This window comes from Anopheles gambiae, chromosome 3 (genome assembly GCF_943734735.2).
Source record: "Anopheles gambiae chromosome 3, idAnoGambNW_F1_1, whole genome shotgun sequence".
NCBI lineage: Eukaryota > Metazoa > Arthropoda > Insecta > Diptera > Culicidae > Anopheles > Anopheles gambiae.
The window spans coordinates 97,474,184-97,762,541 of record NC_064602.1 but is presented as its reverse complement, the minus strand read 5'-3'; the positions used below and the strand labels follow the sequence as shown (position 1 = coordinate 97,762,541).

Sequence of the window (288,358 nt, the reverse complement as noted above, 5' to 3'; positions counted from 1 at the left end):
TACGAAAATCTGTGGAGCATCTTTGGTTCAGCCCCCTAGTTTCCCTCTTGGTGGAGGAGTGTGAAGGGCGTATGCTGATTATGCATCGCCAGCGGTACAGTCGATGGCGTCCAACGGGTTTGCTGGCACATGTACGGTCGTGACCGTGGAAGAAGCAGCCGTATTATTAGCGCAAACTGATGAGGAAGAGTTGGTGGGATGAGTTGTGTAAGAATTGTTTTTCCTGCCAAGTGTGCATAATTCTGTTCGGGTGCATTTTGTGATGGTGCGATGCATTTCTTGCACTTTGCACCGTGCTGCTCATCCCGCTACCGAATGGTACAGTGGTGTTCACTATGAAGGTTACAAATGGAAAGAATGAGTATGAAAAAGAGTATTTTTTAGGTAAATTCAAAAATATTAAGAAGGTAAACGGCTTTAGGAAATTTCTTCAAAAATCTTATCCCAAAGCAATTTGTCTCAACTTCCTGTTAGCAACACTTTTGTTGATGGGATAACATACAGTCGCTTAGCGCGATATCTCAGGAAGTAAATTTCAACCACCAATTGAGCCAATTAGTCAGCCATCCGGGACGGAACTAGCAACCCATAAAACCCATCAAGATCTCATAAGCCCAAACGGAGAGAACGTGTTGGAGCATCATTTAACCTAATTATGTCTCAAAACTCACACTAATTTCATCGCGAATGATTTATTCCAACATAACAAGTCCTTTCTTTTGCTACCATTCCTCTGCTGTCCAGGATTTACCCTTCAGTTATTAATTTTATTCTCTCAATTACCATCCTTCCAGTACCCAGCTTTCCTTGTTTCCCTTGAGTGCAGAAAAAGCAGGAAAAAATGTTAAAAAAAAATACGTTCATAAAACAATCATGTCACATATTGTGCAAACCGAAACATACACCACACCCAAACCCGTCCGAGCGTTGTCCGAGTGGTGCGATGCAAATAATTTCTCACGTTGATTGATGGAACAACCGTTCGTTACTGTCTCCCGCAGCAGCAGAGCGATCAATCAGCGCTGGCAAGAAGCACAATCTCTTCGCCGGCGCTCGGCCCGGCAATTCCTCCAGGAGAAGGCTGACTTCACGGCTCCGGAGATGGCCCGGTCCGAAATGATGAAGTAAACGAATTATCTCTTTTCTGTTACGTCAGCCCGTGCCTTGGCAAGTGCTCCGGTTGTTGGGCTCGTGACGGGGTGCAAAAGTTCGAAACACAAAACCATAAGCCAACGGAGCCCAAGGATACCCGCAACATAATTACGGGGTCCTACAGTCCATACACACCCCAAAAATGGTGAGCCTTTCGGAAGGACACACCGTGTGTATCACAGTGAACAGGTTGTGATCCCGCACGCTGACCGTTTGTGCTGACTATTTGAAAAGGGGAAAATGCTTGATGCTTGAATCAGCGAGAGGTTACATGTTCGTTTTTCCGCCGGATGCACTCGGTGCGCTTGGGCCCGGAACTGGATGCACAAACACAACGAGAAGAGTGGCAGTGACGGTGGAATATTCCCTGGACCAAACACACAAACCTCGGAATCGGTCGACCAGAAAACTGTTTTCGTTTGGTTGTAGGTGGAGGTGAAGCAGTAGGAGCGAAATGTTTTCTCCTGCATAGGAAATTTTGCATATTTTCCCTCTGGAGCAGGGAGGTCCTTTCGCAGTGTGCTGCAACAGAAAGAACCTAGCCCGGTTGCATGTTAGGTGAATCGAAGGGCAAGATTGAAATATTGCATAATTGTGTACATGATGGTGATTTCACAATGTGCTTCAGTATGGATGGTTTTGGGGCTTTTGCTGGTCTTGTAAGAATAGCAGCCAGCTTAGGTCGTTTGCAACGTCGTAAATAAGACGTGCTTGAAAGATAAGTTTCATAGTTTTGTAAAAAAATAAATAACAATATAATGTTCTTTAAACTGTCTCACAATGTCGAATGTCCTTTAGGCCAAAAATCTTTAAAAATTCATAAAAAAATAGTGAAAAAAAATTACTCAAAGATAATAACAGTCTTTCTATTCGTTATGGTAGAATTGACTCTTTCCATATCCCGACATATGCGATGTCAAACCTCAAACGCTTGTCCTGTCGTGCCGATTTCACTGCGGAAACGGTCTCAAACCACTACCGAAACCACTCCTTTACAAACTGACACGGCAACCACGGGCCGCCGAAGCGGGAAAACGACCTAACAACGGCCTCCTCGAACAGGATATTTGTCAAGCTTGTGCAACAGCGCTACACAGCCACCAGTGCAGGGCAAATAGTGGCCCCGTGGTGGATGTAATATGATGCACTCGCCAAGCAGCCTGGGTTATGGCTGAGTGCAAAGAATAATTGTTGCTTGTTTTACACCCACCACGCTTGTGTCGGGTTCTCTTGTTACTCGTGACGCGAGATTCGACAAGGACGTGGCTCGTAAAGGATAGCAGACGGGATGATAGACGGTAATGTTTTCTTCCCCACATGCTGGTTGGCAGGAAGATGACAGGCGGGGTCTGCCTTTCCCGACAGAGTCGACCACGGGTCGGGTAAAAATGGGCCGTAAAATTATGAGCAAGCTTTTCCCTGACTGCGCTGGAGAACCAGAATTTTACGCCGGATTAGCTTCTGCGCCGCTTGCACCCACCGCACACGATTTCACGCCCAATCTGGCCTCCCACCTTTTTCCCGGCCGTTCGATTATCCAATTTTTCACCACATCAAGTTACTTCAAACGAGCATGCATCACGTATGAGTGTATGTGTGTGTGACGATAGACTGATGGAAATTTCATGCTTCTCGGCGGCTGCCTAACCCCGAACACCCAGGCGATGGAGAGCGTGGTGGAGTTGTGTTTAGAAACGGGCAATAAAAGCATCATGTTTGACCCCGGCAATCGCTCTTGCATCGCTGCACAGGCAGCAACAGCCATAGCGGCATATGCAGCAAGTGCACCAGTGCATTCTGCACCCGTTTCCCGTAATTACATGCACGCGGGGGCATGTTGCAGTTATTCCCGGCCAGATGGGGCTTTCCGTTTGAAGTGATTTCTTTCCCATAAAGCGAGCGAGTTGCACATTCCAATCGGTACGCGAAAATCGGTTCGCGTTTTTCTTTTGCGCGCACACACACACACATGCAGCACGCATTCCAATGTGATGAAAAGCGAACCGTACAGCCATTACTATAGATTGCTTGCGTTGCCGAAACCGTTAAAGAGGAGCTGTAAGTTTGCCGGGGCTAAGCTGCATCGATAATACGATTAAAGCGTGCGGCAGGGAAAACAGAACACTGGCAAGCACGGGCGTATATGGGAAGGTAATAGAGATAGGCCACCTTTGCGTAGTGGACGGTTAACATTCTGCCCGGGGAGAGTGAATTGTACACACAAAAAAAAACAAAAACCGAGAGGCAACTTAAACCATTGGCTCGATTCATTTGCTGTAATTGGTGTAAATGATTTCGTTAATTACCTTCAAGTGCACTGATGCAATTATCCTTTGATCATCATCATCGCTTGGCATCATTATGAATATCTGTTTTTTTTTGCGCACACAAGGCTGCACCTTTATCATCCTGTGTTTGCATGTTGGAATGAAATGTTTTGCCCCAACGAGCTTACACATTTGTTTGGAAAGTAATGAATTCGACTGAAATTTAATTCTGATCGATTCAGTTGCACCACGTGTTGTTGATAGGCACGCTCGGTAGGAGTGAGGTTGAATTTGAAGAATCGTTTGCATCAGAGTGTTGCTTCCAACAGCATTTTGAATTGCATTTTTATTTTCCCTAGAACTTTATCGAGCAATAATATAATTTATTTATAATGAATAAATTCAAAATGATTTATGACGTTCTTATTAAAGTAAACTGTTATGTTTTCTCAGAGTTTATTAGGAATATGTTCAAGCGTTCGCCTAAATGACCACCCAATCAGTAATCGTACCGCAGCTATTGTTCCATTACATTGTGATACAAATTGGTCCCAACACGTGAAGAATATCAACCGATAGAACACTTGTGCACTTGGCCTAACCGGAAAGGTCACAGGCTCTTTCCAAAACGGCTAGCTCGTCCGGTACTTTGAACTCGTCCGAACCACCGGCACCAGTAACTTACATCGCAGGAGGTAAGCTCACCACACAGGAGAAACTTTATTGCACCGTGCTCGTTGTCCTATGGACATTCGCATATTCCCACGCCTTCCTTTTTGGCGGCATCATTTTGCACCGAATATCCGTCGATCCGTCGCATACGCTCTCTCCTTTGTCTACGTGAGATTTTGCAGTGAGCCTTTTTTTCCTGCTGCTGCGGCTCCTTCATTTGATCTTCTTTGTCAACGTGGTGCAAAATAAACAACCGTTCGGGTTGCACTCCAAGGCTTTGTGCCTAGACTATGGCCGAAAGAATGTAGGCAGTAAAAGAGAAGAGTTTTAGAAAAAAAATCGAACAAGTGAACAACATATCGGACGCAACACGGAAAGTGCGTGATGGAATGGTTCGAATGTGGAAATACCTGGACCACCTGAGTGTATCTAATCCTAGCGCTTCTATTGCTTCCTTCGAGATGAAAGTGTGTGTGTGTGTGTGTGATTTTTTCTCAGTGTTTCCTGTCCCTTGTTGCATGCACCGGTGCAAACCGCTGGCCCAATTTCTTAAGCAACTCGACCGTACCGAAAGAAAAGCCTCCATCTGTAAGCCGCTGTAAGTGATCGTGTGCGTGCAATTTTCCTTTTCGCACGCAAAAAGGCTGCTTTTTTTACTTCCCTTCTGGCGGATGAGTTGCTTTTTTACAACAGAAGAAGAAAAACGCCCTCTAGAGGCTTGTACCGTCGGCACGGCTAGGAAGAGGCGCATCGGCCTTTCATCTTGAAATTGCTCTATTTATGTTCAGTCGTCCTTTGAATTGGGAATTTGCGCCTGAAAGCCTTCGCTCTTGTAGTCTGCCCGGGGCGGCATGCACCATAGATTGATGCAGGATGCTTTACAACAAAACCTTGCCGCTATGTGCCTTGTTGTGAGGCATTCTTTCGGCGAGTACTGTCGGCTATTTCACATAAAGAGAAGAAAAAACATACACAAAGTCTCGCTAGAGAAGGCTAGGTTAGTAGGTTAGCAGTGTTGTGCGGGCGTTGATGGAGATTTCGTCATTTGATTACATTCAGCACACCTCATGCGAATCCAATTGCGGTGCGGTACGGTGTTGGTCCTTCGAGCCGGATCTCCTTCAGTTGCTTGCCTTTATTGCAGCAATGTTCTTGGGTGTGAGTGTTTCTTTAGCAAGCCATGCAATTTGCGGTGTACCTGTGCCTTTTGACAGATTGCCTAGTAAATTAGTGTGCCCACGCGTCTGCCGCGTCACCGTTGAAGCCTTCAGAAAAGCTCCCTCCATGTCAATGGCATACGAATGGAACAACAAACCTGAAAACAAGGACTTCTGTAAGCGTTTGAAATTATTTGAAGCTCCCGTCTACTTGAGCCGGGAAAATGGGGCAACCAGAAAAGGCGCTTGAGCTTCCCGCTCGTCTAGGATTTGGTGGTGGGCTTCGGTTATAAATATTCATGCAGTACCGCTGCGCCATTTGTAGGCGCACACAAAACACACACACACACACACACCAAGAAAACTCACCCCACATGGTGCGAGTGTTGGGCCAGGGGGATCTAGCCGACTGAGCATGACTTATTATTCCGCCCAGCAGTAGTTCGTGTAGTGTTTGCCCTCTCGCTTTCGCTGTCCGGAAAATGGGTTTACGTTTCCCGAATATCTAACAAGCTAACAACCTTCCCTCCCCTCGTCGCTCGTCTCACGTTGTGTCCGTTTGCACGTTGTCAAATAGCAATGCTACTGATTTCAATCATTATAATTACTATGCAAATATTGTAACATGTAAGCGAAAGGTGTCGCGACAGCAGTGCGGATGGGGAAAGCGGCGTTCCTCCCGCGTGAAGAATTGCGATCGAATTTCCTTCCCGAAACGGCGGGATGGTGTACGTTTTGTTTGGTGTTGTTAGGGCGCCCTGAGGGTTGAGAAGTTTCGGCGCGTATAAGTTTCATAATTAACCAATTTACTCCAGCGTAGCGTGTGTGCTGGTGCGTCATAGTTCCTGCGCGGAAGAAAGCATTATGCTTATCACTTTGACACTGTAAGCAATAAATTAAATTTTGCACCACTAGCTCATGCTGGAGGGAGTGGAAGGCTTCTGTTCGAAATAAGAATTTGATGTTCAGTTTTGTATATTATTTGTATGAATGTATTCTCTTGAAGATCTGAGAGCTAATCTATGCATATTTTTGTGTAAAAAACAATCAAAAGAAACTAAACAATGCTGAACAGTTTTAAAGAACGATTTGACATTCCTTTAAGATTTAATTAAAAAGATCTTTCAATACAATAGGGTGGCATCATTGAGGAGACCAAGTGGTTTTCGTCAAATTTCAAGGAGAAATTATTTTTTAATTTTTTTACTGATGAAAAGTCAGCTTGCAAGCCCATTTATTGTTCTCCCTTACTATTCAAAGCAGATTCTAGAGTTCCAACTTTCCGGTGGTGAAGATTTTTTGTGTTTCGCTTAAAGTGAGACTTCCGACACCGAACGGAAACGATAGCCAATGCATCCCCGGGAGAACCAAAGCAGGCAAGGGCGCGTTTCGTTTTCCTCCTCATTGCTTGAACAGGTGTCAATTTTGACTCCGTGTTCCTGACTGTGTGGCAATTGTTTTGGCCGATCAAAATGTTTTCTATCCGTTCGATTGTGTTTTTGTCTGCTTCTTCAAGTTTCCGGTTGAAATTCAAACTGATGGTTCGTCAGCTTTTCTTTTTTTTTGCGAAACCCACATTGATACCCACGTTTACGTTTGCTTTCGAGGGGTTGTGTCCGTTTCCGCTGGCAAATTTAATATTCCGCTTCGTTTCGAATGTCAAGCCGAGATCGATTCGTTACGCTTGCAACCTTAAAAGAATGTGTGGGGAAATCCGTTACTATTGAAAGATTTTGTGAGGGAGAACAAGAAGAAAAAAATGAATTGAAATAAAAATAAATTAGAGCAGGCAGAAGACAGGCTCAGTTGGAATAATTGTTTCAAATCATGTCAGAGTGACAGTTTTGTGGAGGATAAGCGTATAAAAAAATTCAATACTGTCGAAACGTTCTCTTCATGCCCTGCTCATTAAACCTTTGCTCGTTCTATTCATGGCAACAGCACTACCATACAAAACCCTCAACGGAAGAGAAAGGTTAAAGTAGGAAACTAACAGACTGTTCTGGCATAAATGCAAACATCCGAAAGTCATTCAACTAAAAAAACAAAAAAAAAAACGAAAGGCTTCGTAGAGAATGAGCAAATAAAACAAAAGCATAAACTAGCGAAAGCATAAGAAACAACTATCATTATCGTCCTTGTGTTGCTACCCAGCCATGACCGCGCGTACAAGGAGCGAACAAAACACCCTCAGTCCCTAAAAAAATGCTCCTAAAAGCTGGAAAATCCTGCAACTCACCTGAAAAAGCCGGAAGTGAAGCCGTACCTTAGCACCGAGTGTAAGAGGAACGAGGAGAGGTGCGGGAAAAATCGTCATCGACCTTTGTTTTTGCCTCATTTGTTTGCTTTTCCCGCGCGAAGCAGGCCAGTGTGCCAACGCGCGTTTATGGACTGTGTGGCGACTGTGTAGGAAAGTGTGGCTGGACTAAGTCCTGTGTGCGATATTTTCGTTCCCTTTTCTACAACGTCCCATCTCACCTGGACGCGAAAGGAGCATGTTCCCATACCACCTTTCCAAACCATATCTAACAAGTAGCGCACACCACCATCGGCCATTGTTTGAGCGGTTTTATTATGTGGGACACAGGCACACACACACATTGTGGTCCTTGATGCTTAGCCGCTCCAAACCTCACCGACCCTTGAGTACTGTGGTTCTGGGGGCGGTATGGCGCTCCGGGTGTATGTGCAACACGCGGGTATCTTTAAGTTATTATCACTCTCGACACTCTCGGCGCCAGCCTCGGCCTCCAGCGGTCCTGTGCAAATATTGATTCATAAAATTATGTTTGAGTTTGCGTTTCAGATTTCCCCGAGCCGCACACGTCCCGCTTTGGCCGTGCCGGGAAAGGTGAGCCACAACTTCAGCCGGCTTGACCAGTCTGACAAACGCCACAAGAAGGAAAGCAACTGGTTGGTTGGGTCGGTGGGACGTTTTTGCGCTTCCCATGTCCGAGAGACCATCGCACGGAGGACAAACATTCGCTTTCGCATGCAGCATGATTTAAATTGGGTAAAAAGACGCACCGTGATGTGTGTGTGTGTGTGTGTGTGAAATTGTGTCATCAACCGCGAGCTGATGATGCACCGGATTTGAGTGACGTGCGAAGAGGATATTAACTGGATGGGTGGGGAGGTTGGGTTGTTGAATTGAAGGGACAACAGAATGTAATAAGCTCTAATAATGCCATTCTGTCACGTACCACGTTATTGGCAGCGGTTTTTTTTGGGCAATTTCGATAAATTGAAGTATGGAGAGTCCATGTCAGGTTAGGGCTGACCATAAGCTCAGAATGAAGTGAGAAATACAAAATAAATGAGTGGAATAAGTTGTAAAAAGTGTGAGTAAAACGCATGATCCTGAAATGGATACTAACTCACAGGGCAAAAACTGTGTCCCACTCGGGAGCGAAAGAAAAACAGAGAAACACATGTTTCACCTTCCAAGCCCGCTCAGTCAGCTGGAGGTTCAGGTTCGGACGGTACAAAAACAACACAACAGAGTCTGTGTTCACAACAAAGAAAAAAACAACTCACGAAATCATAACTGACCTACTGCGCTGGAGCCTTCATTAGGACACGGACACGGTTTGTTACGCCCGGCAAATGATAACAATAACACAACAGCAAGGCACAGCACACCAGCTAATGACCGCTTAAGCTTGGAACGGCTGCCATTTACACTTCCTCCCATCCCAGGTGCCGGTCCGAGACCCGAGGTTTTATTACACTGACCCGCATTCGAGCGGCGAGCTGCTCATCCCACCAACGAATTCTCATTAATGTGTGTTGCACCAGGTCGGTTGTGAATATTTCCCCCAGTCACGTTGCACAGCGGCAGGATGGAGCAGAGCTTTTTAATGATCAACCGGATGGTTGTTCGCCGCCACGTTTCTTGCAACGATACGGAAATCGACAGAGCGAAAAGATTCAGCATACATGTGTGTGTTTGTGTATCCTTGCGCATACCGGTGGAAATTTCGTTCGCAGGCACAGGCAATTCCGTGTGGGATGGATTGCTCGATTCCGTGCCGTGCGAAAAGTGCGAAGGGGATGTTAGGTAGCATGCGTTCGCTTTGCACGGTGGATACTGCACATTTCTCGGTCAGCAGTTTTCATTATAATTTATTATTCGCTCGTTGAAGAAATTCGCTTCAGTTGGTGTATCTTTGCAGCTTTGTACGGCTCCTGTATGCATGCAAATCCCCCTCTTACCGCTTGTACCGAAAACGCAACCATATGCTTCCTGGTGTTGCGTGCGTATGTATGTTTCCACGTTTACGGGCTTATGGGTTCGCTTTTTTGCGCTTTTCCCTGCTCTACGGCTCGTATTTGCTTCCGTTAATTTGTGCAACTGTAGCACAATCTGCACACACACAAACACCCAACTCGTGTGCATCTCCGCGGGTGCATACATTGTGTGTCGGTGAAGCGTAGTACACATTCGCGCACCAGTAACGCTTTCGGGATGCTGCAAATCGAAAATGGACAGGTTTTTCTGTTTCCGAGAGGAGGGGAGTTTTTTTGTGTGTGTGCAGAAAGAGTATTGCAACGTGTTCCGTGTTTGATTGCTGCAGCAGAGTATGTAATGAAAATGCGTTGTAGTGAAAAATTATTGCAATTAATCATCGCAAAAGGAACGTTTTTGTATGTTTTTGAGCAAACAACTCAAGTAAACGTTCATATTTACTTCCTTAATAAAGTAGCAAGGCTACGTTCTTTCGAATTTAATTCTCCGAAAATTATTTTACAAGAATCAGGCATTTGAAGAATTATGGACATGTGCGAAGGATCTTTGCACAACAGCTTAATGCGGGGCTCAAAAAGATTCATCCTACAAGGCAAGATTGTTATTCAATCCTTTCCCACGGATCTTGCTAGACGACGCAAAAGAACGCAACATTAAATCTAGTTCGGTTTTGTATTATTGCTGACGAAAGCGCGTGTAAAGCTTTGCAGATCCCTTCTAAAGCACACGTGCGACCGAGTGAGTTTTTTGTTGCCTCTACGCCCACGTGTGCCATAAGGTACTGGGCGACCCACTCCCGACCCCGTACGACTTTTGAATAGTGAACAGTTGTACGCCTAAATCGCCTAGCTAAGCATACCCGTAACAAGCAGACACACCCATACACGGATGATGTTTTTTTTTGCTCCTTCCGGGAAAACTGTTGCCGAAAAATGTATCAAAAATTATTTTATTGAATTCTTGGCTTCGGAAAAAGTGTAGCGTTTCCACGGGTAAGCTCGGCAGTACTTGGGACCGGGATCTGTCCTGTATTTATCATTTCCTTCCTGTCGTGCCCTCTCTTCGCTCTCCACGCGCATCGGTGGTTTTCTGCCGGCGGAAGCAGAAATTGGGTCGAAATGGATTATGGAAAATAGAGGCGGGATGCTATTATGAATATAGATTTAATAGAGGCATGGCGCAAGGATGCCATGTGTGGCATTTGGAAAGAGCGCAAAGAGAGAAGGTCTGCAAAAGCCTTCTACCAATACAGCCACAGAGGGATGAAATTGATCCCTTTTTTCCGGTGGACAATCGGAGTTCGAAGCTTTTCCTGAGCTCCACGGACATACGGAACGGGTGGGAAACGGATTGTTGAAATGCCTTCCTTCTACCCCCAACGATCCTGGCACCATCGATGATGGTGGTGGTGGGCTACGGCGGGATAACATTCAACCCTGATCCTCACTCCCTCCTCGATCGGGGTTTTGCGGTGGGAGGGTTTTGTGGTGGATGAGGTGTCTCGGTTTTTAATATGCCTTCTCATTCTTCCGGTCCATAAAAACGAAATAAAAATGCATCGAAGCGAAAGCGGCCGATGAAGACTGGGGCTAGTAGATTGGAGGAGAATTTTTCACATCATCGAAGGTCCACTCTAACACACCCATCCCGGCCGGTCGGATGGGTCGGGTGCCTGGTCAGCAGCGTAACGGTGAAGCTAATAGTGTGTCCCGGGGGCAGGACACTCTACTCGGAGCGCTGGAGTGACTTTCATATTCAGATTCCGGCACCCGGTCGGTCCCGGTCGGATTGGACGATATGGGCTAACACTTGATTTTTATTTTCCACTCGAAACAGCACTTTTGATGTTGACCATTTTTTTCTTCACCCCACAAGGACTCTCTGCAGCGAAAGGAGGAGGAACAGAGCGGAGAGAGAGCTAGAGGTTAGCGGGGAAGTAAATGATCCGAGAAAGCCCCTGAGTTGTTTTTATCGTCCGGCAGGAGACGCACCGAACGTAGTTTGTTGGGCGGCAAGGGGATGCAAAAGAAAAACAATAAATATTCAAATTTGCACCATCAATCCATGCTCCTGCCGTTGAGTGTGTTAGGCAAAATGGATACAAGCTTTTTTTTTTGTTCTCGTTTGAAAGGGAAATGACACATCCAATTTTTCCGAGAAGGGAACAGGGACACACAACAAAAGGCGGTGTTAGCACAATGTTAGGTTAATACCAGGCCCAGGACACACAGCTCGGACGATTCGGTGGCGACAGGGATGATTTAGCAAGCACATCCCCGAGACCTCTGGCAAGCTGTCAATCAGATTTCGGGTGGAGCGGTGGTGGCCTTCTCGCTCATCCGGCTCCTAACAGGGACAATTTAAAGTCATTCTGCTGATTTCCGACATCGTGCCCGGTGAAGAAAGGCCTGATCACGTTTGGAGCAGTGTCGGGCCATTAGGGCCAGCCAGGATACGACGACGAAAAAGCCAATGGGGCTATTACCCACTTTTGCCGGTTGATATTAGCTACACGGTCGATACGGGAAAGGTAGAGTCGAGCTGATCCAGGTGGGTCAGCAGGTTAGAAACGGCCGACCTTCTCTGTATGCTCAGAGGAAAGGTCAATCGATGCCGAATGTCCGGACTGGGCCTGCCCAAACCGGGACCGGAGGAGATACGGATTGATTTCATTAAATTTTGCTCGCATCGTTTCGGGAGCCGAATTCAAGGTGATTGGTTTGATTAGGACACAAAATGGAAGGTTTTGGCATCAAAGAGAGAACGAGAGCGAACGGATTTGAACCCGTTCTTGTTTTTGGGTCGTCCGATTGGGTTCGTTCGATTATGGTGAACTGTAAATTAAATCATGCACAATTTTCATGTGTCTCGTTAGTTTTGGGAGGCTCAATGATACGAATCGTTACCTACATACAGATCTCGAAACTCCGACAAGCCCTCTTATCTTATTGCGTCATGGGAAACTGTTTCTCGGTTGCTGTTGTTCAGCACCGTGGAAAGTGGCTGATTTACATAACTATAGTTTTTAATAAACTCTCCACAAAGCATCGAGAGGGTGAGGTACATTTGCTTTTCACAATTTTCACAAAACAACAATCATCGTAACGAACACAAAAAATGGTGATCAATAGGGCGAGAAAATTCCCTCTTCCTCCTCTAGTGTGTGTGTGTGCCTGTGCCATGCATACCATTGTGGTTCTCTTTGTGGCCGGTGTGTTGTTGTTGTTTCACAACCCACCAATCGGAGGCACACGGTAACCAACTTGACTGTTTTGATTAGATCAATTTGAATATTGAAGAGGCTTCAACTTCACACATTGGGAATGGAAACTGCATCAGATGCAAGGCGCTTTATGTTTGGGGGCAGCGAGGCGACCCACACACGAACCAAACCCGAAGGTAAACAATTGAGTGATGAAAATAAAATACTCCTCGCCGTCGGTGGATGTGGTTGGGCATGGGCCCTCCTTCTCCCATTGTTGCGTGCATGTGTTTATTGTTCATCTTTACTTTCTCAGATCCTTCAGGTGGTCTTTCGTGGGGAACGCTCATGCTCGGCTTTTTTTTTCTTACAGAGCGCGTCAATGTTTATTCATTCGAGTATATTTTCAGCTCATCCAACTTCCGGGGCGGCCAACTGGTGTGCCTTCCCGTGTTGATTTGTGTCCATGTGTGTGTGTATGTGGCTGTGAAGTGCAATAGGACCCCAGAGATATTGGAGGAAATTTATTCCGCAAAAGGACTTTGTCATTGCCGTGAAGTCAGGCGTCTGTTTTGGCAAACTTCGTACCTTATTTGCGTTCTAAGAGGCAAGACGCGAGTTTTTGGGGGCAACGCTCACTCACCTTGCACCATTCCACCATTCCTGTCGAGCTATTCAGGCAAGGCGCAAGGTGTACACAAAAATTAGGTTCATAAAAATGCGAACACTTTCATGGCTGGGCGCGCTCTGGTATTTGCATAGCTCGATAGCTGCTTCCTCCTTCACAGACACACACACTCGTTGAGTCGTCTTCTTCTGAAATCCCCTTCCCCTCGCCACGCCAGTAGAGTGGTTGTTGATTGTTTGCTGGCAAAATAACATCAGACTCAGGCTTCTCCGCTTCGGAACTCAATAAATAGAAACTGGATTCCTTTCGAGTTGTGTGGGATAAAGGAAACGCCCTCGTCCTATGCTCACAAGAGTAACAAACCCAACCAAAAAAAAACCCAAGCTTCCACGCTTCAAATTCATCTAAGCGCCAGTCTAAGTTGGCAAAAGTTCGTCCTCTGCTGGGGGGCTGGAGTCGATTTGTCGATTTTCGGGCACGTTTACCCGCACAAATGCGTTTTCTTTGTTCTTTTGCGACCGTGGTAGTACGCGCGTTGTGTGCCATTTTTTGTTCTTTGTTTGAACGGTTTTTTTTCTCTCTCCGTGTTTTGAAGCACCACAAAACAGGACATCATATAAAACGCATCCCGCGCCCGTCGCCATTAGATGGCTGGCACATTGTGGAGCGGGGCCATTTCTCGAGTGCCGGCTTGTGTTGAACGATTGCAAATAAAACATTGCCCTTGTTTGCTCGGCTGATGTTAGGACACGGCGAATGGCATTTGAAGTGCCGAGACTGAGCCGTTCTTCCGAGGTTTGGCAGGAAATGTTGAAATTTCCTGCGGTTTGGCGCCATTAAGCGAATGGGAATATTGTTTTACTTTTAAGCACGGCCGGGTATACCGTTTCATGTTTGATCATTCGGGTTTTGCTTTTTTATTTGGAGCAGAGCGATGTACCAAAGGGACACTTTCGAGTCGTTCCAGAAGAATGCGATTTCTTGGAGATGCATAAAATATGAAGAGTGCTCCTGTGTTCAGAGCAGCGGTAGCTAACGTCAACGCATTAAAGCAGCCACTCATCGCGCATTGCGAATTATTAGCTCCTTGTGGTGGAATGCGCCGAAGGAAATGGTCATACCCGAGGCATCCCCCTTCCAATGTGGAGCATTCCCTTAGCAAAAGAGCTTCACGCTCCGGCACACTTTAAGCCTCCTTTACCGTGTGTTTAAACACTGTTCACGCACTGGGTCAAAATGCTGTCGCTTGTTTGTTTGCCTTCCTTTCCTTTTGCGCTCGTGGAGGCACATTTTCTCGTTAGAAGTACATTAAGCAAGTCACTGACGACAATGTTCTTCAAGACGTTCAAGACTTTAACAGGGTGGGAGGTAATGTGGATGAAGCACAAAAGGAGCACTTGCGAACGTCAGCACCTATACACACACACACACAGGGTGTAGCGGGGGCCCGTTGACCCATTTAGACGTATCCTGTGACATACCACGTTTGCTTTAGAATCGAACGCCGGGAGGCACTAGCACGCTGTAAAGTTCTCGGCTGTGCCGACGGCAGCAGTTTCCATCGATCCATCTTGGGCCCACACAAACACTTTTCGCCTGTTCATCTTCCAGACCCGATGGTAGCATTGTTTCCAGCATCCACACCACGTCACATCATCGCCTCGCGTTTAGGCATCATGAAAAGGCAATTACAGGGCATCTCATTCGCATAAACAAACGATAAACATTGCCCCGCGAGCTTCCGCGCCTGGCCTTCCGGTACGGTACCCTTGGCATACTTCAAGGCAACACGGGGACACATCCACACATACACACAATATATATCTTTGCCAGAGATTGAGAGGGCTCGGTTGTGGGAGTGGGCCCATCATCAACCACCGCATAATGGATCGCCGTGCATAAACATCACATATTTTCCGACGAGCGAAGAATGATACCAATTAGGACAATTATTCAAAACACACTCGACAATGTAAATTAATATGCTATTAATGCCCGCCCCCGCCCGTGGAAGGAAGGAAGCAGCCAGTGCGGTGTCGCTTCCTTCTCCGAAGTTCCTTGCAAGAGGCCTCTCAGATTAGCATTTTTGTCGTTAGCTTGTGTCAGCGAATCGTAGCGCTTCCTTCGCATCCAGGAAGAAGAGTACCATCGGGAAGGAACCAAGCCGGGTGCATCTAATTAAGGACGTCACTGTGCTAGACACCAGAGGGAGCGCGAGAGCGTCCTCAAATGCAAATGCATCGAACTGGGTCATCGGTAAATTATTAGCAAGCAAGGACCTTTTGCATTGGGTCGGGGCTGAATAATTCAGAAGCTGCAGGATTTATGTGTCCACGGGAAGGTCAGCTAGGAACTAGGTGGACTGCTGCACACTGCCCGGAGGGTTGTAAATTTCACCTGACGATGTTTGGCAAAGCGGACGATGTGTACACACACACGACAGTGTCGCGAGCCTGGCTGCATGCGATACGGCACGGCCCGCTCGAAGGATATCCTGGGCAACGCGTCATTTGTTTTACATCGAAAACGCACGACTCCCGCTGACAAAGGATGGCTCACGGTGGAGGAGTTGCACCTCGCAGAGGGTGCTGCAATGATGCTGGGCTGCGGAGGTGTTTTGTAAACGTAGCTCGGTGGGATGCTACAAGGACCTTCCCCAAGATGCCGCACACACAGACGGTGAGCAAGTGTGCCGGGCTAATTACGGGTGAATGTTTCCCGACCGTTTTAACAAGGCCAGGACCGTGAAGAATGCAAAATTGTGCCTCGCTGACGCAGGCCTCACCGCGGGATAGATGTACCTGTAACGGCACGAGGTGTTTGCGGATCTGCGTTAACACTCGGCTGGAGGTATGGTGGCCAAGTAAAACCTTCGAAATCCCGGTTGGAAGGATTAAACTGTCGCAGTGGGCACTGTTGGAAGGTGTTTTCATGCTGTTGAAGAGCTTTAATTTCGGTCCGGAAAACTGTCAAGGTTTACATTCGTCGCAGTGTGTGACGTGTAGGGCGTGTGTAGTTGATGAAACACGATTAGTTTCGGAGAAGATTTGGACAGCGTACTTATTCGCATTCGCTTTGTTTACACGACACTCAATTCGTAACGCTTTTTACTGTCATTTGGGATAGATTTGAAGGGCTTGTGTGGAACTTTTATACCATTTTGTACTTCTAGATTCTTGCGTTCGTTTAAAAAGTGCAATACGCCCGCTTAGAAATACACATCACGGCCACGTTCTTTACCGACGCAGCAAAAGCAACGCAAACAAACGCATCCTGTGTCTGTGCGCTTCTCCAGCAAAGCTGAAAACAGATGAGTAAATATTGTTTCAGCATCCTTAACAGTTTCCCTCACCGTCTCTCACAACAAAGGCAGTGGCGCATAATCCTCCACTTCCTTTCGGAAAGTTATGAAGCATGTAAACGTCTGTTTCCAAATGTAAAGAACTTACCCACCTAGCTCGTACCCGCCCGGGGGAAAACACAACGACTGCACTGGTTGCAGTTTTTCGTATGCTCTGTGCGGCGTAGGAGAGAACATAAAACAATAAAAAGCGCTAAACTCTATTAACAAATCAAACATTGCTTCTTCCGTTGTTGGTTTTTCCCGTTCGAGCTGAAAATTGGAAGAAAATCCTTACAAACCCCGGGATGCGCATGTTACATGGTCCCTTTTGTTGTTGCTGCTGCCGTGCAGTTCGGGTGCAGTTTCGATCGAACGCATCCATCCTCACACGACCGGAGCACGAAATCAAGTGGAACGAAAAAAATGATTTGCTTCCGTTCCGGCTAATTAGAACCGTTGAGCCAGCTGGCATTTCGCGTGCGTGCGTCTTGCCATGCAGCCTGCGGGAGGGGAGCGGAAAGGAACGAAAACGGGAGGTTACTTCGTTTTCAGCTGGTCGCACAACCTAACCCTCGGCTTCGGGCTGGGGAGGGTGATGTTTTTTTGTGTCTGTTGTTTGGTCGATTCGCTCCGTTTTTCGAGCAGCGTGATGTGCGTGAAAAATTGCTTGAATTTGTTTGCATCCCGGTCGCCGGTTCTGCGAATGCGGCAGAGGATAAAGTGAAAATGTAAAACAGGACACGGTCCTAATCACGACGGCGAGCACTGGGGTCGGGCAGAGAGAGAGAAGCAGAGCAGGACTTATTTTTTCCCATTTTTACGCCAGGTCCGCCGGTGGGCTGCAGAATGCCATTCCCGGACAGGGACGGGGCGTTATCCTGTTGACAGAGCCGGCAAGGAAAAGGACAAGGCTATACCTCCGCTCGGGTGGTCCTCGTTAGAATGCACGGGTAACAGAACAGAAGTTAGAGGAACATGCCGCCGGATAGGTTGCTTTTTGTCTTTCCTCTACCTTTCCATACATTGTCGCGTATGCAGCACCTCGGGAGGTCAGCTAGCCTGAAGCGGGCTGGTTTTTATGATAGATACACACAGGAGAACAAATCCCTGGCGAAGGCCTCACACACGCGTACTTTCTTCCCATACTGGGATGTCGTTTGGGTAGGCGAAGGACGTGTCAAATCGTTAACAAGATATACCGCATTCGTTACGCATTATGGACGGACGAAGGTGGCAGAGAACGAACAGTTTCGTGGAAGAATCACCCTATCAGGGTTGGTCGAAGGGTAGCCATGATTATGTCTTTTTTTTCTATCGATGAACGATGAGTCTTCAGGGAGGTATGCTTCAAAAATTGTGGATAAAAATTGTCTTTCTTGTGAGATGGAAAAGCACGGATTCAATATTCGGCGATTGGGGTAGAATCTTTTATTGTACTCCTTTTATGAAGTTCTCTATGCGTCAAAGAGTCTTACGTCTTTCCTAAACTTTCTTGAATATTCCACACTTACATTCAACACTGCACCGCAAAGTTTAAAAGACAAACATTAGAAGAAATAACGTGGTATGTAGCGCTTCTATCAGCAGCTTAATTGCTGCAAAACTGTCTGAAAATGTTCCTTTATCTTTCTCGCCTGGAAAGGGTGACGTCAACAAGATAGAGCAACAAAATGACGCATTTTGTGTGCCCAGGAAGCAGCATCTTGGACCCCTATCTGCGGCAAAAGGATGCAGAAAGTTGTCTGTGTAGCAGTGGAAACTTTTGCTCATCTTCAGCATGGTGTGAGCGTGAGAGCAAAGCACCCGGTGCACTGTCAGTTAGGTGTCGCCTTTAGGTGCATTTTGCTGCAATTTCCACCAACCGCAACTGCTTCCTCCGTGATGTGTGAGCGTGTGTGTCCTTTTTTTCCTAATAGCAGGTTAAAAAGCAAGTCTGGCGGTGGGAAAAGTATCCAATAAATTCACTGTTCCTTCGTGGCTGGCAGATGCTGCCGTTCGATCGGTGCTGCAGTTCTACAATGTAGTAGAGAGGAACCTATTCCCGATCGACAGCCAGTCGGTTTCATTTAGTCGACCAGGAGAAGAGAGTGAAGGAGATAGTGTTCTAGACTTGTCGAAGGCTTAAAAGCAAGCAAGCAAACGGTTGACTTAGGATCTGAAGGCTGAAGTTTCCCGATACTAAGACCGCTCGGGAGCAGACACACGCCGGATGGAAACATGTGTACACTTCACGAAGTTCGAGGCAAGCAAACAGTTTAGCAATTTCGGTACACGGGCGGTCTACGGGGTGAGTCTTTAAGCATCGAACCTTTGGCCAAATCTTTTACCTAGTCGAGCAAAGCATGCAATGTGTGCGCCTTAAAACAACATGTGGGACATACAGCATCTTCGGTACAGACGTCCGGTCGAACTGGACACCATCGCTACCGAAATTGCTACTGACCGGGGAACTGAAAAGGAAACGGGACCAAAAGTGGACACTTTGGGACAGTTTTAGAAAACTGAAGACCAAAAAAATGCAACTCCCGCCTTCTTTCCCAACGGTCGTAACTCGAACCAAGCTCGAAGATAATAAATTGTTCCGACTTCTTGAAGATGTCAGCGGCTGCGTATGGCCGACGGTTTAAAGTTTATTGTACAACTGCTGCAGTTCTGTCCCGGGCGGATGCGACCGTTCTGCAGAGCAAATACAGACTCATCCGCCTTCGTGTTATTTAATCTAGTTTTATGATCCCGCCGGCCTGATGCCGGGGTTTATTGCAGTGTTTTGCAGTGGTGGCGCCATCGCGACAGGTTGTGCCTTTGCGGCAGGTGTCAATAACTTTGGCAAGCCTGGCCCGACTTCAAAACAGGGCTTAACGTTTAATTGAGTTTCGGGCAGGTCGGCAAGTTTCATTATGAGTTAGCAATGCGCACTTATTGCCGAGTTGGGGAGTGGGCAATAAAATGGTTCCAAACTTTTTCCTCCGAAGGCTCGTGATTAGGTTTGAGGTACAGCTTCAAATAAAAGTGTGATTAAAGGACAGAATTGCCTTGTTGGATTGTTTTCCCATTTTGTTCACAACATTCCCTTCAATCATTCCCTCGCTCGTGGCGTGTGCCGCTGGGATGCCGTCTCTTGATTGCCGACACACCTTTTTGCTGTTGTAAGACAAAATACCCGCCTTGGACAACATTTAAATGTTTACCCAAGGGTGAATCGATGCTGCGGACTGTGCCGAGAAGCGGAGACATTCTTGTGTCATTGGATTTGTTACCCTCCTGTTTCCTTGCGCCCAGCTGCCTGCTCGAAATGCGCGAAATTCAATCTGTGTCCTTCGCGAAGCCTTGGTGTGTGGGAATGCTTGCCGGGGAGCGAAGGGGCTGGGAGGCAGGTTTGTGTTTTCTTGTAGGTTTAGTCGGTTGGTGGCTGGTTGTTGTTTTTTGTGGTACAAATTTTTCTGTCGCCTCTCTAACGCGGTAAGAATGTCGGCGAGCAAATGGTTGGCCAAGTGGTACGGCCTTTTCGATGTTTCATTGCGATCGGTGGTGAATGCGGGAGTCTCAAATGAATCGAACCGCATCCGTCGACTACGAGCATCGGGGAGGTTGGTTAAACAAATTGAAATTAAATGAATATCTCTGAGCTAGAGAGTGGGTACGAAAGGAGGTAGAGACAATGACAGGATACACGCTGAAGATGGCTCGAAGGAAGAGTTTTTGTATTGGATGTGGATGATGATGAGAATGCTTTGTGTCTTGCCTTTTGGTGGAATATCTCCTTTCAGGGTTTGAAAAGGAGGACGCTATTGTTTTCAAGGACCATCGACGACCATCTTGTCTCGATGTTTTTAATGGTTTACATTTTAATTGAACTATTGACAAGAAAAATCTAATGGATTGCTGAAAAGCTGTAATGTAAATACCATTTATATTCCACATCAAAACACAGTTTTACGATTGTTCTCAAATATACAGTTCTGTGCAGCACGTACTCACATTCTCGATGCGCCTTAGATGGGCAAGATGCTTCAGTTTCGGCAAAGCTTAAAAGCTATTTTTTGCTTGCTGCTCTTACGTCGATATGGCGGCCTTCTGCTTCCCATCTCAAACCGACCGCTGGCCTTATCCTTCGAGAGATAAAACACAGCATCCCCAGCCAGGGACGGTAGGGCGATACCACCAGCACAACCTGTTCGATTCCGGGAACAATTTTACTGCATGTTTTCGGTCGTGCTACCGTAATAAAATTTAATAACTTCATTCCATCTTGCTGAAGCGAGAGCGCAAAGAACGGTGCGGCGCAAAAGGACGATCTCGCACGATCGCGTTCGGTTTTGGGTCCGTTTTTGGAAATCTCGACGCTCGATCGGGTACCTTCCTCCTGCTGCTGTCCCGTGGCGCGGCAAAAGATAGGAAAGATGTCCGGACCGGGACCAAAGATGAAATTCTTGTCACAAGTGTAATAAATTACGTGGACGCTGGTACGACGCCGATGGCAGGCGGAAGGGATTTGAGAAGGGGCATTTCTAGAGTGTGGAATCACTCACTCTCTCAGAGACTCATGCACACGGGTCCTTCGATTCCGGTTCTGCCGTGCGGTTGATGTATCTATCCGGATACGAGGCGGCCGCGAGTTTGCAGACAGAAATGAAGCGCAATCTACGAATTCCTTTTGTTCCTCCGGTAGCACGGCTGCCGCTTGATGCAAGGTGGCAAAAAGGGTTCGAGACCGGCTTCCGCGAGCAGAACGAGATGAGACATAAATATTTCTTACATGACATTTTCGGAGAGGTAAAGTGATAAAATCATTGAAGGAAAATATTCAAAGACACGAATGGTCGTCGTGACCGTTGCATCGTCGTCTTTGCGTCCTCCATTTTTGCTGTGTAGCTTTTCGGTATGTTTGTTTCACAAGCAACAGCAGCAGTTACAAGGAGAGAGAAAAAAAAGAGCGAAAGCCCATTCGCAGTATCTGCTCTTGTGCGTTGTCATGGCCGTCAGCGTACAGACGTTGATTCGCGCACCGGGCGACACCGGGAGAAATATGATATTCAAAGCAAGTATCTCGTATAAAACTGTACGCGTTTGTGTGTTTCTGTGTGTATTGAATATTTGTTGTCGTTGTTGCGTCTCGATTTGTCCATCCGGGACAATCTGTGTGAGAGCGCGTGACATGGTACACCCCGTTATGAGCAGATTCCGAAGCTTCGAAGGGACAGAAGCGCGACAGAAAAATGAAATAGTTGCTTTATTTTATTCCTGCACTGAGTTCGCCGCCCATGATTCAACGATAGCGCATGTGGGAACGATAGCGAATTCTGGTGAAGAACGTAAGAAAAAAAGACAAGACCCTTGTGGTTAAAACACGGCCATAGGTGTGCAATCTGATCGGGAGTAGAGACAGATCGCCGAAAAAAGAAACGAAACCTCAGGAACTCAGCGTTCCCGCGATGTGGTAACCTTTTTATTGATATTCCTGCCATTTGAACTAGGAAGACGCAAGAGGGCATGACGAAGAATGTGTAATAAAAATCTCCCAGAATAGCTGCAGATTGAATCAAATATGACAGCGGACTTGGGACGAGAGGTTCTGTTTTGACGAGCCAGGTCGTGCAAATGCACCTTTCGGTCCAGCTCGCTTGGACGAAAGTTCTGTTCGAGGGCTAGAATTGAATACTGTTACGTGAATGCGGACTGACGGAACAATACCGACACATGACGGATTGTATCGCATTGGTTACGAACCTTACTAACAAATGGTCATAAGACGCTCGGAACGGAACCATCTGACAAAGGATAATCTGACAAATTTTTATTACACAGTGGTGATGTGAGTGATGCCTTCGCGAGTCTGCGAGTCTGTTGGAATAGCATCACAAGCTTGTCACTTTGGTAGGGAGATGAAGGAGAACTTCCCGGGAATTTGTCTTGATATTGAAGCGCTCGAGACACGTCGCTCTGGCGGTGTAATAAAACGTCAGGTGCTTTGGAATTGCGCTCGGTGTCATAAAAAGAAAGACGCCCGAAACGCCCGCGAAATGGGATGAGGATCTCATCCGCTAACCAGCCCATCCAGAGCGTCCTATTTATAAATCAAATCTCATCGCGGACCTAGAAGACCGTGACCTTTATCGGTGGCAGATATTAAAATTCAACGCCCGTTTTGCCTAGGGGAAGGAGTGGGGAGGAGTTTGTGCCGAGAAAAAGTCTTGAACGGTAGAGAGAGAGAGAGAGAGAGACCTTCAAGTTCACCTGACCGATGATACCCGAGCGATATTCACCAGTTTCGATCAGATAAATCAGCGCTCATAAATCTGCTAGACCTAGGCGATATATTAAGCAGCCATATCCCGCGGCAGCCTCACATATCTGGAAGGGAGGATGGGGGCAGATAGAGAGACAGGCGGGGTTTCTCCTAGAAACGATTGCTCGGACGACGTGCCCAACGTTTTTGTACGCCGTCCATTCGGTCCAGCATGGAACCTCTTCGACTTGGCTGCAGCTGCAGGGCTGTGTCGGCGCATGACGTGACAGTAATTTTTAACACCTTATTAAGTTGCTGCGAGTCGTACTCACCCATGGTGGGCGCCCATGTATCGACCAATTCCTAGGAGCGTGTAATATTTGCGCAAAAGAAGGACGAGAAGGGCAAAAAAAAAAGTCGTGTACACACCATTCGCCACGATTGATCAACGGATCGGGCGGGCTCTGTGTTCGCAGAAATTCACGCTTTCGGTCGTGATTCACATCTGTCCGCATCCGGATGGCCGGCAAGAAGTCCCCAAGCGAGCAGGAGGAGTTCCACACGCACCCATGTCATCCAATCCCGGGCGGGTCTTATCAGATTCACATAACAAACCGATTCGAGCGCGATAGACATCTCGGGCTCGGGTTCTGGAGCACTGTTCAAAATGGAACTGTGGAATGGCCAGCTGGGTCCCAGGCCAAGGCCACACTATTCCCGGAGACAGCCGGGGGTTGTGTGTTCGTCATAAAAGAGTTACAGCTTCGCCTATGGATTGTCCGATGCGTCGCTGCGGATCACGGAAACTAAAGATGAACTACGCGCCCGCTCGCTGGATATGATCGAGTTGCAGGATTTCTGCTGGAACGCGGGAAGCGATAAATATCTCACACCAGGCATGTGCGTCTGTTAGACCTTTCGGGAACGGGTTGAAGATGGTTTCGATTGCCCGGGGTGCCCGAGAAACAAGGAACAAGATATGGTAGAGCAGTGGCATGGAAATAGTGTACGACAGGTGATTAGGAGCAGCTGCCCAGGTTAGTTGGTAGCCGCATTTGAATGGTTGAACAGTGGTTAGAAATTAATAAAAGTGCCATAAATTATCTCTCAGTTTACACCGGTTCAATGGCCGATGAGACATATCTTGGGGAAGGGATCGTTTGCTTGCGTTCTAATCTAACGAGACTCCTTACCAAAGGCGTTGAAGACCTTTGGTAAGAAGTCTCGCTCTTCAAAGCAAATTATTTTTTAGAAATTAGCATACTTCAATGCAGTTTATCACCATTAATCATTGATGCTGCTTTTTAAAATGGAAAAAAATATATGCAAATCATCGAAACATGATTCGGTTGAAGCTTTTGGATATTAAACGTTCAGGAATGAAAGCCTGAAAAGCCTGTTATTTTACAACAATGCAATCTCTGGAGGTACTGTTGCATTGCTGTAGGGTAGTTGCAAAATCTGAAAAGTGGAATCAATTAGTTTCTTCCCCCCGTCTTTCACAGATGGTCAGACACCTCGGGGGCACCACTTCCACAGATTCGTGTTAAATAACAATCAACCAAACAAGGGTTACCCCCAAGCAAGCATTCTTGCTCTCGCTCGCCCTCGGTGTCCTACTAGCAGGCGGAAGATAAAAGGAAGAACAAAAAAACTGCAACATCATTACCATGCCTTGTACGATCGGGAGCACACTCATTCTTTCCCCCACTATCCCCGGTAATGAGGATCGAGAAATTATGGCACCCTTTTTATGCACCCCGCATGTAGCCGCTCTCTCTCTCTCTCTGTGGTGCTTTCCTTTCAGTTCCTGTTCCAAGTTTGCTAGAAGGTATGAAACAATTTGCCACATTGCCATTTCAATCGTCACTGTGGGGCTCGCGATGTTGTGCCTTGAACTTGAGTGGCTTTCTAGGCGTTTGCGACATGCGATGCTGGCAGAACCCCGTCGCTGGACGGCATAGAAACTGGGCTGAGTGAATAATTGTTCCTCCTCAGCCTATCGCGCTGGCCGCTGGAACTGGCAAAAGCGCAACTGCAACAATGTTTCGGAAGCTTCATTTGTCCATCACGTTAGTGTTTCTGTACGAACCTCCCCAAGTTCCAACGGCTGGCCCAGTGCGAACGATACAATGCCTCCCGGTGGTGTTGCTGTTTTCGGTGAACGCCCTAACCCGCCCGCACGGTACCCAGCTGTGACGTTCGAGCCGAATCGATCGCGTGCCGGGGGAAGAAAGTGTTCGCAACGAGCACTGGATGAAACAAAGTAGCGGAAAAGTGGTCCTTCGAGCCGGAGATCGCTTAGACGCTGACGCTTGTTTGCGCTTATTGTCTGCCACATAGCATCCCCGGCCGGCCACATGCGTTCAGGGTGCAGCGGGTCGGGTCGGGTTGGGTTTGTTCTTGTGCAGTGTCGTTTTGTGCCTACTCATTTCTTTTTATTATTTGCCAAACGGGGTGATGTGTACAAAGTTGAAGAGCTGGGCCGGTTGGTTAGGATGACCGGAAGAGCCATCACTTCTCAATACGTTCATCTCTCTCCATCTCTCTCTCTTTTTGTGAAGAGTTGTCCGTTGCTGGCGTGGGTTTCGAACGCAATTTTAGGCCTCGGTATGAAGTGGTAACTGAAAGTAAAACAACTCAGTGGCAGCGTTCTTAAGTGGCTGTGGCTGGAACCGTCTTTCGGGAAAACAAGAGCCTATTGCTTTCCACTTGAGGGAACACCTTGCTTTGGGTGGAGGTTAAGTAGGGTGCAGCTGGTTGGTGTGTCAGAATGAAGGCTTACACCATGATCATGTAAGTCATGAATGACGTTTAAATACCACAGCCAGAGGGTGTTTTGAAGCATGGAGAGTTGAATTATTTTCTTTAAGATATGAAGTAGAATAACAATAAGGGAACGTTAAACAAATTGAAAACGATTAAAAAAGGATGTAAAGTGGAGTAATGAGCTAACATAAATAAGAAACGTTTGGATATATTTATGGCAGAGTTGTAAAGAAATTATACTGTCTATTTTCTTAAGTGTTTTACTAAACTGCATTCCATACTTCCCATGCTAAACAGCTGCTCACAAAGTACTTTTGTCTGTAAATCTTGTCCCACCGTAATGCATTCTTTACCAAACAACATTAGCGGTTCATTTTATTAATTTAACCGAAACTTTTCCCTCCGCTGGCTGGCTTTGTCTGCCTCTAATGTCGTTTTTTCGCGCCACCATTACACCATTAGCAGCCTTCCCATTGCTCCTTGTGGCGAGGAGCATGTAATTCAATTTACATTTTTCATGATTTAAACTAATTTTATGAACGACGCCAACACGACTCGCAAACACGACGAATCTTCCACTGTGCGATCGGTTTCACGCGTACCCGGCAGGTCCTTTTGGGATGGGGAGCAAAAAAGGAAGAATAAACGCATCGAAAAAGGTGCTGCACTGACACAGAACCGTTTACAGGACACCCCGAAAGACGCACCGGCGAGCATTAGCATTCGTTCGAGGTGAGAAAGATAAGATCGCTGGGACCGATCTGTGGACGGTTTCATAATTTGTGTAACTTTCTTTACCTTTCCTTTTGCCCGGCCAGGAGTATCCCCACATAGCTCGTTGTTTTTTCACTGGTTAATAATATTACGTTTCTTGGTGTTTCCGTTTTCTGCTCGCCTTTCTAACAGTCGAACAGTCTCCCTCACTTCTCACACCTTGACTGTCGGTGGGCTTTCGCTCGCGCTTCTCTACTCTCTCTCTCTCTTTCTTTGCCTGTTCCGAGTGAATGGGAATTTATTCCATCCGTAATAAAATGCTAATTAAATGTCAGTTGTAATTTAAAGTTCATTTTTCATCGCTGGTGGTCCACGGGAGCGAAGTGAAGAAATTCTACCAACACCAACTAGCTGGTCCATTGTGTTTTAAGAAGATAGAACACTGACAAACGCAAGGGACGAACCGGCGTGTGCAGTATGAATAATCCCTATCGCATGTAGACACCTTTCAACCGACCGGCCACACTGTCAACTGGTGTTTTTCGCTAGGGCCTTGCTCGAAGTCCACGTGCCAAAGGCGAAGCATCTCTAACGATTCCTCCACTTCCTGCGTTGCGGGGTTTCTCGATCGAGCCGAAAGCCAGTAATTAATGGCTTTCACTGGTTTGCTCGAAGATTGCCCAACGCAACTTCTTCAAGAATTAGTTCCCCGACGTTCGTCGTGGCCACTTTCGGGCCGTACAGCTGCCTGCACCCAGAACGGCAGCAGCAGCAGCAGCAGCATCGGAAGCAAGTCTCTCCCGTCGAGTGCGCTCCTGACCCAAACCACCGGAGTCTGCCTTTGTTGTCATCGTCGTGGTCATGGTGTCCTCCTGCTTATGCATTCTGGTGCGGACGTCGCCTTGGCTGATGCGATGTCGGGCATAGACAATGCGAACCCACTTTGCCTTCCCGAATGTCGCTTTTGTTCTTCCTGCTAACGTTTGTTTGTTTACGATGGAGAAAGAATGTCTACCACCGGCACCACAGCAACCAGCAACAAGGCACCGGGAGACGTGGGCGCACACAAGGACAACTCATAGAACCGACGCAAAGACGCTCGATGCACCTTCCAGCAAAGGATCTGGATGCAGCTGCTGCTGTTTGGTCGTGCGTCTTGGAATCGTATTTTTTGCTGCCGTTGGGTTGTTGCTGTGTTTAGAAGCAGCAGTAAGTTGACGATGGCTTCGTCAGCCGGGTGCCGGAGCTGCTGGTAAGATGTATGCAACACTTCAAGTGAGACGATTCGGTGGCTGTACAGACGATCGAGGTGCTTTTGTGCGGGTGTTTTGCATGAAAAGCTGCCTTCCAAGACGTGTCACTCTGAGAAATTGTGGAAAATGCAGCGTCTCGTCGCGTTGTGCCCGTACGGATGGTTGATTTTATTCGATTTATGCAAATAATCTGTTTTGAAAGGATAATCTTGCTACCGATACGTGGCCGCTCGCTAGGAAAACGAAGCTATCCTCTAATGGAGGGTAGCTATTATGGGTGTTTGAGCATTGTGTGTGAGTAAATTTCCGAAATCGAATTTATTGTTATATTCCGGGGTAGAGGTCTTAAGAGTAAACAAGCACAACAAATGAAGTACAGCAGCTGCAATTTCTGAAATAGTTTGATATCTTCCACACACAGATGACTTTATTATTGCAAGGTGTTTCTTTGGAAACCCACTAACAAACTTTACCATTAAACCATAAATCGGTTACAAATCAACTCCTTCTACAAACAAGCCTCTTTTTGAGCTAGTGAAAAGGGATATTAAGGTATAAATTAATTATGTACTCTATTCCAATGTAGCTTCTAACTATTTGGGAGATTTCTGTGGTATTTCAGATCAGGCGAGCAATCAAAAAGGGACGCAAACAGGCAAGTTCTCGAAAATAGTCCTGTCGATAAGCAACCGATTTGAGATAAAACGCACGCACCCGGACCCCGAGGGTAAGGAAGAAAACCACAGCTCGTAAAAATATTTCATTTGATTAGATTTTCCAATCACTCCTTCTGGAACTCCAGCCCATTGGGCTCGGCACTCGGTGTGCTAGAGTGTCCAGCTTCCGTGCGGCCATAAACCAACCGTACGGAGAAGGGCTGCAACAGTAGTGGCTGTGGTTCCTAAGTGTGTTTATGGATAGGGTTTGCCTGGGGGAAGGGACTTCCGAAAGGAAATCGTCCTGCTCCTTTCAATCGGCAATTCGGCTTGAAGCAACCAAACTCGTACGGGAGGAGCGTAGAAGAAGGGATCTCCGAGAACCATAAAATCTCTCGGGCTCGCGGCCATCTAGCGGCCAGGTATGCGCTATCGTAAAAGCCATCCCTTAACCACCATAGTTGGGTAGATCTTGGACCGGTAAGAAAAGTCCTAAAATGGTGGAAAACGACCGAAAAACGAGCTCGAGGTCCAAGCACCATGTGGGACGGGGCGGTGTTGTGTGGGGTGTAATAAATAAATTTATCCGTTGAAATTTTTATGATATTTATGTTGGACATTGTTTTCAATCGAACCTACTACTAGGTTAGGTTCTTAAAACACGCACACAGACATACCTTTTTCTGTGTCGGTGTCGTAAAAGTTTCGCTCAGTCGCTCAAGGATGGAAAGGAATTGCTAGTGTAAAGGCAGCTAAGGTGGCGAGCGGAAAGGGCAAGGGGCACATGTTAGGTCGTAAATAAAATTTTAGCAGTAAAATCGAACCCAAAAGCCCACCCCACCCCAGAAGGTACACAGTCGTTTCCCCCTGGAGTTGAACGGGGGTGGAAAAAACGCTGCCATGTACCGAAAAACATGCGTAAATGTTTGATAAACAGAGACGACGGGAAGCAGAGCCCGACCGATTTGGTGATGGATTACTTGTGGCCTCACGGGAGAAAGGCCACGGCAGGCCCGTGTGTGAGGAAGCTGGAAGCAATAGGAACGGTAGAGCAACATCTTTGCCACACTAAGGTATGCAAACATTGAAGGACCTCCTACTAGCAAGGGTTTTTTTTGGCACAATTGTTCTAGGAAAAGAAAAGGATAGCTACCAGAGAGTTAGGAACATATGTTTATGGTGTTGGGTCAGCGTGTTGATACCTGTGTAGCTCTGAGCGCTGTGTTGCTGGAACAAATGTGACGATAATATGCAGGACTGATTGATTTAAAAAGGATGTTCAAGCGTTACGATATCTTGGAGTTGAAAGTTGTCCAAATGGCTCAACTGTTCAAACACTTTAAGATGCGCTAATGTGCTTGCGTACCATAATACTTTGCAGCTATAAATCTCCTCCCCAAACCATACCAACACAAGCTTATAAGGGTGATAAATGTGTATCGATGAATGAGAACCTCCGGCTTCCAACACTTTCCTGTGAAAGTTAGGCTGTTAAAGAATTTTTAAATATTTTTCCTGCTGATGGATGAATGCGCCATAACTCACCTTCAAACCCGCATTCTTAACGCACCAACACCCCCCGGACTGCTCTTCCGATGGTTGCTCAAGCCGCACATTCCGGCCAACAATCCTCACGACGCGGCGAATGACGAATAGCCCTCTGTCCTTACCATTAACCATGTGTACAACAAAATAAAAAGAACCCGATCGGATACGATTTGCAAGCGATCTTCATATGCTTCCTTCTGCACCCACCGCTAATGGCCCATGCCCCATTTATGTGTGTGTGTGTGTTTATTTCCACTTATGGGTAACGTTTTATGTGCGCTATGAAAACCGAAAACGATATTAAAGCTTTCCAGAGCACGGACAGCGAAGGGAGCGACGGGGTCCGATAAGAAATAACCCCCCCGGGGGGAATTATAAAAACGCTTAAAAGAAAGTTATGAATAATTTACACCCTCACAGCCCTCGTTTCGGCCTCCGGATATTCTCGTTTCGGGAAAGTTCCCCCGTACGCAACATCCTACACTGCCGTGTTGGTGCAATTTTTCATCGTCGAGAATAAGATGCGAACCGCTCAGTCTCTTTCTCATGTGTTTTGTGTACGGCGGGTTCCGCTTTGGGGAAAATTTCCTCCCCAGTGGGGCGGAGTTGAAGCCATTTAGTGGGTCACTGTACAGAGCACATACTCTCGCATCACCGGCACGTCACTTGCACGTGGGATTGTGTGGCATCGTGACCCCGTGGCTTTGGTTCTGGTGAAAACAGTCTGCATCGGAAATGCCTTAAACCCCTTTGCTGGGACACGATAACGACCCCCACCGAAAAAGGATACAACCGTGTGGAGAGAGAAAAAACCCAAACGCCGGAACAGACAGAGGCACCGAGGTGTTTTTAATTTAGTGCCACGTTGATCACGATTTTTCACGGCGTTTATGGCAGACGTTGCTCTTTTTTTTGTGTTGTGGTGATTGTTATGTTGAGGACAGTCGGAGAGTGCAACCGACAATTTGGACAATGAGTGTCCGTGTGTGGGACTACGCTTTTCGGCACACCGGTACACCCCAAGATCGTGATTGGGCTATACTTGGCAGAGAATAAATGAATTCGCACATTATGAATAACGCGCTTCGTGTCGGATGCATTGCGCACGTTGCTTCTACATGATGATGTTGATGATGATGAGCAGCAGAGAGAAAGGTGGAAATGGGATGCAGCGATAAGTCAGGGCACATTAAACCTCGGGTCAACTTTGGCGGTGCATTTTGGAGTTTGGTAGTTTGGTTGAAGGATGGTATGTGATTTTTAAAAGTTATAAAGTATTGTTCAGGGGCATGCAATTAGGGGGTTAAGGCTTTCATGTGTGCAGAAGATGTTCAGAAGAGGTGCCTTATATGGTTTTTTGAGCGTGATGAATACGTGTTTGTGTTTAAAATGTAACAAAGTTGTACAATTCAACAACATTGTTTTACTCAATGAAGCCATCGTACAAGAAAACGTCTGTTGTGTGGAAGATATCACAAGATCTTCCCTTTAATGCTCAATTAAGCTGGAATCCAAATCCAAAACGAGTCAATATGCGTTGTGTGACAGATCTTTGCTCTATGAAAAACAAACAAGCCCACCCTAAGGTGCATTCGGTTGGGTGCAGCATGTCCAACGTGATGATGGTTCACAAATCGACTTTCCCCAAACAACATAAACATGGACAACTTGATCAACATTTACCACCTCGTAGACCAACTCCCAGTCCAAGTTTTCCCCAAGTTTTGGGCCGTGCAAAGAAGACGTGCAAAGGGTTTTGAAATAGATTTTCTCTCAATGTCATACTCCGGTATCGCCAATGGTTTGTGCTGGTTCGGGAGAGAAGAGGCACATGTAGCATAAAAATAAACCACTTACAAACTGGGATGACATCGAACCAGCGGAGGGGAGTGTTTGACGGGACACAGTCGGAGTCTGTTGACTGCTGAGTTTCGCCGTCGTGTGCATCTTTGTGTATGCACAGCGCATCGTCTTTCGGTAGCCCTTACTGGTCGTGCCCTCGATCAGATGCTCTCGGTATTGTTTTTCCCTTCTATCAAAAACCACCACCCAAACAGAGTGAGATCGACCAGACAACCTTCCCTAGCGGGTTTTATGGGGTCTGCATACACACTCACGCGGGAGATGTTTTGTTTGTGGACGACTTCTTCCAGCGGGTTGACAAAAACATAAACAATGCTTAGGTAAATATCGGACCATAAATATCGGTATAAGCGAATGGAGGGCCCACGCTTACAATGCAACGGGCGCATCGCACTGTGGTGGTCGCGCAGTCTGTATGTCGCCCACCCCAATCTCGATTTGCTGTTTGTACAAACATTGGAAGCGCAATGGAGACTCAATAATACTGCAAACGGCATCGTCTCCCATCCAGGGGAAAAAGTCCAGCGTCCTACAGGAGATCGGGTTGATGTACGGGGAATCATGGCAGAATACATTGAGAGGATTCTCCAAGAGCAGAGTTCCAAGTTTTGTTGAAGCACATCGAGCTAACGCAAAAAAAAGGTAAAAACAAAAAAAACCTCAAACAACTCTCCAAATGGCAAATAAATCACGAAATGGAGGGAAAAAATGTCTCCCTAGTGCCAACTGAATTTTGAAGCATTTTTCCCCCCCGACGTGCTCTCTTCTATCATTTACATTCGGCTTATCCGAAAGAGGAGGCTGTAGAATTTAAATTCTCCAACTGTGAGTACTCACACGAATGCTTTTTTTTGGGGTTTGCGTGCGTCTGGCTGTTGTGTGCGTTATCAGCCTGAATTAAACAATCGTAAAGACCACGCCCGGGTTGGCAGTCCGGAAGCAACATTCCGCTATGCCTCCAAGGCACATCGGGGTAGGATCGCGACCCGTGAACGCGGCTCACACGCGAACATAAATTGCAATAGACAGCCCCGGATGGTACATCTTTGGACGTTCTTTTGGCGTGGTTGTTTTTATGTGTGAGAGATGAATGTCTTTTTTTAAATGGTTTTTTTCCTCTCTTCCATGAGAACGGTCATTGTCGGAAGCATGTGCCCTTGCCCTTGATGGCGGAATGAAAACGAAAGTTCGTGCCGTCGATGGTGACCATAGTGTGGCGCTCGGATGTGTGTCGGAGGATGAGCACAGAGACGTATGGGAGATATAAATTTTGGAATTAAATTCACTCACCAAACGACTGCTTCGGGGGTGCAAATTGAGCGAATGATGTTTGTTTTATGTTCATGGAGGGTCTTTTCGTTGGAGTTATTTAAAGTATGCGGGTTAACTGAAAAATAGAATTTGCTTGCTTTTGTGACGATGTAAGAATTGGGTTTTGCAACGTATAAAGTAAGAGCTATTGTTTCAAAAAATACAACCCTGTCACTTTGTTAAGATCTTTATCCATCTTTTTTTTGATTGCTTGTTGGCTAACGCAATCACTTCCAGTACCAGCATGCACGTGTAATGTATAATTGATATTCTTAAACAATATCTCTCGCTCAAACCAATCCTGAAAAGCAAGGAAACCTTCGAAACGGTAAAAATTGCAGCCTGGAAATTTCAAACCCAATTCGGATGGCAAACTGGTACACAATCTGCGAAGCTGATTCGAGTAACGATCCGATAATCTGACAGTGGCTGGCTTAAGGGTGGAATTATGCAAATCGAGCACCTCCGCATTATGATTCGGGACGGAGAGCGGGAACAGAGGAGCCAGCCGTTTCGTCATATTCGGGTGCTTCGGTATTCAATTAATGCTCACATACGGGTAAGCGCGGCATCAAACGGGACCGGTAATGGAGAAAGCGTGGAAAAAGGGAAACCTCCGTGTACACTATTGTAAGTGAGATTGTGCTTCGAAAAAAACAGCCGCACACCCGGCATCCCCTTAGGCAGTTGAGGTTCGAACGAGCAACGGCAGCTTGAAACGATTAAAGCCGATAAAGCGATTCTTTTCCCCCGGCAGCCAGGATAAGGCTTCATCCCCTTGATCGGATGTGTAATGAATTTTAATATCTGTAAAAAAAGGCGAATCCCTTTTTGTCCTGCCCTGCGGGTGCTCCATTCGATGATGCTGCTTCTTCTTCGCGGAATTGGGAACAAATTTTATGGTAATATATTTAGCCCAACTGGACACACGCTGGCGAGTACATGGAGTTCTTCCCGCCTCTTCAAGCAGCACAGGTGGCAGTTGGGGCTGTACTTTGCATTTCAAACAGATTGGAACAGAGCAAGGTAACCTTTTTCTGTGATAATCGTTCCAGGAACTGCGGGAAAGGGTGGGCAAGACAAGCAGGGTGTGCTATTGGCGTAGAAAATATTCATGAGCCGGTTTGGAAATTAAATTGCTCACATTCTTGCTGATGGATGATGTGAGGTGTTTTGTTCCGATAATGGTTGGATACGTTTCGACACCTTCTTATGGTTGAGGGTCCGCTGCGACTTAAAATCGTGCCAGAGTTGATGGTGATGATGATGGCTGGGTATTTAGCTGCCCTGTCACTAAAGCCTCTTCGAGCGATGCGCGGTGCAATATAATCCGCCATCGACTAATGGGCGCGTTTCGCTCGAAGGTATTCACGATCTCAAGAACAAGGTTGTCGGATTGAAGATCACAGTGGGAGCAATTGGCTTTTAATTGACATATAAGACATGATAATTTTGAGATTTCTTAATCACTTGATGTTGATTTACACAACTCCAACTCATGGCATCGTGAATTATTAATGATAAAAAAGAATAATATTTTTGTTTAAATCATTCACTCGATCCCATAGTTCTGTTCGCTGGTACTCGTGATATGGGCAGATACTTAGAACTTCTGCCTGGTACTCGAACCAACGTCGAATGATTGACCGTGCAGAAGCAGAATACCTGTTGAAAACACCATCATCCCCTCCAACCCAGGAATGAATCTTTAGAGCACGTCTTACCGGACGAGGCGATCTGCGGAATGAGGCGCACACACTCAAATTGGATTACATCTTAATAACAAGTGTAGCGAATTTGGAAATTGAAAAAAGGAAAAAAAAAGAAACAGATTACACCACGTCTTAATAAGCCTGGATTGCGCTCCATATTTTCAGCTCCCGCTCCCCGGTTCGACCCCCTTGACAAAGGTGTCGAGGTTGAGCAGCAGCACCGATCACGTGCCCTTTTAAGGTGGATTCGTTTTCAATAAGTAGACGCGCGACGTGTTGGTCCAAGATGAGGAAGTAACCCGGGCATCAGACTAGAAGTTCTTGAGAAGCATGTCATAAGCATAAGGTAGGGGAAAATGATGAAGAGAAAGAAAATGGATTGCTTTGGCTGGAAAATTACGTCCAAAAATGTCAAGGTTGCGAGTGATGCTTCAGTTTTCCAAAAAAAAAAAGAGGACGAAAACACTCCCAAACTCCAAGCCCAATTAGCCTCTGGTCAATTACCAACTGCCCCTCCGAATCGAACGTCGTCAATTACGACTAATATCATCGTTTTCTAATCACTTCCATTACGCTTTGACGTTTTTTTTATTTCTATTGGCGAATGGCGGCGAGGAGAGAGGGACGACTTCAAGTGAAGACCACAAAAGATCCAATCTATCCTCGACGCGAGGTGGTGGTACGCGAGGCCCTATTTAGGGTGCTCGTAATGTTGAAATTGGCCGCAAGCTTTTAGCTTTCCGCCTCGAGAACTCACCTCATCGCCCCCAACGGTACGGTGGCCAGGCTCGAGAGATGCTGCAATTAATGGCAGCGTCCAGCGTCCAGCGTGTGCATGCGTTGCTTCTTTACGATCGAACTGGTCCACAACACAATAACCCCCCCCCCCCCCCCCCGTTCAAAGGGACTCTTCATGCTTGCTTCAACCCTGAGCCACTGATTTCTGAGCATCCGAAAAGCAGAAAGCTGAACACAATGCGCGGCACACCAACAATGCAGCATGAATCATAAATTTGTAATGGATAATTCTTAATTCCATTTCTGGTCCGGGTTGGACCGTGTTCGATCGTTCGTGCTGTGTAGAGTCGTGATCGTACGGCCAGCGGCGAACGATGGCTTGCGTTTGCTGGTTAGCAAAATATGAGCCATGTCGGAAGTAATGCGTCGTAATTCGCACACCCTAAAGAGCGGGGTCCAACAAGAACAGGGGCTTTTAATGAAACCGAACAGGAGGAGCAGATTACATTTTGCAACATTTATCATAACTTCTCACATGATTGTAGCGAAGCGAGCTTGCACAAACGGGGGGGAATAGAGCACAAACAAAACTTCAAGCTGATGCTCACAAGATGTACTCACTCACTAACTGATGTTCTAGTGTGCGAATCATCCCCTTCCTGCGAACTGTCAGCGTTACGGAACGTTTTTATTGGACTGTAATCTATGAGAACACCTCGTTGAAGTTCTCGATCCCGATAGAATGCAATATTCTTGGGCAAGATTCATAGCCACCGATAAGCCGGTCCGGTTCCTGGGCCAGCTCGAAGCACACCAAAGCGGAGGCCGTGCAATAATAATCCTCCGCATCTTGCAATCGACCCGGCGAGTGAGATAGGATTAATTTTTCTCGCCATTCTCGGTCTCGGCTGGACGATGCAGTTAAGACACACACATACACACGTGTAAGAGGAAAGGGATAATTTTAATGAAAGCATGAAGTAAACCCATCCATTGGAGCTGGTGCCCGGTGTCCACACATTAACTGGCACTGGTGCTAGCCGCTCCGTACGTCGAAGAGCGCAAAGCGAAAAGGATATCTCAATTGGCTGGCAAAAACGGAAAATGTGTATATAAAGACGTGTAATTTTTAATGCTGTTAATATTTTTACTTTATTACGATTTCATACCAAATTAATAGGCTTTATCGAGTGCGGCCTGGTGGTACCGAGGGTTTCCCCGTTTGCTCTGTTTCACGCGCTCGTATCAGCTCTCGGGAGTAGAACAAGTGGTGGCCGACGGACAGAGGACTTATCATTATTGCGCTGTGGCCAGGGTGCATTGGGGCCGTTCTTTATTGTCCGGTGTGTGTGTGCTGGAAAGGCTGTACCTGGGCGTTAGCTGAAAACCATAATCACGACCGGTCCGGTAAAGGCGCCGCTCGGCAACACACATACACAGGGTGGCGTACGGAGCGCACCAGAACAAGGCGATGGCCTTGGTGGCCCAGATGGGGAAGTAGAAACCGCAAAACCGTCCACCAGCCATCCAGAGTACACGGGTGGTGCACGGTTCGGTCCAAATCTTTGCATCTTGAGGCACCCAGGGCACTGAAAAACGTTGGCCGGCACAGGTTGTCGGTTGGTGGCGGCAATGTTTCGAAGTTTGTGGTAACTTAATCACCTATCTACGACTACGCTCTACGCCGTGCAGCTGTGTGCAGTACGCGCCTGTCAGGTTCAGCATTTTACGATATTATGTGAACGATTATGAGCCGCAACCCTTGAGGTTTTTCTTTGTGTTGGGGGAGGAGCGAAGCCTTGAACGGGGTGCACTGTGATTTAGCTTCCTCGCGCGCCGGCCCACAGAAACGGTCAATGGCGGTGGTCGATTCCGTATCCCGTGCTCCCCCCGAGAGAGAGAGAGGTGACCAAGCGACCCGACGTTGGGTCTTATCGGGCGGTCGGGCTCGTGGTAGCAATTAATTCGCTACAAATTGCAACCCAAATGGGATATGGCTGAATGGGGGGGCCGTGGCTATCGTCGTGTTTGGGTGGCCCTGTCATGTTTGGCGTCCTGTGGTTTGGGCATGAATTTAGGTCAACTACAGAGTTTGGGTTAAACAGGTGCATATTAAAGGGTTCTTGGAGTAAATGCTCCTCGGTAAAACTATCTTAGTCCACTGTAATGATCTTTAAGATTAAACTTGAGAGTATAGAGAGGTTGACTTGGTTTACATTTATTCCATTTCATTGCTTAATATCTTGGACAATAATGAACCGGTTTGTGAATCTACACTAAGAAGCAACTCACTTTGTCTTAATAACTTAATTGCACCTCGAAGACTGCTCCAGAAGAATGTTGAGCGTACATTCTTTCCTAAGAAAAATCATCCTCGGTGTAGAATGGAACCTTATAGACGCCTCTCTCTATCATACAAGCCTCTCTCCTGAAAACACACATTCCCCAGCGATGGACACGCGGGGCACATTCCTGTTCAACACTTAAAAGGGCGGATTAAAACGTTTACCTGTGAGCATAATCGCCTTGTAATGCTTAACCGTACCGTTCGTACGCTTGTAACAAAGCGGTACTGCAATCGATTTAGTGCAATTAAAGTCAACTATGCGAACACGGCTGGTAAAGCCATCCAAAGTTGCCAATGTCGCGCCGTGGTCTACACACAATGTATGCGGCACAGCATAACCTTGCACCTTGGAGCAGCTAAAACCAAACGCGCACAAGGAAAGAATGCACATTTACATTGTAGTAGGTGGACGTAAACACAGCAAGACGGGGTTCAAGCAGGGTAGGATTCTCGGGAAGCAAATGGGACGATCGGGCACGATTAGGAACAGGAACCAACCAGGCGGAGCAACGGTTGGAAGCGAAAATTGTTGTTGAAAATCGTTTTTAAACTTCTTAATGACGGCAACCGTGGGGGTCACATGGCGTGCCTCGGCGTGGCGTTGCGTATTTCTCTGTCTATCCTTTTCGTGGGCTTTGAGCAGGAAACTGAGGTGGGAGGAAAGGAACCACTCGCAGGAAAGATGTGATAATCCCAAATTAAGCTCTTTTAGAATACCGATGTGACGACGGCGATTACGACGGCCATCCCGCGCCGGGGTAGCAACGAGCAAAGAATTAAATGCTCAATAAGTCGAAAGACGACAGCAAAAGCGTGAATAAAGCAGCACACAAAGAACATGGTTGTAAACGTTAAAAAAAAAGAAACAATCCTCTCACCCCAACAATCCTCAGAGTTCAACAGCCAATCGAAAATGGAACGGGATCTTCATCTCTCACCGTGCTTTCCAATTGCACCTTTGCGACGCGTTTGTGTGAGTAAGCGAAGGTCCGAAAAGTGTCGCCGTTTGCGAAATTTATATTTATTTATATTTAAACCCTCTTCACGGGTAATTACACATACTCCCGGCGCGGACCGCGCGGACAGCGTGGATCTTTTATGGGCGATTCAACACCCGCTGGCGGCTGTTCGGTGGCGTAGGTGGTGAATCGAATCGAAACGAAGCAGGGAACGATTGAACTCTCGCGCGCGTGATTAAGAAGAGCGCGAGCGTGCGACACCTTTGGCGAATCTTCGCGTACGAGCTGCATACGAGCGTGACGGCTTCTTGGACGTGTCCCGGGGGTTGGGTGTATGGGAAAGTTTGGATTCGGTTCTTTCACTAGAGTAATTGTTTAAAATGTTTGTTGTAGTTTTCGTTAGGGCATCAAATAACACCGCAAGTCATCTTAAGTATTACATTTTGAAAGCAATAAATTCAAAATAAATAATAGAAACCTCCTTCAGAAACTTTGCAAAACACCCAACTGCTTGTGCATCTTCTTCGATCTTGACGATCGTACGTACGTGCATGACGATGATGACATTGCACCGGAACGGGGGTCCGCAATATGCACACGTCACGTCGTGTTCTGTCAATAGCAATAACCATTGCCATAAAGTGACTGGGTGACATTTTTCTCGCTTCCTATTTTTCCCTCTCACGACCATCGAACAATCTTTGGTGGGGAAGAGGGGAAGCGTTAGGGGATCTTATGGGGGCAGCATTGAGATTGGGTTTGATTTGGCCAGCTGATTTAGAATCTCCATCGATCGGTTGTAACAAGGTCCACGTCTGGTCTACCTATTCCCAAACGTTGACCATCGGAATTGCTGGGCAGATCGTCTTATTTTTTTCCTTCTTAACAAGCAAAGAATGCCTTGTTGTATGTTTTCGATTCTTGGCCTTGTAAAAATGGAACCTCGAAAAAAAAAACCAAAAATGTTACAGAAAAACAAACGGTTTCTAAATTTAAGACATCCTGTCGATGATTATTATGTTCGACTTAAACGAACGGACGCGAATGTACGCGACACACGGGCCCCCACGGGGGCCCGTTCGTTCTTTCTGTTTTTGTGGGGCAGAACCCATTTTTCTTCTGCATCATGCTCGATCGCGTTCATCCATCCATCCAACCGTCCGACCGTCCGTCCAGAAGCAGCATCATTTTGGGGGACAGCAGAGCCCATTAGGTGTATACATGTTTCTGTTCTAGTTTTCATTCGTTCGCTCGTTCGTTTTTTCGGGCTGAGGCTCATGGTTGTACATCTTTCCCTTCGTTATGGTTATGAGCGTCACATTTTGAATTTCTGCTCTTGTTTTGTCGATCGTTTTCCATCGTTTTTTTTTTTCGTCGTTGTTTAAAACATTCAATTTAAAATCATCCACTACGGGGCGGCAGTGGGCCATTACAATAATGTCGTGTGTGTTTTTGTTTGGTCTCCCCCGGGTGAATAAAACAGCATGCGCGTTCTGGCAGTGTCCACGCGGGTAGATAAATTACTTCCGGAACGCATTCGTGTGTGCGTTTTACATTCAGGTTTATGTATGTTTTTTGTTGCTGTTTTAGAACATCATTTGCGTGGCAAGGGAAAGATTTGTTGCGCGTCTAGTTAAGCATGATTAAGTTCGATGTTTTATGTTTTTTTTTGTGTGGACTTAATATTGATGTTGTGTTTTGATTTGCATTGTATTTTTTTATGGCAATATTATACTGCAATACATAATTCTAAACGTCTGACTCAAGTCTCCACTGTGTTAAGACACAAATACTACTGTATGGTTCTCCCAAAAAGGTTTCATTTTAATGGAGCAACATCTGAACAGAAAATCGAATCCATCCTCCATTTTCACTTCAAATTATCTCTCTCGCGCTGTTATCTACGTTTGATGCACCGCCGCTTTCGGCACTGCGGCACGCCGAATCAGGTGAAAAATGCATCTCCTTCCATTACGCTTATCACACATCAGCGAAGGTGCCGTTGTCGCGGTCTTATCGCAGGCGAAGGCGTCGAAGCGTCAGGTAGCACAGTTTCTCCACGTAAACCGCAAGCGGAAACCGAGGACCGAAAGCGAACAGAACAAGAAATGTCCATTTTCAACCGCTTTCGTGCACGCCTTTGGCATGGACAGTCTGGGAAAGCGAAGCTCCCCCGGCGCCTTTCGGTAGCCGGTGCCGCCAAATTCGCACACATAAATTATCACCGAATCATCATTCGCTTCCCAACTGTGGTCCGAAAAAAGTAATGAAACACTGATAACGCTTATAAAAGATGAGGTATAAACGCTCTGCTAAAGGTGTGTTGCGGTTATGAGATGTCTTTGCTGCCGTCAAAAGACACCCCAGAAAAAGGGGCATTGCGATCGCCCGTTTTTTTTCCTGCGCTTTTTCGACTCGCTTAGCAAACAATAATGATCCATCATTTTTATCTAAAAACACGTCCGATCGAAGTGTGTTTATTTTTTGTTTTTACGTTTGCGTGTTTCACTTTTTCAAACGATCGCTTAGCTTCCTGTAACGCGTGCAGCGAAGCGTTTGCAAGTTTTCGGGGCGTAAAGATCCTCATGCTCTGCCTCTGCCGGGCAGCAACCCGGTGCTGCGGTCATAAATCAAAGCTCAATCGGAAAAAGGACTTTTTTGGAGTGGAGCGCGATAGCATTCTCCCAGCGAATGGAACGAACGCTCCAAATACACCGCAACGAAACACTCACAAACACACATGCCAATGCCAGGTAAATGCACCGGGGGATGGCTTTACGGTCCCGTTTTGGGGGGAATGCTGCATCCTGTTACCAAAAAAAGGGGGAGAGGCAGCATGAAACTCCACTGTTACGATAACATTCTCCACTGAAAAAAATCCCCGTAGCCTAATGGGATCACAGTGAGTGTACAACGGACACACACACACACACACACACACATAGGCGTACTAAAAATAATAACGAAAACAAACAACGGATACAGGGAGGAAACAAACAAATAAAAACAACTCACTGCAAATAATGCTCCAGAGAAGAAAAAAAAAACACGAAAACATTCCCCAATGCAACCGGAACCGACCGGTCGGACGCAAGGGATTAAACTGCACACACACACACACGTACGCACCGAGTCGCGCAACGGGCGCGTGTGGACGGAACACCCGATAACGGGTGAAATTTATTTCGATTCCGATAAATTTACACGAAAACTCCATCCCATCCTCCGAACGATTTGGTGGCTCGAATTCCCGTCTAGACAGCAACCAAACAGTAATCCTCCATCCACACCTCACCGGTTCCGATGGCCGTAGTCCGTTCCGATTCGGTGTAGTCCGTTTGTAAGCCCACGCACGCTTAAAACGTCCTTAAATTGCCGAGTGCCGAGATAGTGCGTCCTGCGATCGTCATGCAAACGACCACCTTCAGCGGGAAGGATTTGCGAATAATTAATCACTTCAAATTAGACGAGTGATGTCGATCGTGAAGATTAGAGCGTGGTTTGATCGTGGTTTAGAACTACGTTCTGTTCGTTGGGGCGCCAGCAGTGCCAGGTCCTTCGCCGACTTAGCAGGCACTTCTGCGGAGCTACAGGGCAGGGTACGAGTGCACAGCAGACCCGCTGAATGGGATCAAATTAATCGTTTTGGGGTTGGGTTTGGTCCGTTTTGTGGGGATATGAAATCGATCCAAATGGACCTGGGACCACCAAAATGGGCCGTTGCGTGAGGTACGAAATCCGGAGGGACACTTTTTTTCTGTTGTGTGGCGACCTGTCCCATCTTGTTGCATTCTCAAATTTCCCTACTAACGGCTCGGTCGTTTTGTTAACAAGCTCGGAAATCGAACGACAACACAATCGACACAGGAATAATATTAATTTCCATGATCTTCTCCATTGCCCCATTACCCGTTCAATCCGCTCAAGGGTCGTGTGGAACGCTCGTTTGGCGTTTGTTATTATTTTATTCTAGGAAAACGAGAAACGACCTTCCCACCGGGGCCGGGCCCGGAAGGATTGCTCGGACAGGTGGACGAATTTTGAGCATCATCAGCCGCCCCAACACATGACTGGACGGGGTGGAAGGTTTCCGGTCCCGGGGACCTCGCGACGGTCACAGTTAATTGGACAGCTGTGGAAAGTGAGTGTAAGAGAGAAGAAAAGACCATTTTTGTTAAGGTGTTTGGGGATGATTTTGGGACTGAAATAATCGCTTAGAGAGAGATGTAGGCTGAAGCGCGGCTTTTTCGAGGGAGTAAGGTTGCATTGGGATTACAAAATTTATCTAACCTGGTAACAGTTTTGGAAGGTTACTTATTGTTGACGTAGAAAGCAGACGAGCTCACTTGAAAGATAAGAAAAATAGTGAATTGAACATAATTTCAAGCTATTTTTTTGGCATACAATTGCTCTGTCCTCACAATGCATACTCAATACCTGATTGATCAATTTCATAAAAGCGTAAGAGCTTCTTCAGTTCACATTCTTCCCTTTGTTACGCCAACAGGTCCCTGTTGATTCTTCTCACATTTTCCACCATCGCACAGAGGTTCCAGAGATTCAATGCAAATGGCCTTTGAAGGGTTCTTTTAGGTGAAAGAAATGAATAGGAGGTAGGAACCTAGACAAGTACGATCTTACCATGTCCGCTCGTCAGCAGGGCGCCCTCTCAAGCGTTTTTTATTCCCACTTTTCACTCCATCCTCCCTCATCGACCCGATAACGACACTTTTCACGGTCGATTGCGTAGATTTTTGCCAACATTTGGTTCCGTTTTCCCGCTCTCTCCTTCCTGCATGGCTGTACTCGGGGCACGTCACTCATTTGCAGCAACCACCCAGCAAAACAATGGTCTCCAATCATGTGGTGCCGCCAATATTGCCTCGAACGGTTCGATTGGCGTGTCGATTGGCGTGTGGCGTCCCCCTCTCGGAGGGAGATCTATCTTCTGGGAGCCTGTTTTGTTCCAGAACGCGTTCCCAAACATCCCCTCTGTCCGCTGGTGGCGGCGCGACAAGTCGAGTGGAAAATGCGTCAAGTGGCCGTCCCGTGCTCGAGTGGGCTGCTCTTTTACACATGTTCCATCGACGTACAAATGAGCATTGTTCTTCGTGCCACTGGGGCTGGAGAGGACCAGCAGGAGAACACTTTTCACATGCCAGCCATGCGAACTCGATCGATTGGAACCGATGTCGTAGCACCATCAGGGGCGATGTGAGATAAAAAGCGAGGAAAACATACCCACACATACAGAGAGAGAGAGAGAGAAACACCAAATCAGCCCAAACTCCCGGAAAACGAGGTTAATTGCCGTAATTGTGATTCAATTGTGATATTTCGCCACTCGACACAACCAGAAACAAACAGAAATTTTCGGGGGCCACTTGACGTTCGGGGACGGTTTCGGGTGCCCTTGTATGCGCCCCCAACGTGGGGCTCTCGGTGTCCGGAGTGTGGGTTTGGTTGGGTTTTCTGGGTTCGATTTCACTTTCACACGGTCTGGCTTGCTTGGTGCTGTTTGCTGAGGCTTGTTAGGCGGCATTTTATGTTGGGAAATAGTTCATCATCAGGCCCTTCCAGCAAAGGCCGTTTGGGTGAGGAGGGTTGATTGTTTTCATAATCGTTTTTTGTTATGTTTGATGACCGTTTCTATGGACAAACTATCGAAGGAACAAGCGATGGTGGTTGCAGTTCAACTCGTAATAGATGCTCAAAAGTATGAGGAAAAACAAGCCTTTGAAATGAACAGTAAAGAAAAACGATTAAACAGTCTTAATTTATTGGTTTTATTGTTTAAATTACTTTTATTTTTCCAGTATAAAATTTTTGACCCAATTCTTCCAATTTATGATGCCGTCGTTAATCAAAAACCATATTTGCTACACACCTGTCGAGCGCAACGTGTCCTTTTCACAAACACCTCAGCTAACGGCCCATCCGCCTATCAGCACCGTGCAAAATCAACACCATGGTGGAAAGTTTATTACACCGGTGCCAAAAACATACGCACCGCTAACCTTCCAAAGTGCTTTATGGGATGGCGCTGCAGAAGCCAGCCGTTAGGCTTCACTTTGTTGCCGGAAAAGCCACGTAAAAAAGTCCAACAAATCTGAAAATAAACCACAAAACGCGACGCTTTTCGCGAACAGTGCTTTCGAACGATGCTTCAAAAACCGTTCCACCCAGGTCGGTCGTCCCGGAATGAATCAGGCAGCGCCTTAGGGGAGTACTGTGCGTGTGCGAGTTTTTTTTTTCGCTCGGGTTTTGGTACTTTATTTACCCGCAAAGAAAAATCACTCGTTAAAATGTCACCCGTACGCAATGCATCCATCCACATTTCATCCGGTGCGTCGTCTGTGGCACAGTTTGTCTCTTGCCAAAAAAGCAGACAATCAAAACGAGGCTTCCGTGTGCTCTCCAAATGCCAGACACATTTTAATATTCCTTCCGAGTAGTATTGTAGCATGGCATGGGGAGGGAACTGGGTTGTAAGGGTACCGACTGATTAAACGAACTGACGTATGGGCGTTGTAAAATATTTAATAACGGAATGTTTCTGTGCACAATGAATGAATTCCTAGTCGCCAAGGGCTGACATTTCACTTGTGCGACGTAGGACGGGCCGAAAGGAAGGGTTTTTACGACTTTCGGTGACACAAAAGTGTCGACATACTCCGGGTAAAAGTAATTCATCGCACAGGAAAGAATTCATTTGCCGCCTTGATGTTAAACTTCCCGGACCGGGCGAGAGTGACACCGGAAGAGTAAGACATCAACTTTGGTGCCTACCCTGATGAGCTTCGCGTGGCTCATTTGCATCCAACTTTTGGCATTTACACGATTTGATAAACTTTGCGAGTAGTGGAAGGAGACGGACAAATTTGCTGGAGTTATTTGTGATCATTAGGAATGAATTGATGATGAGCAAAATATTTCTTAACTTCGAAGCTTAGTAAAACATGCATAATTTAGCAACTAAGCGGGTCAAAAATGAGCGTTCAACAGAAACTTTGCTGTAGCTTTTGAGAAGCATTTTACAGCGTTCACACTTTGCGTAATACAGCTCGCAGATTGTGTTCGAGCAACACCTGGCGCAATTTTTCATGATTAAAAATGAATCACCCTCAGTTGATTGAAAATATCAGGCTCCATTTACGTCCTAATCCTACACCCCGAGCTCAAAAATTCAATATCGATCATCGATCGTGCCTATCTAAGTGCAGCAGTAGTTTCTCATTAAATCTTGCCTAACAAAGTAGGTAACACGCCAAAAGATAATCTCCTAACTCCTCCGTGCTGCTGATGACTTACTTTGCGCCCAGGAATAGCCCATTGCAGCTTAATAGGTGCAGCCATTTATCTTGGAAGTATCTCGAGCGTCTGATCGTCGGTGTAGGCTGGGAGCTAGAAGTTGGTAGGTCATTTTTGCGTGGACGATTGCGTTATTATCGCCTACTTCGTAGGGTACAACCTCATAGGCTTAACCCCACGATTGGGGGAGTTGGTGAAGTATTTTCCTCCTCTCTAGAGTCTCAACACCCCGCAGAGCTCAAATTACGCTACAAACGAGCCCACTACCGTAGTAAAGCTTACCGCAGCTCTCCTCGGATTGAGCGGAACAAAACCAGTCTGCCCAAAGAACGGAGAAGGCATACTTGAATCATAGAAATAATGGAAATGGTCTCAATAGATGAGCCTTAAGACACATAAACACACATACAAAAAAAAACGTACTCTTTACTCCCTCCTGTGGGAGGCAAGGCAAAAACGTTCCAGAAATTAGACAGATAGATGGCCAGCTTCCCAATGAGGCGGAATAATGCCTTCTTTCTTACTCTTGCCTCCGCAGCAGCATAAAACTAGTGCCCGCGAGAGAACTCAACGAGGGAACTAATGCCGTAAGGTACTTGGCGCTGACGCTCGTTGAAACGGTGTCGAAACTGGCCAGCATCTCCAGGTGGTTCACGGGATGGGAGCGGGAGAATAATGGAAATCGATTGCCTACGCACAGAGCCGCAACTGCTGGTGCTGCTGTTGCTGCTTCTGCAAGAGGTTCTCATCGCTCAGGCATCCAAGCTCGGTTGATGCCACTCGACTGCGAAGAAGCCACTTCGCGAAAGCAAAGCCCCTGTTTCACCGACAGATGGACACATTGATGCTCCCCCTTGTGCTAGAACAACGCGCACTGTGGTGCGGAAAGCGAAGTACAATTGAGACGCCGATGTGCACTTATGGTAGTCATCATCGACCATCATCATCATCAGTAGCATCATCATCATCGGTAGCAATGGGCAGTAGCGGCTTCTAACCGTTGGGGACGTCATCGTCGCCATCTTGGACACCGTTTGGTGGCCCCTTCAACAGCCACTCCTTGCTGGCGTTCTTCGCTTACAGATGACAGACAGAGGGACGGGTTGGCCGCGAACGAAACAATAATAATGACAGGTAATAGCCAAAAACTCTATAGAGGAAATTAAATTGGTAATTTCGATGATTATGCTCGGGAGCGGGCGATCGCGAAGAAGAGTTTAAAAAAGAGATGGAGAAAGAAAGAGACGCGCGTTATTGATCGTCTGTTTCTCTGTTGTCCAGAATCTTCTTGATGGACGGGAGGGCGCAAGGCAGGGAACACGTGAGTTTGCTGGACGGAAGACGCATCGCCAACACTCTGAAAAGCTTTTTCAACACTCAACGCACCCAAAAATTGGCTTCCGAGCATGACGCGGTGAGATTTGCGAGTGAATGTTGGGACTCACCCGTAAAAGCACAAAACCTCACGGGTGTAAACTATGGTGCTTCACTTCTAGGCACACTTTCCGCACCTCTAAGGGCTGTTACACCACGACCACCATCACCACCACCGCCACGAGGTCCCAATCTGGCAGTGGCCGATCGAAATGGTTCGGAAATGAAACAATCGGCGGTAATTTCGTAATGATTGTTTTCGGACCTGATTGAAGGAGGAGCACACGAAATGTGTGTGCATCTGTCTGTTTGCGCCTTTTGCGAGTCGAGCAAACCGAAGGAAACGCCGCTGTCTGTTGGGAGAAAATTTTTAATTGCACCCTTACGAACAGGTGGAATTTGAGAAGGTCGTTTGCTGAAGGCGAAGTAGACGATTAGGTTGAAGATGAAGCAGCACGGGCAATGGAATGTGGTTTGAGGATAGGGATTTAGGTGCGCTTGAGAGAACTAGATCGTTTAGGCTTTTAGTGTTTTTCAAGGGAAGGTTGTTACCTTCTGTGGTAGCTTGAAAAGGTGTATAAACAGTTCTAGTTAATCCGTGTAAAGAATTCCAAGCATTTCATTTAAGTTGTTACAGACAACAATTATTACCAAATCAAGTTTTTTCATAAACTCCTGGAAGCAAGTAATGGTACGAAAACTGTTCAAGAATTTCTGCAACACGCTCCAAACAATACCAAAGTATGATCCAACTCCCCCGCTTGATGCTGCTTCAAAGAATAATGCATAAAATCTCGAAAAGAAGGAGTAAGTGATGCCTAATTGACGAAAACTTCAGCTCTATCTACCTTTGCTGCTCCCGTGTCAGCTTCAAAGCACCCATTACTAGCGGAAGCTGCTGGGTTGCTTTTATCGTAGATGGAAGCTTCACATCGCCATCGCCCATCGTTGTCATCCATCTGACGATAAAATTACACTTAATTGAAATGAATAAAAATTTCACGTCATTCTCGCCGAAGGGCAACCCCTACATCAAACCACGGACAGGCACGTGTGTGTGTGTGTGCGTGAAATAAAGAAGAAGAGCGGGCTCGGGAGGCACCACAAGGGTAGCTTGATCACGTAGCCCGATCGATTTCGCAATGGAAATGATCACAAAAAAGCGCAGAAAACAAAACATAAATGAAACGAAGGTAATATGATTAAGATGTTTTCCCGATTCATCCGATTGCTTCGGTCTTTGGCTGAGCCCAGAGGTGTCCGATGCCTGAAGGATGCCGAGGATTCAGTCCTTGGGGACGCTTGCCCGGACATTAAATCGCGCATCACGCGGCGAGCACGGTCGGATGTGGAATTTTAATTTCATTTCACCCGCTTCTGTGACAGTCCATGACGCACTTGGCAATGGAAAAATCTCAATGTATACACACACACACACACAGAAGGTTTCACAGGTGCGTTCTCTGCGAGTACATTTAATTGCGGTGGAGGTTCCCCTTAGCAGCCACCGGGGGATGAAATCCAACCGGTTGACCGGGAACCACCTGATATGGCGCGGTAGAACGTGAGCGCGGAGGAAAACAGGATCGCGAACGTCGAAAAACTGTCAAAAGGCATCTTCCTCGGCCGGGAGCTTCGATCGCTGCGCAAGAATCGATCTCGCCATACGTGAGATTATTGATGAGAGTGCAATTTTCCTTTCAAAGTTTCCGTTTTTTTGTTGCGGCGGGTTGCTGTACTCATCATCCGTCGCGGGTTCGGTAGGGACGTTAAAGGCCAGCAGGATCTTCGACGCGTTGGCTCGATGAGCAGTTGGCAGCTAAATTGACCATTGTGTGCAGCACAAACCCCCTCGGGCGTGCGCGCGAAAACGGGGACGTGCAGCGGTGGATTGCTCGCTATGCTTTCGGTTTCACCGGTTTCGGCAGGAGAGCAGGAGGAATTGCGATGAGTTGGGACTTTTAATTCCCAACCTACTCCACACGGCGAGACGTTAGCTCCACTCCACGGCCGGGGGTACGATGTACGGTCTCGATCTTTTCAATTCAACGCGACGGCACCGGCAGCGGACAATGGACAATCTCGGCGCGATGTATTGAACAGTGATCGGGCGGGGAGGGTGTTCTAGACGTCGGACCACTCAGCATCCCACCCAAAAACGGAAAGAAATCATTCTCACTCGGCTTCTTGGCCGGTGGTTCTTGTTGCTTCTTTTGATTAAAACGTAATCGTTAGTTGGGCTTTGTGGTCGCGGAGAGTGACTCTCACGAAGAGGGACTCGCCTTGCGTAAGGGAAGGCTTCCCGTATTGCGCCTCTTTGCTGCGTTCTCATCATTTATCCTTTTCGAGCACACAAAAAGCCACACTTTGTTGCATTGGTTTTGTTCGGTGCTGCTTGAAAATGATTGCTTTTGTACGTTTCCCCCTGGCAGAGACCTCAATTAGAAGCAGAAAAAAGCGTCTCCTCGCCTGCAGATGTGCGAATGTGTTGATTATTTTATGCCTCAGATGTGTGATGCCTTCCTCTCCCAAGAATTTTTGCTTTCGTCTCGTATCTGTCGGATGGGAAGAAGGGGAAAAACAAGTATGTAGCTATTTTGATGGATCTCTATTAACAAAAGAGCTCGTGTCAGATCGCAACTCGATTGATCGAGCTAATTTAGTGATGGACAGGAAGTCTTTGCGAGATGAAGTTCTTCCTGTTGATGAGTCAAAAGAATTTTAAAAGATATACTGTAAATAACTCGCATGAAATCTGCATTCAAATTGGACATTAGTCTCGTCACAAGTAGATTTTTGAAATTGTACAAAAATAATTCTCTACTGGGTGGTATAGCCAAGCCCCAACAACCATTGCTTCACAGCTCATAACGTTCTCCTTCACGATGCTTTCCGGAAGCGCGCAGCATGATGTCACTCTCGTTGGCTCTAATTAAACTGCTGGTGTCCCAAACAAACTCCTCATTAAACGCAAGAGGAGGGAAAATAAAACCCCCCAACCGGAAGCTTCCGGCCAGAACATACACACAAAGGCATTCCCCTTCTCGCACAGAAATGCTCCCCCTTTCCAAACACAGGAAGATCGTCATTGCATTGCGTTGTTGACATTTATGTACCATTTTTCTTCACATTCCGAGGGTGCCGCCACCGACGTTCTTCTGGCGCAGTGATATTTTGAGCGAAGCCGGAGAGAATCATCGTAATTAACTGTCCACCGGACGATTAACCGTGACGTTACAGTGGTTTCCGCTGGTGCAGCAAACCCCCTGCCGGCCGCCCATTACACAATCCACCCGGTGTGCATTTCGCGCATCGCAAGAATAACTAAACAATTACCTCATTAGTTCCGTCCATTCTTGCTTTCCGTGCTGTTTTTCTGGCGCTTGGGGAATTGTTCGCTGCACAGCGTTGAAAACGAAGCTGAAAAGTAAAACACATCCTTTGCGAAGAAAAACCGAAAAATAAAAGTCTAAATTTGCGATAAACAATCGTATCAGGTGCACACGACGCTCGTGGTGGTGTGGTGTTAAATGTTAATTTACGGCAATTAACTCACTTCGCAGCTCGTTTTCCTTCGTTTTGCGTTGCACACTTTGCATTAAATTCCCCAATTGGAGTCGGGAGTTAGTGTGCGCTGTTGCATCCTGTTGTGTGTGTGTGCTAGGTCGCTTTGTGGAGCAGTTTTTAATTTGGACACCCGCCGTTCGACGCGCTCATAGATTGGGAAAATTGATAGCGCAGCGTTACAAAGAAGCTACCTTTTTTGAAAGGAATTAAGAGCAACACGCTACAGCGTTCTTTCGCGGTTTGTTTAACGCGTTGCAGCAGCGGCAGCACGCGATTTGCAACAACGAAAGGTAAAATGTGCAGCCAAATTACTGCCACCCTGCCTTGCCACCAGGCCGGGTTTGATCCGGCGATTAGAGTGTAATGAATTCTCGCGAAATAATTATGAAACGGGCCGAGGGCACACAGAAGGAGCTTGGGAGTTAAGTAAGGGAAAGTTCATTAGAAGTATGATGGTGCATGTAATTAAACCGATGGAACAAAATCGTACAAAACGCGTGCTGGACGGTCAATTTGATTAGTTGAGAAGAATTAAGTGCATACATTATTGCAGAAAAGTGTGGTGAGAGTGCAAAACTAGTACTTGATAGCTTTTTATTTTCCTAGAAACTTTACATTCATCAACCTTTTCAGTGGAAACTTCTTTGTTCATCTCCGCCAAATCGTACATCGCTCTCTTTTCCTTGAGCAATCACCAAAGATTGCACTTTGCTTACACACAGTCACTCAATTCCAAAGCTATCTAAGTTCCAGTTTTCCAGGTGATTCCACCTTGCGGCAGGAAGGTCATCTCGCCTCCAAGGCAGCCGCTTATCTCGAAGCGAAGCGCGCCGAGATTGAGGAATGAATATTCAAATATTTAAATTGAATTTACTGTTTTTTTTTGCCTTCCTTCTCAAGCCCTTCCATGTTCCCAACCCAAACACACTCCCACTTGCGAAGGGTAGAAATGATATCCTGGGACAGGATGGTGTGTGTGTGCTCAGGTCAGTTCGCCGGTATGCGCGCCAGCAATGATGATGATTATGCTGATGACAATGACGATAAGATTCGCTTAGAATGTGGCCTTCGCTGAGTGCCGCTCCGGTTCGATAGTGGAGCGAAAGGATTACGTTGCGAATAAGATGCTGGAGCTTAGATTAGTGAACTATTTTTGCATAATTGTTAATTTATTTTCCCAACCCTCGGTCCAGACTGCGGGACCGGTGCTTGGTCACGTGGCTGCATGGCGTGGGAACTTACACAACAGGTCCGTTTTGCGGGCGTTCGGGGCCCTGATGGTGCAACCGCTGCCGAACCTCAAAAAGTTCATCAATCTACATCGAGTGCGGTGGATGCGCTGGATGATGATGTGTCAGGAGTTTGGAAAGGAGCCTGCTCCATGTGTGCTCTCCTGTGGCACTGGGAGGTGGCAGTAGATCTAAGCAACTTTGGGAAAAGTAGATCGAAATCGTTCGTTCTGTAGTCATGCTGCAGCTCACGCCTTTGAAATGTGTTCTAGATGAGGATTTGATTTAATGGAAAATGGGGATGAATAGGGGTTTTCCTACGCGAAAGGGGCGAGATAGAATTTCGGAGGTATCAGTTGAGCATGGACTCAATGATATAATTTGCAGAAAATTGGCACTTTGCATCGAATTGGTTCTTGCTCAGATTGATGAAAAGCAGCCAGTTTGATGCTATAATACCGATAGAATCATTCCACTGTTCTTCTGTGTTCGATAGAGAAGACTATTCCTTCGCAATGGTATCTCTGCCGGCTGTTGAAACTAGCAGCACACAATCCTTCAAATTGTAAGGTACTGTAACACTTGCTTCATCCCATCGGCGATTCTCCCTCTGCTCTAGAATGATAATAACGCCTTTGCTGGAGATGATATTTAAGCCACTCAACAGCTTTACACGGCGCAATCGCAATCAACCACTCGCCGCTTCGCTCACACGATCACCATACGATAAAGCCAATCAGCCAAACAGATGTAATCGAAAATAATCATACAGTGCAAGGGTTTGCTCGTGCTGGTTTTTGTTCAACCCCCTCCAAGGAAACCGTTTAATTTTCTCCACATTCGCTGCGAACCCTCCGGCCAATAAAAAGCGCCACAAGGTGCATTCGGTGAGGCGGACATGGCTTTACCACCTCCGTGGACAACCACGGACAGCCACGGGTCATCAACGTCACAGATCATCCCGCGTTGCTTTTCCCCTGTTTCTGACGGGACGGGACGGGACGTGATCGTCTATCCGCAGTGTCACTTCCTGCAATCGTTCGCGTCATCAAATCGTATTAAAAATTGCATGTTTTTTGCCTTCTTTCCACTCCATTTCCGAGCTTGGGCTGCCGGCCAGGTATCGTTGAAATCATGGATTATGATAAGGTGAAATAAAAACAAAAATTTAAACGCCAAACCAGCCCCTTGTGGCGAATGGGGATAATCGGCGAGGATGTGGCGGAAAAGCCCGAACGAATATGAAAAGTCCGTCTGCCAGCGCTCGCGCTGTGTGACGTTGAGTGATAACGTTTGTGCCAGTGTGGAGCAGCGTGTGTGAGGAATGGCAGGCAAGAAAGTGCATCTCATGCATCACATGATTCTCATTCTTTCTCGCTCTCTCTTTCTCTTTGAAATGCATTCCACCCGTTGAAGGATGTTTTATTTTAGCGCGCACCGAGAGACGAACACTTCAGCACTTACTTATTCTTCCTTCCCTCTCCCTCACGACCCGTGTGTGTGTGTGCGTGTGTATTTCCGCGAATGTGTGAGAAATTATGACTTCTGTAGTGCGAGGTATGCGCCAATATCGCCGCTGCTCAACCGCTTCAGCCCGTGTGAATGATTGTGAAGGAAAAACGGACCGATCCGGGCAGTCCACCGGGCCAACGAGCTTGACAGGGCATCGGAAATGTGTAATGGATTGCAATATGGAGCTGTCTTATCTGGGTGAAATTGGAATTGCGTTCCCGTGTGTGTGGGATGTTGATTGGGTGTTAAATTCACTTGCGCGAAAAAGGTTATAAATGCCACCGGCGGATGAGCGATGCCGTACAGTGGTTGGGGGTATTTCAGTTGAAAATTGAAATGAAATGTTAAAGAATAAATCAACTTAAAACCCATGTCGGTATCAAAACAGTGTTTTAAATTATAGAATGCAAACTACTCCCTCGCGAAATGTCACTCGAAAGCGCAGGCTAAACAGCAGATTGCAACATTTCCTGCTAAATCACGCCCGTATCGTAACGCGATGCTAATGCAACACGCCCCAAAAAGCGCACCTTTCAAATGCATTTGCATTTGCGCGATTAACTTCCTCGAACGGAGACCGCGCGCAACGGCCACAACAGCCGAATTCAAGCTCCTCCAAAATCGTACGATAAAACAATCTCAAAACGCCACACAGAATGACATTCAAGTGAATTGAAGTAAGGAGGAAAAAAACGGTCTTACTGTCTCAGGAGTAGAGTGTGATCGTGTGTGTGTGCCTGTGTGAGAGAGATAGAGAGAGACAGTGACAGAGGGTTGTTTTTCTGGCTGTCTTCTATCGCAGGGAGTAAGTTCGATGCCGATTGCCTTCCCGCTGCTGGACTTCTTATTTCAATTCCCAGCGGTGCGATAACAAGATTTGGCATTTGCATACTTGCAGCATATGCGCACCCGCAACCGCCGTCTCCCTTGTTGCACCAACCGACCTGAAGAGTGCATTAAGGAGAAAAAAACTCTCCTCCAAAAGCCCTGCCAGGCTGCTGCTGTAAACGAAATCACGGAGCAGCGCCGAAGCACAAAAAAAATCCATTTAAATTCCAATCCCCGCGTTCGGTTTGATCGTACGCTCACACAAGCCCTTTAATGTCAGCTTCATGCACATGTTCATGTTTGCATTTAAATTATATCGCCAATGTGTCTCTCGCGAACCAGCGCTCCACAAATCGGAGAGCTGTGTTTGTTGTTGTTCGCCCCTTTTTGGTGATGCTTTCAGGAGATACGGCCATCACGCTTGAAATGCATCTTCGCATGTTGGAGTACGGGAAGGAGCGATAAGCGCGATAAGGGGAGTCGAGGGGGGGGGGGGGGGGGGCAAAAATAGTTCAATTTGTGCCATCCTTTCCATCACGGTGGGGTAAAATTAAAACTGCACCAAATGACTGCCTTTTATTGGTATTTGCCAACACAACAGTGCGCTCGAGAATTGGCTCCTTCAGCTCGGTAAAGGTGAAGTTTGCCAAAGTTGAGTGTCTTTGACCTTTTCCTAGGGAGATCTTCTGGGTGAAACGGGATGTGTAGGAAAAACAATTTTCCTGAAAACTTTTCGGCAGCAAAAGATTGTAAACTATCGAAACTAGACTTTTCCAATTTTCCAATCGTCTCGAGAAGCGTCCGTCTCAAGAAGCGCAGGGCGTTTTTTCAAGTGCTGCTTGGGAAATTCGAGGTCCCGGCGAGTTGAGAGATGGGCTGGGCTCACTTTATTGAGCTCTGTAGTTTGTTGGCGATCGTAAAATACGAAGGAAGTGGACCGAGTCTCTTTGCCGAGGCAGTAAAAAGGCGCATCGTCCTGCAAATAGTGATCCGTTTTGCTCGAGCAGTTTCGGTAGGAAGGATGGAAAAAGTAAACTCTTGAGAATGAAGAAGTTTATTCGAGACTGACCATTGCGACGAGTGGAAGGCAAAGCACACAAAAGCGCCTGGACAGAATAGTGGTTCACTTTCACTATTTTACGACTTTGCAATTTTCCAGCGGTGCTAAATTCAGAATGCACTCCTGGGAAGGTTTTTTCGGTGCTGTGGTGTCGCTTCTAATCCTTCCCAGGATGATTGTTGAAGGTGAAATCGGAAAATGAAATGTTAACGAGCGGGATGAACAGTATTTTTGTGAATCGAAAAAGGTTTGCAAATCGTTTTCGGGTTGATTCCGCGTTGTACTCTCGATGACGTCACGGTAGCTCACGCACCTTAATGCCTTTTACTGGTAAATTAATTATAAATGCTTTCCCAGCGTGCGAATTAGTGATGTGCTGTATGGAGCGCACCCACGACTCCGATCCAACTCCGACTATTGTTAGTCCGATTCCGACTCCGGCAAAATGGAACCACTAGATCCGCCCGGAGTCGGAGTCGTTGGGAGTCGTCCGAAGTCGACCGGAGTCGTCCAGAGTTGACGACTCCGAACGACTCCGAATGACTCCGAACGACTCCGGGCGACTCCGACTCCGGGCGACTCCGGACGACTCCGACGACTCCGAACGACTCCGAACCACTCCGGACGACTCCGGATGACTACGACTCCGGGCGACTCCGGGCGACTCCGTACGGCTCCGGACGATTCTGAACGACTCCGTATATTGCAGCGCGGACCTACCTTCCGGAGTCGATTCCGAATTTATCGGAGTCGGATCGGAGTCGACTCCGGATTTTTGCCAACTTTACCCATCACTACTCCGGACGACTTTGACTCCGGGCAACTCCGAACGACTCCGAACGACTCCGAACGACTCCGAACTACTCCGACTCCGGGCGACTCCGGACGACTCCGGACGACTCCGAACGACTCCGAACGACTCCGGACGACTCCGACTCCGGGCGACTCCGGACGATTCCGAACGACTCCGACGACTCCGGACGACTCCGGATGACTCCGAAAGACTCCGACTCCGGGCGACTCCGTACGACTCCGGACGATTCCAAACGACTCCGGATATTGCAGCGCGGACCTACCTTCCGGAGTCGATTCCGAATTTATCGGAGTCGGATCGGAGTCGACTCCGGATTTTTGCCAACTATACCCATCACTAGTGCGAATGTCAGGGCCGATTGGGGGCAATCGCTGCTCAATTATTGATGGCAGTTGATGTCAAAGTGAAAAGCATTTTCCAGGGAAATCGTCTGCAATCGCACCGAACCTAGTGTGAAGATTGGAGAGGGCTTGGAAAGAATTATTTCATCGCAATGCGTAATTCGAGGAAAGAAGCAACAGTTTTGATGTAAAGAACGTTTATCATTGAAACAATAACATTTAGTACATCGAATACATTTTTGCGAAAATCCTTCACACGTTGCTGATTTCACGTTTCTTTTCGTTTGTTCATCTCCCAGTGGAAAATTCGGATATATCCCTCCATTGCACCGATTACTCATGGATATACACCGTACATGGTTGTAATAGTGTTGGAACATTTATCACCCCTCTGCAGGAGATCCGTCCACACACACACACACACACACACACACACACACATGGCGCACTACCACCTTCATCGTAATCATTTGTGTGCGGTTAGGGGCTTACGGACACGCAGGGAAAATCCAACCATGCTCAAATGAAAGAAAAGCTGTGATAAAAATTCCATCCCGAGCGAATGTCATTGTCAGCAAGGGAAACGCAATTTTTACCTTACCCATTTATTTACACGAGGGTCGGGTTTTCCCCCTTGCTGGAAGGAAAATGTCGTCCTCACCAGGAAGGGAACATGTGCGTTTTATCATTCGTGCACTATTTGGCAGTGAAATTGCATTCCCGATTTAGATTCGGTCACTTTCGGTTTCCCTTCTGTTTCCAGAGCGATTTCCTTGTCCCAAAGCCAAGAAACCTGTGCCTGATGGTGCCTTCGGAACCAACGCAGAGAACCAGGTGCCATCGGACAGCTCGGTATTGAGTCAGCTGAGCCCAACAACGGAGCGTTCGGCAAGGGGGAAAATGTAATGTCAAATGTGTGTATTACTTAGCGAACCGAGGGCAAACAGAACCGAGGGATTTCGAGTTCAAAACGCTAATAATTCCTTTCGGCTTACGCAGGAAGAGACCTTGTCTATGGAGACAGTCGGCTGGAGGGGTTAGTTAGTAGTTTGAACCGGAAAGAGGTGGCTACATTAGCCACAAAAGCAATACGCACGGGCGCTCAAACTGTGGCTGGAAACCGGGGTGAAAAAAGTGGGATTATTAATATGGATGTGCTTAGGCGTAATTTATTTTAATAATGAATGACAGTTTCGGCAAAACGGCGGGGAAGGATTCACGCGAAGGATGCACAGGGTCGGTGCCCTATTGTCCTGGCTGTGGCGTGTCGTGTTTTCTATTTTTTAGTCTTCCCGGTCTAAACCGGTCGCTGATCGCTTAAGGGAGAGTTCCCCTTGCAGTTCGTTTTTTTCCTTAACCGTTGATCGATTTTTATTTCCCCTGCTGTTGCTGCTGCTGCTGAGTGCGTTAATGGATGCTAATGGGGTGTGGTTGAAGCTGTGTAATAGAATGGAGAAGCGCGAGTGAGGTTTTTTAGTTTTGCGTTTTTTTTTTGCAATGAGGGATGACGGAAGGGTTCATATTTTAAATTTCCATGTAGAGAAGAGTATTTAACGCAACAGTGACAGTAGGTGAGAAAAGGTAACGCTTGAATAAACATTAAATTTTAGTTGCGTTCTAGAGTTGTTTGAAATGATGGGAGAGGGAAGAGAGAAGAGCAGTTTATGTCTGCAATGTACGATTTTATCGATAACATATCTTCAACAAAATATGGAAACAAAGTAGCTACTGTAATCCATTTGTTCCCGCATTTTCACATTGACCATTGCGAATCCGTTCGGCCATTGACCTCATCCTCTATGTTCTCCCTTTTATTTCCAGATGCCAAAAAGTCATCCAAACCTATCGTTACTTTCTTCCCAAACGTCTTAAGATTGTCTCAGTACAACGTTCCGCCCCTGGCAGTCAGAATAATGGTGGGCAATTCTTACCCCAGAACACGCAACACGGCCACTTACCGAGAGTTGAAAATCGTGCAGCAGGATTAGAGTACGCCCGGCCTGGGCGACACCCGGTTCTACCGCAATACAAAATCAGATCTGCGTCTGAGCTACCCCTGCCGGCTAGTGAAGGCCATTATGCGTAACAGAGAAATGCAATTTGCTCGCCTAAAGCCCTTTCGCATATGCATTCGCACAGGGGCAAAGCAGTTGGGGGAATAGAAACGGATTCGGATTCGGTTCGATTTGCACTACAAAAGCCTGGAAGGGAAGAGAGAAAAAGAATAAAAAGGGGGATAAAGTAGAAGCATCGAAATAGTTCGTCGTGAAATATGAGAATAAATCAAATCCGGCTCGGAATGCTTGGTCCGTTGCCATCTTGTTTGATCGAATTAATATCACATAAAAGGCCGTAATCCACCAACTGTCAAGTGCAATAAGCCTTGGGAGGAACACACACACACACACACACACACACACACACACACACACACACACACACACACTCAGCCACAGTATCGGTCCACTTAGAGGCGTTCGAAAAGGAATCGCCCACTGTCCCCGAAGCCCCGGAGGGATTCGGCGCCGGGATAGCACGTGCACAGCGTTCCCTTCGGGGGCCCGATGCACACGTGCTCGTGTACGTGAGCATCAAGTGCGTGGCCGGATTCGATGCCGCCTCAATGCCACTCCCGCCATTCCCGCGACTGTCAAGCGCAGCCAAGGGGACACACGACACGTCCTTGATGTTTCTCTCGCCCTTTGGAATACTTTTTTTTGGCCTCCTACTCCCCCTGCGAGGTTCTTTTCTCCCACACAGGAAATCGTTGGTGGCAAATTATCGATGACCCACGACAACGCCGATGACCAGCGACGGTGAGAGCGGAGTTCGGAGCGTAAATTATTCGCTCATGGATGGCGCTGGGCGGCGCTCGGGACACAAGTTTGATTCGTCACACGCCCACCGAAAATGAAATCGATGGCAATTTCCCGTGGGACCCAGGGACCGTCTTTGCTTCTGCTGCTGATATGTGTGTTGGAAGGCGAAAGCCGCAATCTCAGCATCACGGTTACTCGTCCCGGGGGTTGTTTCGCACCTCGGCCACCGGGAAGCCACACAAAAATGTTCAATGCGTTTAAAATTGATCAGCAAACCGATTGGGATCGGCATGTCCTTTGGGAAATTTCAGACCAAAACCAACAAAGCCGCAACCGATTCGGCACACAAACATCGCACACCGAGACACAGATGGTCACAAAGAAACGAGCCTTTCTGCCTGTTTTGAAGTGATGAAATTTTCAGCAAACCTGAAATTGGAATGAAAATTCACTTTTCATGGCTTTTGTTTTTTCGATACATGCCGGTCGGAAAACCGTCGAATTCCCCAGGTGTGTTTGTGCTGGAACAAAGTGGCAACTCTCTGGTGATGGTGAAAAACCAATTTTACCTTTTCAGCGTAACTTCCACACAAGCAGCAGGTTCCCCGTCGTGTCATGTTTTCATCGCACGCGGAAAGCGGAGGAGATTCAATCAAAGCTCATTTCCGACGCAATTTGAGTGTGTCGCGTGTCACGCTGCAAATCTACAAATCCTTACATCGGGGAATCGATGGAAGAAATTCTATCAAAATTCACACAGACGCTGGTGGAGCTTTGATGTCTTCAGAGCACATCTCAAGCAGGTGATTCCAGAAAGACTTTTGAAGAGGTTACAAAAGGGTTTTGTGACTTCGGCATCAAAAACTGTACTCGAACCTTTGAATCACGGCAGTTAACCTTTAATCGCAACGAGCTTACATGACTTAATTCTCAAACTCCACCATATGACCTACGATCCAGTCGTAGAACTTATCCACGCGCGTGTAAACAGCCGGGATGCCGCTGCCACACCTTTGCGGCCCGAAACTCACAACTCCAACAACATAGTGCAGCGTTTTCATCGTCTTCATCAGCGGACCGCCGGAATCTCCATTACAAGTGTCCTTCCCCGGAGTTCCCATCGCACAGAACTGTGTCTCGGTGAGCGGAACCTTCACCCGCCTTTGGTACGTCTCGTTGCAAGACTGCAGATCGAACAGATCCAGCGGTACGTACAGCTTAAAGCGACTTCCAGAAGCTGTTTCCGTTCGGCCCCATCCAGCGGCCCACATGCTGCCAAAGTACAGCTTCTCTTTGTTCGGTGTGCCCGGCTCGGGCAGGCAGATAGGCTTTACGAAGTCGTTGTACTTCGCCGACCCGCTCAATTCGATCAGTGCAATATCATTTTCGCGATCCGCGTGATTTCCGGTGTAACCTTCGTGGATGATGATGCGCTCGTAGTCCAAGTCTTGCACCGGAGATGCACAGGACAGTTCATCATCCAAATCTTCGCAGTCAATTTCGGAATCGGTGTCCCATTCGCCCAGTCGCACTTTGTGTCTGAAAGTAGACATACTCAGATGAACATTTCTAAGCCCAAAACCGCACACAATCACTCACAGCTCAACACCTGCAGGAAGCCGCACGAAACAGTGTGCCGCCGAGAGGACAAACTTCCGGTTCAGCAGTGCCCCTCCACAGGCGAACCGCTTCGTGCCCTTGCGATGGTTGATGTACTGCAGCAACGCCATCCACGGGTACTGATCGATCGACGTGCGCTGTCCACCGACGATACGGTTATCCATCTGCACACCGCAAACCTCATCGTTCACCGAGCCAGTCCGACACGTTAACCCCTTGCGTCGATCGCAAACGTATCGCAGCAGGTATGAGTCATCCTGCTCCGTGCGGGTACTCTTTAGCAGCAGCGTCAGATACTTTGGATCGTTCTTGAAGTGCACACAGCGTCCGAAATTTCCTTCCACCCGACAGATAGCGCCTGGAGTGACGTCCGTTTCTGGAGATTTAAAAGCAAATGGTTTCAATTAACAAAACTTGATTAGTTACATGGTAACACCGTACACCAGACCTAAGGTAAGAGCTTGCTGGGCAAGATACAAAACGATAGCGAATAACTGTACTGAGCGGAACATATTGGCTGTAAAGTAGAACAATGACTGAGGTGCAAAACGCCCTGAATTTGATGCTAAGGCGAAGCGGCACGCAAAAATTCAAACAATCTGGGGTAAGTGATAAGAGTCGGTGCTCTTTCTGTGTGATTGTAAGACGGTTCGCTCCGGATTGCATAATGGTTGAAATTAAGTTTAAAATTGGACAAAAATCATTGTGCAAAGAAAGTTTCAATATTGTCGCTGGAGATGCTTGTGTCGTTTGGTACCAACTTAGCATTTCAAAATAAATACGAAGCAAAGTTTAACTCGTACAACATACCATAGTTTGATTGTTACTTTGTTTTAACTCAGCAAAGGTCATCCGTTGCTGTGTGGATTGATAATATACCGGCAATGATTCAAGATCACTTGATGATCGTGACCTCCTTTTTGGTTTCCTCAATTCATTAGCAGAAGAAAGTGTGATGCGTTTTGTTTATTTATTTTGCATATTTTGTAGAATCGACCAATAAAAACAAATACACACACACTATTTCACAGAGCGCTGTTCTTACCAAACTCTCAAATGAATAGATTTGTAGCCTCTCGTTGCCGCTTCCAACCTGTGGTATGTTCTGTCCAACCACTCAAGCCTTAAGTACCAACAAAAACAAGCTCGTATTTATTAGCGCAAATCCATCTATTCATAAGCAGATCTTCCGTTCCGATCCGTACAACGGCATGTAGAAAATAATGAATGAGACCCATACTCGAACGAAGGCCCCAACGTCCCGAAAAAGGCAAACGAAACGGAACGGTCCAATGGCGAAAATTCGTTCCAGGGAGAAACACAAATGTAGAACATTCCCACAAATGCCCGTGTGCATTCGTTTCTTTCGTTCGTCCGTGCCACTGTCGAAGCGCAGCAAAAACAACAACTGCCGGAAAGATTAAAACACGACCGATGAGACTGCTGGGAATCAATTTGATGCTCCACCAGCATGCAAAAAGGCTTTGCAGGCCCCACTGCCAGTTGCAGGCAGTGCGTAGAAGCGCAACCCTCTTGTAGAACCATTTCGGTAGCACCAGCTCTGTCTCCGAACGGGGGAAGCGTTATTCAATTGATCTGGATAATAAATGTAAATCTATTTGCGAAAGGACATGGCTTCGAGCTCGGTGGAACGGGACGTCTCCTTCACCCTTTGGTCTGCGTACGCAAATGACGCTTGCCCGACCGCCGGAACGCAAAGAGTAAACGCAAAAATTAGTGAAAATCCCTGTGTTCACTACCGTGCGGGTCGGTCGGGATGCGTTTGTCGTAGCGTGCAGGAAATGCGAAGCACAAAATGCGGGGCGAGCGAAGGACACGATGAATGACTCCCGGTCGCGCCGTGCGACAGGTGAATTGCAATTAATTTATTCTAAAATAGACAAACAGCTTCTCTTCTGTGTGTGTGTGTTTGTGTTGGAGCAAAAAAGGGTGGAACCTGTCCAACTATTCCCTGGCAGTCACGTCACGACAACTGCTGATGCCGGAGCTTTTGCTGCTTTCGCCAACCTTGTTGCTTCGCTTGATCGGCGGAGAATTAATAGGTATTTAAATGGATTCCTTATTACCGACTGCCAAGAGATGCGCCTCGGAAAAGGTGCATCACACAAGTACTGCCGCCTTAGCAGTCGGCAACATTTTAATGGTCGGACTCGGAGGGAGGTGTTTTGGCGGATGGTGTGCAGCCGAGGGTTTGGGGTAAATTAGTTCGTCTCCGCGGCTTGCTGTACGCGCTGTCAGTGACGCCCCGTTCAGGAGTCAGTTCCGATGCGCACATTTTGACAGGCGAATGGTACAAACATTGGCTTGAGTCTTGTTTTTTTTTTTGTCCGTGCAGCGTGAATAATTATTGGAATAAGTTTTCACGAGCGTACAAGAAAAACCGATCGGCTGGTGAGTGCGCTGAGAGCTACTCCGGGGATAGTCCGGGGCGGTACTATGGATCGGTGAACTTTTTGGTGTCTTGAGTAACTCCCCGTACCGATTTCTCATTAGGCATGCAAAGACATTTACAGAAACGTGCAGCCGGGATGCAAACGAACGGTGGACAGGAAAGTAAGGAGCAAAATGGGTGGAGATTTAACCAACAAGAAGCGTTTGACTTTTAGACACAGGCTCAGTATTTGCATTGCATTTGTGTCAGATCTCCAAAGGTTTTATACAGAAGTTGTAGTTATGCAGTAAAAATACCAAAAATGTAATAAAATTCCCATAAATCTACCACCACTTTTTGGAAATGACCAATACTCATTTCTTCCCTTACTATTTCTGATCCATGGGAACAGAAACTCCCCCATCGTCAGCAATCGATTGCATAAACGGCAGATGAGTATGAAAAACACATCGAACCCCACTGCAAACGTGCATCATCCCTTCAATCCAATCCTGCTCCATTCTCCGCTCTCCGTTATCGTGATGGACAATGTTGTTCCATCCCAGACACACTTCGCTTTCTACACGTTTAATCGCTTCCCCCGCCGTTCAAGCACGCCATCTTCCCATAAGGTGTTGCGCCGTCCACTTAGCGCAGCGTGGCGAGGGAAATTCCTGCACCGATCGATGGCCAGACCCAGAAGAAAAGTAACTGGCGCATCCTTCACGATCGATCACTCGGCGTCCCATCGAAAACAAAAGCCCTTCCCCCGGTTCAATGACGTCTTTGCATGTTCGCGCCATCTGGCATCTGAGCTCGAGAGGGTAGCTTGGAAGCGAAATGTGATCGGCCCCGTCCGCCAGAGCGAGAGAGACAGCGACGAAAATCAATCACCATTTGAAACGGTTTTTAATTAAACAATTTATCAGATTTATGTAATTCACCGCTCCTCACACACACACACACCCGATCCACATAGTGGAGTTAAGCGAGGAAAGGAGCGGGCGATGCATATTAAGTTAGCCAAAGTGGCCAACATTAAGAAACGATCAGTCAAAAGCCAGAACGCACCGAAAGCGATCGACCCGAAACAAGAGTGAAAATGCGCTGCCCCGAAACGCGGCCCAAGACACTTGAACTATGGGCACGTCGTTTGCGGCGTCTTTTAATGCTAAACGCGTCCCGCCTGTTCTCCCGCACCGTCGCTCGAGATGGCCAATAATGTACGCGGCGTTGCGGCGAGTCGTGAGATGGGCGCGCGAGCGCTCGCCTGCTCGCGCAAAAATGCCTCGCGACGATTGCGGCCATGACGCAACGGCATTGGAAGGAAGGGCGAAGGCGAAAAAAAAAACGTTAAAAGGGAAGTAAATTGATCTGTCTGGAGATTTTTCGAGTGCTGTCTCGAGGATTAATGTTTTGCTCTTATTGTTGTTGCCTGATATCGCTAAGTGTTGTTGGTCAGGGAGCGGGGCTTGTATTTTTTTTTTGGGTTCCATGTACGTCTTCCCTCGCGCTCAGTCTTTCATATTTTTATGATGCTTTTTAAATATTTCAGTTTCATTTTTTCTTTTCCAAGGGGACACGCTCGCGGTTCTTTTTTGTTTATTGGTTGCTTGCGCTAGCAATCGGTTAGAGAGTGTGACTAATTGAAATGTTATTCAATCGAGTAGAGATTGACATGTCTCCGATGGGGTTGTCGGTGCGTCGGATCGGTACGCTTTCGTAACGGGAGATTTTTAAAGAAATCGAACGATAATCCTAATTTGAATGTTTTTAAACGCTTAAAGATTACTTGTTGATTGGATTAGAGATTGACGAAGAAAATTTATATTCTTTTTGTTATAAATTTAATGTTTTTTTTAAATGATATGCTAACAAAATATAATAATAAACCAATATAAGAACCCACAATCGAATATTTCTTCCGATTTTCCAGCATCCCGCAGCAATCGCATTCCAACCATTCAAACACTTTCCCAACAACACCCAAATTAACCTCAATGAAATTGGATCAATTGTTGGACCGTTTGTCGCGCGTGGTAAACCCTTTCATTCTTCTCATTCGTACTCGTAACGTTGACGCAGGGATAAGGTGTTCTATTCCATCACGCGCAACCTGTGCAAGTCGCTCGCGCCCAAAACGGGGTAAAGTAAACCCGAAAATAGCTCAAATTGGTGTTTAGTGGAATGATGACTGAACGCTGGTTGCGTTATCCTCTGTTCTCTCGCTGCCAGATTTGATTCCTCTCGGAATTTACACGCACTCGGAACCCGGTGTATGTGTGCTTGTTTTGTTCTTTCAGCATAATGTACGGTGCCCGGTGTGGCCCATTCAAGTGACCGAAGCAAATTGTGCTTTTGAAGTTAGATTTGTTCGCATCATCGGCCCTTCATCAGCTGGAGTGTGTTTTCGCCCGGGGAAGGGTGGAAGGCCGGGCATGACGGGGGCTCCCATTTAGCAGCGCCCATTCAACACACCAGCACCAGCACAGTTGAAATCTGTTCTTTCCGCCCTTGGTGATGGATCTTATTTTGCCTTGCCCGGCTGTTGCGTCCTATTACGTAGCGCGCTGCAAGATGATCACATCATCTTCCTTAAAACCTATCCACAACAGTACACAAAAGCAGAAAAGGGAGAGAGAGAGTATCTTAAACCCCTCTTCAATTCATAGGCATCCGACAAACAACAAAAAAACGATCATTCTTTGGCCAGTGTTGTTACTTTGGAGGAGACGCAGCGGAAAAAGGGGGGGGAACCATAGCAAAGGTACGAAATAACTCTATTAACGGGCTTGCAGCCAAACGAAAACGGGGTGTAAAAGTGCTGCGAGTCCAATTTCGATTTGATTTGGCCGAGGCTTTTTTTCAGCTTCTTTCACCCGGGGCAGGGAAGTTTGCTGCAGGAAGGAGAGTAACAACTGTCCGATGAATTATGCACGGCTTAAAGCGATATGAAAATTTCTTTCACTGCTTTCTGTACAATTATTTCCCTTCGGCTTATGGGGGCCTTCACAGATAGGACGGAGCATAATAGAACAAATTTGAGGTTCGAATGCTAATGTCAGCGTCTAAAGGATGAGAATGGTTTGATGTGGTTTCGGCTACAGATGGGCACTTTAATTTAGGTCATTTTGCAGAAGTTGATAGACGTACTACAATACAGGTCGAGCTGAAAGGTAGACTAGATTAAGCTGAACAGGAGAGCAAACGATTTAATTTCGACGATTCATTTCCACATCCTATTATACGTTTGACTTTTGTTGTAGAACCAGATGTGCGATAATAAGCGAGAAAACTGTTATTTTTCGTTGTGAGCTTAAAAGCAGCCCAAAATTAGGCCATTTGCGAACATTTTCGCATGCAAAACAGTTCGCACGCGCCCTCCTTTGCGGTGCGGAAAATGTAAAACGAATCGATACAGCGACATAATAACGACCGAGCTGACATTTCCGCCGGCGATTGTTCTTCCCACGGTGGCGTTTCCGATTGCCCCTGCACAGGACATTCGGGCAATCCGCCCCGTGCACCAACCGCGACTAAATGACCCACCCCCCGTCTCCCGCACGAACTCCCGCCAATGGACCGAAACGTAGCCACCGAGTGTGACAAATCATCGTCAAACGTCGTCGTCGGCAGGACACACGGGACACGCCCGAATGCCCGGAAGTGGCTTTGCGTGTGGAAATGACTAGGGAAAGCGTTCGCAACTGGTCTGCATTGTCTTCTCCACCCCACGCTCGACCCGCAACTGAGTCTCAATCGTGCGTCAGTGTCACCGTATGACAGTTGGACTCGATCGCCACTATCTACGTGGTGGTGCGGTACGTTTTAGTCTTCCTAGCTCTAACGGACACGCAGTGCCGGCTTTTTGGTGGATTTTTCTCCGTCGCCCGATAAAATCCGGATGCATTCGATTTCCCCAGGACGACTTTGCTGGGAACGGACGGGGTTCTGCGGAAATGAAAACGTGACTTTCCCGACACTGAGTGTACTGCCGACCGTCGAACGTTGCTAAAATTTCGCCACGCCACGCGAACGGGCTGAGAGGCAAAAAATGCAAGCAAATCGTAAATAAAATGCTGCATCAGCTCAGGAAAGCAAAAAAAAAAACATGCACACATTCAAAGAACATACATACCACGCCATCCTTCGTTGCACTTCCCGAAGGTACTGGAAATTAAACAAACTCATGTCGACAATGACAGCGTCATTCACCACCCTACACAACCCGATCGGCTGTGCGTTTTTTCCCTACCCCATTGTTGGTTTTTTTTTCGGCCACCATGAACAGTCATCGCAAACATAATTGACAGCCAGTGAAAATGTGACAAATTGCTTGACGAACTTGCCGAACGGGGCAGAAGGACGGGTGGCTTGTGCTGTGCTGACAATTGAACGGCGAGAAAGAGACCTCGAGCGGGATTGAGGCTGATCTGATGGTTACCAGTAATTACGGGATAAATGCAGTGCATTGATTTTGGCAATTTTCGCCGCTGCATAGAAGCGGCAAATCTATTTCCAGACTTTACGGAAGATACGTGAGTTCGTGTCAATTCTTCGATGGAGTTTCGGGCATAGCGAATAGCAGGGAGGGAGCTTCTCTAACCCATTGCTTTGATTTTCCGTAATGATTATTATGCTCAGCAAATCCCTCTATTTATGTGCATTTATGAAACAACCGATTCTAGTTCATTGCATTCAAACGGTGTACGTTTGCATTAACAACATGAAATGTAATCCACGAGAGAGATAAAACGCAATAATAATTTGATCCCCGCTAACGGGAATTAAGGCTTTTTCCACACATGAGCCCGTAATGAAGTGTAAAAATAATAATTAAAACATGCGGAATAGTACAAAGGCTTACGCGAAAAACCACAAATGTATTCGTCGTGTTGCATCGTTGCACGGTTCATTTGGTCGGAAAATGGAAATTAGTGGAAATGAGGCACAGCAATTGATAAATGAAATGAAAATACGCGGTTCATCGGTGATTGATTATATATTTTTGAGAAAAGTATTCAAATATCAAATTTATCGGTAATATAATCGAGCGATAAACACAATTGTACAACATTGTATTTACAGCAATTTGTACCTTAAAATGTTTACCGCACACACCTTTGATTCGCTCATAATGCGACTACCGAAACGGACTAAAGATCACTCCGACTCAATCCACTATACCCTTTGCCCGGCCGGTGTAGGAATGTTAAAAGCCCTTTTGTTCTCGTCTCACTTAAAATGGCAACGTGCTCACGAAGCAAGAACCGCCAACCGCCAAGAAGGAAGCCAACGAGCATAATTCCTTTACCAAGTCACCTCTGCAATGATTAGGCAAATTGATTTCCATTCTTCAAACGCTTTAAACTTTCAATCATCCGGTGCCGCTGCCAATGCTTGCGGCTTTGCGATTGTTTGCGAAGAATTCACCGGCCAAAGGGTGCATTTTGTTGCGGGCAGGGGGGCAGGGTTTTATATCGATTATTATTGTCCCCGTCGTCCGAAACCGCATACCGCGCCGAGTGTGTTGAGTGAGTGCAAATCGCGATCATTTAACCAGCATGAGATGAGATGTGATGGGTGTCTGGCGTTATTTTTTTATTTCGTGTGTCGTTTCAATATGCGATCGACACCTTGCTCACGATCGACAAACGGTTGAGCATTTTTTTTTTGCTTACACCCTACCCTACCTTCTTGTGTGAAATCGATACTCACGATCTGCGGTTTGGAGGTGTTCAAATCATTTGTACGGCACAGTTAATGCCTGTGCCTGCGCATGAACCGACGCTTGACAGACGTTCAGGAGAAGGAACAGAGCTTCAAAGACACCCAACATTTTCTCACCCGCAAAACCCGGTGTGAGTCACTGGTTTGATGGTAAAGATCGTAGACAGCAAGCATATAAAAAACAGATCCCATCAGGCGATTTCTATGTGTACTTTCGGCCACCGCAGCTCGGGTTTTGGTAGTGGAAAATACCTCTTAAAAACAAAACGACTCCAGATGTCGAAGCACCAAACGGCAAATATAATTTTATGCCAAACGCCGGTACAGGCTCCTCTTGTGTTGTGCTCCCAACCAAACCAAACGCACATATGTACACATGTTACTTGCCCAATGAGTGGCGGGGGAACGAGGGGAAACACTCCCGATTTGCATTGAGATTAAAATGGCATAGACAATGAATCGGAAAATAGCAAAACAAACGCGCGCTCTGTGTGCAAAGAGCTGGGTTCGTCGTTAGGTCGAACTTCCCGTCGGACTCTTGCTCCTCCCCATGGGTGCCTCTTCCCCGGTGCTGGCAGAGCGCGTCTTAGAAAACTAAGCGAGTCAATTTATTCTGAAATCAATTAAGCCGTTTCAGAACAGAAGCGCGATGTTTTTCTTTCGCTTCGCTGTGTTTTTGTGTAAACCGCGTTCGCTTATCTAATGGTGATGGTGATGGTAGGAGGGTGGGTTGGGAGAGGCGGACGATTTCGCGTAAATTTCCATTCCGAGCAGGACTGATTTGTGAGTGTGTGTGGAGTGTGATTTTGTGCTGTCCCTTTTGCGCTGACTTCCCCAGTGGCGTACCACATGGAGGCCGTGGACGGGGTTTCTCGGGGTCTATGGAGCACATGGAAATTGAGTTATTTTTACACAATTAATGTAAGGAATTTTAAAAGCCTTTTCAGCAGTGCTGGGGACACGAGTTAGACGGTTGGTTGGGGAGATAGTTGCAGTAGAGCAGCGAGGAAGCAGCGGCACGATTTGAATTAAGCAACTTGTATTGTACCAGGGTGACATCAGCAAGGCGTTTTAAGAGTTTGTGGAGAATTTGAACGACCAGAAAGTGAAAAGAAGCACCATTTGGGGTTGTTAAGGTTGATGTTTATGGTTAAAGTTTTGGAGTTTTAATTTAAAAATAACATGATCATACTTGGCACAGCATTTGAGAGACTAAATATCGCTTGAATTTGCCTCGGCTGCATGTAAACTCATTCTCACAACCAATTATACCGCTGCCGCTTCTACCGTCATTAGTTATTCATCGTGAAAAGCGTTCGGGCATTGCAAATCGCCACGGTATCGATTCTAGGGAAAACAGAAACCCATAAATATGATGATTTCTCCGTACGGCAATTCATGCAAATTACCATCACTCAGAATAAATTGTATTAATTTAATTAGCAACAATGCGAAAACAATCGAACCCCCGGTCGCTCCCCCAACGGTCCGAAACACTTTCTCTATGTGCACACCCGTTTCATCTTCCTCTCGCTCAGAAGTTAATTTGTTTTGCAAATAATGCACCACCCGTACCGGCAACCATATGGCAGCGAACGAGAAACATTAGAAATTGGTCTTATTTTACGCCCCTGACATTGCGCGGCCCATAAATTGTGAGCCTGCGTCACATTAGCCGTGTGTGTGTGTAAGGGAAATGGGCCACAAATCATGCTTCAGTGAGATCCCGAACACCCGAAGATCAATTCCCTTTTTTGTGAGGTTTGCAAGAATTTTCCACTCGAACGAGCTAATGCGCAAGAGAAATGTGCATTCGCGTACAGTGTCCCATCGCTTCGCTTCTGTCGCGCGTTTGACCATCTTGAAACGATCGGCGGCACTCGAAACTAATATGTCGCTGTGGTTCATTATTCTTCCCCCTTTTTGCAACATCGTAAACTTTCGTTTTATGGCTCTTCCTGCACTCTTGCGATAGTTGAGCGATAAAACTTCTATTGTAATTGAAATTCCCGAACGAACCTACACAATGTTGGCGCATGGTGAGTAATGGACGGTTGGTCCTTCGAACCGGATACCCGTGACACATGAGTGCTTGAGGGCTGGTCAAGGATGAGTCCAAACTGAATGGAAATTTCAAAATTAGCTACGGTAAATTGTTTTGATAACGCTCGGACCTCAACCAACGAGGCCAATCAAACGAGCGATTGAAGCGTGAATACGAGCTTTCATCGTCTTGAAGCGCCCTCGAGGCACTGGATGAAGTATTTGAAAGGTCTCTATTACCCGCCTGATCGGACACGGCCGGAGGAGGTTGACATTGGGTTTGAAATAACAATTATTCAACCCATTGACGCCATCATCGACGTGCTCAACCTCCTTTCGTGGTTGAGTTTCGACAATCGTAACAATCGTCCCCTCAATGCGCCTCAACCCGCAGAAACAATAACGCAAACAGCTCGCAGCCCGATGCAAAAGCTGCGTGGATCGCAAGATGCATAACATTGTTGACCCAGTTACGCCCGTTGCCGAAAAAATTCGCTCGCGCAATCTACCAGCCACGGTACATTTCACCCCCGGGGGCATCTTTGGACCACCGCAGCCTTAACCTCGCGCTCGGAGTCGGTACACGATGCGCCCTTTTCACTGGGAGAGCCTGTTCACAGCGCAACGTAACCGTACACCGGACGCCCCGAAAGGTATTGAGGCGTGAAAATGTTTCCCTTCACCGGACGCCGGATCGGTTCGGGGAAACGGCCTGGGACGCCAGCAGTCTGCAAGTGATATTAATTTGATTGAGTGTGAATAATGCGCCCAGTGCCGTCCGCTTCTTCGAGGCAGGCGGGAGGACGTGTGTTATTGAGCGTTGATTCAAAGAAACGTCTGCCGGAAAACCCGATCCTGGCGAACGGTGGTGTAGATCGCACATGTAAAACGGATTGGACGTGCAAAACACGACACAAACAAGACAGCAGAACGGGGGGACAAAATGCCGAACTGGAAGGATCAAATTTCACCCGACGCCTGGCAGTGGTCCGGCGGCCGAGTGCACATTTTTCACGGACCGTTGACCAAACTCCACAGGATCTTCATTCACAGGAATCGTTTGAAGAGTACATTGATTTTTATGTTCTCTCGTTCTCTCTCTCTCTCTCCCTAATCTCACTGAAGGCTGGTGTGGATCGTGTTCGAAAAGGTTCGAAAGTTGCCGTTTTTTTACTACATTTGTGCCCGTTGGAAGGGTTGTTTTTTGCATCAAAAAGATTGGCAAATGGAATGGAAAGAATGAACAAGGAGAGTCCTTTCCGAGAACATGACGGACGAACTGGACACATTCGTTTTGTAACTAAATTTGATGGATTAGATGGCTCTGTTATGCTAAAGAACTGACAGTCTTACTGATTCGGCGTAGTTGTAAAGAACATTAACAATTTCAACAGTTTAATACACACCAGAAGATGTGAACGACTTTAGTCAAATTTGCCATCCCTGTTGACATACGACAAGATCGGTTGAGTGGTCTGTTTTGTTGACGCTTTTCAGTTACGAACAGATTCGTCCCTGCCCATGTCCCGGCTGATGGACACATACCAGCGCTTTGTGGAGTTCATTTTCACTGCCACTGCAGTTGCCGGAAAGATAAAAGACTGGGAATCAACGTTTTTTATGCCTCGAAACTACAATTTTACCTTCGGTAAAGAAACAATGTTTGACCATTTCCGCGTTGTGTGATTAGACGACCTGGGCGGTCGTTGGTGAACGAGTTCGAGGGCTGTGTTTAATTTTTTAGAAAGCAAGCTTCCTTCCCTCCGAGCTCGATGCGCCTGGTGCATGATTGGGAGTGCAGCTTTTTTGCAACCTACACAGTCCCCATATTCCATCAACCCTTCAAAAGGTTATTCGAGGACCGTTGTTTGAACTGGAGAGGGACTACCAACCCTTTGCCACGGATAGAGCGGATTGATTGGAACCGCGACACAGGTGCATCATCGTGTGCACCGAACGCACAGCACGAGACACACGCGAGACATGTTTGCAATTCCAGCCCGCTGTAACAGCGTCCTGCGTCTGACGCCCGATGCTGGAATTAAATTACTGTTCTGTTTATTTGCTTTTACTCTCGCTCCAATACCGGGGCAGATTGTCTGTGTGTGCGTATGGTTTGCGGCCAGGTCTTCCCTCCGCGCTGGTAATCAAATTTGCGCGTCCAACAGAAATCGCATCACGTCACTCACCAAAGGCAGCGGACGGTTGTGGATCCCGCTTGAAAAATGTGCACTTAATCCTTTTCCAAACGGCCTTCAGCTAAATCGTTTCGCAATCCCAGAGTTAACTGTTGGCGGAGTTATTAGAGGATTTCGTGAAAAGCCGTTTATTTATTCGAACAAACCACCGGGCGGTGTAGCACTCGGGCAGCATTCGTGTGTGTGCATTGGAGAGTATCAATCGTTTATGTTTAATGTTGGTTTGGTGCGTCTGATGGCTGCTGGTGGGGGACGTGTATTCAATTACGCAAAGGATTTACTGGAGATTATGTTTTCAGTTCGCTCGTGAAGGCACGAAATACAAAAACATTTAAGTTTACACACATTTCAGTTTTTTTTTACATTTTAGTTAAAAAATGGCAAATTCCCAAGGACCCAAGAATGGGCAAATAATAGTCCGTTCAAAGTGCGTTATTGTGTTTCATGCCAGTGAAACACGCTGTCCTGCACATCGTGACACGATTCACGCACGCCACACGGTGATAGACAGTTCATTTCACGTCGCAATGGCTTCGGACATCGCTCCGACCCTTTCAGCGAGTCAGTCAGCAAAGATAGACGCGCGGCAGATAATGGCAAGAACTGGACCGTATCCTGGTGCTCGCGAGCTGTCGTTGCTGGTGCCGGTGCTGCTGCTGGGTTGGAAGCGCGCTTGCGATTGCATGTCAAAATGTGAAACCAGTGCTCTGCTAAATGCAAACCCCCATATTCAACACTGCGGTTGGTATGCGGTACCCCCCGCTGGATGGGGAAATAATGATAGAAATTAAAATTTCACTCGATTTCGAATAATTTAAATCACGCTTCCGTTCCCGGACATTCACCGTGGGACTAGCGAAACGAGCTGAGAGACAGAACACGCTCTGAACTACTAGCCTTAACTAGGTTTGCCCCCGGTTGCCCGTCATTTTGTACGCAGCGGGGAAGCCAAACGGCAGCCAAACGATATGTGATAATTGTATGCAAAACTGTGCCTAAGCATGCTGCTTCCATCCGCTTAGCGAGTAGTTTAGATAAAACGTTAAGCGCCGCTGATCTGGCGATAATGCTCCAACCACGCTGTTCTGCATATGAATTTAAACGTTTAATATGTTAAATGCCGTGTTAATGTACGGTTCGCTTTGTATTAGATGGGGCCGGGGTTTCTCTTTTTTTTTGCAACAAACGATGGTATGTTGTTTGCTCCACTTCAAAGCGTTCTTTACAAATCTGCCCGAGTAATAACTACGATTTTGATCATTATCATTACTCTCTTTTATCTCGCATATTAACTGGAAATGAAACAGCACTGGCTGTAAACTTTGATCGTTACATGGCGTAGAAAAGGCATTTTCCATGATTCGAAATGAATAGAATCGAGTGCTTTATAGAGCGCATTCTGTTGATTGATGTATTCACAGAGGAATCTGGATTATGCTTATGAGTTTTTTCATTAAATTCAAATACAGGATAAAATCGCATGCAAACTATCGTTTTGTGAAGCATTAAAAACAAAGTCATAAACAGATATTGCGTTAATTCTCATTAAAATATAGCAAATCAATACTCTTATCGATATCGAAATGCAACATACTTTAGCCATAATGGCACAACTATTTCACCCTGATTCATCGTTTGATGCACGACATGTAAAGTTCCATATCGTACCTTGATGTAATGTTTTGTTCCCGTACATTAAACCGCTAGCGGGACATGGGTAAGGGTTTCCCGCTTACCACTCGAGCGATCGGCGTTTGATCAAAGAGTTGCTAGCGCATTTCTTCCTATTTTTCTCCCTTTCGCTCACTTCCATGTGCCCGCCAGAAGCAAACTTTTGCATGTACTCTCAACCCATTAGCGGCCACCATCAATGCAGTTCACCGAACGCCACCGGGTAGCGGGTGTTCTGAGCTGGCAATTTCAATGATGATAGATTTCCTCGAGACTCGATGCATCCTCCAATTAGCGATTGCAGGAAAATGTACTGCACTCGCTCGGCATGTAGAATTCATTGCAGCGGGCCGGCACACACAAGGACCGGGGGTGTGGTGCATTATTTTATCTGATCTCGATGGGTTCGAGCGGACGGCGCTGTAAATGAGCCGTAACTGCTGCACCATACCTATAATAGTGGAGGATGAAGCTTTGCTTTTATTCCAACCACTAATCCAATCAATGCAGAATGACATTATGTTTGGCCCTTTTTCTCCCATAGAGCTCCAAACAACTCAATCCCGAACCAAAAGCGTGACAATGAGTCGCTCCGGAACGGTGAGCAGTTACCGGGTTCAGCCTTGATTTTATGATGTCTTTTGATGATGCAATCGAGCCGCGAAGGTGCAATAAAACGCACAGGAAGCAACGGGCACGGGAGTAGTACAAAAAAAATTGCATCAATTCCGTGCCTCAACCTCCTCCGCGAGCTTAGCTACTTAGTGGTTGCAATAAATAATAGTCGCAATTGATTTAATCAATCTTTTCTCCCACCTCAATCCACTCGACATGCCTTAACCGGGTAAAATGGGATGCATTCACTCGGGCGACCAAGCGGGCGCGTTTGCTTAGGAGGTGCGGCAAGCGGAACGGTGGTTTTAAAACGATGGAAGAGAGCATTTGCGTGAAAACGATTGGAAACGGTTCGTTTGCCAAGGTGCGGCGATTCGATTTAGTTAAATTGTTTTCTTGACTTTTAGAATGAACCTTTCGCGAGGCGGGAGCGAAGTGTTGCGCCATTTTTTTGTTTGGTGTGTGTTACCTTTTAAAAGGCAAAATTGGTTCAAGCCGAACGAGAGCGAGCAGCAATAATCGAGCGGTAGAGAAAGGATAATAAAGAAAGGAACAAAAAGGAATCAAGCCTCAATCTCGTTAAATGCGCAGCAGAACGATAGAAAATGAGACTCATCGAAAGCGTAATGAGACGCGTTCGGGCCGTTCCTCTTATCTGCTTATCCTACGTTGCGAACCTCGTGGCGGTGGCGGTAGGAGCGGACAACTCAAGGAAATCAAACTTAATTGCATGTCGAACATTGGATCGTGTCAGGATAATCTGTTCTGCATCCCTTTTGCGGGAATCCTTCCCGAGAGCTCAAGACGTTCCGAGATTGTGCGCGCACCAAGTGGCTGTGACAATTAAGGAAGCCAAGCCTCCCACATTCGGTCTGGTACAAGACAAAACGAACAACGTCATTAGATTGCACTCCGGAATGCTGGATACGAACGGGGCACTGGGTGGGAAGCGGAACACTTGACAAGAATGCACGTTAAAAGCCTATTTTCTACTTGCAATTACATCTACAACGGCTTCCGTAGTGTGTGCAGAGAAGGTTTTGCAGGAATAGCTCAAGTGTGTCTGACCTACATACGGGCATGGAAAGTGGGGGCAATATCGTGTACGTTAGAAGAAACTGAAAGACTGGCTGGGAATACGATTTAAAGAGCTATGTCGTTTACTTTAAAAATTGATGATGAAATTTTTATTCCGTATTGTACTACATAATTCAAATAGGTACACAAACTCTCGTTGAACTTCAACAAGAATTCATAGCACTCTTATACAATACGCAAGCTGCCTAAGCTCCGGTTAACATCCATCACTTTAACCGGTCCAGCTTTTCCACTTGCAACGGTCGTAGAGCATCGTGTTTGAATCCTTCCAGCAACGTAAGGAATTAAGTTGTTGAAACCCGTACGAAACGTGCGGTCCTCCAGATGGGACAAAAGGACACACCTAGTGACACACATATGAATTGGATTGCAATTCAAGATATTCTGCACCCCAAAGATGCTTCTCCACTGCTCGTTCTCGGAGACGACAAAACATCCCCGAAGGAGTTGGTCGTAAACACTCGCCCGGACATAAGCTATGCCGTGCCGTCGCAAAGCTTCCTCTGCAGGACATCGTCATCGTGTGTCTGTGAGAAGCTAAAAGTTGGCGCATTAAAATGCAATCACTCTTGGCCTTGCTGCATGTTACGTATGTAGCAATGCGGTTTGCAAGGTGAACATTGCATTCTTGAACCTGATGACGTTGTTTTCAGCAACGTAACGTCCTAATCGAGAGCTGTTTATGATGTGATAAAACCTGAGCCAAGAAGCATCTACAGAAAGCATCCAAAACACGTTACTGAGCAGTGCCGAGCAGATGGTGTTGAATTGTTTTGCGAATCATGCACGGTTTGTTTGGCCTTCAATTAGCCTTCCCTTCACCTGTCATCCCGAACGAATCCTAATAGGTTCGGCGGAGCTAAATTAGACCAAACCTGACGTGGTGTCCTCGGAATGTTCCAGTTTTATTTTTACACAAATGAATGAAACCTATTGTGCTCCAGTTCCACATTCATATTCGACAGCTGCGGCGATCCTAACCTGCCCGAAGAATGCCTGTCCGCCGAGAGTCGCCAATCGCACCACCGGCGTGAGCCACCGGCCACGCCAAGGTCTGCGCATTGCACAATTCGATCGCGCGCGCCCGAGACAACAAAGGATGCCTTTTTTCGCGCTTGTTAGGCCACGCATTCGGCGACTACTCATTTTGCGATAAATGCAATGTTAGAGTTGGTGGTGGTGGTGGTGGTAGCGCAATATCTCAATTTAATCGAGGCCTGCGCGCCACTAAATCGACCCCGTAGCCTTCGTAGCGATTGATCCGCCCCGGGGGAACCAGCCTGACTGGTGGATGATGGTTTTTATGAGCTCTCCTTTTCCTTCGGACTCCCTTTTGGAGCCCCCTCCCCTTGATTAGTCGTGGACACCGTGAGAGGACAATTAATAATGGCTTAAATCGCTCGCCCCGCCCAACCCGAGCCCGACTGTTTGTTTGTTCGCTCATGAGGCTCTATCAGATCTTTGGTAGATCGGCCGTTGCTTTCGATCTTATTTCCCCGCGCGCGATCACGCCCGTGCAGGAGGCTTGAGTAATGTCAAGCGGGAGTAGTAATGTCGCCACTGATTTTTTTGTTGCCCTCCTCTTCTACTGCTGCTCGTGCCATTATTCTGATAGGTGAAGTGAGACACGTTAGGACAGTTAGGGCTGTCATGGTGGCTTGTTTCACCGTGCGCACCGCCGGGTGTGGTTGCTGCTGCGGCTGCATCGATAAAAATTCTTCCAATAAACCGACAGCATTAATCAAACGCTTGCCAAACCGATGTTTATGGTGTGCAGGGCCGACCCCGTTCACGGTGGCCCGGGACAAATCATAAAATAATGGCAATCAGCAAACCGGGACAGGTTCCGCTGGTGAGTTGAGCGAATTGAGCGCGGGACGCAAAGGTTGGCTGGCAGCAGTATGTGAGGGCAGGCTTTAAATTGCCTTAATTCATCCGATATCTTATGATATCAGCGGACATGCTGCTGGCCACTGGAGGGAAACAAAGCCCGGTCGGTTATGGGTTACATTCCGTTGGGAGTTAGGTCGTACTTCGGAATTGAGTGAACCGCCTGCTAACGAGTGGTTGCATTCTTCTCTTCCCGGTTGTTCCTTTCACTCGTTGCAGTGAAGTTGTCTGGTTCTATTTAACCCTTCAGAATGATGTTTTGTGAAGGTTTTACGCTTTACAGAACAGTCTTACAAAAAACCTAATATTTTCCCTGTAGTTCTCTATGTCTATGAACTTTGTTGGCAATCTTCGCTACCGCTACTTCAAAACGTGTTTCTTTTATAGCTTCCCGATGGTGTGGTCCTTAAGATACGATTACAAATTGCGTCCCTCGCAGATAACGTCCTTGCTCACCACTCACATCGTTATCCGTGACAGGTTCCGTGGTACATTTTATGGTACCATTGGCTAATTATAGTTTAACGCTAGCGAGAAACGTAAAAAGCCGCGTGCCTCAACTTTACTTCGCTGACATTCTTCCGCCAGCGTGTGGAAGCGTGGAGGGAAGAAGCGGCCACTCGGACTGGACACAACACACACACAAAAAAGCCCGACCGTCGGAGGACGGGGTGGTTTCAATTTCCATCTGTGCGCACATTCCCGGTGTTGCTATAATCTCGCAAATGCAATGCGCAACTATGCCATTTCTCGGTAAGTAACTCCGGGGCCCGTTTGGAAATAATGAACGAGAGCAATCACTACGCCAGGGTTTTGTTTTTTTTGTGTGTGTGCTATGCTCGTTACACCAACTGCACTATGCTCGCCCAGGAAGAGTGCATTCAATCCGTCCCCGAAAAGTTCTCCCACCGTTTCCCTGCATCCACCAGCAAAAAGGTTCGTTGTACCGTTCGTGGCGGCCGGTTGCGTGCAGTGACCGCGGAGAGGCCCCGGGAGTGAACCGTATATCCGACTTTAATTCCTTAATTTATTGGCTTAAAATCGAATTTCGTAAGCGATAGCACGGCGGCCACGGCAGCCTGCCAGCTTCTGGTTCGAGATGGAAATGGAAAATAGCTTCGGGGAATGCGTCTTTTTTTTGCTGCTGTTGTTGCGACTCTTGTTTATTTCGTTTCGCTCGCTCACTTCAATTCTCTACGGTGCCGTCACTGGTGTGGCTTCGTTCTGGGTACTTGAGCAATTTTATTTCACCCGTTTTCTTGCCACTCGCTCCGTCTCGTTCTTGGCGCAGGGCATTCGTATCTCATTTTTTCGCCCTCGTCGCCACTTAAATCCCACCCTGCGGTCGGTCCCAGTTGGAGTGCTCTGGTATTTCGGTGCGCACGATAGCGCGTTTTATTCAAATTAATCTAGATATTTTTGCAACTGCACACGCGGATTTGAAGCCTTTGCTGGCCGCTCCCGGGGGGAAAGAGGGAGCCCGAGTAAAGGAGCTCATGCGCTGTTGATGTTTGTTTATGCCACCAGGTTGAGCAAAGGGGCGCACACTGCGACTGGGAGATATTTTTTTGTTTTCTCCGCAATCCTGTAACCTGCAGTACGGCCTTACCTCGTTAACGCCCCGTTTCCTTCCTTCTTTGAAACGCACACAGCATGTGTGTGTGTCTTCAAAAAACAAGACACGCTACAAAGAGGCTTCAATTTTGCTCGCGGATGCAAAAATCCCATAGTGGAGGTAAAAAGCATCCCAAACAAAAAAAGAAATACACATAACTGCAACGATCGATGGATTGGGCTCACCACGGAACTAAAAAACAAGAAACGAAACGGGGGGGGGGCAGTAAAGCCGAACAAATAAAACTACCGATTTGCGTTCGCGCGCACGCCTTAAAGCGAACGCTTAGTAAGCCACGACGACGCCACACGCAGCCCCTGCTGACGGTGGATTGCGAAAAGGTTGGAAGACGGGTTCGTCGCCTGCCGCGCTTGATCGTTGTACCGCGATGAGAAGTCTTTCGTTTTTATTTCGCACCGGTAGGAGCTTTTTTTGTTCTTCCTTCTGTTGCGTTTTGTTGCCTCCTGGGAGCGCTTTTGATCGCACACGATAGTGTGTGCCTTGGTGGTGCTGTGCTGTTCGCTGCTCAGTTCCCGAAACCCATCGACAGGTCCGTTTAATCCGCGGCGCTGCTGCTGCCGTTTCATTCGGAATGGCAGGAAGGATTGGGTTTGTCTTCACTCGCGCGCACTCTGCACTCCCCCGTGCAGCGGCCGAGGCCTAGCATGTGTGTGTGCGTCTGTGCTTGTGATTGTTATGGAAATGTGCTTTAAACACCCGGCGCAAAGCTGTCAGAGCCCGCGAAAGCCAACAATCCTGCGTAAGCACGTAGATCTCTCAACCACCGTTCGGCAAGATGGGCGCACAGGATGGGCCCGCGTATCATTCCTTATTCAAAGTAGCAGCACAATTTTTCAGCATTACCGCCAGTCGTTTCACCTTCCAGCTTCCTACGTGAGCTTGGTGCTGCGGAGGGGATAGCAACCGCATCGGACTGGATTTTGTTTTTATCGTTATCCCCCTTATTCCCTTACACGCGTTTTTGCTCTGCTCAATCAGAACGCAATGGCGCAAGGCTTCGTTCGCGAGGTGCCAATCTCATGGCGTGGTGTATTGCGAGGCTGCAAAAAAAGGCAATGTTCCCTGTGCAGCCCTGCGTCTGGTGCGTCGGTGAGTGATGATGGCGTTGATCGCGAGGAGCAAAGAACTGCGCGGGCAGCGCAGAAGAAACAACGGCACCCGCCAGAGAGAGAGAGAGGGCAGCAACCAGTCAAGAATCTGAAACCCGGTAATAAAGATATTATCGCTCGGAAAGAGCCTATATTTATTGTTGATCGTTTCGTTTCGTTTGAAATTTATACCGTACTTTCAACCCGTGGCTAAGTAGAACTATTGCTGCTCTAGACAGCGGTTGGTGGTTGCTTCGTACCGTACTGGTGTGCAAGGGCACGGGCCATATCCGTGTGTGAGTGTGTGTGTGTGTCTGTGCATTCAGTGCACCATTTAATGGACGGTACGGTTTTGCGTAGGACGCGAACTACTCGCATTGCAGCTTAAGATCGATGAAGTACTAATGATTTGCCATTTTGCAACGCACCTACGAGAGTGCAGCGAGCGAACGAGACGTCGTTTGCTAGAAAAGTGAAGAGATCGGTGTCGTGAACCCTTAAGGGAGCAGTGCGCAGGTTGATTGCGTACAGTTTGTCGCTTAATTATCTGATTTATATTATTATTTCGTTAAAGTTGCTCGATAGAAGTGGTATTGACTGACTAGTTTAAGATTTATTTTCTATAAAATTATTTATCATTTTAAATTCGCTAGGATTGTACTGATTGTTAAGAATCTAAAAATATATCCTATATTAGTTCTTTCCACAGAATTAAAATATTCCATCAAAATTCTACACTGACTCCGTTGAGGTTGGTTTTGCTCATGTTGAACGCTTTCCTCTCCCCATACGAAACTGATGCTAAAATCTCACGGCTCTGGCCCGTCAAAGGTGTGCCCGGGTGGTGACAGGGCACAAAAGCCTGCTAACAAATTGATCTTACACTTGAGCTCATTATTCCCCCGATGGGTCGGCATTAATAACTGCGCGTCGGTCGGGCTTGCTCGGACTCGCTCGCTCGGACCTCGGGCGGTGGTTCTGGGTTCTAAAGTGCACACGCGGCCAGCATGCTTTTCGCACCATTCCCCTTGGGGGCTCGAATTTTGACGATGGGTCCGCCGCAGCCAAAGCCATCTCGTTTCGCATTGTGAAATGTCCCCCCCGGGGAGGTGAACTTTTACGAGCGCGCCAGTTGCCAAGTGTCCTTTTTCTCACACAAACGCACCGGTGATGGCCTCGGAGCAGCTTTGGCTTAAGGGACAGCGCTGTGATACACCTTTTGCTGCCTGGACAGCTTATTAGCCGGACAGATTTAACGATTCATTTGCAGGCATCCCGTGGGGCAATTGTTTGATTTGAGGCGAACAAAAATATCCACCATGTGAAACAGGTCTGTCCTGCGCTCCTGCTCCCAATTAGTTCGCAAACGGGAGAAGTGTTCATGTGCTTGTGTGGAGCGGCGCCAGCCCAGTAGCGTGGCAAATTAATGGCCTTCAAAAAGTAAAGCAATTTAGAGGAGCAAAACACAGAAAGAGGAGTTTGTTTGGAATGTTTGCAGTGAACAGAACAAAATATAATTGTTGCGACGGTGGCTGGAATCAAATGGTCCCGAGCGAGCTCTAACAAAGTCAAAGTGGACAAAGCAAACCGGCAATAATGATAATATTAATACCAGACGGCGGATAAAGCTGCAATCGCTCAAAATCGTTCGCTTTTGCCTCGCGGGGCAGCTAAATGAGACATCGGGCTAAACAATTTCCCAACGATGTGGAGTACCATTTGGGGACTTTTGGAAGTAGTAGCAGCAGCAGCCCCCATGCTGAGCGATGTGGGGCCTGCTTTGCATAATCGTGTGCATACGGTCGGGCGGACAGAAAATTAAGCCTGCAACACAACTGCACACAACTGCAGCGTTTGGGGCGTTATTCGCGTTCAACCGAGAGTGAGAGCGGTTAGTCACAAACGGCAGCCAACTGCCAAGACTGCCATAGTTCCACCGTCGGTAAAGATCAATCGAAGACGGCAAGAAACGTGAAAAATGCGCGCACGGCGAGGCAAACAGGACAAACGCAAGCAGCTCGCGTATTAGCCACGCTTGGTACGCCCCCTCGTGCAGCCGGACAACATCTTGATCACGGGGCAAAGGGAATAACAATCGTAAGCGTAAAGTCCCATACGGAACGACACCGTCCGTGTTCGATTCGATTCGTCGCTTGTCTGGGCAGCTTCGATTCCGTTCCCGAAACGCCCTTCTCGCAGTGCTTATCGACTGCAGCAGCGCGGTAGGTGGCTTTACATTTGCACCACCGTGCTGCTGGTGTGTCGTTTCGGGAGGTTGGTGCTTGCAATTATCACCTTCGCTCTAAAATGAGCTCAGCCGCAGCCGCAGTTCCTTGAGAGATGCCGCCAATGATGGTGCGTTCGTCGGGCTTCGTCCGAAAGCACCGACATTCCACGGACACTTAGCGACGATAATTCGTGCGTCTATCGCGGATCGGGTGGGTTAAGCTTTTTGGAAGCTTGCGTTAACAGCCAACGGAATGTGGGAAGACGAGCAGCTCATCTTGGAATTATTTTGCATGAGTAGAATCTGTTGACTCTTCTAATTAGTACCTCAAATTGGTTGATTGGTCCGAGAATATCAATATGAACATAAACATGTGAAGAAGTTTTTTCAAAGTTATTCAATATTGTTTTATCCCTTTTAGTTTTACTTAACCCAATCCCAAACAACTCAAATACTGATTAGCAGACCACTTCGTTTTCACCACTCTTATGCAGTCAGTTGAAATGATCATCAGCGTTTGATGCCCCATTCTACAACTTTATAGTCTCGAAACATGATAAGATAAAGCTTTATGAGTTTTAATTTTAAACGGTTCAAACGGTTATGGCTTAAAACTCTTGATTTTCCCGATTAGAAACAAACGCATCCACTCGTAGCTCCGATATCGACACTTAATCGCCCAACTGTGCGTTTGCGGGAAGAAAGAAAGAGAGAGAGAGCGAGCGCGCGCGAGAGTTGCAATAACATTAACCGCCTCCACCCCGTAACGGGTTTTCCGCGGGATGCAAATGAAATAAAAGTCATCCGATATTCAAATGATCCATCTCAGCCGGGCACGGGGTCTGCACAAATATCGCTTATCACCACATTCATCACGAGGGGAGGAATTTCACGACCCAAAACGGCCCACACGGCATGATGGCCCCGGTTGATGCGCGGTTGGAATGTTCCTCACCTCCTCGCACAGTGTGTCACCGCGTTGATCGATGATGACAATAACTCCCGAAACCGGGGCTGTTGCCGTTGCCGTTCGATCGAACCATCTTCCGTCCAGCCAGCCATGCCAGCTCCAGTCTCCGCAACCGTGATTAATGTTCCGTAATCGCTACCAATCATTTGGGGAGGACATAAAAGCGAAGCACTTTCGGCCCACAGTCCGCTCCAAACTACGCACACACACACACATACACACCGGCATCGATCGTCAAACTGTGATGCCCCGAAAAGGTGGAATAAAAATATGTGTGTATCGTACTAGCGCTGACCGATCGGCACCTTCAGCGACGGATTCGGCGACGACGCACTCCCGAAATGCGATCTTGTCGACACACCAAAAGGGGGCGACACATACATCGCAAAGGTGGGATCGTAAAGGAGAAAAAATTACTGTAATTTCTGGCCGGAATGATTCGAATCGGCGCGATCGAAGCGATCGTGCATCGAGCGCTAGAAAGATTACAAAATCAACATCAGTTTTATGATCGGTAATTGCGCGGAGGAACGGGTGGTCGTAAAAAATTAACAAAGACAGGTCTTTCTTGTGAGGATCGCTCTAGCCACTGGCGTCATACTAAGCAACCGAAGAGGAAAGGCGGAAGAGGAGGAATGCAGAGAAGCGGGATTGAAAACATTCCGGTTCCATCAGATCACCCTATTCCGTGGCCAGACCGTGACAGAGAGCATTTAGGAGGATGGTATCCTGTCGGTGTGGTGTTTTCTTTTCGCTGGTTTAGCATATGCCGGGCCAAAATGGCACCCAATAAAATGTCGCCCCGAACAGGCACGAACGAGCTTAAGGAATTAACTTCCGAGACAGAGATGTCAAATGAAGTCTCATAAATCGTTTGAAGTTTGTTGGGAATACTTCAAATTTGACTACACATTGACATAACTCAAAAGTAATAAATGACATTGCTTTGTTATTTCACGATAAAGATCCGAATTGCAACAATTATAACCTTTCGCCAGTCCTGTACTCCAAAACATCCCGCACGATTTAAACAACGCCTTGCACACGTCATCGGAAATCGCCGCAAGCAGGTAGGTCGATGTCAACTCGTTTGGCACATTTGTTTGACAGGCAGGTTCGGGGTGTTTTCTCGCCAAACTCAACGCTTCCAGGCCAGTCGTCAAAGCCCTGGCAATGGTGATTGAGAACACTGTTGACTTTGGTGCGACAGCTTCATCACACCCGGTCCGGATCCGTGCCCGTCAGCGATTGGGGGATTAGCCGGCTTGCCAGAATTTGCCGACAGAGCAGTTTGTAGGCATTCTGGGGGCGCGCGCTAAATAATAATGCCAGCGTCAGACAGCCAACCCCGAAAGTAAGCCCACGCACTTGTGAAACACCGACTCCATTAATCGGGATTTAAAGGGGATGAGGGAGGAAAAGGATGGGTGAAAAATACGATTCTTCTGCAATTGGACGCCGAATTCTTTACTCTGGGGTGGCTTTTGGGAAGAAATCTTCAAACCAATAGCCGCAAGCTCTGCCGGGTTGTTTTACGGGTTCGCAGAAGAACGTGCATTCTATTAGGCGCGCAGAAAACATAACCTCATCGACAATGTGGAATCGATTTCCAATTGGCACGGAAACGATCGAATGATCATTCCGGTACGATTTTACGACACAATCGAACACTCATTTGGCCTTTTCTTGTGTGCTGTTGCCGTGAACTAACCTTTTTTTCATCTCTGTGTGTTGATTTCTGCTCCCTCGTCGATTGATGATGTTGCTAATAGATCTTGGGCTTATGAACACATCAGCTAAACGATAAAGCTGTCGAATCGTGTAGTTTTTCGTGCAATTTCCAGAATGGGGAAGATTTTTATTACCGCTGCCCTCCCTCCAACGGAATGCAACCTGAAACGTAGGAGATTCCTTTGCTTGAATGGGTTCAAAAACATAGTTGGGAAGCTTGTTCTTCCAAAGACCATACCATGCAGCTCTACAGCAACGTCTGCGTCGACATTGGTCATAGACATAAAAGATGTTATTATGTGTCTTTCAGTTCTCCTCACCGCTTGGGTAGAATGTCGTAAACGACATTTATGATTATTAAAATGCTAACAAATTGACCTTGAAGCTGCTGGCTAACAGCACTCACAGGTAATTTCAGGTTCTTTCTATTTAGCAGTCTCACAACAGATATTCAAAACAGATACAATCGACGGAAATGTCAATGATGTTAATACAAGTCGGAAGAGTTTGTTGGTACACATGTTTTTGACGTTTAGAATTAGACCTCGGAATCTATGGGAACACACGATACAGGCTCTTGGAAACTAAATGCTACTTATAAAGTGCTTTATTATTTAACCTTTCACCAGCACAAGGTTCTGCACAACCATTTTTTTCAATCTTAATTGTCCTTTGCATAACATTGTCTATCAAAGATCACGAAAACAAACAAAACAAACACATCGTTCTATTGTGCGATACAAAGCAAAACACAAAGCAAACGTAACATTCCTTCTTAAGTCATCGCCCGTCCCATTTCGCACGGTTGTGGCGCTAATTTTCATTCCACCGCAATTGATCGGAATGCAAAAGTTGGACCGGCTGGTAAATTAAAGGAAAACGAAACGCCGGAGCATTTCCGAAAGCCAAACGAGAGCGCGCGCGCACTGCCAGCAAAGCGCCACAAACATAAAAATAGCCTCGATGGGGTTTTTAATCTTTTGCCGGGGTTTTTATCTTTCTCGTTTGCATCACCATTGGTTTCGCTATTTACTTTGTGTGTGGTTGCTGTGTTTTGCTATTTTCAATGGGATGTTTTGTTTATTGCTCGTTCTCCAAAACCCCTGCAGACAATTTCCTTTTTTTTCGTTCTCAACTTTAACCCTGTGTCCGCGCCGCAGAATGGTATTTAGCGTCTTGTGTCGACACAGAGCCGTCTGCAGTTTGCGTCTGATTTCGATAGAATGGCAACCGGGATGACCTTAACGCGATCTGTTTGCATCGGTATGCATCGGAAGCTGGCGCCGGGCCCGCCGGACGCCGCAGAAGGGCCGGAGAGATGAAGAGAGAAATAAAAACAAAGGCAAGGGTACTTATCCCTTGATTGCTCTACATTTGTTCCGGCACAGCGACTGTTTGGCGCGCGCACGCGTTCGTTCGTCGGCACTGGTCTCTTTAATTCCTCGATCAGGTGCCTATTTTCCCCCGGGGGAGAAGTGACCTTCGATGGGATCAACTGGCCATCCTGGAGTATGGGTCGAGTTTTCTGACGAAAGCCCTACCTGGCAAGACGTCTGGATGCTGGTGGTTGGCCTTGAAACGCCCCCTCGGCACGTTTTGCTGGGAGACACGAGAACTACGGGCGAACCGGCGAACACCGACCAAAAAAGACAATCCAAGGGCGTCCTGCTATTTCGAAGCCAAAAATCGAAGGGATCAGTAAGTCGGCCGGCTAATCCTATGATTAGGTGAGCATATTTCTTCGGAATTTCCCGGCCACCGCCGGCGTCCGATGGAATCATTCTGATGGGTAGGAAATAGATGCTTTTCCCCCACTCCCAGCCACTTCCACGCGGGACGTACGAAGGGAGAGAAACAAAAGTGAAATTTCTTGACCTTCATCACCAGGGCTAGCATAATGTTGGCACATCATAATGATGCCCCCTGTGCGCTCGTTAAGGCGTCACTTTCGTTTGCTCGTGCGTCCGGAATGTCGGAAATCCCGATCCCGCGCTTTGTCAGCATCTTACGTTTAATCGGAAAGAATACGCCCTCCTCCTCAAAACATATTAACGTTTTTCCTGCTTCGATTTCCGATTACTGTTTTCGTGTTTGCTGTATTGTTTGCTTTCGGCGTCTTTGGTTTTTTTTATGCTCCCGCTGTTAAATGGTCATTTGGTCGTCTTCGTGAGCGTTCGATCTCTTTCCATTTCCGGTGCGGAGAATGATGTGATTTCATAATTGATGTTAATTGGTGCTGGATGGGTTGCGAGTTATTTATTGATTTGAGTATTTTAGTGCTTTCTGATTCTTATGAAACCTTTTGACATTGATATAAGCTGTGTTTGTGCTGAATAAAAGGGTTTTTTTCGAAATGTTCTCACTTGTATCCTGGTCACGGCATCGGTTCTTACAAATATTTATATTTCAATTAAGCTCCCAATGCTTATCACAATGTCATCACTGTTAGGCGAAACTAGTTATTTTATCAATTTTCATTTTCTGTCAACAGTTTGACAGCTAATTCTTCATTCACCAGACTCATTCTATGAATATTCAATTTCCGAACGAACCCAAACGCTCACATCTAACCAGTTGTGGCACAAATTGCCAACCCCCTGAGCGTACCCCAAACGCCCATTTTAATCTTAATAAGATTATTTCTTAAGGACAAACAATCTCCCTCCTGCCGACACAACAAGGTATCGGAGCCTAAACGCTGGATCGATTCAGACACCGGGGTAGCTAAATCAGATCGATCACTCCATCCGAATTCGGTCGTGATCGGATTGTCAATTTTAGCGTTTTTAAGCCGCCGGTCAGGTACTGGGGTCTGATAATTGACCCATGTCGGCTCATTACCCAATCGGTTGGCCGGGACCCCGTATTAGGAATCTACACAAAGCGATTGAGAGCGCGCAAAAAAAAGCGACAGTCACACCGGTTCGCTTAAGGTCTCTTCAGCTGCGCGGAGACTGATCAACAACGCTTTAACGGTTTCATTTCAATTTACATAATTAATATCGCTCATTTATCATTCCCGGTGTGAGCACACATGACAATGGGGAGGAGTGTTCCCTTTCGTTTAGCCGCAGTCCAACAACAGCCAGCAAAGCCCTTTACGCGTACGGCGAATGCGCTCGACCTGATTTGCGTATCGAATGCGATCGTCAATGAATTCGAAGGTTTTGTACCCCGAAAAGGTTGACCTCTGCGTTGCATCATGGGTCCCTGCGTGTGCTGCAACGGGGTGGCTATTGCGTGGCTTGGTGAGCTGGTTTTGTAAGCTCTCTTTCGCTCTGTAATGCTGCTTTCTAACACCAAACACCCAGCGGGATTACGCGATCGTTTGACGCGATCGCTTAAGGAATGCGTGAAAAATTGGCAAACGTCACACACACAGTGCGTTAAGGGTGCTTTGTGGGCTTTTCTTTAGCCGGCCGAGCTCGTTTCGAGAAATTCAATTAATGGGCCACTGCCTAAGTCGACGCGATCTGTTTCGCCCTATTGATCTAGTTTGCTTTACATTTACACGCTTGTTCGATCGAGTCGAAGCCAAACGAGCGAAGGTACCGAGCAGCTGCGCGACCTTGAGGGATGCTGTTGCACACGTGTTAGCATAACAATGAACATAACAGCCTCCGGACAACGAAAACCACTTCAAATTCTGAAACTTCCCTCCCCCCGCGTGATTGATACCTTTCGCTGTCAATTTCAGCGCAATCGGGTGACCTTTTCTACGCGTCCAGCGATCGTTTGCAACAATCGAACTCCAATGCGTGGTGGTACGGACGGAAGTGGACACGATTTGAGCGCTGCAGGACAACTGCGCCGCAATAGTCGCCAGTATGTGTCGCCGGCCTTGGCAAACGGCAATTACTCATTACTTGTGCGCTTGTTTAGAAAATGAACCTGCCTGGCTGGTTGGAGATCTTGTTTGTGGTGGGAATTGGAAAACAAGCGACGAGTAATGAGCAAATCGGCTCCATTACGCTAAGTAGCTCGATGGATCTTTTTTTCTTCGTGCGAGCTAATCGGTTTGTTTGGAAAATGAGCTACAAATGGGAGATGATTCGGACGGAAAGCCTTGGAATGTTTTGCTTCGAGCAGCGAGGCACTGGACTAATGGTTGAGATTTCGTACAACATTACACGAGGATCACCTTCGGCATTAGAAATAATTACACTAAAATACGAACCACGATGCTAAGTCCAGCCATCAGCTAGCCTATATTTTTATTGTTCTTGCGCTTTTTCAGGTGTATTGACGTCGGATAAACTCAATACATAAATAATGCGCAATTCATATCCAAACAAACCCCGCAATTTCGACCCACTTTAGTGCACGACACTTGAGCGCAACGCGTCGCATACCATGATTCAATCAATCAGAAACCAACCTCATGAAAGCTGATCTGTTCCCAACCTTTGCGCGATTTGAGTTTGAAATTCCATCCAACCCTTCACTCGCGCGTACCACCACGACTGATCGGGAGAGTGATCGGGTGTTCAAGTTTGAAAGAAGAAAAAAAAAACAGTATAATACACCCCCTGTCCCCGCTCGGTTCAAACTCTCACATCGATCAAATTATGTAGAACGTAATCAAATGATTGGCGGTTCGGTACACGCTGGCGTTCGGCGCTTTTCGTCGCATGAAATCGCGCACGCGCAACCGAACAGTTTCCCAAAATCCCCGTTACTCCGACCGCGGGGTGGTGATTATTATGATCGGTTGAGGGGTGGTGGAGGCCCACAACAAAATCCACTTCCTGCAAATGATATGAATTTGATCACCAACCATCAAATAAAGGCAACGCTCACACCACACATATCATGCTTTCCGCGCGCTTGTTCGAGCGCTGGCCGAAAGTTTCAATTCAACCGCTGGGGCATTTATTTTATTATTGCTAGCGTTTCCCGCCCGGCATACGGTCCGCTGGGTGGTAATCACGAGATCGAGCGGTGGATGAATCAACATAGCCACCAAGCCACCAAGCCACCAAGCCACCTTGCCACCATCGTCGTCTTGTGCGCCAAATGACGGATGATGATTGTTGCAGCTCACGGATATCGTGTTGCGGAACGTTTCCCCCGCCCCAAGCACCACCGAAAGCTCGCGTTTCTTACCCTGTGAGGGGCTATTGTCTCGCGCCCAAATAATTCCGAAGCAGCCGAGATGAAATGTCACACCGGCGAGAGCGTGAGCATTTGGCGAAAAATCGAAGGTTCCCAAACTGGGTCACCAGGGCCGGTGGGAGCGGTACGGGAGCGCTGCAATGCAAACAATGTACTACGGTCGTCGTGTCTTTAATGTCAACGATAGAGGGATGTAGCAAAAAATTTGCATCGAACATATGATTAATCGATAAAGCGCATTAGGCAATCGGAAAAGAAATAAACGTCCCGCGAAATATTTACGATGCAAATTCGATGACACATTCTGAGCGTAAACGAGTTGCGGAGCTAGAATGAATCTAAACCCCCATTTCGCACACCACTGAAACCAACAGAAACAGACGCTGATACATCCCCAGCTCCGCTTCCCTGGAGCTAAGCTAATCCCATAGCACTCCGCGTCCAATTCACGATGAGAAATGGCCAAAAATGGACTATGCTAATGGGACCATTCTCGTGCGCAAGCTTTCAATCGAGCCCCATTGGGGAGCTCATTTGTTTGAGAAATTGATATAAATTGCCACCGGGAGAAAGCACATTTTCCTTCCATTTCGGGACACTCTATCGGGTTCGGATCGATGCGAAGGTGAAATCGACGATCCTCGTGATTTCGTTTTTCATGGTTGACAACGCTGCTGCTAGCCTTGTGCTTTGGATGGTCCCTCTGGTCGGGTGGGCCCTAATGAGGAAAACGATAATTTAATTAATTTTCTTCGCCTCATGCAGGGGCCGAGAAGGCACACCGACTCTTGGGAGCTCAAAATTTCCCACCCTCCCCAAAGGTTTGATCAATTTTGCTCATTTCGGTGAGGTTCAAAGTTGGAGAGCAAATAGGTTTTAGGGAGAGCCAGAGCATCCGATCGAGGAGGGAAATTAATGGACCACGATTGAATCGGAAGTGGGATGGATTTTCATATTTGGAAGCAAAGAAAGGGAATTTTTGTCACGCGACAAGGGTGAAAGTAGTGCTATTTGTCCCATTTTTAGATCAATAGTAAGCTCAAATGCATTTGGAGAACTTCTATTCTCAGCCCAGCCAAATCAAATCCTTTCCTTGGTCTGCTGTGTCTTGAACATTAAGCCTCTTAATGTTGCAATGCCTTCCACCTTGTTAGGTTCTGTTTCTTTCACTCACACCACACATTTGCATTAGCTTGTGCCATACACCCAACCATAGTCATTACCGAACTAGCCTGGCATAATACTCTAACGACCATCGACGCTACCACCACAGCTCGCTCGCCAAAAAACAAACATTTACCTTCCGGTGCGAACACGAAATGGCGCAAACCATCCAGCATCGTATCGCTTGGGAGCAAATGTATACATATCGTGGTGACCATGGATCTAGAAAAAAAAGAGAGAAAACCACTCACACACACACCCTCCACGGACGGAAGCGACGATTCATAACAAGAAAATAAATGATCCCCCAAACCAAACCGCCGCAGCGGCAGCGAAAGTGTAGCGCACGCCGGGCGAAGCCAGATAAAACTAATGTGCGAGTGTAAATGTCGCAAGACTAATGGTCGTGCATCAGTGAAAGCGGAGGGTGTTCCCCTTGCCGGTGCTTCCCAGTGTTCTTGTTGTGTTTGTTTCTGGTCCACGGCTGCCCACTGCTTGAGAACACAGAGATTGCGTTTGCCTTGTTTTGGTTGGTTTCTTGTTCGGCGATGCTTCCTTTTCGCGTCACTGAGCACCACAAATGCGCTGCCTTGATATAGCCAGGTGAGTGGACGCGCGTTTTTGGAGGATAGAATCATCAGCATCACATTTATCACGAGCGCCCTCCTGGCTCAAGGTCTTTCTGTGTCTGCTGTGTTTGTTATCTTCGCCAAAATGTCGGGAATTCTCCTGGAATGACCTCAAAAATCCGCCGCACCACATCTCCGCCAGTGCGTTAAATAAATTGGATCACGATAAGGACAACAACATCAGCAGGAGAGGGCTTTTAAAGTCACTTCCACAACAGGTAAAGGAGCAGTGCTGGAGTGCTGGCTCATAGCTCCAGTCCCGCGCAATACAAATCCAAAATTCCAAGTCCACACGTATGATATATCGAACACACGAGGGCGCGTTCTGGACCTCCCAGAAGTCTTCCGGTGGTTCTTATCATCCGGGTTGGGCTCCAAACCAATTCCCCCGCTGGAGTCTCCCGGAGGTCCTCGGTCTTTCAGGTTTTGTGTTTTGCATAAATCTACGTTCACCGTGGCGCGACATCGTCAGTATACCCCCGGTGCGATACAATAGGAACACGCATTCGAGAAACCGTAACACCGATTAGATAATATCGCACACACAGAAACGGGGATCGCGCCGATCGAAAGGGTTTTGTCGAAATGATCCACGACCACGGAATTGTTATTCTTTTGGGCTCTCTTCGGTTAAAGCTCGGCTGAAGCAGTTGCCGTTTGCCTGGCCGTGAGATGCGCACGGCAGAGGTAAAGAAGCAGAAACCGATGAGACAAGACGCGATCTCGTCGCGAAACGTGCAAAGCAAGATAAAGACAACGCGATAACGAAAACCCGTGGCCGTTCTGGCGGGATGGAAATCAGAGTGGCAAACCGCACCCTCTGGAACGCAGGAGGGACGCAGGTAGGGAAATCTGCATATGCATATGAATAGCCAGTGAGTTTCGAAGTCGCGACAACAATGTGACCTCGTCCCTCCGGAAAGGTACCTTCGATCGATCGTCTTGGTTTTCGCTCTCTTGTCTTCTGGCCGTCTTCTCCAATAACCGCCCGATCGTCGATACGAGAGCCGGTGCGCGCGCATAATTTAATTCCGCGTTTTGATAAATGACACTCTAATTATGCAAAACAAGCCTTTGTATCTGCTAGCATGAGTGTGTGTGTGCGTGTGTGTGTGTGTGTGTGTGTGTGTGTGTGTGTGTGTGTGTGTGTGTGTGTGTAATTGAGAATCTTTCGCCCGCCGTCGTCTGTGCTGTTCTTGCTCGAATATGAATGAATTTCTGTGCGAAGCAAGGGGGCCCGATCGGAAAGCGATATTTTGAAGCTTTTTATTAATAATTTGCCCTCAAACGCCGTCGCGCGGAGTGTTTCAAAGCCACGGCAAATTGGCTTGCGAAACCAAGGTCCGTCCCGATGTGTAATGGATACGTTTTGCTTCATTTTGCGAGACATTTCGCAAGCCGATTCTTTGCTGCTGCTGCACCGAAAGGGGGCTTTGGGAATCGGAGAGCTCGGAATTCAATATTCCGAGGCGTGATATTTGGCTCCGTCACGATCTTGTGAGGCAGGCGGGAGAGATTGATTGCCCTGCACTGGGTGGAAATTTTCGGGCAGTCTTGCAAAAAAAAAAAAAAAAAAAAAAAAAAAAACGGGAAGAACAAAGCTCTGCAGCTGCCATCGGGACACAGTTATTTATCAAAGCGACACGCACACACCGCGACAAATTTGAGGCATTGAATTACACGACACTCTGATCAGCGGTTCAAGTAGCTGCGTTTGGGCACAGAACGATTGCAGGCAATGACATACAAAACAAAACAAATTCTTTTGCTACCAAGCAAGCTTATTTCTGGGCCATTTCCAGGTGTTGCTCCAATTTTCCGACATGTCTTTTCCACGTGCTCAAAAAATTGATCAACTTCAGGCACGCGGAACAGTGGACAAAGGAACTGACCACATGCCTAGAGCATTGAAAGCCACAAATGAGCCGCAAAAAAAGTAATGTAATTTAATCTCTCTAATGTAACAAGGTCTCCACGGTTCGTTTATCGGTCGGGTCTGAGCATACGCGCGGTCCCGCTTTAATCCGTTTAGTCGATCGGATTGGAATCGATTTATCTCCCTGAGTGCGGCCGGCGCGCAGTAAGCTTAGTCATATAAGGTGGTCCGGAAGGTTGCGCAAGGCTATGCCCCCGTAAAGACTCGGGCTGTATGCAAAATACGGTGGCAGTCGCAGGAGCAGCAGCAGCAGCAGCAGCATGACACGGCCCGCCACAAGACCCCAAAACGGTTTCGGGGGCAATTAGATCGATCAGCGATTTACGAACCGCCGCCCGACGCTAAGTAGGTTCACTTAATCCACCGCACCGGAACACACACACACACACGTACCGCTGACTAACGAGAAAAGCATGATCGCTCCAAGTGTTTCACGATCGTCGAATTTATTGTGCAATGCCCAACGCCGGGTGCAATTGCAATGCCATTCCAGCAGTTATATCCCCCCGCCGGTTAGCTACATGTGCTGCCATGGGTTGGTAATGTTACCGCGCCGCGAAACACCAAGATCAACGAGCATATGTTGCTTGTTTCCTCCCCCTGATGTTCGTTTCCTCCTGAGCATGAGCAGCATCGACACCGCTGCAGAATCATTTGTGCTACCGGAATGGCAAAGGCCGGCTGGCGCAATCAAGCCTCCTTTCTGCCAGAGTTCGGCTTCGGTGGGGAGCTCGTAAAACAGTTCAACCCGCGCGCACACACACACACTTCTCCCAGTCACACTGATTAAAGATCGCTGGGAGATACGGCTCATAATAATGTCCTCCGAAAAATTGCACTGCAACATGATTCATGCACTGGCGAAGGTATTTATGATACCTTCATGATACGAGTTTATGAACTTTAATTGAAGCTAATTTTGAAGCATAAAAACCAACACACACACACACGCATGCTCACAACGCAACCTGCATTAGATGCAGATTTTGAAGTGTTCGTCCCGAAAAACTGAAAACAACGAATCGGTGTCTACCATCAGCAGCAGGAGATGCAACCCAATCAGTGATCACATGGTGCTGCTGCTGCTGCTGCTGCTGCTGGTGCGCCATAATTTGTTTGGCATTTTGTCTCCCTCCCGGCCCGAGGGCGTCGCAGGGCGCTTCGTGACGGAAGGGTCGAATTCCCAGGCTGTCGTGGACGCGTTACAATCGTTAGCTCGCTATCGGAGCGCGCGTTGTCCCTCGGAGGGACATTTTGTTGCGTCTCGGTTGCGTTTTTTGTTGCTTTCAGTTTATTGCGTACCAGTAGACAGAGGAAATTAAACCTCAGCTACCCCCTCCAGCAATAGGGTGGGGGCTGCGATGATTTAAGACGTAACGAGTGCTGAAGTACGCGTGAAGACCGCGCTACCTTCTTAATGAGATGCAGTTGGGAAAGGATTCGGGAGTTAAATTAGTGCGGCAGCTGAACCACCGCAATGTGATACTTGTTAATTATTATTTGTTGGATGTATTAAAATAAAACAATAATTGGATAACATACCAAGTGAAAAGATATCTTAAAGCTGTTCAAGAAATCATAAATTAACTGTACAGCTTTGAAGAGTAATTTTCCATTCTTTATTCTGTGTTTTCCTGATTGACAGTTGATCTTTTCAACGCCATAGAATGCAACTGAGCTTTCATGCAACGATGCCTCGTGGCATCTTCCAAGCTGCATGTCATCCCTCAACTTCTCTACTAACCTTTTCCTTCCCGAAGCGTTCGCTGCACTTTAATAGACTGCCTGCGGAGGTAAAAGAAATGCAAAACAAAACCCTCGAAAACCGACTCGAAACCTCGAAAACAACAATTTGGACGCAAACCAGCCAACTAACACGCTGGTCGTTCGCCCTTTTTAAGCTGCAAATAGCAATATTAAACATAGTTTCTGTGCCTCCTTTCGCCGGCATCGTGTAAGTATGTACGCAAAAGAAGAGAACTTGCACAGACACCCGTTATGGCCGTGGCTTTTCGGCGTGTATGCGCCCCAGCACGATGCAGAAAATTATGTCCCGAGGAAACGCTTTTTAAGTGTCTATTATCATTGAATTTACCGCGCATAAATAATCACGCGGAGCGCACGGAAACCTGCCCGGGTTTGATGATTGTGCGGTGTGATGTGTTTGTTGCAAATAGGTTTTTACTTTGGGGCAATCGACACAGGGGATAGGAGAGCGCAGTCGTCTCACTGGGCTTGCGAAGGAACCGTGCAGTGTGTGTGTGTGTGTTAGTGCAATAAAGCAAATGAGGAAGCCCACAGGACATGGCGATGGCGATGAATCGGTATGAGGTGGCGAAGTTGTGACATTCGCGTTTGCTGTCGTTTCGCTTTCAAATGAGGTTAAAACGTGCAGCGCCGGAAGCGTCCGAGGATAAGCGTTGGATCTTCCGGCGTGAATGGAACGAACATGGGAAGAGGTAGAAGAAGAAGCAGCAGCATGCGTTTGCTTTAATTAACCAAATTAACACGTTTCTCTTTGCGCTGCGGGTAATGAGATGGACGCCGAGCCGAGGTTTTCACTCATATCCTGGTGCGATTCTGACAAGAAAGGATCAATTAAGCAGACCACCACCACCACACACAAAGACTCTTTACAAATACATCACGTACTGCGCACGAAAAAAGGATACGGCAGGCTCTACAACTCCAACATCACACCATTATCTCATCGACATTCCGCTCGTCAGTAGTTGTCGAGTTGCCGGGAGCTCCAGAGCTCCGGTGAAGTAATAAAATATGCTGTACGGCATCGCGCTCACAAATTGCAAGCAATTTGGTGCGCGCTGGCAAGGTAATAAAAACCTTTAATTGCCCCCTTCTTCCTCCATGCACAACCAACCAAGCGGTGGCTCGAAATGGCTTAATGTTTCGCTTTTCTTTCCTTTTCTGCTCGCTGTTACACTTGCTGCTGCGCTGCGAAACGAATTAACTGCAGGCAAGCAACAAGCCGCCCCTTGCGGCAGGGAACAGCAGTCTCCATCCACTTCCGTTGAGAATTTATTTCCCAACAGCCGAACAACGCAAACGGGTCCTTCCAGCGGAAAGTCACACCCTCTGACCGTTGCCACTCGGCCAATCCGGCGGCTGGGCAGGGGAAGTGTTGTAGTAGTAAAAATAAATTTAATATCGATTGGAATCACATTTTTATTGCTCCCACCGTCTTTTTACAGGGGAGGAAATTCTTTATCCCAGCCAAACGCGTTCTCTCTCTCTCACACTTTCAACAATTGATCGATTTGGCATTGGCGCATTGTTGTGGTCCGCAGAAAGAGTCGATCAATGCGCGTTCGAGTTTTGCGATCAATTTTCCCTTGCAGCCCCAGTTGGTATGCAATTTCCTTCCACTAATGACGGCCAAGCGTTTCTACGGATCGTATTAACCGAATCGGGCATCCGTTGGCAGCGAACAGGGACTGTAAAGTTGCACATCAAAAGTGCGCCATCAAGCAAGCGTCCCAGGTCCCGTAACGAGCTGATCGTTACAGTGCGGATTATTGCACTTTTGCACCGTTGTGTGCAGTACTTACGACGTGGGGGTTGAGTTTAGAATTTCCCATCAATAAAAGCGTGCTGCTCTATTTCTAGATTGCAATTCCTAGCATCACGCATCACTTGACGGAGGTGTTGCGAGAAGCGAGTGCTACGAGCTTTATTGGGAGTGATTTGAGCTGAGGTTTGCGTTTCATCTCCAGCTTCAACTTCAATGTTTTATTGCCGATTCGATTTAAGAACCTTATAGCTGCTGCGAAACTGATTTATTGCACGATTTGAGGAATCTGTACGATCCCAACAATACCATTCCCTGCGAGCTGTGCATGCCTTTCAATTTAGTTGCAACAAATTGTGCCTCCCAACAAAACCCGGGCAGCTTCATTTCGACAAAAGCCGACGACATTCGGCATGACAGCGTTATGGCCTATCTGAAATAGAAATGCAACAAGCGACCGGGGCAGTAAAACCACTTCTAGCCACAGGGAGGCCCAAGAAGACGGGATGGGAGCAAAAGAAGAAGAAGAAGAAGAGCGTGCGATCCAAAATCGCTCAAAAATCTCGTCAACCACCCCGTGGCAATGCGGCGGAGAAGCTACGTGACCGGATTTAATTTACTCCCGTTGCCACAGACCCCAATCCCTGCTCTTAGCTACGTTTTCGGGCCGTCCACCCCCAATGGTGCTTTTAGAAATTTGCTTTTTTACGACACTTCCACTTTTCAATAAATCATCACCATAAAAATGGACGCGCTCGCGAAACGGACCGGTACAGTGTCCGCCCGGCGAGCGCGGAATGGAGCTCTTAAAAACTGGTGCCGGCTTTATCCTGATGAGCGGTATGATTTCGTGCCAGCAATGTGCGGGGCAGTAAAACGGTGCGCCCCGGTACGCCGGATAATCATAAAACTGCCGCGATGCTGCTTTCGCGCGCTGTTAGAAAGGCCACGCTCTGCTGGCCATTGTTGGAAGCTGGGAAGGATTCGCATTGCGTGTTCTTGCGGTCCCTCGTCGACACTTGGGTTCGTCACGGCAAATGAAATGGATTTAGTTTTTGGCGGTGCTGGTGAGGAGGCAAAAGCATCATAATCCAATTTTTAGTGCTAAAAATTCGCAACATAAAATGGTTTGATTGGTGGAAGAGGCCGCTGGATGAATCGCACGCGGATCGATCCAGAATCGGCATGACCGACGGTCATAATCGACATCGATCTGTGGCGTAATTTACGAGTGGAAATCATTAAGCTGAAATGGGCCCGATGGCTTAGAAAGGCTGCGATTGATGGCGATTTTTTCGAGAAAGAATAATTTTATGCGATCCTACATCCTTTCTGGCCATAATTCATCGCGGGTTTTATTCGCTTTGAAAGCTGAGATTTCGGTCCAGAGTTACGAACAGATAAAAATATCATATAAATAATAAAATTTGAGTAGGGCTCACGAAAACGTATTCGTCACTTTATGCGTTTCGATTTCGTCCAATTTCGTTTTGTGGACTTTTTTGAAATTTGCCGTTGGTCCATCGTTATGCGTAATATCTTTAAATTACTTCATGTTCAAAATGGTTCCTGTTCAAACACATTAAGCACAAAAAACGAACTGAAGCGCGGGTCACATCGTAGCAGCCATCTTTCTCAGTCACTTCTGACATCGAACAGCAATTAATTCCCTGCTGGATTGCGTACTGGAACAATCCGAACGTGTAATCGATTGGTGCGGATCGCGCGCGAGCGCTTTTTTATCATCTCTTTCTTATCTTGATTAAATTTATGTCCTCCTCCGAATGCACCCGATCGGGTACGACGGTTCAAAACCGTGCGAAGAAGCCGACCGTAGCCAGTGCGTTTATGCGAACACATTTCTTTTTGCTCTCCCTAAACGCTCGGTTGAAATGTTGAATAAGTCCAACCAGTTTTTGATTTTTTTTCGCCCCCGTCCGGTCCCTTATCGGGGAGGTTGTAGATTTTCCACGCTTTTCTTAATTAGTGTCGTGTTCTGTTTTGAAATGATCGCCCGATCGGTTCCCTTTCGCCCGCTCTAATGCGTTTTTGTTTGACTGTTTTATTGCGCGGGACAGTGTTGGCGATTCACAATCGAATCAACAGTCGGTGCAATCATCAACCGATCAAGGTGAAAGGATAAATAAATGATGAAAAAAGAAACGTCAGCAGAAATAAAAAAAAACTGCACAAACACAGCCCCCTCTTTGGGTTGCAAGAAACTCGGCGATATGTGGCACTAATCCGCTCCTAGATGGATGTCGATTGTTGATCTTGTCTTTCGCTTTTTGTTGCTTTCCAGTCCCAGGCGGACACGGTCCCTGCCACACTGCTGATGCCGGGGTGTCTCTAATGGGCCACAGTTATGACAGCTAGTAATAACTGGCCGTCAGCATCCGACGACAGGCTCCGGCAGTGGTGAGCGCGATTCGTCAGCACTCCGGGCTCGGTTGGGATTTACAAGCGCCCGCAGAAGGGAGAGATTGTTGATTGAAAGTTTAATTACTGTTTCCGTGACTGCTTCCTCCTGGACAAACCTGCGCGCATGGCACACTCGGGCGGAATCTCGGAACTCGGGCCAAAAGGCACCGAAGTTCTCTTTGAAGTCTCTCCCACACAAAGTACGCCTTTCCGACGTTTGGGTGATCCGTCAGCAACAGCAACATGTGAGCTTGTTTATTTACACGCATTTCTTCGAACTGTTCGAACGTTGGTTGGATGAAAGGTGGAAAGAATATATTTTTTCAAGTGTAAAAATAGCTCCAAAAAGGAACTGGGTCGTCGTGTGTGGGTTTTGTTTTTAATTGTTGTCGTCCGGCATTTAATGTACGAAGGCGTCGTTTCCGCCTTGAAAAACTCCCAAACCGTCGTCTACACAAATCAAGAATACATTTTCAAGCGCTTCAAAGGTTCGTAGTAGAAAGCTCCCTTCGACTCGTTCGAGCTATCGTTTACAGTCTTTCACACATTCCTCGGGATTTGTACGACATTTCCACCATTTCCAAGTCAATCATGTCGCACCGTACGCGCGGGACGGTTGCATTTATGGCAGAACCGATATCCATCATGCTGGCGGTGCAGTAAAGTGATTGATTTATGTTCATCGAGAACCCGTTCTCGAGCGTTTTATGTGATGCGACCGTTTTATGATTTATCTGTGATCTTCTTTCTTCAGGCGGGTATATCGGGTCTAGCCTCATTTCCGAAGCGCTCCAATACGTGATAGGAAAGACAACAAGAAACTGCTGATCCAATGTCTAGAATTCCTCGCCGTGATAGCGGGAGCTGGATGATAAATTTGTACGGTGCGAATTTCGACTTTCAGCACTAAAACCTCATCCTGTCCGGTCCAATTTGTGCTCAACACTTTGGCTTTTATTTCGGTCCCGAAATCCCGAACTACAAACAAGCTGCTCGTGCCGTCCTCTTCAAAATAAACAACCGAGCGCGCTTGGTGGAGAAATGCAACCTGTCTGCGGGTTCGTCAACACCCAGGCCGAACACCCAGCCAGGGGTCCTAGATCGTACGCGTGAGAGGGGGGGAGGAGTCCAAGACGCGCTATTCGAACTCCCCGAGGACCCCATACCGAGGTCCAAAACCTGGAGCCGGGAGTTATAAAATTGAAATTTTGCTGTTAACATATTTCAAAGCCTTTATTGATACCCCAGCCAACACCCTCGGCCGGCACAAGCCAACGGGTTTTGTTTCCTAGGGGATCGAGGCAGCATGTCCCTAGGTTGCTTGATCCCACTCCGTACCTCGCTCCAGGTGTTCTGCAGGGGTGGCTCTTGGGCTTTGCTTTTATTTCACGTGTTTTTATGGGCGCCTTTCGGAGCGGCGGCCAGTGTGATCAACATCTTCGTCCCGAGCCGCGAGGTTCCGAACATTTCGTCGATGGATCTCCACTACCGGAATAATGATTATTCATTCGCCGGGACTGTTCCGTTTGTTTGCAGTGGAGTGGAGTACGGTTTTATGAGTCGCTCGACTTTGGGTAGGGGAGCGATCTGCTGGAGAAACTGGATGATATGTTCGATGCTTCGCGAACCCGCGGCGAGAAGTTGGTAGTGTTTGCGGTTGTCTTTTCGCTTTCTATCGGGGCAGCCCGATCTAGTTGGCCCTGGTGAACGATCGAGGGTCGTGTTTTTTCGGCAGTTTTCATGTAGTCTTGCCTATAAATTTATACATCTAACTGCCGGGTCTTGGCCGATTCCGTTGGCTGGGAAGGGTTCGTAGCTGGGCGCATGGGGCGAACGGCCATGGGAAGACACACCGGGAGTCGGAATTTATGAGGGTTTATGATCTAGTCAAACATTCTGCCACCTCAGCTAGTAGAGTAGATCGTGTTTAAAAAATTGGTTGTTCTGTTTGACGTAAAACATCACTCGCGGTCGTTAGGAGCACCGCTTGAAGTAAGTTGTTACACGCAACTAATACATAAAAACATTTCAAAATTAATATCATGTTGAAATTCAAGGGTAACTGTTGGTGTGTATCTGTTTGGTACTCTTTACTTCCACTCAAGCCAATTCTCTCGAGGCAATAAATTTTGATCAAGCAATTGATTTAAATTGAACGATTAAAAAACGACTCCTTTTAGACGCTCTCGACTAGCACATATGCACGCACGAAACTTAAAATTCGGCACTTTGGCTCTTCTAGTTGACCCCACAATGAATGTCCCATTCCCCCTTCCCCACCTTCCCCAACAGAGACACAACGCTGCCCCCGTTTAAGTGCCATCGATAGATAGCGCCAATCAATCATTCAATTACAATTCCCCAGGCGCACCATTAAAAGGGGGCAATTAATTTGCCTCCCCCATTCGCGTCGGGCAAACAGTGAACCTTTCCACTGCAAGAGATAATGCATGTCACATCGTTTAAGATGCACATTTTGCGCTATTGAGCCGCGCTTGGCAAGAAAACAATGGAAAGCACTTACACCGGCGATGAGAATCGAGCGGGAAAAGGCTCTCCCCCTTTGGGGGACGGAACGTTTGGGGCGGTTTTGAGCGGCCGAAAACCCATTACCATACCATGCACTGCCCTGCTTCGGTAGCCATGACAACAACGCTCTGGTCGCTCTTCCTTCCCCGTCCGCACACACCCGACGAGTGCACGGGGGCTCGGTTTCAAATGCAAGAACCTTTTTCTCCGTGCCCATAACTTATCGACCCACGAAACGATTTATGATAAATCGGTCACATTAAATTTATTTATTGTCGCTTCGCAACACTTTTTCCTTTCCATCGGCGTGCGTGCGTGTGTGTGTGTGTGTGTGTAACCGTTCGTGTGGTTAGCCCAGAAGTGAACTGTTTTAGATGGTTGCCCTTTTTTCCACGGCCACAGTTGGCTACAAACAGACAGCAGTGCACGGGTTTAGGCGTGTGTGTGTGTGTGTGTGTGTGTTGGATATATAGAACCGCGCCTACCAGAAACCAGAAGCCAGATAATCGCGTGTCAGAAGGAAATTTGTTATCCCTGCTGTCGTTCCACCGCTGGAGCTCTGGCAGTCTCTGCGCCGGCATGGGAAAATGGGACCAGAGGGAACGGGGTAAAAGGCTTGTAAAATGGTGCACATAAAGGTAAATCGGGAGGTCTTTAGTGTGGTGCCGCTTGTTTTGCACACACAAAAAAACGTTACTAAAAACGCACTAAACCACCCTTGTGCGCCTGTCAATCCGTCAATGTCCGGGTGTCCCCCCCATTTTTAAAGAGTGCGGACAACTCCGGTGGACAACAGCGAACCCGCCGGCTTCAATACGGAATGGTGCAAAAATCAAATAAAATAAACCAACCAAACTGACGCCAATTTCACACCCAAAGCACGGTCCGATCGAGGGGTGGGGGGGTTCCAGCTGCCAGCTGCCATGGTGGGTTTAACTCTTTAACCGATGGGAAACAGTTGCAGAACATGCAGGAAAATCCGGAGGGTGCTTTTGCATGCGCGCAAAGCCTTTTTGTAATTAGCCTACATATTTCAATTTTGCTCTTTTCGCTTTCGAATGGAAAAAAAGGCAATGCGGGCATGGGAAATCGTTTAGTTGCACGGGGAACCGATCTGACCAATGGGCTCCGATCTGCTGGACAGCATTATTCAAATTTTGGTTCCCCCCTGCTCAACCTCAAACAATTTAGCCCGTTTTCCATAGGGTCTTTCCAGCATGCAAAAAAAGGGAAAATAAAATCGTTCGGCTACGCTTACGATGATGAAATTAATCGAAAGATGGAGCTCGTTCCCTTAAAAAACGGCCACGGTGTCGTGCCACCTTTGCTATGGGAAATAAATCGATTTGCCATGGGAGGAGAGCAACCTAATGGTGGGCTGGCAAGCCACAAAACGGAAGGAATGCACCGAGAAAAAGCTCTTGAAAATGGAAACCATTTCCAGCACGCCAATATGGTTGATTATTTCTTAACAAAAGTATTGTTTGACTTTCCGCAAAAGCTGTGAAATGTCTTTAAATGCTCTGCTTGCCGTGAAGCAGCCCAATCGATACAGATGTTGTGTCCAATGGCCACCGTCATGCCGGACACACTGGCCGGTTTGCGCCGTGCTATAAATTCACTTAATTCAATTTACTATATCGTTTACCATTCGAAGTGATCGAATTGCACGAGAGGACGCGGACTGGGACCGGCGCCGGTGTATGAAAGCGATTAATCGCGCATGGGGCCGATCATTTCTTTGGTGTGACGATCGGCAGGCATGCAAAGTGCGAGCTGCAGAGACGCGGGGTTGGCAACGGTCAGGCGATTTAGCGCTATTAGTTAAAGCTGAAATACATTCGCTGCTTGCTGCTAGGTATGCAAAAAAAGTCATTTAAAAACTGGTTATTATGGGTGGTAGTTTATTTAAAATGTGTTCCATTTGCATACCGGATAGACCGCAGAGGATCACGCGTCATAAATCAGAAATAATTAAAAGACATTAGTAAAGTCGAATAAAAACTCTATACAGTGATGGAACAAAGCGTACGAGAAAGTTGAAACGCATGAGAACCTTCGCCAAAGCGGGAGGTGTAACGATCATTACTGGTTTTTGGGTGACGTCTGAAGTAAAAAAATCCGAGAAGTGACGAAAGAAGAATGCGCCAGAACAAACAGAACAGTGCTGGGCCCGGCTAGGGCAAACAATAACAGGAAATGAGTCGAAATGTAGAACATGCTCACATTTCGGCGCTCGCGCCAAGGGACATTGATTCTTGGCAGTATTCACTACAGTGTGTCTTGGAATGTGTATTGGCCGTTAGATGAATCGGTATTTATGAAGAAGTTTTAGAGATTTCAAGCAAACAATCCAAGAAGATATCGGTTCTGAAAATCAAAAGTTTGTTATAAAAACAAAAATTAAAATAAAGCAAGAACGTAAGTCCAAGTCCCAACATCCATGTTAGTGTGACACCGACTGTAGTCTGAAGCCATTGCACCGGAAATGGATCTACTTCGCTTCGTCATCGTCGTGTCTAAAGATTCGTGGAAAAAAGTAGAAAGAGTTCCTAGCCAAGAACCCATCGCCCCGTCACACATCGATCACGAAATTGACAGGATGGGTGCGTTTGCTGCGCTGTAAATCCGGGCGTGATCCGTCGTCGTTGTCGTCTGCAAGCGAAACGTCACGTCCAGCTGCACCTTGTCACCTCATTAGCCGTCCCGCTGCTAGCAACAGTAGTAGAGCGCCGTTAACGCACTGACAGTGAATCGGTTTGCTGATGAGACCGGTTGGAAGTTGGAGCCAAGTAACTTCGACAGCATCAATTACGATCGTGCTAAAAGTGATCGTGATTATGTGAGGTGTCCCGCTTCTTTTTTGTCAAGGTGCTTCGTTTTCCAATGCCGTAGAACATTGCATTCGATTCACGGCTTCATCGGGACCGGACGTCGGGTAACACGGTGTGCAAAATCCAAACGCGAAAGTTCCTATCCAGAAGAAGAAGCGTCCACCCGGAGGAAGACTTCTAACGGAATGAAGCTCGACAATTTTATCAACTTAATTGGAAATGGTCATTGCCAGGGCTTCTGCTTCTCGCTAGCGGTGCGATGAAACTAACAGTCTCATTTTGTCAAATTAAAATTCTACCTCACGCCTCGCATGCTTCTCACACTGCAGCAGACACTCTTCCGCTTCGTTCGGTACATTTTTGGTGGGTTTAAAATTCACACCACCATCACCACGACGACCTCGGTTTAATGAACCGCGGACACTTTGGTCGCGAGACTGAAAAGGGGTCTTCCATTACTGTGTACTTCGGTTTCCCTCCATACATACGTCCCATTACCCTCTCACGCTCCCCCTCTGCATAGGAGCCAGGTTTGAATGCTAATGAAACCGGAAAAATGGGAAACTAACAAAATTATCCATTTTCTTCTTCTGCGCGGTTCCTCCACCGAACAAGTGTCGGTGGGTGTGTGTGGCTAGAGGGAACCGACACGGTCCCGTTTTCTTTTTCGACGGTTTAAAACAAAACAGCAGAAAGAAAACATAACCCCCCCCTCCTCCTCTCCCCCCGTACACATGCACTCGGTGAGGACGGGAAGGTGAGAAAAAGCATCGATTTTCCACGCGCCTTCGCGAAGATGGCCGGAAAAAGCGGAACGGATGTCACTTTCGCGGCGGGGATGGGGAAGCAGGAAGCGGCCCGAGCGAGGGGTGAGATTTGAGCGGCGCTGTCGAAGTCGGTACAGAAATGTCATGTTCTACAAATCGCGCCAGTTTGTACGAGCGCGTCTCTTTCCGCGCTTCCCGCGCAACCGGGCCTAGAGCCTGCGGAAGAACAAATAGCGCATGTAAATTGCACCCTCAAAGGGCGGAGGAGAAGGATGGCACCACGGTTTGGCGCAATGAAGCTGCTAAAGACGATCGGTTTCGTGTGGTTGTTTTCTGTTTTTTTTTTCTCCCTCTTGATTTCCTACGCTCACTCCCCCACCACGGGAGGAAACATCGAAACGAAAGACAACTGCTTCTGTCAGCTAATTATAGAATTAATTAGATGCCAACCACCTTTTCCAGCCGTACGGGGGCAGAATGCAATCCGCAAATCGATCGCGCTTGTTGGAACGGTTATCGGGAGGACCGAGCAAAAACATAAGAAGAAGAAGAAGAAGCAGCGAGAAGAATGTTCCTCCCACGTGCCGGTAACTGAGATGGAGAAATAAAAGGAAAAGATTTCGTTTCGTTTCCGTCAGCAGAACGTGCTCAATTTTGATGCCGGATTGGGTTGAAGAGGGGCACAAGTAATTTTGGGTGATTGGAGGTTATTCTTCGTACAGAAGGGAGGGATGTTTGATTCCAGCATTAAAGACTAATGACATTTTAGAATGAATTATAGAGCTAGAAGATCTATTCTCACTTGCAGACTTGAAGTAATAACTCACATAAAAGTATCATTTTTAAACAAGAATGTTTAATCCCCGCTAAGTATCTCAAATAAATTAAAAAATATCCTTCTGTAGCTCACTGATTCCTTAAAAAATCTTATTAACACCGTCTTCACCTCCAAACTACAGCTGATTGCACTCCACTTGAAATAATAACACACAACCGGGGTCTCTTCACCTGTTCGTGTCTGTCACTAAATTATGCTTTCATTCGTTTTCGCTTCTCCGAAAAAAAATCTGATCATTAACGTTTTTTGAACAACAACAAGCCACCCTCCTCCATCATCTCGGGTGCCCATAAAGGGTTCCGCTTAACAAATCCTGTCATTTTCAATTACACTGATATATAACAGCATTACGGAAAGCGGCACTCGGTCGACGATCGCGACAACGCACAACGATCGCTTGCTGCTTCTGTCCGTTCCCGGTGCGGGCTGCAGACCCGCTTTACGGCGCTTTACGTCACAACCCAACACGCCTCGGAAGCGTGTGCTGTTTTGGTCGGCTGTGTGCCCTTTTTGCTCTCCAATTTTGTTGTTTTTTTTCGGCCAGGTTCAGATGCTGATCCGAAAACCATCAGTCATCCAATTCCACTCAGTCATCACTCATAGTTGGCGGTGTCATTTCGTTCAAACGCTCCTGCGAAGGGAGAGCCAAACCGTCGCCGTAGTCGCCGTTGTCGTCATCGCTGCGTCTTGTGCCATCATAAAAGCAAATTAGTTCTAGTTCCATCGGGGTTGCGTTTCCTTTCCCCCCTTTTCTTTTCGTTACTTCAACTCGCGCTTTCCAATTGCGTGAATCCGATGTGTGGGTGACGACTCCTTTGGAGAGATTTTAAGGCTCGTCTGCGGGACTCTCACCTCCCCCGATTCGAAACGAGCGCTAACGATGTACGCGATCCCCCCCCGGCACGGTGTGTGCCCTCGTTTTCGTCGCACACTCGTTAGGGGATCGCATCTTCTCACCCACAAGCCCCAGGTGGTCCCCCTTCCGTCAAACCAGCTGATTGTCCCGTTTGTCGTTTAAATGAAGAAAATTATTTTTATGATACCATTCGGGTCGAACAACATAAACTCCGAAAACACAGCGCAAAACAAATGCTTCGAAAAACGTCCGTTCCTTCCCCTTCGTTCCAGTTCCATGGAGGGCGAGATTTGGCCCTCACACCCTCGGAAACCTTACGCCGGGGATGGCGAGGCTGTTTACTCGCCCAGGCTGCCCGGGACCCGTTATTATGGGTTTGACCAGTTTCCGTCTGGCTTAAGTGACAATTTTCCGTAAAAACCCTTTCTCACTGTAGAAGGTGGAACGAACAGAGAGACAGAGAGAGAGAGAGAATGAAAGAGAGTTGAATCGGAAGTTTCACGATTATGGGCAGCGAGTTTCTTTCCTTCAACTCCTACCCCGTAGAAAGCGGACGAAAATGGGTGGTTCTTAGCTCGCGTGCAATTATATTTTTATTTCTCTCTACTCTCTACTTTACTTCGCCGTACTGCCACAGCAGCAGAGGGAAGAGTGCTCATTGCGATCAGAAATTTATTGACTGTCAGCCGAACGACCCTTTGTTATCAGCAAGCAAAACAAAATAGAGCAGCGAAGGAGTTACTGCTCCACCCAACGTCCACGATCATTCCTTCCCACTTTCCGTACCCTTGCTTGTGGGGTGGTTTAATTTGGACCTTGCATTAAACAGTCGCTCTTAGTGCAATTGACATACATTTTTCTTGCCTTTAATTTTGTTTCGGCTGTTGGGAGTGTTTAATTGACCCGCACACAAATAATTCAAACGGAAGCCAAACGGCCAAACCTTCTCATTACGGTCTCGCTCTGGCGGCGAGTGGGGCGTCGACGGTGGCAAAAATAAGTGTAAGAAAATGTGATTTAGGAGATTCTTGGGACGGTTGAAGGAGGTTGAAAGAGACTTGAGAAAAGTGCTTTGCGATATTAAGACTTGCATTTGTTAAATTCTTTGTTCGGAGGAGCAATTCCACCGAAGTGTGAATGTCTCTATTACTCTATTGTTGCCAAATGCACTTAGTTAACCTAGAAGGTTTTGTTGAATTTGTCTTATCTGAAGCTCATCTTAGCATCACATCCTGCACTCTTATCAATGTAGGACACCGCGCCAAGCAGTGCCAGGTGTAATGTACACACATTAAACAGTTCCCCAATATCCGCTCCGAAACCGGAACACTTACAACTCTAGCCGCCGTTGGGTTTGCATCACCGACAGGCTCTCCACTTGCCCATATTTACCTGCGCTAATTTCCATCCATCGTTTGCACCCTCCCAGAGCCAAGGAGTGTCTTGAAACGTACACCGCCGCCATCGAATGGTACAAAAGGGCCAATTTCAATTCACACCGTTAGTCACGTCACGTTCCGGTCACCCCGACGACTGTCGCAAGCGCAACCAAACTATTTCCTCACCGTTTTTGTGGAGAGATTTTTTGTTGTTGTGGTGGTGCTGCTTTTGCCTCTTCTAATGGTGCGCTTGGTTGGCGAGTCGAATGGAATAGGTAACGTTTATTTGCTCATCGCGCGTTCAACCGCAAAGACCAGATAAATAGTGTCCTCCCAACCTTCGCAACCGGTACCCTTCGTGCCGTTGTTCGTGGAGGAAATTCAAATGCGGCCGTGCCCAAACTTCCTCAAACAAAACCACCAGCGCAGCGAGAGAGAACAAAGTGTCCCAATGTACACATGTACACCGGCAAGGGAGGGGGGCAAGAGATACATGTAAGCAAGAAGTTAAAAAAACAACAACTTTACTTAAGGCGGAATCAGCGTACCAACTGGCACCACCACCGAGCGGTAATGATAAGTATTGAGTCGTGTTTTTTCGGGCGTTGTTCCGCGTTCGAAACGATCCGCGCGAACGATGGGCTAAAGCGCGCAATGTCGCGTGCATTTTTCTCACGCATTTAAGTTGCACGAAGTGTGGGCTGGGTGGAAAGGTAGGGGGACCAGATGATGAACTGAAACGTCAATTTGGGGCGTCTTTCGCCTGTGTCGCCCTCTAATGTCTCTATAAACATTGACAAGCAAAATACATTTAGAATACTTTGTAGCCGCCCGTACTGCGCGAGGGTCACGTTTCAGCTTTCGCTTTCCTCTTTACTGTTTTGTGTGCTTGTGTGTGTGTGTGTGTGTGTGTGTGTGTGTGTGTGTGTCTATTGGTGAGAGAAGAAACATTATTGGGAGCTACGAAAAAAATGCCAACAACCCCGAAACTCAATCGGCGAAGATTTATGATGGGAACCAGCACGGGGCGGGCCAAGGTAATGTTTCTGAGAGTGAAATTCCGCCAACGGTGCAGAGAGCATCAAATTAGGTCACTGGATAGCAGAATTTAGTCGATGAAAAATTAATGCCTCCGGGGTAGAGAATAGATGATAATTATTACTTTGTTGCCCGTTAGAAAATAAAATGATAAAAACAATATAATACTGTTGTTTGAAAAGTGTTTAAAATAAAGCAAAATATGGAAAGTAAAAGGATTCGTTTTCTAGTTTCACTTCAAATTGTGATTTGATTCGCTCCTTTAACGCATTCTTCCTATAAACTTGGAAGAGCAAAACATTCATTAGATATCCAGCCATGAACAGCACGAAGAAAAAAAAAACTGATTTGCATAACTCATTCACACCGTTGCCATTTTTCCGTCAACAACTGTACGGTCGCTGCTGGAAATCAATAAACACGCTGCCACACAGAAGAAACATGGCCAAACGGTGCTTTATATCGCTTTGAGGTTTTGTCTGCGTATTTTTTTTTCTCGTGTTGCGTTGCACTCTCCTGCGGTCACCGCTTATCGCATAAAATTCCGCAATATTAATTCAGGTGCTGCCAGCAAGGTGCCTGGACCTGGGCCGCTGCAAAACTGGAATCAGCTGTTGATGTGGAGCCGTGTGCTCCACTTTTGCCGCCAACAGTCGTGCCGTGTTGCTGTGTATGATGCAGGCCAACATCGGTGCAGCAAAAGGTTAGCGCGCGAGGTTAGCTGCACCGGACAGGGCGAGCTGGGAAACCACGACCCGGCATGAGACAAAAGCAAAAACCTGCCTCCTACAACCCGCAGGATGCCGGCTTCGCCCGGGACAGCCAATTTTCGCCGTGCGGGACCTTTATTATCTCAAATATTTACGAGTCAAATAAAAATAAAATATATGCAGCCTACGCGAGTCGCACGCGAAAGGTATCGCGCGCGCAAGCTTTCATGCCGCTGCCGGTGGAGCGTTCCGACAGGGTGGAATTAGAAGGAACGTACGTATTTCTTTGCTGGCTTGTGTTTTCTGTGTGTGTATGTTGCAGAACTACTTGCCATTTCTCCAGATTTCTATTCTCGTGTGAAATATCTGGCACGGAAAGACAGGGAGAGCGAGAAGGAGAGAAAGAGACCACAATAAAACATCTCCACCTCGTGGAGGGTGGATAGGCCTGGGGCAGAATCACGCGCTAAGGTGTTAGCTGCGTTCGTTTGCACACTGTTGGGGCTGGCGCAACAAAAAAAGGCGCAAATTGGCGACTGGTGTACTTAGAGGCCTTGAACGGACAGGCCTGCTGCCATCTGCCTCGTTCAATCGGCTAATAAATGGCCGTTTAAATGAATTCTTCGTGGCAGCCTGGAGAAGCTGGAAAGTCCAAGGCTCGTATGTTTCCTCGGGGCCAGAAGAAAAACGGCCCAGAACGGCTCTCACGACCAGCTCCGAACGCCGGAACGCCAGTCGTGTGGGCGACTGCTGCTGCTGCTGCTGCTCCTGATGCTGTTTTAGTTCCGATTTTGCTGCAAAAGAATAAGGCGAACGCGTTTCCTTCGAGGGATAAGGAAGGCACTAACCACGAAAAAGGGATCAATAACAATAAATTTTTAAATTACGCTCATTGTAGCCGTTTTGCGGGTTAAGTGCCCTAATGGGATTACGCGTGATTGGAAAGACACTGATGGATCGGCCCGGTGACGGTGCCTGGAGCACACAACTACTAGCTTCAGCGTGCAGCCTCAATTTCGGGCGAAGAGGTGCATCTTGGGGTGAAGAGGTCGGCTTGAACGAGGTCACCGTGAAGCCGTCATTTGTCATCATTCCATTGGACATTGTTGGTGCAAGAGTTTCTGGTGCAAGACGATTTAGTTTGGAGTAATCAGGCGTGATTGCGTGTACTTGGTAAGATGTCGGCTAGGTACAAAATCGTCTCTTTAGAATAAAATTCGTTCAAAACGTATTGATTTGTCGACAGTATATGAAATGAGAAGCTGCTTAAAGCACGTTCAATTCTACGAATGTTTAACAGTCTCCCTTGATTGCATAGTCTGTAACGAACCTTTCTCGCACAAGCTGCTTCCTCAAAGTGCTAGTTCCTGACCAGCCTTACACTATCGTTTGCTCATTTTCTACCGCGAAAGTGGACATAAACGTGGCTAGACGTACTAAAACCGTGGTCCATGCAACAGTAACACCCGGAAGATAAAATAAAACGAGCACACAAACCACAGCCCATTCGAAAAGGACACCATCGGGTACTTGTGTTACAGCGAACAAGTGTACCGCACGGTGCACTTCCAGTCCAGCTGGTAGCAGGTGACAAGCAAACACACCACACGCTTGGTAGGATAGAACCAAAGAACTTACTCAAAGAACTACTGCCACCTTTTCAACGGTACGAGTGACGGAGTGGCAACGACCAAAGTAGCACTTTTGCCTGACGTTGATTATAATTGTAGCACCTCGGTACAAAGGAGTCCTGTTGCAACGAAGCACGGCAGTAGGGAATGAGTAAGAACAAAAAAAGATCACCAACACTAGGCATGCAAATTAATTAATCAAGCCATTGGGATTGAGGTTGAGCAGCACCTGGGCAAGGAGCTAGTGCCACGGACAGCAAGTAATCTTTCCGGCAGGTGACAGAAAAAGAACGTCTGTCACTAGACGAGACTCTCCGTGTACAATCTACTGACCGAAAGAGGGTTGTACTATTCATGAGGCGGGTTACCATCGTTGTCGGATGCTCGCCCTTAAATCTTATACCATTTTTCGTTCTATTCGGACGCTGATGGTGCTTATTAGAAGTGACGGGGTCCATGCTTCACGATGTGTTGCATTTTCGTGCGCTCAAGCGAGAATTAACATAATCAGCCTAGTGCGTTTCGTTCGTTTCATGTTTTTAAATGTGCAATTGCAGTTCTGTTGAGCATGAGATAGTTAGTGCAATTCAAGCAGTTTCTTGGTGAATTTAATTATAGTATTGGCATCATAAGCTCGCTTTATGCTGAACAATAAACGGTAAAGAATTTGTAATGTCATGACTGATAAAACTGCTTCAAAAGTGCCAAATGAACGATTTACTTTCATCCAAGCATTTTGCCTACAGCAATGCTTCGTGTTTTTTTTACATTAAACCGTATGACTCCAAAATCCATCCCACTGCTAAAATGAGCGTTTCAGTCGAACAGGAAACATCACAGTGCCCGCAGCATCGAATCCATTCCAAAACGGCAACGGCAACATTGAGACAAGACCACCGACCGGCCGTAGCATGACAGGGCAGCGTATTCGCCGAAAATTAATGGAACATGATTAATTATTAAAATAAAATGCTTGCATTTAAATATTTCATCCCACTTTAAAACGCCGCGTGCCGACTCCCCACTGCACCGCACGCATGCAGCAAAATTATCGCCAAAGTCACCACACGGAAAGGTCGGCCAATCGAGGGTTACCTCCCGCCGGACGGACGAACTTAATGAAATCAAACACACTGCATGGGATGGAACGGGAGAAGCAGGTGGAGTTGCATTCAGAGCGGAATGAGGTGAACATTGGATCGTCCAACGGAAAGCCGATACTGGCCGATAATGTTGGCCTGCAGGATGCTTTCTATAGCCGATTTATGCACACTAGCACACTTCGCCATCTCTCTCGCTCTCGATGGCAGCGAACTGGCGCACGCGGAGCTGGTGTCGATTGCAATTTTGATTGATTTTAATTGGCAGCCTGCATTGGCCGACTTTATCGACTCGCAGGGTCATGTCCCGTGGATGCAGTTTTAGAACCTAACAGTATAGAATCGATCGTTTTAAATCGATTTATTTCGGGCTCATCTCATCCACTCATCCACCCATCGGTCAATCATTCATCACGTGTAAAATATGATGTTACGCTTTAAAACAGTGTCCCTCCCAGTGCAGTGTGTGTGTGTGTTTTTGGAACCCGATTGGGATCGCTGTCGTCCTCTAAAAAGCCATCGGAGAAATTGATGGATTTTCGGTTCGATGAAAAATGACACCACAGGTTGGTTGGATGGCGAGATTATTTCGGGCGTGTGAAGTGAGTGTGTCCCATTAATGATGAAGCTTTGGGTACGACCAACACTCACAGCCCCCGCAGTCCGGAACCGGCACGAAAAAACTAGACCAAATAGGCTCCGATCATTACGTGACTTTGTTGTCGCACTAATGGACATGGATGTTTGGAGCTGGAGATGTTTGTTGAGATGGAAGCGATTTCGGCGAAATCCAACGCGAGAGAGGTAGCTGATGTCACACTTCACGGTCTCGGCAGTTCAATCAACGCCAGCTAGTTCCGAGGGTGGAACGCACACACACACACACACACATCACACATCATAACAAGCGTCATTAATTATTGCAAACGTATCGGGAAGGCATCCGGCTGGCGTAAGAAAGAATCATGTTTGGTTCTGCTTAGACTGGCAAGGACAACACAAACGTCTTGAAATGAGGTAAGCTGCGGTGGAATGTTGATCGTGAGATACTCGGACGGTTGGTGGTGAAATTTGAGCACTTATTTGTGCTACCCGGAGTCATCGACCCCCGCGGGTCCCAGCGGGAGCCAAATTAATGCTGAAGGCAAGATAAAGGCGTCGGTGCAAACCCAAGCGCAGCAAAATGTGCAACAAACAAACGGGATGATTATTGTCGAATCATCATAAATACGGCAATTATCATGCATCCGGGGGCCCGGTGGTTTCCCACTGCACAACGGAGAATTTATTGCCCAAGCTGTCAGTCGGATGCATCCGGACAGTGCCAAAAAACCCTAACGAGAGCTGTCCCGCTTTCCAGCCCAGCCGAGCAGGCAATATGAAGTGAAAGCTCGTAAAGTAAGCTCGTTTCGTTTGTTCGATCGGATCAGTGGACAATCTTCAATTACATCCAGTTATGCGACAGTGGAGGTTTGTGTGCGAACGGGCCTTGGCGATAGTGATCGGGAATTTAAGAACGAACAGATAAAAAAAAGGAAATAAACTCACCACCCACCCAGCATGTTCGGAAGTCACTTTCGACTCGAACATCGAAACAAGCACCGAGGAACGACCCTCGCGTTGGGCTATCAAATGCACACCACGCTTACACCGAAAGGATAGCAGTGTTTGCTTTGGAGCAACTGTTTTCCCACTCACTCTGCTTGGAGCCGAGTTCGTCAACGATCGATGGACCACCGGCAGCGTTCTCGTGCCTCGATCCTTCCCACTTTACGCGCGGGAGAGACATTTAATTAATGAAATAATTAAAAGCATTCTACACCACGATTGCGTGCCCGCGCGCTGCGCTAATCAGCCTGGTTCGATCTGTTCTTGGTTCGTCGTCGTTCTCTCTACCTGCGGCGACAGTGTTCCTCCAGAGCCGCTAGAATGGTTCGAGGTGTTTGGTCGAGACAGAATAAAAAAGCCCCCGCAACATTGCTGGCCACTGCTGGTGGCGGTGGCCGTGGTGCTAGTGGCGTAATTTATGAGCTACACGAGCGTACGGACTTACCTGCCACGATCTTCAAACTATTGGGCGCGTTTCGGGATGCCATTTCCTGTGCGCTGCGTTTCTAAGGTTACGTGGTAGTTGAGGCTCTCTACCAGCGCTACGCAGAAGTCAGAGGCGACGAATAGAAAACGAACAAGATTAATTGTCGCATGCGTCGTGTGTCTCACTCGATCGCTATCGTGACTATCGAGGTTACTGGTTTGACTTCTGTTCTAGGTCCTTTTAACGGCTTCCCTCCCGTTTTCAACCCACTCGGGCTTGTGGCTTTCGATTCCAGGACGGAGATTTGAAAATCGAGAGTTTGGAGCGCAAACCACACCCGCGACACGGACCATATATTATCCCGGACCCGGACGGGACACATCACGCCATGTTTTGAGCTGTTATTAATACGAAAGTGCCTATCGGAGCATCAGTCGTTTCTGTTCATCCTAGGCTTGCATGTCTGGGTATCGGCGAGCTGGATGAGGAATTTCAGCTATTTCTTAGTGTTATCGGATCAGACCTAGAGAGAATAAGAAGAGCAACATTAGACTTCTTTCACTGCTCCGCTCAGTTGCATCGACACACAAGATCAGCACACCAGCAACGCTTCTACAAACTTTACATCATCCTGAGCAAAACTGACCATAATAGTGTTGGTCGAAGAGAGTGTAAACGTTCTTCATAAATCATCGTACAACTTGTTGATTACTTTTTGCAAAACTTCCCCATCACCACCAGCTCCAAGAAAACACTGACTCTGAACACTGGCCAAAGACAACAGCGTCTGAAAGGCAACATTAAAAGCATAATGCATTTACACCACATGGAGCGAGTAGCTTGACTTTTCGAACCGAAGGCAAGAGCCGGTTCTAGTTCATCACCAACATGAGTTTGCGCCTTACTTTTCGCCACTCATGCTGAACCCTTTTGCGAAGAAGCTCTTTTTCCGATGACATCACAACACTTGTTGGGCTGCGCTAGCGCCAGCAAAAAATCCACCTTGGGACAGAATTCGGGCGGTGTGCTGCTGCAGCACAGTTTTGCACCACACTTTCTTTCACCCTCCCGAGGGAGTTTGATGCGCTCCGTGTGTTGCAGCGAGGATGATGCTGTACTCTGGCGGGTATGGTGATAATCGACTGTGGAGAAAAGGGGTTGACGCTAATCCACCACGAAAAAAGCGCAGTATCATTACGATACACTCTGGGACCGGCAAGGTTGCCGGCAAGTGACTGCATTGAGTAGTGTGTACACTCTTTGCAATTTCTTCCTTCCTTTCGCTCGCTCGCAAGTCTCCCAAGGGATGCAGTTTGACGCCATCGACTGCATTGGGGTTATTGATGCATTCTTCCGGAACGACTCTAGCTACCGCTGTGGTACGCTTCCAGGCTCGTTTCTCGTTGCTTCACTCTCCTGCCAATATTTATCACCATTACCGTGGACCACGAGCGAACGATGAGTGGTCATACTGCGCCGTTTCTAGCAGCACGAGAAACCAACATCGCCCAACCTCATGGGACAAGAAACAATTTATTAAAAATACTGTATTGGAAAAAACGGATGCTGCAGTGATGCAATGCTTTGCCAGTGTGCTTTGCTCTTCCGTGGCTATCGAGGGACCCATTAATTGTGTGCTTATCAAATGCCTCCGGCACATTCACAATCGTTTGTAGTGAAAATGATAGAGTGTACAGCAAAGTGTCACATAATCCATCAACTGTTTAATAAGAGGTGAGCCCAGATAGTGGCTTCTTAAAACAAACGAAACCGCCACCACTACCAAAGACAGTAATTAAAGGGTACCGTGAAGAGTTTTGTAAACCTCAAAGACAGCAACCATAGGCACCCAGGCACCCATGGTGCAATGGGAAGTGCACACCGTCACTTTTAAGCTACAGTTTTCGTGTTTTTCGCTACCGTTTTAACGCTCATTAGCGGGCGGAACAAGGCCTTCAAAACTCCAAACCCGGCGTCTCGTTTGGCAGTTTACGGCTGAGAAAGCAAAAGTTTTGCTTTAATGTTGCGGTGTTTGCGTTTGTTCTTATGCAATCGCATAAAATCAAGCCAGAGTGCTGTGATTTGCTAACGGAAAATTCGATTGCCGGCTCCCACAGCCCGAGCCGAAAATATGCGACGCACAAACGCGAGCGAGAGTGGGTGCGCGATGATGTAATGGAAACTGCACTCCCCCCTCCCACTCCAATTCCGCTACCGTTTCGCTGCTGTCAGTTTTGTATAATTTTCAGCGATGGATTGTGGGCCGCTTAGCACGCGGCTTATTGTTTGCTTTGTAACGGCGGATCTTGTGTGATAATTTCCCGACCTCATCATAGTTACGATAATGAGGTGTTATTTTATCAGCTTTATTGTCTAGTTTTGGAGCGGAATGACCGAAGATTGTGTGCGATGAAAGTTTTATACTGCAGATTGCGTGACGTTCGGGAAGCAATAGAGACGTTTAGCTTAGGGGGTTTTTGTGTATTTTTTCCGGATGAATTTAGTATTTCAATCATCCGGTACCATAAACCGACTAATCTCTTATTAATTACATTTAATGCGTCTCGTTTTAATCTTTGCGTTCCGAATATCTCCCACAAAAAAGCAGGCACCCAGAACCAGACAATGCGAACTGCGAATTTGCAACAATCGGCATAAGCAGAATGATCTCTCCTAAAATCGGCCCGTCAATTAGTGACGCCTGATGAGCGTATTGCATGCATGTGCAACGCACCCAAGCTGCACCTTTGTCTGCATTAACACCCAAAACGAGAGCACAATTCAGGCCATTTAGTCGGGCGTAAGAACTGTTAACACCGCCAGAAAGATCCTCATATTCTTGTTGTGCATTGTCTTACTGCAAGAACAAAGTGAGGAGACGCTTTTGTAGCGATTCACTGGTCAGATAAGCAAGGCTTGAGGCGATCGAGACGTTTGGAAAGAGTTTAATCGCTTTTTAATGAGCGGAATGCAAATGTTTTTCGCATGTTTTAGGTGAAGTGAGGTTTTGGAGTAAGAAATTATCATCAGAATTCAAAAACTGGAATATAAACAGCGACGATCGGCATGAAACGTTCAAAATAACGCTCTTGATTTGACACAATCAAACAGAGACAAGAGGTCCCAAAACATCTTGAAGCATCAAAGCGAACATCACAAAAAGCACTTAAGCTCGTATGTCGTGGCCCATGACGGTTCGATAAATTTCTTTTTCACCTAACTCCCATGAAACCCGTACGCTCCTACTTGTGCTGTCTTATCAAAGGCACATACTGCTCAAGTTCAAGGGTGAGCGTCGTAAATGTCCTTTCCGTTCGCCAACGCACACGCAAAACACAGCAAGGTGGTGAGGCCTACATCGAAAATCAATCAAAAGTTTATCGACACAGAATGAAATGTTGACGCTCGACGGAGTGAACGTGGGCAGACCGTCTTCTCGGCAATCCGCGATTCCCCCGTGCCAGTCGGAGCTTGACGCGTATCCTTAGAGCGCTGCATGAAGTCGAAAATCGGTTTTAACTCGTTCAAACTCGACCCTTACAGAGCCATTCAGCCATCCAGCAGGCGCTCAAATCAGTCTGGTTTAATGGATACGGTGCTGGTGATGCGCTACAGTTTCGTTTCCGCTTCAGCTCACCATTATTATCATTCGGTGCAGTACGTACTCGTATACACGCTGTTCCGCTGGTTCGATTCATTGGACACACGAGTGGGCCTGTCACTGCTGGGAAATGTTTCCAGTCTGGCGCATCATTATCGACAACGCTCGGGAGAGGTTCGAATAAAAGGATAAAATTTTGCTTTTTAACCTCCCCTTGTTGGTTTGTGATTGCTTTTTGTTGCTTACTCTCTCGTGTACGGCGTTTTTGGAGACGGCACAAGGGTGCATCGGTTGATTTGTAATGGTGGCGATCTCTTGCGCATGATGGTAAAAGTGCAATGTTGTGTGAATTTCAACGAGCCAAGAGAGTACGATTGAGCGAAAATAGAAATGACTGTGATTTGGAGTGGAGCAGTACGTTTGTCAAAAGCGCTAGAAGCTGAACGAGGAACAAAATATACTTTTAATGTCTTGCAACTAAATTTGATCAAACGACTCCAACGACTCTCTTGAAACATAATGTAATATTATTTTAAATTGTAAATCCTCTCCAAAAAATGACTTCACCAATGTGATGCTCAAATCACCTTCCAAGCGCCTCTAGGACATTGCGTTAAACGAACACGGCAAAACCGCGTGTGGGTTCACGGTGGCGCAGCAGAAATAAAAACACACTCTGGGCCCGCATAAAGCAAGCGACACCCTACCCAGCAGGCAAAACGCATCCAAGTGCACATGGCGATGATGATATCCTTCCACCCGTGTAGCCCATGTTACCTTCCGTTTCCGGGCCACAGCCTGGCTGGGAGCTGATTATTTAAATGTCAACGAGCGTGCTTTCGGTTTCCGTTTGCAGGTCGGTGTGAATAAAATGTGATCTTTATTCCAATCGAGCTGAAGCGACGAAACGACGTTCCCCGTCTGTGTCGGTGTGTTTGCGCTTTCGGGTGTGATACTTCCATGTCCCGCGGATAACGCGTATCGCCGTGTGTCGCACGTTGGCCATTTGCGCAATGGATTGGAGTTTTCGTCGCCCGGACAGGGTGTGATAACGCATTAAAAGCTTCTCTGTGCTCTTTAAAGCGAAGGATTGCGTGTATGGTGTGCAGCAAGGAGGTAAAATAAGGGCAATAAGTTCACGCTTTTGCAGCAAACAGAGTGATATACCTCCAAACAATTGTGCGCAAATGAGTCATTTCACAAAAAAAACGACGAATCCTCTGTCCGCGCGAGCAAATTTGAACAATTTTTTTTTTCACCTGAGGTGAGATTCAATTTCCAGTAAGGTGAGAAACACCGTTTTACACGCAAACTGGCAAGGCGCGAGATCAATAAACAACAACAGTAAACAGTAATGCAACAGCTCGCCGGGAAGGAAGCGCGTGTGTCGATCGGGATTGGGGAGGAATGTTTGCACGTATTTCTGCGGATATATTGATCGAAAGCTTGTCGCTTCCCGTTTTCACTTTTCGCTGTTGTTGTGCTTCATTTTCTGCGCGCTGTTTCACCCGAAACGACGCACACGGCACAACCTGACAGCAATTCAAACCAAGGCAGGAAAAAAAGGACGTCCCGAGGTCCCACCTGCTGCGTGAGTGCGGCATTCTCGCGGCATGGCCACCCAGAGGCTGAACGGGTGAACGCCACGAGCGAAACGGCGACACGGCGAGCATACAGCAATCCGCAAATAAAATCCGACAGATAGAATTTCAATTAATTTTTAATAATATTTATTGGACAGCTCATTTCACTATGAATTTATATCGAATCGGGTTACTCTCTTTTGCTCTCTCTCTCTTTCCCGGGTGCTCACTTGGTCGGATTGGATCAGTTTGAAGGGTTGTTGGGTGCACCGGGAACAGTCTCAGCATAAGCCGCTGTCTGTGGTTTCGGGTGGAAGGTGGATGGATACTGCGGGATTTCAGCGCGATCCCATGATGGATGGTTGGGATGAAAAATAAATGAACGGCGATGCAGTAAGGGAGAATACTTGCTTTGTGCTTTCGTCCGGATTGCTGCCGAATTGACGGGCAATTTAAAAGCTGGTGCAGCGAGTGCAGCCCGCCCGAAGATGCACTTAACCCTCTCACATGTGCTGTGCAGTTTGATTTGGTCGCTTTGCGAAAGGAGTTCGACCGAGTTTGGGGAGCTGATGGGAGCGCAAAAACAAAGAGCTGAAAATTGCTGAATCATGCTCCATGGTGGAAGTAAAATATGTATTAAATTATCATATTTCGAACGGTTTTGATAGTGCAGCAAATGAGGGCTGGCGACCTTTAAATGATTGATGTGCTGGAGGAATGAAAGTAATAAGGATTTTATTTACAGTCGTATTTAAACAAACAGTTTGAAAGATCAAAGTAGCATGCAATCGCACACGCAGATAAAATAGCCTTGAAGACGCAACGATTCAAACGATATTTCACTCTCGATCGAACGTCAGCCGAATGCACCGGTGCGTTATCTAAGATCACCCATCAAAGCAGACCACTTTTGCAAATCCACAATTTTATGGACTATTTCCGCCCCGACCGGCAATTCCCATCCACGCGTCTTGGGACAAAAATCTCCCACGAATCAAAGCCAACGATCCCAACGGCGGATTACGACAAGAAAAACAGAAACCTGTTCCCAGCCGTTGTTTTTTTTTTTGTTGGTCACAGAAATTCTGAAACTGCATCCTAGGCCGAGCGAGTCAGCCCGATTCCAACAAGCCAGCGACATAATCTGCTAAGAGTAATCGGGTTGTAAAAATCAGCGAAAACACGTTTTGCCTCTTTTCTCTCCTCCGCTTCTTTGCTCGATCTTGCAACCTTCTATGCACTCGGAAGAAATTGCATAAATAGAGCCTTCGGGAAGAGCGACATCTTTCACTGGCAGCTTGCAATAATTTAACTTTTTGATGTAAACTCCTTCGCGCGTTTGATCCACGCGTTCGTCCTACTCCTCTGCTTCGCATTTGCTCCATTCGTTTTTGTTGCTAGACCAACTGCGGACATCTGAGCTCCGGCTCTACAAGCAGCAGCAAAAAGTTCTTTCCACCAACTTGGAAAACTGTTCCACAACTGGATCCGGAGACGAGCCGAAACGAAGCGAAAGCAAGAACGGTTGATGGTTCTTGCGCGCCATCACCTCCCACGGCAGGGTTATGTAAGATCCGGCAGCCGTTCTCTGCACGGTTTGCAACGGGCGTGCCATTTCTGGCTGTCTGCCATGACGTGCTTCCTTAACCGTAACTTTATCAGACAAGGTGAGATGTTCATTAAGATAATTTATAGGCATTAACAAGAGTTATACCCAGTAGTTCTGCCCGGAGTGTGATGCTTCCCTTTGGCTCTTTGCAATTTACCCAGAACTACTACTTTCGGGAGGAAGGTGGAGGAATCGGAATCATTGGATGAATGTTTTGCGCTATCGCGAAATGAAAGTGCACCGTAGAAGTGTCTTCTCGCATTCACAGAAATGTGTCACGAGCTCCGCCAGAGTTGCAATTAGATATGGATCCGGCGACATGTTTGGATCGGCTTTCGCGCGCACCGAACCAAACCGAACCAAAACTGAACTGGCATGGCATAATCAAAACTCGTTAGACCGAGTGACGAGCGAGCGGGGCGATGATGTATGTTGCTGGTATCACGCTTCATGAATCTAAATCGAATCGTTCGCGAATGGGGTTTCCCGAGGGGGGTGGATTTTTACGACCAATTGATTGCTGTTTACAAATATAAATTTCTTCTACCCCAAAATGCTCCTCCAAATGTTTGACAACCTCTTCAGCGGTTCGGCTTTGGGCGCTGCTCTTCCAACAAACAACGATCACTGGACGATCGTGTTGTTCATTGTTGTTGTTGTTGTTGTCGTTGTTTAAGATAAATCTCTCCTTCGTCAACCACTCAAACTAAACAACCGAGCAAACACATCTTCTATTCACTCGTGAAATTATATGTTTGCTTCTGCTCTCTTGGCAGCCGGTGCCGGTGCCCTACCCAGCAACCATCACTCAAACAAATCGAAGCTCTCTTCTCCTCTGTCACTCTCGTGCTCTCTCTCTCTCTTTATGGGTCTTTTTTGCGCAAACAAACCCGTTGGTTGTCGTGAAAACACACATTTAACAACCTCCAACAACCTCCAGTGTCAACAGACACTTCGGTGGACCACACCACGCCCCTGGGGACGAAAAAGGTGCTTAAGACAATCAACACAACAATGTCATTAATCAACACACACATCTTGATGGGTGCCCTCGCCTAATATGGCCCGGTCGCGCACTCTAACCAGGGCAGCAGTGGTCCACGCGCCATCGCGACCCTCCACAATCTGCACCGGGGTCGTTAAAACATAAAAATCAAAACAGATCCCCAGCAACTCCACGACATCTCCAGAGGATCCTTGGAGGATGCGCACGGAAGGTGGGCAAAATGCTAGCAAAATGGACACGGCGCTCGAACTACTCACCCGTGTTGGAGATCTCGAGGGGATCTCTAGGTTCGGGGTCGAGAACTTCTCTCCCGAGAGTGGCGATAAGCGAACGATTCCTCCTGAGGTTCACTGATTAGCATTCTTGGGGAGTTGATAATTGCTTCAACTTTTCCAACCATCCCCCTTCCTTTCAGCGTTCCCTCCCGCTGGGGGGTTCTGGAAGAATTAATCATCGACCTCCCTTAAAAGGGTAGTCCAAACACACACAAATACACAGTATGGGTCCACGGTGGGCTCTTCAATCTTCGGGTCCCTGGGTTACGAGCATCGCAGCCGTTTCGTAATTTGTTAAACGACACCTTATCGGGCGCTAGCGATCCCTCCTTCCTCTATAGTCCTCTCTCCATTCCACCTTACCGTAACAAACCTTAGGGAGAAAGTGACCACCAGATCCACCACGAGGGACGGCATCCATTTCGGAATGTGTTTTTATAAGAATGTAAATATTTATTCCGGGCTAGTCTAACTCCACCGCTGCCGGCCAGCAACGACCGTGGGTCGGTCGGGTGGAGTGCGTTTTGATTGATTGTGAAAATAAATGATGTGCTGGTTTCTGACACCGGTGCCATTAATATTGCGGTCACTTACGCCTCGTAGCCTGCGGTGCCGCATCATATTTGTTGCGGAGAGGGAGTTGCTGACTAGCGTTGGGTGAAGGTGGAAGTGTTTCTAGCATGACAAAGTGTCTCCGAGGAGTAGAAAAAAAAACAGAACACTTTGTTTTCTGAATAACTTGTGGTTAGTATCGGTTTGTGCTAATATATGAAAAAAGATGCTAGAAGTGATGTGATGTTATTGCAGTTGACAGAAGTTGCCTAAAAACTGGCAAATTCCTCTCGGGGTACAACATTTTACCAAGAAGTTCTTTGAATGTAGGTCAAAATTCCTCGCCAAGATGCTGCAAACCTCATCCCAAGTACACCTATTATGACACTCTCTTTACCTGTCACGATCCATCAGATCCAATTTCGCTCTCTGTCTCCCGCCTTCCTGCGGAGTAGCATACCGACCCTCTGCCAAAGTGCTGAACAGTTCACGCCCGGTTCAACGACTCCCGAACGCAATGGCTCCAAGAGAACGCCAAAGACAAGCGGTAATTGAAATCTTTCCGGACTGCGGGCGAAAAACGACTCGCGGTAAGCGTAATTGCTTCCCATGGCCATTTGTTTCTCTTACGTCCCTGCGTGCGTCGACTGTCCACGACTCCCGGTGCACGTCTGTGCGATAATCATGGCAACGGTGGGGCTGCATGGCGCATAATTGCTGCCCGCTGCAAACCCAAAGCGGACATGACAAGACACGATCATCGCCACGCTGCGTACGGCAAGGTGCATGGGAAAAGGCGCAAGGATCGAGAGTGTCAGTGCCGAGCCGGTCACTGCTGCGTTCCTTTCCGGGGAACGTACGCGCGTCAAACATACACACACCATCGAGATTGGATATCAGATATCAGCAGAAGCGTTCGGATGGACAGTTCTGGACCTGCCCGACACGTTGGTTGGTCTCGTTTCCAGAGAGGATGATCGCTGGCTCCGAAGTCCGAAAAACAAAAACAAAAAGCAAGTCAACCGAAAGGGTGAACCCTTTCGCCCCTTTTTCTTTAGCGGATCGCTTGTGCAAGTAACACCTTTATGCACTCTTTAAGACGTTGATTACGATCGCATAAAAGAATATATATATTACGATAATTTTCTACTCAAATTTTCCATCATGATACGGCGGCTGCCACCATTCCACGATCATCATCATCATCATGATCATCGTCATCATCGTAATCATAAGCGTACGGATGCGCTTTCGCATGCTTCGGTTTGCCCTTTTGCATGTCTCCTGACCCTCTACAGCCGTCCGCCAAAAGAGGCGTCTTCAGTTCATTCCTTCCGCTTGCCGTTCACTGGTTGACCCCTAAAATTATGTCGACCTTCGTCGTTTGCGTCAAGCTTACGTGCGGTGCAAGCACCGAGCATCTTCATGCCGAGTGACCCGGAGGCGTACAGGAAGTGCTTGCCACAATTGGATGCACGTGTGTGTGCTCAGCTCGATCTGGCTGGCTGCAACACTGGAACGGTCTTATCCCATTGCCGCTTTTGAACGTGGTGCGCGTTAGCAGCGTCTCAGAGCGTTCGGAAGAGTGATCAGAGCAAGAGTGTGAGTGGTCTCATTTTGTGCCAATTAATTAGCCCAGCTTTGCAGGCAAATTGGGATGCATTTCGGGAGTTTGTAGTTGGTTATCACTAATGATGGCTCTTTAGAATGAATGAAGCACAGAGCGATGAGCGCCCCTGTTATTACAGCGCAACGAACAAACGACCCGGGGCCAACCCTGCTCGACCCGAGCTTAAGAACGACGTGCAAAGAAAGTTGATGTCGTCTGCGGTTTCGTACTTAACTTTATCGCTTAAAGTTTTGCGCACTCTTTAAATCTAATCTCGGGGAGCGTACCCCGGGCGGGCCGAAGCTCGGTACCACCACTTCGAGCGATGCATTAGCGAAGCAGTTATGGTTCATTTGGCCACCACTGATAGGGGTCACTTTATTTGCCGGGTTAAAATATGATCCCCACCACGCTCCCTTTATCGCGTCATAATTCCAGTCGTACGTCAGATTGAGCGCTCGTAAATCAAACGGCGGTCTGAGGCTCTCAACTAGCCTCGCGCGCGAGAGCTGAGATACGGATAAAGCGTCCGAGCGTTCCATCACCGTCCGTTTGAAGATGACGGACTGAACGGGCTAACAATGTTCAATTGAACTTTCCACCCGTCCCACAAACCCTGGGCCTAACCACAGCCGTGCTTTACACAAGCAAACCGCACAAGAAAAACCTCAACTCACACTCGAGGAGAAGACGAGCAGAAAAACTAGACCACTATCGCGGTAGTAAAACCATCTTGCACTGTGAATTGTGCTGAGTGCATGGGGGCAAATTAATCGAGCACCGAGGAAGTGCATCAGTTGATGGAAGGATGCACTGATGGATGGATAATGGGTGGTGGAATATGGCCTGCAGTCTGAATGGTACGCAGACTTGCTGAGCTCATCATGTCAAGGATTATTATAGATATTTGAAGCATCTAAAGAAGTTCTTAAGGGGTTTGGGAAGACTGTTTCAAATGTGTTGAACATCCTTCTCTTCACGCTTTAACGCCTGAAGATATGCAATTTGTATCACAAAATTAACTTATTTAAATTTAGTACGGTGTATTATGAGAACATGTTGGACTTTCAAAAATAGTTAATAATTGTTCATGCTATTCAAATATTTTACAGCATTTGTTCAATGTCTTGGGTACTAAGATCATGAAATTTACAGTTGCAATGCCATGGTATAATTCACTCCTACATTTGGACGAAACTATCTCCAGCAACACATCCACCTGTGCGAACGCTTCATTTGCAAATCTAATTTCAAACCTTTGAAAGATGGCCGATAAGCAACGAAATCACCATTATTGGCCACACTCCAATCCTAATGCGCTGCTGCCGAAGTTGATAAGCCATCACGCTTCTACGCTTTCTCGGCAATCGGGAAGCCAGATTGGATCCTTTTTTGGAAAATAACTTCAACGCAACGGACCACTATCGCCAGCAAGCCATCTTCCTTCGCACACTAGGAAACAGCCACCAGTCCAGCGTACGCTGCAGTAACCCAAACCGATCAACTCCGGTCGCATTATCATTCAATCCAAAACGGCGCACTATCGCAACTGCTGCTGCTGCTGCTGCTGCTGACGATCGAGCTGGATGAAAAATGACTTACCAATGCGACAATCCGCAGTTAAACGATGGTCCCTTCTGCTCGGGATAGCTGCATCGATCGCTTCCCCGGATAGGAGAGTTCCTCGCGCTCGGATAAGCGGGCGTAATTCGCCTCCGCCACTGCGCCGCCGACTGCGACACCAAAATCAGCGAGTAAATAAATTTAGCTCTTAATGTACCGGCTTGCTGCCCCGCGTGCACACTTACCGGTGCTCACTGTGACGCAGAAATGGTTATCATTTTCAGCTAATAAACAGTTGAAAGGAAGCACCAACGATATATTGTTATTAACGGAGTGTACGGGGTGTACCTCGACTCCGGCAGGCCGGTTCGAGCTCGGATGTCATTTCTTCGATTGTCCTGCGCGGACCCGGCCTACAGTGCAATGGCAAAGCGCTGCAGCACAGCGTCACCACATCCACGCGTCGCGTACGAAATGGTGGAAGTAAGCATCGGCCGATCGAACGAACGGGCGAATTGAATCGCGGGCTCATGTGATGTGCATCTTTATGTGGCCCGTTTGGCTGCTTTTCGTTTTTTGCTGCCTCCGGCCGATCGTTGCCATTCGGACTTTATATTATGCTTATCGTCATTGTCTTATCAGGCGCATAAATTAGGCACCGCTTGAGGAGAAGCGCACGAATGTCAGGTGAAAATCGCAAATGAAACGGCAGCATCGATGGTTTCGATTCCATGATGCCCACTCGAATCGAATTGTTTCAGTTTTGTTTAAATGCTTTCTGGTCCGTGCTCCGTGTCCTGGAATGCCGTACCAAAATCGGATTCACCGGCAAGATGTTTTGCCGATAACACGCGCAGACACATACACAGCCACAGATCTACTGCGTTACACAGCAAAACCGAGTCTCAAGCCTGCCTCTTTCTTTTGCGGCGAGATTTTGTGCGAGAATATTTTATAAATTATTATCACCAACCAACTAACGGCAAACGTCGCCAATCGCTGCCGGTGGAGGACAATCGATAAGGATCGCTGTGCGTTGTGTGCGATTATCCGGCCAAATTGGGACGGCCGTGCGGATGCGTGCGAAACGGGAGTGGAAATGAATTGTCTTTTGGGGTTGGTTTCGTCCGCCCGAAGGCTGAACCCGTTTCGGAACGATGATGAATTCCAGATGAAAGATTAGCAATTTGAAGCGAATGAAGAATTTCTGTCGAGGGAGAGCCGGCTGGAAGCGGATCTAAAATCACAGTTATTCGCAGAAAATGTTACAAGTTGGGTGGGTAAGCTTTCTTTATTTACTGCAAAGCTTTGATTGATTTCTTTAGCATAAAAAGCTCATTTGTAAGGTTTGTTTAGGTACATTCATTTCGCAAACTCAACAGTGAAAAACACCTGTTGGAATGCAGGTCGGTTAGATTGAATAGTTACGAAACTATGGTGAAGAAGCGCCAAAAGAGCAGAAAAAGAAACAAGTGAAAGAATCTAACACAGCGTACCATAAAAATCAACCTGTACCCATCGTCTTGGTCGTCATTGTTGCGCAGCGTAATCATGGCACTTTTTGTGCCGTTTTCCCAGTTTTAGCCCTCTTCTTCGTGCTTTAGTTTACGATCGTGCCAACAATTATGCTCCCCCCCGACAACTGCAGCATGCAATGGCTTCCTCGCCCTACCAAACCCCAGGGAGACCCATTTACATGCAACAAAACTGGCCCATAAATCAATGCCCCGAAGCCATAGCGTCCCAGCGTCCGGCAGAGCGAAACAGCGGACCGCTCAACCACCCCAACAGTCAGGCCCGCTTTGCGGAGGAAAATTACGAAAATCATCCCTGCCTTGCGTTTGATTTCACATTTTTATCCCCATCCCAAGGGGCGCGCAAGGACCGGGGGACGAGACATTTCCCCCCCCCCGAATGTGGAGGGATGGAAATCGATGCCATAATTTATGGTTGAATAATAAAATATTTATTTCGCGGCATAAAATTCACGAAAACACATAAAATATCATCAAGATTGGGGCGTTGGGGTTTTTTTTTATTTGCCATGAGGCACGGGAGTCTGTGAGTGAGCGGTTTAGCTGGCTGGATGCACTAACTGAGCTGATTAGATGAGTGGAATAGAGCAGTGGAGAGGAAGAGAAAAAAGAAACGCTCCTCGTCACGAGCTACACTTACGGTTCTAAGCAGAGATCGGGAAAATTCTTGCCACGACCACACGGATGAGGGAAAAACTTTCCATAAGCTCGTCCACGGCTCGTTCTTCAGCTCGATCGGTAAAGCATTGATGCTGCCCAAGTGCTTCAGTGCTGGCCGGAGTTTCCTTACCTTACGCCTGAGTACCTTCGGGTGCCGGGCTATTGATGCATTAAATAATAGCACAAAGCAGGCGAATCGAATGCGGAAGAGGAGCAAAATATGAAGCCGTAGCACCGTGCGGGACCTCAGACTCATAAGAATGATGATCAAGGTGGTGGTGCAAAGTCTGCCCGCCACTGCTGCTCATGGATATCGTACGGGGTCAGCGTTGGAGGGAAAAAGGTGAACCATTTGCCCAGGTATGGAACAAGAACATTCCGAGGAAAATATTGAGGAAAAGTTAAAAAAATATATAAAACAAACTTTCAGCTACATATTTTTTTAATGTAATGCAAACCCCTTTAAAATATCTAATTCAACACAATTAAACATCTACTTTGAAAACATTAGAGTAAAACCTTTATTTCCTTCTCAGTACATTCTTTCCCATCCGTTGCATAGGCAATATCGATTGGAATAATAAATTTTTGCCACAAATACCGAAATGAAATGAATAACGAGCCGGTGAATAATGCGAACGGGGCCTCGAGGAAGGTACACTTACACCAACCAATACCACAGCCACCCCACCCGCAGCAGGAAAAGTGCAACCAACTGCAACCGAGAACAAGCGAGCAGAACAAAGCATGGAAGAAGGCATGGCAAGAAACGAACGCCGCTCAAGCCGATCTTATGGGTTTTACTATTTTAGCTTATTTTCCTCGTTGCTCCTACTCCTTTCGGTGGCAATCCTCGAGACTGACCGCGGGACAGAGAGAGAGAGAGTGAGCGAGCGATGGATCAAGTGGTAAGCAGACGGTTCGGTCCAACGCAAACGACGGCCCCAAGGCGCAGCGCTGATGCAGTTCTAATAAGGGAAGAAGAAATGTGTTGCATCCGATGTGCAAGCCGGGCGAGCGTTCGGACGAGCAGGCCAACGTCAACCATCGAAAGCCCTAGGGCAAGGACAGTCGTTTTGGACAAGGAAGAAGGAGGGGTGAGGGTGGGAGCCAGAAGCCAGAGCTAGAGACAGCCACCAATGGTTGCATTCTCGTGGCACTGGGGCTAGCTCCGCAACCCCGCAACGATATGCAATTTATGTAATGAACGTATAATTATTTATGTAATAAACATAATCAACATTTATATCAGTGGGCATTGTTATTGTGTGAATGTGCCGCCGTCCAGCGAAGTGGCGGGGATACATGGGAGCGATGGGGAAGGGAGAGCAGAAAACGTTCGTGCGAGCGAGCCGAACCGATTCTTTATTGCCTGGGCTTCGCATTTCGAGTTCGATTTCGCGTTGGGGCGATGGGGAAAATTCTCAAGAGAACCGCACCGATCCCGGCCGCCGATGTTTTAAGCCACCTTGTTTAACCTGTCAGCCCTTTTTTGCCTGCTCCTGCTCCTCCGAGCCGAGCGGGAATGCAGCTATCAAAGCCCATTGGCATGCCCTGTAGCTGAGTGAGCACGAGAGCACATGATGATCGCACACAGAGCTTGCCGTTTTGCCTGCCCATTTCGAGTGGGTGAAAATGAATAAAATATTTCCAAAGGCCACTTTTGCTGCACACACACACGCGCGCTCGACAAACACACGGCCTTTTGGAGCTGGCATGATATGCCTACGTGCGCGAGTTTTCCACGCAAAATGTGTGTAATTAGTGCACGATGATTCGGAATTAGATAATGATAGGATTGCGATGCTGACGCTGGCTGGAAGTTGGGCCTGTTGGCTGGCAAACAAAATAATAATAATTGCATAATGAGCATGCTTCTGTGCCTGGCTCGTTGGTGGTGCGTTTCGGTCGAGCAGGCTTCAGTGGTACTCGAGATCTATGTACCGAGTTGGAGGGTGTACATCGCTATGGACACAACAATACTAGTTTATGCAAATAATGACCATGCTGCCGAGAGAAATAGTTGCATTGAAGCATTATGGATTTATATTATTGGTTAAATTTTGCAGAATTTGCAAAAATGTATACTTTGAACATACCAAAGTGACATGGACTTGGTTTTGAGAAGACTATTTTTAATAAACTTTCGAAAGCAAACTATGTAGTCAAACAATCTGCAACAATCTTTCCAAATGTCGGCTCATCTGTACGAGCAGCGAAAGTTTATCTTGATATCACAAATTAAGCTTCTTTCGTTCATTGCACGGAGTTTTCCACCCCTTATCATGATGCAACACCCCATCCGAGCGGATATTTACACTCCAGCCGGTTAGCGGGTGCGTTTGATTACGGAAGGAAGTGAGGTCTAAACACGAGCATTTGCCTAATACGCTGTAAGTGGGGAGTCGAGCCGCACTATTAGCCAAACCGGATGAAGCTATCGCTCAAACTGGTGGCTAATTAACGCACACACACACACGGACGGACGGCCGGGGGAATGGAGTGGAGTTTGGGGAATGATGCACAATTTGCAATCAATCGGATGGATCGATCGAGCGAGCGGAAAGGGAAAGTGTTCGATAGTGATAAGACAGATGTTGGCCCGCGCGGTTGTGCAATCGACAATCAACTGCAGCATCGCTCTTACTCTCTCCTTTGGTGTTTTCTACACACGTTCGATGTTGTGTTGTTGTTGTGTGCAACAATGTTGTATCAGTGAGAGTCGGTAGCATAAAATATGTTGCGTGCTGTGCTACCCCAAGAGCCGCCGGCAAAGAGAGCTCTTACATACATATTCACTCCGCTGCGGCAAAAACACTCCTGTTTCCGTTGGTGATGCTAATTCGGTGCTGAACATTTGGTGAAAACGATCGCACACTTGGGTCAAGTTGTTTTCGCAAGCTGTACCACTCGAGGCGATGGCTCAGCTTTTGGGAGCAAAAGGGGGAAAATTGAAGTTTGGCTGGTAAATCTGCTCCCTTAATTACCATCCCATTCCGAGAAGGACCCCTTGAGTTCCGCTTTGAAACATTTAAATCCCCGAAAGAATGCGGTTTTGTTATGTTAATGTTAATGCATGAAGGGCATGAGCAGCACAGCACTCGGGTGCCGCTGGATATCTATTATGCGAAATGTACAACAAGCTGATGAATCTCACCCCTCCCGTCCCTGTCCTTCGGCACATCACAAAAACGGCAAATAAAGTTGTCGCGAGCGCCCCACCCCGGTGCACCTAGACAAGCAACGCGTTGGGCTGCTTGCTGCGGCTGTGTGCCCCCAAAAACCCATGTAAGGTCAAGCATAGACCGGGGAGTGGCGGGACCGGGAGGCTCAATTAGTCGGTACAAGAAGTATTGTTGCCTGGTGCTCCTGCTGCTGCTGCTGCTGCTGCTGATACACATTCGGTAAGAATCCGGCGTCCCAGCAGGAGACTACTACCGAACCGGTGGTGGACACAAGCTTTCGATTTTTCCGGTTTCCCCCCCGGGGTGGGCGGGACGGAGGGCGAGTAAAACCCCTCCAAAACACGATCTTTCTGTGTCATTCCGGTTCCGACCAGTGTCGAAGCTGGTTTCACAATACTGGAGTGTGTGTGTTTGAGGGTTTGTACCCTGCGGTTAAGCGTTCTTATCGTGCGCAACGAATCTCGACCACATTCTACCCGATCGCCACTTTTCGCAACCAAAAGGTTAGGCCCAAAGGGCGGAGGAGGGGTGTTTGTGTGTGTGTGTGTGTGTCGAAGTGCACAAGGCGCGTGCAGAAACCACACCACGCGTCTAGGAAAAAAGTGTGGTGTAAATGGGTGCGCTGGAAGGAGGTTTTGGAAAAATATGGTAACGCTCTAATGCTGCTCCGGTGTGCAAGTGTGTTTCTTGCGGGTGCTCGATTCACCCCACTCGATTCATCTTGGCACCTTTCAGGGATTGGGTTGGGTGGAGCTGGGGGGAAGTTTTCTAATTTGCTTGTGCAAATTTCAATCATACAGTGCCAGCTGCACCGACCAAAGTGGATTAGGTGGTTTTGGTTTCTTTTTTTAGAGTTACAGAGCATAGCTGTGGAAAAGCCCCGTGAAGAAGACCAAGACGTAGAAGTAGGTGAAGCAACTGTGGAGCGGTGAATGTCTCTGAAATAGAACATAATTATAAAGGTGTGATGTAGTTACAGTTTGTTTGTATGTTAAAATCCATTTTAAAACCGAAACCTAAGCTGACATTTCCCCTGACCTCCCAGCACCAGCTTGTGAAAGACGCAGAAAACCACTTCAATTCAAAGGGCCAAACTCCTTTCATGGGCATTGGCTTGTAACTCTCACCGTACATAGATCAACTCCTCAATGCTCGCGCCATTCGATTCAACACTCTAGGCTGTGGCGACTAGGTTGGCAATTATGAAATGCCCATTCGAGAGCCCACGCCACAGGCAAACTGGTTCGCATGGTCCAGGTGCACGAGGTGAAGCTCTCACCGTTTGGGAATAAATAAAAAAACCGCATGGAATGCGGGCCTCACTTTCCGCGAGCCCTAGGTGCCCAAAAAGGGTCCCTAAGCCTTTTACAAAGAAAAGGAAAAGCCTGGACGGGATAGAGGAGTATGAAAAGCAAACTTTAATTGATTACTTTTCTTCGAGCACACGCACACGCAGATATTTCCCATCCTGGTGGTGGAAACTGGGCAATTAAACAAGCTGATATTATTCCCCTCCAATTAAAACCATATCGCGCGCACCGTTCGGCGAGGATCGTGCGGGAATGGTTGAAATCGGATCCGCTGGACGTTGACTAAATCCCGTCTCAAACGGGGCCCAATGTGGTGGCGAAAACACTCGACAAAAACCACACGGCCACACGGCCAAACCGCAGAAGCAAAAAAGGGAAGCCAGCTGCTGTTGGGAGTGTGCCCTTCCCCCTTTCGGTTCCTTTCGGCGTGTTTATATTGCACGCATTTCGTACCGGTGACATGAGACGCTGAGACGCTGTGAGCGCAATTTTTGCCCCTTGGAATGGCAGAGTGAAAGGTGGTAACCGTGACACAAAAGGCCTGCCCAACGGGGAAACAGGTTAGGCCGAAGGGGCACCACAACACAGTGTGCAGAGGAAGAAAAGAAAAGATACACCTCGACGCTTCTGTCCCCCGTTTGCTCCCATCTACCCGCGGGAGCTCACGCTGGAACAGCCGAGTCTCACTCCGGGAGCCATTACAATTTATCATTTCTCTGTCTTATAAATTTATCAATCAATCTGTCAGCGTCCCGCAGGTGAAGAACGCACCACGGTATGCACGACCACGCCAGTGCGTGGGATACGATAGCCTCCATTCCTCGCTTTCCGCAGGGAACAGGTTCGCACCGGTTGGGTGTTGGTTGGTTGTGGTCGGCAAAGGTGTGATAGAACGCTAGGAATGCAATCAATATTTGCAATCACACTTCACTGCTGCTTGATTTGCATGAGCCGTGCGCGGTGCTTCTGCGAATTCTTCACGCAGCCTTCGGATCGAACCCATCTGCTTGGGAGGAATGATTTATGTGGGATTCAAACCGGGAACGAAATCGGGTCAGCTTACTATGTCCAGACGAAGCTGGCCAATGGGAAAAGGGAGAGGTTAAGACAGTGTGTGAGACTCAATTAATTTAATAAAGCTACCTCCAATAATAATGCGCCTGGGCTGTTAAATTGTCTTTCCTTTTAATCTCTGCCACTCCTGAGCCCCAGCCGGCGGGTGGTGATTACCCATTTTTGCCAAATCTCCAAAGTTCCGTTTCTTCCCAAGGTTCTGTTTTGGGGCATCGCGGCTCGTAAAATTTTGCGACACACACACTGGCAGATTCAAACATCGATTACGGCAACGGACATTTCTCATGTTAATTAAACCAGGCCCGGGCCACAATCTGACAGTAATTACCTTGTGCCTCGTTCAGTTTTGTGTCTCACACGCACCACTCGCCGTGCCGGGGCGATACGATACTGGAACGATACCGGGGATAGCGAGTTGCTATCGTGCGATGGGGACAATTACGGGCGACAAACAAGCAGAAAGCCTCTCGTACGCGATATTACGTAGTTTTGGAGCTTGTGCTGTTTTTTTGTTTTTGCTGGAGCCTTTTCCTCCGAAAGGAAAATGGCACACGAAAGTGGTCACACAAATGCGGACGGGATGCAAAGGCAAACACACTCGTCCGTTTGATCGCAATGGTGAAAGAGAAAGAAAAAAACGGACAACTTCCCAAAACATTCGCCACAAGGCACGGATCGACACACTTGGTCTTGGCGTCGGAGCCTTGACACCGGGACATTGCTGCATCGTCCGCGCCTCCCAGTGCCCAGACCACAAGTCAAGCTTGCACTTTTTGATGAATCGATAAAGATAAAGCATTAAAAGGTGGAATAAAAATGGTAATGGGATATGTTGTGCTGGGCTTTCGAGGCGAGGAAGGCAGTGATCGATATGAAAGCGGAGCGAAATTCCCAAGCATTTGCTGGCGGCTTTGGGTAGGGGGGAAAAAAAAACAAAACAAAAACATTTCCCCGAGCCTGGCTGACAGGAAACGGATGTCTGTTTGGTGATCTTCGATAGGGAAAAAACGAAACATTTCGCAAACAACGCGAACGTGGCAAACGTGTCGTTGTGGAGGCGATGCGACGTGTTGCTGAATGCGCTGCTAGGCCACGCGAGGCCGTATGGGAAGGGAGTGCTTGCTTCACTAAAATGATGCCATAAATTCAATATCAATTCATTCGCGGTCAGAAAAGATATAGATGCGTTTTGTTTAATTTTAACGATTTTTAATTATTTTATTCGCAAACCAGACCAATTAAAAGCATTCAGCAGTGGAGTTTCGCATCAAATGCTTCAAACACAATCTCAAGCACCATAAAAACGGCAACACCGGATCACCAAACATTCCAGCCACCTCGCAGCGAACTAAATGTAAAACATTCAAACCGGCTCTCAGGTTTGGTGGGGCTTTTGGCGCGAAGAAAAATTTCTCTTTTTTGCTCGAGCCGATCAAACTGCACGAGGCCCCAAAACTGCATCGCAGAGTTCCCGTTCTGGAGTTGACAGTAGGCTCGCTTAATGTATGTGCATACATCGGGCCCGACAGCCCCGAAGTGCCCTGCATTTCGATCGATGCACGCCTTGGCAGCCGCAGCGGTGACGGTCCAGCAGCGTCGAGCACGATCCATCAAGCCGCGCAAAGTGACGTGGTAATGATCGGCGCGGGTGCGAATCGCGATCATTGCGCGTTGCCCGTTTGTCAGCACCAGCAAAGGAAGCACCGGACGAAAACGACGGTGAACAAAACGCAGCAGCAAACACAGGAAAGTATGTTTGCGCTGCGGGGACCAGTGGAATGCACACGATCATAACAATAATCATATTGAATTATTAATGTTGCTCAATTTAGAATGCTTTTCTGTCGCGTTCGTCGTCTCAATCGGGCGCATCGATCGCACCACGCGAAACTGGAGTGTGTAGCGGCAAACGGAACCGGTGGCGACCAAAGACCCCGAGACCCGGACTGGGGTGACAATTGCCGGACCATTCTCGACGCAACGGTGACAGTGGAAGGGGAAGGTGAACAAGTACGGGAGGAAAAAACCCTTTCCGTACGTGCGGCTGCGATTTAATGATGACGCGAACGGTTCCATAATTAATGAAAATGAAAAACAATTGAGTGCAGTTTTTGTCACATTATCAACAGCTCGGAATGGAAGCGGGGAAACGATCGCTGTTTCTTGCTGCCGTTGGCCAAACTGCAATGTCATTTGATTCTGATTCGGATTTTTCGCTTCTTGCGCTCAAGTAATTTTGGAGCTGTTGGATGCTTTGTGTGTGTTTGTTTTTGTGCCAAAATGAAGCAGTTATCAGTTGGCCGTATCTGTACACTGTGAAAGAAAAATTACATCACAACGCATGTTCGAGTACACTTTCCACCGTCCCCGAGCGATGGGTTCAGTAAGATAAGGTCAGCTTTTTGGGAAAACGGGGTAGTGAGCGGGGTGTTTAATGGACACTCAGATCGGAGAGAGACAGAACAAGAGAGAGAGGGATCCTGAAAGGGTTTATTATGTCAGCCCTGCGGATCGATGATAAGGGATCGAGAAATGTGGTGAAAGGTTTGCATTGTAGCAATGTTGCTTTCATGTTGGTTCTTAGTGGAAATGTTGGTTTTTTGTTTGAGTTTAAGATTTGCTCCGCTTTTAAGCTTGATAAGGGGCTTTTTTGTAAAATGACATTGATTTTTAACCATTATATTGTTGAAAAATAACACAAAGTAATCATTTTCTTAGTGATTTTTGGTAGCTTTGGTGCATTTTTATCTCGAATTTGTCCTCCAAAACAAGAATTTCAATTTAGTGTATCAACTCTTGTCGGTGCCTTGCGTAACAGCTTTATTTATTATCACAACCCACCCCTATTTCACTCTCACTTTTCCGCTCCAGCCCGCGTAATCCATTAAAAAGAGCGATCAACTTGCTTAGCTCTCGTTTTTTTTCTTCTACGGTTTTGATGAAACAAGTTCACCATTTTAACCGTAAATTTCGTCGCTGGTTCGCTTTCCCCGCAATTCGCTCCATTTGTTCCGTCGCCGATCCCTCGGGGGTGACATTTTTACATACGTGTTTAAAACCCTTTCCAGCTGCACCTTCTGGCAGCTAAAACACGCTGCTGCCGCGAGAGAAAGAATGCTGATATAGTAGCTGCCCCGAAACGGTAACAACATCAACCTCAATCTCGGCGACAGTTACACGCATGCCTTCGCCGCGTTCGCCGGGCATCACGCGAAGGGAAGCTGTATCGACGTAACAGGCGAACGATGGGCTGTTATAAAGTAAAACAAAAAAAACACACACACACACCTTCAGGGAGGAGGGAAAAAATTAACTACACGACTCATTCCCTCCAGATCGACCGGCGAGCGCGTGGTACGACCCCTCGCAGGTGGAGTGTGATTTGGTGTAAGAAATGGAACAAGTTCACCCTAAAAAAGCGTGTGTGTGTGTGTCTGTGAAAAATGCAGTGTCACCTGTACTGCGAGCATGTACGCGATCGGGGAGCGTTTGAGTGGGCAAGCAAAAACGGCTGGACGATCGTTCGGGCGAACCGCGCACCAAAAACCGCACCGAAACAACCGGACCTCCGGGCGAGAGGTTTCGCTCCTGCTACAGTTTGTGCGCTCACTGCCTTTTTGTGGACCACTTTTTCTTTCATTTTTAGTTTACAAAAATCACCCCTCCCCACCAAGGGTTGCATGTTTGCTAACCGAAGCAGCGGTCTCCGTAGCTTTCGATCGAAATTGCGCGATCCGCGCGATGTTCGCGCAAGTGGATGCAAATAACGCGCGGCCAGGCTCGGTTCGGCTCCGCTAAAATAAACATGCCTTTTGGGGGTTGGCCTGTCTTTAAATAAGGCGCTTGAAAGCGCGCAGAGGGGAAATAATAAAATCAATCCCCTTTCCGATTGCCACCCTGCCCCGAAATTGTGGATCGAACGAAAACAACCCCATGTAAACGTTTATTACTGCACCCGCAGCGACACGTACGGCTCTCGGAACCGTCTTGAGCAGCGTTGCGATTGCGTAACACCGATGCTGGATCGGTGGCTGGACCAGAATCGCCTTGGAATGCTCTCGGAATCGCCCCGAGGTGGTGACCGGTCTCCCTGATTTGTGAGTGACCGGTTTCTGCGAGCAATCGCGAACCCGGGCAAGCAGGCAATCAAAACGTCCCAAAAGCCACCCCGAATGGTCGAACGGAATCCGTCTAGCTGCGGCTAGGTTGTGCTGTTGTTTTGCGCTCTATTTCTGTCGATCTTAATTGCCCCCGAGGTTTCGTGTTCGTAGAGCGCAGTTCCAACGCCACTCTTGTGCCTCCCATTTCCCTTCTTCCAGTAGTGTCACTCGCGCAAGTTGGCACGGAACGAATGCCATGCCGTGCCGTAAAGTCAAAGTGTATTCATATCAAATAATCATCGCGTTTTCATCAACTTTTTCAAATCGTTCGGTGGTGTTTTTTCGCAAAAGAACCCCCCCCCCCCCTCTCTGATTTGAACCACTTAAGTGTTGCTTGTCCGAACCGAATGCAAGCGCACCAATCGAACATGGAGGCATAGCTTGATACATATTTGCTTGACTGGTTGCAGTTTGGCGGCACGGAGTAAGTTAGTCAAAATTGCTACAAAAACTTTAACTGACCTGTCCGAAAGTGCGGCTATCGAGAGCAGGTTGCGTAAATATGGCCCGCTCGTTAGTGACAGCTGTCATTAGAGAAGGGAGGGCGTTTGTTTGGGTGAGAAATTAGCCAAGATTATCTGCGACTGTGTTTGCTGCGTGCTGATGTGACGCCACAGCGTCTAAAACAAAGTCAGCCGGTAGTTTGCAAGTTTTTTCGGTTGTTTGAAGGAGCTTTAATTAAGAAAAACAAATCCTACACCTCGTTGATTGCATGAGTATGACCAAAAAGATATGTTCGCAAAAGATGACGCAAAAAGTGTGAATAGCAATCAACATGCACCTATCTTTTTTGTTTTAATATTTCTGAATTTTTGTGATAGTCTACTGTTTTAACCATTTTTCTGACAAAATGTGTAACGATGATCGAAACAGCAACAAAAACACGACATTCCAATTCTCTGTAAGTGTTGGTAAATGTGTTTTAAATTACATCAACAAGGCATCGTTGCCAACAAATCTCACTCTCGAAATGATAGTGACTTGCCAATTTTCCCGCTTTTTTGCCCCAAATGGAGATTCCATTTGAAAATCTGCTCACTCATAGCCATGTGCCGATAGAGTCATCCTTCCACAGCGAACCTCTCTCCAACGGACCGAGGAACAAACTAGCTAGCTAGTAAACTTCATCTCAAACTAGACGCTTGCGTCGGTTAATTTGATTATAGTACAGGGATTTCTTCCTTCTCCGGCAGAGAGTTTTCATCCACCAAGCCATTTAAAGGAAGGAAAGTAGAGGAAAAAAAGCCATCCCAACTCGGATCGATTCGACGGCAGGGATTTATTCCGCATTCGATTCAAGGCAAAACACGATGTACACCGTGGTCCTGAGTTGGTGCGATAGTGCAAGTGCTTCAGGGCCTGCAGCAGGATGGTAGCAGGAAGGATGCGTCTTGTAAAGCCGCATGCTTTACGTAAAACTTCCTCGCATGCTCTCGTTCTGCTTCCGCACTTGGAGCTGAAGGAACGATGAAGGAATTTTATTTGCGTAACCATGTTTTCTGTCAAAAAGTTTCTGCTAATCCGGCTGAGATAGACAGGACAGCGCGGTGCTGTACTCGATAGGACAGGGCAGGAGCTGTAGGGTCAAAGAGAAAGAGGTTAGAGGGGAATTCCGGTGTCTGGATCGTCCGAAAATCCGACACATCGGGTGGCAGGTGCGGGGGACAAGAAGATGGCCGACCAACTTGAAAGTTGGTTAGGTCTTGGTTCTGTTCATGGTCGAGGCTTTCTGGCTCGTCTTGGACGGTTCTGTCTGTCGTTCGTACAGGGTTGAGCGAGTTAAGTTTGTTAGGCGATGATTACTTTGGCAGTTTTAAACTCTTTTGCCGGCGACGAACCATCGGCACTTGCCGGGGCTCTCTCTCTCTCTCTTTCTCTCATGTCGGAGTGTTGATAATCGTGTTTCATGAGAAGAAGTGTTTCAATCATGCTTTACCAGCGTTCTTGCTGTTCGGTGGCTTGTCATGATGAGGATGGTTGTTGCGAAACAGAAAAACTTTAATCCACAATGCAATGAATTTGTGAGCATGTCTGTGAAATTCTGATGAACCGGCAGCCAGCCGTCTGGATGAACATTCCAATCGCCACGCGTGTTGTGTTTCGAAATGGAAAACTCTCGTCCAGTTTGCGTGACGTTTCTATCGTTCCATAAATCGATGAAAATATAATCGTTTAAATTGCACCACCGCAGGCTATCATTAAGTACGTCGACAGTTTGCATTATGGAATGGACCTCGCTCGCTCGCTTGCCGACTCAACCCCCTCAGCCTGTTTGCATTATCTCATTAACAGTCCTCACCGATCAAAATATTGATCGTCCGCCTGTCAATCCGCGCTAGATGTAACGAAGAGCAAACAAAGTCAACAAAGGAAGTGCACGCCCAGAATGCAACTGCTGCTTCTACCGATTCCGCTATTACGTGAGCTACCAACCCCTTGACTGTATGCGAGACAGAAACTGTAGCCTCATTGCAGCGCCGCACCGTACAACTGGTGACCTTGTAAAAAATTCATCGACCCAAATATCCACTGAACCACATTCTGCACACAAAAGCCCCGGGAAGCGCACGCACGTGTTCCGTGTGAGCGTGTGTTCCCGGTCTATTCGTGTCTTCCGGACGTGCACACAGCCCATCCTGGCGAACAAATTCTGGACCGGTTGTCACGTACCTGTCATTCAAAGCAATCAAACACAGCTGAAATTGCACAACAAACATCCTGTCGGAGCGTCCGTACCGGCTGGGGAAGGAACAGCGCCATCTACACGGTGGGCTCGTTATTGAGCCATTCTGGTGTGTTATTTAATGGGGGAAGGGGGGGGGGGGGTGAGGAAAATGAATTAAATTATATGGAAAGCGTATACCAATTTTAACACCAATTAGGTCGAATGCTTGCAAAACCATGACAATAATTGAAACTAATTTTAAAGACCGTTTCTCAAGAATAGATTTAACATAACAAATTTAATATTCATTCCTGTTGGATAGCTTCACAGGTAAAGGATTATTGACAGTATGAATCAATACATACATTCTAGGCACTCTGATAAGGATTCAATTCCATTCCCATTCCAGGGGATTCCAAAACAGAAGGGGACTGGTTTAATCGATGAACCCTTTTCACGTTACCTCAAAAGAAATAGTTTTAATTAAACGACCTGATGGCCCTACTGCTGAGGATAGCATTACTTCATACGAGCCGAAAGGCTCCCTCTATTTTAGTTTATTGATTCCTGGAATTACTTCACAAATTTCGACTGTATGTAGACGGCATACCCTTTCATAAGGTACGTTTCCCTGTTTTATTTGAAGCCCAACGAGCTCAATTATCACTTCAAGCAGGTGATGACAGCTTTTCCTGCTCTCCATGACATATCCGGTTACAATCGATGCCTAAAGAAACCTAACAAAGCGCGCAAAAACACTCAAAGCAACCTTTCAGCAGATAATATAGAAATAGACCTTCCCTGAAGGTCATTGAGTCATACGGATTTTAATGCAGATAAGCGCCATTGAAATGATTCGTTTAAAAATGTCTAGAACCCATAAAACCGTAGATAGAACTCGCCACAAACAGCCAAGGTGGCCTCCCAATTGCATCCGGTAAAGTACGGAATCCCCTGCCAAAAAAAAAACCATCCCCAAGCTAGTCATTATTGTTGCAGGTGAGTATTAAGCACCGTAGCTTAAATTTTACGATGCACTTTGTTCCGAACAACCGTTCTCGGGTTCGGGCTAAAGCGCTCCACTGCCATAAACTGCACCATTCCTGGAGTAATTAAACAAAAAAGCAGCGCGTACGAATGCTACGTGATGAAGTGCTGGAATCGTCACGTTCAACGGGCGTAATAGTTGAATGGTGGACCAAAATCTGAGTGGAATTTACTGTCGATAGAGTTTCTGTTGCTTGCATGACTGACTCGGGACAGATAGCGAAGGGAGGCGTTGGGGGTGACCTTTTGAAGTGCAACGGAGAGTGCATTTTAACAAGTGTCTTAAAATGGTTCAAGGTGACTTTTGGGGTATTTTTCGTGGAGTGCTGTTGATTGTTAATGCAGACATTCCGCATTGAATCACGTCATGTTCTAGGTGACCCCAACGGGCGAATAGGTTTTGTTTTTTCATTACTCCCAATAGCATTTCAGCTTGGGGTTTTTTCAACTTCCTCTGGGCTGTTCTTTCATTTGCCTAAATGACCTCCACCGTTTCCTTTCTGTATCAGATATCTCCCCCATCCAAGCCACCGGGGAGCCCACCAAGACACGCTGCAGCTGTGTCCCGGTGCATGTTTGTGCACTCATTTGCAGGTGCTGACTTTCGACAGTGATTTAGCGCGGGGAACGTTTAACGAACCGAGATCAGCGTTACGGCGTTGGAAGCAAAAACGGACAAGAAAATGGACATTAATCCGCCTGGGATGAGGTGGATGCACCCGTGAATGTACGGCCTCTAAGCCTTCGACCAAATGAATTCATTTGCATCTCAAACCGGAGCAGCGCGGGTGCAATGTTCGCTGGCCGAAATCAGTGCTTGAACACAAAAATTGCAATACTAAACACCAACCGGGGCACAGTGCGGGGTGGGATTTCCAAGCGGGTGGGAGGATTAGAAGTGAAGAAACAAGGGTGAAGAAAATATTAAAAGCAACTGCCTGGGACGTTGGCCAGTGAAGGATAAGAAAAAAAACTAGTGCACTTGCAACCATGGTCAGCAGCTTTTGACCCAACGACTTCCAGGCGTAGCATTCCCGGCGCATTTTTTGCGTCTTTTATCGTTTCATTTATGTTGCGCAAAATACCATCTGTTTTTTTTTGTTGTGGTTGTTGATTTAGTTTTGTTTCGACTTGCTTTTTTCTGCTGCTTGTGCTGCTGCCTTCCAACTCGTTCATTAAACGAAGACGAACTAGCGTCGTTGGCTCTGGTTTTGGTTTGCTTCAAAGAGCCCTTTTTGCACTGCATTTGGAGCATTCTCCAAGTTTTTGTGTGTGTGTGTTTTTGTGCTCAATCAACAAAGCTTTCCGTTTGGGATTTTCTTTTCATTACGTCGGTAAACATGGCAAACGGTCCGGCATAAGGTGCCTCGTTACACGCTGGCGCTTGGCCCACCACCGGAGACATTTGCGGATGACCTTCCCTGGTGGTGCAGCTGTCTGACACCTTACGAGCGGACGGATTATCCAACACTATCGCTCTATTTGGAAGGTTACAAAAGTCCCAGGCCCGTGGTCCGGGTGGAAGCCTTTTCGAGCAAAAATATACAAAAAAAGCCTTTGGTGAGCACGAGAACGTCAAACCGGCCCGGGCCTATGTACGTTTTGCCTGCCTGTGGAGGTCTTGGTTTGAGGTTTAGTTTCTTCACTACGATGAGTTAATGCATACATGCTGGCTTTTTTCCGTTATTAAAGACACACTTTTTATTCCCTCGCTGCAATACTTTCTGGGCAGCACGTTTTTTGTTCGCTGGATTTCCGTTGGCTCACTGTTTATTGTTTTCCTCCTTAAACCTCACCATCAGCGTCTTCGCTTTGGGCTTCTTAAACGGTTTAATTAGAAGGTAAATGGTGTGAGTGTGTTTCACTGTTTGACTTTCGTGCGAATGTTTTGCCTGGGCGCAACGAAGAGAGAGCAGAGAACGAACCAGAGCACCGCAGAGTGCAGCAACAAAAAAGCTTCTCCTCGACGAAATTAAGCATTGCGCTGTGACACAGAAGTAACATGCCATACCGAGCGAAACGATATAATTAATTCGTTGTTATGTTCTGCAAACCGGGCGAGCCGGAGCTAACTGGCAAAACGGTTCCCGTGGTGGGTCGTTTGATCCAGGAAGAAGTTTAGCGTAGTTTGTTTTTTGTTTTTGCAAGTGGAGAGAAAAAATGGCAAATGTGATGAAAGTGAGAGCAGCGAGATGTATAATTATGTCTTCGTTAAGGAGAGTTGTAGTAGCATCACATATAAGTTACTTTAAAGCAAGAAAGCCCTGAATTTTTATTTCAACTTTTAATGAATGAGCCAATTGCCTTCAAACGAATGCTACAATTGCCTTCAAACGAATGCTACAATTGCCTTCAATATTGCTGAAATGGAAACACAATCTTATCTCCATCTTGCCTCGCTAGAAACACATTCCAACCTTCCTATGACAAATGAGCTCTTAACCTACTAAACAACCATAGCACGATAAAGAACCCTCAGCATCTTTCACCACCGCCAGCATCATTCACAAATCACCCCCAGTCCACTCAGTTCGCTTCAAATTTTATCGCTTCACACCAATTAAGCCTCGCTGCTGACCGCCGAGCTGGCCGGCCAAGCCACGGGTATGTGTCATCGATGCCAATCAAAGCGCCATGCCAAGCGCAAAAGCGTGCATAAATCCCTTGCGGTATCCCTCGAGGACATGACTTTCTCTTCCTTCAACTTGGCAACGGTTGCACCGCTTCCCAATCACCCTACCGCCGTCTGCTCGTCCGCATTGACAATGGCTTTAATTCTAATGCTCGGCCGAGAACGAGCCGTAGCGGAACTACTGGATGCTGCAATCACCCAGTCCCGGAAGGTGACGGCCCCGGCAAAATGGTGGTCGATGTTGCCTACATAAATTACTAATCTCCCGCAGCCACACACCGCCTTCAAGCGTCCGAAGGTTTCCGTCGGTCCAACGTCCAAAGGCAAACGTGTGGTCACCGCGGCAGTGAAGCAGCGATCAAACCGCCATGATTAGGTGCTGCGGGACAAAATGGCACCTCCATCTGCGGCTACTCGCTTTTCTCGTTCGATTTTCCCCTCCTCGCATTGCAGTGGCGGTGCATATTTGCGTCAGTCGAGATCTAGGCGTACGGCGTCCTATTCGCTAACCGGGCACCCAAAAACGCCCTACGGGGAAACGAATAATTATAATTTTCTCGTTAACACTGACACTTTCCACTCGCCTTCGCCCCATCGGTGCTAAGGAGAACCGGAGCGCAGCAGTTGCTTGACCCTGGCACACACTGGCGTCGAGCCGTGCAAACGGGGAAGGAAGCAACACTCGAGGCTACTGGACGGCGATAGAACGGAAAAATGTGTATGTGCGAAATGTAAACCATGGACCATGGCGTCCGGATGGCTTGAGCTAACAAGAAACACAAAAAATAACCTTCTCAATCCCGTTCCTGAAAGCGTTCGATCATATGAGGTCACCGGGCCCAGCTCCGCCAAACCAAAGTCATCGAAAGGAAGGCGCACTCTCCCCCGTAAAACTAAGAAAGAGAATAAAGGGACAACAGAAATGACACACACACACACGGACACAATCTGACGGTAATTATCACTTTGCAAACATGGCGTCGAATAACACCGAAAAACGGGTGCTGGCTACGTCGTCCCGGGTGAGTTGGTGAAGATTTTTATCACAACACATCCCGCTCTTCCGACGATCCCGGGAGAACTCCAGTACGAGGGAAGCTGCAGGCGACGATCGGTCGTGCCGTGGCCGGTTTGGGAATGGCCAGGCCCCGCCGTCCGACCGACCAGTTGCAAAAGGTGAAAGATGAGAAAAATTTTAATTAATTAATCAAGATGTAAATTAGTGGATAGAACATGAAGCTTACAAACCAACGCCGGAAGGGAAGAATGGGAAAGTGCCAGAGATGTGAGGGATGCTGTGTAATGTTGCTCACGGTGAAGAATTGTGGCTTTCGAGTTGTGATTGCTCTGTGGGTTTTCGTTTACTTTGTGTTCTAAAACACTGGAATTTAGCCTCAAACTCCAAAAGATGACGGATAAACTTCAAGAACTTGCTCCAATGTTTAAAAAGTTGTCAACTCTGATGAAAAGTCACAGTGTTTTCTGCAATTTTGTGCTTCATTCTAACGCTCCATCGCGACCCAAATCGTTCCGGCCAAACAGTCCGACCACTGCTGCGACCGAGTCTGCTTAACATGTGACACAGACGATGAACTCCGCAGATAAGTCTGATGCCGTCCGGGAGATTTTCCTGTTTTCGCCCGTGCAATAGTGATGGTTTTGCTGCTGCTGCTGCTGCTGCATTTACCACTTCCCAGGAACGTTCCTTTCCAATGTGCATACGTTCTGGCCACTCTCGGCCTCTCTCCCCGTGGTTGCGGTTACACACGTCCCCGGAACCCGATACCCGATGGTGATAATGAGGGGAAATTTATAATGAATTGCTTATGAACTTATGAACGTGTCGGGGCCATCGCTGCAGTACCTTCACCTGGTCGGGCTTCACGGTACCGTGTTCGGGTGCTTCTGGAACGAAGGGGAACAGCAAGGCAGGCTACATGCAACTCATCAAACGTCAGACACCGATGTCGGTGCGTTGTTCGGGCAGATAAGCTCTGGCCAACTCCGAGAAGCCTTCCTATGCTCGTGTGTGGGTTCTTCTTCGTGGAAGCAAATATAGTGAAAGAGAGTGAAAAAACACCATGATGTCCATAAAAACACACACACACACACGTTCGGAGCTCGGGCTTGTTCTTGATGCACTTCTCAACGAGACCTGCACACAAACAACACCTTCAACACCTCTGTCTCTCTCCCGTCCGACGTGAATGTGATGTGAACCGGCCACTCGGCAAATAAATTGCATATTCTTTTGTTTTCCTATGCAAATAACTGCCTTCGCCTTTGGTCGGTGATCGGTTTGTTCGGGCTGGGCTGGAGAGGACTGCCGAGTGGAGCAAAACCTATCCAAACCGTTTGCCACCGTAGGAATGCGTACGGCCGCGCTAGAACGGCTACCCTTTTTGCGAGCGCTCTGTAAGAAGACCGACAAACGTCCATTGGCCATCAACTGGGAGTCGACTTCCAGCAAGTCCTAGCCCAACTGACCAGCGTGGTCTTCGACACTTGGGCTTTCTATTTTGCTTTCCGCACACTCTCTCTCTCTCTCTCTCTCTCTTTCTCTCTTTCTCTAACTCACTCAGATGTCACACTTCAATCCTGACCTGGGACCCCGGAAGGCTTGTCCAGAGAGGCGTTTAAGTTGACGCGTTGGGTGATCTGACTTGCCCTGGCCTGTCGGATGGGGAGTTTTTTTCAATGAAAATAAAAATCACCCCACACAAACAAACCCTCCGTGGTCGAAGGAAGCCGGATCTAGTCAACACTAAATGTCCAGCTATTCAGGTGCCCCTTTTGAAGTGGGAAGCCGACCGTTTTGGAATGGGGCCTTCTCCTCGGTCCGTACCAAACGGCAAACAAGCCGAAACGGTTGACGGAGCTGAAATGCAATTCAACACGCCGGTACGGTACCATTTTTTAGTCTTCATGCAAAAAGATATTCAACTATAGCTCTGCTGTTGTTCATTGCACCCTTTATAACGAGTGAAAATTGAATGGGAACCACTGCTTTAAGGGTATTTCAATGTTGGACAAACTTTCTTCGCCAAGCTTTATGCACAAAAACGCTAAAGGTTTGAAAATTCCAGAAATAGTTTAACAAAGCACTAGCCACTTTCATTTCTTCTACAAATGCTCAATAAGAACTGTTTAGAAACTGTACAAAAACAGAAGCATTGCATAATGCTATACCCTTCCTTTCCTGCTCCAACTTTAGTTGCAAAACTCACAACCACAGCAACATCACGCCGACCCTCTAGGTGGTAATTAAATTCTTTGCCAACTCTTGCCGTTGCTCTTTCTCTCTTAAATACAGCAGCAGGCAAACTTCCTGCTTTGGTGCTCTCCCGGAACCGTCCCTACCACGTTCCCCCAGGGTGCCTTCGCCTTTCCCTTGAGCCACATTACAATATTATTTGTATTCATGAACATATAAAAATTGCAAATAATAGAAGTGAGTGACGTCCCGTAACAACCGCAATTACATTCACGTCTCACCCGGCGCGGCAGGCCAGAAGGCCTTCGGTCGGTCGGGCGGTCCTGTCAGCAAATCTCCACCGGTCGGTTGGAACAGAAAACGCCTGGCCTGGCGAGGGAATAGTGCACACACATTTGTGCATTCGTCGAAACAGCGCGTTCCGCGGTCATTCTTTCGAGCTGCCCCGCTTGTTTTGCACACATTCGTACGGGTTGAGGAGTGAAAAATAGAAGCAATTTAGCTGGCCTCGAGTACACACGACGAGATCTATTGAACGAGATGAAAAATTGCCTTCTTTTTGCTGAAGAAAGAGAGAGAGAGAGGTAGAGTCGGAAACAAAAAGTGCATCACGCGAAAGTACGCAGATAGGAAGTTCCCGTGCACCTCGGAGTTGGAACTGGAGGATCAGAGCGCACTGGAGCGCATGGTCATGGAAATTGTTCGAATTAAAAATTATTACAATGCAATTGTCGTAATTACATGCTTCATTTATGGATTGTGCTTCACACTTGCGCGTTCCGCGGTGTGGAGACGCATTAACCAGCATTGAGAGTGTGTGTGTGAGCTGTGACGCTTCTGACCGATCGAACCCTTCCTACCGTGTCGTGTGAGTGTAGAAAGATATCTCCGCCGGTCGGATAATGATGATGATGATGATGATGACGAGGTGGACAGGAATGCACCAGGGGAATGCAATAATTTCTTTTTCCACCCGGGGAAGCCACAGCACAGAAACGGGGGTGTTGCAAACAATCGTAGAACTGGTATTTGCATCGGAAGTACTACTGCAGACTGGGCCGGTAGGTGTAATGGCGTGGACTAATGGAAGCTTGTTAGCGTTCGATTGTCTTGAAGGTGTTGAATGCATTTCTAGCACTGCTGCTGGGGGTTGTTTTTATCTGCTTATGTGCTCTTTTTACTGCGTTCTATCACCGACATTCACTTGGCACTTGAAGCCGTTGAAAAATCGATTGCATGACGGTCGTTAGCAGCATTATTTCATTCTGATGAACATTGTAACAGCTTCCAAGGGCGTTGAGTTGATGAGAAGAATGTCTATGGAAATAGATAGAAATAAAAACTTAATAAACATCGTATACGAAAGTAAAAAAGGTATTCTATTAAATGTTAACATGAACTTGCAATAATATCCAAACAAAGAATTCAACACTGGTAGCTGAATGCCTTCAGCAACCACATAGAGGACAGTTTTCCCCTTATCAACGAGAAAGAAATGATGATGGATTACGGACTGCCTGCCTTCTTTTCTTAATATGCAACTCCTCCCCTCAGTAATGCTGCAAAAGCATTTCGCTCTTTCGCTTACTTATCACTTTCAATAAAAATGAAAACCAACGTATGCATGCTAATGAACAACGCGGCCCGACCGACGACGCTGTGGTTTAAAAATCGAGGAAAGCAACCGATCTGACAGTTTGTGAAAAGGGGCGCGCGCATGGAGCGCAGTTTTCCAACACATGGGGAGAAAATGGACGCATGATGGATGGAAAATAGCAACTCAAAATCCATCCTGCCGGAGCAACACGGCAGCAACGAGGGGAAGTTTGAAAATGTTAGGTTATGTTTTATTTTTATTGTTTGTTTATGTAGTACGCATATGCTCTTTCGACCCCAGCGACTCTCCACCCCCGTTCATGGCCCGCTCTCTTCATGCTTCCATTTTTGCATGCCGTTGCTGTAATGTTTTCATATTTATATTCCCTTCGTGCGCTTTAACAGACGCAACGACTTTTCTCGGGAGGGGTTTTCCCTTATCAAGCTGCGCCGATCACACGGAACGAGACTCCCTAAAGAGCTGTGGGAGTCGGGAACCCGCCGAATCTCTGCCTTTAAATCGAAATGGGAAAAAGAGGGATGAGAGGTGGAAAATCCTGAAAAGCGAAATCAGGAGATGAAATCTGTCCAGCTCTGTACGGTACACCACAAACGAAACGACAGCGTGGAAGGGCACAGAAAAAAGCTCAGGAATCAACCCGGCCCGTCACTTCCCTAGACTGATCTTTCTCCTTTTCCATACAGTTGGGGAGCGGGGTTGCCAGTACACCTCCCACCTATCTCCCAGTGCAAGCCCAACCCGTGTCAGGAGGAGAAATGCGAAAAAAGAAGAACAGGACTCGCGCAAAATCCAATGGCGGAAAGATGATTGACGGATGTAGCGCTTAACATGGTAAAGGTAAAACGTGTTGTTTTCTCTCACTCCCTCCCTGTCTGTATCTCTTCACCCATTTCAAAGTCGCCCTAGTTTGCTCATCCACCCACACACACACATACAGTGTTATCCTGCGGCTTTACGATGCAGCACGGTACGAATATGCCATGCGGAAGAAGCAAAAAAAAACCACCCGAGCATATGCTTTTTGATGTCTCTTGCATGAAATTTCCTTCCCACATTCCTCGCACCCATCGAGCCGAGCAAAATGGCAGCAGCAGCAGCAACGGCATCGTACATATCGTTTGGGATAAATCACATAAGCAGCGCGCGGCCCAAACCGTACCACGACCGGGGTTTGGGGCTTGGTAGGATAAATATACTGCGAGTGACGCGCTCGCGCGCCCGCTCTGCTCGCGCTCGATCTGACAGCAATCAGTGCGCCGGGAGTGTCATGTCTCGTTCGCTTCCACGTGTGGATTCTCGCGGTGGCGACGGAACGGGGCAAAACGGGGCCGACGCGCGATCCGTTCGCGCCGATAACGACACCAAAGTCACCGCTAGGAAATGGAGCCAATCGCGATACGGATGCGTGTGTGTGTGTGTATGGAGGAAGGCTGCAGCTCGGATACATTGTCTTAGATTAGAAAATTCAATCAATCATCCACACTGGCTGCTGCCGTAGCTGCTGCTGCAGTGTTGGACTGTGTCTACCGGTAAAGGTGAGGGGTACTGAAATCGATCTGATCGTCTCTCGATCTCGAACACGAGCGAACTGAATGCCGAACTGGAGCGGGTTTCAGTTAGCGACAAAGACGCAAACGCGCGTGTGTGCGTTTTGTTTAATCAAGTGTTTTATTTTGCTCCAAAACAAGATTGCTCTTGAACGCAAACTGCTTCAGAATTCAGGTCAATTTTCCCCTCCCGAAACGACCCGCAATGCATTGATGCAGGTCAAATTAGGTGCATTTTTTGCTCCGCAACGTCACAGCAGCAGTGACTCAATTTTGAGCAAAACTCCCCGAGCATTCCATCAAACAAACTGCCAAAGGGGCCCCGGTAACTGACATCAATCTGGAAACAACTCTCCGCACAACTTCGCCTCACTTTCATCGCTCTTGATAACTGATAAGATTCCAAATCAACATAATGATATTATATTTTTCGCTGCTCGCGGCCCGGCGTTCGTCTGCTTCGCATCATCGTGACGAGCTGGGCAGAAACTGACAGAAAGGCTTCCGACTAACAACTTGCAAACTACTTTCCTCCCCTCCCCCCCCCTCAATTCCTTCCCGTGTTCTTCAGCGGAGCGTCAAGTGCACACGGGAGCAGCGCCTTCGTCGGTTTGCCGCTGTGCCGAGAAGACAAACTTTAATAAATTTGTTTATGAAGCAAACAAAATTACTGCCCTTCCCTTTGCTGGTCGCTCTCTGTCTCTCAACCTATTCACAATTTAGAATTTATGAGGAGCGGGTGAGAGCGAGCGAGCGAAAAAATAGCTAAAGGACGAAACACGGAGCTTTCGCATGCAATGTGGCATGAAACGTGAAGACGACCCAAGACATGATGATGTGGTGCGCGATCGTTGGAATGCTTTGGAAGCGAAACAGCCCATAAGCTTTCGGGTGTATTATTAAGTGAACCTTGATTACGAGCTGGGAAGATGTGTGCATGTGTCTGTGTGTATCATATTTTCACTCAAGATAAGCTGAGAGCAACTAAGAACAGAATCGGTCTCTCCGTTCCAGCCTCAGCTTGTTTTGATTTTATGAACAGATATGGTACTGCTCCACTCTACTTTAACTTGGAAGCTATTTAGCGCACAGTGGCAGTCGGTCGACCACTTGTGTTTACTTGGCAGCTCCTCAGCTCCACCACAGCTCTTCTGGGGTTCTGGGTTAGGGTCAATATTTACCAAGCTGCACATATCCCACACATGCTCTGGGGCATCCCTGAAGTTGCTCTCCAAAAATGCAAAATTATTCGCGAACACTGTTGGGAAACAGCTACCGTGCAGGTTCTAAAATGTGTTTAGCTGGCCGTGTGTGAAAGAACAAATCCGCCACCATTCGGTACAGTTTGCATCGAAGTGTCTCATGATGCGTTGGTTACAATACTTTGTATTGGTGTTTGTGATTCTTGAGGTAAGATCCTTAGAGTTTTGGGCTCTAATTGTTAGTGCATGAATCGTTTCGTTCCTCTTCTCAGACTTGCACCGTTCGAGGAGACTTTGGCCTTAAGATAGCAGTTTCGGGATCATCCATCCTCGAGCAGTACGCTCTTCGAATTCGGGATGACTGTAATCTTATCGAAACCACGTCTGGAGAGATCGTGCTGGATGGACCGTCGGTCGCATTGAACGAGGCCGCTGTAGCGCTCAAGACAATGTTCGAACAGATTGTGTTCTATGTGAAACCGATCGGCCTGTCCGTCGCTACGTTGGCCGCGGATGATGTGGGCCCGGTTGAAACAGTGTTCAACAACGCGAATAAGACGATTGTCGCTTTCGCTGCCTTCATTAATAGCTCAGCACCAGCTCTTCTCGCCACAATCCAGACCAAAGTAAGCTATAACGTGCGATTGGAACTGAACAATATCCTGAACTCTCTGAAGACCTCAACGGCCGATCTTGGCAGTGCGTTGAGTGCGCTGCGTACCGGTGTGATTAGTGCACGGAATAATAACGCAACCTCGACCAACGTTGCGAACTATGTGAAGCCCTCGATGGTGTCACTGGCACAAACCAAGACACTTTTAGTTTCCACCGACCTGTCGGCACCGTCGTTCTCCGCTGTCGAATCGGCCCGCACTATTAATCAGGCGAATTTGGGTATCCAGATTGGCATCTCGATTGAAAGCGGCACCATGCTGACCGAGATGTGGGAAGGCATGCTGCTGAAGGATTACGAGCGCATTAACGCCTCTTTGCAGCAGGTGAAAACGCTTGTCGCAAGAGAAGTTCAGCTGGTCAGTGGGCAGATTGCACAGTTTGACTCGACGTACAGTCCGCTGACGAGCGTGCTCAGTGCCAAGTACAGTGAGATCAATTTGGTGTACGGTAACGTTACTAACGGCACCGCTGATAATGTTCTCAATGCGTACAAAACGCTCGTCTCCTCTGCCATCGGGTACATCAAGGCGCTGATAGAAAGTTTCTACCCACCGATCAAGCCTGTCATTACACGGCTAGCAGAGGTTTTGATACAGCGCGGGAAAAACAGTGACTTTTGCTACGAATCTTACTACCCGATGGTGGAGCAGTATCTGTTATCGGGACAGCTGAGCATCATCACGTGCCTGAATACGGAGCTGGAGCGCGAAAAGTACCTGCTAGAGGCGCTGTTGGAGATTAACTATCAACTGCAGTTCTTCCTGGAGGATGCGAACGCGTATCTGAAGACGTGCTACCGAATATCTCAGTTTGATAATCCGCTGACTTCGCAATGTCTTCAAGAGGTGAGTGTATAAACGAAGTCGCTTGTCGGAAAATCCGTAATCTTACACACCTATTCTTACAGCACAAAGACTTCTCGGACCTTATTCCATGCACGGCTATCAAGGAGTACGCTACCATGCTTCAGCTGCTGTGCAAAGAGGTGGACTCGCTACTCTTCAGACTGTGGTCCTGTGTGTCCCGCGACACGATACGGTTCCCACTCGAGGCAAAAGACATACTGGTTCAGGTTAACACGTGCGCTCTGTTTGGTACGACTTAATAAACGGACAGCACATGGACCGGTCGATCGCTAGAATAAGTCGTGTTCAATTTAAATTGTCTTAAATAAAAGCGTATTAGATCCAACAGCTTCCATACACGGACTGGCTTGTGGTTGCGTTAAAAGTCAATCGAGATGAGTAATGGCTACGTGTTCTAGTGTTCCTCCCACAAGGCAGGTGTACCCACAAGCCAAAGGGACACGCGAACCGATCCCTACAACACCTCAATACACAATTGTTTGATGATAAATTTCTTCTGCTGCCATTGCAGAAGGGACAAAAGCCATTTCCATTGCTTCATCCATCTTTCTCTACTGTCTGTCCTATTTCCCGAATCTGAACCGAGTATAGGAGGTGTCCCAATGTCCGTTGCATCATCGATTGTATTTATTTTATTGATTCGTTACAACGGTGTGTCCTTCCACAGAAGCAGGCCCGAGCCAACTGGCAAAAAAAAGGTTCGTACTGTGGTTTTTGTGGGTTTTTCTCCTCCAGCGCGCCGGGCTGTTTCGGGGTGTCTCTTATTTATTAGCTCCGGGGCTATTATGCTACCGCATCCCTCAGGTTGGTTCTGGAGCAATCATTTTCCCTCCTCCGGTTTGCATCCTTCTGCCAGCTGCATCGGGCTCCGGAGAGGGCGGAGAACATGTTCCCCGGCAATGCAGCGATTCAACTGGTCAACCAAACGGACATAAAGAACACGCTCATACACATGTGGAACAGAAACACGCACATAGAATATAAAAAAAATACAACCACATCGTCTGACTTTTCGTGGCCGTGCCTGGCCGTGAACGATGGCAATGATAAATTAGTCACAGGGCGGAACTGCGCTGCGTCTTAATTTGTACTGCCCCTGGACTGCTGTGAGTTTTTCGTTGAATGCCTCGCACCGTGTCCCTTTTTTTCCAGGACGCTGGAGGATTCGCATTCCGCAGCTTCCGCATTCGGGAAAACGTTTGAAAATGAGGCAGAAATTAACTTAAAAATCTCATTCCAAATTAACGGTAATCAGCGCCCGAAGAGTAATTTCGAGGCATTTTTAAGCTTCGGCCTGCCTCCGGTATTTCTCCAGCCGCCGGACGGCACATTCCGCAGTTTAATTCAAAGGAATGGCTCTCGCAATCACATCGGTTGCCCGGGAAACAAATAACAAGCTGGCTTTTAAATCGGACCTTTTGTTTCGCTTTACCTTGCCTCAATTTCTCGTCCGACAAGGCTAGTGAAAAGGTTTTATTTGTATTGTTCTACATATCAATATGTTCTTTACATTAAAGAGGGCTTTTTTGTTCATTTACCCTCAAAAACTTTATGACATACGTTGCGCAGTTTGGTTTCAACTTCACCGTGCTGTGAATAATTAAAACCCAACCGTCAAAACTTCTGCTCGCAGCTTATCCGGCGATTGCGAGCATGTTTCGCTCGCCCTGTTGATAGGTTATCCAGCCCCAACAGGTAACAGCAGCAAATTTAAGTTTGCCGGCGTAACAAACAAAAAAAAAAACTAACAAATGAAAAGTTTTTGCGTTCACTGTTTGGCGTGCAGTTCGTGCATCATCCCACCGGAAAAAGGCGAACTTTCACGTGTGGCGTTCGATGGTTGCGCCGTTACACACATCCGCGCACTAGCAACGGTAGCAGCGAAGGCATCGGTTTGCGTGTTAAAAGTTATTTCACATGTTTTGCTACTCTATGTGTGTGTTTTTTTGTATGGCATTGTTTTGTAAAAGTCAAAGTTTGGATATTATAACAAAATAGTGGCATAAGCTTCGAGATAAATTGATGTGTTTGCTCAAAGTTGGAGTTTTTTGGTATTTTTTCTACTGTTCTGTTGCAGTTTTCAGCTGAAGCTTGTTTGGTGTAAATTAATAAGCAAGCTTGAGAACAACAATGATTATAATCATCTTCTCGAACGCTTCATATACGCTCTTTGTTCGCAAGCGACTGAGTCACCGGCGCACATGGAATTAATTTAATTGCGTAAAGGATTTAATTTCTCACCACACACTGTCCCGATGCTTGATCAATCCGAACGCTCTGTTAATAGCGAGCGATAAATAAAACTTACGTTTTTGTTATGTGATAACATCTCCTCTTCCCCCCCCCCCTCCTCTCCTTTTGCACCGGCAGAAAGGTAAAGATGAAAAATTGATCTGACAGCGATGTGCGAATGCAAATAAAATACCAAGCTCGAAACAAACCCAACCATGATGAAAATATCGCTCGCAGGCCTCCCGTTCCAGCGGCTTAAATATTTGGCCACTTTCACGCCATCCTCCTTCCATGTTGCTCCCTTTTGGGGGGGGGGGGCCAACAGGGACAGCAGACAGTGCCATCCGAGCACATCAACAAAGGGGGGAGACGCCAAGGCGACGTAAATTTAAATCACACCAAGCTGTTTACGACCAACGCTCCTGACAACGCTTCGTTTGAGCGTATTTTCTTACAGAACCGTACACCGCACGACCGGTTTCCCCGGCTGCCCGGACGGTCGGCTTGCCACAGTGGCCACAGAGGGTGCTAAAAGCCTGGGAAGGTTGCCAACCGAACCGTTGGCGTTGGCTTGCAATAAAAACCGTGCCGTCCCCCGAGCCGAGCTGTGTCCTTGTGGAATTTCTTCCTGCAGCACACAAAAAATGGTGAGGCAAAAAAGAACCGGGCGAAAGAGAGCGCGGGGAAACAAAAAAATTGCCAAACGCGAGCCAAATTAAACGTCTGGGATTAAATTAAAAATGAAAGATCCCAGCATAAGTGTGCCTTCAAACAAGACACCAAGCGCATGGACATGCTGGTAAAACAAAATAACGCACTGGACGGGAAGCAAAAGAACGGAGCAAAAACGCAATGTAAAGAAGAGGAAGAGGATTTGGTTGGCAGCTTCTCCGGGGGGTGGTTTGATTGGGAAACAGGAAACCATCCCGCTCGGGGTGTAAATAAAAACATCATAAACATAAATGAATAAGCATCAAAATTCACACTTTTGCACGTCTCCCGTTCCACGCACGCGCTTGTGTGATGCTGTTGCATCCCTTGTGCATCTTGGCGTTTCGATTTCACACACTTACCTTCTTCTATCGCTGATGCTGATCAATCTTGCGCTTGTGAGAAGCGAAACCTTCACTGGTTGACAGCAAGAAGGGGCTTTTTCGTGCGGGTAAGAGAACGCATTCTTTCACCCAAACAGTTCTGCTTTTTTGATCGCAAACGAGGCTACCCAAAGGGGAAAAGAAAATATGATACCACCCTGTCCACCAGCCAGTTGGACAGTGAAAGGATAAAAAGACCGGCTTCATTCATTATGAATCAAAGTTTATGCCACATCCACATGCAGATGGAGATAGTCCGGACGGGGCAAAGGTCTCCGCTGAAGAACCAAGAGATGATCCTGATTAGATTTGGCTACCAAACGCAATTATGCCACAAAGATATGCAGCGAACCGTTGGGTGGGAACTCACAAGGAAAATGCAATCAGCGAGAGCCTTATTAATTAAACAACTTGCCTCGGTGTCCCTGGTGTTTTGCGCTAGGTTGATTATGCGCGAAGCGGTCACTGGGGTTCGTAAAAATGGCCCCCGCAATCTAGCACACTCATCAGAACTTGGTGGCGGATAACAGCTCCACTGACAATGGTATAATTTTCATAATTCCCTATTCCTTTCGGGGATAACAATACTAATATAAACTTCGAATTGTTCCATCTTTGACTACATTAAGGTAGGAGAAGAATTATTGTCCTTTTCTACGACTAAATCAAATCGTCTCATATCACAGAAAAGAATCTTGCTGATACATACGATTCATTTTATTGCCCAAAGAAAGGTTCCTCTTTTTCCAGAAGATGGTTAGTATAATTGTATAACCTTTGACAACACAGGACTAACGGTGCCCAATCAGATGATGAGGTTCGGGTCAAAGAAATCGATCCAGGATCCATGCAGCAGCAGCAAAACCAGGGACTCAAACGGACGTCAAATCTATATCGATTGCTTCGTCAGCCTAACGATGGAAGGACGTCAAGTGTATCGTTTCTGTGTTTCCTACTCTGATAGCCCACCGAGTCCAACGCTGATCACCCTTTGTATGATGCCAGTTTGACCTTCACAGGTGAACCGATACCCAAAGGAACCTTATCTCACGGTGATAAGGCAAATCCTAGCTCTCCCTTCCTTTGCTCTACGAACGTTCAACTCCGCCCCGGGACGATGACTGTATTGGATTAAGGTTACAAAGACTGAAAATGTTTTGCCAGTCACGCCCGGTAAACGGGTTTGGAAAAGGGACGATGTATGAGAAAAGCTTCCAAAAAACGATGACACCACATCGGCACATTGACCCGAATTCTGGGTGGGATGTGGAACTGCACAGAAATTCGACCGAGAGACTTCACACCCGACGTACACTATTGATTGCAGCCAAGCGTCCGAAACCAGGACACTCTATGTCCGAATGTCCGAGCTGATGTCCGCCCAACGGGTCAGAACCTCAATTGGATCGTTTGTATTCCACCGAAGAAGCAGCATCTCGCGTTAGTTCATCCGTTAGTCGGTGGTCGAGAACCCGACACGTCCAAGAACCCAACATCCCGGACCTTGGTTTGTCTTCCCTAGGACGGCTGTCCATTGGGGGATTTCGTGTCCAATGGCTGATGCTAGCGAAAAGCGAAGAAGCACAAGCTAAGCACAATTAAACTCGCCAATCGGCTGCTGAAACATCGCTCCGGATGTCAACTGGACGGTTCATCATCGACACACAAAAAGAGAACAAGAAGAAACGCTGTTGTAGTTTGTTATTCGCCGCTCGGTACGTGATCATCATTTTGTTGCGCCTGGGTTTTTTTCCGTGGTCCATCTGTTTTTTGGGGAGGTTTCGGGTGAAACGTGATACTTTTGAAATTATTCACCGTAACTCACAGCTACAACAGTATGCTTGTTTTGCTGGGCATTGAACAAGCGTTTTTTTTTTCTCCGAAACATAAAACTTTGTAGAATTATTCATCTTACATCCTTAACCCGTTTTTCGTGTGTGCGCAGATTCTCTGCATGATCTCGCCTAAATTATTCACGATGTTGCGATATTGCCGGGTCGTCCTAGTCAAATGGGTAAAACGCTCGTGTCAAATGTGTCGTTTCACGGGCACTTTCGCTTTTGTTTTTTTTTCTGGCGGTGCACAACTCAACTGTTACAATTGCACGGCACGGCTCGAGCCAGTCAACCATCTCACGACGACACATTGTTTTCTATTGGACAGCTGAGATTTATCGTATGTGAAAGCGCACACACCGGCAACCGGCTGACGGTGTTGACCCGGGTCGCACCGTTTGATGGATAGACTTCTTGCATATTTGATGGGCTGGTTGGTGTGGCAAACAGACACAAAAAAAGCTGTTGGCTTCCGTTGCGGGTGTGGCATTGGGTGGAATTTATGAAAATTCTTCACCCAACCGAAGCGTTGCGTCAACGAGTAGCGTACGGACCCAAGGTAGCGGAGCTGTAGTGCATAGGAGCTACCCAGTAGGACCATGTTTGTAAATTGTTATTAGCGAAAGTATGCTGTATATTAAATTCCACTCCTAAGGATGATAGCAAATACAGTACATGGGCCGTCAAGCAGGCAGCTGTTATGTGTTTATTGAAGCTACAGGAGAATATTCGGGTTGGACAGTTATTTGAAAACAATTTGGAGCCCTTGACAAGCTGAGCGCCGTGTGATGTGACAAACATCGAGCTCCAACTTTTATTGAAAATTATCAATTTGAGCAAATTGAAATATTCACTCTCCATCTCAATATAACTTTTTGATTCCTTGTCATGCCACAAAATTAACACGAATTGTTGTTGAGACTTCTTCAGAATGTCTAACTCCTATCGGCCGAAAAACCTTCCAAACTCTATGGCAAAGGCTCCCCGCAGGGCAATGGTTGCGTTGCACCGTACCGGATCATCTCCAGCTAAACCTTCCCATATATGCACGATTGGATCCGTTTTTGGGCCGAACCTAACCAAATGTCCAAGGGCACAGTCGTGGGCCGTACCCTTTGCACGAAGAAGCTTCGTGGCCTTGAGACGTTTAAGCTGCGTTCTCCACCTCTTGGAGAAGAAATAAACAATAGCCACAATAAAATTCTCCTTCTTTTTTCCCAGAGACATCGAATCACGCGAATAAAAGCTGCTAAATCATGAATTTTCAACACTCCACCTCATGTACCTTCGCTCCGAACGAACTGATTCCGCTTTGGATGCGCTGCTAGTGGAGTCAGAAGTGGTGTTGGAAGAAAAAGTTGAAACGATATGTGCGTTTTTTATCGTTCCAAGCTTTCGCTTGCTTCGTCAGAACGCAGCGAGAACCGTCAGAATCGTGGTATGGCACGCAAGGCCACCGAAAAAACGCCGGCGATTCCATAACGTCTTCAATCCTCGCTCCACCATTGCACGTATGTGGGGCTTGGGGCTTGAAAACAAAAAAAGAACTCCTCCATAGGATCATCGCTCCGGGGCTTTCGGGGGGGGTTTTTTTCTTTTCCCTTCGAGAAAGAAAAGCGTGAATAGCGTGTCAATCCCACGCACCTCGCACATGGTACCGCAAGGCGCGAAACACTTTCCTCCCCCGCCGGAAGAACCCGCGCCGAAGGGAGGGGAATGAGACTTTTTAATGTCTAATCAAAAAGCACGAGCCACACAGGCAAATGGTTGCCGCACGCACACGGTTCTGCTCGTTTGCACGCACGCACGACCATTAAAACAGAACAAAGGGAGCAGTCGTAAGAGTTGGGGGCGGGTGATGGGGAAAGAGAGGCGGCCAACAAACAAAAACGGCCAAATTCCCCTTGATCGTAAAGCGATTCTTCGAGTACTTCGCGCCCGATGGATGCCGCATGGACAATAAGGGCGACATACCGCGAAGCGCTTTCCAGGAAAACAAACTTTTTTCCTCCCTCTATCCTCCCTCGCCTCATGAACTGTTGGGATCTCGGCGAAGGGCTGCTAATGGCGTCCCTAACTGTCACGTTCGCTCCACCTGATGATGGTGGGAGGTTGCGGGACTTGGTTGAACGATATGACACTTCCCGCGTCGCATCGCTCCACGCGAAAACGTGCCTCTTTGGAGAGCCCTAAAAGGCACCGGTAATGCAGCCACTTTGTACACGGTTCCGAAATTGATCCATAAAACCGTCCGCGGGGATGGAGCAGGAATGGGGCTGCAAGAAGTTTAGGTACAGCACCATACTGTACGCTCAAGGTGAACCTCAAAAAGAGGGCGTTTAAGGGTGATGCAGGCACAACAAATACTTCCCCATGCCCATACTTGTGTTCTCCAACAAAAGCTCAAGCGGCGGGTCGACGCGGCTTTACTCCGCAACAATTGCTTCATCATTTATGCTCGGGCGTGAGAGATCTCCTTCCTCTGCGTGCCACGTTTGGGAGGCGATGTCCGTACCTTCAATCTTCCCTGTTTTCGTCAAGGCAGAGAGTTCCGCGTTGGCCACCCCAAAATACGGGGCGGGCGTTTATTTATTTATTTTTCGTTATGATGCGCGCGCGCGCGCGAAGGTGTCTTTATTAGTGCCGCACACAGTCGGTGCACTGGAGGGAAAGATTGCAAATTTTTATTACTTCCTCCCACGGGGTACCCACCGCATCGTTGCACCACACACACATACACACACACATACAGGTACAGCTGGGCCGTGTCCGTGACTAATGTGTGTCAACCAAGAGCACGAAAAGAGCCGCACACACAATGCGCCCTGCCTCCAGTCATTACACGTTATGGCCGTTGGGGGTGCTGTTGGAGTACATTGAGCATACATTGACTGCAGTACGATGTTGATGGCCTGCAGTCAGTGGTTTATGTGACTCGAACAAACAAGTTATGGCTTTGCTGCATGTTTTCAAATAACTTGAGCATTATGTTGTACTCCAATCGCTTCAAATAGATCGCAAAATGACGATTGAACCATTCAAGTATGCTTTTTAAGGAACAAAACACGACATCAAGAATTGAGTTGGGATTATAATTGCACTCTTGATTGTTGATAAGTTATAAAAATAACATAAAAACCCTTGGACATCAAGCGAATTCTTCAGTGACACAGAAACCTAAGAATGAGTTAATGCAGAACGTGTGATAATTTCCCATGAGGTCTCAAAAGCGATCATTAAGATGGTCACACTTTATTAGGAGCTGGCGTAAAACTGTCCCTGCAATGGCCAGCTATGAATTAAGATTATGGCTTTAATAAAATATTTCATCTTCATTGCCACATTTTCCAGCTCTTAGCTTCAAATAAAGATGCTCAGATAGGCGGCCCTAACCCACATCTACCAGGTGATCGTAACTCTTGCCAAGCTGCATAAACAAATCTCACCGGCTCTCACGTGTGTTCCCCAAAAAACTACGATCTGTGCAACCACCCCATCCCCTTTCGAAACATTGCAACAAATAAAACAAATTCCCTTGTGGAGTTGCATTTCTCCCTTTGAAAAACGCACGCACACAAACACTCAAGGAAATAAACTAATTTTCCCACCCATAAGCCAATTCCCGCCCGCCGCTTCGTGTGAGGGCATGATTTATGGACGCTTTCAAAATTCTTTCCAATTCTTCGCCCGGTGCGTTCCGGATCGATGGCCCGGGCCGTACGAACGACCCGAGTTGGAGGGAAAGTATTTCACTTTTATACCCTTTTTCTGCCCGTCACAAATCAATCCCGACTGCAGCAGCAGCAGCAGCAGTTTGCATTGCTTCGGAGTCAATTCTATGCTCCATCAAAGCCGTGCACTACATGCCAATGGGGAGAGAAACATGATCATTCTGTAGAGCGTGCGCGTGTGTGGAGCGATGTGGGGCGAAATATGGCACCAATAAATAGCCGCAATAAATTGAACGTAAAATACGTGTCTCGCTCTCTTTCGCTGCATTGGGAAGATAGACTAGGGTGGAGTCGTTATCACACCGAAAAGATGCACTCCATCCGGAACCACCCCGTGGCAGGAACCTAAGCGCATACCGCTCGGAAGTGCAGCTCGGCCATCCTCGGCGTGTCAAATGGCTTTGGAATCGGTTTCTGATCCAGCTGGTCGAAGAATCTCAACGATAGAGAACGCAAAGAACACTTTCGCTCGCCCATTGCTTCGAATCATAAAACACTGAAATAGCTGTCCCCATAAAATATAACATGACTTCCAGCTAACGAATTTATGCTTTTCTCCGAAAACACGCGCCGCGTACTTGCGTAATGGCGTCGCCCTCGTCGCTTCTTTCTTTCTCTTCTATCTGAACAGGGGAAGAAGCAATCCTCCCCGAATGCTTCTGGATAGCTTCATCGCTTCGATAACTCCCGGATGGACCTTCTGACATCACTGCCGAATGACCTCTCGCTGCTGGTTGCCGCATGCAAATGGCTTCATCAGCGCGGAGACAGCAGCAGCATATGTAAAATGAGGTTAATTATAATTGAGATAAAACTCACATAAAAATCAATTAATGGTAAGTGTTTCTGCCCGAACTGTAATCAACTCGGACCCGCTCCTGGAGCGTTGAACGTTTACATAATCCACACGGCGCGAGAGGGACAGAGATATGATCGATCGAGCGCAGCCATCGATTGGCGGACGCATTAGTGGTGCCGATGACGTCCCGGTCACCGGCAACGGCTCCCAGTTCTGCGACTTTTCGCTATTACCACCGGAAAGGGGCGGTGGTCTTAATTGTGGGCTCTCTTTGATGCCCGTTTTCGATTGCGCACGGTCCCTTCGAAGCCGCTTGCCGTGCTTATTAGTGACAAAATTGAAAGTTGAGCACGGAACCGGAAAGCCACCATATGTTGAGCATGGAGATCGGATTTAGGGTGAGCGTATGATCAAGCCTTCTCCCTCTACTTCGATGCTTTACAGTAGCTTCATACGACGGTAAAGACGCATAAAATGACACGCAACGATGCACTTCAAGGAAGGTGAACCGATTATGAGCTATCACCCCGACAAAGGTTGAACTTTATGGAGCAAAACCTTCTGCTCCTCCCCGCGCGATCCGGTTGCACCGGTCACCTTTTATCGACAGGTACAGAGCGTATCGCTCTCGGTGCGATACCAACCCGAAAATGTTAACTTCATTAAGCCCGCAACACGCGTATGCAACCCCGCTCGTGGGCTAATGAGCTTGTTTATGAGCTCACTTGGAAGGGCTTGCCGACCGCTGCCGGGCATTAGCATTCGATTGTTTGCCCTTTGCGGAGTAGAAATTTCAATTTAAACCCTCGATCTTGGACACCGGTGATGAAGGCCATCGGGCCATGCCGTAACGTTAGACTCGCGTAGTCCGACCTCCCGCTGCCGGTGTAATGTGACTTGCGGCTGACATTTAAGGCACAATCGGCGCCTAAAACGCTCCGCATGCGGCACGACGGGAGGGATCGACAAAGAGACACACTTTTTTCCCCCGTCCAGTCACGTTCAGTGTGTGTGTGTGTGTGTGTTCCCTTCAGCTAGTTTGGATACACGCACCTGTGCGAGCATTGTTACATCGGTCTCGTTAATGCTTGTTGGTGGGCACAAAAGAGGAAGACAAAAAGCACGACTGCACAAAATCACCAAAGGCGGCATTTATGAGGCATTTACATCCTGCGGCTAGGCTACTAATTAAGTTGTTCGCCGAGTGGGTAGGACGGCGTGGATTTAATTCTAATTCTTCTCACTAGCTACATTGCCGGAAGTTTACTTTTTACGATGCAAAGTAATGGAAAGTGTTGTTCCTGTCAATTTTGGGACCTTTTTCTCATTATAATTGGATTTTTGTAAGTTTTCATGGCATGAATTTAATTACCATGTTGTCTTTTGGTTTTGTTACAGACATACTGAATGTTTTAGCAACCAAAATTGTATCTTTAATGCCTGAAAACAATGTCCATACAAATCTTCGTTGTTTTACTTCATTGTGCCTCAGCAAATCAATCCAGTTTTGCCTGATTTTAACCTCCATCATCATCATCATCATGGTCATCATTGAGTTCAATTCCAACTGTTCGAAACGTTCAACGAGCCAATTTTATGCTCTCCCTTAACCGAGCGCGCATATCTTCCGGTCCATCCGGATTGCACATCCTGTCCGGCCGGTCGGTCTCACGACTTTAAGCCGCAGCCAAGGTCCAGCCATCCCGGCAATGTGACCGTTACTGTGCGAGCATAAAAGCGCGAAAATTACGATCACTGATAAGCCCTAAATAATTGACTTCTGACGCTCTTTGCCGACGCGATCGGAACGACCAGCAACGAACAACGGCTCAGGCTCCGCCGCACTCTGAGCAAAAGGTCATGAGAAAAAAGAAGCACGGGACAGCGAACACACCGCCAACGGACGACCAATGGACAGGAAATCATGTTGGTCAGCCGCATTGGATAATCCTGCCGTCGAAAGGCAGCAATATGATTTACATTACATAAAAAAATCGATAATAATGGCCCATTGGAGGCCCGGTTTCCTCTTGCTCCGATTGCACCGGTTGCATCGGTTCGGAACAAAGAGCTTTCGTACTAAAAAAAAACACAATCCTCTTCGCTAGCTTTCTAGCAACCGATGCCACCGGAACTGTGGATAAGCGTAAGAACTCGAATCAAAATCAAATCATAACTATGCAGCAACATTTCCCCCGCCCCAAACCACACAGAGGCTTATGTAGACAAGTGAGAGAGAAAAACAGCCCTCGGGCTCGGAAAAAAGCTTAGTGACCTAATCCGTACGTTCGACGATCATAACAACATAAAATTTGGGCTTTACGTTGACAAAACCCTTCACAGTCAAACGTGAAGGGCAACGAACACGAGACAAAACAACGCATTGCTGATGAAAAACTAAACCCAACTGCCAAAGCAAAACTAAAAACCGGCCTCGGTCGGTCGCTCTGCCCGAGCGTAACTAACTCCACAACGAGTCAGAACTATTTCACTGCTCCCGAAGGAGGAGGTGCGGGTGGTGGGATGGCAAGTTTAGAATCCGACGCACTAGGTTGGTTTTGGTTTTTGGCGGTCCCTTTCGTCCAAACTTCAAATGAACTCAACAAAAATCATATTTCCAAAGCAGTAGTTGACGAGAACGGCTTGATCAGGTTCACAAACGAAAAAAACAATCCCAGTACGGATAAATAATCCACAAACGGAACTCAACAGAACAGAGATGAAGTTAGGACGACGGCGAGCTAGCGAATTATCGACGTCCGAAATCATGTCTCTATTAATTTCCCGCTGTCATCTGTCAATACATCGTCCATCAGGGTACGAAAGCCGCCAGAGGGACAACCAAAACCCGTTTCCAGCTCACCCGTCTAAGCGCACCAATATTAGCTTTAAACGAATTTCGGTGGCCAGCCTGCCTGGGACTGTCTGTCTGGATCGCATCCAGTTATTATGTACCTTTTTTCTCCCAGCTTGCCCTCCACAACAAGGCAAAACAAAAAGGGATCAAATTTCCAATAGTTTCTCTCGCAGTCCACCCATAAAAAAGGGGCAGCAAAAAAGATATCAGTGGAAAGGATTATGTTAAGTCAGTAAATCGACTTGGAATGTTTTGGCTAGAGCTCGATTGATTCCAGCTGGATTAAAATGCGTTTATGTTATGCTTTCCCGTCACCAGAGCGAAGGTTTGATTTAAACTTTATGAAAAATTGTTCCAAAATCAGCCCTGGATCGCGATAAGTAAACATCGGGAGGAGTGTGAAAAAGTCCCAAATCGATTGCTACCCGCTTAAAAGGGCCGATTATGGTTATGTCGCTTTTGGATTTAAATCTGTCGAAAAGCCTCGATCCAATCCAGTCAATCTGTTTCGGCGGATCGAGAGGTATGGGATTTGGGAAAACATTACCCCGTTTCCCGCCAAACAAGCTGCTTATTAAACAACGGCAGAAAGTCGACAAACACACGCCGTCTTAAAGCCAATCCCGCCTGCTCCGGTATCCGGTGTTTGTGCCCTTGAAGCTGTGCTAAAGGGAAATCCTCCAAAAAGGCAGCCAGAAATAGAAACAAAAACTCGGCCCACTCTCGTCCCGAAACACACGCAGCGATCGAACCGAACACGATCCTTGAAAGCTTCAAGTCCTTGAACACACACAAATCCTTTGCCTAATCCTCGACTGCCATCCGCCCCTGGTGGTGTGGGGAAAGCTTCGGCCAAAACACGCCCCAGACAGCCCAGAGACAACCTTTTGCTGTTTACCCTTGGAATTACCTGCGGAATCTCACTTTCTCCCGCCATCGCTTTTGTGTCGTTCTGTGTTTCTAAGCTTCTCCTCCGCTGCAACCCAAGAAACAATTATTTCCAACACCGAGAGCATCTTCCCCGGGCGGCTCTCGAGCAAAACCCGTGGGGAGTTCGTGGCAGAAGACACGCGTTCAAGGTAAAGCCGTTTGGGTCTCTGTCTCTCTCTTCCAGAAGAATAAAAACCCACCCAACTTTTTATAAGCACTCGGTTTAAGGTGTCGATGTCTGTTTGCGCCCCGTTCTGTCCCTGTGGTCGAGCGGTGGAATAATTTACTTAAATGCTTAAAAACTTACTGATGTACTTTTGCTTTAATCCTGTTTGCAAGCAGCTTTCTTTCGCACCTTTTACCACGTCTCGACGCCGGTGCAGTGGGAGTCTGTTGAGAGGAGAAACAAGGTATGAAAATGAAACCATGAAGACATCTTTAAGTTAACTCGGTAATGCTCGTGATAAATCCTTCTGGAGTTGACCTTTTGATTGGAATGAAAGAGATTTGTGTTTGTGTTGGAGGTCTTCAATGTACATTCGCTTCAGGTACAAACATGATGGCAAATGTAATTAAATACACACCAGAGGTCTTTCAGGCTTAACATAAATTATAAGTTTTACTGAAATGAAAATATTAAACCAACGTATAAAGTAAATTTGTGATCGGTTCTTTTAATATCCAGCTCCCAATCAAAATTTATTCAAAGAACAACTCATGCCTTGACCAAGTGACGAATGAACCCTAATGAAAAACTTCAACAAATGTATTAAGAGAACAAGATTATTGGATCATCCTTCACTGCAGATCTTGGACTCCGTTGTCTGCTCCGACTGACGCCATACTACAATTCCAAACACTGGCCTGACTTCGTTCCTACTTCCTTTCATTCGAAAATCAGAACACCAAGAACACCAACCTTACTCAAACACACCATCATCTGCGATGGTATTTTTGCGGTCATTTTCAACTAAAAGAACCGATGCACTGATTATCGTCATCAGACCAACGATCAGCACACACAGCATGATCACCATTCTTTTCCGTCAGCGCCAGTTCAAAACAGCAAATGGCACGCAACAGCAGCGCAACAACCAAGGCAAAAAACACACACACACACACACACACACACTGCATAACAGCATTAAAATGTATGCTTTCATTGGAAACCGAAGAGCAGCCCACTGAGCCGAGCCGATGAAACGAAAGGGAATGCTTCCCATGCCAAACACGAGCTGAACAGAAATTTGAATTAATTATCTCTAAAATCTGTATTTAAGGGTCATTTCGTGGAGCTCCCGACGAAGTTGGGATGCGAGAAGAGAGGGAAACGCAGTTGCACTTCGATGTTACCCGGGTGCAGCAAGCAGCGGGCAATCTTGACACAGACACAAGCGAAGAAACTATATCACTTATCTACCAACGGCCAGTGCAAAGTGGAACGAAAACGCAATGCCACAAACGATGCTCGCCGTCCGGTCCGGTGTTTCGAAATTGGCACGCAGGAAATGCAAATAAAAATGCACCGAAATATTCGCTTTGTGCTTGCGATCCGAGATCTTTTTGCGGGAAACGAGGACGAGTGTCGGCGTGCGTCTTTTCAGGTCTGCTGATCTTCCGGCCGCAAGCGGGGGGGCGAGGACAATCGAAGGTTGGGAAGAATGTACGGCAGACAACGTCCAGACGAAGGTTAGCGAGCGTAAGCCCTCGCTATCGGCCGGCAGTTGCGGCAGTCGGAACGCGTTGAAGGACATGGACGTTTGCCTTCTTCCTGCCATTCAATTCCGGGAAGACGCCGTCCCGAAAATACCGATCAGCAGGGGCTTAAACCGAGCGAGGCTCTTAAATAACTCGATCAGCATTCCGTGTGTCCATTTCGTTGCTTGTGTTTTTTTTTCTTTTTTTTGCGGCGAAAAAGTGGGAGAAATACTGCAACTTTCAACAAAACAATAGGCTCGCCTTTTTCTAACGAGCAAACAGTTTCTTGATTCCCTTTTAAGTGAGCCCACACCTCCGCATGTTGTGCCTCGAATCCCGAGACCCGTCGAGACTGATCATTGCAGTACACGCAGATGAAGCTCGACCAACGGAACGAATGCCACCGATTTGCGCTAAACGGCGTGATGATTATGTCGCGATAAGAAACTTCTCTTTCGCCCGGCAGCAGTGTTGGGGGTCGCGTTGAAAGAAAAGCAAAAGTCCAACACCTCGGCCCCCGCCGTCTGAAGAACAAAAAGAAAGAAAACGAAAGACATCATCATAAGCTAAGTGATGGGAAACGAACCATGACCCCTGCACGCTATGAAGGTACTCGCTAAGAAACACAGCGCACGGACTGCGATCATGATGATGACGCGCGCTCTCGATGAAGATGATATCGCGCTGGAAAGCCCAAATCGAAGCCACTCACGGTGCGCAAGATGGCAAGAAGAAGGTACTTGATGTCGAGAGGTGGGCCGTGATTGAAACCGGTACCTTCAAGACGGTTATACCTTTGTTCCCTCTTTCTCTAGAGGGGGCCCATCGTCGATTCTCGGGAAAGATTTGGCGGCAGTTTACATTTACTCCACAATGAACTACACTCTTCCCTGCGGAACAGCGGAGCGGAAGGAACATTGGTGCCAACATTCGGCAAACAACATACCGAACACGGTGACAGGCCCACGAAGATGACTCCACACACACACACAGCCGGGCACAGGGGGTAAATGGTAAGTAACTCAAGAGGCTGATTATTCGAAACAAAACACTCAACGCTCATAAATATTTAATATACACACTCCGCTAGGACGGGAGCGAGCAGAGGAACTACCGGGGGAAGGTGTCCGCACGGCCATCGACATGCTAACATCAGTAAGCCAGGGACTGAGCAGTGCTCCCGTGTACGGTCCAACGGAGACCCACCAATTCGAGAGTAGGCAGATGGCTCCGAAAGCAGTTCGAACGGTTTTGAAACATATCCCTCCCAAGTGGCGACATCGCGCGCTAGCACATCATGCAGTCGCTTCATGAAGTGTCCCAACTTCGCATAATAAATGCTACTTATCAAGATTTTGAAGTTCTCGCCCCCGGGAGGCGTGTTGTTGTTGTCGTTTTTTTTTTTTTTCTTGCTACTTCTTCAGGTTTACGTTAACCATTGTCCAAACGCACGTGTTGAGCGGGAGAGGCACCGGTCGGGACACTACATGGCACCACGACTCCACGGCTGACCTCGGTTTGGCACTCGACCGCAATTATAATTTGACGCGAGGTAGTGCCAGTAGTGAAAGAGAAAAGACCACACTTCTGCCCGGTAGGCCAATAATAACAAAACCTCGTTGGAGCGCTTGGCAGAGGAGATCACTCTTGGATAGGAACAATGACGGGTGAATGTCATCATGAGGAATTGTCAACCGTATCGCTTGGACGTGTTGGGCGAGTTTACATTGCAACAAGAAAAAGGGGAAAGTATACACTAACGTTCCGCTACCGATGGACGCAAAAACGAAACGGAAGCTAACCCTAGATTTGTCCGTCTTCGTCAATCGTCCAGCAGCCTAGCCGCCTCCCCGTTCGCGGATCACTTTCCTTTCAAAACAAAACCTTCATAGACCTCGGTTTGGAAAGAAAGACGATGTTAGATCCACAATGTGACCCAAAAGTGGCTGCCATGGGGCGCAATTGAGTGTGTTGACTCAAGAGTGTTATATCTCCCAAATCTTGTCTGCTCGACGTGTTTGCCGGTGTGATGGTGTGCTGACTGCCACTGCCTTTCGTATGCGCTCTCGAGCTTAACCGAGACATACACCGCACAAACGCAACGTGGTTGGGGAAGAAGGAATGGTCCGAATGTATCATTTGCCACAAGGGAGGAGATCACCAAACTATGTCCGGTGTACACAATGGGCCACAGCGCTGGTAGCAGGCAGGGCCGTTTCTTCGACGGCAGGATCGTTGTAATTCAACGGATGCTCAAAACTAACCTACAAAAAAAAGCATACCCTCAGTCAGTGGGAGAGGGCGAAAGAAAAAGAACTGACTCATGCGCCTTCCCTCCGGTTGCAAACCACTCCGGGTGAAATGATATGCAGCATAAGTATTGTTATTAATACCACACACTATCGTGGGCACGATCGGGGCCAGCTCGACCGTGTCCAGCGACTGCTACGTCGAGCGCAGAGAGGCCAGAAATGGTTCACGCACACATAAACACACACACACCCATACACACAAAAAGGACCAAGATATGCGGTCACTCGGGATACATTTCGAGGCACAACACCTTGTCGCACATCAGCTATACTCCCGGCTTGGAGGGAGGAACCTTTATAGGGCAAATCCGTCATAATCATTTGTCGGTCGGGGAACACTTTTATGCGGTGCGAATGGAATTATAATTTGTAATATTTGTGCGACGCGCTCTACAGAGAGAGAGAGAGAGAGAGAGAGAGAGAGAGAGAGATAGAGAGAGAGTAAGAGAGAGCGAAAAAAAGAAAGAGAGCAATTTTGGTGAGCCGTTAAAGGAAGCAGTGAAGCTTTTAAGACGAAAGAGACAACAGGAAAAGAAATTAGTAGACCGGAATCAGGCAGCAACGACCGGCACTACAAATTTGAAGCAATAATTTAAGCTTTTAAATAATTCCGGAACAAAGTGCTCCGATGCAGATTAATCAGATAATAACAATGATGTGTTCGACGCCGAATTCTGAGCATACAGCAACAAGAAACTCCACAAAATCGCTCGAAAATTCCAAACCGATAAATGCGGAAGTTTCTTCCACACTGGCAATGAGCATAATTATCGCCAGCTGTAACCTACAATCCTTCCTGCCCACGTTAATAATCAGTATCAAGTGCATCGAATGAGCATCAAATCCACTGCACGGCAATAATCGAAATTGTTGCCTGATTACTGAAGGTACATGGAATCGTGTTTGCTGCTGTTATTGCTTAATTCCATTACACGAGATAAGCGTAAACCGAAATCGAAATAGGCGCAAGTGATTCCAGGATTTTCGAAACCCATCCTTCGTACGTAACATGCAGCAATGGAGAGAGCTTAATGTGATCCAATTGCAAGGTGGCCATTTGAGTGCACAAAATCAATCAGAAAAAGGAAAGGACACACGATCTGAAAGCATGATTTAATGACGTTCAGTTCGATCGGTTGTTCCACGAAACAAATGGAAACCCGTTGCTCTCGAGCTTATCAACACGTGGCGCTTCTTCTCGCCGTAAATCCCGATAACAAGCCAATAAAATGTAATCGCAAGGACACCCGCTCACGTTTGTGTGCTGTGTTCATGTGAAATGCAAATAGCACTCTCCGTGTCAGTGAAACCTCAATAATTATACGAACGTAACAGCATTGAAGAGATGTACGCACAAAAACAAACAACGCTTCGTCCGTAGAGGTGCGTTATCCCGACCATACACCGATGGCGATTTGCATAGAAATGCGTCGTTCGGTGCAAGCAATCTATCTAAACAACGCTGAACGAGATATGTGGAATTTATATTTTTACGTCTCTCTAGGCTCAAACCAATGGACACACAAACATTTTTTGTTGTTGTGTCGTATGGGGCTTGTGTTGTCATTTTTATGTGTCCGTTTCCCATTCCCAATAAATGATAACAATCCCCACAGGAGGAGCGCATAGAATGGTCAATAGAAACTAACAACCTTGGTGTGCGTGTCTATGTGCGAGAGCCCAAATGGCAGCATGCTGTTGCATCACGACGGAAGCGCCTGCGAATCAAACCAGCTTCCTGATAACGCACCACCTTCAACCCCGCGACCCAACAGGTTCCGCCGGAGCTGTCCGGGACGTAACTGTCCGAAAGCACACGGGACATGTTTTGCTTATCGACCGGGCATTAAACCCCAACGTGCAGCCGCTATCGGAGCTTATCGGCGGGTCCATTCCGGGAGGGATGCTAACCCGTCTGCAACATCAATCCAATTGATGACATCCTGTTTCCGAGGGTCGAAGCTTTTGGGGGGACTGCAGGCGCACAGTACGAATCCTTTAATCGAGTGTGGATCCACCGGTTTTGCATCCATCGATATTGTTTTTACAGACTATTTGCATAGAGGAAAAGGTTATACCTTCGCCGTAAAGGTAATGGTTTGAGTGACATCGATGATAAAGCCTGGTGGGACTACAACTATCTCGTTTGTTTTGTGAAAAGCTTCGATGCGTTGAGTGCAAAATTCATCAGCAGAAAAGCAAACTGAATGTGCTAGAAAAACAACATGGAATTACGCTCCGCTATCACGATATCTACTGGTTGAATATCTCTATCTAGTAATAGTGTAGAAAAATCGGTAATGATTCTCAATAAGCAGGTTGCTGCCCATTACCTGCATTGATCAGTAACCTTCGCATTATCGCAACTGATGCGTAACTAAGTAACAGCCACAATGTCGGGTTCTATTGCACGGGAAGTCAAAGTGAATTGAGCCACATCGTGGAATCGCTCCATCGGCGATCCACTGACACTGAGCTGGACGCCTTGGGCGGCCGCCTCGATTAAAGTGGATGTGTCTCTCGACCCTCTATCGGCTGACCTAATCGAGCGAAAGTAAAATGATGGTAGACCAGTGCCCGTCCGAATTTGTTACGGGCACTTTGTTTTGCAGGCTACGAACGCCCGGCACATGAGTGGTTGTTGAGATACGTAGATGATATTGCATCCCCCGTCTGCCGACAGTGCTGCTTTGGCACAGGAAAAAGGAAGCGAACATAAAATGGAACACACGAAGCATTTTGCGCGACCATCCACCTACGACCGGTGCGGTTCGAGCCCGGGAGATAAATACGATACGATACAAATTAAATTAATTTATTGAAATTATCGGGTACGGCTTCGGGTGAGCAGACACACTCGACCACCGCCACACGTGCACACACACACATGAGCTGTCGAAACATTGAACCTTGAGGCGGATAAACTATCGCAGAAAACACGCACCGGTACCACCGGTGCAGGAAAATCGATAAACCTCACACCAACGTGGCCGTGGCAGGTATGTGCAGAGAGTTAGTAGAACACCAATTGGCAACTCCCGAGTTCCTGGCGGGACCAGGTTTTTTCGCACTCGCCTTACGCCCTATCGTATCTGCCTTCCGGTGTGAGCAGGCAGTGGGACGCAGCAAAACACAAAAATTCCTCCCGTTCCGTCAAACCGATAATCACGCTCGTGTGGTCTAGATTTTTTCGTGCCCCAAACGCCGTGGTGACCTCTGGCGAGGGTGTTGATATGGGCCTAACAAGAACTGGAGCTGTTGAAAGCCCGGTAATTGTAGCCTGGCAAGTGGGGGTGGAGGTTTTGACTTCCGTCATACTAGTGGCCCCGTGCCCGACTACCGTGGTTGGGTGCGGGGCCAACCCAAGAGTCATCGTGGACGCTGGCCCCTCTCGATAGGATCGCTTCTGTGTGACCAAAGCATCCGATCATGCGATCGAAATGGGTGAATGTGCGATTGCATGCTGCCCTCTGCCCAAATGGTAGCCCTCGTCGGACATCGAGCGCCTCTGGGACATCCAAATGAGCACCTTGAACCTGGGTTTTGGGCTACCGTGTGGAAATATTCATCATTCGCTCAAATCAGCTCCCGTCTAATGTGAAAGTGTGGCTCAATCCATCGCAGGGCAGGGAATGGTGATATGCCAAAAACTCCAGGGCTTTGGGGCTATCTTGCACGCAGGAAAAACAATCACAAATCAAACAACAAAAAAAAGTTCATTCAAATTAGCGCGCTCTCCCGCGGCGGAGAGTGGATTGAGTGGGAAATATAGGGCAACCAGTGATCGGTGCTTTTGCTGCAGGCTTCGTTCTGCAAATCATCAGCCCGGTGACCCTTTCCTAAGGCACCACACAGAGAAAAAGGAGCGCATTTTCACAACCTTGCCCACCAAATGACAGGTTTTGGCCGATTTCGGACTAATTTCTGGCGTCCCAAAATAGAATCCACCGAAACGGCAAGGGCACGCGAGCGAAGAAAGTTCAACCGGCGGTAGTGCGGCTTGAAGGCAATCGTTGATTGAAAGGGAAACAATCCGGACCTTTCGGACCTCCGGTGGCACAGCAAAACAAACATCCAATGTTTTCGTTGCGTGAGGAGCAATTTAAGCCAGCAAGGGTATGTAACAATTCCAACGGAAAGCAAAAATCAATTAAAAACTCATTTGCACGGTGCGATGCATGAGAGGAGTTAAATACACCTGCTGGAATTTGCCGATATCACATCTCAAGCCATTCCAAAACTCGTCTTGATACAGCAAACAGTCGTCCAAACATGGACATTCGCTCACCTAAAACAAGATGCTCATAATTTACACCCCGAGACTGCAGTAAAAAGGTCAAATATCCGATTATAGACGTCCTACCCGGCCACCAGAAACCTGGAAAGAACAAAATAACGGACTCGGTATAAATCAATCCTCGGCATCTTTGTTGGCAGATTTGCCTCTGGAAGGAATGCCGGTTGGGTATAACCTGACTGGAGTCGTGGTGAAACAAGGCAGAGGCATAATCTTCTTAGTTTGTTGAAACGTCCAAGCTTAAGCCGAAACTGGATCAGACACAGTGTAAACCGGAGCCGGTGGTCATCGAGCTTACCGAGCGCCGAGTGTTCAATCGATAATCGAAGAAGACTTCGCGGTGTCTCCGGTGTTGGGACACGGTGCGGTCCAAACAGATCCGTTGCAAGTTCACCCAAGCGAGAAGGGCCGAGACAAGAGAGCGAGAGAGGGATTGTTTACACTTATGAGAAGTGACAGTGCTCGTCGTATCAATCGAGCCTGATATTGCTGCGACTGCTGCTGCTGCTGCTGCTGTTGCAGCACGGGTGCATGAGCTTCTGAAGCAGCCAAACGGGCTGGACATCCTGTTTTGGCTATCTCAACGCCTTCTGCAGACAACATTCAACATTCACAGCCCAGGCCATAGATCATCGAGAACCCGGTTTTCGTCCGCTCCAACCCTCCGAGACACTAATGTTGTCAGGGTCGTCTTCAATCTTTCTCTCCATGTACGGTAGCGCTGCAGTGCACCGGCGACCCATCATCCGGGGCCCCTCTATGGAACCGGTTTTCCACCTTTCGTGTGTAGGATTCTGAACCAATTACTGGAACTGGGGAGGAAGAGAAAGGGCTCCCGGTAGGGTTACCGTTTGCCGCAACCCAAACACTCTGAACGATGCAAGGTGTCTCGTAACGGGGACCCACCGAAGGTTGGTAGCTAGTATTCTCGAAACACTCCACATGAACCTTTTGCGAGAACCTTGGGCAGAAAGAGTTTTGCTGGAGCAGTGCTGCACACACGACTCCTCAATCAATGATGGGTGAAAAATTGTCCTGATAAAAACGCCCAGAACCGTTTTGCAGTAGCACAACCGGACGGACTCTCCGTCCACCATCCAGCGTCCCGCGTGCGTGCTCCAAAGTGTTGCTAATGAATTTCAGCAAATACCCCCGTAATCTGCGATAATGTGCTATCCAAATATAAATTCCGTTCTGAATCGTTCGTTGAGAACCGAACGAGCCGGGACTTTCGACCGGGCTCGTGCTTTCGTGCGTTCCCGTTTCCCGTACAAGGCGCAAAATTGCCTTCATCATTTCCAATTGCACCCGGTTGGAGCAAACCTCCTCAGCCTCATCAAGGACGCACACAGCCACACGCACATGGACACATGAACACGGTAGGATTAAACTCCTTCCCCTGGAGGTCCTGAGTGATTATGGGACCCGCTGGTTTGCTTTTAATTCTAATTTATCTATCATGCCAACCCCTTTCCTGGAAGGCCACTGACCAGTGGAGATCGTTCCCGACTCAAAGACCAGGCGACAGGTTTTGTTTGTGTGTATGTGTGAGAGCAAACCATGTTTTTTCGTAGCTCGTTGGAATAAGCCTCATTTCCTCAATAGGTTTTTAATTTTCTTTAATGTACTTTTTGTCCGCACAAAACTTCCGGGGTGTCGGTGCAGCTGCTAATTTAGACACCGTCCGATTTTGTTTTTCGGTGAGGAGAAACAACCAGAAGCTCCAAACAAGAACGACCACGCATCACACACTGGAGCATTATTTGCCTCGGGTAAAGAGTGTCCCAACGCTTCGCTTCCTTCACGCGCTTATCTTTCCGCTGTGACCATTTGCTGTTGAAACGGTATTTTGTTTTGCCTTTCCCTTTGCGGTCTCCAGCAGTCGTCGTCGTGGTCGTTATCGCCATCGTTTGAAGCATCGGGATAATTTGACGTAATGCTAATGGGTCTTGAAAGTACGGCTGGGCGTTCAGTTCAGGCTGCTGCAGGTGGTTGTTGGAGAGCGTGAAAAAAGTTTTGCGTTTTCTGGAACTGGGGAACCTACGTCAATCGACAAACTGTCAGCAGCAGACAGACAGTTGAGGCTTCAATAACTCTTGCCAGAGAAGTTATGCACTTGATCCTCAAACTCCAAAGTCAGGTGTTTTCGAGCTAATTAATTTCAAACAAAACATTCCACTGACCTCATCATTTCAATATCTGTAGTAATAAGGCCAACAAAAGGCTCAATTTCCGTTTTCTGTTTGGTATCATTCGAATTGGCAAGCAAAAACAGTTTACATGGAATGTGTAGGAGTTCCTGCAGGTATGAATCAACCCCATTAGGTGATATTGCTTTCGCATGCAAACCACAACACGAGCTGATCTCTTTCCCCTTTCTTCTTTTGCCTGGTGTATAAAGCATGATGTCTGCCCCGAGGGGGAAGTTTCTCATTTGCCGACCAGTGCATTTCGACGTGAGTGCATTCTCTAATGAAGAGACCCTCTCGAGGTGACCGCACACTACAATGGTATGAATCACAGTTTTGCGGTGTATCTACCCTGTCCCCAACCCAGCGGAGAGACGATTTTAAGGAGCTTTTAAGGTTTGTACCGTTAAATGAGCTCGAAAGTTTTATCTGTCCACCCTGACCTTAAAAAGAACTGCTTTGCCGATGCGTGCAGTGTAGGGCCGTTTGTGTATATATGCTCTGCTCCCAAAGAAATGAAGCGAAAGCCAGTCCGGGCCATTAATCATGATTCTTTCTGCATGTGAGGTTAGGAATGTTTATCCCACCCGGCTCTACCGAAGCGCTTCTTCCTTGAGGCTGATGAAGCAATTTAAATTGCGGTCGCTATCGTTCGCGGGATTTTGTCTCGTATGCGTCACTGGCAGTCACGCGGCCGGCCAATTGGGAAATATTAGCTGCTTAATATGCTGCGCTGCGAGTGTCATTTTGATGACTTGTATTTCGGCAATTGGAAGGCATTAAAATTCATTCCAAAATAGAAGTGATTTAACACCGGCGCAGGCGTAATGTGCATTTGTCGGCACAAACGTTGTTATATTGTAATGGCTCACTAACAAGGCACAAACAACGTTAAGAACGACTTCATGATATGAAATTATGTTCAAAACATTCTGTTCAGTTTACAGAGCAATTCTCCAAATGGAGGCAAATTGCATACTACAAACCCTTACAATTATTACTTTCAGAAATGGTACAAATTGCGAGTGGTTTTCATTTTGCTTCCCACTAAACTCAGTGCCCTTCCCAAAACTCAAGGCAGCAAAGTAGTCCGATTTTATGGTCCTGTTTCGCGTACTTAACGAGCCAACCGGGCAGGCTAAACATGCTGAGCTAACGAGAGCAAACAACTGCAAAGTGGCTCGTTGATCGAAGTTTTACTATCGATAAAATTTTAAAAAGCCACTCAAAACATCCACCCTTACCGAGGGACCGGGCGAAGGTCATTAAAAGCACTGCTGCTTAAGGGTTTTGGAAAGATGCACACGCGGCCCATGCACCATTTTTTTGTAACACATGGCACGCTGTGTACGTTCTTCGATAGACACTGTGAAGTGTTCCAAATTCGCGGCAAAACAGGAAACAAGGTTTCCCTCTCCTCCCCGGTGGCATGTTTTTGCTCCGCACCTGATGAAGATTTCATGCGTTCAGTTTCTGTGTATTCCGGTCACTCTTTCTGGCCACGAAATGAAGTCCTAACTTACGGCGCGCTTCGCACGATGCCAATTATTCTTTGCCCTCGCGCGCGCGCGCGCACGCTCGCTCACATACGCTAAACATCCATCGAACCCTGACGCCCTATTTCCTGTTCGATAGCTACGAGGGCTGAGGGGGGCTACATAAGTTCATGCTCTAGGATGGTTTGTTTTGCGATGGCAAACGGCTCTACGATGCTACACAAAACCTCCCCCCCAAACGATGGGGTAAAGGAGGACGGAAAACGCGAATTAGAATTTCTTTCGTTCGATTATTTCGTTCCGCTCGAATGGGGACGTCACGGAAACTCGCGATTGCTTGCGCTGGTGGTGCTCAGCGTCACGCACAAAACGATTCTTAAATACGGTCTAGCGGTGGACCGCTTTCTAGGGCAAGTAGATAGAGGAAAGTATTCATTGTATTGATGTTGGTTAGTCTAAGTTCAAATTTTGAAGCATTTTTAAGGTGTTTTGCTAACAAAACGCTTAACAAACATTATATTTTCCCGAAATTAGGCTCGTACAAGTGAGCATATTTCTATTTATGGTATAAATTTCAGTGAGTTACAAAACCAAACACAAAATAACTTATCATTCCGCGCAAACCACAGAAAAGAGCGAGAAAACGACACTCCCGTCCCACAAACGACCTCTTGTTGTGCCAACTGGCCTACATTATGTTTCCGTCCTGCTGCTAGATACATTTTAAACGCGCTATAGCGAAAGCCCCATTCGCGTGGACCTCCCCCACCCCAAGCAGTCCGGGGTGCGTTTAATGAAGCATAAAGAAGCATAAACTTGAGGCTGAAAGCAACATAAACACACACGCCCGGTAAAACGAGGGGTCACATCGATCCAGTATTAATATGTGTGGGCACTGGGACGGTTTTGCTGGCGACGACTCTCCCGACCAAGGCGCACACAACACCACACGCCGGCACGACGCCATGAAACAATGGAAAATCTATAAAATTGATTTAAATACCCATTAACGAGCATAGAAACGAATTAAGCAATAACAAACAATCGAACAGCGCTGTTCGATGGCCTGACGCCTGTCCGCGGGTCATTTTGAGGCTCGCCCGCTGTGCCAGTGGTTCTTCCCCTGTTCCCCACACTTTCCTCCCTGCCAACCGGTGGTCTACTTATGCTGGGTTCCGGGTGAGTAAGCTTTAACGGGCGGAGGCGCATCCAGCGTTGGAGAAAAAATAAAAGTTTAGAAAATATTAAACTGTCCATCTGCCCGGCGCAACATGGTCAAGAGGACACTTTGACCTTAGTGGCACGCTCTCCACACTGTTTTTCTTTGTCAATTTTCCTCGTTTTCAAGACAACGGCATCGTGCGCGTGTCACCAGACGGGTGCCACTCTTGTCGATTGCTTCGAATCAATTTTATCACATTTCATTAACCTCAAACGACTGTTTGAAAGACAAACAAAACGGTTCGAAACAAACAAACAACAACAAAAAAAAAAACAACGGAAAATGGCTTGCGACCGACGTATCGCGACAACGCAGCGCGAGCGCAGCGCGGTTGACATTAATGACCCAGCACACGCTCCACACCAGCCAAGGGCCAGGCGTCGTTTATTTCTTTGCCTTTGCCACGGTCCTCGGCCGGCCAGCCCTGTTTTGATAATCTCAGCAATCGTGTCTGCGTGTCCGTCGTAAGGGTCATTGGTGACATTGGGCCCGAAAGTCATCAAATTCATTCCCTTGCTTTCAGGGCGTACGAGAAGAGGCAACTCCGCGTTTAGTCATCTTGAGGTTGTTGCGTTTCTGCTTTTAACAAAAAAAAGGTACAAGAGGTTCTTTTCTTTATTTTTATGTCATTGCACCTTTGGTGGATGATGACCTCGTGGGGAAATTCATTAGAGAAAAACAATTACAAACCAGCACGAAGTTGGCAAATGGGAAGTTACTAATAACAACATTGTACGCCAAAAAAAATATAAAATCAATTCTGCAGCAAGTTCTGTAGCGTGTTTCAATTACAAACACATGTTCAAATAGATTTTTTGACGTGTAAAATGTAATGTTCTCCGGTTAGCTGGCAGAGTCGAGGGCTCCTTCCCTTCCCAACTCCGCTGCAACGGCAACATCCGCAACAGTAAACGGCTTTGTGGAGAAATTATTCCATCCACCTTGTCAGTTTAACATGCGGAATATTTTCCGCATCATTTCCATCACTCTGCGCTGTCTGTGCGCGTTCGTTCTGACTCCATCCAACCCCTCCGCCTTGGAAAGCGACAGCGCAAAAAGAGCGTGTAACAGCAAAACAGGGAGATAATTTTCCACAGCATACATCACAACAAACAAACAAAAAAACACGAACAGAAAGGGCAACAAAGCCAAACACTCACGTCTCTAAACACAATACACAGCGAACGTCAGTCGAAAGCCACCGTCGCGCGAGCTTCGCGCGAAATCCGCTCAACATAAGACACGCACGGGGCCAAGTGCGCGCCGCCACACAGTTTGCGTAACCCGCAGTGATGAATAATAAAACACCGAGCCGCGCCAAAGTCGCAAGGCTCTAAAAGCCAGTGCTTAGAACCTTTAGAGTGGCTTTAGAGTTGGAAGCTGAATTTGCCTGCCCGCCTGCCTGCTCAGACCCGTTCCATCGCCGCGCGTGTAGGCCAAACCGTTTTACATTTCGATGGCTTTCTTCTGCGCTGTGTCTTTCGCTTCTGCCCCTGTCTGCGTCGGTCCTCCGTTGTAATAAAAATGCATGAAGCATCTGCTTCACCTTATGGCAAATTTACACCATCGATAAAAAAAGCAGAGCCACACAAACAGCAGAAAGAAGGAAAAGTATTTAAAACAAAACACCTTAGCGCCACCGAGAAGAAAGAAGCATGACGAAGGGGAAAGGAGCACCCGAAAAAATTAACATAAAATTTTGTGCACATTCTTCACGACGAGCAGTATTTAAAGCAAAGTTTCTTTCCTTCCCTGCTTCCAACCCCCCCCCCCCCCCCCCTTGGCACACTGTGCGGAGCAAGCGGAGCAAGCGAGAAGCGCAGCAAAACACTTACGCACTGGCACCTCCCGGACCCAGGCTGTGTGTGTTTTGTTTTTTTTCGTCCGCTCCGTGGCGCTCTTGCGGTACCGCAGGGTGAGCGAAGGGAATGGAGGGCAAAGCAAAAACCGCCTCCCCATACCCTCCCATCACGCAATGCAACGAAGCTGGGAAGGGAAGTACGTCGGCCGGAATGGGCGGAAAGACGCACAAAAAAGGCCAGCGTCGTCAACCTGTCGTCTCCGGGTGTCGTGTAGGTTCGCGGCGCGCGCTCGCACACCCGCCATTGACCTCGTGAATCGTGACGGGAAGGGAAATGATACCGCCGGGCCCCTGGGGTAATGGCCACGGCACGCATCCGCACGCTGAAAGATGATGCGCCGATCGTGCGGTGTCACCGAAAGTTTAATTTCTCTCGCGTGACATGAGTGGATAGATTTCATGCCGGCTAAACGGATGTGTAATGGTTCGCTTCTGTGGGAGTGGGGTGTTTTTTTCTTCCAGGAAATGATAAAAAGCGGTTTTTTAAGGTTTGTTTCAAAGGTTTCTTAGAGCACATTGGAAGAAAGTCAAGTAAGAGGTTTTCATTTCGATTGCAATGCAACAATTCATGCTTTAATCGATTTTAATCTTAAAATCCGCCTTCATGTTAACAACATACCTTCAACCTAGTCTCCACTTCGCCCCAATTTGCATATTTTTTCAACAAAAGCATCTCCTCATTTGAAAACTAACAGCTGCCAATTGTAATTTCCATCACCTTTGAATAAAAAAAACGCACTGACATGCCTCCGTACTCCAACTCCTTCCCGGGGTGCGGCTCCGGATTCCGATGCGTCCAGAGCACACAGCTAGACAAGCGCCCCGACTGGCCGGAACTGCGATAAGCGCGCCGTTTTTTTTTCTATTTCCCAACCCATCTTCACAAATTTGACAAATAGCTTTCCTATGCAAATTGCTTTAACAGCTTCGGCGCGTTCTTTGCCCGGGCCCTGTCTGCATCTTACAGCATCAATCGATTCAGAGCTTCCGAGACGCGGTGCGCGCCAGAAGAGCGCGAGCAAGAGAAAAGACGCCCCGAAGAAAGCAAGCGAAGCGGAATGCAATCAATAAAAATAATTACAGGAGCGCAAAAATTATGAAAAACACGAACACGCCACCAAGCACCTCCTGCTGCTGGAGCCGGGGAAGGACGCGCTCGGTTGCAATGGCGAAAGATTCTCGCCAGCGGATAACGAGACAGATGCTGGCATGCAGGCGGGACGGTAAACGGGAGTCAAAATCGGGAATGGAGCGGAGCAAAACAGGCAGAAACATGGCCCCCGACATTGCAACCGGTTCTTAACGATCCATCCATCGCATCGCATCGCATCCATCCATCCAGTCGGCCCGTCCGAACCCGTCGATATTCGTGTTCGGTGTTCGGAGGCACAGACACTGGCACAGTGCGAAGAGCGACAGTCCGCCGAGTCGGTCAGATCCATCACACCGGGATGGGGGGTTTCGCTGCAATTGGGCTCCACAGCTCGTTGGGCACGAAATCGCCCCGCAGCAGAAGGAGATGGAGACGGAGCGCATTCTACGCCAACCACCAACATGGATGGAGCAGTTGCAGGAACCAAGCGAATGGAACGAAGAATTGGGCCCCGAAGAGGGAAAGGTTGTAGCAAAAAAAATAAAAAATCGTAAAACCTGTCGATCGTGATGCTGTTAAAAGATTTTGCATAATGAGAGCGTAACTAAGGGCATCGGCGGCGTTGCAGCGAACAGCACAGCCGCAAGGGGGCGAAAATGCTGGCGTTGTGTGCGGACGAGTGTGACGACGACTACCACCTCGAAGGTGCGCACATGAAATATTGTCCGATGCAGCCCTCCCCCCTTCCTTACCGCATCCCATTGCAAATGCTCACGATCGTGTCGATGCAATTGCTTGTCCCCTGCACTTTCATCGGGGTTGGCGCGAACGGGGCGAAATGCACTTTTCGCCCGAAACCGTTTTACGCACCCCAATGCGCGCATATTCAATTTTGTAGGAGAAAACTAGGCCTACCCCGGCTGGCCGTTTGCGCCATCGCGCTGCAGTCTCCACGCTGCAAATTGCACTCAGCTGCTCCCTCCTTATTTATCACGCCACCCGCTGCCCCGTGCGGTTCTGTGTCTTTATGTGTGAGGATAATTGCAGATAATTTGCCCTACACAGCCCAATGATGCCCGTGAAGTATTTATCACCTGCCCGATGCTGCTGGCTCGTACAAGTTCGGGCCAGTTCAAAGCAACGTTCGGGCAGCGTGTGCATTAGGCCATTTGGGGGTTCCTTTTGCGTTGGTCACCGGGCGCTGATAGCGTGTCCAAAAAGTCACCGCAAAACGGCGTGCGGGAAGCGTCACCTTAAATGTAACTGCCCGGAAGGATCATATCTCCGTCCGTTCGCCCTTTCTGTTGTGGGGTCTATTAACTCTTCGAACAAGGATATAAAAATGCACCGCACACGAAAGCATCGTAAAAGTTAACTTGATTTAACTTAGCGAGCATTAAGTGTTTACGTTACACGTTGCGGTGGTAAGGACCAAACAAAAAACACACCTTCGAACTAGCTCGTTGCCGGTTCGTTTCGTGTGCCATTAATCATTTGCTACAAGCAGCCAGTTCAGTCCTGATTTTGACAAATAGGGCCGCCAAATGAGCAAAGATCAAAGCGAGGATCATCCCGCTCGGGCCGAAAAATAAAGGACTGGGCCAGCTGGCCCTGCGGGCAAAAGGCGGGACGCTTTGAAGAGAGGAGCGCATCCCCTGGCAAAGGATGTGCGCGCCAAGCTTAAGCGCTTTTTAATAAACGAAATTACGCGTCACCTTCCGCTTAATGATGCAGCGCGTCTCCATCGCCTGCACTTTCACCCACTGCAGCACAGTCGCACGTCCTTTTCCGTGCTTGCATTCCTCCCATTTGACCTCCGGTCTCGAAAACAAGATCCTGGGATGGGAAAATCGCTCCCCACCACCCTAGGAAGATCAGGTTCGTCGCTTGTCGGTGTGTTCTTTCGTTTCCTTTCGAAGGTTTCACGGTGTAAACTGCTCGACACGAACTGCACTTTAATCAGCGCCGCTCGTTGGGTGTCAGCAACGGTCCACACACACACACAATAAAGATCGGGGTCATTCGTGGATGAAAGCGGTCATTTTTCGTGATGAGCCCGAAAATTGAAGAACGCCCCAAACCGTCGTGCGTGCACACAAACCGCGACACATAACTCACGGGTGTTTATCAGTCGCCGGGCGGCACGCTGGAGAAAGTGTCGGATGTGCTAAGGCAGAAATCACTTCCAACGAGAGTGGGCAAAAAACGCCCCCAAAAAATGCGGCTTCGGGAGGAAACTCCCTGTCCCCATGTCCGGAAGATAATTTCTGCCGCGGCAACGAGGGCTTGATGAAAAAATAAACGCCCATCACAGGGGGGGCGCATTAAAACGCACGCTCGTTATGACCCAATTTGGGGATGGAAAGACGGTTAGAGCCCTCAGCTGCCTCCCGCGCGTGTCTGCTACAATTTCCGAGTGCGAGGCTCATCTTTTGGGGCGAAAACAAAATTAAGCCAAGATGTGTGGCTGCGGTGGCCACTGTTGTGACGTCGGCTGTGCGGGTGTGCCCACTTTGGAACCGCACAAATGGTGTTTTGCCCTTCGTGCGACTCGAAACCAAAGCTCTTCCCGACTCGATGGTCGAAAATCTTCTTTCATTGCATAATAAAACGATTTATCATGCTCGCTCGCTCGCTCTCTCTCTCTCCCCACCTGATCGGATTAGTGCAAAGTATTGGCAAGCGCGCTCGGGGCACCGAAACTGAAGGCACAAAACGAAACCACCAAACCAGGAAAGGGACGAGAAGAGCGAAAAAATAAGCAATAGAATTATGATGTCGGAACAGGCTGCGGAACCGTTAGCGCACGGATTGTTTGGGGAAATTGTGGCAACTGTTGGTGATAAGGTAACAGCACCTTTGCCAGCTGTGTGTGTGTGTGTCCCGGGAGCACCCGGGAGGGGAAAAAAGTTTATGTTCCACATAATTCTTTACCTCTATCCCTGATGTCCCTCCCGAGGCTGAGGTGCAAATTGAATTTGGCATATTTTTAGTTTTCAATCATACAAATTGATTTCGAAAATAGGTCCCATTTGGAATCCGCACACACACACACAAACACACTCGGGCTGCGTCCCACAGAGTGTTGAGCAATTTGCACATTTATAGCCTCATTTGTGTGTTGTGTTTTTGTTTTGTTGAGGGTGTTTTTTCGCTGTGTGTTGCTGCTTTGTTGGTCAAATCTGCGGCCGGTGATTCGCAATTATGCGCAACATCTGCAAACCGATGGCGGAAGGTGTGAATATAGAACACCGGGTGGAAAAAGAGGTTGAAAAGGTGTTGTACCCGTGATGTGTCGGAGTGTGAGTGTGTGTTTGAAATAAATGTAACAAATAAATTAAACCATTGTGGTAATTGTGCGCGTTCCAGATGTCCCATTTAGAGGTGAGAGCAGTGAATTAGGAGCTAACCTTTTGTTATCTATTTATGAGCCTTTTTGTCATAGAGACTGTTCAATTTATTTTTCCATATACGTACAATTGGTGTGAATTGATTTAAAACATATGTATATTATCAGAAGGAAAAGGAAATAAATCGGGCAATGCATACTCTTTGAACCTTTTCCATATTGAGCTCATAAATAGAAACAAATAAAGCTAACACAAAGCTGCTCCCTCTTTCGCTGAAAATTCCAAATAAAATCCACAAATGTCTCCAACCTCATAACGCACCCTTTGTGGTCAGTAAAAACACAGGCCCACACACATATATGCACAAGAAACCGTTCCGTATCGGTAAATAGAAAATCAACCTTCATTAAGTGTATCAACAGCTCGCAGCGTGCCCAAAATCGAAGGTGACACTTTCGCTCGATTACATTAGCCTTATTTATTTTCGCTACCGATCCATAAAATAAAGTGCTCCGGAGGCATTTTTCCTCCCGGCGCCCGGATCAGATAGCTGGTGCGTGCGTGCGTATGTGTGACCTTTTCTGGTAACACCTTGTGAACCCTGGTTTATCGTGCCCACCCCCAGGCCCCCTATGATTCCTGTGGCTGTGGTGAGTGAAAAGATCCGATTAATCGAAGGAAAACCCCCCTCCAGCCCGACTGCCACACTGCGAACCGGAATCGGAATCGGAACATTGTTAAGATAAATAGCCCTCCCCCGTCCCCGTAATCAAATTGAGCGGCGATGGTGCGTTATGGTGCGGATCGGTTCGACCTGCTGCCGCTACCTGGCACAGAAGGGTACAGCAGTACAACAATCGGAAAAGCGAAATAAGACGGCGAGAAAAAACGATTTCCAAAACCCCATGAAAAACTGTCGACATTGCACAGTGGGCAACGGCCATACAAACGCCGGGATGAAAATCAATTCCTCGTGCTATTGCAGTTTTTCTTCATTTAATACAATTGTTCTTACTATACAGGGTAGTCCTACACTAAAATCGTCAAGACAGCGAATAAAACTTAATAATTATCGCTCACAACATTGCATTCTTGCGTATCAGTTAACAGCATCAACAGTAAGTATTAGGAATTAAAACGAAGGTGCAATAAGTTTCTGACTGAACATGAATTTTTAAAGTATTACGCACTAAAAAAGTTGTGTTTTTTATGGTTTGTTTGGAAAAGAGCTGATTCCTATCTTACGACCTTTTTTAAACGGTTTTTCCTCTCTTCAGCTTTGTTTTTGCCTGTTTGTTTCAAATGCCCGTTTATGACAGGTAGTTGGATACTGGTGGTTAATGGCTCATACAACAACACGTCAAAATCGCTCGCGCTATTTTCAAGAAAAAGTTTAATAATTTTCGGGGTCGCAGATGGTCGCAGCTAATTTCAACGTCAAAACGTAGGAAAAATGTTGATCTTTCCTATGATATACGACACACGAGTGAAATCGAGTCGAATCATAAAAAAATTCACTCTCCAAAATGAAAATATCCAAAAATTCGGAAGTGATGTTTGGTTTTCAATCATTAATGAACTTTAACAACAAGATTTTGCAAAATATTCAGACATTACATCAAAGTATGACAAAAAACTTTTCCAATGACACATTAATTATCAAAATCTAACCCTCATATACTAAAATATGATGGTTTATGTTCGGTCGAAAAATAGCTCAAATTTGGGACAAAAAACACAAAGTTTACACTGTGATGGCCTATATCTCAGTAAGTTTAAGATAAAAACGTGAAATATTTTGGTTTCAACTAAGTTTAAGTATCTTTTTTAAGAAAATGATTATGGTGTGAACCTGCGATGAAGTTGGTTTTTCGATTTTTATACAGGCGTTTGCCCAATGTGCATTGGGGAGACGAGAGCCCCCCGGAACGTCCCAAGAAAGTAGGCACCATCGTTATTGCGTTGGTGCTGCTTGCCCTTTTCCCAGTTGTTTTTTTGTTCTTCCTTGAACAATGTGGGTGACAATTTTTCGTACGCTCGATTCCCCATTTTTCCAATCGGATGCATTTTCGGGGTGGAGGGGGTTCCTAAGAAGCCGGACCAAAAGACGCGCGGTGTGTTTGTGCTGTCCGTGTGGTCAGCTGAAACCGATAAAACCGAAGCCGGACTGCCGGGTGCCATAAATCGTTCGGTCAATTTCGGTCAGTGGCCGGGTTTTCCGTACTTTTATTTCCAGAGTGTGTGTTTTTGCCTTCCCTTTTTTGTTGTTGTTGTTGGTACCATCTTATCGGTCAAGAAGGATTTCGCTGGTGGGGGGAAGGAATTGCTCCGGATACAGACGCAAGGGTGACACAAAAAATCAGGTCTAAAGCGGTAAGACAAATAATCATGCCGGTCGAAATGTGCCTTTGATAATGCGACCATATTTGTTTGCTTGTTCGGGTAAGGATCAGGAGACTTCACTAAACTGTTGGGGGCCGGTTTTTTTTGTGTCCTGTAAGGAGGATGCGGAAAACATGATATGGATATCAATATACTCCAGCTTAAGAAGAGGAGCATAAACGTTTCCGTCGAAAAAAACAGGCACAAGAAAAGTGGACGTGCAGCAAAAACTGACCGCTTTCATAAAACAACCTTGCACGAGCAGCATTGTGACAAAAACTATGCTCATTTTGGCGTCTTAGAGATAATATCTGAGCACAACTATCAATGGAAGAAAAAACAAAAATACACACACACAGAGCTAAAACAATCTTGTACATCCTTGTGTGCCTTTTCCAAATGAAGCAAGCAAAACCTATAAATTTCCACCTAACAATATTTGTGCGCAGGGAAAATCCATTCCGCAGCAAACACAAACGCACACACTCACACACATACACGCCCACACTAATAGAAGAGTTTATATTCCTCAAAAAGCCGCAGCTAATTTATGACCCCGAGCGTCGGTTTTCGGATAAACCAAAACGATTATTTATTCCGGGTGAAAATATTTAACCTTTCTTCTTTTACTTCCTCTTTTCCCCCAGTCCTCTTCCTCTCTCCCTCCTCCACCCCTCTCACTAGACAACACCATTAAGCATGCTTTAGCACTGCAAATAACGAGCAGTGGCTGTGTATCGAAGCAAAGCAAAAAAATAAATAAATCCTTCACTAGGCAGGGGGCCCGGGTGGAGCGCGAGGACGTCGCTTGAAGCTCCCAAATAGAAGCCAGCTATCTATTTCCCCCTCCCTTTCCGAGCGTGTGTTTGAGCGTGTGGTTTCGATGGGTTTATTTCTTTTCGGCTCTGGTGTGTGCGAAAAAAGGGATTTTCTTTATCGGTCCACGAGCGCGCGCCACCTTGTGGAGGGAAAACAGATGAGACGAATTAAGGTTTGGGGCGCAATGGTGGCCCCGTAAGTGGTTCGGTTCACCTTTTGGGCGCTCCACGGACGGCACTCAAGTGCGGCACTTCCGATACATCGAAAACACTTTGCTGGTTGTGTGAGTGTGTGTGTGTATACGATAGTTCAGCTCGAAAGCAGAGCTATGTGTGTTAAATAAACTCGTAATCGTCCCAGGAACAAACGATCCGATTTGCCATCCAAAAAAACCCTGCGCTACTAGCCAACAAATCCTATCCACTTTGTTGTGCGGCATCTCCCGGTGGAGCACTTGAGTGAGAAAGGGAGAGAGAGAACAGGGTGCTGCCAGCCCGGGTCGTTCCAATAATTCCAAAGACCACCCCCGCGACGCTCATAAATTACGTAATGGTTTCGAAATAAACTATAAATTTGATCTTCATCGTTGCGCGGGACTTGGGAGGAAGGCATTCTAGCGATCGCCGTACCGAGTTGTAAGCTGTTTTCCCTTCCCCAATGGTTCTTTTTTTTTGTAGGTCAGCAGACTCAACCTTCTTCTGGCACCGTGGTAGCGGGTGTCTTCTGCCCGCGGGATAAGAGCTCATCCCGCCTCATACACCCCGGTGGGCGCTTTTTTGGTAACGGATTAATTGTGCATATTTTACGCTTCCCATGAGCGATGAGCTTACCGCAAATGAGTTTCGCGCAAAACGATCGTCCGTCCAGCAGCAGCAGCAGTTCCCGCGCTCCCATCTCAGCCACACAAACGGAAAAGGTAATTAATTTATCTTTCTTTCTCGCTCGCGTGGAGGCCCTCCTCGCTTTAGAATCGGCCAGAGGAACTCCGGCAACTCCACAGGAAGCATTTTCGAAATCGTTCGCCAAACCGCTCCGAATAACAAGATGGATTACCCTGTGTGGCGTTTCGTTGGCGAGTCCCAAGACGCAAATCCGAAGAACCCAGTTCGGGCGCACCATCGCGCCATGTCGTCACTGCGAAGCTCCGTCCCGATCATTAGTGTGCCCCCGCGCGGAAGAGGAGAGAATGGAACGAAACAACACAGGTTATTAGTGCGACGCTATTGATGCTGATGATGATCATGATGGAAGGTGCAGACTAAACAGAAATTTAGCAAAAATCCATTCATTTCCCAACCGGGCGGCAGAAGGAAACCGTTACCCATCGGGCCCACCTGTTCCCCTACCGGTCCGGATTAATCCGATCGAGGAAGGAGAGAAAAACAAAAAAAAACAGGAGTAAAATCAATCCCGATAGCCAAATTTGTTGAAACGAATGCCTCCAGATGCCGTACCAGAACTGCAGGAGGCGAAGGGGTGAACGGGACGGGACAAATCAAATCACACACGCGTTCGCACGACGCACTTGCCAAAAACGGAACGGGATTTCTTGCCAACCGCCTTCGGAAACCCATCGGGGACATTTAGCAGGAGGCCCCAACGGTCCACGGATGCTGCTGGGCGGACGGGCGGACTTTCTCCCACCGGGCGGACTGATCGAACTGATCGAACGATCACTCATTAGCCTAAGCCTCCGGGGGCGCTCGTCCGGGCAATCGATCGATCGATCGTCCCCCCCCCCCCCTCCTCACGAAAAAAGCATGCCGAAAAAGCTAAACGAAGAACCACACCGCCGCCCGGGCGGCCTCCCACCACCTGCCAGAACTCCGACGTGACTTTTAATCCGCCCGGGATTTGCATTACTAAGCGAATATTTTATGCGTGCTCTAGTTCATTAATGGGTTTTTCCTTCTGCCACCGGGAGGCTGCCGCTTTGGCGCTTTGCGCTCTTTTCTGTGCGTTTCCTTCTGCCATCTTGCTAGTTAAAAATTCCCATCACGCTAACCGTTTACGACGGGTGATCGCGTGCAAAAATGTATGCTTTTTCATATTTATAAACCTACATCTTCTCTGTTATTGTAAAAGTCCCACTCGTCGGCCCTCCTAATCGCTTACCAGGCCGGGTGGTATTAAATCAACATTCCTGCCGCAGTTTGGTGTGATGAGCATGTTGTGTTAGGGGCACCACACCGAAAAGCAGAGCAACGATTTACAACCAAATGACACTTTGCTGCTAGCAGCATCTAGCAACCGCCCAAACTGAACCATTTTGCAGTATCAATAAGATTCCAATTCAGCCTCCACAGAGCAGAGAGAGAAAACACAGCATCTCTCTATGTGCGCGCGTGGATTTATGGTCCAACACTTAATCATTAATCTCCTCTTGCGGTCTCTCCCACAAAACCGCACCGAATAAACAAACTTTGGGGAGAGAGAAGAAAAAAAAACAAAAACATATCGAAGGCAATACTGCCCTTTCCCAGGTCTCTCCTCCACCCCAAAAGGGATTGGCTGTATTATTCAGCGTCGATCGCTCATTAAAATTCTCATATTTTTCTCATCTTCCCACCTTTCAGCCCCAAAGGTCCGCCCCTTTCTGCCCAAAACTGCGGTGGCAAAACGGATGTTTTCCTCCCTCGAAAACCACACACAAACACACGGCGAAGAACGGCAGTCCCCCTCCCCCCCCCCCCCTTCCCTGGTCGCGATCGCATTCGTTCGATAAGGCATGGGCGACACGGCAACCCAGGCCATCCACCACTACCACCCGGCTGGTTGTCTGTCCCGGTGTGGTTGGTGACGGTGAATGCACGTTTAATTTCGAAATTGGGAGAAAATAGACACAAAAACGTACCAACAATCTGCCCCTCGAGTCGAGAAACGAAAACAACAGCAACCAGAGGGGAAAAAAAACCTTTGATCTTTTCCTACCGAACGGCTTCCTGATCATGCCTGCTCTGCCCGCGCTATCAAAAGCCCCTCCAAGCAATCCACTCCGCCCCAATCCCGTCCTGCCAGGCCACGTTTTCCGGGATTCATAAATCATCGCATTTAATAAATTTAATGCCGAAAGCTAACGGAGCTTTCTCGATGCTTTTCGCGCAGTCTTCTTCACCGATTTCGGGAGCTCCGGGCTGGAAATTGGGCAGATTTTTGAGCAGGCGGGCATGAGATCCCATGCCCACTGGCCGGGCAGCGACGATCAGCATGATGACAGTGCCATTTTAATTTATTCCTGATAGGTGCAGATAACTTCCAACACTTATGGGACTTTGGGAACACGAGTTCCGAATGTGTTTCGCAAACTTCCCGTTTTCCATCAATATGCTACCCATGCTGTTTTGGCAAGATTTTAACGGTGATTCTGACCAACTTTGAATGTAAAATTCGAAAGAATTTGAGGTCGTTGACATCTATGGGCCAGACATCCGCCAGAAGTATCATTTAGTAAGATTCAAAAAGAGTTTGATTGCCAGTCAGACTTCAAAATACCATCTTCAAGTGTATTGGATTATTTTAAAACTTTGATCGTTTCGATTGCAGTTATCCTTCATTCTCATTCAAAGATTTCCTGATGTGAAGAAGTCATTAAGAACTCTGCTTTTTCCGCAAGTACGCAGTACAAATTTGTTGACCAAACGGATAGCAAGTTGCATAACATTTTACGACCCACTATTGCGCTCTCATAAAAGGTCAAATAAAAAAGTTATTACCCGTTGGTATTACAAAACACAATGCCTCTATCATGGGCCCGAGGCTCGAAAGGCTTCCACAGCTCCTCATAAACTCATTAAAAATCGATCGCTGACATTTTTATAATTAATTGTACGGTCCAATAAACCAATAAGCGCGTAATTGGTCCGGAGGGGTCCGCGTGTAGCGCGATTTCAACGGTGGAGATCAATTGCCCCACGGATGGACGATCAAGCGAAACATTGGCGGTGGTAGAAATAATCCCATTTTGGGGGATGTCTCATGAGAAGCCACGTTTTTTAATGGGTCAGGAATTTCGTACCATTTTCAATCACGCTCGCAACTATTCTGTTTCCTAATTGATGCGATCGTGATGCTTTCCAAGAGGCAAGATCATGATGAGGCTGGACATTTTGGATTCATTTCTTTTCTCACTTTCCTTCGACGAACAAATGCATCCTCCTCGTTTAACTGGCATTTGTTGACTTTTGGCTAAACGTTTACGATGCACCGACGTGCGGGAGAGATTCCTCCGGCACAGACCTTTTACTCCGCGTCGTGGATCGATTTCGGGTTTCATCTGTGTTTGATAATAAAAACACGATGGAAATTAAACCATTGACATTTACCATTCCCTCGAAATGATCGATATCGCGCCGGCCGCCCTTAGCACCGCTCGTCACGTGAAGGGCGAACTCTCCCTGCTGCTGCTCTCTCCTCCTTTCGCCAGCCAAACAACAAAAAGCTACCCGAACGCCGCCTTGCCAAAGCTGGGGGAACCTTTCACGATCATGGCACTTCCCGGGGATTGTTCCCGGGGGCCACAGAATGCACCAACCAGCCCGCCAGCCAGTGGAACCAGTCCGGTGGAAGGTGTTCCCTTCTTTTTTCGGGGGCGGGTACGTGCCGGTTTTCGATTTTACGTCTAGCGTGATGTAACCCTGGTGTGCTTTGCTGGGCTGCGGGAGAGGTGCCTGGGAGGTCCTCATCAGCTCGAAGTAGACGAGATCGAAGACCGATTGTCGTCACTTTCGAAAAAAAAGTGTTTGGCACAAGGCGGTGACGACGACGCGGTGGCACATTTTTTAGAAGCGTGAAATTTTCGGCTTCAAACGCTGGTTTTTGTGTGTGTTTGTGTGTATCGGTATGTTTATCTCTCTAGCAGGGGGCGGTTTGGCCGTTGCTCCGACACATTTTGGGAGACGTTCTCCCAACTTTTTTAAATACAGCCTACGCGTCAAATCTAGAAGAAGGGAAAGTGATCGCACGACGCTGACCTCCGGGGTTGTGCCCGCACTAATGTGCTGGTGAAGTGTTTGCCCGGGCTCTCCGCTAGTCAACAAAGCTGTCTGCCTGTGGTCATAATATTACTGTTTTGGTGAATGCAAATGAAATGAAAACAAAAACTTTCGAGTGGAAGACTTTAAAAATTGTTCAAACTGAAGAAAGTAAATGACGCAAGTATTCCATGAAGAGTAGGTAAGATAATATTTGTGTCATTTTTATGGTCAAAATCAACGGTTTTTAGTAGAGCTGTTATCCAGTGCTACCAACAGACAAACTCCTGACTTTTACCCCTTCATTTTCAAGTCTATTCCTGTCATCTTTGTCTAGGCAAAGAAAGGTTTAGCTGTGATCGTAAGACGTTTTCATGCAGCTTAATTTTCTCCGTTGTGTTTTGGCTACTTAATGCTCACCCGCAGATGATTGACACCTTCACACCTTGTCTCCTGTCCTGTCTCCACGCTGCCAAAGCAAAACAAACGAAAAAGAGCAGTCTACACTAAGCCTGCCAACGATGATGAACCACATTCAATGCATTCCGTGCGTTTATTCTAGCGTTAAGAACAAATCCTCTAACATTGCCACAGCGCCACGCCAGCTCCGGACAATGATGCGCGGCCCTTCCCGCTCGGGATTTTCAGGTTCGTGACACAAATTATCTGTCCCCCCCCCCGCCAACCAGAGGGAGACGCCGCTGATGGAACGAATCCGCCAGAACCAAAGCCAACATTTCGGGGCCAAGCGTCTTAATCAGATTACCTGCGCTGTGGCCATTCTGTTCCCCACAAACCAATTCCAATCCCGCAATTGTACGCTTAGTTGCTCATTAGGGCCCGGCACGATTGGCTCGATCGGTCGCAGGGCAAACGCTGCCACCACCGCTAATGCCGCAGATAATTCCGTCCCGCTCGCTGCCGGGCCCGAAAATGCTCATTGTTTGGCTTATGAAGTCATCGGACTGACGGACCACGGACGTCCCGAGATAGAGAGGAAAAAAAGGGGACCGCGTCTTACCGCGTGCGCAAGAACACCTCTTAATCTTCACGTCCACACAGCAACCGCCTTCATCCCGAAATGAAATAAGCTCATCATCAATTGAACCAACTCTGCGGCAGCAATGGAGCTTCGGCGAGGAACCGTCAGAGGGCCCAACGCCCCGTGAAAGATCCGTGAGGAAAGCGAAAGAAATGCTCTCTCGCTCAACCGCGGCTAATACGCTAACAAACGACCAGACATAACCATTATAATCGTCATCGAATCGATAAAATTTGTTCAGCTCGCCCTCAAGGCGGTGGACGGCGAAGCAAACCGAAGAATGAGCTCCGAAGTGCGTGCGAAGGAGAGCAGGCAAGAACGGGGTAGCACCGATGTATTTATTGTCATCGAAATAGGGATCCGGATTCTGGCGCGATCGGTCGCCGTTTCTTGTGGCACTTTGCTGGACGAGTGAACTGATTGGAAAAATGGATGACAATCGTACCGAAGCGAATGGAAATATTTCATAGAATTATGGACGTCCGAGCGTGGTTTCGGTGTGCCTAGCATCGATTCCATTTTCGGTGAGCTAATTAACTGCAATTAATACGACGGTAGCTTTAACCGAATCTGACCGAGAGTCTCTCCGCTCCCTGAACCTGTTTCCAGACCAGCCAGTTGCGTTCTCTTCGGCCATCGCTGATGGCTTCTGGCCATAAACCGGAGCGAGACCGAAGCCGATAAGAACGGCTTGTAATGGGGAAAGGTTGGCGTTCTTAAAACAAAAACGGATTTTCCACCCCGAATACACCAACTCCCTGCAGCAGTCCACAGAACGCCAACCACGCTATTGCGTGATAATCAACCGAAAAAGGGGAAACCGATCCGTTTGTGTGCGTTTTTCGATTACGCCACGCGGTCGAATCGATCGTTCGTAATATTCCAGCGACAGGCATGCGGATTAAGCTAATTTAATGATTATCACCGGGAGCGTATTTCGGGCGGAGTGGTGGTGCGCGTATGCGGTTCGCCTTTACGGCAATTCAACGTCCACCACAGGTCCCTTTTCTGCCATCCCGTCCATTTTTTTGTGTGTTTGTGTGTTGCCTGTGAGAAGCGAAGCTTTAATTCATGTTGGTCATTTTTATGTTTTCGGTGTGCTGTCGCGTTTGCCCGCGTTTGAAAAATACCTCCCGCCTTGAGGGCAGTGTGCTTTTCCTTTTCCGCTTTTTTTTTTTGTGGGCACACACGCACACCTCCAATTCTTGGTCGTTCAATTTTCTCTTTTATGATCGCTTCGCTTTATTTCCTTGTGCATGCGTTGCGTTGCGCTGAACACGCAAAGCGAAATGTTGCCCTCACGCACGACTGTGATAGATAACAATCGGAGTCGCCGGGGCAAACGGTCAGCAGCGAACGATGGCCGATGCTCGATCCTGCGGCCCTCCGATCGTGAAGCCGTTGACAGATCACGAATCAGCGGTGCGATGACGCGCCTGGGCCCGCGTCGTAAAAAGAAAGCCATTCTGCGCTTGCCATTTGGGAAACAATATTTGGCGATTGGTTTCTTTTGTGTCGCTCCGGAAGGATGGTGGGATGTATTCATAACCGCTTTGGTGGATCGTAAAAGTTTATGTGTGAATTTAGCGCATTCTTATCGGGTAGCTTGAAATGGCAATCGAATGTGTCGTGGCTTTCTCGTGATGGCATTTTCATTCCACGGTTGATACAGTTTCGTCAAACTAGATTTAAATGTCGTCATGTATATCTTTTCTCGCTGTTTTAAAACTTCAAAACGATCACTCAAACACAATTCATTTTCCCCTGTGCGAAGTTCTCCAAACACTTTCCTGCGCGTGCTCGTAAATTTCCCTTCTACACACCTAATTAGAAGGAAGCTCCGCAAACGTGCTGCTTGTTTCATTCAAAAGCCCATTCCAGGCTCTATTAATTCTATCCGCGCGCACATGGTTGCCCTCCAGATCGCGATGGGTTTTGCCAACAGTTTGCGCATAAATTGCCCTGCTGCCCCCCTGCCGAACCAGAAGCTAAGCCACACCGCACGAAAAAGTCGTTCACACGGTTGGAGCTTTTCAGCGGCCGAGGGCAGTGTCATAAGAATTAGAAATATGTTAAACAAAGCCGCAAAACACACACACGCACACACATAAGCACACTTACGGCCTTTTGTCTGGGGTGTTGTTTTAACTGGGACGAGGGACTTCCAAGCGCTTCTCCGGCAGGAAGAAATAATTTGTATAAATAACTTAATTATGTTGAAGCCCGGTCATCGCGCCACAGCACCTGTTTCTCGCCCCGAAAACCCGAACCCGGGAGGTGCGTGCAGGGGTTATGGGAGCAGTGCCAATGTCATTCTTTGCTGCTTTGATTCTCCGGCCTCCGAGCCGAGGACTGGTTTTGGGGCGACGTAACCTACCACCCAGCGCAAAAGCGCAAGAACATTACGAAAGTTTGACGAGCGAAGCCCTCGCCCCGATCGAGGGAGCCGTTTAGGCGTCCGTAATGATTGCCGCGAGGAAGCTAGAAGCGGGAACACATTAAAAAGAAGCAGCGGAATTCCTCGCCCGTGCCACAGATAGCCTGTTTTTGCGCTTCGCTTTTTTTTTACGTTGACGACAACACACACACAAAACCCGCAGGAAAAAGGGACACGCAAAAACAGCCACCCAAAGAACCTGCCGACTAATGCTAATAAACTAATTGATCCAACATTTGCTCCCCATCTAAGAAGGATACCCTCGTGTTTGGATCGGGGCAGCTGCGGGAAGAGCTTCTACCGTCTCCATCATGGGCATTCCCTATTACCAAGCTTCGGGAGGTTCGTTTAAACCCCACACTGACCACGGACCGCACGATAATCCGGGAAAAAATGACGGCGTTAATTTGCGGGAGCCCCAACCCCAAACTCGAGGGCAGAACAGGTAGGCTTGAACATTGAAACTGAACGCACAGCAAAAAGTAACTGTGGGAGAAACAAATCCTGCGTTTCAACCGGCAGTGGAAAGAAAAATTGCATAACTCTCTATTTTCCCGTCACCGAATAACCGAACGGGGAACGTTGCTATCTAATCGTAGCGCTAATTATTTAAATTCTTGGTCCAATTTTTCTTGCGGGAAGCTTTTAAAATCCAAATCGTCGCTTTGATCCTCGTTAACACATCCAGCCCGGTGAGGACATTCTTTTGGGGCAGGAAGAAAACAGAACGATTATGAACGGTGATCACACGGCTGGTGGACGAAGTAAAAGCAAAACAAGCGCTCAACCACCGTACATCTTACCAATAAAGCTGCCCGAACGAACAGTGCCTTCATTATCAGAGTTAATAATTTAATTGTCCCAAGCAGGGGCAATACCAGCACCTTTCGTTTACTTGGCATAGCCTGGTGCCCGGGAAGATAAATGATGGGCTTATCTTTATTGGACGACAATGTTTGGAAAAGGGAGACAGTTTTCAAAGAACAGGATTTTGAGCGTTTTTTGGGATGGTCGGTGCAGACAACAAAAGTGGAGGGCATAGCAAGTCTACAAAAAAGACTGAAATGAGGCCTAGATATGAGGTCATTGGTTGTTTATTCATTCTTCCCATTCTTGGTGGCTGGAACATTTCCATTTCAACTTCTATCAAAGCCTTCGTTTGTCACTTCCGACATTCAGGGAAGGGGAACAAAAGTCTTTTGAAGCAAAGGCCTCTCAAAACCACGCTCCAAAGTGTCGGACGTTTCGCGCACCACTCTAGGACATGTGTTGTTAGCTACGGGATGTATGGGGCCATATCGACCACATAAATCTCGCCCGCTACAAACGATTGTGGATCACGAATTCTCGTCGAACTAGACGACGATCTAGCGGCGATGCGCCCGACCTGACAGATGAGTCCACTTTTGAAGCCATTTTTAAATTATGTCTCGAGCAGTCGGACGGAAAAAAACGACACAATCCCAAAAACCGGGCCCATCCGGACAGCACGATTATGACTAAAGCCACACGATTCACAGTGCGGCAGGCTTTCTTCTAGGACTGTCCTAGGTGGGATAAGGCCAGCCCCTCGGAGCCTCTCAAACTCAAAGTTCGCTCTTGATATTTCGGGGCTCGGCACTTTGCGTTCGGCACTTTTTGGTGTTCACTTTTAATTTTCTTCTCGCGGTCCCTGTACAGACCAGGACCAGTGCCGTGGGGAGGAGTTGATGATTAAGACGTTTGAAAAACCGCTGGTGCCGGTGATGCGACGAACTCTTCAAAACTGTTCGCTTGCGATAGAAATGCAGCACCGCTTCTTCGCCCGTACCGATATCTAAAGCTTTTGATGGAAGTGAAGGTGAGTAAGAAGATGGGAGAAATTGAGAGAGAGAGAGAGAGAGAAAAAACCCATCTGAACGAATAACATTTTAAGCGAGTAAGATTTTTCATGTGCCGCCGCTCTTTGAAGGAGCGTCATTTAAGGAGGAATTCCGAGCAACTCACTTATCCTCCTCGGGCGCGTCTCGCGTAGTAGTCTTTTCTAGCAATTAATAATAAATAATTTATTCTCCTTTTGTGATTGCATTTTCCGTGCTGGGGAAGCCGCTCGAGTGGAATCAAACAAGACCGGTGGGTAATCCTTTCGCTAAGGGTTTACTTTCTGTCTCTTTGGAATCGGAATTAGGGCCTAGTCGTGGATGCGGAATCGGTGACGAGAGGTAAAGAAAGAGATCTCATTTTTTTTAGCTGGGAAGTGATGAAGATGTCTTTGGCGGCATTTTGATGGAACGATCGGAATGGTTGGCTTCCGTAAGTGTGCACAACAGTAGGCGAAGAAAGGCGTTTGAATTATTGTAAAGAGTAAGGCGATGGTATTAACACATACCGAACAATACGCTTAGGTCAACATTCCACTTTTGGAATGCCATTGTATCGTGAAGACTTAATTAATTTAACAACTAATTCTCATTTTATTAGTATTCTTTTCAACAGAAGAATCATCAAGATATTGTAGAACTTCAATGGATCATTTTTTTTCTAAAAACAGCATTTGAAACGCAACAGAAGGAATAATACCATCTCAAATAGCAATGTTCTTTCCAACAGCACCTGTACAACTGATTCTTAGTTTGACATGTCCCGAAAAACCATATCAATAAACAAATCTTCACAAGCCCTTATCGCTACACATCTTGCAACCCATCGTTTACAGACCGATCAATGTCGCCGACATCCATAATGCCCAACGACATCGACGAAAAAAAAACGCATCACGCATGGAAACGCACGCTATTTACGCTAATCAAACACTGTCGACGTCCCCTCCACATGTCTTATCAAACGCATGTCGCAGCACGGGGCCCAGTTACACGCATTTATTTGTTTTTTTGCCTCCCACCATAACCGTATCGAACAATGTCTCATTAAGTCCCCATCTCCATCGCCAACACTGCCCTCCCCAAGGGAAACTAGCCTACTGGAACCCCTTGTTCTGTGTCGTGTGTTGGCGAAGGCTCAAGAAATCAAATATTAAATGCACCGAACATTGGGGCGCTCACAACGAAGGTAGCGCGAACTCGTAACTTATCGTCAATCGTCAATCCACCAGCATAATAAGCGATGGGATTTGGACGTTTCGTAATTTGATATGAATCAGTCGAAATGTCACGGGCAAAATCTTTGGCGCGGGAGGGGAAGGGGTGAAGAAGGTAGGCACTCACCGGAAGTGGATTGACATTTAGCCGTACTTTATTTAACCGTTCGATTTGATCGATGAAATTGAATTACCTACGGTTCGGGAGCTGTTGTTCCCTTACGACGAGTGATGTGAGCCTTTTGAATAACAGATAAGGGAGAAAACAAGCGATTTGCCCAAGGGAAACGATAAGCACGAGGTGATTAGACGCATTCTTGCGCATGTTATTGGATATCGATGTCGGATTTCGGTGCAGAAAATGTAAACATGTAAGCAGATACGCTCGCAAACGCCTCGCACCTATTGAGAATCCCATAGTTGTGTGGTTTCGACCCTTTCAACACGTAAGCGAGAAAACATTCTAACACACCTCTTATCGTACTGATGCATCTAACTAAAACCGCCGCTCGAAACCCACATGATGGAGGCATTAAAGACTAATCGATCACGATCAAAGCAGGCGGATCGATTGCTGCAAGTAGGAACATTCGGGATTAACATGTTTAGAATAGCATTAGTTTCTGAAACTGCCCTGAGCTAAAGTCTTTCCAAGAAGAGGCAATTCATATTACAAGAGCTATGTGTGCTTCATAAGGATTATCAGCAATTCTTCGGAAAATGAACGAATCTAGCGAAGACAACAGAGTCAAGAGCAAAACATAAACAAAAAGCCTGATGCAAGTTTTCAGTGAAAGTTTCGCCCGAAAACTATTCCAAACTAATAAGCTCTTCTTCAAACTCTAAGCCCCTGCCAGTGCCTCGGAATCAGAATCGCCTGCAGCACACAACACAACAAGCCGCCAGAACACAGCGGGCAAGTGCAAGGAAAAACTGCCTTCCCATCTTCCCATTACCATAGCAATAGCGCCGGCACAATCGTTGCTCAATTCATTCTCAAGAAATTGCCCCCAAAACAAAGCACCTACACACCATTTGCCTGACGCGGGAACTGATCGGTGTTCACACGCGAAACTTCCACTACAAGGCTGCGCCGAGAGGCCCGATTGCCCAAACCCACGCAAACGAAATCGCCGGGAGGGAAAAACAAGAGAGAGAGAGAGAGAAAAAAACTCCCACACACATATAGGAGGATATAGAAAAGTTGCGATGGAAATTGGGCACCAGTATCAGCTGCATGCTAAGAACCTGTGGGTCAGACTCAATCAGCCGCACGAGGACGAAAGGGTAATGGTGGAAGAAGAAAAAACTTTCACCTTTTTCCACCTATTGATCCAACTTTTTCTTCTTCGCCGTCGGTAGGATATAGCAAGACGCTTTTCTTTTCTCTTTTTTCCTGCTCGATGCTTTCTTCGTGCAAATAAATACTCTAATTCCAACAATGCCTATCACTCTTCGCGTCACTTTCACTACCTATAGTGTGTGCGTGTGTGTGTGCGTGTGAGTGTGTTTTCCCCCATCCAGAACAGAAATGACGGAATAGAGAGGAAAACTCAATGCCCGTGAGCTGTTTTTCGGAACACAAACCTTCTCCTTTGCGAACAAAGAGCCGTCTAACGGGCAGCTAAATTGTTGCAGCACAACACACTAGAAGAAAACCCCTCGCAACAACAAAAAAGAAGGCATGAAAAAGTTACACACATACACAAACTACAGCGAAATCTTCCAACTCCCCACAACGCTGATCGCACCAGACACACGGACACAGGCCGAGTGAAAGTGATTGACTGGGTGCGAAAGGAAGGAAATGCGAACGACACGGGCCCACGGTACCAGGACGCTCCGGAAGGCAGGACAAAGGAAAGCACTGAGAAAACTCAGCATAAGCATCCGTTTTGCCGATGTGGAGAAGCAACCGCATGAATTCCACTGGAGATGGGGAACAAAGTGTGTAGGCTTCTATAAATCCATTGGATCAAACTAATGGCAAACAAAGTTTTTTTTTGCTTTGCGCTCGTTCACCCTGCGGCACTGTTTGAGCGAAAAAAAAAAACAAAAGAAATGTACCAACTTTTCCTTTCACTCGTCGTGGTTGTTGGATTTTGAAGCTAGGAAACGAAGAAAAGGGAGAAAAAAGACGTACCAATTGCCCGCGAAGGCTCCGCTAAGCCCTTGAGCATTATCTAGCCGAAAAACTCGAACGCTTCCAAGGTGCAGGACGAACATGAGTGATGAGTGAAGGTTCCCAGCGGCGGAAGGAACAACGAACCCGTGCTAGGTATCAGTTATCGGCGAGCGGATCAAAAAAAAAGTTAAGAAGCACCGACGCACCTTGCTCGGAAAACTCGCCGGTGCCGGTACGAAAGTGAATAAATAATCAATATATTCTACTATCAAGGAGAAGGAAAGCTCCTTGAGTGCTGGAGGAATGCCTCAAGGATGACTGGGCGGAAATGTTGGGTTTTACGCAAAGCTTTTTTCTCATCCCGTCCCTATGATCATGCAGTTGATCTTTCAACCTGGAATGGTTGGACGGATCTGGCTAGGATTTTCCGGCCCGCAGGATGCGTAGGATCGAACGCTTTTGATGCGATTTGTTGGCTCCGTGAGCAAACGTAAAAACAAGACATTGCTTCGTTAACAAGCCTTAGCTCTGGTGTTTGTTTCTGGCTGAACGAGCTGTATCCTTTTTGATCCGAAAAACACTTGCGATACATTATGTCATCGCTTTAAAGAGCAGCAAGACGAGCAGGATATAATTCATTTAAAATACTCTTGAATGCTAAAGCATGAAAATTTACTTCTCCTGCTTTTTAGTGTGAACACGTATTGGGATTTTCTCTTTAAGTTCGAATCAAACATCCCACCAGCCATTCAACCAGCTGAACTTGACATCATCATATCATCAATTTCCTTGTATTTCTGCGCTCTCCAAAGCTGCTACACCTCATTCCAGCTGAGACCGAACATCGCACCGAAATTGGAAAATATCTTCCGGCCAATGGTGACCCGACCGAACGAGACAGATGCATGGAAGAAAATGGGTCGCGAAAAGGGGAGGGTTGAATGTTAACAACAACGGCCAGAACCCGGGGCGAGCGAAAAATCCAACCCATCAACCCAGAGACCTACCCACAGAGACGTGTCGACCGACGGGTGACGGGTGACAGCCAGCGCCACACATCATATGTCAAATTGTGATCCAATCCACTGCCCCCGACGGCTGCTGGTCCTGGCGGTTTTCTTCCACCGTTTATGGAAAGGCGAATTTTCCGCATCATCCGCATCAGTGAGGCGGTGAGACGAGGAAGGTAACGTGTGTCGTGTGAGTCCAACCGTAACATATGGCACAGTGTGGTAGATGTGTGTGGAGAATATGCATATGCGAAAAGAAAATATGAAGCAAACGGAGGGAATGGCCGCAACCCCAACCACATGCCCATTTACGGATGGAAAATGGAAAACCAATTAGTGAATCTCCCCGGTTGCTGGATATGGTTGCTCCTGTCCTTCATAGGAAGTTGGAAGGATCCACCTCCCCGAGTGCGAATGGTGAGTAGATAATCGCGCATCAGTTTTTGCGATGCTGTGCTGCCAGCTGTTTGGCATGATGTATCCAAAGCTCCTAAACGGAACGAAACGTTGAAAACAAATACCACTTGTTGTTGGTGGTTGGATATGAAGCTTCGGATAACTGGGACATGCAGCGAGAGAGATAGAGCCGAAGACAAGGATGCAAATTCGATCATCATCATCATCACCGGCGTACACGTTTTCCGTTGCGTGAGCTCTAAACGTGCTCATCAACCGACGCCTAATACGCAACCGGGGTTTTTGCAAATCAATGCTGAGGTCATCGACGAACCGTACAGATCCCAACTAACCCGTGCTGTGCTAAATCCCATCCATCAGCACCCGAAACCACTCGGATCCTGGTTAGTGCCCGGTAGCAAATGACAGGAGGCAGAGGATGGCGCCATATTTCCAATCAGACACACCGACGGTGGAGACACACCGGATGTGAGAATTAGTTTTGATTGTTTTCTTATCTACACCGGCATGCTACGGTGAGAACCAGAGGCAGGACATTTCCTCGGAAGGCTCCACACGTCGGTCAACGTGGGACGTGTTGCTGCTTCCAGTGCTCGGTCGGTCGGGTTGCTCCAGTTTCATAATTAATTTCTAATCTCGTATGCAGCGCCGACGATCACGTGCGTCGAACCGACCGGGACGACCACAGCCGGGACGCCACGTGTCACACTACCCCTCGGCGCGTACTGCAATCGAATCAGAAGAACTTTTGCGTACACGTTCGATCGGAAAAGGCACATTAGTACCGTCACCAACCGGCCACATCGGCTCGACTTAATCGATCATGCCGCCTGTTGGGGCCACATGAAAAAAGCCACTTTTTGGAGGTCTAGTTGCAGCAGCAGTTTAGATACCGAAGTCGCATGCACACATGCACACCGCAATCCGACGCACTGTCACACGTTCTGGCTGGTGGTCTCGATAGAAATAAATCGTGCAGCATATTTTATGCAAATTTTAATTTCGATTGTCCTCCTACGGGGTTTTTTGTGAAGGGGAAAATGAAGGGAGTCCTGGAGGTAGGTTATCAGCAGACGGGCGTGTCCTTTGGGAAATTGAACAAAATTGCTCGTCGAGCGTACGTCGGTTTGATTTTCTTAAAAGTATGTCCAGACAAGCCTGGTGTTTGCGAGACATACGAGAACTATAATCGATCCCCAGCGTGAGGAAGACTACGGTATACGGTTTGGGATTTATGTTGATGGATGTTAAGGAATAACTGAGAATTGTTTTCCAGGATTATTTGATACTTCAATGCCCCATCAACAAGATCTTATTCTAACAACATTAACGCAACATAGCATGTAAAGTGTGCTGAGAATATTTAATAACTCAATTAACAGCACAACAATCATCTACAAGTGTGGGTTGCACCATTCCATCGCACAGATGACAGAGATGACAACAATGCAAAACCAACAAGTTAACCAACAACGCCCACCACACGAGGCTTTTGCTGCAACCAAGAACCCCAAGCTGTGACGCAAGCTACACTGTTCGCCATTATTGCTTGCCGGTTGCTCTTTAGTGCTCGATATGATTATTATTTCTGATGTCTCCATGCTTGCCATTCCATCCATCGATCGGCCACATTCACCCCAAAACCCGTATTACAATAAGGCAGTAACAACAGTGCAAAGCAAAAGCACCCCGGGGCCGGTTTCATCCAGCATCTTGCGTCTTGTGTCTGTCATTATTGTCGTTATTGATTTTATCGCACACCCTGACAAGTTGTCGAGCTTGGGCCTAGGAGGTGCGCACATACAATCACAACATAGTATCAAAGCGACATAGTGTACACTATCGGTAGAACAACGAGGACGTTGCTTGGAGTCTGGGACGCATCTGGTTCTCCAAACTCATGACAACCGAACCGCTCAAGCTTCAAGCAAGTCTTCCGCTTCAAGATTCCGTTCTCGAATGACCACCGTTATGTCCATCGAGGAGCGTCATTGAAATACCACTTTGCGTACCAGATTGTGTGGCCGTGTCTGGGCTGAGTGAGTTTCTGAAGAACGACGAATTCCAAAATCTTGCCCATTGCCGACTCTGGGTGGGAATTTACGCCACTGCTGAGTACGATGATGATGATGATGACGATGATGATGAAGTGACGAGGCATGCATGCATGATAAGAACTTATCCAACTGCCGCGTACAACCACTCACCCACGTACAGTCGTCTGCTAAAGCTCCGGAACAATTTGACCAACAACTCACAGAATGTTGATTCAGTGATCCTGCATTGCTCGTACCTCGGAATGCCCTTTCTACAGCCGCTGTGCCGGACTGTGGTCTGCACGGGCTCAGGTCATGCACGCTGTCTCTGCCTCTGTCTCTCGGATTTTCGCATTCGGAGTGCTCACACAACCAGTCGGGGACAAACAAAAAAAAGAAACGCATCCAACGGTACTGGCTGTTGCATTTGAATGTCCAAACAGGCGTCTCGTCATGTCCGCTGTGTCACAAACCGTACGAGCACGAAAGCCAGGCGGACAGGCGGGAGGTCCCAGTCCCAGACATTTTGAGAATGGGACATAAACGGACGGAGGATGACGGAGCAGGCCAAAACGACAGACAAATACACGAAGCGAAATATCGCGCGACAGCAGCAGGTCCTATTCCGGGATGAATTGTGGCCGTGGCGTGCGGGTGATGATGCCCGCTGCAGAGCTGCAATAAATAAATGCACAAAAGTTGCACACGCATAAATTGCTTTAAATGCGACCGATGCGACGGGAACTCGGCGAAAAGGGCAATCGATTGGAATGATGCTGCGCTGGGCTGGATTGTTCAGCATGGGTGCACTGGATGCCGTTTTCGATTGGAGGGGAATTAAATTTTAAAAAATATGATCAATAGTATGAACTTTGAGAAGAATTGGATTTAAAGCTAAAATCGTAATCTCTAAAACAATTTGTCTATCATGGGTGCAATGCTCTTTCGAGATCGCGACCTCTTGTGCAGAACACAAGACCTTTTCGCAAATTTAATTCTAATCCATCATTGAACACAGGCTCTGAATGTTAAATAAGGTTAGTATGGACGGTTCGGTGGGAAGGCAACCTTTCAATGTCTCGATTCGCCCAGTCTCGACGAATAAGTTTATGTAGCTTTATAATACAGAAGCACGTGCGTTGACTACAACGCTAATGTGTCTATAATTCCGTTCGCGATCGCTGAATGCATATTATTATATTCTTTTCAGAAGCAAAAAACCCCCTCGCGGCTCGGTCGGTATAAAAGCAAACAGCCTCAGGTACGACAAACGACTGGTTGTGCTGATTGGTGCGTTTGGAAGACATTAGGATGCAACGGTTCTGCTCGATACGGTTCTTGCCTTCATCCGTGCGCCGTTGATTCACATTTAATTGCTTTCTATGATGCATCCTTCCGACCGGTGGTACGATACAACCAGCCGATAACGGGCGTGCACCATCAGACTGGCCTTTACACATCCGCACAGCCAGCCAGCGAACGAGCGAAGATTGATGATGCTCACAATTTACATATACGGACCCTGGCCGCGGTTCGGACCCGGTCTTTGCAAATGCGAACTATTCTCGCTAGTTCTTAGTCACTCACACGAGGCTTGCTCTACGCGAACCGGCAAACCGACTTGCACCATATTTAGCACGACATTCTGGGCAAAAGAAGGAAAGGTAGCATTTTCCGCCCAGTTATTCGCCCCGGACGCAGACAGATGCGAGTTCGGAAGCATCCCGCAGTGTCGTTTAGCGTGATAATCCACTCTTCGAGCCGTCCAGCGTCTCAGCTGGCTCTGAGAAGATATGAGAGAAAGCCAAACGCACGCAATCGCTACTTTGACTTTATTGACATTTTATGCATACCGCATCATCATATTGTGCGCGAACACAGCGAAGCAGATGGGGAGAGAAAAAAAAGCATCGCACACCTTGGAATCGCTCGACCAACGCCTGGCTGGAATGTGCAGTCCCCCCGTGGTCTGCTTTCCCGTTCCGTCGAGCCTTCGCGTAACGAAACCATCGTTGCTTTGCTTTCCTTATTGCTTCTTCTGCACTGTCTTCTTCACTTGCTGGTAATACTATTTGTGTGCACCCAGTTGCCCTGTGACGAGCCCTCCAGCGCGACGGAGTTTATGTCTATGGCTGCTACTAAATACGAGCCCCACACACATAGACGTTAGAGCCCGGCACGCCATAGGATACGGGGTTCGGAATGTTTAAGGTCATTTCGTTGATTGTTTTTCAATTTACGTAAGTGATCGGCGTTTGCTTGGTACAGCGACCGGGCAGGGAAAAGGAAAATCGGTCATCGTGCACCTTGGCGAGTGAGTTTGTAAGAAAAAAAGGAGAAATATGTTCGGAAACGTAACACCGACGTAGCTTCCGATTACAGCACAGACTTGGCAGCGAAGGGTTTCGCTAACGAAATACGCGATGGTAAGTCCTTCCCGAATAAAAGCTTTTATTGATTGATTTTTTTTTAACCAAAAGCTAATCGAAAAACCTCTTTCAGCTATCAAAAACATCCTCTTTCATCGGCAGTAAACGGTAAATAACTCTTCAGTCGTTTAGCTTTTGTATGAATATCCTGGTCACGGCACCAAATGTGTTCCACTTTAGCCAAAGCTTACAAAATGATTATCAAGATAGTTCCGCTGATTAAAATCATCATTATTTACGGTCGAGCACCATTTCCATCTTCCAACTCATAACATTAAAGCTACAAAGAGTTCTAAAGACACCAAACAAACCATAAGAATAATTCACCATCGCCGCGCGAAGTGTGCCTCAGCTTTTCTGCGGTTTGTCCCATTCGCCAACCCACGCGCGCACGCAAAACGCACCATCCAACAACGTCTAGCACGCCCCACGAAAAGGAGTCCAAAACAGGACCCATTAGATAAATTTCTTAAACGCTGGTACGAGGGCGCCCACTATCCTACCCCACCCACAGTCGTTTTCTCTGTTTAAGTTTTACTTCCTTTAAATGAAAGCCTTTACCTTCGAACCGATTCTTCTCCAAAATCGAAATAAATGCGATGATAAGATGTGCTTGGTGGCCACAGAGCCCTCACCACACCGCCACACCACACGGACAGCACACTTTCGACGCCCGATGGGAAAGTCGTCGAAGCGAGAGAATGAGATGAGAACGCGCATAATAAATTCCACGCAGCGCGAACCTACGTTCAACACGTTCGTGCCATTTGTTATCAAGTTGCTTTGCCGCGGCGCACCCCGAAACACCGAAACCATTCACCTTTTTGCCCCGACTGCTTCATGCCTTCATTTAGCGGGACGTGTGTTTCTCCTCCCTTGCCAGCCAGCCTTGGCTGCTGCTGTTGTTGCTTATGATCCATTCCATTGCTCAATTCTAAATTCCACCCCGTACGAGCGTCGCGTCTTCGGTCTGGTGGCTAGTCGAAACAGCGCGACCTGTCTGGCTGTAGCTTTGCCTCACAACGGCACGTTCTAGGGGTGGCAGTGGTTACTCGGGAAGCTTTTTTTTGCCAAACAATTCTTTCCACTCTCCGCCTTCCCTACCCCATGCTTCCCTTTCACCCAATACGGTGATGAAAGCGCAAAAAGAGTTATCATAATAATCTCCTGTCATCCCCGTCTCCGCACAGTTTCGGTCGTCCGCGCGTTCGTTGGCAGTATTTTTGTTTTAGATTTTTATGCTCCACCCTTATGGGTCCTTATTTTTTTGCGCTGTAAAGCCTTCTCACTGCGCCGTAAGTTGAGCTGTTGTTTTGAGTTATGAATTTTCATGCTGCACCCTTTGGGGTTCGGACCACAAAAAAAAAACGAGACTTAGAACGCTAATACGCCCCAGAGCTTAGAAAGTCTCGGCCCGAGCAAGCTTCGCGTACTCCCGTGTGCGGGAAGAAATATTGGCGCTTAAAAATTAACGAAGTGGTGAGAAAAATGGAGAAGCATTGCTTGGGGCTCGGTTAACGCTAGCTTCTGCTTCTGACGGGGTTTTCCGACAATTTTCGACCAAATAAGCAACGATCAAGTTAAGGCGCTTGGTGTTGATTTTTATTTCACTCGGTCAACGATTCACCGAGCACTTGTTGGGGAGGAGGTCGAATAAAGAGACCTAAAAACACATTACATAGGCTCAGTTTCTCCAGTTTTTGTTTGTTAGGGACTGACCTGGCAGCAATGCAAGGGATCGTTTTGGCTGTTTGTTTGGGATCGTAACATTATTTTCAAAAATTAATTTACACTTTATGCCAACAACGGACGGAAACATACATCCACTCACACAGCTTCATTACGGGGTATCCATCGACGTGGGATGATTGCAGGGATGTGCCCGCGGAAAGGCTGGAATAAAAACAATAAATATCAATTCTTATGCTGAAACATTAGTTAGCGTAAAATATACGAAAAAAGCTTTCTCCAAGCCGGCTCCAAAGCTCTAACTGCTAAATCAAACACCAACAATAGAGACACCATAAAAACAGACGCCGAACGACGCGCTGTCAAAACGGGGCCGTAACTCAGACCATTTCCAGCCGTTGACAAAATCAGTGATTTGATTGTTTCCTAATTTGAAATATATTTCACACACACACACACACACACACACACACACACACACACACACACACACACACACACCGAGAGCAACAACACCCCTTGGCGAGCAACTCATTTGCACCCCATTCGGCGTACGGACTCCGTCGCCTTGCCGTACGCGAAGCCATAAATACCTGGCGACCTTCCGCGACACGATCATCCCCGGGGCTTCAGGCCCAGGACGGTGCTCGTAGGCACGGGCCGAGATCGAGTAGGCGTCCCCGGGGGCAATAAAAGCGCATATAAAAATCACTCAACTTACCCTAAGCGATCATCAATCGAGCGACAGAGAAGGATGGAGAAGAGACTGTTCAGCATTTGGGTTGCTGATACGCAACGCGAGCTCTCATGCCCACCATGCTCACCGGCCGGCATTCCATTTTTCCCACATTCAAAGCGAATCCCCCGAAGCAAGAGCGGTTCGTACGGGGTGAGAAGCGAGCTACAGATCCAATAAAAAGTAAATTTAAAATGTAAATCATTAATTTGTTTTTAATAAATTAATTATCTCCGATAGGCAACACTATCGGCTGGCCGAACTCCATTTTAGGAGCCGTCGCAATCGTTTCCCCCTACCTCCACTCTTTTCTCGTCCCTACCCGGTTTCGACTAGCCTTCCCTTGCGCTGCCAACAACTGGGTTGGACATTTGCTGATGGAAGCTATCGTTTCGATTTCGTTAGATTGATTGGAACTGTCCGAGATCGTTCCTGATGTCATTTTCCATTCTCCTCTGCACCACAGCGAGGGGGACAGATAGAGAGGGAAACAAAACACAACAGCCCCAAATCCACTCCCCGGCCATGCACGGACTACAAACTGGGCCGGGGTGCCTTTCGGGGGTCCATATCGTAGATCTCTTCGCCTTCGGTATGCATATTTGATGGCGGATGCTTTTCATCATCGACATCACTCACAACGCCTATTCGAATGGTAGGCAGAGACACCGACCAGAGAAAGAGAGAGAGAGGGACAAACAGGACACAACTGCATGACAGCAAACCTATTCTCCTCTGTGTGGCTTTCGATTGGAAACCGGTCCAAAAAGGGGTGGCGTTGGGGGATGAAAGATAAAAATCATCGAATGTCACGTGTTGGCATGAACGCGTCGATGTTCTGTTTGTTTTATCTCACCACACCGGCGTATGATATCTTGCGGAGCACATTGGAGGATAGAAGTAAAGGCTCGTTTTGGGGCGGTTGCTCTGCGGCTGCATGCTTGTTATCGGCGCTATTAAAGTTCTGCCGCTGCTTTTCAGAAGCAAATGTTTTTAAATTAACCTCAAACAAGTGGCACGTGGAGTGGAAGTTTGAAGAAAATTAGCTTCCAGGGCACGCCACACGCCACTCTCGGTGGTTGATCGGTGGAGCTGCAAGGCCCCCGGGAGCGGTTTCGTCCTATGCGAAAAGCTGCACCTACAGGTTGTTAATCCAATTAGCGCCCGAGTAGCTAATGGTTTCGCTTGCGCCTCTCGCTTCTGCAGCTCTTGTCAAAGGATGCTGAAGACCTGCGCCGACAGGGCACGTGCCACAAAAGTCCTGATGGACGTGACGTGCACACCTGCCTGCAGGTTGCACATTTTTGGCCCGAAACCAAACGTCCTGAAGCAGGGCCATGGAAGGGGGATGGTGGGTCTGAAATCAGCCAACTGCAAATCTTCTGGAACGATCAGCTGTTTCTAGCCGGAGACACCTATTTGTCATTATTAAGGTAAACATGCAGCTGCTTTGTAGCGCAAAGCACTCAAATTATCAAATTCACACTCTACAGGGTCGTGATGCATCTTCATTATCGGCTTAAGTACGGTGAAAAGGTCAACAAACACGGCACGATTGGTGTAAGTGTGTTTTCAGCATAGCTTTGGACAATTATGCATCCACTGCGTACCCGATAATTGGACCATAAGTTAGCTCAAATTTTAAAGAATAGCTGTCAACTCGTCTTCCAACGAAAAGGCATTACAGTGATGCAATCTGATCATGTTCGTAACTCAAACTAAATTGGACCAAAGTTGCTGCTCACAATTCTTTAATGAGGAAACCGTCCACTCACTTGAAGCCGGAATCCAGTTGCAACGAATTCACCGAGCAAAGGCGGGTCTGTCGCTAATAAAGCTCGGACTGTTGAAGCCCACTTGTCGCAATTGCACAGCGAAGATTGCATCCCGTACGTAAATGAGCAGCGAGCCCGCTGCAGCTACAGACAGTGCATGCGACTGCACTCCAAAAATTGCATCCCGCTGGAGCGCTCTTTGTAGGTGCAGCAGCAAAAGGCGGAAAAAAAACTCGGACAGTCGAGTGGATGAGATAACGAATTGCTTCCCCTTGTGGACTCGACGAGTACGTTGATCCCTGTTAACGGTCGGGTTCGTAATAAACGCAAGGAATGAGGTTTACAGCAGAGGTTTCTTTGCAACGACTGCAATTGCAAATTTGTATTAAAATCTGCTAGAATCATTCCAATGTATGTAATTGCATTAAAATCGGCTTGGTGTGACTTACTCTTGGAAAAGTTATTACAAAACAATTCCAAAACAAGGTCGGAAGGACATTCACGTACCAGCGAAATAATCGCGGATGTCTGTGGCGTACTCACAGCGTAATTCCTTTCCCCGGTTGCTCATCATGTATCGATAATGAGAAATTTCAAACCCAAAAACATGACCGCTGCTATTGCTCCAAATGGCACGCATAGAAAGGATTCCCTTCGCTGCAATCCACCAGCTGATCCGGCGCAATATCCGCTGCATCTAGCTACCGAGAGCGATTCGTACCGCTCCGGTGGACAACAAACGACAGTTGGAAGTAATAATAATGCATCGATTGTTGTTAAATTGTTTGAATTGGAATCCGATCGGGTAGCGAATGCGAACTCCTAATGACCAGGAACGCACACACACACACACCGGAATAGGAATTGGGAATTTGAAATTCCCATTGCGTTCCCGTCGCTCCAAAGCGAACCGTCCCGAAGAGGGCTGGTGCGCTTGACAAGCCGGCCGGCCGGGTTCGTGCTCATAATGATTATTATTTTATGTTTATTATTTTATGCGCCACTGCGTGTACGCACCGGGAGCGCCATAAATAGTCACACTTAAACCTCTCTCTCTCTCTCTGTGTCTCTCCTCCAATCGCCCCTCAGTCCGCTGCAGTATAAAAACACAACGCCATCACTCGATCGTTGCAGGAGGCGCACTTCCTCCCGAGGGACTGCGAGGATGACGGAATCGGAATTGGCCCCGTTCCGGTCGGTCCCAGCCATACCGATGCGCAACTGCACATTTCCATTTCCAGCAGCAAACGCACCGCAGATGGCCACCTGGAATGTCATTATGCACCGGGGGATGCACAGCACAAAGAGAATCAAACTTCAAACCGCGCTACGCGTACGTTGTCCGGGACCGTTCGAAACAGTTTGTTTATTTTAATGCACTACAGTTGGGCCGATCACGGGATGTTGTTGGTAGTTCCGAGGAAGAGTAGCAACAACAAAAAAACGAAGAGTCATGATATCCAACCATCCGAGTGGGATGCTGCTGCATTAGGGACGGACTGTTGCGTAGATGCAAGTTGTTGTTTTACCGATGCAACACAGTTGCCTAGTCGCGTACTCTCCGAGCGTCCGGGAATGGCAAGTCAGCAAACGGTTCATCATCGACGAGTCAACCGGGAAGTTGGGCAGCATTTTCTTGCATAAACAGGGTCTCTCGAACAGGGGTTTCGATTGTTGATGTCCGTGAGAGTATACGGTCGTAGTCGATCCCTGCGAGAATTATTGAAATGGCTAATTAGAGCAAATAAACTGCAACGGTAGTTGACATTGTGCGCAGTTGTAGCTTTGCGGATGGGAATAAACAGATCATTTGTATGAGTTCCAAGTGAGCTGGCAACATCGGTGGTAAGAGGTGTTGTTTGACATTCCCTTTGGCTAACGTTTAAAATGCTACACAACATAGTGCGTATAACAATTCTTAAAATTTAACCTTGTATGTGACGAATAAGCCACTAAACCGAGAGTTTAGTAGGTGACATCGAATAATTTCCTAAACTCCAATAAGCATCCATTCATTTAAAAATGATAATAACATTGCACTCCCGCTCCACATCATTCTTCACAAGGTCCAATAATGCCACAGTAAATGTCTGCAGCCTTGTAAAACTATCAACCGCTGTCCAGAGACCCGGGACAGCTTGCCAATTTCCTGCAAAACGCACACTGCCGCTGCCAAAGAGTACCCATTACTACCGACCGACTCGCCAACCTACGCCAGCCAATCAACTCTAATGCCCTAGAGCTGGCTTCCGGTGCCCTTACCATTTGCGGACTATTAGCAATCATTAAACATTTATTCGATCCAAGCATACACTAACGCAAACTATACGCTGCACACTGCCACTGCATCGAATCAAACTACCCAGCGCCCAGAAGATCCAGCGTCCCATAGCGTGTGCGTTATTATGTCTTATGACACGGCCACACGAACCCGGTTCCCATAATTCCCGCGTACACAAAGCTCCCCTTCCCTACCTTTTCCCACCGTCCGTGTCCCGTTCACAATTTTTGCATAATGCCATTATGGCCCGATACTATCCCAAATTAAGAAATTTATGCGAATTATTAGGCGCTTCGGGTGCGTAAATGGTGCTTCCCCCCTATCGTGCTGGTGAGCTTTTATTGCTTCAAATTTCAAAGTGCTCCCGGTGGTGTGTGTGTGTGTGTGGGAGAGGACTGGCGGAAAAACGGGAAACAAGAAACGCATTCACGCATATGGACGCTCCGACAGGAAATGGACAGATAATAATAATTCGACCTTTAACGCGCGTTGTCCGATCCGATCGATCCGGCCGGGTTACTGCTGCTGTCGGTGCGAAATTGGCGAGATGTCGCACTGGCAGGGGGTGGCGGGAGCGTTTGCAGATGCAGCACACACAGATACCACCCAGACCTCTCTGTGCAGACCCCGGAATGGGAGACGAGAAATAAATCGAACCGCGAGCGAGGTTCTGCCAGCAACCGCACACGGTAGACATTCGAATGGACAACGGAGAACACGGAGAGGCAGCAGTGTGGCCTCGTTCTTGTCGATTAAATGCACTTATGGACGATCAAGCGATCAGCCTGGGAGGGAATGTTGTGGGCGGGAGGGCCAGAACCGTGTGGTGATGCAGCGCTGAATTCAATGAATCAACCGGATGCCGACGACGACGACGACGACGACTGTGACCAAAGAGGCAACCGAAATCGGTTGAAAAAAGGCGACCGCGAGAGATGAAAACGGAAGGAGAGCGCAGCAAAAAAACGACACTGCTCACACACACACACGCGCTGGACGCGCACGACAGAAGAATTGTGAATAGAATTCAAATTTATGTAATTTGAAATTATTGTGGAAAGTTTGCAATCCAATTAAGATTATTTAATTGATTACTCTCCGCGGCGGAGTGCAGCGCGATGCGGCAGTCTGCCACAGCATTGGTGGAGAAGAGCTTTTTTGTCGATGGGTGCGGGAGGACAAATGTTATTTTGCCGTTTTGAAATCCTTTCGGCAGAAAGGAAACAAACATTTATGGTGGAAACGGACAAAGAAAGCCTGGCGACCAACGACAGAGAGGGCCATCAGAAAGCCGAAACACACTATTTTTACCCACAATGGGGTATTGTGTGGGAAGGGTTTTAAAATGAGCGTGGACGACGAAGGCAACGATTACTTTGCTTGAATGCTTTAGACTTTTTGAGAATCTTTTTTATTGAACTGTTAAAATAAAAGGCATCTCTTGAGCAACTCCTACGCAAATATCACACAAGATTATCATTCATTCGCTTCTATCCATCAGCTTCGGTTATAACTCTCTCGCATATTCAAATCAGTCGCCAGAACGAAATCCTTCCCATGGGAAATCGCATGACCATGATTTAAATTGCACATGTGTGTGTATGAATGGGTCGTTAACTGTACAGATGGTAATGGAGTTGCCATTCATGGTTTCGCCGGTAGCATCGGAACTCGAGTTGACAAGCTGCGCCAATGACAACTACTGCAAGCCTTCCGCCTAACTCATGGCGACGACACTAGAAGCAGGCGCAGCGTTTACTTCACATTCAATGAGCTTATAATTTCCTCCCAGAAAGCATCCCGAACCCGATAGCAAGCTTATTGGTGGATCAATGTTTCCATCGGGGCAACGCTTTGCACCATCCCGTTTTGCATAGCTAATTAAAGTTTGGCAAAATAAATGACGCGCAATGCTTTAATGATGCTCATTCCCTCTGTCTTGACGTTCATTTGTATGCCCAGTATCCAAAAAGGAAGCAGAAAAATCCATTCGATGGGAAGCTGCATGACTTTTTATGGGCTGAGCCAAACAAATGGTGACAATCAAGCATAAATATTGCCAACAGGCGCAGCGAAAGATGCTTAAAATAAGCATAATGGGGTAATGGGGATTGAAAATTCACACCGTGAGCTTTGCCAAGAAGTCTTTTCCTCATATTGATAACTTCAAGGTGTTTTTTGATCACTCTACCTATAACATCATATCATCCCGAATGTAATCAAATATTTAAATATAAAATAGTGATTCCAGGCTTTGAAAGTAACCCAAAACCTTGAAAAGATGCATCTTCCTCGCAATATCCAATTCTAACAAAGAAACCTAAGCCAAAACGGCTCCGGATGTAGTCACGTAATCAAAACTACCAAGAAGAAAAAAAAAGGTAACAAATGGACGATAACAACAGCTGGATAAAGCACCTCCAAACTAAGCTGACGAGCTTGCTGCGTTCCACTCTCACCCATTTCACCAAACCAACCCAGCGGAAAACTGATAGCGCACGGTGGCACCTTTATGCCAAAATGTCGCGTTTTGGTTTTGTTTTCTGTTTGGCTGTGGTGCTTCGTCCCACTACTTATTCACTTCACTAGGAATGTTTCGAACCCCATTTGCAATTCTATTCCAACCAGTGGATGGCCAGAACACCGCCGTGCGAGATAGACGAAATAAAAACCCTCCCAATACTCATCACGTCCGCAACACATTCCACGCGAGCCGAGCTGATGAACCGGGTGGTAACCCGGTGTGTGTGTGTTCCTTTTTTGCTCCTGCCTGCCTGCTTTCGAGTCCGTGCTTTCGATTCCAAGTGTCGAATCGTTCGTTTGCGGTGTTTTGCGGTCACTCCAAAACCACGGGGACAACCTTCAACAGCACACCGACACCTACCCGGATGGGTAGCACCGGGCTGAAGCAGGTTTTCGGGGGATTTGGTGAGTGTTTCCGCCAGCGATGGCTTTGGGGATGCTACATTTCTCTGTCACTTCTTGCTGGGCACCGGTAGCACTCCCGGCGGTGGCTTTCTGTCGATGCCGGTGAAACACAACGCTCAACCACACACACACACACACACACACGCGCGAAAAATTGGAATGAAAAAACAAATTTCGATAACAGGGAAACAGAGTCCCGCATCCACATCAGCGCTACACGCTCTGCGTACTCCGTTAGAAGACGCAGTTGTCGATCGAACCTCGATTTGGTGGCCCTTCGCAGTGACCACCACCTGCTCCTCACTCACTCACGCTCCCGATCGAGTGTATTGCTTAATTTAATTTCGAGAAAAGTGGCTCATTTGCATAATTCGAGATGACTTCCTTGGCCGTGGCACTGTCGCCTTGCTGTCGGACACTAATCGAAGAATCGACCAGCCCGGAGACCGCCCATCCTCACCCAGCAAACCCGGTAGCCGCCACCGTTGGAGCTGCAAGCACCGTTCGCTGTTGATGTTGATTCTCGTTCTTCGTTCTGCCGTGTTTTTTTTTCTGTCCATCCTCCTCCATGTAAACTTCCCACTCATCGACATGCTTCTTACAAAACGGTCGGTGCGCTTTGCGTATTCGGGCAGTCGGGATGGACGCCACGTCGCCCGAAAATTCAATTCCAGCTGGCTTTGCGGCAATAAAAACCCAAAATTTGGTTACACAACCAATGGCGGCGAGATTTTAGGGAACGGCTTTCGGGCAGTCGGCGGTCTGCGACGAATTATTATCGACAAATTAATGTTTTCGTGCTTTGGGAAGGTACATTCGACGGGGGAGAGGGAGCTTGGAGTGCTGCCCCTGGTACGCGACTGACTGAAGATAACGGCAAATGGAAATTGACAGCTGGCAAAAGAAGTTCATGGAGCATTTTACGGCTTCCAGACACTTTCCAATCAAGTAAGGAAGCGAGTGTTTGGGTATCGCTTGTAAACATCTGCGAATGTGTACGGCTGCAGCACTCTGTGAGGTCTGAAAGCAGTAGATTCTTTAGGCTTTTTTATTTGATCAGTGCATGAAATGATAAAAAAGTGCCTGGACAACATTCAGACATTGCCCTGCAAATCTTCTACGAAGGATTACTTGCGGGCTTAAATGAATGCCCAACTCTCCAATAAATCCTACCGTCCAACACACTCCAAAAGCTTAGTTGCTCAACAAACTTCCGAACATCAAACGAATTATGCGGCACACAAGTCCTCTCGGTGCCATTTTTTCCCTTTAGGTCAACGATGTAACACTGTAACGTTTTCGCCTTTTCGTCTTGCCTAGCCGGCTGCTTTACGGCACAAGTGCTCAGTGGGCTTTTCCTAATTTTTGGAGGCTCCAGCGTGGGTGCACGAAGAAGGATCAGATTTCATGCGGTAATACTCGAGCCTGGTCAGTGACCATGTACAGTGCCATGTTCTCACCCAGCAGTTCTACTGACTGAAAACGGTTCCCCTCCACACACATGCCACACACGGTCCGCAGAGCTAGGGCGTGCACGTAGTAGGTCTTTTCCGACAAACTTCACGCCACAAAGCGTCCCAATCCCAGGCCGCCAGGCGGTTTCGGTAAGCGAACACGGAACAAATCCGCATTAAAAAGATTTCCTGCGCCGTAATCTGCACCTGCTCGCCCGTGCGCTGCCCACGAGCACTGTCCAGCCGTTTCCGTGGCGTAATCGTGTGGCATTTTGGGCATGGTGGGCCAGGTCTGGTGGACTCATTCCGGCTTGCCACCGTTGCTAGAGAGCCCCCGAATTATAACTACTGCCGGGCCCGTTCCAGGTACGACTTGTTTCAGCATCAGCTAAAGCCGGCGGTTACATCGTCGGTGCAATCGTTGGAGCTTCCAATGGGGTTTCCAACCATTTTTGGGCATTGATCATTTTCACTTGCCCAACTTGGGTGCTCTTGCTTCCAAGCGCGTGTGTGGGGGGAGGGGGTTCTTTTTCCTCGTATTAGCTCCGGTCACAATCAGTGAAAGCAACGAAACTTATGCTAAACAACGCGCTGCACCAACTCGTAACGGCGGAACCCGATGCAATGTACTTGTTTCTCGTTTCGTTGGCGAAAACTCTCGCTTTTCCCACGAACACGAAAACACACATTCACATCGCTTGATTGATGGATTCCGGGGCTACGAGCTTCAATGTTTTTTTTTAAACGGAAAACAGCTCATTCCGCACAAACCGAATTGATCGCATTCTCGCCCGATGATGGGATTTTCCGGCAAGCGGAGGTGCCCGGTGGGAAAGTTATCCATTTCAGTAATCACATCGGTGTGGTTACGTTTCCGGGGCAGTAGTAGCAGAGCTTGCTGAATTGCACCATATGCAGTTCGCTGAAACACAAGTGTCTGTGAAGTGGAACTCACTTTTCGGCTAACGCAAGCTATGGGAATTTTGTAGTCCAGAGAATGTAGTCCGCTAATGAGGCATGTATTTGGAATGTGCAAGCAATCGTTCTCAACTCGTAGTATTCCAAAATATCTAATAACCCTTATCCTGAATCAATTCACATTACACTTTAAATTATTGAAGTCTTCCAATATATCCAAGCTGTCTGCTTCTTGGGTAACATTTTTCCAACTCATTCCATGCCTCGTGTTTTGCACCTTAACTGCTCCAATTCCTCCACAACCGATGACCAATCCCTTCGTCATCCCTAACTCCACTTTTTCTCAAACGAACCGCAACGCAAAACGAATTCCAAAAGTGGCACAGATTTGCATTAGTCCGCTGGCTGCTTCCGCACCCAAGTACTCCGTGCCCGAGGTCACACTCGCATGAGTTTAGTACCAATAAAGTGAATTCGACACACGGCTCCAACGGCGCGGTAGCAACTACCGCAGCAGCAGCAACTAACGCTCATTACCATACACAGAGCCGCGCTCAATCGCAGCGGTAAAGGGATTTTACATATCAATCCTTCAAAGCATGCCGAGAGTTCCGAAGTATTGTTCCGAGGTTTTCTGGTTACGCTTCGTTAGAGTGGAAACTTTCACTCTGAAGCGTATGCCCTTTTTTGGGGAGAGCTGGAGACGGCTGGAACTCCATTCAGTCAATCGCTTCGGCAGTTCATCCCAGAAGACGCTTCTTTGCCAATAAAACCCATATCTAGCCACTGAGCCGGCCCTCCTCCACAGCGCACAATGTGAAGAATAAATAAAAGGCTTCCTCTCTGCTACTCTGTGTTCTGTGCGGTGAGTAGAATGGGTGACATTACCCCATCCGACCCATTAGTAGGCAAATACCACGTGCTGTTCGAAATCGAAACGCTTTGACATTTAACTTCATTTTATTGGTTCGGCATGCGCGCGCCTTCTTAACCTTCTCCTAATCCCAACTCCGCCAGGAGCTGCACCAACGAGGCCCAGGCAACTCCGGCGATCTGTGTTCTCTTTGCCCAACAATAGTTGCACTGTGTCGCGCCCCTTCATTGCCCTTACTTTCCCTCTCGCAGGAATGGGTGTACGTGCAGTGGGAAAAGTTTATCGGGTGAAGCTGTAAAACAAAAACAAAGCAAAAAAATCCCCCAAGACAAAAGCGAAAGATGTACTTTGCATCACACTGTGGCCCGGCCCGGCTGTGTCCCCGTGGCGACCGCAAAACGATCCAGTTCCCGGAGATGCGCGCCCGTTCGCGGGATGAAAAGTTGTTCACTTTTCAAGCGCAAACAGCCAGCAAGCAAGCAAGCAAAAAGAGTAAAGTACAAATCGCGCAACCCGAGTCGTTCCCACTGCGCTCGATTTACGCCCGTTCTGTCCTGGGAGGGGGTCTACGACTACCCGGCACCCCAACGTCCACGTCCACACCGGCATCTTGGGCATCACGAACTCTGCGCACCTCACACAGTGGGAGTTGTTGTTCTGCCACGGGTCGCCTGTCGAAGATTTACCGATGCTGAGGGAAAAGAAGGAAGGAAAACACCACACAACACATCAAAAGGATGGAAGGGCTTGGCTTTCTGCAAGTGGGGGAGGGAGGTCCCGTCGGGAGGCAGTGCAAATTCAAACCGATTCTACTGCAGCGTTCTAAGTAAAAGAAGGTGGGAACTTCTCCGCCTCGCCACCTCAGGCCAGCCCCAAAGGTGTCCCTGGAAGCGATCTAGTGTTACAGCACACAACAATCGTGTTGTAAAGACCTCCCCTTTCTTCCCTCGGCCTAATCCCCACGTTGACTTTCGTCACGGTGCGGGTATACCACTCCTAAACCACCAAGATTCGCTGCATATTCGCACAAAACTGTGCCGCTAGCGTATGCCAGAGCCGGTGGAGAAGCAGGGCCAAAGCGATCTGCGACACACCGCGTGACCCCGAGAGACTGGGGGGGGGGGGGGGGGGGGAAAGAACGAAGCCCGCCCGTGCCGCGAGTGCCAATAGCGAGTGAAGTGTTAATTTGTAGTTCGATGCCGTGATGGAAAGGGGTGTGTTTGTGCGCGCGACTGCTTTGCGTTGGCGGTTTGTGTTTCTGGTTCTTGCGAGCGCGAAAAGTGCTGCTCTTTGGAAGCTCTTCTAATCGTAGACGTAATGGGACTTTTTTTGTTGTTGCTGTCTTACCCTAAGCAGCAGTACAAACCATTCCACCTTTGTGCACCGTACAGCGACACAGTGTGGGATGAAATTTTCGCACAGGAAAGGAATAAATGTGTGTTACAAGTTGCATTTGTGGCTCAAAACAGGCAAGTCGTATATTCCCTGAACGCCGTAACAGGTCTTTCTACATCAGCAATCTACAACAAATGCAAACACTTTATCCCACACTGTAATTCAGCATAATAGCATCACGCCGCTGTGTCAGCGGGAAGGCAGCAAAACAACGGAACACACGGAAAGGTGCCAAAGCCGTCGCTGTTTGGCAAAGTTCAAACGTTGTAAGCGTATTTGTAAAATATCAAATCACACTCCCGTCCATGACATTCGACTGCGGTGGTTGGTGCCGCGGGTTGAGTTTCGCCAGTACGGCAGTGGTGCGCACGGCAAAGCACTCTATCATTCCAGGCCGATTCTGAATCGCGAAACCGGAGCCACATCGACACCAGCGGAACCAGCCGTTCCGTTCCGCAATTTTCAATCGCAAGAAATCTCAAACCGCGGCGCACAAAACCGACCCAGCCCTTTCGGTACACAATGTAGCTCGCTGTCTCTGCTCCGGATGTTCGCGGGCACATTCCACAACGCCCGTAGATCAATCGTGTGAGCCCGCGAGTGAGAGTGTCGTGTGCGGTACAACCACCAGGCAGGAAGCCAGGCACAAGATGCGGCAGTTCATTATCATCTGCCATCGGGCGGAATTAATGATCACTTTAACTGAATTACTACCAATCTGCTCCACCGCACCGTCGTCGTCGCTCGTCCACCGGATGGACGGCTGGCAGCACTGGGGGGGGAAGGACTTTGTTCTTTGTGGCCCAGCGCGGCGCGTCCAAAAACTGCGTAGGGGTACTGGTCCCAAGACTGGTCGCCGATCTAATGGAATTACCGGCCCCGGTTCGGAAGGAACCAGCAGAGGAGCAACAAAACAAACTCTTTCCCGCTGACCGGAGACGCGAGAACGCGCGCACATAAAATGTGTAATATCTGTATCAAGTTACGCGACCGACCGATCTTTTCCCTCCCATATATCCCCGCGGGGGCTTGGTTGTACTGCGTCAGCCAACCAGCAGGTCTTGCCGCCGTCCGCCGCCCATTCGGTGGTTGGTAGCATAATTCACATGAGCCGCGACGCGCTCAGATTACTTGGAATTGTCGGCACTTATTATGCATTATGGTGGGTTGGTTTTTTAGTTGTTGTTGTCGCTCCCTTCTTTTACAGCGCCCCTCCACTTCCGGACACTACGGGCTCCAGCTTTTACAAGACACCACGCCGACAGCGACAGATGAGTTATGCGTTATCTCGTTATCGGAGCTCTCGCGGTGGTGGTTTTGATTCACTTGAGCGTATTTGTAACGATTATTACGCGAGTTTTTTTTCGGTAGGGGAAGGTTGCTGCTTTTCCCGGCAGCTCGGGAGGGAAAGTGGGAGAAACCCAACACCACCGGGGCTCGTCAAGTGCTGAGGACCAGCCACCGATAGCTTCCGGTTTCGATGGCAACCACAGCGCAGCGGGAATCTACTCTTGAAGGTGCTCTGCCCGCACTAACAAATCGTTTCCATGCTGCTGCTGCTGCTGCTTTGATTTCAAACCTTTGCCTCTGCCCTGCGTATGCGTGAGTGTCACATACACACGTGTGATTGTGTGTGTGTGTGTGTGTGTGTATAGAGCACTTTGTTGCGTATCTTTTTTACACACACCCAATGAGGGGAGCAACCCAAAAAATTTGTAACACGATCGCGGAGAGCGCGCGCACGCTCGTACGCGCCGCCGAGAACGCGCATGGAAATGGAACTGCTGCGGCACAGATCAAACGGAACCGCGCACCGGCAGCATCATCATCAACCGCGCGCCAGAACGAAGGCCTCCGTGGCGGTGGACGGGAATGGGAGGGCCCACTACTAGTTGGGTCATAAAAATGATGATGGCAATCTTCTGGGTCGGCGTACGTTTTGGATTCGTTTTTCATTTCGTTCTACTGTCTTTTAATATTTCCCCCCCATGCGCGGGTCCCCCCGCTCGGCTTTTTTCTCCACCCGGCCAAAGTGTCACCAACACACTGTGCGGCAGGGGTGAGAGCATAACGATGATGCACGAAACCGTGTGTGTGCGATGGTGCGGACGGCATTTACAAAACAACCAATTTTATCTCACCATCCTCACTGTTTCGCTTTTTATGTTTGATGCTTTCTCCCTTTCTCTCATGCCAGTTGGATGGCATTGAAGTTTTTTTTTTTCGTCACTCCCGCGATTAAACCATTTAGTGGTCTAATTTAAATGGGATATAAAATGCGCTGAACAACATTACGATTGAGGGGTTTCTCGGAAAATGGTAAACTCATTGAAAAGAGAGAAAGAGATTGTCTTCGCATATCGTCAGAGATGAGCCTTAATGGGTAGCGCTTAAAAACGATATCCATGTAGTGGAGTAAGTGTGCAATTTTGAAGTTCAGAGACACGCTCAAGAGGATCAAACGATTGAATCTAGATTTAGAAATGTCTTCAAGGTCTTTGATTTTGTAGCAACAACTTCAAAAATAACATTTTCTAGAACGAGACGTTGATTTCTTATTACAACTCCTACATACACACACGATAACAACCAGTAATGACTCCATTCAAACGGACGGAAATAGGTGTGACTTCCTCTATTCCTTTCCCTAATTCTAATCAACTTCAGCTTCGACAGAAACGGTGAATTATTTTTTGGCTATGATAAATTGCTTCCTCCCTTCAAACCAAGACCACTGACTTCGTCATTTGATCGATTTTGTTTCCGGTACGGTCTATTCTTTTCGCTACTCGAAAAAAAGCACCCCACAAGTACCCATATTATCTTGCTCTATTTGGTCTGTGTGGCTTAAAGAACCTATTTTTTGCAGAAGAACCTAAACACTTGCAACACTACAAGCGTCGCTTCCGTACCGTACCGTCGTATCACGCGGTTCCATTCTGAATCTGCACCGTGAACAATTTATTGCATTTATCTTCTTCCTTTTCGCTTCACCCCTTTCTGGCTGCCCGTGCTTCAAACCACGACAACAAAACCGATCATGGTGCAGCAGGGCACGATGATGCAGTGCACAAATAAATTGCAGTGTCAATCAGCAGATGTGCAGTCAAGTGCAGCTTCTTCCCGCGTGGGTCAACTGGCGCAGACCGTCGGAAACACGGAGGCACGAGTACACCGACGAGTCCTTGATCCTGTTTATTCTGATGCTTTCATTTTCTCTGCTCTACTCCTTCCCAGGGAGGAGGAGGTTCGCGTGGATGCAGGGGTTGTGAGGAGCGAGTGCGGTGAAAGTTTTCACTCTCGTCATCGTTGTCGAGAGCGATCGTCGTGTGCTCTATTTTCATTTCATTCCCATCGTCGTCAACGTCGGTCCGGGGGTATTGGATTCGAGGAATGCTGCTGCTACTCGCTTCACGTCATCATTTGCTGTCGTCGTCGTCGTCGCCGGCGTTCGAGAGGTCGTTATTTGTGGGTTAACATCACGGTAAAGTTGTCCCTCGTCCTTAAAGTACAACAGCAACAAGCAATTGCTGCATCATCTTGAAGTGAGAGCTGTGTTGTGAAAATTATTTCTACACGTCCTTTCTAGGGCATAAATTATCTTCCCAAGACATGAGCTTCAAATCATATAAAAATTCCCCTCATTTCACTTTAAGATGGATCTAACCATAATGAAAATTACATTGCACTAATTGACGTTTCCTAGAACCGTCCTCCAAGCGTCTCTTTCCAAGAAATTATTATGGATTTTTTGCAACACTAGCCTTTTCCCTTCCTTATGCATTGACAGCGTGGATCCAACATTCCAGATCATAATCGAAAGTACCGTCATCATCTTCATCATTTCAGCTTCCATCCATTTCCACTACTATCGCACTTGTTTGGAAAACTTTGCTCAGCATCTGCACAATATTCACTAGACGCTCGCTGCAATAAACTTACCCATAGATGTGGACAAACTTTCCACTTTGCTGCCAGACCGTCAGTCCAAAGGAAGCACCCAAGTTATCACCACCACAACCCATACAACTTCTGGGTTGGCCAAAGTTCCGCGTGCGAGCACAAAAAAATGGAAAATTGGTGGCGAAATATGCTTAAATTTCTACCAGTTTTTCGCCACCCATTTCTTGAGTACAAACACAGCTTCCAACACAGAGGATGGCAGCAGCGACATCAAACGACCAACTTGACCAACATCTTCTCGGGTTTCCGGGTTTGCAGGAAAACTTTGCCCGCTCTATTTCGCTCAGTGCGAGTAAAGTTGCAACCTTCCCGAATGACACCGAATGAAATTATCGATCGCTCGTCGCGACAGCCCAGCAGCGGGCGCGTAGGAAAATCGAACTCGAGATTTCGTACCTAAAACCCGCCACCGGCTTTCGTTGCCCCACCGGGGCGGGTTGTGATTCCTGTCAGCCGCACCCGCGGGAAAATCCATCAAACGAGCCGGGCTTTCCACCCCACGCAGCGTGTCGTGCGCGGTTATCCGCGCAACCGGATACGTCATACGACGCCCCGGAAAATGGGAAAACGCCGGTCGGGCAAAGTCTGGCCCTGCCAGCGTGCCATGACGCGACAAACAAGCCGGCACACCCAAAACGACGATGGAGGACGGTAGACGGCGGTGCCGTTGAAAGGATCCTTTCCTAGCCAGATGAAATCGTACTACTTTCACGCCTTTTTCGCGCTGTCCCGAGCCAGCTCGTAGGGCGAAAGTCCCACCGGGCGACAGCGCGGAAACTCTTTGTGGAATAACAAATTGGAGGAAAAGTTTTCGGCCCAGATATTATGCTGACTGGGGCGAGTACGAACTTCGGCGTAGGAGCGAGCTGTATAAAATCGATACCGATCAGACGCGATTTCTGAGAGTGGGCAGCCTTTTTTCCATTTTGCTTAGAAATTGCAAGCAAACGTTTCGGGACGACCCTGTGAAAGCATTAAAGATGCCGCCAACTCCAACAATCGTGAGGTGATTATGCGTGACGCATGAAAACTTCACCTTCCCCAAAAAGCCTCCCCAAAAGACACTAAACAAACTCTCCCACTGCAAGAGCAGCCATTGATTGATCAGTCATGAAATTACACCAACTATGCGTAGGTAACGCGCAGGAACTACGGGACGTACGTACGTCCAATACGCTTCCCTTAGTGACACGCGACACTTGAGCACTGCCGGCGCGTTATTGAGGTTAGCTATTGGGAGCGCTTTCGGGCATGATTGGTTCCGCGTCCGAGAAGAAGTCTCGCCCAGGAAACACAAACACACACACTGGAAGCAAAAAGGGCCAGCAGAAAAAAAAAACCACCACCACCTTCAAATCACGACCGCATTCAACGGTGACAACAACTGGAGAAGGCGAACGGCACCCCAAACCTTCCCAGCGAAGTACATTGATTGATCGTATGCGATAAGTATCGCATTACCAATTAATCTATTTTGAATAACGAAGAAAAAGGTCTACGGTCCAACTCCCGGGGACGGCCGTTGTCGCACGCGCAACTCACCGGGTCGCTCGTAAATACGCGTGACTGCGTGCGAACGGAATCTCGTCCGCATCTCGTCCGCTTTTCTTCGTTTGGTTGGGGCCTTTTTTCTCCATTGCTTGCGGTGGGATCGTTCCACGCAACCCCCGTAGGCAGAAGGGAACGATACACACCGGCAGCAAATCGATGGCGGGATTGATATTTTGCTATTGCTCCTCCACAACCGCGAACGCATTCATGAGGCACAAGAGCGTGTGGCTGCACCTTTCGTGTGGCAGGTGATAAACTTAATCGAGATTGATAAGCCAATTGCTGGAGCTAGGCTTTCGTTGAATGCTTTTTTTTGTGCGCTCCTTCCATTTTGGGCTGCGATATCGAATTGCGTCATAGGTTCCGTGAACACCAACGACTTACGGCTTCGTTAATAATGAAGAAAATTTTCCTAAACAATCTTCCAATTGCCCCCGACAGAACGCTTCGTGACTCAATCGCTAGCTAGTCCTTCCATTCGGGCGCCCGACTAGCAAAACGCAAACGCTCAATCAAAGTCAAACTATGGTGCGATGTTGGCGTTGATCGAGATTTTGGCCCTTCGAACCGGATGGAATTGGAAAATTGCTCAATTGTTCGCGCTGTCTGGTAAGTGTGTGGTTTTTTGTATAGTAGCACACAAAAAAAGGTTAATCATCGCCCGATAATGGGCGAGATTAGTCGCACGTGGCTTACAAGTGGAGCTGAGTTATGGGGCTGAGGCGTGAAACCAACCACAAAGAGCGTACTAACAACGCAAAAACAAATTCCGTAGAATTTTGGTAAAAATGCTTCAAACAAGCAGGGAGTTATTTCAAAACATGTCGAGCTAATTTATCAATACACAACCATCTAGACAAGCGACACACACACACTCAGTTGCTCTGTCGCTGTTTGTCAATTAGATTATTTGCATAATTTAAAACAAACATCCCTTGTACCTCTTTAGAAGGAATTACATCAAAGTCATCGTTATGGGCCATTTATTTAGCTTCCCCCAACATGCCCGAAAACACACACTCTCGCGCAGACACTCACAAGCGCGCACTGTAAAGAGAGAACACTTTGCTTCTTTGCTTCAGTGAACAATTCCTTTGATCTAGATACACCCAGCACAAGCCCCTCCAAAACAAATCGATCGCTTGCGGCGGCTGGCCGGGACGGTGTCACCAAGAAACGATCACTACCACCACAAGACACATGAAAAATGTTCGAGGCGCCTTTAACGCGCTGGCCAATACCGCGCTTTGGCTACTGCGCAAGTAGATCACAGATAAATGATCTGACTTTCAAAGGAAAACCCCCGTCACTCCCGATGGCGCTCCGACTCTCCATTGGGTTGCCTTCCCCAAACGTATGTTTTTTTTTCGGGAGACAGCATTTAAGTGCTCATATCGCTCGATACGATCGAAATGATAAATGCTTCCCCGCTTGGCAAGAGAAGGGGCAGTCAAAACAACCGGGCGACCGGACCAGTTTTTCCAACGCAAATAAACAAACAAAAAGAGAAATGGAAGGCACGGGGAGGGAATGCAGCGGACCCAAATAGGAGAGGAATGAGGAAAAACAAGGGTACACACTCCATTGGATGGTTGGCTGTTTGTGGATGCACTTGATCGTGGCAACTAGATTTAATTAGAACTCCCCTCGCCAACGATGGAAAGGACGGGCAGGCGAGACGACGATCTTCAATCGAGATTGCTCTCCGTTTGATGTTGTCGATCGGCTCGTTCACCACTCGGGACATCAAGATTGAGAAATAAAACCACCACAAGTGAGCAGGTTACGCTGCGAAGGGAAGCGACCAGCGATACGTAAACGACAGGGAGGAAAATCTCCCTAAAACACACACACACGCGCGCACGTCACAACAACACGACAATCGGAGAGCAAGCGTAAGCGAGGCGGGCAATGGTGGCACTGCGGAGATCACCAAGTGAACCAATAAAGCCACATTTAAGGGCACGCAAACGCGGGAAGCCAGCGTAAGGTAGCGTTGGGAGCAATAAATAAAACACGGCGCATCGGCATCGGTGGGTTTTCGTGTCAGTAATCGGTGGAGCGATTCGTTGCTGACCCGACAGGTCTGGTACTGGCCGGACCACTGGTCCATTAGCAGCCTCCAGCAGGGGTAAAGAGGCAAGCAAGGGCAGGGAAAGTAAGGAGGAAGGAGAAACAACAGAAGAAAAAAAACACTGAAAGAATCTAAACGATCATTACGAACGCTGTAATAAAACAACGGCAAACAAATCAACGATCGAAACACCTGAAAAGGCAACATAGAATAAGTGAGAAATGGAACAAAGAGATAAAAAGAAGAGAGAAAAAAATGAACAAATGGACAAAATGATCTCAACTAAGGAAAATAAATATTAAAAGCAGTTGATGGAACATTAAAGTGAATAAAGAGTAGAAGGTAAGTGTCAAATTAAAACAATGACTTTAAGATAACACAGTAACTAAGCAAAATAAACAAATCAATGACAATAATGAACAAAGGAACATACCAAATATTAACGCTTACTTTTTAAAACATTTCAAATCAAAATAGAAAACCTAGTAAAAGAACGGAAGCATCAACGATTGGTAGATTTAAATTCCTGCTCCTTTCCATGGGCTTATGCTTATGAGACGTGCAATGCAAAGAATGTCCCCTTCGTCTATAATCCCCTTCCAGCTACACCACAACCCATAAGGGATGACAACAAGTTTTGTCGCATGATGTTCGGGTTGATCACATCGCTCGATGAATACGATCATGATCCAACCAGAACCGAACGACGGTGTACAAACACCACAAGCAGAACCACACGCCGGAGTGGAGGTAAAAACCGGTGAAGTTATTAAAGAGATTCCTACAAAATGATAATGATTTCTGTTTATATTTTAGAACGCTCGATCACTCGCAGCAGCTTAGAGCGGACACAGTGCAACCTACTGTTGAATAGCTTGGATCGCGATCGCAAGAGTGTTTTTTCCTCTCTTTTCTTTTCTTTTTTGTTAATGAAGGTGTTGTCTACACACACACACGAGCGCGTCCCGTTCCTCCCATCATCCTCAGCTTCAATTCGTGTTCCTTGTGCCCGCGCGAAGGTGAACAATTTTCGGGAGGGAATTATTTCATTTTATTGAAGCCGTTCGTTCCTGCAAAGCGCATCGGAACGAAGGGAAGAAGACGCAGTGGAGAGCATAAAGGGGGAAAAACACAGGAGACACAAACTTTCAACCTTCACCGTGCACACATCCCTCCATCCGATCGATGATGATCTCGTGTTGGATCGCGCCAAACTTTTTTCCACGTTGAAACACCGCGAAAGAGCGAATGAAAAGTATTATTAAGCAGGGAATAAAAAAGATGCTGCTGCTCCATTCAACCGCCACGGATCGGGTGGGTTTGTGTATGAGTTTAAGAAGCAAACTGGCGTGAGTGAGAAGCCTTGAAGCAAGATTGTAACATAATCTTCGGTTTTTAGGTTCTTTTTTTGTTTGTCTCCTTTTCCTCCCGGTGATCATGGCCGTACGTAGAGCGTAGGGAAGGGTGACGAAGGTGAAACACATCGGATCGGCAGCGGATCTACATATAAACTGTGATTCATCTTCACTTCTGTTTCGGATGCTGCCGTACGAGACGCTGGCTGTGCCGTTGTCTATCGGTTGGGCTTTGCGTGAGGAAAGGATTTTTCCTTCCTATTTCTTCCCGATGAAGCAACGGGGTAAGGGACGGACAGAACAGCTCGAGCACCGAAGCCATAGAACGAACTTGATCGAGCTTGAAACAGCACGAGGCTGCAGTTTGGACCAGAACCGTGGCAACACACAGCCCAAAGCAACAGCGAGATAAATAAAAGGGATGGGAAACATTAATAAGTTCCAACGAATGACTTCCTTTCTCGCGGCGATCTCTGGTAGCTTTTTTTTCTCCGTTCGCTTGTTGGAACGCTGGTAGTCGAGATGATTGTCGTTTTGCTCTTCATTTTTCACACTTGAATGAAGCTGCAATAAGGAAATCATAATTTGCTTTCAATTTTTTCTTAAATATAAAAACAAATTAAACTAATATCCACATTTGTTCTACTGAAATAAGCAAATCAGAAATTAAATCACTTCAATAACATCAAATATTACATTTTCCCGAACATGGCCCTTTAAAAAAGCAACTAATCTAAAGCATGTTGAGAAAATTAAGATACCACCCTCCATTACAACGAAACAGCGCGTGACGAAACCGATCGCTTATCACCATCGCTCAAGCGTTTTCGATCCACTTTCTCCGACCGTAAGGGCCGAGGCCGTGATGCGCGATACCATCGCCGTGCCGTATCAATCAAATTCAATTGTTCACGTAAGATTTGGGGGAAGAAAAAGCATCAAATTGTACACGCGAATAGAGGCTCGTTAGTTAGTTCGAGGCGCGTTTCGGTATGGGGAGCAGTTTTGGTGGCAAAATTCGGAAAACAGAGACGAAAGGGGAAAGAAACCGGAGCTTAATTGTAACAAAACATCCAATTTGTGGAAAATGTAGGGCAAATGAAAAATGATCAGATTTGAAATCTCACCCTTGGGAGTTAGATTTAGCCAGAAAATGTATGGCTTTATGGGTGCTTTATGTGTTAAGCTAATATTTACCCTTTTAAAAGATATGCCTAGCTACAAAAGTTTGAAGCATCAAGCAACACTTTTAAAAGCAACGTTTCAATCTCTCAAGTTTCCTCCTCAAAGAATGACTTCCAATATCCAACCCATAACGACGGCGGTGAAAAAAAACACGCAAACGCATCTCACACCAATGTCGTTGACCGCTTAAATGAATCGCCACCGGGCACAAGCGACCCGTGCAACGGTACCAGCGCAAAGTACGTTTCAAATTCATCGTTTTTAAAACGGCCCTTCAACTGGCAACCAGCGAGAGATGGGGCAGCGAAAAGTTGGACAGCCAAACCTTCCAACAATGCGCGCGGGAAAAGGAAGCAATAAGTAACCGATTCGTTCCGGAGTGATTTTCGTGAGCAGATTCGCCCATCGTGGAGCGCAAAACAGCGTGTTACTTTGGCACAGGAGGATGATGTTTTGGTCAACGTTGTTTCCAAAAATCCCGAACAAAAGCTCGACGGAGCGTAGCTGCATCTCAAGAATGAAAGAGTTTTATAGTTGCATGGGAAAATGGGTGTATTCTAGCAAAGTTCAGGCAACAACAGATGTCTGAATTATTTCTTTGCCCTTAACAAACACCAGCTCGATACTACTCTCGCAATAAAGTGGTTGACTCCATCGACACATGTTCGCATACAGCTTCCGAAACTTTCCAGACGAATCTCAACCTCCCTGTCTCGACGCAATGTCGACGACCCACAGTGTCCAACACTCGCAATCCATCCCAGATGTCACTCCGGAGAGATGAATCTTCACTAGAGCAATGCCGACCAAAAACGGGACCGTGGAGCTGTTGTATTATTTCTCGTTGACACTTAAACCCTACAACGATCTGCTTTTAGTGGACGGTTGATGCGTCCGAAGTGAAGCGACGATTCTCCACCCGAGTTGAGGCGTGAATAGCCTCCGGGAGTACACCATGGCGGTATGTCAGCTTGGAAACAAGTTTCTCTTTTGCAATGAGAAAATGGCACACACGAAAAAAAACCCCCCTCAACAGGGACTAGCAGAATGCACCGGTGGTTGGTGGCGGCAAAATGATGATGAGCCGGCAGCGCACGCCCAACATTAAAGGAGGTGCGAATGCGGCCCACCAAACGGCCGCAAACCGGCCGGACACTTCGCCGATGCAAGAACGTAGGAAAGGGAACCGAACCGAAAACCTCGGCGCGCGCGTAAGAAGTTCGCGTGGGCACCACCTTGTACTTAAAATATGATAAAAGTGATAGGTAGGCGTTTTCTGATTCAAACCCCGTCCCTTGTCTTCCTTTCCCTTGCCCTCCCACCCTGCAAAACGAAACTTGCTCATCATCTCGCGGAAGACGCGCAAAGCCGCACCAAGAGCCGGGGTTTTCACCCTCTGGTCGTCAATGTTCCACGCACCACGCAATCATAACGAAGACTGGGTGAAGGGGGGAGGGGGAAACAACTACAACGGACCAAAAAATCGAACACACGGGCCTTGCAATAGACGAAACGATACACTCGCGATGTTCGAACCGCTTTGCGCCTTCAAAAACGATTCTCCCAATACCATGGATATTATTATTACTTGCATTATTTATGATGGAAGTTGGCCGAGGGAAAAAAAAAACAGCGCTCCACCGTGTACGGGGAAGAGTTCACAAGACATCCAAACTAGAGGGAGGGAGAGAACGAGCGAGAGATTGCCCTGGAGGTGCTTTAATTCGAAACATTACCCAAACTCCGAAAGAACGCAGAAGGTTTGAGGTTTTGGGGGTTGAAGAATATTGAGAGTTCGGTCTGTGTGTATTATTCCTGCGTTCGTTCAATTCTGGGGAAGTATTTTTCTTTTCTTTTCGACTTTTGTGAGCATCTCTCGCGCCTCTTTCAAAGCGAAGAGATGGGTTTGAAGGTGCGTTTTCGAAGAACACTAACGGGCCCATGATGTTCCGTTGTCGCTCGTCGATACACCAAAACAAGATGCTCACGCAAGGGAAGGTTTTGTACACGCGCCTTTGATCCTGGTTGTTCCAGAAATATGCTCCAGGGTCGTCAATGCTGCGGCGGCAACTGCACAAATATACACCTTCACCCACACGTCCCCAAAAGCCAACCCCAGCGGCATCCCCCAGGCATTGAGATACGGAAGGTTTGGGTTTCATTTTCCAAACACGGTGTTCTTGTGAAAAAAAGAAGAACACTCTCCCCAACTCCATAGAATAGTCATCCCGATTGCTATGAAGAAAACATGACTCAAAAGCATAAACTATGCAACAATGGTTTGTAATATTTGTTTCACGTTTTGGGCACTCGGGAACCGCTCTTGCTTCCTCTTTTATTCTCCAGCTCTTTTCTCCCGTTCGATCGTCATTATTTCGATCGAGATGAGCTCTAAAGACCGCAAGCAACAACCATTTAACACTTCTTACAAGCCCTTGCGGAGCGAACAACTACCTAGTCCCGTTGGTCTCCGCACCGTTTGGTCCGTTGTTGCCGGCAAGAGCAAGAGAATGAAGCAATCATAATGAACATGTTCGAATGCAGTGTTTCCGATGCTGCTCCCAGTGGGTAGGTAAGACGAATTGTTCTCACCTCTCCACACTCACCACTGAATTAGCAGCGAACAACCCAAAAAGGGTGTTTTTCTTTCCGTATTTATTTTCCCCTTCCCCGCTATTCGAAATGCATTCGAAAACACTAAACCCATCATAGAAGAGTGATTAGCACATTAAACATATTCTTTCACATACTAAAACCGAACAGAACAGAACAATTCAGCGGCAGCGGCAGCAATCGGAAATGACTTGTTTCCAGCCAACCGAAAGCATAATGGAACTGCCATTAAGACGAAAGGCCCAGCAGAATAAAGATACTCAGCTTATCTTTATTAACATAAGGAAACAACACAACAGCAGTGTACCACCCTTACTACTCTCTTCCACCAGACTATCCCGGACGGAAAAGAAAAAATCCACAAATCAAATAAATGACCTTTCCGGCGTAACGGCCACCCGGGCTGGGTGGCACAAATTAAATGCCCATCGCGGACGTAATAACGGCCTGAGAACATGGCTCGATTTGAAATTATGAACCGAACCGAGCAATGGGCCAGCAGCAGCCTCAGTTTTAAACTCCAGTTTGGCCTTGTTCTGGGGAGAAAATTAAACAAATTTCATCTCGCTTTTCTGCCTCGACTCGGTCTAAGTCCGGGCTCCTTTAATGTCGCTCCTATGTTCCCATGTTTTATGCATTTTGGCAGCGCTAGTTTGCTGGTGTGGCTTGTTTTCCACAACGCGCACCTACTGCAATAATTAAACGATTGTTGCTTTTCCTACACCTGCGAGTTTGCGACCCGTGTCTACGCTACTACCGGCGAGTAATGAGCTCCTAATGATGAATTGCATTACGTTTAACTGCTTCTTAGGCGGTTTTAATGGTCTCAGGAAGTATGGTTAGACTGTTAAGCCCTTGTTGTGCGGTTTCAGTTGAAGATTTTGATGCGTTTCAGTAGCTTTTGTTTGCTTGAGTCCTTAATTGCTATGCTTTTTTCATTTAAATTGCAAAAACATTGTTCGTAAAAGTTGTAATATTTCAAACATAATTTCGAACGGCTTTTGCAAAAGGTATTCGCTTCTCAATCAATTTTCCTCGCTTGGCTGCATTTGCGCCGCACCGAGCCGATTTTTCTTGGCACGTGTGTGTTCTATTTTGGCGACATCCCTCCCAACACCCACTGCCGCGAGGAGTTGTTTCGATTTTGCCACTCGACGATTGATGACATCGTTTCGTCGCGCTTCCCAACGTACCGGGGAGCAATTGGCATTTTAATGATTTATTGTGCTATTCTTAGATCAATGCTCGATTTGCCAAAAAATCATCTCCCGTCTGCAGCATCGCTGTGTGTCTTCACTTCATAAATAAGCAAAGCGGAGCAGAAGCGAACACGATTTATAATAAAATGTTTCAATTTGTCTGCATTTCTTTGGCACCGGTCCTGCAGGGTGAGAGCCCCACCAAACGGACGCGCAAAGGACGCTCAAAGGTTTGGCTTGGGTGTAGAATTTATTCATCTTGTTCCCCTGCGCTCCATCTGCCACCAAACAAGCACATTCGGAAAGCAAGAAGAAACTACACGCTAAACGACGTGCATGTGCCCTTTAAGAGTCACTCTCCCCACACAAACACACATGCACACGATCGCGATTCGCAATGGACGCGGCGTTAAAATCTCATTTAATGCTCAACTCTCGTTTATGCGTCTGTCAGCCATATCGCCTGTTTGGTCTGCGGCCGATTTCCACTCACGCTGCGTCCAACGCCTGCCCCATATATGCGCGCATCCCACACTCTCCGGCCTTCTGCACGTTGGGTGTTATTAATTTCTCCACCCCATCTTCCAGCTGGGAGGGAAGGCAAAGAAGCATGCAAAATTCTCCGTCCCCGAGCGAATGCAACGCGCAGCGTGGTGCAGAGTTCGGCAACGCACAATCGGTACATTTATCTCGTCCCTCGGTTTGCCAATGTGCAACGCCAAGGACTCGACCGGGCGAACAAGACGACGAACCGGCGTGATATGATGCTGCACCAGAGGATGGGGCATACGGGGGGGGGGCACGGATACAACCGAATCTCGCCCACCTGATGGGACTTTATTCGATCGTTTGCGTTTCCGCGTTGGCAACATCTTTCTTTCATCTGTGCGTTCGGTGTGGTTGCGATTATCGCGCACTCATCGCATTCGATTCGCACATCCCGCGCAAAATCGCGCGTTGAAAGGGCTCTCCTGCTGCAGGCCGGGAGGCGCAAGGCGGGGGAAGCTTGGTGGGGCTGACAAATGAATAATTAATGTCAGGTCCGATTGTTGTTGTCGAAGGGGAGCCGGTGCAACCCGAGGAAGAGCTTGATGCAGCCAGGCCGGGAGGAAATGGAACAAAACAACACCACTCACACATGACCGATCGTGAAAAGGGTTCGGAATGTTGATCGGTTTTTTTATGCAGCCGTTGTTGTTATTTTTGTTGCGATTTTTATGCTTCCCAACCTTTTCAATCCCTACCGAACGAACCCTGTATGACCTCGAAAAATTAATTCCAAATATTAAAAGCACGATTCCCGAAACAAGCAACAGCAAAGGCTCGACAAAGCACTACAACGCGAATGGCAAAAAAAGGCGAATAAACTCTTTTTATTCTTTTTTTTTGTTTTTTTTTTTCCCCTGTGCTCTTCTACATATTATGTTGCAGTTTTGTGTGCCACCGTTGCTGCATCGGCGTGCACGAAGGGCAACACAAAATTTTAATTTAAATCGTCACAAAAACAACACACAACCCGCACCTCCGCCCCCCACGACTTGCACAGTAAAATGGTCGAGCACACTGTTTCGTTTGACACTTTTCGGTAAATGAAAACAAAAAACTTTTCCAACGCTTTGCCAGAGAATCCGATGCCTATCCGGCGCGGCGAGCGCGGTACGGCGAGGGAAAATATGTTTTCCATGTCTCGTCGTGCTCTCGTGGAGTTTAAGCTTTCAGCGGGAGTTTTTTCTCTCGTTTTTCGTTGTACCTCGCTTTTGCATATTTTATGACAGATGAAAAGTGTGGCCCAGCAGGTTGAGGGAAAATGGAAAGTGAGTAAGCTTCCGTACCTTCCGTGTTCTACCTTGCCGACCTTGCCTTGCGCGTCCTTTATCATGATTTTCATCTCCCTCGGCCCAGTTGCGCGCGCGTACAATGCAAAGTGTGGAACACAATTTTCTCTGGATTAGTGAACGCGTGACGTCATGAGCCTTTCCTATGTCTCTCTCGCTCTCTCGCTCTCTAGCAATACAGAACAGGAAATTTCGACAGCGTTGTTTCTGTCAGCAGCAGCAGGAAGTCGGCCTTTCCCATGCATTTCCTAACCTTCGCCAAAAAGGGCTCGCGTCCCGCGTACTACTTTAGAATTTGGTTCTGTTCCGTTGTGACTTTTCCACGCACAGAAGAGAAAAAAGAAAAAAAGAAAGAAAGTGCACACACACACACACCGTCCCAATGTTTGATTTTATTACGAAACGACACACTTTTTGGGGGAAAGTAAAAAGAAACTGCTTGCAAGCAAAGGCAAACACCGAGCGAAAGAAACTTCAAAATTGGGGCATTCGGGGTATATTTTTATTAAAAAGTACTCCCGTTTGCACGTAAACGTAGATTTAAAAAGGTTTGCCGGAAACGCAAAGATTCGTTCGTATCCTTTTGCATTGGTTTTCGCTTCGATGCACAATTTAAAAAAAGTAGAAAAATATTCCTACCTTAGCTTGTGTTGTACTAGCTCCTTCTTGCCTATCTGTCTTTATAGGGACTTTTTTTGATCCACCACCACTTGGTAGAAAATGGAAGAAAAATACCAAACTTTACTAATAACCTTACACCTTTGACACGTGTCATGTGATACTTTTGCTGAAAGCCAAACTGCTAAAGTAGGTAAAAGGATAAAAATTGTGTTAAAACAAGACAAGTTTATGGACAAAAATAACAAAAATTACATCTCATAACCTTCTTCACATTGACGTTATTGCAAAAGTTTACACAGTCGTCTTTGACGGAGGCGAAATCAAACCCCTTTTTGATGGAAGAAAGCAAGAAATGTGTAAGATTGTAATACAAAAAAACATCAACTCTGTTATGAGTTTGAAGATCTTTTTTCCAAGAACATAAGCCTCACCAAAGATTCCTTTTTTTTTGAGAATTAAACCCTAAATCTCGGCCATTAAAGTTTTGTCGAGACAAGAATCTGGAAGGATGTCAGTGGAATTAACGCCTCCAAGCGGTCAAAAACATCATCCAAAATTTGGTTACGTTACTTTACAGCTTCTTTTCGTGTTCCTTTTTCTATGTACACTTACAACAGCTCATGGACCTTCAATGCCACCGAGGGCAAATACGATGGCAATCGCTCTTTAATCGCCACGATAAGGATGCCCTTCGCAGTGTTTCGATTTTTCCTCTTTCTTCTTTTTCCTCCAAATACCACAGCTCTCTGCTCAGTTCGGGCGGGTTTTGCTTGCCCTTAAATACATCACATTTGAATTTTCATCTCATTTCCCTTTCCCCGTGGGCCATACCAGCCTACCAATTTCCAGCTCCAAAATAATTAAGGTACGCACCGCACCGGCCCTGCAAGGGGGAAACCCATCAAATGACCAAGGTCAGGGCGAGGGTTTGCCTCCAGTGAAAATGGTTTTTTTTTTTTTTGTTGTCCTACGGTATCGTTTCATCGGTCACCGTGTCCCGGGCGACAGAAAAAGCGGACCCGGGTCGCGTGTATACGACCGCCGACCGTCGTAAACGGTTGCAGGTGTTTGTGCCGGGTGGGGTTTAAAATTCAAATGAGCGCAATGTTACGCAAGCGGGAAAGAAAATGGGCCTCGAGGATGGCAAACAACCACGGGGAGAGGGGCTAGTTTGCTGCCAGGCCTTTAAGAGTCTCCTGAGCGCTCTTTAAGACGCTCTAACGGGCACACTCGAGGAAGTAAAAGTCAAGCAACACTACTACTACTACTACTATGGGCCCCATTGTGTGTATGGAGGCAAGTGTTGCCAGTAAAATTGTGCTCACTCCTTACTTTTTGCCACTCCTGTGCACTGCCAAGATCTTCATCTCCCAGCGGCAGCTCCACCGTTGTCACAAGCTCATACGGAGTAATATTTCTTGCGAGCAATTGCTGCCAACTCTTCCAAACAATTGCCCCGTTTGGTGAGGAGGCCTGGCGGCGGAGAACGTCCTGTGCGGTGCAGGACGATAATGACGATGATGGGAAAACTTTCCCAACCTCTCCGGTCGTTTTTCCCCTTTCGCCCCGCTCAACAAACAGTTTGCTTTTTTCTTCTTGTTGCTCTCTGTTTACATCACCACCTTAATACTACATTCCAGCGCACACAAGTTTATGGGTCGTTAGGGGGCGATTTTCCGATGGCACTTGTTTAAAGTTCTCCCGTGTATGTGGTTCTCGTGTACGCTCGTGGCTCTACATACTGGGCCCCGAGATTCCCGCCCGTGCTCATGTGTGGACCGGCATTTTTCCTCCGGCAGCCCTGGAGCTTTCTCTTCTTCAGCTTTTCCGCACTCGATTCGCACCTTCACATTCACCGGTGTCCTACTTACATCCTTCGAGGACCTTCGAGGAAGGATTCCCTTTGCGTCCATAATGAACACAAACCCGGCCGAAGAACGACAAGCGCCCGGCACAGGAGCACTGGGCGGTTTGGAGAAGATTTCTGATTGTTATTTGATTGTTCCCATTGTGTTGCGATATTTCCGGCCCTGGTACTTTGTTGTTGGTGTGTGTGTGTGTTTTTTTTTGCCTCCAGAATCCTTGGCAATGTTGAAGCTTTCCACCCAATCGGGGAGAAAAAACCAACCTCCAAGAAAAAAGGCTCAGTGCGATGAGTGTTTCTGATTTCTTTACATTTCGCACTGTGAGCCTGCGCCTGGTCAAGGTGGAATAAAGCATGCCTGCAATTTTCCGCAGTTTTGCTCGAACCGTTTTCCCGGCGCCTTCAAGGGAATTCAATTCAATGGTTTTCCGCTCAACCGGACACAGCACAACGGTTGAAAAATATCACGCTCAAAGCTCAGCTAAATTTTCCCCGAAAAGGGAGGTTTTTCTTTCTACCAGCACACCAAGGTGTGTATGGCGGAAATTTTAAGAAAAACCTGCCCACATCCCCGCGGGATACACGCCCGGAAGTTTACGCTCCTGGGGGAGCAGTTTAATCTATTTTCCGCGGTATTTAAAACGTCATAAATCAATAAAACATAGAACGAGTTTCAGCAAAAAACGACCGAAAAGCACCCAAAAGCGGCAGAAAATGAGGTGGAAATTTTATAATGAAATCACTTCCACCATGTCACAACGACGGTAAATTGGGCTTTAAGCTGTGCGGCAAACGAGCGCCGGTTGTCATTCACCCTCAGTCAGCGAAGCGCGGAAAAACGTTGCCTGCAATGTGATAACGGCTAACTTTTGACTTTACTTCTCCCACCACGGAACCACTTTTCGTCGGTTGAGATAAGGATTAAAGTTAACCGAATTTAATAATGTTTTTACGGGAAGGACGGGAGCAGTTCCTAAACATTATCGATCCATAGAACGAGGAAGGATCGGTTGCGGTGGTTATTTTTAGCCATCTGTCAAGCTGCTGGAACAAGAAAGAGATTAATAATATCCAAATTTCCCTTCGTAAAACTGAAAGTGCCTTCCATTATACAGGCTTATCTGCAACCATCTTTTACGGCTCGGAGTGTATTCTCCGAAAGACATTGTCTGCCGACTCCATAAAGCCTGCTCCATTCAGCACAGTATTGGGGCATAAATATGATTCTAAAACAATGCACCACCTAATCTAATACGTGTCCGTCTAGACAGCACATAACGTGATTAAAACCATGAAAGCAGCCCCGATTCTTGGGAGGACAAGAACACAAACAACTGGTTGGTGGTGGTGCAGTTGCAGGAAATCCATTTTCCAGCAAATCACATTTCCTGGAGCAGTGTAAGAAAAAGCACACGTGCCTAGGAGATCGACAACGACAAAACTGTTGGGAGTTGAAGCTTTTTTTTCCTAGATTCTTAAAACGTCCACTCCTCGGAAGTCCAGCGAGTCTTGACCGAAAGCGTTTGTCCCACTTGTGGCCACACTCACACAGCTCAAGCGTGTAATGGTGGACAAATATTATCCTTTAATAAAATTCCCCTTCGTCTAGGGCTTTGGCCGTGCTGGACCAACGGTCCGATCCGTTGGAAGTTTTAGGTTGGTTTCCCCCAGAAACTTGATGGACCTTCTTCTCTCCGAGCGCTCCCATGGACTGGAGTCGGAGTCGCTGTCATCGGTTGCGGTCGTCGTGCTCTTATTTTGATCACGTTCACGTCTTCTCTGCTCTGCCAGCGCGTCCACAGCCACATTCCCAGCCCTCAGCTGACCAGAGAAGTATAAAAGAAAACCTGTCCCATTCCCAGCATAAATATGTGATGTGTCTCGTCCGGAGCGACCCCGGACAAACGACGACGACGACGACGACGAAGCGAGTCACATTGTTATTGTGCCGTTCCACAAAACACCGAGATGACACTGGAACGCGTCGCGTACTCGAGTGCAAAGGGCCAAAGTTCCGAGGAAACAATTATTCATTTCGCTTTGTATATTCCCTTTTTTGGGACAGAGCGACTCCGACGGGAAGGAGAAGTCAGGATGGGTCGTGGTGTTGTGGACAAGACAAAAACACACACACACGCACGCACGCACACACTTTAACGGTGACCCTGAACATCGCATCGAGCGATTGCTGGAGTGCGGACAGGTCCGCTGGTTTCCTTTTTGTTTTTTTTTTCGGAACCGAAATCCATCAAGTCTTCCACTCCTCCGACGACAAGACCACGGCCATGCTCGTGACCACTTCCCCGACACCGAGCGCAGCGACTGCGCAGAGTGGGAGGACGACAAAAAGGGCTCCGGTCCGGGTCCTTTTCAAGTTTTTGATATATTGCCCGGGATGACTTTAAAGGCGACAGCGTCCGTTCGTCCATCCGTCAGTTGGCGTCGTCGTCGTCGTCGTCGACGATGTTGTCCGGTCAATGAAAAGGGGCCGATTTCGCGTTCCCTTTTGCCCGTGTCCCGTTTTCAGCACTGTCCGCTAAATTCTGTACCCTTGCACGTTCCTTGCTGAGAAGATCATATGAAGTCGTCCTACATTGTGCTGCCGCTGCACGGGCGTAAAGTGCTGGCTAAAGAATAAAAGCATTTTCAGGCTAGTTTTCTCCTTCAGGGGAATAGAATCGGACAGCGAGTCTCTAATGTGAAAAGGCTTCTTGTCCACTCAGCACTTCCTTGCACAGTAGATTGCCTCACTCTTTCTCTCTCGGGGAAATACAACGAAACTAGCTCCTGAGTGGACAAGAAATTGAAAACAAATGAAAATCGATCGACGACAGGGTTGACCCTTGTCCTAACTCAACGTTACCTTTAATGATGGCAATGGCACCGGGTCACCCATTCCCTGCCCACATTTGCTGTGGCGGGAAGTGCTTTTCGCTGTTTTGCACAGCCCCGGAGAGATGGGGTTGACTTCGGTGCCGCCTATTTCCCATTTTCTAACCCCTGTTTAAATTGGTTCTCAAAAAATGGACTGTCGGCAAACGAGCAACTAAATTTGTGATGTAGCGCTGGGTGTTCTTGCAAGCAGACGGAATGAAATTTAAGCTACAAAATGCAAGTAATATGTCAACAGAATAGCTTGTGAGATTATTTGGATGGAAACAACCATGTATCGTTAGATTCGTTTTGGATATAGTAACAGAATGCATTCAAATAATTATCAAAAAAATCTCGATCTCTTGAAAAAATGATAAAAATAATGTTTTTTTTATTATTTTCATTGTCGTCTAGTTTAGTAAAGCGTGTAACGAAACGCCGCTTTTTTTTAAATGCCATTAAAAATATGAAACTCAGACAGATTAATTAAAATAAACGAATGCCTAGCCGTTTCCCCAAGCTCACAAAGTATCCCTCTCCATGATGACCTTCTCCCTTGTGATTTCTGTACACCCTTCGTCCGGGAGCTCGGCCATTCAGGAGCAAATCCGAAACGGTACGGTCACGGACCCTCCTCACTTTTGGCAGTTTTGCTGAACATTCTGGACATAGGATACGCGAAATATGCGCATTAGGCTTCGAGCACGGGATTCAAATAAGGAAGAAACGTTCATAGCTGAAAAGAACGTTAACCTTCCGCTTGTTTTTTTGTAACTTACCAACTTTAACTTCATGCTCAACTGGAACCGTGGCTTCACCGGAGCGCTCGGAACCGTCATCCTCTCTCGTCGGTTACAACAACCCCCCTTGTTGTTCCATCTGCCACCGAAAACGACACCAGCGTCTCGGAGGAGTAAGAATGTTTCGCTTTTTTTTGGTACTGACTTCTCTGTTTTATAGTCCCGCAAGGAACCAAAAAAAACTGATATCTTCATCTGCACCGAGCCTATCCGTCCGGCGAGATGGGATCCCGGTAGGGGAAGGTAAAACACACGCACCCGAAAAAAACCGCAGCATCGATAGCATTAGAAGCAGCAACCAAGGGAAGGCTGGCAGAGCGAAGCAAACACACGCCATGTCATAAAATGCAAATGTTATGATTCCCGCGCTAGGGAGCTTCTTCTGCTTCGCTGCCGCATGCCGCTGCGCGTGGTCACACTACTCTATTGGACCTTATGATCTTCACCTTGACGCAGGCCAGACACAACCATGGTGCGTATGCGCACCGTCTGCATGATGTGGCTCCGTCCGGACGATAGTGAAGTGGTACCGATAATAAATATGACGTGCTATGCGATAAGATGTTTCCCTTCTGCCGTGTGTCTTCAGCCACCGCTACGACCACAAGTGCAACGAGCGCTTTTGCTTCGAACGGAAAGCGGAGAACCGGAGGGAAAGATCTCTGGAATTCATCCACTAATTTTGTTTTGGAGAACACGCTCGTCTCCTTCATTCCCCGTACACCGTGGTCTCTAGAGGGTGCCTGTGCCTCCACTGCCTCTTATCTACCCCGTTAACGTTGACCGATTATCCTACGGTGCGATCTGAGCTTCCCAAAGTTACGATACAGCCAACATTGAGGGAAAAGTGTCTTCTCCAGTGTTGGAACTGGCTTCCTCGTTTCTTTTTATTGCTCCCACTCCCTTCTCCCCTTCAAAAACGCCCGATGACATCTGGTCCGGGATGAAAAATTGGCCTGAAATTTGACATTTCCGAATGGCGTAAAGAAACCCCGAGTTCCTCGGTAGTTTCTTAGATAATCTCAGATTCGACGCACCAACGAAGTCAGACGAGATGCTGATATTTTTCGTTTTATTACTCCAGCACGTCCTCCGATGGTGATCGAGCTAATTATTTTATTAACGCAGCACTAAATTAGAATTATCTGATGGGGAGGGCAGAGCAGTTTTGGGACAGCGTTCGAAACGCATACCCACCGTTATCGCAGGCAAATCTCTATCGCGCGAGCGAGCGAGCGACGACATCTTCATTCGTTTGATTTAATGTTTGTAGCGCAATTTTTTCCCCTTTATGATAAAGTCTTAGCCGTGCCAGCATAGTCGTCAAATTAATTCACCAAAAAAGACGTTACCTTCGCCGATTTAAATTATTAAAACCAGCGATTATTCGACCAGGTTTTTATGCACCAACGCTTCCGAAACGTTATTGCTTTTAATCGGGCACAGCGTGTGAAACAAGGGTAATAATTGAAAACTGCAAGCGTGTCTGTGTGTGTCCCGGGGTACTTGCCGACCGTACGCGGGACACAGCGAGTGTAATGAATTTTAAGCGATAAAGGAAGTACCAAAACTTCTAAATATACCCTTTTTATGAGCCATTTCAACAATCTTACCACGAACGTCCGTGTTGATACTATGCGTTTTTTTTTCTCTCTCTCTCCCGAATCGAGTAATCTGATCCTATTTTCGTGTTGTTCCATTTGCTCGGCGGCATAAAACTTTGATACATTCAATTACCCAAAGTTGCTCTCCTTGTCCGCGCAGGAGAAGCAAAACAAGCAAAACAACCAGGCTCATTCTCATGGGAGTACTGTGGAGAACGGCAACAAACCAAAAAAACTTCACCCTAAACCGGAAGGAAGGCTTTGCTTCTTCTGGGTGGGTGACAGTGTGAAGTGAAGGTAAAAAACGCACCGAAATCAACTGCAAACATAAGAACACGCTGTAGCACACACACACACACATACAAGTGGAAGGTAATAACAATTAGAACCTACGACCTACGACTGCACACTGTCGTTGGTCGCCATTGCCACGGCCGAAGCCCGCGTAGCCAAAGCCGCGTGGTGTTGGTGCTGTTCGACTTTTGGCCCATTACACCCATTACGTAGGTGGTGCGGCTTCCGGTCCACTGCGGTGAACGAACCGTTTTTCGGGGTTTGTGTTGATTTTTCTGGGCGTGCGGGGGCGTGTGGGCGAAGAAAATTGTCTCATTTTTCGTTACACCTCGGCGTGTCCTCTCCCCAGGTGTCGTGCTCCAATCCTTTCCTCTCAGTTGTTGGAGCAAACACCGGTAGCATTAACGTTTATGGGTACTTTGGGGGGTTTACTCTTCAGTGGTTCTAGAGTTGGACGGCGAGCTTCAAGGCACCATTCTTTAATTTAAAAATATTCCAACATTTTGTTGGAATTCAACCGACCTCAGAAATGAAAACAATTTACATCGAAAACACTATCTTTTTTATGTCTCTACAACTTAGTTACTCCAGTCTCGAAAGCAAACAAATGATTAAACTCCCAAAATAGCTCCCTAAGATTGACATTCTTGCCTCTTTCCATTTAAGAGGAAAGTGAAAGAAAAATCGACATTTTCATCATCGAACCAAGATAACCCCAGCTTATCCGTTTCCCTTTTTTCAAAAGTTGAATAGGGACACACTGTTCCATTTTCATTATTCATTTGAGCACATCCTAAGCAATACTTCCTAACCTATGGCCCTTGCTCGTTCCCAACTTCAAGAGGTTGTATTCCTCCCTCAAACAGCTTGGTCTTAAAGTGAAGGAGCGTCTCTTCAACCCTCTCTAAAAAACAAACCTGTCCGTCCCGAAAGAAAGGCCGCGACAGACAATCGTCACATTCGGGCGTCCGCGGGCCCAAAACAAAGAGAAGAAGAAAAAAAACCCCGCGACGAAACCTGCTCATTTATCTCCCAGCGTCGAGGCCTCTATCCTTTTGCTCTTATCGACGTCGTCTTTCGCCCGTCGAGGTTTCAGGTTCTCCTCCTACTCATTTCCCTCCCGATTCCATTAAGGAAGGAGTGTATGTGTGTTTTTTTCGGTAGAAGATGAAGGAGCAATAATACACACGCAGACACGCGGCGATAAAAAATCATACACACACACACAGCGCTGCGAATGTATTAAAAGGCATATTACTCCATCCAGCATCCGAGCGAGGGCGAATGGTGGCCTGTGAACCGCGGAACAAACCAACCGATTGAACCCGAAACCCGCGCCCTGGCAAACGGGGTACACAAAAGCAGGGAGAAAATAATAATTACTTTTTCTTTTAATTAACACGTTTCCAAACTTAATGGTTCGTGGCAGAAGGAGCAGCAACAGCAGCAGGAAAGGACAGCAGACTGCGGACGGTTTTGATTTTGGTCGTCTCGTCTTTCGGTCCAGCCGTTTTGTTGCTCTTCGCAGCACTCGTCGTGTCCAGCGAGGCCTGCTACTAAAATGCTGGACGACGACAAAAATTACGACGTCCCACGTATTTGGCAGTCTCCGGTCCTGTTCGGACCTACCGTAAATGAAGCTGGCCTGACGTGCGGGCTCATACCGGACGATGCCAGCCGGAATCAGAAATGAGCCACACGTCTGCTGACAATCTTTCATGTCAACCAGTGCCAGCTTTGGGATGAATACTTTCACATTAAAATACGTTTAGAATAATCGTACCTAAAAGCCAAGGTAAGGAAACAAGGTACACTATGCGTCACTCACCTCTTTGCTGCATCGGCGGCATCGCTTCATCTTTCTCCAGGTATTGTTCCATTAGTCTTCCGTCGTTTGGACAACACAAAAACACGCCACATTACTCACGGTCGGCACGTTTCATCGAGTTTCGTACACATGTTTTGGTCCGTAATGTCGCACCGAAAGCCTTTGAGCGTCCGCAAACCACCGTCCGATGTGCAGCACGAACGATAGGAACGATGCACTATCAACAGTACACTACTAGCTTTCTTGGAAGCGGATACGATTGTTTGCGAAACATTACACCGCTCTGGAGCAACACCGTGTGTCGTCTAGCTAGCGTCCAAGTCACAACACACAGCCTGATAACAAAACGGTGAACGGTGTCATTAGTGTTCTAGTTGGAATGAATATTTACTTTAAGGATGAACTTCACTCCGCAATTACACAAACAACGGAGTCATCGGAATCCTTCCCATTGCAAAGGTCAACCTCCTGCCCGGGGACGGGTAGGTTCTTGACTTCCGCTGTCCAACGGGGAGAAAGACACAACAAACAACACCTAAACCCTCATGCAAACAGCTTCACAAAACCACAGACTAATCGACCGCAACACTTTCCGCCGAAACCGGGTCGCCGTTCGTTCGTGGTCGTGGCTGGTGCGTGTGTCGTGGCTCCTCCGACTTCTGGCCAGACCAGCCACACAATCCATCATTCCCGTGCCTAAGAATACACACACACATCCATGTCCAATTCTTTCGCGGTCACACAATCGAGATCGAAAAGAGTGCGTGTATGACGCGCTGGTGAAAGGCGAATTAACCTTCCCCCGTCATCTTGCTGGCGCGTTGTAACAGATGACCCCCATGCCATCGCCTCCGATATGATAATTCGCCAGCATCGGTACATCGGTTGGCGCTATGCGTGTGTGCGTGTGACGCCCTCCAGGTGGAGCAGAGCCACCGAAGCGTTGTCCTCCGCACCATGCTACCGGGCGTATGCGCGGTCGCTTATGATGCGCGCATCGTGCCGGTGGAAGTTCCACCGTGCCAGCTCAACTCGAACGACAACTGCATCACGCACACACGCATGCATACTGAAAGAAGAGAGAGAGAGAAAAAAAAAGGCAAACTGAAAGCAAAGGGAAAAAAACGGAGAAACTAGTATATATTTTATTACCACTATTACCTTTATGTAATAAAAATTAAAATAAGAAAGACAGCAAAAACCTGATACCATTGCTCGGTGAAACCTGAACTAGAGCGAGGGTCTGTGGGTGCTGCCGGGAGCAGAAGCCTGGCCTGGAAGCAATGGGTACAGAAACCTGAAATGAGCCGCGACCATGGAGACGGAAGGGAACATACAGAGAAAGAGAGGGAGAAAAAAATGTACACAAATGCTGAGGAAAGAAGGAAGAAATTAAAATAAAAACTCAATTCCTTCGACGCGACACACACACACACACGTACACACACGAATGAAATGGCCACACGGTGGTTGCCCCGGTTCCTCCGGTCCTTCCGTTTCGTGCTCGCATTACGCATTCGTTTGTCTCCTTTACACCTATAATTTTCCCTTCTTTCCGTTCTCTTCCGCTCCCTTGGTTTCTTCGAGAGGTATTCCATCACGTCGGGTGTGCTGCGTACCTATGGGCATGCTGCCGTCCCGTCTTGCCACTGCCCTATGCCATGACGTGAAAGCCCTAATAGCCACCGTCTCGGGCTGTACTTATCTTGACAGACCACCAAACACATACACACACACACACAAGCACAAGCCTAGGGTCTGCTGGCTGGTCCCGATGGCCCGAAGAGAGTCCGGTGTCTCGAGATGCGACTAATGCGACCATTTCTTGCCTTCATTTTTCATACCATCCCTCCAACGCGACACGATAACGTCAATGTCAGCACAAGCGCCCCCGCCAGCCCTCCGCCCCTCCCCCGTTCAGGTTGACCGCTTTTCTGCCGGGCGTGCCGGGTGTGCCGGGTTGTGCGACTGCTTCCTGTGCGCTCTTCGTGCGGCCCCGTTAATATTGCTTACCTCATCGGTCGTCTATTTCGCTATCCATCAGCCTTCAATCCCTTTTACTGGATCGATCCGAAAGCCGGCAGCGTGCCGCACCTTCCTTCTTCGGGGGCCACAAAGGTCGATGCGAAAAAGTGAAATGCTCCGAAAGGCAACGCAAACAAAAAGCACGCCATCGGAATATCATCCCCTCAAGGTTGATTTGATAGGCTGCCAGGTCTTTTTTCTCCCTCGTCAACACGTCTCCGTGGCTCATCAATTTACGCCTGACGGTGGGACCGGCCGCAAACAGCCGAAACACGCCGAAAAATATCGATTTTGCCGCAAAACGGGCACAGCGGCTTCCGTGCGCGGTAAAATCGATTGCAATAAAATGCGGGCTTTATTGCGGGAAGGCCACTTGGAGGCCATGTTTTACATCCGCACACACACACACACTGAGAGAGACAGTTATCAATGCGGCATGTGGTGGGGTACTGAAAGGGAAGGAAGAACATGAAAGGTCGTTAAAAGTGTAATGATGCCCATCATCCCGTATCGTTCCCCGTCCGACACGAACGCGACATTTGACATATTTGAATACGGACAATCCGGTGGCAATGGTTCTCTCCTCCTTATCAGCGACGGCGCGTTCTCGGTAGCTACTTCACAATCGCTGCCTGTTTGCTAACCGATCACCACATGTACCACAGATGTTCTTCACACACACGCACACTCCAATCTAGGCGGTCAAAAATGCAACGGCTTGCCGGAGACTCATCGAAGCGTACGAGTTTAATTGACCCGAGACCCGCAACCAGTGTTTGGCCCGACGAAAGATAAGCCACCGGTCGGGTTTTCGGCCGTCTGACGGATGTCAAGAGCAATCAAAACCGTACCTCTTATCGTTCGGATGGACGATTCCGTCAGATTCAGCGTATGTCACCCCGTGACCGGCGCGTCAATGAACTCCGGAACAGCCGTTAAAGAGAGCATGTGCATTCTAATCTCGTGAGCATAGGTACATCGTTTGGATATGCGGCCTGCTCTAATCACCATGATTCTTTAAAGCTGTATCTCCGCCCTATCACGTCCGCCGAATCACAGCACAGGGCGTGGTACTCGGTACAATTTGTCCCGATTTCGCTTCAACACAGTGCGTCGTCTGTAATTAGCCCACTGATTGACAGTTACTGGTAAGCCAAGCGCCCAACTTTAACAGAGGTAGGAAGATAATCTCACGCTTTACACAGCGAAGCAAAACTTTACCTTTGCCAAACGGACCTGCTGCACCGGAGAACGGCCCAGAGTCAGCCCGGCGTGCTTGCGGATAATTGCAGACGTTGCAAAAGTTTCCGTTGCTGTGGCGGCTTCTGATTTCATGCTGCTGCGGTACAGTGCAGGAAGGGCGCTGGGCCAGCTCACCGTGGCCGCCAGCCCGTGTTTGGAATGATTGTGACAAACTTTCACAATCAAAAGCTCTGTGTGTGTGAGAGAGCAAATGGTAGAAACATCATCCCGCGTCGTTCGTTTCCTTCTGCATGCGTTCTCTTGCGTCTTGGCTCGTTCAGCTTTTCAGCGCCATCATCGGCGAGTAGGTCACCGGTGCAGGAGCTGAAAGCCCTTTAACTTGCTGCAACGTGCACGAGACCGTGCACGAGCAGAGGGGTAGAGTTAAGCTTTTTCAACACTTTTTGTCCAACTTTGATTACAGCCACCGTAAAAAACACCCAAGGTGCACTTTGGTTGGTTGGTGGGTGCACTTGTTCTGTGGTTTTTTGGGAGCAAACATTTCTACTCCGTATCTCTGGGCCAGCCTTTTGCGATTGTGGTTGGATTCCTATGCAAAGACCCAGCGCAACGGGTAGGTAACAGCACAGTTCATTACCAGAGCAGGCTGCACACCATTCCCGAGGGCTTCGGTCGATAAATTCAAACGACCCAGGGGAACGGGGGGGAGGAGGAGGGACATCCGAGTTCGTGCAGCTACAGCGACCAAGCCCAAGCTTAATGTCTGCCCTTGATCGGTGCCGTGCCGCTCCACATATCGCCGCTCAATCTGCTCTCAATCTCGTATGCTTCAGCAAGCTTGCCACCACAGCTGCACGCTGTCCCGGCCCGACTGTTGGCGCAGTGCAAATCAAATAAAAAGCCTATTGCTCGGCAAAGGCGTCCGGTCCGGGTCCGGTTCGGCTGAAGGTGGACCTGTACCACCGCATCGAGCGATCCGAGTGTGGTGACCGTTTGGCCAGCGGCTCGGAACGGTGCATGGATTAAACCCCGCAACACACATATAGGTTCTGGGTTCTGTACGCTGTTTTTTTCCTCCTCTCGTGTTGTGTTTGTCCCATTGCGTCCATCCCACGAGACGACTTTGTGTGGTGGTACAAACTTGCCCAACCGTGGCAGCTATACGGTACGGTACCTACCCTGGGACAGTGAGCGAGAGAGAAAGGAAAAAAACGCCCATCTAACAACATCCAACGCGTCAAACTGCTGGAAAACTACGGACCATAACCGAATTCGTCATCCCCCGTCAGACGTCCCTGTCCCGTTTGCCACCCCGCCAGAACCCACAGAACGGATGGTGTTGATGATTCCGAGATCGCCACATCCGGTGGCAACAATGCGAGTAAAGCACGGCACAGGCAACATTCCATCGGCCGCGTTGAAGAAGCTCCAACCGTTTCGGAACACAATGAACAACAAACGGGAAGCGCATCGCACGCCAGCAACTCGGTGACTCCCGGTGACGGGAAAAAAAACGGTCCCAACTCCCTCTCCCTACGCATAGTCCTGTCTACATCCGATTCGCAACACGCTCGGGCTCGCACACAAACAGAGGTCTTCAGATTAGGTTTTAATTAAAAGTCAATATTTACTTACACCGTTGTTGGCGATGTGGCGGCAACAGCAGCAACGACGACGAGTTGCCATCATTCCCGCTTCAGGGGCTGTTGTCGGTCCGGTGCGTTCGTTCCTCGTCCGCGTCGTGTGTGCGAAACCTTCCCGTCGAGCGATTCGAAAGGCTTAAGCGGCTTTAACAAAAACGGTAGAATTTACAATTTGGCAATCGCATTTTTCCAAAGCAACAAACTCACCATGCTGGGGGAGGTGCGCAATGGCTTCCTGCTTGGTTTGGGATTCCCTCAGGGGTTGTAACCCATTCCCGAATCCTGCAACAGTAGAGAGAAGGCTTTAATGTTGTGTCAACAGAATATGTTTATTGCATAAAATCTACTTTACCCATCGCTGAGCAGCGCGGTGTCAAAAAGCGCCAAATCATCACTCTCGCAGAATCTCTACCGAGCTTGTTCTGAGCCCGCACTCTCGCCTGCTGCGTTAATACTTGGGCAAACATTCGGGCGCGTTTGTTTACATTTCCGCTTACCATCATCGAGCCGGCGGGGTCGGTCGTTGTCATGTCGTTTATGAGGCAGCGGATCGATTTCTTTCCGTGAAGCCATATTTGCGAAAGTGACCCACCTATATCGCCTGTCAATTGCAATTGCCGCCAAAGCTAAATTTCGGTTTCCGTGCGACCGGATCCAGGGCCTCCGCGCCAAATTAAGCTCTAAATTTCCCATGCCCCGTACCCACCTCAACCGGCCGTGGCCACCAATAAAAGCTACACGGTGACCCAAATTACCCGGTCCACGCTCGGTTCCAACCTTGCCCTGCGACACTCCACGTCTATTGACGGGACATCGTAAAAAGTGATACAGTTTTAAAATATTCACACTTACCCACCGTTGGCGGAAACTTTCACCATAACTGGTTCGTGCCCCGTCCCGGCAAACGTTGACAAAAACCGCGACGACCTAGACACAACACCAAATGCGAAGACAAAGCGGAAATCGAACGCAGCGGACAAACAAACAAATGTGACGCCTAACGCCTGGAAATGAGGTGACGATGGACTGGGCCACCGGGGGGGGAACTTGGACACTCTTGCACACGCGCTCTGGTGACGAAACACTGGCCTGACCTGCTTAACCCACTCCTCCGAATCCCCAAACCCTCCTGACCGCAAGCGACCGATTCGATGGGCACTGGGCTTCAATTGTGTCCAACTTGTACACACACACACAGAAACAAAAACAAAATAACAAAATCGAGTGCATCGGAGCCGTTGTTGTTATGTTTGATTAATTAGTTTTTTGTTTTATTCACGTGTTTTTTTTGTGTTTGTTTTCCAACTTTTTTTTCGCTCTTTCTTTGTTTTGTTGGGTTGGTTTATTGTGAACCATACTCGATACTCGCAGCACTAGCCGACCACCCTCCCCAAACGCGCCTCATATGTATATAATACGAGTGGCTTTTTGCGTGTATATAGGTATATCTTTGTTGTCCCTTTCTGCTTATACATATACCGCTTGTACCGCAAAGTTGCTATTTTACTCTCGGGTTTTTTGTTGTGGTGAATTTTCCATAGCTCCTAAAATATATTAATATACGCGATTTTTGTTGTATTTATTTCGTTCCCTTTCCCTCCTTTCGAGCAGGCAACGGGCTTAGTGGCATTTTACATATACGCTTGACTTTTGTTCTTTTTCGTCTCGCTTACTCTAGTAGTTGTGGTTGTTGGTTTTTTATATTTCGATCTGTTTCGTTTGTTTGCTCTACTCGTCTGTGTATTTTGCAACATGTTTGCTTTGCTGAAGGCAAAACATTTTGTCTGTTTGTAACAATGTTTTTCTTTTACTGGTTTTGTTTTTTCGCTTCACCCACAACTCTCTACTCTGATTTTGCCGCATCGATTTGACACTAATTGCGCAAACCTTCGCGCAGACAGAGCTGCAAAACGAACCCACCTTGAAACGGAAAGAATGAACCAACCCAAAACAATCTAGTGCAAAGTAGTCGCCCAACGGTGAACGGAACAGAATTGAACGGGTTTTTTTTTTTTTTGTTGTTTGGCCACTTTTAACTATCGCCCCGCTACAGTGGGGGGGATTTGAGTTTGTGTAATGAAAGCGTCTGTTCTATTTCACTTTAGTAACATCCGGTTTTGTGCGAGTGTATTCGATTTACTTCTTCTGGTTTGTTTTCTGCATCTAGTTTCGCTCTGCTAAATCATTTGCTCTCTTTGTTCTGTGCACCTTTTATGCAACTTCTGGCTCATTGAACCACTATTTACATGTTTGTGTTTCTTTTTATAATGTTTTCTATTTTCATCATACTTTTATCCATTTACCATGTCATGTTTCTCTCTTTTTCTCTCTAAATTATTGCCAAATATTTCTTTGCTGTCCACTAGCTATATCGCGGCTGTAGTATGCGTTTAGGTCTGATAATTTCATCACACTTTCTGGTTCTCTCCTTCACCTTCTGGCTCGCCTTTTCGCGCCTACACGCTAAGTTCAGTCTGATAGGGAAATCGAACCGCTTCGCCGGAACTCGCACAAGGGTTTTGGGGTTTTTTTTTGTTCTCTTCCCGATTCCACTATGGTTGTGCGTGTTTTTTTTTTTCTTTATAATTTTCGATCGCGTTTAACAGTTCACTAAGCTACCATCTATGTACAGCAGTGGTTTTCTTTTTACAATCGCGTTACTATTCTTACTCCACCCTCTTTCTTTCTCTCGTATCGATCAGTCCTTTTGTAGGGTTATTTTTTGTGTCTTCCAGTATCAAAGCAGCAATTATGTGACTCACTATTTCGGTATCGCTTGAACGGCTTTCGTGGCTGTTTTTTTTTGCCTATACATTCCGCGTTCCTTCGCGCGCCTCCTAAACGCTGAGAAAATCTTCGTCCTTCGTTAAATAGGTTGTGAATAAATAATTTAAATAATAATTACACGCTTTGCTAACCTCCATGAGGGCTTGGCCGTTCTTACCGTACACTACAGGGGGGGGTGTCCTGTTGACCGATTCTCTGTGTCACTCACGCACCTAAGCAATGCAAACAGAAATGAAGCGCACATGGGGAAACAAAACCAGGGACACACGCAGGGAAGAAGATGGCAAACTAATTAAGGAAGCGAGCCCTCTGCCTGCTGACGCCCGTCCCGAAGGCTGACACACAGCCGGCCCGAAACGCACATGACACTGATTCCACGGACCGGGTACGGCCGGAGCATCCGAGGGCAGGACGAGGGCCAGTCTGTATGCCATTTAGTGTTAATTATGGCCTTCTAGCAAATGGCATTTTATCCTTTTTTTCTGTTTTCCTTTTCTTCTGAAGCTACAATGACGAATGGGTGGCAAAAACCTGCCCCTGTAAAGGTATTGGCTTCTTCCGGAGCAGGCAGCAAGTGGCAAAGCGAAATGGGGGGGGAAAACAAAAGTTCGGAACTCTGCAGGACAAACCGACACCGGACCGGGGACGAACGAAAAGTGAAAAAAAACGAAGCTATAATTAAAATGCAATTGTGTATACGTGTGGCTCCGGGCCCAGGGCAGGCCCAAAAGCCCACCGGACCACACACTCCTCCCCCCCCCCCCCCTCCCCGCATCTATTTACCTTCTTTCACTCTAATGCCAATAAAATCGAAATAAACAAACTTGGGTATTGGTTGTTTTGTTTTGTTTTTAAAAGTTTTATCCTTCTTTCGCTTTATTTCAACGACCGGGCGAGTTTTGTCACTTTGTCGGTGTTTAGTTTTTGAGCCTTCGCAACACACATTTTCCACATAATTTACCGTTAATCTAGCTGAGAGAGAGAAAAACTAAACTGAACTAAGACCTGTGCGCCTCTCATGGTTCTTCTGGTTATCCATTTTTGTAATTTTCAATATGCCTTCCTAGTTTTGGGGTTTGGTGTACGTAGTTCTATTTACTTCAAGGGCGTGTTTCCCTCAAAACCACTGTTCCTCTTCCACTGCCACGCTGCGCTACCGATGATTACATTTAAAACTTATTAAATACGATATCACAAATAGTTTTTCCTCCTTTTTCACCAATTTCCCTCTCTCCCTACTCTCACAAAACGTCAGCCAGAGAGGGACCTCTCTCTCGCCAACCTACTGCGCCTAGCCGGCCACTCGCGCTGTTGTGGCTGTTCGATTTATCTTTTTCAGTTCACCATCGACCCCGGCCGGCCGGCCAGTATTTTCTCCGTACTTTATTTAACCTTTCCCTACTAGTAATACTTTAAGAGATGACTGTTGTGAGAGCGAGAGACGGCAGCGAACGGGTTGTGCAAAACCGAGAGTGACCGGGGTTCGTCGTCACTTCGCACACGCGTCGCACCTTCCGGATTCTCGAGCAAATTAAATTAAATTACACTTTAACTGCCGCTTTAACTTTTTTGCAATAACGAACACATACATACAGGCTGAATTGGGTAGGCGCGTTAAGCGACGAACTAGAGGAGAAAGAAAAACAAATATACACAAAAAAACGCGAATCTAACGCGCGTACAATGTACAGGGGAGCTAAACTTAAGATTTGATTAAGAGTGTGTGCGGGAGGGGTAGCGGATTTCCTTTTTACAAACTGTTTTTCTTTGCGCAACGCACTCGCACCTCCTTTGACGCCGATTCTATAATACACGCACACAGATACACGTACAGACTTTAGCACTTGCGTTTGATCAGTTCCGCGTTCACGCACCTACCTACACCCCCCCTAAACTCCCTTCCCTTACCTAACTGACTAACCGACGCTCCGCTTCACACCAGATACGCCTGCACGTGGTGGCCGCCGGCACCCGCACCGTGCGGATGCATCGTGCCACCGTTCTGGACGCCCGGATGGCCACCGGGGCCGCCAGCGCCGCCCGCCGAACGCCACGACGGCCGATGGACGCCGGCCGGTGCCATCACCATGTTCTCGCACTCGAGCGTACTGTAGTCGGAGTCGATGCTCGAGTAGATGTGCTCGCTCGGCGGCCGCTGGGTCGGCACTTCCACCATGCCGCGGCGCGACGGCCGCGGCGACGGGGTGGCCGTCGTCGCCGACGAGTAGTTCGCCTCGTCGATCTCGGGACAGTAGGCGGGCGGCGGCGGCTGCCGGAACATCACACCGGCCCCTCCCTGACCCCCCGCACCTCCGCCCCCGCCGCCCCCCGTCTGCTTCACGCGCTCGTGATGGTCGATGGTGTAGTTGTTGCCGCGGTAGGGCGCCTCCACGGGCAGCGCGTACCGCAGCTTCTCCCAGAAGTGGCGGTCGCCGCGCCGCACCCGCGTCACCGTCGTCGTCTTCAGGTAGGGCACCAGCTCGACGTCGTTCTCCGCCTCCAGCAGCACGCCGCCACCCTCCTCCACCACGACCAGCTTGTGGGGACGGCCGCGCAGCGCATCGTGCACGGCCCGGCGCAGCTCGCACCGGCTCCACTCCGTCTGCAGGAAGTTGCGCGACAGCAGCACCACTATCCGCCGGGAGGCACGCGACGCCTCCAGCAGCTGCAGGTGCGACGCGTCCTCGGGCAGATCCCGGTGCTGCAGACAGAGCCGCAACGGTGGCCGACCATTCTCCAGCTCGCCTGCGATGCTGCGCGCCACCAGCTCGGCGTCCTTGGCCGAGTACAGCAGGATGGCGTCGTACAGCTTTTCCGAGTCCTCGCAGCGCGGCCCAAACACGCGCACGCCGTAGCGCGAGAACAGCCAGAAGCGCAGCGGCTCGCGGAACACGAACATCAGCACGGCGAGCAGCAGCAGGCAGACCAGCACGACCGCCAGCGCCATCAGCATGATGTACGTCTCGGGCAGTCCGTCGCCCGGGAGGACCGAGCGGCCGGCGTAAAAGTCGCTGCACGCGGCACTCACGTTAAAGTCCAGCTCGCGGTGCACGCCATCGTCGGCACAGTACACGTCCTGCGGGTCCTGCACGATGACTGCGTTGTCTGCGACGAAGGCGGTCAGCTCGGGAAGGAACCGACACCGGCAGCTCCACGGATTGCGACCGAGCGACAGGGACTGGAGAGCCTGAAGATTGCCCTGAGCAGCCTGCAGTTGGAACAGGGGCATCGTCACCAGCCGGTTGCCATCGAGCCGAAGCACCCGCAGGGAGTACAGCGGTGCAAACGACCCATTCGCGATGCTCTGGAGGCCGTTGTTCTGCAGGTAGAGCTCCCGCAGCAGGGCCAGATTTTCAAACTCATACCCGTGGATGCGCTGCAGCGCATTGTCCTCCAGATGGAGCGCCTGCAGTGCCGTCAACCCGGCGAACGTTCGGTTCTGAATCGTCGCAATGCGGCTTGCGTTCGCGTACAGCACCTTCAGATTCTTGCGCCCAATAAACACGTGATGCTGCAGCTCCGGGATGTCATTCCCGTCCAGGTACACCTCGGTCGCGTCCATCGGCACCGGGCGCAGGCCACCGGCCGCAGCCGCCGCCGCACCCTGATTGCCACAGTCGACCACGTTCGTGCCCCAGGTTTGATCGTGGTAGCAGGTGCAGTTCGACGGGCACGTCATCTCGCAGTCGCAAGCGTCAAAGTCACAGCAGTGGCACAGCGCGAAACAGTGCGTCTCGTACCGGCACAGGAAGTCTTTCGGCTGGAGCGACACGATCGGGCGGATGGGGGATCCCCGCGCGTGCGGCATAATGCACTCCACGTTCGGCAGATCCATAATCTTCGGGTGCTGCCGCGTGGTGAGATTGTTCACGCGCTGCATCCACTCCATCGAACAGTCACACTCGAAGGGATTGCCGCCGAGGTAGAACTCGGGCAGCGGCCGTTCGGTCGTCGGAGGAGCCGGAGCAACACGCAGCTGGTGCAGCTGCAGCTTCTTCAGCGCGTTCGCGTACAGGTCGACCCGCGCCAGGTTCACCTTGTCGATGAAAGTGTTTGCGTGAATCGTGCCAATGTGGTTGTCGTTGACGAACAGCAGCTCGACGCTGTTCGGGACGTTCATCGGCCCCAGATCCGTCAGCCGGTTGTGGCTCGCATCGAGCGTCTTCACCTTAATCTCCTCCTGCAGCTTGTAGTAGTTGCCGAGCGACTCGATGTAATTACCGTGAATGTCCAGCCACTTCAGGTTGCTCGGGATGAACGCGTAGTCGAACCACACCAGATGGTTCTCGGCCAGGTTGAGCCACAGCAGCGAGGCGAGCGTCGCAAAGATGCCGTTAATGTCGGTCAGGAAGTTGCCGTCCAGCCGGATCGCCTCGATGTCCAGGTTGCGGTCGAACGAGCCGCGCTCAATGTTCTGCACCCGGTTCTTCGCCAGGTTGAGCACCGAGAGCCGGGGCAGATCGGCAAACATGCCGACCGTGACGTTTTCAATCTGGTTGTCGATCAGCCGCAGCCCGGTCAGCTGGTTCAGGTTCGCGAACGTGCCATTCTCGATGCGTGCTATTTGGTTCTCGCCCAGATCGAGCGCCCGCAGCATCGACAGGTCGCGGATCGCGTACGGCACCTCGGTCAGCTGGTTCGAGCTGAGGTCGAGCTCCTTCAGGTCGGAACAGTTGCGGAACACGTTCGGCTCGACGATGCTGATGAGGTTGTTGTTGAGCGTTAGCTTCGACAGCACGAACAGCCCGTTGAACAGACGGTCGTCGAGCGTGTGCAGCCGGTTCTCCGCCAGGTTGAGCGTGTGCAGATTGTACACCGGCAGGAACGCGTTGTCCTCGATGTAGCCGATCGAGTTGTTGCGCAGATCCAGTATCTGCAGGAAGTACAGCTCGGCAAAGGTGCGGGCGTCGATGCGGGTCAGCGCGTTGTGGGCCAGGTTGAGCACGACCAGCCGGATCAGGCCCGAGAACGTGCCGTTGTCGACGTGGTGCGACGACAGCTGGTTGCGCGACAGGTCCAGCACGAGCAGCTGCTCGAGCCGGTGGAACAGCCCGCGGGGCAGCTCGTAGATCTGGTTGCCCTGCAGGTGGATCTCGCGCAGATCGCGCGACCCGGCGAACAGACCGCCCGGCAGCGTCTCCAGATGGTTGTAGCTCAGGTTGAGCGTGCGGAGCGACCCGAGCCCGGCCAGCGCGTCGCCGTGCACCTCGGAGATGTTGTTGAACTCGAGGTTGAGGTGCTGCAGGCGGCGCAGCTTCGAGACGCCCCAGCCGGTCGGCACGGACCGCAGCTCGTTGTAGGCGAGGTTGAGCGCCTGCAGCTCCGACCCGCCCGGGCAGCTCTTCTCGGCCAGCCCGAGCGCTTCCGCCGACCGGAAGCGGTTGTTGGTGAGATTCAGCACCTTCAGCCCGGTCAGCGGGCACAGAAAGCCATCGGGCAGGGCGCGGATGTTGTTGTCGCTCAGGTCGAGCGATTGCAGCTCCTTCAGGCCGCGCATGGAGCCGGCCTGCAGCTCCAGCACCTTGCCCGGGCCCCACTCGTAGTTGCGCGTGTTGACGCTCAGCTTCTTCAGGGCGAGCAGCCCCTCAAAGGCACCCTCGGGCAGCTGCAGCAGCTTGCACGACTCGAGCCGCAGCTCGCCGAGCGCGGCCAGCCGGCTAAAGCTGTTCCGCGGCAGCTGGCTCTCGAACAGGATCAGCTCGCTGCACGCAATGTCCAGCCGGGACGTGCCCTCGGCCCCTTGCAGGTCCAGCCCGGTACGCTCCAGTGTCCGTAGCCGGCAGACGACGCTGGACTTTTCGTACTCCCACGTGCACTGGGAGCTGGCGGCCAGCGTGACGGTGCACACCAGCACCGCTAGCCGGAGCAGCAGCTCCATCGTTGAGACGGACACGCCGGCTCTACTGCTTCGTTGCTGCATCTTTGTTGATCTGTGTATTTCTTCTCCTCTCAAACGCTCTTTCTTCAAAACCACACACTCACACGCACACACACTCGTGGTTATCTTTCGCTTTACCACAATTATCCCGTGCTAGGGATAGCACACACACGCCTCACGGACCTGGCACGGCCGCAGGCTTCACCCGATAACACAAACGGAACCAATACGGAACGCAACGGCACAACGGCTGGGCGTGTTGACGACCATCACCACCGTGGCAGTGAGCGCACATTCCAGCACCTGCCAGCAATCTTGCTTTCACCCCTCACCAACTCATCGCAATTTTCCCCACACACACGCACACGCACGCACAGGTTGGGAGATAAATATTCTGGCGGTTTTTCACTGATATCAGGATCGGAACATTTTCATTGCGCTATGAACACATGAGCACGATACACATGTACGCACAAAGACACACACCCACACCGGAAGACGCGGATTAGAACTTCCTGCGGTATTGATTTCCTCGTTTTCCGCAACACTTTCACCACCTCAGCACGATTTTTCACACTCTTCTACTGCGTCGATTGCTTTAGGCTCACAGAACACACTGAATTCACACGGCCAGAGCGATGTTGGGCGGATTTTTTGTTTGGTTGTTGGTGCCTCTCATCAACATTCACCCCCAAAACACGACGAAACGATGGTTGTTGGAAATGGTTGGTTGGACTTTAGTTGGCCCAAGTCCACGAATCGCTCGCTCTCGCTTTAAATCACGTCCTTTTTTTTCCTTGCTGCTGTGCCCCAAGTCCATTCGAGGCTGCTCTAGTGGACATACACAGATATATATTCACATGTGCATCACCAGCACCAGCACGGAGAGCACTAAACCGGGTGCACTGGTTTCTTTTTTTTTTGCCTATTTTTTCACGATGCTTAGAAGGGTGGAAAAACTCGTTTTCCAATCCGCTTCACTTCACTTCACCGCGGGCGAAGAGTGGCTCGAGCTACACTTTATGATTTTGCTTCGTTATGCTTCTCTTCACTCTGCTCTCTTCACTGCACACTCTGCGCTGTTTTCAAACCCTCTTTCTTGCGTACGCACTTTGCACGGAATTTAACGTCACGTTTTTTTCTTAACTTTTCCCGTTCAACGAACACGATAGTTGCCTAATTTCTCTACACGACACAACGCACACACACTTACAAGTCCTGTGCGCTTTTTCCACACTTTGTCCCGTATGGTTGCAATTGCTCTGTTCCCGGTTACTCTACAGTGTTGTGCCCTAACAGTGCGCGGCTTGCAATGCACGTCCGTTAGGCTTCGCGTTCGAACTCGAAATAAACTTGAGATGCGTTTCGGTGTGGCCCAAGCATCGCCACTTCGACCGTTCGAGTTGTTATGCTGCCTCTCTATCTCTGTTTTCGGCTCGTTCGCTCTCGCTTTCGCTCCCACGGCGGTGTGCGTGTTTGCGTGCTCTCTTCGCGTTTCGATGTGAAATTCTCTCACTCTTGCTCTCTTTGCTGCTCGACTGCTTGATTCATTCATTGTCGACTGCACGCTTTTCGTTCGCCGTTTGTGGTGGATGAAACGAGAAGGTAGACTAATACGCCGCTGGTTTGGTAAGGAGAGAGCGAGAAGTAGTATCAATGAAACCTTTTCCCCTTTAGTAGAGCAGTTTGCAATGCGTGGCGGAGAAGGAACAGCATCTCATCCAGTGAGAACGGATTGCGATCGAAGTGCGTTCGGGTTTGTTTGAAGAATTCAAATGAATGTGAGAGGCACTGGTCGAAACAGAACGAATCATACACAGTTTGTATCATAATTTTACCAGACTACTTGCATGTTTGGTGGCTTACCATATGAGGCGCAAATATGAAATGAAAGAGCTACATTAGATCGAACTGCAAACCTGAGATGATGTGGAATTGAAGAATTGGATGGAAAGAAACATGAAATGCCAATTTTAAACTGTATTTCAATATAAAATTAAATGTTTGTTATAAGTAGAATTAAACTTATTTTCTATTTTCTAATGAATATTTGCGCTTCACATAGATATTTTGAACCTTCCTCGACCCTTGGTTCCACGAGAAAAGGTTGTTCGACCAATTGAGTGCAAAATGTTTTCGTTAGCGCTGGTAAACAATTCCTCGAAGCAAAAAATAAATGGCTATGAGCATCATGTCGAGTTGTTCGTTTCTGCTCGATTTGGTCACTCAAATTCATCCGCACATTGCGAATGCAGCCCGAACGTAGCTCTTCTCACCCGAGTGAGATGCTGCTCTATCATCTCATCTCACTATGCAATTCCTGCAGAGGGGAAAAAAGTTCATTTATGTTTTTTCTCGTTCTCGCCGTAGGCACAACAGTGTTCTTTCTTTCTTCATCTTTCGTCAAAACATAAATAGATGCAGAGCGGCCACCGCAATGAATCGTTCGAGCAGTCGAGCAGTTGCTCGAGAGTAAAACGCTCTCTCAACGAACAGAGAATGCGAAAGGAGCGATAAAGAGAGAGCACAAAACATAACGCATAGAGAGCCAGCATAACAACGCGAACGGCAACCAGGGATTGTTGAGGAAGCGCAGCAACAAGACTGCTCAGGTTTATTTCGACTGCCAGCATGAAACCTAACGAATGTACATGTAGAAGAAAACAAATTCACAAGCACATACAAGTGTAGGAACAGTATTTCGTGTTCGATTGATGACCAAATAATGCAATCGAATTCGAGGCAACACGCCGAGCTAATCCATAAAGATACATCAAATGCTGTGCCTTGATAGCGAGCCTCACGTCTATGTCACATGGGTGCTCGGGAAGCTTCAGTTACTAATTCCCGCGAAGGTTACATCAGTACAGTTCCTCTTTTTTCGTCGGTTTTGTGAGAAAAATGACTCCCGCGTAGATCCCAAACCCACCTCCAGCAACGGAGCATACACAGCATACACACACACCGGAGTTGATTTATGAGCCGGAAAGGATTAACTAGATACAAACGATGTTCGATACCACACCGCTCATTGGATGCTGCTCGAATGCCAAACTGAACGAACGTGACTTACACTGCGTTGAGGCAGATCAGCTACCGACAGCCGCACCAGTGTTGTGCCTTGAATCATTTCATCGCCGGTGGCCACCGAGGCAGCGCTACAACACCCTTTGCATTACAACATCTCTCCCCCTTGCTGTGCCATATGCTAAAAGCTACCAAATTAGGGTTTTTTATGGCGAATAAGCGAACTACGAACCACAAGCGGGGCTGATATCGCATCCCAAAAACGCAAAGCCGCAAGGGTTGTACGCACACACGGTAACATCGGGCACGTGACATAATGGGCTCTCGGCGCTGGAGGGGCCACCTTCGACGCCTGCGTCTATTTTCCACTCGACCACGTGGCAAGGATTAGACGGCAATACAACTAATCGACAAACGCGCAAGGTGATAGTTCCACCCAGTGGCCCCGGTGCAAAATCGCTCCTCGGCCGATCTGATTTCATAACCCGATTGGTCTGTTGGCAAAACAGTGCGAACTAGCCGAAAGGATTAATTTTGTATGAAATGATGTCCGCGTGTGTTCATCTTCGTGCGTGAGAATTAATTTCCTGCGATGAGCAATGCGCGACGGTAGCACAATGTGAAGCACGTGCCATTTATCTGGAAGTCATTTAGTTTTTAATACACTAAGCTCCATGGAAACATCTATGAAAAATGGGTTTATTCGTGTGAAAGGGTTGAGGTAGCTTCAAAATGAGGATTTCAATTTGATTTTTATCATCCTCCGCAAGGGTTGAACGGGTTCGCTTTTCAAAATGACATTCTAGCTAAAACCTCAAAACCACGGTAAAGCTAAATCGTCGTTGCAGCGTGTACTTGTGCCACACGTTCGCATCATTAATCACGCTTTCCGATTAACCCATCATCAATCTTTGAAAGCTGTGACCGTGGCTGACTCGCTGTAGACCGTGCAAATGCATGCGCGACATCTCGACACAACACACCTTAAGCAACGGGGCAAGGAGCAACGAAAGAAAAAGGATTTTAGATCAATATCGTCTTGGAAATGTATTTCGACGAGAAGCGCTACTTTGGCCTAACCAACCGCGCCGCGTCTAACCACACAAACCACATGACACACACACGCGCGCGCGCGGACAAATGTTGTCACATACTCAAAGGTAAAATATGACGCCACAATGCTCGCCCGGTGCAGCATATGGTTGAACATAGCGCAGGCCTTCGAGGTTCATTCTTTTTTTTTCTATTGCGTTGGTGAGGTTCGGTAGCCCGAAATAATCGAACCCAAAAATCGATTGCACTGGGACGGCGTAGACGGTGTAGTAAAAGGGCGGTGGCCATTTTCGCTTTCACCTAGGCGGAAGCCACCGTGTGCCTTTGATGCAGGGCCCACGCTTACGGGAGAGGGACAGCAAGAAAAAAATACCTCTCCGGAGAAGGACATGAAATACCGACTGTCCTGTGTCTATTTTTAGTCAGCCAGTGGCGTGGTCATTCGCTCGAGTTCCTTAGCTTATTTCATACCCTTGCGAGCTTGAATAACTTCAATCGCTTTGAATTTCGCTTATCTTTTCACGAGCGGACACAAACCCTTGGAAAAAGAAGCTGAAAATCCTTTTTTGCTGTTGTTGCTGGTGCTCTTCTTTTCTGTTTTGTAAAACGGAACCAACGCGAAGCAGGGAGGAAAAGCCGGAGCGCAAAAGGGAAAATAAAATACAAACACACCTCGCATCGCGTGCGTTGTGTATGTGTTTACAAGCGAGAAAGACGACTCGCTTTCGGCCAGATAAACCGGCAACAAGATATCCTTTTATTTTATTTTATTTCTACCTTTTTCCCGCTCGTTGGCGGAGAGACCCTTTTGCTCCGACTTCGCCAAGGTTTTCAAGCTGCTTTCCTTCTGTCCCGTGGCTGATAAGAACTCCAGGAGCACCGGGAGTAGCGAAAACGTGTGTCTCACCCTACGCACCCTTTCGTGTTCCCAACTGCCCGCTCGATGCCATCTGTGCTTATTCCATTCTGGTAGGTACGGGCAAGGCAGAGAAGAGATCCGAGAATTGCCCCAAGCTTTCCATGCAAGATCCAAGAGTGGAGGACGCGTTGGAATGTGGCCGTTTGAAAACTGTAAACATCAGCTTAAATTCCTGCTCTCGAACATTGGCGTCCTGCACTGGCCACCCTGGTGTCAGGGAGCCACCTTTTTTTCCTAACGCTTCCATGCTCTGTACCCCGTCGCATGGATGACAAATCACACTGCCGAGACCGCGTGGACAACAGCTTTTTTTATCAATTCGTAGCAATCTTTGCCGCCAGATTCTGGTTCAAGTGGAGCCCCGGATTGAAAGGACATTTTGCAACAAAACCACCATCCCGACAAGGGAAGGGACCAAAGGATCTCGCCTTTCAATTGACATCGTATCTAATTTTTACAATCGTTTTCTGAAAAAAAAGGAGCACGAAGAAAAGAAAATTATCTGCTCACAAGGCGTAACCGGTAAGGATCGGTGTCGTCCTGTTGACAGGCGTCCCATCGGGGTTTTTTTTCTCTTCTGTTTTCGGAGCGGCACAGCTTCCCACGTTGGTACAGCACGAAAAAAAGTGCATTCCTTCGTTCTTGCAGGACCCTGCCAGGGACCTCGGCCGCTTGCCCGTGTAGCGTTGCATTTGTCGCACAGCACACAGGGGCCACAGGACACACGCTCCTCGGGACAAAGTGTCCCTGAAAAACGATGCCACCGATGGGCCTCTCTTTCCCTCCCGGATGGCCGAAAATCGATGCCGAAGGTCCTTGTTTTCATTTATTTATGTGATTTTGTGTGCTGCCTTTCCCAGCACGCGGATCATCCCACCGGGTGGATAATGGGCCCCGAGGCCTGAGGCCAGCATGAATGATGCTGCAGGATGCGGCGGAAAGAGTGAGCGAAAAAGAGAGAGAGAAAAACGGCAAATGCTATCCTTAAGCCCAGTAAATACCAACAAAGCGATGAAGTGGATGGATTCGGCGTAGATAGGATTCGGAGGGAAAAAGGCCTAGCAAAGCCCCTCAAAGAAAGAAACGCACAGCGCAAAAGAGACGAGAAAACGAGGAGAACCAGAACAAAATAGATGGTAAAAACGGCAGCAAGCCTCATAATGATGGCAAAAACGGTTTTGATCGACGGGATTAGGCGTTGGTATGTTGACGGTATTGTCCTGTCCATTATTACTGCCGTGGCCATCAGGACTCGATCGATCGCTGCCTTGCTGAGCTGCTCTTTTCAGTGGTTCTGTTTTCGATTAGGGGCCCAAATTTGTCAGGTAAAAAACTGTCAACTCACGACAGCCCTGTGCAGAAATCATTGTGGCAAATGATGATGCCCGATGCTAGACGAAGCCCGACGTGCCATTTAAGCGTGTCGAGCGAAAGGGGCCTCATCCATCGCTCGCTTTTGTCCACCGGGGCGGAAGGTTTTGCGGTTAGGTGCGGTGGCTTTTCAAGATCTCTTCCCGGGTAGAGCGCGCTCGGCGTTAAAGGATTCTCATGCAGGACGAGAAAGGATGAGTTTGTAGTTTTTTTAAAGCTATTTTGCCTGGAATTACATTTCTCTGGCACATCTGCCCGAATTTGGAAGGTTTTTAATGTTGCAAAATAAATAAAAGAACCGAGCTGGTGAAAGCACGACACCTCAGCGCTGAAAGAGCATGTGGGTGATGTTTCATTATTTCAAAGCGCGCAGGAAGGATGCCATTCTTTTCACTTTGCCACAACGATCCACCCGCAAATGGCGCTGGCTTCCGGTGGTAGTAATTGTTACCCTTTTCTTTCTTTTTTCTTTCTTTCTTGCTGTCTAGACACTGCATAGCGATTTTTCCTTTTTTCGCAGCTGCCAGGGTTTTTGGCAACGCTGGGTGGGTGATTTTGCATAAAGTGCAACTGATTATAAACGATGATCGAGCCTGCGGAAGAAAAGGGTTCCTAGGTAGGCATGGCGGGTGATTTTTATGATGAGGGAAAATATTGTGACATTGCTTGTCCCCTTTGGAGAGTTCGTGCCGTGGGAGTACGGATTGGGAATTAAAAACTGACTGGATTATTTGTCTGAAGGGAAGTGGCAGCTGTGTAGGTTTATTGGTATTTATGATAAATGACAAAATTCGACGAATTTTGCAATTTGAACACAAAAACCAATTTAATACGAAAAACTGAAGGAGTTACGAGTCCTATAGAATGCCTTCCATGTGCCATAAATCATTCACATTACTTAAATACAATTTATATGATCATGAAATGGCTTTTAAACACAAATCTTCAATGATTCCCTTTCAGAAGCGTACCACGATTCAAGTGTCAGCTGCCATAATTGCCCGCTCTCGAGATCATCCCGCCTGTCAACCATCGTTTGCACAAGAGATCAAAGTATCTATTCCCTGCGACATACGGTGCAGCCGGCCCGATCGCTTCCCGGGACTGTGTTTGACGCTGCGTATAAGCGGGCTTTGGATTGTAGCTGAAGGACCTCAGTACAGCCTCAGTCCTCGATTTGTGCAGCTTAATCGTCAAATCATCGGGTCCTTCCTTCGAGACTTCGGCACTTCACGATGGCCAAAATGTTGAAGTGTTGTTGTAAGTGCATACGTTGCTTCCTCGTTCAAAGATGCCTTACTGACAGGATCAGGCTTTGCTACAGTTACTGAAATGCCTGACACGCTGTACATTGTAACACACCCAAAAACTAATACTAAAAGTTGTCCATTTCCGGTCGCGCTACTTCACAAGCGCGCACAAGTAGGAAAAGATTGTTATTCTGCTCTCGGATTGCACTTGGAGTGAGGAGTCAAAACCGACGTAAAAAAACACGGAAGTCACACTTGTCATTTTGGCGTCAGGATGTATGGCGTTTGGCTGTTATTTTCCAAAGTCGTTTCGCCCGGTTTGACGGTCGTGCCCACGCGTCCCTTTTTACGATCGCGACGTCGTCCATGTTTACGACCGCAAGGCGCACACACTCACGCACAAACCCTTCGAACCTTGGCTCAAATTACTGCCGCAAGCTGTGTCCTTTGCACGGACAGTGTGTCTTCGTTTTTGCGAGGACACTTTAAGAGGCCCGCTTTTCTCAATGAACACGAAAGCATCACCCAGGCGGTGGGGTTCCTCAAGGATACTGCCCCACAGCTGGATAGCGGGCTGGTGAGGTAAATATGTATGAAAATAAGATAAATATTCCTCACCTCAGCTCAGCTTGGGCTCGGTCACAAATGCACGCGTATGAAATGACACGGTTTTACACACACGCGTCTCGCACCAAACGTTCCCGCTCAGGTATCCTGCCTCCTGCGTCGAGGTCAAGCGAGGATTGTGCCGCCCGAAACCCCGAACCTGAGGCTTTATGGCAACGCGCGGGGCGGTCGAGCATGCGGTGCAGCGGGCGAGGTGCAGCGATGCATTACATGGGGCCTCAACCTTACCCGTGCAGAACGGCCAAAGCATCCAGGGGTCCATAATTTAACGAAATATCATTCCACACCCGATCCACACAGAGTGACGCGTTGACTGAAGGCTGGTGAGTGGAATAAACATGGCAATGTAATGTCGGAACTTAAAAGGTCAAGCGCTTCTGTGGATCATAGATATGAGAGTTTACTACACTTTGAGGTTAAAGTATGATAAATATTGTTATTTGATAAAATGTTCCTAGCATTTTGTTAGTTCTCATGTGCGTAAATGGACAAAGAACCGCGCAGTTACACCTCAAAGACGGGAAGGAATTTGTACCCAACTCGGGACTCGTTGCCAGCGCCAGAGTAATTAATTCCCCCCAAACGGTGGCGGTTTTCGAAGGCTTGTTACTGCATGCGCGGTGGTCTACCGGCCACCGGCTGGCACCCAACCCGACCACACGTCACGGTGATTGAATGCAGTGAATTTGTTGAATTTATGGTGCAGCACACAGGTACAGTGGTTCGTTCCAGATGGATAAGTACTCTTGTCGACCATTTTTAAGGGTTACGTTTCGACCGATAAAAGCTTACTTTAGTAAGGAGTTGCTGTTAATTTGAAAATAATTTCCGTCCATCCGCTTTGCTGACCTCTAATTGTCATCCGCGTGCACGTGAACGCAATAATCAACTCATCGCACCCAAACACGTGTTTCCTTTTAGGTCAGAGTCAGTTGATTAGCGTGTTCAAATGCGACATTCGAGTGTGGGGTTTCTGTTTTTTATTTGAACTTCCATCAATTTCCCAACCCGAAACGGGACAGACAAGTGAGCTGGAATTATTTATTCCATTTATTGTCATGCAAATATTTCATTTCCCGACTGCAGTACAAACACACACACACACACTGCACACTAGTTTCCAGTTAGTTCATTTCGTTTTGCGCCTCACAAAATAGAACACTTCCCGCATACCGATACACCCCGGCCCGCTTGCCCGCTGGCGCTTAATTGGCTGTGGGAATATCGATTAGTGCAATTACGCGGGCTCGGCAAGGTAGAATGATGGAGCTGACAGACCGGCAAGTGAGGCGGCAAGCACACTCACACAAAAAATGGGTTACTAATGACCGGACTGCACTGGTCGTGGCTCCGGACCGTGCTGAGTAACGAGCGACATTGTTCGCAATCATATTTTATGAAACGGCATTAAAATTTATTGTGCAAAACGTTGCTCCGTGTGCTTTGGGTGATGTGTAGCACATGGTTTTTCAGTTGTCGTATGTCAACCGTCGACACCATTGACATGCATTCGGAAACATTTTTGACAAAAGAAATCAAAGCAGTTTACTCCGATGTAATGAGACTGAAAAACACTCATAATTCCCTAACGTGCCTGTTCCCAAAAGCCATCAACAACTGCTTAATTTGTTAATCGCTGGAAGCTATTAAAGTACAGACGCTTTTCTTTTTCTTCTCCCAACACCACACTGTTAACCAGAAGCAGAGCTGTTCCTTGTACCGTTTTATCCTCCCCGTGGGAATGCGATTGGGATACATTTTTCATCCCCTGACTGACTGACTGACTCGGCAGCAAGCAGCGTGGTGTGCTGCTCCTGCCCAAAATGCTTAACGCTTCATCTGTTTCCCGACCTCCGACGCCGGGGCTTATCTGTTCCGGGAGGGAAACGTAAACTTGAAATTGTTTTACATCCTCCGCCGAGCTACTTGAAGCAGCATCTCAGCAGACGGCCGGCTCCTTCCGCTGTGCTGTGCTGCCGATAGTTTCCCAAAGGAAATCTTTATTTACGATCACGCGCACACACAGAACACGAAGGGAAGGAATGGATTTCCCACTCCATCATACACATTCTTGCCGAGGTATGGTGAAAAATTGAAACACACCTTGCAAGAATCTGGAGCACTTCAGGTGGAATCTTTTGCAAGGCATATGAAAGAAAAATAAGGATACAAAGCTCCTGTCAAAGACTACCGGTTGGGATGTAATTGTGAAAACTGGACCCCAAAGTGGGAACGACAATTCAATCAATATTTCAACAGGTCCGTGTTGGAACGATTCTCGGCGGGGTCGTTGGATTGTGTGCTTTGCCAGAGAGCTTGCGAAGATTTTGCCTCCACTTAGGTTGGGTTGTTTGAAGCTTAAGGTTCTATTTGATAGCACTTCTCTGAAACGAAAATGCTCTACAGTTTATTGTAAAGAAGGATGTGAACGTAAAAGTAAACAAAAATTGAAGTAAGACTTTAGAAATGGCTAGGTTTTTTTATCTTTCTCGTTTTCTATTCACCACTTGTAGCAGATGCTGGATTTACAGTTCGCTTCTGTATCGATTGAAATAAATCCCAATAGAGAGAAAAAAAAAACAGTCCAACTAATACAACTACAACATGCGATTCATTTAGAATGATTAAAGTCCTCTCCCAGGATGATTACTTTAAGGCCGGAAACGCATTTGCTACTTGTCCGTAAGCGCTACAAGCAATAACTAATCTCGGACCTGCCCCTCAGGAACCTTCCTGGATCTCTGGAGAGTTCGGCACCAAACTCCACCGGGACCCGAGTGCAACAGGAAGGCGCCCGGGCAACATCTTCCCTCCAACAACAACCATCATCTTTTCAGCTCTCCAGCGCCCCTAGCCGCAAGCGACGACATTCCCGGTCCCGCGATGCCGTGACGATATGGCGATTAAATTTGACTACTGCTAAATTACTGGCCATCGTTCGAAAACCGGCTGCACATACCGGTCTGCAGCACATCTGCATGTGCAAGGGGGACGGTACAAGCAACGGCACAGGGACATGTCGGACATGCAATTAATGAGGGCATAATCACCTTCATTTAATGAGATGAAGAAGGTCGCCCGAGGAGTTGCAACGAAATTAATCGTCCCATCGGCGTCCTTCCTTGCCCTCGGACACACATTCTACACATTCGCTACCGGTTTTGGGTTCGCTTGGCGATTCGTAAACAGGCAAAACGGCTGCCCCGAAAGTGCGTCTCGTAACGTGTCGCACATTAGGGACCGGTTCCGGGTTAGGCCTCAAGGAAAAGGGCCCGTGCACCCGCGCCCGTGCACCCTCATTAGCATATGCCGAATGCCACAAAGTATCGTAAAAGCTCTCCACCATAGCCCAACGTCACGGAAACTGGACAGGTGCCTGAGTGAGACCTGAAAGCCCCGGTCTGGTCCGAAAACGTAAATCAATTTACATTGCCAATTGAAATTTAATGGCCACCGGAATTGCCATCCAATATGGATGGCCCACAAATCCCGAAGCAGACCTGGCTGGGGCGATCCAAGCGGCATGGACGGATTGGACTTTAATTTTCGAAAAAAACAGTTTGCCAAATTCACAACTTATGCACGGAGTGTGGCGTGTTTGAGAGTGTTCCTTCAGAGTTGGGCCTGATTTAACATTCTCTTTGATCCGTCTGGGTGGGTCGGGGGCATAATCTGCTGCCCGGCGGAGGAAAATGGGGAAACTGTTTTTTGGGTCGAAATGGGTCGCTGCACGGTCCGGGATGATGGGATCAAAACCTCCCCGGCAGGATGGAAATGGAGGACTGCCTCTTTAACTCGGGCAGATAAATCGATTGCCAATGGATTTCCGGTCGGGTCGGGGTGGGATATCTCGGTGGAATTTCGTAAATTCGATCAGCAAATAAGCAGTCCCTTTGCAGTAATGCGTTGAATGTATTTTTGGTTGAAAGGGCGGCATGATGGAGGAGTTTAGGTTGAAGGTTTTGTTGTACGAGTCAATGTCACTGGGGCAATGGAGTACGCGTTTTTTCGTTGTTTGTGATCCTTAAAATAAATTTGCTTTTTGCACCAAAATAAAGGTTCAGAAGGAAATTGATTGAAAGAGCTCTTCAAAAATGTGTACTTTTGCTTTTTTGAGAATATTCTTCATTATTTTATGAGCATATGATTCGCTAAAAGAGACTTCAGCTTTAAACTCATCTGTTTGTGGCGATGAATTGTATTCAAAGATATTAAAAATAGTTTACTTCAGAATAACGCTTTGCGTTATTGCTCGACAATTTATGATGCCCTTCTCTGATGCTTCTCATTAACAAAACAAATGATTTCTCTTGCAGAATACACAATGCAAACCTTCAAGCGCTTCCAACTAATCTCAAACAAACTGCTCCAATTAAATGGTATCACATTCCTGGGGGCCATCGGCTCATCATTCGCCACAACATGTTTCAATTTACCTTCACCATCACCAAAGTGCATTCATTTGCATTTGCCGAACGCTGAAAACGAAACCACACGCCATGACTCATATAACTCCAGCCAGCCCGCTCCCAGCGCAATGAAATGGATTAATTTTTAATTTTACTTCTCGAAACAAGATCTCAACCCCGTGACGGGAGATCGTTCCGCGAGATCGACTCCAGACGTTGGTTCGATCGCAAAGTGAGCGAAAAAAAAGCTTTTCTAAAACCACGGAACCGAACGCCTTGAACTCGGGGAAAGATATTTGACCCCACGTGGCGTTGACGGAGCCGGCACAACATTTTAAAAACAAACACTGTATTGCGGCCAGTTTTGTTGGGCGGTCGAAACTCTACCCGCGCGTTGAAACCGATCCTGGGACCGCGGAGGCAAATTCCAGCCAACATCCACCACCACCACCAGCCGTCACCACGTCATACAGCCACGTGTCTTTAATTAACGTTTCTGAATGTGAGCACCGCAAACCGTGGAGGAAAAACAAACAGCTCCCGTCCCGAAAGGTCAATCGCTCTCCGACGGCACTGTGCAGAGGGGGACAGAGGACAGGGAAATTCTTCAAAATTTGAAAGAGAAATTTTCCATACATTAAAGGGCATCGTGCTCACGTGAGGACTTTTTCCTTTCGGTGGAAATTAATCCCTCGCAACTCCCTCTTTATTCGGCGTGCGTGTGATCAGTTGAAGCCCTTGCCGGCGTGAGACAAACAACAAAAAAAAAGCGAAAAGAAACGGTTCTCGAGCAGGGCCATTCACCTCCCCCACGGGTGCACGATCGCGGCTCGGCATTTCGGAAGCAAATCCGTTTGAAATTCGACACCCCGACAACACCCGTCAGCTCGGCGGGACTGGATTCCGGGGGCATTTAAGATTCGATATTCTGCTCTCCTTTCCCCTGCCGTGCATCCCTTCCCTCTAGCAGATATGCAGATAGGACAAGATAGAACAGTGCTGTGGGGAAGGGAGAAAAAATAGGGAAAGAAAGCCAACGAGAAAGAGAGACAATCGGAAGACGTTTCTAATTAGATTCGGAATACGAGCTACCGAAGCGAAACGGTTTTATCGATTTTCGAAGAACGTCAGATTTCCCATCCGGGTGACACACTCATCCGGGTGAGAGGAAAGGAGGGCCAACGGAAGGGAAGGGAAGCAAATTTCAAATTCCGTTCACAATTTTTCTCTCCTTTGGCGAAAGGAGGTGAACTCTTCGGAAGTCATCCATGTGTCGCCGCCGACTCCGACAGACATATTTTACAAATTAGAATTCGATTAACCTCGTACAGATGCGTCCCGTACTTTCCCTTCCTTTCCCCCGTCCGGCCCGACAAAGAGTGGCTTTCTCCGCGTGTGTGTGTGTGTGTGTGCGAGACATTCTTGCGACGAAGTGGTATGTGTCTTTACTTTTTCTGTTCGTTCGAGAAGTTCTTATGAGCTGCTAGAAAACTCCATTCCACTCTTTTAGAAAAGCGTCCAACGAGAAAAGATTCCCAAATTCCTGGAACGCAACGCGCATTTGCATGTGTGACTGCGTAATAAATATTGTGATGCGTGCAATTGCCGGCCCAGGACTTTGTCGTTGCGTTTTATGGGTGGAAAATATATTTTGATGAATTATTTTATGCGCCCGAGGTCCCGTACAAGTGAGGCATAAATAAGACAACGGTTTCCATGACACCTTTCGGGCTGATCGGTTTCCGAAACAGCCTAAATAGCCGCCCATAAACAGTTGCCAGTAGCCCTAGAAAGCGATAAAGCATGCGGCAAAACCGAAAGCAAATACAAACACTGTAGAAAGTGTACAGCGGTTTGTGTGTGTGTGTGTGTGTGTGTGTGTGTGTGTGTGTGTGTGTGTGTGTGTGCAGCATTGACTGCATTTTATCACCCATAATTCGGTGACATCGAAAAGGACCCGAAGCTGTAAAAGCGGCCGTGGAGCAACAGAAGCCCATCATTTTAGGCTAACCGTTTTCCTACACTCACTCACTCGCTCACTCGCTGTTCAAAAATGGCATTTGTGTTTTCTGTTTATAGGGCCGTGTAATAAAAATCACAACCCACAGAAGGCACACAGAAGGAAGCGAAAGGACTCCGAGGTTCGGGGCTGCATTTTAAGACGAAAGTTGCTATTTAAATCGTAAAAGTCAGAAAAGTCAGGCTCCGCTCGCTGGGATAATCCATCCCTGGGGGCGAATTGCTTTAAGCGAACCGCCCCCGGGTAAAGCATCCTCTGAAGGTTCCGATGGAAGAAAAAAGGTAATTTTAAACAGAACGTTATTTATGAAGCCCGGGCCCGGGGATGGATGGGTGCCATAAAGAGCGTCGAGCTACCGGGCATGGTCAGATTGCTGCTGCCACTGTTTGCAACTCAATTCCGCAACGCCAAGTAAAAACACTTTCCAACAACACAAACACACATACACACACGCACACTGCTGATAAGAAAGATATTGACCTGAGCGCGGGCGGTCATTCTCAGCCGATCTCCCCCATTTCGATCCTTAAACACGGGCAAAGGTAAAACAATTTCCTTCTCGATTGAAATCGAAAGGGTTCACGCGGGTTCCACGGGTAAAATTAATGGCTGACCATAAATTGTCACCTAACGCCACCCCGCCGAGGCTCACCCGGACAGAGTACGGGCGCTGGCCTGTGTACATCTCCTGCCCCCAAATGCTGTTAACTTCGATGACAGCATTATTTACGGCCCAACAGAAACGGGGTCGCAACAACAGCAGTCGCACCACCCACTCAGACGTCACGTCAAAGATCGCTGGAGAGGATGGGGTTGGGAAATCCTCCGTGCCGGGAGGATACATTCCAGGACCAGGCCGCGTGTATAATTTATTGCTGGCCACAAGTGGGTTAAGTGTTTCGTAATTTTATCCAACAAACAAACGAATCCGTTGAGGCCTGTGATCTTGCTAGGGATAATGGCGGGGTGTGAGGTGTTAGATGATACAAAAAAGGCATCATATAAGCCTTGTACTTGTACGTAAATCTAATTAACGCTCCAGAATCTCTGGTTTTCATCATGCACTGCCCAGCATCAGGTGTGAAGTCCGCTGATCGGTGCTCGAAATATCAGAATGGAGCTATTCTTTCCCCACTCAAAACATGATGATCCTACACAACTGGCAGGATCGAGAGCGTCCAGAGAGGTCCTAAACTATCCACAAGATTGTGTCGGAAGATTGTCCCATTCTACACAAGTTCGGACACTACCGGACTGAGAGAAGGTACTGAGAGCTTCCGTACTCAGGTTTGCTCAACAGGAAACCATCCCCAGGCCCTCGGTAAATTGAACGTCGGTCGGTCTGTTTGACGGAGCTGAAAAATTAGACAAATGGCTCGGACGTGACTTTTGGACGAAAAATCACTGCCGCTGCCTCCCAGCTCCTTCAGCAGGGTACTAGGGGTACGTTTATTTTACGAGCACTTGCCTGCAGCTCGTACCACCCAAGGTTTCCCAGGGTGGCTTATCGGTGCGGGTGATCCTTGCGATTTTGGCCAATTATCCGCATATCCGCACGTTATCTTGCATGTGCCAGCAGCGGACCGCACAATTTAGCATCCCGACCAACGCCGTGTGATGGTGGGTATAAATTAAAAGGATAGTCGTTCTTAGCCCAAAAAGTCAAGTGCCAGTGCCAGTTGGGAAGCGCTAGCGGGAGGATTATTTAAAAGTGTCCCTTCAGCCGGGTTGCGACGTTGTGCAGCTATTATACACACACACGAACGGCGACGTTTCGGTGGCTAATTTTGGACTGATCCAATGGTTTCCGTCATGGTTTGCTGTCCCTTCACTTGCTTATCTTGTGATTGCTCTACCAACGGACCACGCCAGCACGAGCGTGACAAATGACAGAAGCATCAGCCTCGTGCCGAGACGAACTCTTCTTCTCTGGAGCATCCTTTTTGTTTTGCTCCCCACTTCTGTTGGTGTGTGGAAAATTACTGTTTCGTTGTTTTTATCTACCACTTTTGTTTGCTTGTCAACCCCACCCCGCTCACCACTCAGCCAGTTGGTCATTAGCTGCCCGTCGCAATCTGGTCGAGTGGAACGTGAAGAATGTCCATCTCAATCTCCGCCTGCGGTACGCGTTCACGGGGACAGATTCATCAACAGTCAATGGCTTTGACGTTATCTGCCACCGGAACTAATCCCTACCGCTTGCGATAACAAACCGAGTGGGTGGAAGCGTGTGCGGTTGTGCAAGGATGGGGGAAGGAAAAAACAAAAGCAATAGCCACGACTTTAGTACTTCCGGTGTGCTTGTGTTTTGTGTAGCAGCCCCTCCCTTGTGTGGCCATCTTTGCGCAAAACCGCAACAATCTTGGTTGCAGAAAACGATACCAGGAAGTCGACGCTTCTTAATTATGTGAAAATAGTCCTTCCTTTTGCCTCGCCTCCGGGGCAATAACTGTTGTTTTTAAGCAGGACAATAAACCATAACACATAACCATTCAAGCGTTTCGTTCTATGCCGATGAGTCAGTTCTAAACAAGCAGGGGTTTCCAAGTTGATTTTGTGTTGAGCATTGCATACTTTCAGGAGTTTCGAGTTGCCCATTCCGTGCTGAGCTGTGCAACATTAAATACGAAAACGAGGTTTCGAGTGGAGTTCATCAGAAATCTTTTCAAATGACATCAAAAGGATCGCAAATGGTTTCGGAAACCCTTTACGCTCTATCCGTAGCTTAGGCTTTCGGGAGAGAGGGTGTGCGTTTCGCATTTACCCAAGATAGGACACAAAACTGACCATTCCACCGTAACGACCGTACCATGTGGCGTAACATCGGCTCGTTTGTGATTTCCTAAAATCGTAACCATAATCTTTGGTCCTTCTGCTCCGTACCGCTCCTGCCAGCCGGTCAATCGGTCATCCGAAACTGTACAAATACACACACATACAAGCTCGCCCAGCAATCCATAATGTCCAATGCCTTGACCACAGTATAGTCCCACCCCATACAACACGGTGGGCTGTGTTTTGGCCGGTAGGAAATGAATGAAAAATGTGCTTCCCTTTCGGTTCCGCCTGTCCATTGTTTACGTAACGCGTTGCATAACTACCTCCTTGCCGTCCTCGGACCCTTCCGCACCGACTGCAAGTAAGCGTCGTTTTCGTGATTGCACAATCATACCGTTTTGATTCATTCGCTCAGCGCCCTGGGAGAATACAAACCGATTCGGTCGGGACCGTTTTCCGCCTGCAGAATGTTGGTCATAATCTCACGCCACTGTGAAAAACTGCACCGTCAGCCCTTGCGCGTGTGTGTGCGGGTTTGCAAGTCAGTTTCGGGTTATAGTTTTTATATCCTTCGGAAGGCGTTTTGAAGGATTCATGGAGCTTTACGCCCGTGCGGGAATGGCTTCCCCGCCCAGCGATTAGGTCTCGGACCGGTCGGATCAGTGGGAGTCATTTACAAATCATAAACACATGTCCCTGCACTTGTAAGTGCTAACTTACGACCGGTCGTTCGGTCATCCTGGTTCTGTGGTATGGGGGACGTTGTTCACACAAAAATGGCCTTTGCTTGTCCACATTTTGGCAAGGTTTTGCGAGAAAAATGGGATGTGAAAATTGAGAATTTGAGCGGTCGGTTTGGAAGTTATCTGATCCGAACTTTGTCTCCTGTCTGCTGCTGCGGTACAGGCGGGCGAGAATTATGGGACCCGTCCTGCCAGCGATAGCGATAGGGGTTTAGGCTGCAGTGTTATAAAATTTTAACACAACATCCACAAACACACCGTGTAGGGACATCTGTTTCGAGGTTGGATGGTTATGTGCATCGGGCTTTACCGTCTGGTTGGTTGGTTGCATTTTTGGGAATGGATGCGATGCTGCAGCCTTGCCGGACATTTGTTTCTTTACGGCGATCTGAGGTGCTGACGGTAGCGCATAGCTTCTGCAACATCGTTGCAGATGTTGTTAACAAACGTGTAGAAATACATTGTGCCGAGGAATTGATGTTGCAGACTTTGTTCAATCATTCGATGAGTTGACTTCAACATGCTCGGGAAGAATAAACGCCTATATCTATGCAAGCTTTATTGCAATCGTTATTTTTAAGATGTATACGACTCTTTTAAGTGATAATCAATATGAATTATGATAAATTTATTATTAAACAGTATTACAGTTAGTAGATAAACACTCACTAATAACTGATTTGTAGATGCCTGATGATGGAGAAAATGTACCTCAAACTCATCAGTGTACAGAATTTTTATTAGGATGTTAAAGCAATTCATTTCACTTACAAGCAACAAACATTCAACCCATATGCCATAAACATGCACAACCAGTGTAAATGACTCGTTTTATTTGCTTTCAAACCCTTACCTCGCCGCTCCATTAACAAATCCTGCATTTGGGCTGTTCCGAACCAACCATTCAGGCAACCTCATCGGTTCAACATCTTAACCAAACACAATAAAAGGCTGCTTTAACGACTTGCCTAATAAAATATTTCGAAGGTCGGCACAGAAGCGCTGCGAACGCATTTCCTTTCGCTCTTCTCCTCCCGCCATCGGACCTTTTCAAAACCCCAAAACCCCGAGAAAAGCGAGGGGAAGCTGTTGCATTGTTTGCATCGCAATTTCCATCGCAGTGCAGTTGCAGTGCAGTTGACAGTTGCACATGCAGACGGGCACAGAAACATTCGAATATACACCCCTCCTGCCATCGCTCTTTTGCTCTCTTACCGAAACGGTCGGCCGCAGGGCGGGTGGAAAATTAATTTTTCCACCCCGTAAAGCTGTTTATGGCCCGTGCTTAACCTGCATTAATAATTCAACCGCTCGCCTCGGTGACATTTACAAATTCGTGGGCACCGAACACAGTGTACCCCGTGCGCCACGACTCTTCGCCCCGTTGCCCCTCGTCCATTAGTATGGGCACGATGGCACCGATGGCTTTGGTTTGGTTCTGCCCAACAAAAACCAAAAGGGGAAATGGTTTTATTTTTGGGTTTTTACATTGCCTCCTCGCCGCTCCGTTACAGTGCAGGGGAAGAATTGGGAGAAACGTCCTGAAAGTCAGTAGCAAATTCAAACTCATCTGCAGGCACAGGACGTCGTATCTGCACGGGACAGTCCGGGGAACGGGCTAGCTTTGCAGCCGGGAACGGGAGCCCCGAACTAACAAAGAGTATATTGCCCTCATATTCATAAAATATTTCTCCTGAAGGACTTGCAGCAGCAGCCCCGGAAAGGACACTTTTCATTGGTAACACCTCGGCCTCGGTTTCGTTTACGCTTAATCGAGGATTCATTGGAATGGTGACCAATTTTTAATTCCATTCGGCCCCGAGGGTCGAAAACACTGCCGCTGCCCAGTTAGTCGGGAATGAATAAGTAAACAAAACCGCCGGCCGAACGGCTGGTCACTGGAGAATGCGGGGACTTACCTTTCACGGGGCTTTAAACCGTTCAGGAGACGGTTGTGGTGGTGGACGTTTGGGGTCACATCCTGGAAAAGCGAGCAGGAATTATTCATGACCGGTGCTGTCTCGTTGACCACCGGACAGAACTCGCTCTGTATGTTGACCTTCGGAGAGGCAGAAGGTCCTGTTTCGATCTTTGCTTTAAATGCTGCCTTTTACCGAGGAAAAACTGAAGCAGTAATGAGATTAGTTTTTCATCTCGAGAGAAAAAAGAGTGCTTAAGACTGCACAACCTTCGTCTCGTGCTCGTTAAAGATGAGGTGGTCTCGGAACGGTCCGTGAAGCAGAAGCAAACATTACCCAAAATCGTCAGTATGAAGCAAAAAAGGACGACCGCCAGTGCAGTAAAATAAATTGTTTAAATAATGTAACTAATTTAATATGAAAATTAATGTCCATGGTGTAATTAAATTAAATGAAATTGCTTTCGCTCTTCACCTTTCCCACCGTGCGGTACCCAGTTTCCGCGCGGCAACCGCAACCGAACGCACGCGAGTGTTTTTGGGTGGGTTAGGTTTTGCTTTGGCAAATGGGTGGTTCAGCTATTTTCGGGTTCTTCCGGGCAGCACGCGAAATGGCACATCGACTGGCCGTCTACATGTGTGTGTGTGTGTGCTCATACCTTCCACCGCAAATGTCCACCGGTGACGATGCTGTTTGAGTCGGAGTGCATCCGGTGGGTGCGCTGGAAAATGCATCCAGACCAATGGAAGGGGAGGGGGGGGGGGTGGGAAGCTATTTTTATTTCGCATTCGTTCGCGAAGGACACAAACGCGGACACTCGAACGCCATCAAGGACTTTGGGTTTTGTGAAAAGGGCTGTACGCGAGTTTCGAACGCTTCCGATTCGTTGGCGTTGAATAACGTTACAGAAAAATGCCCCGACCAAAGGGTCATAAAGCGTCAGGGCAGGATGGACATTCGCTCGACGGTTGTGGGAGGAGTGAGTGTTGGAATAATTTCCATGCCATTCTTTCCTGTTTTTTTTTTTGCATCGTGAATGCGTAATTCTCCGCTGAACGTTCGGAGGGTTCCGTGACAAGCGAGATTTTTCGCTCTTCATTCTTGAGCCCTCACTCAGGTTTCTGCACAATGTTTCGTGGAAAAGTATTATAGAGTTTCAGCAGTTATTTTTATAGCAATAAATTCAAACAAGATGGTCAGACTTTATTAGATTGCCTCCAGCGCTTCCTTCGGCCTTGTCACATAAATTTGCGCCACAACACACACATTCGCATAATTCCTAAATAATCGTAGTGCGATTTTGATGGTTCGCTTTATTTATCTCTCTAATCCATGCCAGCTCCAACCGTGCCGACGCATCGTTTCTGGCCACCGCTGGGCCAGGGGAACACCCACTGTGCGCCGATTCGATGCCATGCAAGGAATGCGGTTGCATCCATACGACCACCAGCTGCACAATCGCCTGTACCGACACACACACACGAGCACAGATGCACACTGGCCGGTCCCGCGGTGAGTTCTGGTGCAAGTTTTATTTCCTGTAATGAGCGAGCGTGCATAATAAAATGCACCGAAGCGAGTGACAGGCTTTTCATTATTTTTCACCATACCCCACTTCAGCCAACTGCACGGCCTGGCACTGAACGTGGAGTGAAGGAGCAATGGGAGCAAACGGTAATGCAGAAAACAACGCATTCGACGGTAGAAAAAAGGGGTGAAATTAAATCGAAAAGGACTTGCCCATTGCCTACGATGGGGACAATTAACCAGTCGACATGGCAATGCACAGCGCGCGCATTGCACGTTCGTTTCGTCCTCTCGCCGCGAGTCCTCTCTCTCTGTCTGATGGAATCCTTTCGATAACAAAACACACTCTCCGGACGTCGCTGCTAACTATTTTTAAACTCGCTCCATATGGGCTTGTCCCTGGCCGGGGGAGAAGGGACGCTCACTTCGGTAGCAACAATTGGCTTCCGGTAGCTGGAGCAGGGCATGGTAAATGAGCCAGCACGGAAAACATTGCCTGCCGCCGTAACTCGTGGAAGATTGTTAACATGTAAAAGCGGGTGGTAACATTTTTATTAGTCTCCGAGTGAGCGGCAGCGCGCGTGCAGGCGAACAAGCCGCCACCGAAATATAATAAAATAATTTACCCTTCCCGAAACTCTCTTATCCCGCCCCGGTCCGGTATGTCCTGTTGGTGCACCTTTTCGAGGGTTATGTTTTTGAGCGGAGGGTGGAAGGGTAGAAAACACAACACAAGGTCCACCGACGGGGTGCCATAATGAACTGAGGTATTAATTAAAAATATCTTATTAATTAACTGGCTTAACCTGGACCTTGTAGAAAAGAAAATCTTTCCACCGAACGAAGCAAACCATTGGGCGCAGGAGAGAGAGAGAGAGAAAGAGAGAGGAAAAAGCCCCCGGTGAAACATAGGAAAATATGTCCCGTCAACAATGACGATTACAATGCGCCGCCCCATAATAACTTCGGTAGGCTTGGAACCCCTTTTTTGTGTGTGGTGGCGAATCGAATGTCCTTTTCTTGAGGTCCTTTCTTTTATGATGTAGAAGTAGGAGGGGGGAATGCAAAGAAGGGGAAGGGTTTTTTGGGCTTGGACGAAATTTACGGTTATGACGTCGCAAAGCCCGGCCGTTCCCTGTGGCTGCTGACTAGCATTCCTCAAAACCCGGAAAGGATAATTAACTGCTGAACATACACAAACACACTCACACACACAAGCAGACCATGAAATGAATGAGTAAACGAGGTGCTGACGTAACGTTTTGCGTCCTGCCCGGGATGACTTTTTGCCCAGTTTTGTCTGTCAGGAAATGCTAACAAGCTGCTGACTTGGGGATTACCAGCCATTGAAAGGGTTCGTCGTTCGGTGTTAAGTGCACGGCCGGCCTCCGCCTGACAACGGAGATAACCGGGTATGTGTATCTACTGCATCATTACAACTTCCTCCACCTCCGCAGTTCCAGCACTATAACAGTTAAAATTAACTGTAAACTGTAATCAC

General features: G+C 47.6%; 3 protein-coding genes across 12 annotated transcripts; 1 reads left to right on the top strand and 2 right to left on the bottom strand.

Annotated features, from left to right (window-relative positions):
- Positions 1-60,498: 60,498 nt before the first annotated feature.
- LOC4577473 (CLIP domain-containing serine protease B4-like) lies at positions 60,499-257,081 on the bottom strand. 10 transcript variants are annotated; one of them, XM_061655434.1, is made up of 10 exons: positions 256,902-257,081; positions 256,757-256,831; positions 256,542-256,693; positions 252,840-252,975; positions 251,679-252,747; positions 214,379-214,558; positions 213,790-213,861; positions 170,015-170,097; positions 61,221-61,617; positions 60,499-61,160 (listed from the first exon to the last, which is right to left on the bottom strand). In XM_061655434.1, exons 6-10 carry the CDS (start codon positions 214,489-214,491, stop codon positions 60,545-60,547), a joined length of 1,281 nt encoding a protein of 426 aa, XP_061511418.1. In that variant the 5' UTR covers positions 214,492-214,558; positions 251,679-252,747; positions 252,840-252,975; positions 256,542-256,693; positions 256,757-256,831; positions 256,902-257,081; the 3' UTR covers positions 60,499-60,544. The 10 variants fall into 10 exon arrangements, with proteins under 10 accessions (XP_061511418.1, XP_061511419.1, XP_061511420.1 ...); XM_061655435.1 differs by lacking the exon at positions 252,840-252,975 and having other exon boundaries at positions 251,679-252,782; XM_061655436.1 differs by lacking the exon at positions 252,840-252,975.
- Positions 154,724-156,554, top strand: LOC133393261 (uncharacterized). The gene is made up of 3 exons (XM_061657318.1): positions 154,724-154,896; positions 154,961-156,208; positions 156,271-156,554. The coding sequence occupies exons 1-3, from the start codon at positions 154,849-154,851 to the stop codon at positions 156,466-156,468; spliced, it is 1,494 nt and encodes a 497-aa protein (XP_061513302.1). The 5' UTR covers positions 154,724-154,848; the 3' UTR covers positions 156,469-156,554.
- A 1,660-nt stretch (positions 257,082-258,741) lies between the features above and the next one.
- On the bottom strand, positions 258,742-266,585 carry LOC1280374 (toll-like receptor 7). Its single transcript, XM_320221.5, has one exon. It carries the CDS (start codon positions 265,254-265,256, stop codon positions 261,270-261,272), a length of 3,987 nt encoding a protein of 1,328 aa, XP_320221.5. The 5' UTR covers positions 265,257-266,585; the 3' UTR covers positions 258,742-261,269.
- Positions 266,586-288,358: the final 21,773 nt, after the last annotated feature.

Bases quoted from the DNA above. Each gene is read 5' to 3' on its own strand.
- LOC133393261 (XM_061657318.1), top strand. From the start codon at position 154,849: ATGATGCGTTGGTTACAATACTTTGTATTGGTGTTTGTGATTCTTGAG. The intron at 154,897-154,960 runs GTAAGATCCTTA...TCCTCTTCTCAG, and splicing joins TGGTGTTTGTGATTCTTGAG to ACTTGCACCGTTCGAGGAGA. The intron at 156,209-156,270 runs GTGAGTGTATAA...CTATTCTTACAG, and splicing joins CTTCGCAATGTCTTCAAGAG to CACAAAGACTTCTCGGACCT.
- LOC4577473 (XM_061655434.1), bottom strand. From the start codon at position 214,491: ATGCCGGCCGGTGAGCATGGTGGGCATGAGAGCTCGCGTTGCGTATCA. The intron at 213,862-214,378 runs GTAAGTTGAGTG...TTTTTATTCCAG, and splicing joins TCGATTGATGATCGCTTAGG to CCTTTCCGCGGGCACATCCC. The intron at 61,618-170,014 runs GTAAGTTTTTAA...TTAAATCTCCAG, and splicing joins ATTAAAGCAAAAGTACATCA to AAACGGACGTCACTCCAGGC.
- LOC1280374 (XM_320221.5), bottom strand. From the start codon at position 265,256: ATGCAGCAACGAAGCAGTAGAGCCGGCGTGTCCGTCTCAACGATGGAG.